General features: G+C 30.5%; 10 protein-coding genes across 13 annotated transcripts; 6 read left to right on the top strand and 4 right to left on the bottom strand.

Moving 5' to 3' along the window:
* The first annotated feature begins 13,131 nt into the window (after positions 1-13,131).
* LOC129963223 (KH domain-containing, RNA-binding, signal transduction-associated protein 3-like) lies at positions 13,132-34,725 on the top strand. 2 transcript variants are annotated; one of them, XM_056077421.1, is made up of 9 exons: positions 13,132-13,292; positions 14,963-15,090; positions 19,408-19,524; positions 19,613-19,759; positions 19,897-19,926; positions 21,210-21,494; positions 29,221-29,285; positions 33,755-33,819; positions 34,391-34,725. In XM_056077421.1, exons 1-9 carry the CDS (start codon positions 13,178-13,180, stop codon positions 34,492-34,494), a joined length of 1,056 nt encoding a protein of 351 aa, XP_055933396.1. In that variant the 5' UTR covers positions 13,132-13,177; the 3' UTR covers positions 34,495-34,725. The 2 variants fall into 2 exon arrangements, with proteins under 2 accessions (XP_055933396.1, XP_055933397.1); XM_056077422.1 differs by lacking the exon at positions 14,963-15,090 and having other exon boundaries at positions 13,146-13,292.
* Positions 34,726-42,542: 7,817 nt separating this feature from the next.
* On the top strand, positions 42,543-70,222 carry LOC129963119 (hornerin-like). The gene is made up of 5 exons (XM_056077202.1): positions 42,543-42,665; positions 52,506-52,600; positions 56,529-56,618; positions 60,786-60,828; positions 64,257-70,222. Exons 1-5 carry the CDS (start codon positions 42,605-42,607, stop codon positions 69,821-69,823), a joined length of 5,856 nt encoding a protein of 1,951 aa, XP_055933177.1. The 5' UTR covers positions 42,543-42,604; the 3' UTR covers positions 69,824-70,222.
* Positions 70,223-76,792: 6,570 nt separating this feature from the next.
* On the bottom strand, positions 76,793-77,717 carry LOC129963215 (rho-related GTP-binding protein RhoA-B-like). The gene has a single exon (XM_056077402.1). The coding sequence runs from the start codon at positions 77,655-77,657 to the stop codon at positions 77,085-77,087; it is 573 nt and encodes a 190-aa protein (XP_055933377.1). The 5' UTR covers positions 77,658-77,717; the 3' UTR covers positions 76,793-77,084.
* Positions 77,718-90,819: 13,102 nt separating this feature from the next.
* LOC129963867 (ras-like GTP-binding protein rhoA) lies at positions 90,820-91,824 on the bottom strand. Its single transcript, XM_056078446.1, has one exon. The coding sequence runs from the start codon at positions 91,597-91,599 to the stop codon at positions 91,030-91,032; it is 570 nt and encodes a 189-aa protein (XP_055934421.1). The 5' UTR covers positions 91,600-91,824; the 3' UTR covers positions 90,820-91,029.
* A 4,483-nt stretch (positions 91,825-96,307) lies between these two features.
* LOC129963015 (uncharacterized) lies at positions 96,308-140,848 on the bottom strand. The gene is made up of 14 exons (XM_056077018.1): positions 140,481-140,848; positions 135,697-135,835; positions 134,042-134,172; positions 132,681-132,799; positions 130,924-131,129; positions 120,789-120,887; positions 112,939-113,053; positions 111,275-111,332; positions 108,090-108,147; positions 107,312-107,338; positions 105,215-105,238; positions 103,863-103,897; positions 99,436-99,511; positions 96,308-96,541 (listed from the first exon to the last, which is right to left on the bottom strand). The coding sequence occupies exons 1-14, from the start codon at positions 140,702-140,704 to the stop codon at positions 96,308-96,310; spliced, it is 1,545 nt and encodes a 514-aa protein (XP_055932993.1). The 5' UTR covers positions 140,705-140,848.
* Positions 140,849-150,168: 9,320 nt separating this feature from the next.
* On the top strand, positions 150,169-152,325 carry LOC129963013 (uncharacterized). The gene has a single exon (XM_056077017.1). The coding sequence runs from the start codon at positions 150,169-150,171 to the stop codon at positions 152,323-152,325; it is 2,157 nt and encodes a 718-aa protein (XP_055932992.1).
* A 20-nt stretch (positions 152,326-152,345) lies between these two features.
* Positions 152,346-153,734, top strand: LOC129963012 (uncharacterized). Its single transcript, XM_056077016.1, has one exon. It carries the CDS (start codon positions 152,346-152,348, stop codon positions 153,732-153,734), a length of 1,389 nt encoding a protein of 462 aa, XP_055932991.1.
* Positions 153,735-155,477: 1,743 nt separating this feature from the next.
* LOC129963011 (tetraspanin-36-like) lies at positions 155,478-168,098 on the top strand. The gene is made up of 6 exons (XM_056077015.1): positions 155,478-155,687; positions 156,756-156,926; positions 158,052-158,198; positions 164,100-164,169; positions 167,127-167,151; positions 167,990-168,098. Exons 1-6 carry the CDS (start codon positions 155,478-155,480, stop codon positions 168,096-168,098), a joined length of 732 nt encoding a protein of 243 aa, XP_055932990.1.
* Positions 168,099-182,707: 14,609 nt separating this feature from the next.
* On the bottom strand, positions 182,708-189,600 carry LOC129963479 (peptidyl-prolyl cis-trans isomerase NIMA-interacting 4-like). The gene is made up of 3 exons (XM_056077886.1): positions 189,379-189,600; positions 186,007-186,126; positions 182,708-182,897 (listed from the first exon to the last, which is right to left on the bottom strand). Exons 1-3 carry the CDS (start codon positions 189,481-189,483, stop codon positions 182,739-182,741), a joined length of 384 nt encoding a protein of 127 aa, XP_055933861.1. The 5' UTR covers positions 189,484-189,600; the 3' UTR covers positions 182,708-182,738.
* A 435-nt stretch (positions 189,601-190,035) lies between these two features.
* LOC129962759 (fibronectin type-III domain-containing protein 3A-like) lies at positions 190,036-252,535 on the top strand. 3 transcript variants are annotated; one of them, XM_056076752.1, is made up of 27 exons: positions 190,036-190,242; positions 194,342-195,019; positions 195,151-195,320; positions 205,123-205,315; positions 209,550-209,681; positions 210,103-210,195; positions 211,487-211,530; positions 211,686-211,837; positions 212,906-212,965; positions 218,810-218,853; positions 219,246-219,340; positions 220,290-220,343; positions 220,511-220,635; positions 221,860-222,019; positions 225,568-225,654; positions 226,263-226,401; positions 229,183-229,248; positions 229,340-229,452; positions 230,850-230,955; positions 237,054-237,226; positions 239,846-240,034; positions 240,181-240,255; positions 241,632-241,891; positions 246,081-246,284; positions 247,307-247,473; positions 248,321-248,445; positions 250,147-252,535. In XM_056076752.1, exons 2-27 carry the CDS (start codon positions 194,389-194,391, stop codon positions 250,453-250,455), a joined length of 3,966 nt encoding a protein of 1,321 aa, XP_055932727.1. In that variant the 5' UTR covers positions 190,036-190,242; positions 194,342-194,388; the 3' UTR covers positions 250,456-252,535. The 3 variants fall into 3 exon arrangements, with proteins under 3 accessions (XP_055932727.1, XP_055932728.1, XP_055932729.1); XM_056076753.1 differs by lacking the exon at positions 190,036-190,242 and adding an exon at positions 190,282-190,437; XM_056076754.1 differs by lacking the exons at positions 190,036-190,242; positions 194,342-195,019; positions 195,151-195,320 and adding an exon at positions 201,581-201,788.
* Positions 252,536-288,358: the final 35,823 nt, after the last annotated feature.

Raw genomic sequence — 288,358 nt, 5'->3', positions numbered from 1 at the left:
GCTAAATTTAGAAACAGGGAATAAATTTTTTCGAATAATAAAAGAAATAAAACAGAAGCATGACTAAACAAAAGTGAAAAAAATAAGTAATGTTTGTGGAAGGGATTCCACATGATCTATGCCGTCTCGAGCATGCGCGGAGCAAATGTTTTCTCATAGGAAGAAGGAAACTGTTCGATAACACAAGTTTCAATTCCAGCCAGTCTCATTCGAGTCGATCCTTTTATCGCTATCGAATCTATAGTGAATGTGTATGTTATATATGTTTTCGCATTAATTGCAATTCACCATATTAAATATTTACGGCAGTAGATTTATGCAGACTCATGGATAAATTTTTAAGCGGAAGTAAGCAAGCATTAGACGATAGTCAAGCATCAACAATTACACAGACGAGCGTAGCTCTGAAAATAAAATCTTCTCAAGAATACTTAAATTATGGGTTTACCAGTGCTGAAGTAAATGAAGAAGAAAGACTCCTGTGTATCATTTGCTCAAAAATGTTGGCCGCAGACAGGATGAAAGCTAATAAACTTAAACGAACATTTGGAAACGCTTCATAGTGAGTACGTCAACAAACCCAGAGAATTCTTCGAATTAAAATTAAAATCATAGAAAAAGCAAAAAATAATTTTTAAAGAAACTTTGTGAATAAAAAAGCTTTAATTGCATATTACAAAGTTCATATAAAATAGGCAGATGTAAAAAACCTCACACCATTGGTGAAGAGCTTATTTTGCCAGCAGTAATTGAGATTGTAGAAACTATGTTTGGAGATAATTTTTCAAGACAATTGCAGTCCATACCTCTTTCAAATGATACTGTTTCTCGTCGAATTGGCGATATAGCCGAAGATGTACAGTGTCAGCTTTTCTCGAAGTTGCGTGACACAGCGAAGCTTTGGCCTCGAAAGCAATGAGTCCTGGTCTGAATATTGTGTTAATTACGGTTGTAAAGGTAGTAAATTACATAAAAATGAGACCCCTGAAATCGAGAATCTTTTCCGCACTTTGTAAAGACATGGGTTTCAATACATTCAGCATTACTATTTTATTGCGAGGCAAGATGGTCATCACGTGGGAAATTTTTGCGACGTGTTTATGAATTAAGAGAAGAAATCGCCAATTTCCTAGCAGAAGAGAACAGACCGGAGGCTGAGAATTTTCACGATGGTTTATTTGGGATGAAATTGAGGTACTTGGTCGACATATTCAAGAAATTAAATAACTTGAATCTTCAACTCCAAGGAGCAAATATACACACAGTGGGTAAAAAAAGCATAATCTAGCATAATTTCTAATCTTTGCTTTTTATCTTTATAAACTACTTATATATTGTTAATATGAATCTTTAAAAGGGAGTTTCATAATAAATTTCTCTTTTTTACAAAACTCAGCAAGTCCGTTTGCAATTTTTAAGATATATGACGAAGTATAATGCAAAAAAAGTTTCCGTACGCAATATGCAAATTCCTCCTGACGTGCTCTACAACTTATCCACAGTAAATATTCGAAGTTTGATGGTTTGTCAGAGTGATTAATACGACATAAAGACATTCTTTAATTCCAATGTTTCGCTGATTGTCTGAAAACGGAAATTCAGAAATCCATTGGAGAGTTAGTGATTCGGTTGCGAAAAAATGGATTATTTATGAAAAAAAATCAGTGAAATGACTTACAAACCAAAGTCTACAGTGCAGTATATTATTGAAAGATACCGTGATGTGTAAACATTTGAGGATAGAGATCGATCCGGAAGAACTCCGAAGTTAAATCGCTTGCATAAAAGAAATATCATGTGTCAGGTGCAAGATAATCCCTCGGATTAGTGCACCTCAACTTGCAACTGATTTAATGGTTAATTACAACATTAAATTCGCATCTTAAATTGTAAGAAATGTCATTTTAAAAAAAAAAGGTTATAATGGATGTGGGGCCCGTATGAAGCCTGTTATAAGTCTCTGCTACAGAAAAAGCGCCTCGAGTTTACAAAGAAGCATATAAGCAAGCATCTATCTTTTTGGGAATCGGTCCTTTTTAGTGATAAATCAAAATTTAATATCCTTGGGTCAGATGGTTGAGTTATGATCTGGAGGGAATTAAAACAGCATATGTTACTTAAGAATTTATGTGGAACTGTGAAGCATGGTGATGGTTGGAATATAGTATGGGGGTGCATAAGTGCTGCTGGTGTCGGATATTTATGTTTTATAAATGGAAATATGTACATACATCTTGACATTCTAAAACAAAACGTTAATATATTTGCAGATAAACTGTCCCTTGGAATAGACTTTATTTTTCAACAGGACAACGATTTTAAGCACACATCCAAGATATGTCAAGAGCAATATTTTTGTAATGTTAAAAAAAAACAGCTTCATAGCCCTCCCCAGTCACCCGATTTGATCCTTACAGAACATTTATTGGAAGAAATCGGTCGTGAACTAAAAAAAATATGACACAAAGAACACGGTTGAACTCAAAAGGGTCATTCAAGACATTTGGAGTCGTATTTCTCCAGAAACAACAACAACAAAAAAAACTGATGGGGATTATGGCACAACATTTGAGAGAAGCGATAAAGGCCAAAGGAAGGCCTACCGATCATTAAAGGCAAGTTGGTCAGCATGGAAAAGGTTTTTCTTGCACTATATAAATACCGTACGGAAACTGTTTTGTTCCTTATTAGTGGCATTTTTTTTTATTCTTTCAATTTAAGTATTTAATTTTCGTCATAGTTTTTCCTTTATAATATTCATAAATAAGAAATTGTGTTAAACCAATTTTAAAATTTTCATTTGCATAACAAAATATTTGTGCCAAAAATAAAACTTTTATTAACAGTTATAGCTGCGTACGGAATTTTTTTTTACCCACTTTATGTTGGATACGCGTGATAAAGTTAATGCTTTTTGTAGAAAATTGGAATTGTGGAGCAGAAATTTAAAGCAAAAAACCTAATAATGTTCGCAAATGTGGATGATTGTACTAAAACTAACAAGGCTGAAGAAGAACATGTAAAAGTTGTCTTGTATCCATTGAAAATCTTTTAGCCATGCTGGCAAAGAATTTTAAAAAGTATTTTCTTGCTAACGACAAACTGATAGCAAGTTACGAGTGGGTTAGGGATCTATTTCATAAGACTTCCGAAGGACTCTCAATTGATGAGGAAGAAACATTCACAGATTTCAAGATAAGTTACGAAACTAAAAGACAATTTAGTAATAAATCGCTATTTGAATTTTGGGCAAGAGTAAGGATGATTTTTCTGCACTAAAAAAAAGGGCATTTCACATTCTATTACCATTTTCAACATCCAACTTTTATGAAACTGGATTTTCTGCTGTGGCTTCTTTGAAGACAAAATATAGAAACAGAACTGAGAGTGGCTATTTCTAATACTAAGCCTACCTTCGAAAAACTTTGCTTTGCAAGATAGGCCCAAGAAAGTCACTAATAATTATTAATTTTTTTTAAAATTTAGTATGTTTTGATTTAGTAAGTTGTTTTACTTTAATAAGTTATTAAATATGTCGAAATGTATTTTGTTTTCTATGTATATGTGTGCTTTCCTTTCAGTCAGTTAATCAATTTTTTAAAATAATATTTTCTCTTGGATATTCTCGCGTCCCCCCCCCTTTAGTGTGATCGCGCCCCCGTAGGGGGGTGCGCTCCACAGGTTGAGAATCACTGAGCTAAACCCTTAACAGGGGAGGGGAAATTTTAGAACTTAACTGGGGAGGGGTGGTCTAGGAGACCGCATTTCATTTACATTCAAATTAAATTTTCTAATGAATGTATTAGTCTGAAAATCTGCCAATATATTTTGCAGATATTTTTCTTGATATATAGATATGTTTTAGAAACTTTTCAAAATATATTATCATTGAAAAAAGTAAATGCGTTGGAACATACATTTTCTTCTCAAATTACATGTATACATGTTACATGCATTATAAATAAATAATATTCTTGAAAAACATATTACTTTTTACTTTTTAAATCATATTTATTTTTACAGTATATGAAGGTATATAGAAGACAATAGAATATAAAATTCAACAATTATATGAAAAATAAAAAAATTGATAATGGATAAAATTGGCTCTTTTTTTATTGGCTTGTTTGACTTTCATAGCAAGGTTTTCTAGGGCGTTTTAAACATACAGGTTAAGAACTAGTATAAAAATCAACTTATAAATTCTGTATATATATCTCTTGGTACATTAATAAATTTTATAAATTTTTCAAAATACATTATTACTAGAAAAATTAATTATATTTGAACATACATATCAGAATCAGTTGAATGCGAACTTTCATCGAAAAACTCTTCTGTACAATTATCCTTATCACTAAAATCACTTTCCGCTTCATTTAAAAGTGTCTGGAGCACTGCTTCATAATAGGATCAGTAAATTGGACGAGATTTCGGGGCCCAAGTTTTAGCGCCATCTGCTAAGCCTTGTTTATCACTGGGACACTAAGAAGAAGGTGCGGTCTTAGAGACCACACTCAAAGAAATAACTGAATTATTTTTTAAAATATCCGCTGCAATCGGTTGAAAATGTGCACGCATATTGAAGGTCACAAAACAGGAAGCTACAGGGTCAATCCATTCAATCGAGCTAAAAATAGAATAGGGGTGACCGAAAATTCATCGCTAGTTTTCTCACAAACCGCACCTCCCCACTTAAGGGTTAATAGCATACTCCTCCATATTAATTGTAAATTAAAACAAAATTGCAATAATTATAAAATTTATATATGCTAAAGTAAATAATTTCCATGGCGAAACGTGCAGCGTGGTCTTAAAAAAATGCTATTGCGCGTGTTATATCATTATCTATAATTTGACTATATCATTTTAACAAAATTTCATTATGTTTATTTATTTATTGTGGACGTATTTTTAGTTTCGAGAAGAAACCTACTTCACATCCATAATATGGCTTTAAGAACCGTAATACTGAAATCTTCTTTAATGTTTAATCAAATATTTACAATTAAGTATATAAATTTTGAGTCCTCATTATCAACAAGAAAAAAAATCCTTCAATTGTCGATATCAAGAACTTAAAAAGAGGCAGAATGAAATATGTAATTTATCAAAGTGAGAAGAAAGTAATTGTTGGTACATAGTTTTTAAAAAATAAGATTTTGAAGCAGGCGTGATTAAATATATAATAATTCAATAAAAACTGCAAAATTTACTATGAAAATTAAAATATTATTCTTTGAGCTTGAATTAAGAAACAACCACGAAAAGGACCGGAATGAAACAACCGGAAAAGAAAAAGAGGAAGACTATATACAAAAATAAGGAAAGGACTATCTACAAAAAGAAATGAGATGCCATCAAAAACATAACTTGTAAAAAAAACCAAGTCTCGCAACTCAGTTCTTCTATCGTAAAAAGTTGTAAGATCCATGTAATACCAAATCAGTCAATTTATTCAGTCACTACTTAAGGGTCCTTCTGTCTTAAGTTATTTCGTAATTAGCTAACCTAACAACCACTTATAGTGACCATGTCAATATTAAAAATCTTTTATGGTTTAAATAAATAGATTGACTTGGCAATCGCACTAAACAATCTAATTTAATATAATATGTTCATGTAATCTAATTTAATGTAAAGATACATTGTGTTTTCATGCGATGGCCAAATCAATCTATTTAAACCATAAAAGATTTTTAATATTGATATGGTCACTATAAGATGTTGTTAGGTTAGCTAATTACGTAATAACTTAAGACAGAAGGACCCTTAAGTAGGGACTGAATAAATTGGCCGACTTGGTATTACATGGATCTCACAACTTTTTACGATAGAAGAACTGAGTTGCGAGACTTGGTTTTTTTACAAGTTATGTTTTTGATGGCATTTAGTATTCAATATTAAATTGATTCCTCAACAAAGTGTTTTCCTATTATATACTTTTGTTATATTCTTTTTCTAGTCCTATTATATTCTTTTTGTTCATTGTGTATAGGAACATTCCTTATAGAGCCAAATCACTGAACATCATCCTTCCCTTCATCTGATATCGAACTGCGCATTTTCAGAGGTAACTTAATTCCTCTATTTCTACTAGAGAATAGGCAACTGATTCGAAAATTAAAGTGGTGGGCCGTATTTGGTTTCTAACAGTATGTTAGCTGAATTAAAACCTCTTTATGAAAAGAAAAAAAAATCGGTTAGTATCATCCAATTTATCAGATATCTTTTCTTAATATAATCTTGTATATATAATATAATAATGTATCTTGGATATATTTTTTATACTTAAAAAAAATCATTTCTTTAGCTGTTTTTCATTTTTTATTGTATAATTAGATGTATGTATGCTGTTTCGAGAATGGAATGGTCTGCCATTAAGGGTCAATTAAATTGCTTGTGGATTATAATGTAATTTCTTCATCGAATTATTGTGTTTTAAAATGATTCAACTTGAAAGTCTGAGGTGTGATAATTTGATACCCATATGACGTACGGACAAGACAGTTAAGTGGCTAATAAAATAAGAACTTAAAACTCATTCTTATTTTATATAACTCTAACAAAAAAATGCAGAAGATTCATCACTAACTTATAAAGAATTGCAGAGAACGTATTTAAATATTTGCATTAAAGATTAAAAAAATGGTATGCATAAATTTGTTAAAATTATGGGAAAATTGGGTGACAACAAAATTGGTGTTGTTTAAAATATAATATTTTGCATTTTAAAATGTCATAAAAATATGACGTAGAAATAAAAGCCCTAAAAATATTTTCAATAATTTTCTCCAAAAAAAAAGTTTTATTTTTGATAAAACAAAATTTTAATACGAATTTCGAAAAAAAAAAAAGAAAATCATTCCGGGACAAAGATATGCTTCAAAGTATTTTTGTGCCATTTCTTGTAATTCTAGATTATGCTTTGTAGAACACAAACACGTGGTGCACACGCAAAGAAACACATCCTCTTTACTGTAGTAGAGAGCTCCATCAGAATCCTACTAAACACAGAAACATTATTCCTACATGATCACCTACTAAACAGATAGGGCCGTGATTTTGAGCTCAGTTAAGTTAAAATTTAATTATTGAGAATTAATAGTCTGATCACGTTGTGGAATTTTAAAGTATTATGAATTTTTTTTTCAATCCAGGGTTTTTTTTTACTTCAAAACTCACGGATCACTCAATTGAGACAATAAATGTACATCATATATATACGATAGAAATATAACTAAATTTATATTACATTTTAGAATTAATTAATTAATATCAAGAATGTATTTTGTAGGTACCGCGCATTTAGATTGACCCAACTGATAGTTAATTTTGCATATATTCAATTAATTTCGTTAATTTACATATACCTGAAAAGATATCATCTGTGAAGTACATTGGAATAACTTGGCATTCTAACATATTGTGACACTTATTTCAGACCAAAAATTTTTTTAACTGATTGTTTAATCTCATTTTGACGAAGCGCCATCACACTACCTGATACATAGCTATAAATTAATTTCTTAATTAAAAATTTTAGAGCAGAATCAAAATCAGTCCTTGCACTCCAGTTTAATTACATTTTGCAAACGAGTTTAATCCTGATGATAAGAGTTTCAATATCATATTACCTTTCATTTTGGTACATCAGAACATAGGAAAGGAAAGTAAAAGGATGCTTATCACAATAGGGCATCAGTTCATTTCATGTCAAAAGTATCTTCTTTTCCGGCATCTAACTTTCCTTAAAATTCTCGGCTTCTTCCCGTGCGCAGGCTTTTGAATCGTTGTTGCTACCGTGTACTCTCTCAGACTTCGTTCATCCAGTCTTTTGCAGGGGGGTCAATTCCTTTCTTCAGGATCCTTTATCTCGCTGCCATAGACTTCTGGTGATCTGTCCACATCAGCCACAGTTTCAAAACACACACGAGTGGGTGGGTTATTTCTTTGCTTCATGTGGCCCGTCGTCGCCAAAAGATCTATTTTCTCTTGCCCCGGCTTAAATAGCAGGTTTGTGTGACATCATCAATTTCATTGGTGACCATTCCAAACAACCCGAAAAGACACCACTCCGAATTTATGACTCACAGGGTCACCATGTTAAACTGCACTCCTTATTTCCAACGAGTATGTTTCTTTTTATTATTACCTTTAATTAAATTCAGCAAACTTGTTAACAAACTTTCAAAATTACAAATCCTTTATATTGTTCATTTATTTACAACTATTTCAGAACACAAGGCAGATCAAAAATTTATTTATTTAGGGCTACCCTTGCCTATGCACAGTGTTACCACATATAATAAATTACTCTGCTTCTGGATCAATCTACGTTTGGCAGACTTGGAAATTGGATAATTACCCGGCATACATAGGGTCCACTCTAATAAATGCCTAATTCTTCCTTTCTAAATATTTAGAGCTAGATTTATAATTCCAATTACAGAAAAAAAAAATTTGAATGAAGCAATAAATTATTTTATGTATTTAGATTTATAGTAAATGTGTCGTTGAACAAATTACGAAATCTAAATCTTTATACAGCACTCTTGATTCACTGAAATTTTAAACTAAAGCCTTTTTCCTCTCTTTTACAGAAGTTTTTTTATCTTATATTGTCTTAAAATTTTCAAAATATTATATTACTCATTACTGGAAAAAGAACGAACAGTTAGACTTTTATAATGTTATGCAATATTGTTTGATGATATTATGCAAAGGTATACAGTACTGCATAATACAGGATGATCACAAAAAAACTTCCTCGATATATAACTCTTAAAGATTTATTTCATCAACCAATCGAAAGGAAATATCGTATATTTTTATCTGCACTCAAGATTATGATGTATTAAAACAATAGAGCTTTCAGACGATTACAATGGGACACCTGGAAATGTTCAAACGACAACAATCTTTTTTTCTTGTGTTAATTGATAAGTGCATTGAAAAACCATAAACGGCCTTGGAACGATACACGTAGGAGAAAAATTAACGGCATTTGTCTCGTAAATGGCCAATAACAACATAAGAAATGTGGATAAGATGGAATTTTTTTTATTTGAATCAATTTTATTTGAAATTTCCAATGTGCTCATCCTCACAGCTGATTGCGCATTTCACTCTTGAGATTATTGACAAATTTCAGATAACAGCAGAAACAGAAATTTCTCAGAGTGAGGTCGGTGGATAGCGCTGATCATGAAATTACAAAGTTATGAGAGATGTTCTGTCCTCAAAATGCTTTCGAACGCATGTTAGGACATATTTGGATGAATACTATCTTTCATCTGTTCAATGTCATTAATGATATTTGGTTCAGAACCACGTGATTCTGTATATTGAATTCCGAACACTTGTGATGGCGACCATTTTCATAATTATAGAAGTGACCTCGTCGAAGTATGGACCAAGAACGAATGTGCTTGCAATAGCACACTACACAGTCTTTTAAGATTCATATAAAAGCGCTGGTACCACATTCTGAGGATTCTCATTGATCCAGTGAACATAATTCTTGAGTTTATGTTTCTACCTAAGAAGACGCGTGCATCATGCGTCCATAATACACATCAGCCACAGACTATCTTTCTCATATCTGATGAAGACAAATTCGAAATACCGTCACTCGTCTCTAGGTAGTAACATATTGAGGCGCTAAAATTCACAAGATAACATCCTCCGAGTTTGATTATTGCCATTTTCGGCATTCTAAATTGTGAGAACACTTCTTGGATTATATGATGTATCAATCATATTAAACAACAACTTCAACATTAACGGCCGCTTATACAACATATGTGTCATGCAGCCGACGAAGGTTAGTGGCTAGTACCACACTTTCTGTGTGATGATTGCTGAACGTAAACGAGTGTAGATAAATTAATTCGTCACGAATATTGGGCCTATGGCGACTTTGATTGCGTAGACGTGATTCCATTGAAGTGTTAATAAATGGTAATTCCTGATCACAATCTATCATATGTGTATCCATTTTTTTTTTTTTTTTACCAAATTACGAAGAGCTTTTACGGAACACACGCTCGTCTCAGTTTATTATTTCATCAATTAATTCCCACTGCTTCGACAGCATTTTTCTATTTCATATAAAATTGCTTTATCTATTTAGTTATTGTTTCGCTGAAATATCTTGTTAGCTCAATAAAATCGTGTAGAGATGACACAATATTTTGTGCAATTTAGAATAAATGGATATATAGTTGTGCTGGCACATACAAAAGCAGGATCTGGTGCAAAACAAAGTTGTGGAGCGTAGAGAAAAAATTCACCAATAAAATAATAATTTAGCTATTTATTACTGCAAAAATTGGTGCAATAACAAGGACTTGAGAAATGTTTTAAAATGATAAATATTTAATTTTTTTACTCGCATAAAGTTGGTATTAAAAATAATCTCTACTTATAATAAAGTATAATATATGTGTGTGAGAGAGACTCCATTGTTGCAATCAAGATATGAAGATTCCCTTATTTTCTGATATTGGGTAAATTTAAGTAAAAGACATGTTTCTAACAAAAATTTTTGAAATTTTGTTGCACTTAATTCAAGTTTTAATCTGAGAATCAAGCTTTTGAGAATTTTTTTAAGTGCATCCAATTTTAAACACTGCTGTTGTTTCTTATGTTTTAATTGAATGTATAAAAATATCGAGAGAAAACTAGGGAAATGTATAACACAATGAACAGAATACCGTTAGATTTCAAGAGCATTTATATTTATGGCAATTTATAATTCAAAAACATTTTACAGAGAAAGGCATTAAAATCAAGTTCTACAAAATATATATTTAAAGTTTTTAACAGTAGTTAATCCCTGCGATCTAACGGGTCGGAAAAAGTGGCTTATAAATAAAAAAACAAGGATGATGGATTCATAAAGCTGTAGAATACAAAATGATATGAGAGTTGCAAGAATAATTTATTTTTGTTTCTTTTTATATGTTTTATAACAAATCCGTAAATAATATAATCATAATTTCTTTTTTAAAGAAAATATTTAATTTTGATTCCATAAATAAAATGTCTGAAGTGGTAAATCGTTCTTGACAAACGCTTAATGCCAAATAATTTTTTTTTATTAGTTTTAATCTCGAAAACAAATTTTCCTGCAAATGCTTCAATAACTGTTATGGATAATACATTTTTCAGAACAGGAGAAAAATTTAGATACAATTTAATTAAATCATTTTGATATTTGTAATAGTGGGGTCATGGGAAGAAAACAAGACGACAAACTTTCTGTTCTTTAATTTAATCATTGCAAACGATATTACCTTGAAAAGTCATATTTATTCTTTGCAACATCCATGAAGATTGCCTTTAATCTTCCAAATTATATATAAAAAACTTTAACCGATTTTTTAAAACATTGTTCGAAAGACTACACGATTTCGAGGTAAATTCGGTTACGACTGAAACTAAACAATCGGCGCTAGTTATCAACAAGCATAGTGAGATTTTAAGCAAAAAATCTTAATTGGATTAATGGGAGCGGAATTTCTAATGATAGCGTTATAAATTTAACGATATTAATATCTTTCAACTTGTGTCTTACCTTTAGCTAAGATTGTGATAAGATTTAATCTTTAAAACATGTACAGCCAATCTTTTCAGCATTGTCATATCATCACAATATTGTATGGCATTCAAAATATCGAACAGATTCATAAAGATATCAGACAATACTTTATATTGTTATTGTTTATAATGGCACTTACCATGGACAAGCACGCTGACGAAATCAGCGATTTTAAACCAAGAGAGCGTCTCTTCTTTTAGTAGGGCCAATTAGGGCCAAGAGTACGTCTTAGCTGCTCACGCATCACATTCGCTTGCACAACCACTTTTTACAAGGGGGCACATTCACACATCTCAGAGATAGAACAGATGAAAAATAACCATGCTCGAACCGGGACTCGAGTCCAGGACGCCCACGTCACGGGCAAGATGCGCTACCCCTATGCTAGGACGCCGGCGTAGTTTATGTTTTACTCTATTGTTAATAAGGATGACTGTCCCTCTATAGGACAGACTATTAGAATAATCAAATTCGGCATATATATATTTTAAAAATTGCAAAACTGCATCTTGAAGCAATTTTTTAAATTTAATTTAAACTTTGTTTAAGTAAAAAATAAACGAAATTTTGGCGCTTTGCATGATAACTTATAAAAAAATTTTTAGCATAAAAATAGTTTTCATCTCTTTTTAAATTTCAAAATATATATATTTTTTGTGTTACCACTTTCAAATTTTCCCGAATTTCGGTACTTTTTAAAAAATAAACTAAAAGTATTTCATTGTTTCATCAAATACTGAATTGCGTGGTTTTCCACCATTGCTGAAAGCCAAGAAAGCAGATTCTGTTGAATATCTGTATAGTTTATGAAAACGGAAGTTAGAAGATTAAAAAATTTTAAAAATAGACGATTGAGTGAGTAAAATTACAATATCACAAAAGTTAGAAGATAGAAGAGACAAACAATTAAGTTTTTAAGTATAATGATTGCATCGAATTTCAGCATTTTAGAATGGTTCCTATCCACAAAGAACAGGATAGATGTCATCTTATTAAACTAACACGTTTTTAATGGTTATCAGTATTTAATGCTTAGAAATATTTTCTTGGAAAACCATGAATATTCAATTATACTTAAGAGATTAAATTGGAAGTAATAAAAAGAAATACCCGGCGAGCTGGTTATTTGTCAGAGGTGCCAAGCAGGGAATATTCAATTGTATATTCGGGTTACAACGGATTACTGATAGAAACGAAGGAATTTTTCTCTCATAAAATCAGTTATTGACGCTGTTCCTCTCCCCAGGGAGCCAAGTCTTATGCGGTCGCTATTTTTTCGGCAGAGCATGACGATTAAAAATGCGAGTCTGTTGATCTGAAAAGAGCCTTAAAACTGTGCTAGGAATAATATACAAAAAAGATAAACTTTAAAAATATCAATAACTAATTAATTTATAAATATGATATTATAGAAGAAAAAAACATGAACTCCTAAAATTTAATTACATTTAAATTTTAAAAAAAGTTAGATTCTGAAAATTTCATTATTGGTGATATTCCAAAAATTTATGGCAACAGCTGCTTTAGGTGTAAAAAAGTTGAAATCTTTTTGGCTTGGCGTTCTGGATCGAAATGGCGTCTCATGACTCAAGCGCCAAAGGAAATAATGATTACGTTAATCAGTTGGTTAAAGAGCAAGAATCTTTAAACCCGCAACTTACTCATGCATATAAGCTTTTGCAACAAGGTAAGTAATGTTTGATTTTGTCAAGTTTCTACTTAACACTACCACCGTGAGCAATTACGAGATTCTGCCGCTTTTGTATGGATCACCGGCGTGTTATTGAAATCAATAATATTTATTTTTCTTAAATTTTTCTTCTATCTTATGTTCTGTAATGTGAACGAGTATCAGAAACCTTGTTTAAAAGTGTATGTACTCGTTATTGACTTATGTTGTCTCTTGTTTTTGTGTATAAGGCGTTTCGCCGTAAGCCTACTTTAGGTTTATTGTATACGAAACAAACCTTGAAAGCTTAAAGTGTATCTATTTTGTATTACCTGTATGCAGCCTTCTGTGTTGTAAAATTTTTCCGAAAGGCGTTTGTTTTTCATCGTGGAGCTGTCAAAACAGCATAAAGATGGTCGATTTTCCTTTTTACCGCTCTCTCGCCAATGTAAGGATGCTATTGGTTGCCATTTCCTCACCGGTTAGCGTTTACATAAACTGGTTAAAAACCGTTAGAAAAGAGCCTTCATTTTTATTCTTGCGGAACTTTTTTTCTTTTGAAAAGAAATGAAATATGCTTTTTATACTCAAGAATTTGTGTTAATTTTCTATGGTATATAAATAGTTGATAATTGGGTATCAACTTATTGAGAAATCCGACATGAAGAAACAATTTTTTTTTTCATGCTGAAATATTGATATATTTGAACTTTTTATATTTTATTAGAAATTAATTTTGAATATGGGCAATTTTTTCATGCTTTTGTAAAATTGCAATTATTTATCTATTAATATGCCAGCAGTAGTGTTTGAAACTTCTCCCATTTTTGTTGACATTCACCTGAATACTTTTTCTTTTAAAATTTGCTTTGCTATATGAACATTAGTTGTTATTATTTGATAGTAAAAACTATTTGTGTAGCCTATAGTGCAGTAGAGACTCATAATATTTCTGCAAAGTCTTTGTGCAGTCTTTACTGTCTGATTTTCTAATGCATTGTATTAACAGAAGTCTTTTCTGCTCTTTCTTGTTGGATTTCTATTTGTTGTTTCTAACATGTTAAGAAAAAGTTATTACTCTTTGCAAGTTATAGATGTATTCTGTTATATCGTTGGTGAAAATTGTCACTAACAATCTATTTTTTTCTATAAAGAATATTTTTATGAAAAGGGAAAATTTTATCAGTATTTGTGACCCATCATTGTTTTTGTGTTCTAAAATATAGAATTTCCATCATATAGCATTCCTGCGTTATTTTCGCAACCAATTTTTGTAGTTAAAAACATCTTATAAAATTCTGAATACATTGGTTTATTTTCAATGGTTTTATCTTTCAGATTTTGTTTTAATACATTCTTTTTCATTTCTTTTCCTTTTTGCCTGGTATGCATGTTTTCAGATTTTTCTGATTTCTTGTTATGTTTAGAACTGTTTGTGAAAAGTTAAAAAATAATTTAGTGTGAGGTTGAACTTTGAAAAGATTGCTCTAAAAGTTAACAAATTTTTACAACCAAATGTTCCATGATAATGACTATTTAATTTAACCAAAAATATGGTGCTATAAAAGTAAAATTAAATTTCCTGTAAATTATTAAATTTTTTATTAGTTAAAATTCAAATTCAAATGAGTTATTAAATAAAATAAACATAAATGATTAAATAAATACAAATGCAATTCAATTTTCAGAAATTGATCGTGTTCGCAATGAATCAGGAGATGATTCCCAAAGAAGGGATAATCAAATTGTTGTGCACACTGGAAAGCAGATACGTTTGAAAGTTAAGGTTCACATTCCAGTTGATGAACATCCTAATGTAAGTAGAAAAGTTTCTGATTTTCAAGTAATTAAAAATTCATTTTCATTAGCAACAAAATTTTATTTTAATGTATACCTCGTGGTAAAAGGGAATTTAGACTTCGATACAGTGCCTTATAATGTTTTTTGGAAATAAATCCCATAAAAATATATTTTTTTAATAAAAATTTAAAAAAATAACTAGTACAAAAGTTAATGAAATTTAGCTTATATTACATTTTTTCAATGATAAAAAATATATCAAAAGTAACCAGTTTTGTTCAAATATCAATTTAAAAGAAATTTAGCTTATATTAATAACATAATATTGGTATTTATGAAACCTGTTTATTTTTAGAATTATTATAAATGATCTCCAAAATAAAGACCAAATATATCAAAAATAAAACAAACACTTATGTATCAATTGGTTATACTTGTAATTGGTTTTATAAATAATTTTTAAAAAGTGATTGTTTTTTTACTATTTTAATCTAAAAACTAATGAATTAATTGATTTACCATGAATTGAATTAAAAATTTTTTTTATTGAAGTGAAATAGTAATTTCTACAATAATATGAATCAAGGAGTCTGTGATATATGTTTAACCTACAGTTTCATCATGGCTATTTTTCTTTACCTAAACCTTTCTTTGCTGTATTCGTTTTCCCCCTCACAAGTTTTCATATTTAAAAATTCTTTCATTCAAAGCTTTTCTGTGGGCTGTTTTTATTTTCATTTTTGATTTTGAGTGTTGCTCAGTGCAGTTTTATTCTTCTGGAAATATATGTTTCACTTGTGAATTTGAATCTGAAATTTTTTTTTCTAAGGCAGTTTTCTTTCCAAGTTCGATTTTGAAATTTTGCTATGTATGAAATATTTCATCCATTTCATTGTGAATATTTTCATGAAATGAATTTCTTGTCAGTATTACATTTTTGTCTCAAGGATAAATTATTCAAAAATTTTAAAATATTTTTTAAAATTTTTATTTTGGTATTGAATTTTGGAAATAAATGGATCTATAAGTGTTAGTTTTCAATATTTTTCAAATATATAATTAAGAGATTGGTCTAGAATTGTAAAATATTCAGCATTTTTTTAATATGAACATTAAAATATTTGTTATGAAGTTGTAAGAAATTTAATATTTATTGGATTACTAAGTTTATTGATTAAAATGTAATGTTATTTTCTTCCCAAATTTCTAAAATTATTTCTCTTTTTGTAAATCAGAATTACTTCTGTTCTGAACTTTATTATAGAAAGTTCTTTCGTTTGGATTATTTTACTTTCTTGCAAATTTAGGTGATTGAGAAAGTGGGAAAGTTGTATTTCTCTCATTCTACTTTACTCTTATTTTTGTGAATTCAAGCATTTGCTATGTTTGAGATATTTATTTTTTATTTTTCTAAAGTAGTAATTTATTCCAAATTAGCAAAATTAAACTCGAAAGTGCTTATTAAAAATTTAGAAGATAGTAAATGTTTCTTCTTATACTTTATAATTAATATGTCCATTGTTGGTTACATGTTTTTGTATATTATTCTGAATACGCAAATACAAAGAGAAAGCTCTGTCTGCGAGTGACTTTTGATTGAAATCCATGTAAATCCTAGTTTTGTTTCCTTTTTTTTTTTTTTTTTAAATGAAGCATTGTGGATAAAATAACAAGCAAAAGTATATTTTTTGTTCAGTAAATAGTTTCATCTATGTATTTCATTGAATTGTAAAATATTTTAAAAACCATGTTTTGCTTGGCATGTTTTTTTTTTTTTTTTCTGAAAAATTGTTTTTTTTTTAGAGAATATTCAGATATGAATCACATAGTGTTTACATATGAATATTTTTCAATTCTTCTTACTTATGAATTGGTAATTTAAATTCAAAGAAATTAGGAATGCACTTAGTTTAATATGTTATTCAAAACAATCTGCTATATTACAGTATTTTTGAACTTGCGCTCAGTTTTACCATGGTGAAATTGAGACCCAGGTAGTACTATATGACATTGTCAGCATGAGAGCAGATATAAAAATGCTCTAATAATTAGTTATAAATTATTTTTTTTGTGTGAAATAGTGTTTTTAAGAAAAGACAACTATATAGATAAAATTATAAAGCAAAACCATATTTATATATGATACACACAGAGAGAATTGCTCATTTAAAGTTATAAGATAAAGTGTTTGTCTATTTCAAGTGAAGTAACCTTCATACTTGTTATTAAGCCTAATTTATATTTAAAGAAATTTTTTTTTGTATTAACATTTTCTATTAACCACTAATTAACATACTTTCTATTAACTTATTAATTTTTGTTTGTTTTAAATGTTTTCTGTTTTTTTTTAGCTAAAATGTTTGTCTGATATGCATGTTACATTATTTTAATGTGAACATTTAAGACAACAAGTTGTTGAAATATCAGCAAATAGTTGTTCTGATGTTATAACTATTTGTTATTTTTCTATCAGTGTCATATGATATTTGTATTGATTGCAATACTTTGCCTTGTGTGAATACTGCTTTACTGGTTGTTTGCAGATGATTTTTTGCTATTTTGAAAGAAAATGAAGGAAATTTTTTACTTTAAGTAAAAAGAATTGTTGCATAAAATTTTCACTTTCTTATTTTATGTTAAATTCTTAATATTAAAAAGTGGCATTATTTATAAAATGCTATCATTATTAATTGTAAAATGGCATTATTTATAAGAAATAATTGTAAAATTCAAAGTTTCGTGAAACTGCTTGCTGATGCTATAAATTACTTTATTTTTCAAGCATAATTATATATACTGCCTATTCTTGGATATAGATATACCTATTTTGATGCATTAAAGCTTAACAAATTTAAATGTGCTAATCTTGCTGTGTATTTCTCAGCTTTCTTTCTGTGAAAGCATCCAAAAGTTAGTCCCACTTTCCTGAAACAAATAATAAAATAAAATGCTTAAAAAAATATTTGGATATTTGGACAACTAAACTTATTATATTTGGTATTCTCTGCTCTCTCCTTACTTCACATTTTTTTAATAAATAAAAATAGTTATAGTTTTATATTTTTGTTGTTAATCATCTTTTTCTGTAATATTATGTACATGACATCTAGCTTAAACTGAAGTCTTAAATTATTTCTGGTTTAGTGTTTGATAAGCTATTCCTAGGTAATGTTTATATATAAAATAGGATATTAAGGAAGGTATTTCTAAATGGATTTTGTCTGAACACTTGTTATCAAAAACAGAGTAATTCCATGGTATAATGAACTTTGGATTTTTGTTCCTTTAAAGTGTATTTTCGAAAATATACAAAAATCGCTAGAAAAATCTTTCAAGCATGTACATTTTGCATATTATTTTGAACAGCATTGCTTGGTTGGAAAGTTAGTTTTATTAGTTTTTAATGCATTGCATTTTTTTTGTTGCTTTATTTAGATAAAAAAATACATCTTTAAAAAAAAACAAAGTGATTATCTGAAAAGTAGCAACTTCAAATATGCTGTCATTCTATTTAGAACGAAAGTAATTAGCAATTTATTTTTTTTATGAATTTGTATATACTTTGATAACTTTGGTATATTAGGTTTTATTCAGGTTTTGAGAATTGTATTCAGTTTTTTATGTGAAAAACGATATTAAGGTAAGTCTAACCAGTTGATACATCAAAAGTATTGGTTGTGTTTAATTTCAGTTAAATTTTTTATGTATTATTTGATATTCTAAAGTATTCTTAATAAAATATTTAAAATCAAATCAGAGCTGTATTTTAATAACCTGGTACCTCTTAATTATGAAAATAAATCGTTCTAGAAGTAGTACCAATAAAAATATAATTATCTAGGTAATCTCATTTAATTGCTTGCTTTTTATGGTATTGAGACTTCACTTTCCAATTTCTCTTGTATCTAAACAAATAAACAATTTAGCTTTCAAGGATGAACAAAACAAGTACATTTAAATATTTGATGGAACAATAAAATTGTATTTTTGGAAATAATGTAAAGATGTTTTTAAAATGGCAATTTGTTAAAAAAAAAAAAGCAAAATTTTGGAAAATACTAATTATATTGCGTAGTCGTATTAAAATAAATTGTCCTCTGGGTACAATCCTGCCTTATGAAGTTTGTGCCGAATTTCGCATTTAAGTCGAGTATTCTAGGCTTTATCATACTTAAACAAAAAACCCACCCTGTATTAGGAATAGCATAGTGAACTGTTATAAGGTGGGAAATGTCTTTTAGAAGTTTTATGTGAAATGTAAATCTGAAAATGATTACATTTTTATATCTGTAATTTGGAAACAAGAATACATTTCTGTTTTTTTTTTTTTTAGTTCAACTTTGTTGGCAAGTTGTTAGGCCCAAAAGGTAGTTCTCTGCAGCAACTGCAAGAAGCTACGCAAACTAGAATGGCCATTCTGGGCCGTGGATCTATGCGAGATAAACGGAAGGTTAGAAAAATCCTTCAGTAGTTTAGTAAATTTATTGCTTTATGAAAGTCCTTTTGTATGTATATTTATTCATTTTTCTAATTATTAGGAAGAGGAATTAAGAAATCAAGGGGATCCTAAATATGCTCATTTGAATGAAGATTTGCATGTTGAAGTGTCGGCTTATGCTCCACCAGCAGAGGCCTACAGAAGAATATCACTTGCCTTTGCAGAACTACAACGCTTCCTTGTACCAGTAAGTAACTTTGCAGTAAATACAAGTAGTTAGTTATCTCTTGATATTTTTTTTCTGAGTAATTTTAAAATATAAATCCTTTCTAATTTTTTTCAATATCTAGTTTAAACTTTTGTAACTTGTTTCATTTCTTCTAGGATAATGCTAACCCCTTCAACCAGGGGCAGGTATGTCTGTTATAATCTTTCTCAGTTTAGAATTTATTCTTCATAATGTGCCTCCTTTAAAGCTAAGAATGTGATAATTTTAACTCTTTAAAATAACGCGCATAACCTCCTTCTTTATTATTTTTTTTTAAAGTATTCTTATAAGACATGTTAAAGTTTTTCAAGAAGGTGTAAAAGTTTTCTTTTTGTGTAAAATTTAAAACTTTGTTACTGTGAATTTATAAAATTTTTGGTGGAATGGCATATATTTTTTACTATCATATTGCTAACTTTTCTTGGTGTGTTTTGGATGAAAGTCAAATTATGTTGAATTCTTCAAGAAAATATTTCTACTTTAAAGCATCATTTTAGGTGTATTTAGGTAATCGGCTGCCAACGAGTTTTTTTTCTTTTATTAAGTTATTGCTTTATTGTTGTTGGTTGCTGTATTGCTTTGTTTTATTTGGTTGCTGCCTAAAATGTCATTTTTTAGTCAGTATAGCAGTTAAAAAATACTTCAAAATTCTAGATTAAGTAAAATTAACTGTCAAGTCGGAAAATTATCTTGTGGCGTTGCCGTACTAGGTACATTATTCGGTCGTAATTTAAGTGGCCAAATTTAGCAAAGTATGAAAAGCATCGATTCTTATGTAAATATGTAAGCATTATAGTAGAAGTGGCCCAATATGGTTTTGTGAACCAAACCAGTTCTATTTTATTGTACATATTGGACCATTGTGAAACTGATGCAAGATGGTACTATCTGCTGTGTCATATTGATAAATAAAAGAACTTTAAAGAAAAATTTGAATTAAATTCTAGGTCTTAAAATGAAAGTGCAACAAAAGAAACAATTTTTAACTTAAAAATGTATTTTAATCTTAAATGTTTGTTTCTAATATTTAACAATTTCATTAATTTAAATATAAAGAAATTACAATTATTAATAATTAAAAAAATAATATACTCCATTCCGAATATAACAGTGATATTGTGTTCTGTGGAACATTTCGCGTTTTAAAATTTGTTTTGAAGAATTGAGATTTTATTAAAAATTTCTTTTAAAATATTACTCGTTTTGAATCACTGAGGATAAAAGATATAGACATATGTAATGAAAAGATTGTAAAATATTTTTCAAATTTGTTGAAATAAATTAGAATTATTTATATTTTAATATGCTGATAAGAGATTCAAGTTGTTGATGTATTGAAATGAAAGTTTCTGCGTGACACATTTTCTTGGAAGTATGCATATATGGAATGCTATATATATATTATTTAGAAACCAAATTTATGTTATAGGATTATTATGATGAAATGCGACCACCTCAGTTCATGAATGATGGTAAACCAAAGCCACCTTTCCCTGGCGAAGGACCTCCACATATGGCACCTAGAGGTGGTCCACCCCATCCTCCAAGACCTATGGGTCCTCCTATGATGCAAGGCCGAGAGCCTCCCAGACGTACTGGTATGGTGCAGAGTACATATGCAACCCCAGAAGCTGATGAATGGGCAGCACCACGTCCTACACCTCCTAGGCGTGGTGGTTACAATTCTGCTACTCCTCCTGCACGAGCAGCTAGAGTAAGTTTTTTTGTATTAAATTATAAGGTGTTTGAAATATTCATTGCAAAAGAAATCTAATGAACATTTCAGCTTTCATAGGAAAATTGAGTTGTAAAATCTTCAAATCATTAATTTGTATTATCAGGGGTGTTTGTGCTCCGGGGAAACCCCGGAATTCCGGGGATTTTGAACTTCGATACCCGGAAATTCCGGGGATCGTCGTTCAAAAGGAAGTAGGAATAATAATGAATTATTTATTTTGATCTGGGCGATTTTGTTTGCTTTGAAAGCAGAAAACGCAAGGTCAGCGTGTGTGGTGAACACTTTTCCTTTCTTTCTCCAAAGGCAGTGATAATGCGTGAAAAGGGGGAAAAAACTTCTTTTTTGTTCTTTCCTTATTGCGAGTTATGACTCATTCCCCCGTTTCTCGGACATTCTCTTCTGGATTCTTTTCGGCAAGTAGGCGCGGCAGAAAAAAAAGGGAAAGACTTCGCGACCAGATGTGCGATCACGTGACTCTGGGTTCAAAGGTCTTATCTCTCCTGGCGTGGCGCCAATAAGTAGAGAAGGGGGATTTTTCGTCGTATTAGCTATTTGTCATTGATCGCTTCGCAACTTTTTTTTCTCCGCTGTGTAAAATTTTCGTTTCATTTATTGATGCACGTGTAAATTTTTCGTTTCTCTTATTGAAATATTTTTTTATTTATGTACGCAAGAGAATTTCACTTTGAAATTTCAGCATATGAAACAGAAATTACCCCTTAAAAATTCATATCTAATTAGTTTTACAGCATTAGAATCAGAGCTAAGAGGTAAAACCAGTACAATATTAGCTTTTGAAAAATTATCATCTTTTATGTCCCATATTTTCAGTGATAATGAAAAGTCAAAAGTAGAAGCTGAAATAAGGTTATACCAGAGTGATATTGATATCACCAAAGAAATGCTCTACACATCTGATGAAAGTGGAAATCAAGTCAAGTGTACAATTGATAAATATTGGTCTAAAGTTTTTAATTTAAAAGATGATTTCACAAATGATTATAAGTATCCTACATTGGCTAAATTGGTCAAAGCCTGCCTTAGCTGCTTCCATGGCCCATTAGTGGAAAGTGCATTCAACTTAATGGATACACTTGTCACTGACTATAGAACCTCTCTTAAGATTGATTCCCTAGATGCAGTGCAGGCTATTAAATATGATTTAATGGCTTCTAAAAAAACCTCATGAGAAAAATATGGCTCAAAAAATCCAATGACTGATCCAATTCACAAAGATCTCTTACTGAATATGAACAGAAGTTGGAAAACATATCAAGAGGACTTAAAAACATGTATTTCAGATGAGTCACCTATAAAAGTCTCTGAAAAACCTTCTACATTAGCAGAAAAGTAAACTGCTTCTACCTCTGCATGTGCAGTTCTCGAGGAAATTTCTTCAACTGTAAATGAGGAAAATAAAAGTCAATCTTCCTGCAATTATGAAGTTCACCACAAAAGAAAGACAAGCCCACAAACATCAGAAAATAAAAAAAAGCAGCAGAAATTAGATAATTTTTTTAAAGAATTAATTCAGGTAATTTAAAATATTTGCATAAAATGTAGTAGTTTATATGTTTGAAAATTTATGGTTATTAATTTTGCAAAAAAAGTAATTCATTGAACTTTTATAATTAGGTCATTCAATATTTCATAATTGTTATTTTTCATTTCTCTCCCCCCCCCCCTTCTCGAAACTCCAAAATGCCGGTAATAAGTCCGTAAAAGTATCAGGGGATTTTTTGGGGTCCCACAAACACCCCTGTATTATAAGTTGGTTCTATAGTGAATATGTGATCTAATAAGAATTATGAATGATATATAGTTTGAATTAAATATTCTCTGGAACATTGTGAAAGTTTTATATTTGTCACAAGTGTACAATTATGAAATATGGATTTCAGATGACAGGTGGTACACAATGTAGTTTGTGCTTTAAAGATTTGATATTGCGCTATTTGGTTGTGTCAAAAACAAATGTCGAATGCTTACAAATGATAAATTGGAAATGCATGTGCATAGTATGGTTGTGTTCAATTTGTCGAAATTTATACTAAACAAGAAATATTCAGCCTTAATTTTTTGTTTTTATTTGAAGAAAACTGCTGAGTCATACCGATTAATTAGAGAAGCTTATAGTGAACATGCTCCATCACAAGATACCTATGATCGATGGTTTCGGCGTTTCAAAACTGGTAACTTCGATGTTGCTGACAAGGAGTTGTTGGAAGATGATTCTTAAACGCATGCGAGCGCACACAAAAAAAACCGCCAAGCAATTGAGTTAGTCAGCAAGATGTTTCCAATGAGTTACGGGAGATGGGAAAGATTCAGAAGACAAGTAAGTGGGTAACACATGAGTTGAATGACAGGCAAATGGAAAAGTGCCAAAATGCATACAATATTTTGCTTGCTTGTTACAAAGGAAGGCCATTTTTGCATTGTATAGTTGCAGCGGATAAGAAGTGAATTTATTTTGAGAATCCCAAGTGCAAAAAATCTGGGCTAGACCCAGACGCACCATCCTCAGCAACTGCAAGTCCAAATTGCTTTGGCCTGTAATTGGTGGGACCAGGAGTGTGTGGTGTATTATGAGCTGTTAAAATGTAGGAAAATGGTTTATGCTAAATGTTGCCAACAATAGTTGATTGATTTGTACTATTCGCTGCTTGATAAGAGGCTAGAATTTTCTTCGTGGCAATGCTCCATCACATACATCAAAACTGGTTAGCGACACATTGAGCTGATAAGTTCACCCCATGTGGCTTACTCACTGGGCGTAGCTCCCCTAATTAGTATTTGTGTGCATTGATGGGTCATATACTTGCTGAGCAGTGTTTTGGTTTATGCAAAGTTGAGAAAAAAATGGCTCGATGAATAGTTGCATGGCAAAAAGGTGACATGCTTACTGCTGTTGTATTTACAAATTACCCGAAAGATGGGGAAATGTATAAAAAGTGATGGTGCATACTTTCAATAAAGCTCCTTTTATCATTTTTCTGAATTTAATATTTTTTTTAGAAAAATATGTTTCATATTTGTATACCTGATGATTTTTTTAACTGCCAATATTTGTTCTAGCAGAACAAAACTTTTGCTTTTGTTTATAATGCAGGTGTTAAAATATTGGATTAATGATTTAAAGTAAAGGAATTGCAATTAGATGTTTATTTTACTTGATTATGTTATTCAAATTTTTTTATTTCATCATTGTAGCTTTTATTATATGGACAATTTAAAATATAGCCAGTTATAGTAATTAGTTAAACTTTTATTGATTTACAAGTTCCATAATATGTTAATAATGCAGTTTGATTTCTTATACTTTCAAGAAACATTTTTGTTTAAAGTAAGAATTTTTCATATCTAATATGAGTTTTATTGCTTGTGAATTTGTAAATTAAGATTTCCCTAAATGCAAGATAAAAGTGGGATTTTTCCCTTTTTAGCAAAGCATGAAGTTCATTTGACAGAAAAGTGAATAAAATTTATGAAAGAATATATTTAAGTGAATATATTTAATGAATAATGCTAGTAAATTGAAGAGATTATACTAAGTGGGGGAATATAGTTTTTACTTTTGGTGAAAAAATAATTACTTGTAGGAATGGCTTATGTAATTTTAATTTGAAATCCGGGGTTTGGATGCTTCTCCTGAATTGTAATGTAAAATACATTTGATTGTGATAAATCAGTGGTCATGATTCTCTTTTTACATAGATAAAACAATTGAACTTTTAGTGAATGACAATTACTTCTTGTGAATTTAAGTGTATTGCAAATTTACAAATGCACAATTAATTTAAAATTTTAATACTTAGATAAATTTTTAACTGCATCATTTAAAAGATTATACACATCTCTGAGAAGAGTAAAATAGGATTTTTTTAAAGTGATTTTTCACCAGAACTTCTGAATATAAAATCATAAACTGTCTTTGTACCATCTTAATTTTTTAAAAAGAAAATAATCTTTTCCAGCTATGCCAGTTTTATTTCCTAACTATTTTTTTATTTTTATTCATTTCTGAAAATTAATATAAACACATTTTTTGTTGGTTCTATCTTTTGAACTTGAAAGTTTTTTAGACAGCTGATCATTCTCTGTTGGTCAGCACAATTGTAGGTAACAGACAAGATTCCCTCAGTAATTGAAAAATAAGGAAATTCACATGCCTTATTTTTGGGAATAGAAGGAATACCAGTTTGGGATATTTTAGCTTTGAGCATATGAATGCATTTGTTGAGTGTTCAATAGTAGTTCGTGTGATCTAATTATAACTTTCTTGATTGAAGTCTTACAACAGAGGTGCTTGCTTTGCAGCCTCGAAGCCTTCTTTGAACTATATTAAGATGAGCATTACAGATGTCTTTAGTCTCTTAAGTGTCTAGAACTAGTGAACAAGAAAATGATACATTTCAAATTTGTTGTAAAAATATTTTAAGTTTATATTTTATGCATTTTTATAACTGAAATAGATAATTTTCTTGTCTAGCCTTTCTTCAAATCCATTAATTTTTACCTGATTGAGAATATTGACCATTGTAGACAGGATATTCATGGCCCCAGTAAAATACAGGAAATATAAATAATGGGGGAAATGCAAGGAAATTTTTAAAAAAATTTCAAGAAAATGCGAAGAATTGTACTATCAGATGAAAAAATAAGGATCTCTGAACATTGCAAGAATAAAAGGCCATAGCACCAAAAATAGAACAGCTATGTAATTGTGGAAATTCGTCCTTTTTCTACCCCTATTCTATTTTTTAGCTATAAGTATCTGGATATTTTTTTTTCACTACTTAATATTTAAAATTCAAACCTTTTAATCATCTGAGTTTAACATTGTATTGAGTATCAGAGAAACAAAAAATTGTATGGGTGCAAATGTGAATTGTAGAACTAAACATTTTCATGCCAAAATAAATACAACTAACAACAACAAAATGTTTGCATGACTTATTTCCATAGATATGATTTTTCAAATTTACAATTCACATATATAATTTAATATATTTATTACTTCAGTACTCTAATAAATTTATTTTTCAACAAATCATGCTCATGGACATAAGTACACAGAAAACACAGAATTTTTTTGATAGATTTGAATGACAACCCTGTTTTGATAACTTTACAAATCTGCTGCTTCGCCTGGATGAAGGAAAATTACTAAGAGTTAACCCACATCAGTTTTAATTTCTGTTTTATATTTTTGTTTGCTGATGTCTTTGAACAATTTGCCGTCAGATGGCTTTTCTTGCATAAGAAATTAAGGCAGGGCTATGGTACTATAGCTATTGTAGTTGCAAAGTTCTCTAAAAAATTTTTTATTTTAGTTTCTAAAAATTTGAAATCAATAAAATATCCAGCCAACAGACCAGGGAAAACTGGGGGTTATCGGAGAAGTCAGGGAAATTTTTTTATAAATCTGCATTTTTTTTTTTTTTTTTTTTATTGAACATAATTCCCTGGTGTTTTTTCACATGTAGAATCAAATAGGACAAATAGAAATTAATGACAATCAAGCTTTTACTGATAGTCTAAAATAGACTATGGAAGAAAAAGATTGACCATCATATAATTTATTGCATAGATGTATAAATATATAATATTTTTACTGTGATTTTTTTTTTCTCCGAAAGACAAGTTATTGACATAATTAGCAAATGATTTTGTGTACTGTGGGGAAAATGCAGCCATTTTAAAGCCCAGCTCCTTTTTCTATTATGATTTAAGCTTTTATGGTCTCTTATTTAAAAAGATATATGTGGAGCTATTCTTTACCCCTGTTTATTTCCTTCGGACATCAAACGATCATACCATGAGTTACGATAGTGAAAGTATCAATTTTGGGTATTAATATTCAAAACTGGATGTAAAATATTGACCCATTATTATAATTATAAAACAATTTATTTTAATTAAATAAGTATTTTACCGTAATTATATTTTCCATCTTGGGGACCTTTTTGTTGAATTGTGAAGTATCGTACATTATTTCTATTATTTCCGTAAAACATTTTTTTTTTTTTTGCATTTAATTTTAAACATTATAAATGCGGATTACTAAATTGTTCATATCATAAATTCTATTGATGACATGAAATGGGTGTTATTGCTATATTTTCTTTTATTTTGTGTTTGTTTGAAATTCCTCATTTGTTCAACTTAACACTCTATAATTTTAAATTATTAAACACAAGAAATAAATTTGATATATTATAGGTGCACCTGCCTCTAGTAAATTTTTCAAAACATTTTTTAAACAAAGAAGAGCAGATTTTTGTTTTTATACGTTTTGATGTATATGAAACTGTTTGCCACAAAAATATACAAAATTTATTCATACTAGTTTTTTATAACTTTAAAACATTTTTATTTTTATGCAGTAAATAAAAAAAAATAAGGACCATTTTCCCACTTTTTTCTCTATTTTATTATAGCAATCTATTTTATTATTATAGTTTGTGATTTGAAAATCAGGGTGCATAGCATCATGAAAAGTGCTTTAATTTGAAAATCATTTTTAAGACCTTATAAGTGCTCGATTTTCAGAGAAGGTCCTTAACAAGTGCTTAATTATCTCACGAAGAAATCTTTTCGTTTTATTTTGTTTCCCCGCAAGTTGAATATAATGATTAGAAATCATGGTTGTAAAGACTTATTTACCGGATGTATCAAAAAAGAATACTAACAAAAAGGGAAAATTTGAAGAAGTATTCCAGGGGCTCCAGCACATATTAAAAGATAATGCTTAATGATTTTTTTTTCCTTTCTTTTATCTTATTCTACCCCCTCTTTCTTTTTTTCATTCCATTTTTTTTCCCCAACAATGTGCATTGCCATTTTTAAATACTGGAATAGTTATCTGGAAGAGGCAGTAAAAAATGCATACTGCTGGGTGACTAATTTTGATAAAATTGCAATTCTTTAGAACTCAAAAAGTGTCACTTTAATATAAAATTAATATCAGAAAAACAATATCAAATTGCACTGGCTGAAAAACCAAGAAAAAAAGTTAGAAAAGAAACCAATTGCACTTTTCCAACTATTTTTGTTTTAAAACTAATAGTTTTTTACAGAAGTTTTTTAAATTGGTGACCTTGCAACCACCATCCCTGAAAGGATTAAGACAAGTTTCAATTCTATAGTATTGTCTTAATAAAAGCCTTTCAGCAATAGGGAGGAGATGGTGAAGGATGTATTCTTTCTTGCCTTTCATAAAATGAAACTACTCCTTGAAATTTGGAGTATAAGATATTTAACTCTGAAAAGCCATCTTTTTTACATTTTTCTCTTTGTGTTTGTCATGACATTCATAATTTACAGTACTTTGAAATCATGGGATATGTATGTAAAAAAGGGGGGGGGATAAACAACTGATGTATCTATTATAAAAAAAAGTATCATAAACATTGATTAAAAATTGCTTTGTTTCTTTGTAATGACTTTTTTATGGTAAAAGCAAATGGCATTAATTTCATGAAATCATTAATACGAGGTTTATATTGTCTTATTTTTTTTCCTCGTAAATCTTGATGCCATTGTCTTAGTGCTTTTTACCCACATAAAAAATGTTTGAAGTAAAAGGGGAAAGTAACATTTTGGATACCCATAAATTTGTTTTTGAATTGAAGGAATTTTGGATTTAATAGAAGGTTATTTTTCATTGAAAAAAATTTACTATTAAATTTTTTTACAGCCTTATGAAGAACCAGTAAGCGAGTACAATAATTATGGAGATGGCTATGGAGACTACAATTCTGGGTATATACAAGTTCTTTTAATTTTGTTTCTATTCACTTTTTTGTAAATTTTATGAAAAAATAATTAGAAAACTTGCACTCACTTTTTTTCTTTACAAAACTGTCATTTAGATTTTTAAAAAAATAACCTTAATTTCATAGAAAATATTTATAATTTAAGCTTTTGGCAGTTTAGTGTTTGTTTAGAAAATAAAATAAAATTCTCTGAGTAAGATTTTTCTCAAAGAAACGTTTGATTACCAAGCATTTAAAAAATTTTTGAAGAGCGATTTTTATTTGCATCCTTATAAAAAAACTTTGCTTAATATACTGTAACTAAAGTCTCTTTTTATTAAGAGCTAGAAAAATTATATATATATATATTATAATATGTATATTTGAACCTTAGACAATTCCATATTCTTTGGCAGAACAAAATTTACCATAGCACCTATATTTAACTGCACTAATATATATATATATATATACTTAGTCCTTTAAAGGAGATGAAATGGATGTAGAATGATAGTTTTTTGTCATAATTTCATTTCTGTAAAACTGTCTAATCAGTTTTTGAAAATTGTACTATAATGTTAGTGTTGAGGGCTCTAAAATATCTTTAAGGAGTTTAATATAATAAAGGAATTGTATAAATTTTATTTGTATATATTCATTTTTATATAAATATGTCTTTTAACTTAAGGCTAATTAATTTCCTAATTTTTGTCATAATTTAGTCCATATTATCTTCATTCTAAAATATTCTTTTTCCTGATCTAATTCCAATTTTTTTTAAATATAATTATTTTTAACACATTTTAGAAAACTGATGATTTTATCATTTTCTCATGCAGTTCCACATGCTCTGTGCAGTGGGATAAAAATCCCTAATCCTGACAACGTTTATTTTAAAGATTTTGAAGATTTACTTTCCTAAGTCTGCATGTGGTAAAGAAATCCCTATCAGGATCTTATAGTAAAATCACTGTGAGGAAAAGTTTCTGCCACTTTGCTCTTATATCACAATGTGACCGGTGCATCTCTTATTGCTTTTCCTCTATATATAATGTAGCTCCCATGCTGAAATAAATTAGTTAAAATTCCAAAAGTTCCATCTTTTGGGCCATGACATTGTTATAGAAGTTCAGCTACAATCCTAGTTTGACATAAAATGTCATGCAAATTCTTCCACTAGGTCTGTAAAGTCAACAGGTTTCCCTGTAGTGAGTGTTATGGTGTAACACAATCATCAAGCCTCAATTGCAAATAACGATATATATTAAGACAAATACACAGCCGAGACATACAAGCAACAAACAGCCCACAAGCAGTAGTAATTGGTAGTAAGCATCAACCACAGCACACAAGCAGCCAGACAGGACTCAGCAGGAGGAGGGAATCTGCGTAGCTATTCTTTATGGTTTCTCCAAATGCCTGCTATTCTCCTCTGCCTCCTCACTTTATTTGTAACAATTACAGGACAAGTGTAAGCAGAGCCGTGGCTATAATGGCCAATCTTATACTACAAAATTTTAAAGAATGCTGTGGTATCATGATATAATTGGTAAACTTTTGAACAAATTTTCAAGGACAAACTATTTATACACTTTTTTATATGAATTTTTAAATCTCTTCAGGACTAGCAGGTGGAGAATGAAATGCTCGTCACTTGCACAAAGTGTTACCTCCAGCCCAAGCAGTTTTCGCTCTTAAACCTAATTTTATAAAAAAAATTCATATAAAATCACTTTAATGTAATGACTTCAATTTCGCAAGTAATGTAATATACTACTGCTTCATATGTATTAATATGAAGATTATATCATTAATAGAATTGAATGAAATAAGCAAAACACTTGATTTTTAACTATACCCACGAAAACAAATCTACCCATGAAAATTGTTTATTTCACTCTGACCAGCAACAGATATCAACAAGAAACTGGAGTCCCTTTAAATCACACATGCACTTGTAGAGAGCTGTTTGTTTATGCAATCTATCAAATCTAGAAATGCAAAACAGAAACTAATGCCTGCTTGCGGATGAAGTTCAAATGCCATACAACTAGACTGTTAAATATTTCACTCTTTTCATAATGGGAAAGCAAAGTAAAACTGATCAAAACATACAAAATATTGTGTAGCTATTTCAAAACTGCAAACAAAAACCTATTCCACCCCCAATATAAAACAATAAGCATTCCATCCTTTCCCCGCTGAGTTATAATATATATAAAATCTCAGAGCAAAATAAATCACGATTCTTTAAATGTCCAATCCTCTCGAAAGAGTGGAACATCTGCAATTGCTTACATGTTTAAATACCCCAGATCAAGTTTTTAAAAAAAGGTCTGAACCGAAAGTATATATTGAAAATCAACATTCTCTGAGATATACTACAAAGTTATAAGGGACTTCAACCGTCATCTAGTGTTTAAAAATTTAAACAAAATTTTCCAAATAGAAATCGCGCCGGCGTGATCGAGGGCCCACAGAGACGGAAAGGCTCATCACATATTTGATGTTGCAGGTCGTGAAGGGAGTCTCGCTTGATAATGTTTATGTGATCATGGTCCCCAACAGATTAAACAAAAGATTTTGTTGGCAAGGTACACTTAATATTGAAATGAAATTTTTTAGGAAGTGACTCGCAGCATTTTTTGGCTATATATATATGCACATACATACAGTTGCTACAAGCCAAACTCGGACACCATAGGCAAAATATTTAGAAAAACGCAAAAAGTTTTTTTAACAGTGAATTATTGTGCGTATAAAAACAAAATCAAATAGTGCCAATTCATAAATTATAATTAACAATTTAGACATAAAAGTAAAATATGTGAAAAAGAACCCATAAGCCAAACTCGGACATCTCACAGTTGAGTATGAAATAATTGCAACTCTGGGTAAAAATTACTGTGGATTTTATGGTTAAGATTTTAATTGTTCATGGGAATTTCCCAATAGTGTTATTTTCATTTACTGTGAAAATAAGCATTAATTAAAATGTCAAGGCAAAAGGTCCAAATGAGCCTTGGGTTGAGGAAAGAAAATCTGTACCAGGAACATCAGAGCTTTCGTCTAAAGCTATTCAGCGATTCACGATACCATAAAATGCTTCTAAACCAATAATCATGTGGAAATAAGCATAAGACAGCCCAAAATACTTTCATTGAAGCAGATCTGTGATATTTAATAAGAAAAGCAAATCCATTCCAAGGCAAGCTATTATTGTTGGAAAAGGAATTTGGAGTGGGGGAAGTCAGCCTATCAACAATAAGAAATATGCTCCATAAGGCAAATCTCAATTGAAGGGAAGCCAGATAAATAAGCGAGATCAGATCCAAGACTTAAATGTGTAAAACAAGGACTTAAATTTACAAGGAGGGTGAAAACTAGGATTTTTCTTATTAGAAAAATGTCTTATTTGCTGATGAGAGCAAATTCGACATTTTTGCATCCGGTGGCAAGCCTTTTGGAGTAAATTGAACAAGGAATTGTGCACAAAAAATTTGAAAACAATTTTGAAGCATAGCGGCAGTTCAGTAATGGTTTGGGATGTTATTCTCAGTTACTGGTCCAGAAACACTGCATTTTATTGATAGAATGGATTGGAGTGTATACCTAGACATTTTTAAAGAAAAATTTGCCACAATGTGTGCTGAAGCTTTCTCTTGGCAACAGCTGGCATTTTATCAAGATAATGATTCAAAACATAAAACTTCAAATGCGTTCCTGGCTCATTTATAATTTTCCTCATGTCATGGACATTCCACCCCAAAGCCCTAATATAAATCCCATTGAAAATTCATGCAAATAACTTAAGAAAAAAAAAGTCCAAGAAAATGTGCCATTTCCAGTAAAGATGAATTGAAAAGAGTATTGTTGCAGGAACGGAAAAATATAAAACCTAATTCTTGTGGGAAAAATTGATGCAATCTATAACCTAAACATCTTAAAGGGATTATAAAAAACAAGGGCTTGCATACAAAATATTAATTCATTTGAAATATTAACTAGTTTTTAAAAACTTCTGTCCAAATTTGAATTGTGCATGGTTTTATTTTTTGGCATAATTTCTGGTTGAAATGAATTTATAATTGTTATTTATTTTTGTAATTGCAGTAAATATATCATTGCAAATTCATTTAACTGTGTTTTCTATCATTTTTAATTTAAAGATTTTAATTGTGTTAGTATCTTTTCTTTGATGTCTTGAGTTTGGCTTGGTGCATTTTTATGCGAAAATTTTTGTGGCAGCATCTGAATGAAAATTCAGTTAAGACTAGTTATTTAGAAAACTTTAATGTAAAATAATTACCTAATTTTTTGAATTATTTCTGTTTTAAAATATATGTCAAATAAGAAAAAAATTAATGATCCTTATGCTTTTTGACACAAATCTACTTTTTTATTGCTGGTTTGCTTTACAAGAATTGCATTGTTTAAACGATTTCTGTGTTTTAAAAGTCACTTTGTTATTTTTAGAAATGCAGCATCTTATTATGATTATACTGCTGATCCAGAACCCAGTTATGCTGATGGATATGGGGGTTCGTATTTTTTCATGTAATAACTTCTAATATTTTCCATTGTGTAATAGTCATCTGATTAGTAATGTTTTATAGCAGTGCAAATATGTCTTCTAATGTTTTTTATATTTTGAAAACGAATTTTCTGTTGCAAATGGCTAAACTATTAGAGTTCATTTTAAATATTGGAGTTTAATATTGAAATAGTGATGTACAATATATAGAAATATTAGCAATTTACTGTGTCATTTTTATATAACTTGAGTAAACTTTCTTCATATCTTTAGTTTTCCTGCCTCTATTAAAAAATGTATCTTTATATAGATTTACTGGTTTTGACATTTCCTGGTTTGTAATTTTTAATCAAATCAATGAGTAGTCAGAATTTATATTTAACCTGTGAACACACAAATGAAATATTTTGACTTACTCATTTATGCTTAATACATTTTAGATGATAAATATTAATATAATTAAATTGATGCTTTCTTTTGAAACTACCTTTTAAAATTCTTGATCTAATCTGCTTGAAAACTTTCTCTTGTAACTCCTGTGGTGCATAATTAAGCTTTTTTTTCCCCCTCCCCTTTAGAAGATAACCGTGGACCAATGAGAAATGCAGGCGGAGCCAGGGGGCGAAGCAATGCCAGGGCTCAGAGCCATCCTTATGCAGGTGCCACTCGACGTGGCTATTAAATCTTCATACCCTTACATTTTGTTTTTACCATCATAGTACTGTTCATGGATCATAATTGGAAGTCAGTAGTTTCACTGTAAGACAATGGTCTAAATCTGATCAAGCATTTTTTCTGTGGACGCATGAATTCCAAAACAACCAAACTGACTTGTTTATTTCATGTTGCTTTAAGCTGTCATTTTAACATCAATTATAAATAAAGTGAATTTCAAAAAAAAAGTGAAAAGATACTTTCTTTTGACTGATTGTATGTTTTTTTTATCCTACTGGAGGGGGATACAGTTCTTCTAATTATTTGGGAATAATGTGTACTTTTGAAGAGATTTTTTAAAATAATTTTACATAAAACAGTAATTTAGAAAAGTATCTTTTTTCCCCCCTTTTAATATGCACTTCTTTGCTGTCATTACAAGAAATGTATTTTTAAATACTCCGATTTGTTTCGTTAGTTTAGGAGCTTCTTTGTAACTTTAAAGCATTACTTTTATTTTTTAGCAAAATAATTTTAACTATGTTTTCAAAGATGAGTTTAATTGGAAATGGGGAGTGAAAATGTATTATCTTCTGTACTCTAAATTGAAAGAAGGAAGAAATATAACAGAATTCAGTATTTTTCTATAAATTCAATTAGAAAATAATTTGTCCTCAGTTATACTTGAATTTATTATTAAATTTTTTAACATTTATGCATGATAAATTTTAGAATGCAAATTAAAATTAGTTGTAGGCTGTATTTTTCTCTTATGATAAAACAATCCGAAATATCGGGCTTAATGTGGCAGAAGGACTGACTAGACAGGTCGGAGTTCTGGGTATTCATTTCTTTGTCCACCAATACCAGAAGAAAAAGTTTTAATACCAGAATTCAATGTTATAGTATGCCCCCCTCCCTCCCACCTTCTTAGTGAGTATTAAGCCTTCTGTTTATCTCGATGAATGCAGCCTCAGCCCAGTGAATCACAGAAGCAGCTGCCAGTAAGCACAGATAGTACCAGAATGACACCATGTTAAACAAACTGTTGTATGCTTTTATCATGGAAGCTATATAAAATGAATGTAGGAATTAAATTTAGAAATCCAGGGGGGGTGGAGAGAACGATGTTTTCACCAAAAATCTATTTTTAGCATAGTTTTCTATTTACAATAATTTTTATAAGAATTGCAACAATAAGCAGGATTTCAGATGTATTTCGAATATGAAGTGAATAAGAACAACACAAAAAATTTACAATAGTTCGGACACGAACAGTAGAATGCGGGAAAGATACAAAGATGTCATTATTACTAAGGAAGGTCGAAGGAAATATTTTGTAAATATATGTACAAACTGATTTATGTAAGATATGGAAAATGGACTACTTAAACATTAGGTTTCCCATGTATTTATTTTCAATGTATATTTAGGATTTTTTTTTTAAAGTAATGCATTATATTAAAAAAACAATTGGATCTTGAATATGTACTTCCCTATCTTCATTTTTAAGCAAGTTTGAATATACGTATGGGGACAACACAGGGAATTTTTATTCCAGATTTGAGTGACAACCCTGAATCATTCTCTAATAATAATAATGAAATAAAAAAAAATTCTTTATTTGTTTTGAGAACTGAATTTTGTGGGGATTAAAAGTAATGTGTAAGTGTATTGTTTTTATTGCAAAACTATTGCTAATTGTTCTAAATTTTCCATATAGTATAAAATTTTGTGTACATGATTTTATTTAAATATAAATATTTCGTCATTATTAAAATGCGAAATTTTTATATGATTGGCTTAAATTTTTTTAAATTAAAATATGTTTAAAACAGATGCTCATCCAAACATGTAATGTTTTCAGATTGAACGAGCTTCCTCTAAATGCTATGGTTCACAAGACCTTTCTTAGTATACTGTAGTAAGGCAATTATAGTTACGTAGATGTATTAAATGTTTTTCAGAGAGCTTTCTTGAATTCAGAAATAAAAATTTTGGGTGTTTATAGATGTTACTACAGGAACAATGACTGGATTTCCATACAAAAATTTTAACATGGCTGTGCATTTGAATAATGTAATGAAATTAAAGTTAAGCATTACATTTTGTGATGAACCCAGATTTCATTGCAGAATAAACACTTTTAATTTGTGAAATTGTTTTTAGTTTTTTCATTCATGAAATTTCTGTATAGAATGGAGGTGAAGTAGCTAGAAAAATATCGGTTCAGTGCAAAACCATCTTCCGATTTAAAAATTAGAATAAATGTTATTCCTAAACTTCTTTTTTTTTTTCATGTAAATATTGTAATAGGATGAAGTACGTTTGTGAATTTTAATTTGATGTTGTGCAACAATTTTTTGAGGTGCTCAGCATTTATCTTAGTTTGTTACAATATTATAAACTGGCATGACAAAGACTCTTTGGTGTAACCCTCATAGAAGAAATCAGGAATGATATTGGGAGGCAGAGTGATTCCCCACATGGTCCATACGCTATGAAACTTTTTGTGCAATGCAAAGCGCAAATAGGGAGAAGGTACGTGTGTGTATGCACTTTATGGTCTTGAAACTACAGAATAATATTTAAACTCCCTTCAAACAAAAACGGCTAATTTGGTCCCGAGGAACTGGAAGATATATTTTTCTTTCGTTGATACCATTTCGTTAAAAATTAGCCTCATTATATATGTTTACGAAATAGTTTTTGCTATCTATTCGATTATAATAAAACATTAATAAGAGTATGGGTATGCAGTGATTAAATTTACCATTCGGAGAATATTTTGGATTGAAATAGTTTCTTGTTTTGTAGTTTAATCCACCAATTTGCTATTTTAAGTCCATATATTTGTTAATCAAGCTCTTATTTATTTTTCTTTGGTTCTGTAATATTTTAAACGCGTAAAAGATAGTTTGCGACCAGTGACGAAATTGCACTTGATGGAATTTTATTTTTTCAGTTAACATATAATATATATATATAAACCTCTTTCTCTGCCGATAATTTTTTTCATCTTAGAACTGTGTATATGGATAATGTCCTTTTTTATTATTATTATTACAAAATGATATAAAAGGAGCAAAATTTTAAATAAGATTTATGTTTTTATTAAGATGTGTGTTTACCAGATTATGAGCTTTTATTGCACTTATCAGTGAAGCCTTGCATGAAAGGACTAAGGGATTCATTCAGATTCAGGAAAACCATTCGAACTCAATTATTGTAAACACGAAACAACTATTGATCAATTTTATATGAAGTTAGCTTTGTGGCGATATTTCCATTTCGGGATCGAAAGAAAGTGGCCCTGAAGCTCGATTGCGTTGCTGTTGGATAGGGCCTGGTACACTTCCCAAAAATTTGGCAAAGGATGCTCGAAAAATTGGGTGGCATTTTGAATCAACCATGGTACATTTCAAAATCCTGGTAGCTTTCAAAATAGGTTGTTAACCTAACGGAACTAATTTTTTGACGGTTGTCTCTTAAAAATAGTAAGCATTTGGAACCGAAACAGCAATCACGAAACTGACAATTCGATTATAGAAAGATGAATATGAAACAAGTTGCATTTCTCTTAAAAGGGGATGCAATTATTATTGTTAAAGAAAGACTAAATATGTTGCTGCGAAATATTTCACTCGCTCAATCAGTGTGAGGCAGTAATCAATCAATCCAGCAACTTTTAACATTTTTGTTTGAATTATTTTAAACGATTCCCCTCTGACAGGGCACGTGCCTTTTCCGCAAAATTAAAGAATCAATTCATTGTGTATGATAGAAAACTAAGCTTCTAATAAGATCTTATTTCCAGGATTTTTAAAAATTAAAATGGATTTAACAAAACGATGTTTTAAAAAGAAGAAACTAACAAAACTTAAGTAACTTACGGTTGTTGTTTTTCCCGTTGTGAAAAGCATGGAGTGGAATTTTTGAATTTATGTGAGCTTTGCTTTCCGATTCTCGCGAAAGTAACGAACACTTGATAACAGCATAGCTCGGGATAAACGAAATCTGTCGGATTTTCTTATTAGGATTGTTCAGTCGAAGACGAAAAAACTACGGCGCCAGACTGGATGTAAATAAGACCGAAAGAACACGTTTAGACCTGTGGCGAAAATTTCTGTTTTTCGCCACATTAGAACAAGCAAAAATAAAAACTCAAACCATACAATAGAACATTCAATTTTATTAAGTAATTCAGAACCAGCGAATATGACTTGGGTTTTATCTTTAATAAAGCCGTTGATATTTCAAGGTAGAAAGTCAATAGTTTCAGAAGTCATTGTAGCTTATTTCTCTGTCGTCTGTTTCAATCATAGCTATTCTTATGAAACGATCAGAAGATTTCTTGCTTCTTTTTACAATGATATCAATCGGTGGACAACTCACACAGCACAGAGGTTGCAACTGGAAATAAAATTAGTGTTACTGAAAAACTTTTTAAATTTTAAAGGGGTTTAAGAATGTTTTTTTTTCCCCCCGATAATGCAAAATGTATCAAAGAATTTTTAAGATGAAAGAAAAGTTAGAAATTATTGTTTCTTCCGATTTCGTTAAAATTAAAAAAAACACTCCCTTCGACTTCACATTTTTGTTATGGCAATTTAATAAGGATATGATGCCAGTTCCTATACGCTTCAGAATTGCCTCTCGGACATAAAAAATGTTTATATAGTTGAAAACCATCCTTCTGATGTTACGTTTTTGAAATAAAGATAAATTTAAAAATACAGTGGAGAATTCAACATATAGACGCAATTTTTTACCAAAGGTCTATGAACAATGAATGATCGGATGCATTACCATGTTAATCCTGATACTCTGGACGAATTCCACTGGCCGTCAAATAGTATTCCCCTGTGATGGTTTATCCCAGTGGAGTTTTTTTTTTTTTTTTTTTTTTTTTTTTTTTACATTTTGATTTTAGATAGATGGAAAAGAATTTTTTAAATTAGTGGTGAGGATTTTTAAAAATTACTGTCCCGCATTTTAACACGTTATTTTAAGGCCACATTGAAAACATCATTAGGTTTCATCACCTGTGACAATCGATTTCTAGCAGTTTGGATCCTCTTCATCGGATGAAATGATATCTCTGCATACGCAATTCTCACTGATTTTGTGCTTTTGCCAAAGGAAACGGACTTTGTTCAGACTTTTCCTGACATATTCGTGCATGATTATTTGAATTGTGTCTTTATTGACAATTTAAGATTCTTTCCTGATTTTCAGGGATGCACAGCACTTTTCTTGTTAAAAAAATCAAGCATTTTTTCAATAATTTCAGACAGTCTAGATGAACTTAGTTTTGCAATATGCTTATCATTTTCTAGAATATATATCCCTTGCTAGCAAAAATCATTTGTAATGGTGGAAAGTTGATATAAAACTTGCTGTAAACATTTTTATTAATTGGAAAATTTACGAAGTTTTCTTAACAAGTTTTTCGCTAAATTTAATTAATTTCCTTTGTTTCATAATAATTCAACATGAAATATATTTCATAAAACATATTTATTAATATTAACATCGAGCTCCCACTAAATAACTACTTTTTTAAATTAGAAACTGAAATGTATTATTCTAAATTTGGGAATAAACTGAATCATTTCATTGAGTAAATGAGAGAGAGAAAAAAAAAGTGTTCGACTATTTCTTGAAAAATATTTGGAACTAAAGATGAAGAAAGAACCTTTTCATAGAGAAATCGAACAATTTTTCATTCTTCATTTGGGTGAATTTAATAGAACTTTCAATCATCTTTTATAAAATGAGGAATATTCTTAATCATTGTAATTGTTTATTAAAGAATTAAAGTTAAAAATGAATCATTATAATTTCATGAAAAATATTACTTGGAATGAAATGAAAAGAATAACTATTGTTCTGAACTACGAAGAAAGCTGTTGTTCAGTTATACGACTTCGTGCATTGAAGAGTGATAAGATCTACGAAAATTGGAGAAGAAAGTAGCTTCTCTTGCGAGAATGATGCATAATATTGAAACAGACGTCGCCCCTGAGTTGATCAAAGTAGAATATAAATCTTTTTAATGATATCCGAAAGACGTCAAGCATTGCACTAAACAACATCAGTTCGGACTCTTAATGAGTCAATGAGAGATTTGAAAAAGAAATAAGAACATGGTTTTCGTGCCAGTGTGGTATTTTTTATAGTCATTTTCTTTATATGTTTTTATATCATGTGAAAGAAAAATACAAATGACTGTTGGATAAAATAGTAAAATTTAGACTATAACTATTGACAAAGCAGCCTCAATTTGTTTGATATAAGAGGCAATGGGATAGTAATGTTTGCATTTGTAAAATATATGCAAATGTACTAAAATAATTCATCTTTTAAAATCAGTCTATTTTTTTTAAAAAAAGAAACAAGTAAATAATGATAACTTATGAGTTGACCATAAAGCTGTTAACTAATTAAATCCTTTAATAAATATTACATGAAATTTATAAAACAGTTTTACAAAAGCTTAAAGCTTTACTGTTATTTCAGTTTCCTTTGCTGCCGTTTATCAAACATGGTCTGAAAATCATCTAATGAACGTTAACATTATCCATTAGAAAATTATGAGGCAAATCAAAGCATCTAATCAGGAAATAAACTGTGGGCCGAAGTTTTTTTTTTTTTTTTGTTATCGGATTTTCTTTTCGACTCGGCTCTCTTCCGAGCATGACTGAAATTTTCATGAACTGCCAGCTTAACGAGAGGTTGTCATCTTCACGATTTCGAAGTACCATCCAGGGGGGACGAACCACCTGTCATGAATTTCATTTTACTAGAACTGTTAAGTGGCAATATCTATTCAAATGCACTTCATATCTTGCATGATCACAGAGAGTAGGTGATAATAAATTCTGTCATTTCAAAAAAAAAAAAAAAAAAAGCTGATTTTTAAGAAGAAATGCACGCGCAAACTTGAGCTTTGATTTTAAAAAAGTTATGAACATAACAATCAAATCTGGCAGTTGGACAAGAAATTTACCAGCAAAGCGTTTTGAGTTTAATAATTAAATGCTTAGAAAATTCCAAATTAATGTTTCTAATAACATGTTCTATTTTTATACATTTACTTACTTACATAAACGGTACATTTACTGTTTTAAAATTGACTCATCTTGAAAATGTCGTATGGACTGTTAATGATGGCAATGAATATATCTCGGGGAAAAAAACCCTAATTCGTTCCGTAATGAAAAAAAAAAAAAATCTAGAATGTATCATTTTTTTTTTCAACCAGATGGAAATGTCATTTTTTAAAAAAAGATGTGACAGAACAACTTTGTTTAAGATAAAGTATTAACAAATGGTTCTGAAGTACTCAATCAATGTGTCATCAAAAGAATTGACTACACAAATATAATACAAATTATTCTTAAACGGTATTACTTATGAGCCATTGCTCATAAACCATCAGCTGTAAGATTTTCACATACAGATCATGCGAAAAAATTAAATTACTTTGATAATAAATGTTACCTAGTGCTGAAAATGGGGAGCACATCTTTTATAGCATTTTGAGGTATGATGACCAAAATAAAAGAGGTTTCATGAGGCTTCAGAAGAACCAGTGGTTTAAATACATATTTCAGTTAAGAAGTCTAATGGGTCGAAACCATTAATGAAGTAATGATGCAGAAATTAAATAAATGGCTAAAAGAAAGCTAGTATTTAAATAATCAAAAAAGTGGGTTAACCTTCTCACTACAGAAACGATCATTATCCTTTAAAATAGTGGGTTGCATTTTAGATTATTATTATTTTTTTAATTTTGTAATGCCTGTTGTCATTTGGTGACAATCTCGAAAAAAAATATTTAAAAAATGTATTTCTTCAAGGACAATTACGTTTTATTCACGTCGTTTACCCCAAGTAGGCAACCAACTAAAAAAATAGATTTCAGTTTAATTGGATCTTAATTGGCAAACAGTTTCTTTACTTAAGAACCGTAAGTCCTAAACTATATGAACAGCTAAACAAACAGGAACGACAGCTATTAGCATACCGCAGCCCTCTTTTCAATTTCGATATATTTATACCGCAGTTTCGCTTAGCTGTTGAGAGACATTTTGAAGAATAATCCACTTTAGCTTTGTTTCAAATATAGAATTATGCTCCACTTCGTATCCCTTCTGTGGGTTATAGTGGCGTATACGGCAGCCTTTCCTCTTGGTAAGTTATCTGTTTCGCCTGATTCACTTTCATAATGTGTGGTCATCACGGACGAATAAAAAAAAAATATTTTAAAAATTTGGTCAAGAAAGGCGTGGGTGATTTGAATTATATTAATAAATTATTATTTGTATCCCGTTCACGTGACATTCATTTTATATATATTATGAATAAAATAAGTGATGGCAAAGTTTCAAAAAATACTTGAAACTTGATTAGAGGACAGAAATATATAATATAGGAGAACTGTAAAAAAATACAACACGTTAATATTTTTGATTCATTATTAATTCACTTTGCAAGCAAACCCAAAAAAATAAATTGCAAACAAACTGAAATATGTTTATCAATGCATCGTAATTTGTTTTTTAATTGAGATTTTTTATCTAATAATTTATTAGAATGTCGTATGTTTTAAAGCCTTCTGTCTGATTATGACCTTCTAAAGTATTATTACGCTTATTCATACTCGGCACAAGCTAATTTTTTTTTTTTTTTTTTGATTATGCAGAAAGATAATAAACACATAAAATGAATGGCGTAAGATACACAGCCTAAACGATGCTTGTTGACTTGCACGCAAAGTATCGCGAGTCTGACTCGCTACTACGCATTTTGGCTTCAATGATGCATCACGAGTGCAGCTCGTTATTCTGCGAGAATGGGATATAATAGCAAAACGAAAAATTTATTAATAGCCCCAAAAGATTAAAATCTATGAGATGAAAAGGAAACGAAAGAAAATTTCACTTCTCTAACTAAATATTTTCAAGCTTTTCTCGTACCTGAAGCAATTGGATGAGGGAGAGAAAAAAGAAAAATTGCATTCATGGCAAGAAAAGTGTTTGTGTACTGAATTGAAGGAAAGGAATGATTTTTAGTATCTATTCTTTGGATTTTGTGTTACAAATGCAATTCGTTTATAAATCATTTTGCCTTTCATTGAGGCAAAATTCAACCAATTAATGTTGCTACCAGTAATAATTATTGAATATAAAATTATTTCAGAGTTCTCATTTTGTTTATACATTTCTTTTTATTACAAATGCATTCATCAATATTAGTACAATCATCTGTTTTTTGTAAGTAATGCAGTGCGTACACATTTTGATGTTCAGTCGCGGAAGGAAAAGGAGCCCTCCGGATTTATTTTGCATTCGATCATCCTGAGTGAAAATTAAAACCACCGTTTTGAAGGTAGCCATGAATACGAAAGTATGTTGTGCTTAAAATTTTCTAAGGGTATTTAAAATTTTACAAATTTTGAAATGTCCTACGGCAGCACCCATTTTTGATGCCATGAATCGATTTCCCCTCGGAAGAAAAGTACCTGGAGGACAAATTTTGGTTTATATAACACTAGCCGCCTTTGGCGACCAGCCGGTTCGCCAATCTTAATGTTTGTTAAAATTTTAATAATTAAATATTTTATGTAATTTCTACTTTAATAGCTTCTTCATCAAAATATTTTAAAACTTCAAATTTTGATTGTCATATAATTCATTCATAATATTATAAAGGCCTTCAGTCATAACGTAATATGTATCTCTCACATTTTCTGTTAGCACCCGTAGAATTTATTCTTTAAATTAAAGTGGAAAGAATTAATCTTCAATTAATATAATAATATTTTTTTCTGAAACAAAGTATTTTTTTAATAATCTGATTACTGAAAATAGAGTCACTCAGCCTTTAAACTTTATGTGCACTAAAGAATATCTTTTTTAATTTATGTAATATCTCAAGAGTTTGCCAACAAAGTTTTCTTAGATTCATTATGACCAGATCGATTAATTCACAATGTTTAAATTTAAATGCATCAAACACTAAGAAAATAAAACGAATCGTTTAAAATAAACGGTTGAAAACAGGTTTTAAAAAAACTACTTAAAAAACGATATACTTAAAACTATAAGCATATACAAAAAATATATAACTAATATAAATACAATTTACTTACAAAAGCATGCAACTAACCCAAAAATAATTTAAATCATCCATTAATAACGGTTGTCATGTCAACAATCAGAACAGAATGCGCATGCGTGAATTTTCTTCGCCAGTTACGTAACGCAAATACGTGATTTTTTCTACGCCAGTTGGGGTAACGCTATGCGGATTAGAGATTTTTAATTTCCTTTATTCTGATTTATTTTAATTCAAAAGTACTTCAGAATGAATCTGAAAGATCGATTCATTAACAATGTTTAATTTTAAATGCATCAAACATTAAGAAAATAAACAGAATCGATTGAAATAATCGGCCGAAAAATTTTAACCCTAGCCTCATTACTGTTGGGAGAAAAAAAAAATGAAACCTTTCTCATTTGGCGGTGGGGGAAATGAAAGATTTTTTTTGGCGAAAAAGTTGGCGGTGGGGAAAATGGAAGATTTTTTGGCGGGAAAGTTAGTTTTTAATTAATAATTAAAATTCTAATTAAAAATTCGAAAAAAGGAACCCCAGGTGCACATTCCCAACCTCCAAGGTATACATGTACCAAATTTGGTAGCTGTATGTCAAACGGTCTGGCCTGTAGAGCGCCAACCCACACACACACACACATTGAGCTTTATTATAAGTATAGATAATTAGTTTGAGAGATATTTGACATTTTCTGTCAAGGGGTCGTTTCCGTATGTAGATTTGTAAAAATCTTGATATCCTTTGGACGTCGGTAACAGTATTTTTTTGTGACACTTTAAAAGTACATTTACAAGGTTTATATTAAAATCGATTTCTATTTAATTCATGACAAAAGAATTTTGGGAGAATTTTGATTCTTTTCCCAAAGAAATATTATAGAGCAAAGAAATATGATAAAACAATTTTTGAATTACACCTGAGCCTGAATCGGCTTTACGCTGAAAGTGCCAAAATGAAAAGTTTTTTGTGTGACCTAAAAAAAAAAAAAAGAAAAAAGAATAGGTTTTTCGTTGTTTAAAAGAAATATTAATTGTAGTGCTAAAAACAATATCTTTTCAATTAAGAGAGAGAAAAAAAAATTAAGTGACATTTTTTTATTTTTTACGAGCACAGAAGAAAATGTACTGCTTTTCGTTCATTAATAAATGCCAACAGTTTTCTTATATGCTTTACCGGCAATTTATATGCTTAGTTTTTTTATTGCGAAAGATTTTACTGTATGAGGACAGTGTATAAGTTATATGCGTGTTACAGACGTGGAAAAAAAATTTAAGAACATTACTCTAAATGTTTATTCATATATTTAATTTCTATTATTGTAGTATTTTTTAAAGATATTAGTCATATTTTGCTGCTTTTTATATGAAAAGAAATTTGAAAGAAGGTATAATTTTAAAAATAATTATAGGAATAATAATTATATATATAATTATGACAATGATTATTCCATAAGATTATTTCAGAAGTGGCCAACTTCATAGTCAAAATTTTATGTTAGAATTTACTTGCTTAAGCACAATAAATTTAATTAAATTGGCAAAGAAAAAAAATGTAACATTTATGTGCCAGCTATATTAAATGGAGTAACAAAATGAATTAAAAAATTACAATTCTTACTCATGCACCGAAATGCAATTTAATAAAAGCAACGTAGCTCTTAAAATTTTCAGAATAAATGTTAGTTTAATTTTTCCGGTCATTCTTAAAAGTTTGAAATTCTTCCCAAAAGAGTAAAAAATCGCTCTTTCATTAATAAACAATGGATATTTGTTGTTTTCCAGTTTCATTCGCTCCGCTTCTCTTCATTTAAATATTTCTTTTTTTTTAAAAAAAAGGCATAATTTTCAACTGGCAAAAATAGTAGTAAACTAAAATATTAATCAATATTTTGTGAATGATTTTTGATTCTTCCTTTTCACATGCGTGGTGAATAAATGTAAAGATAAATTTTGTATCTAATACTGAATCCATTGTTATGATATAATGATGCCTGAATGCTTTTTGATTTCATTTATGATTATATACAATGTTATTATAGTTAAAATCACGGCAGATTAATCTCATGAAATGTAATCCTTGGTTAAAGAATAATGAGCACTTAATTATTAATAAACTTAAACAAACACAAATGATCCGTTTCTTGTCATAAATTATGGAATTTGTTATGCGTTAATTACTAAGAGAAATAATTCGTTTGAATGTTTGTAAAATTAAATAGTGAAATCCTACAAATTACCTATTAAGAAATAAAATTTCCATTTTTCGTAATTAATTACATTTTATAATTGTTCTCATGCCGGCGTCCTGGCATAGGGGTAGCGCGTCTTCCTCGTGACCTGGGCGTCTTGGGTTCGAGCATGGTTGTTCTTCATCTGTGTTCTATCTGTGAGGTGTGTGAATGTTTCCCCCTGTAAAAAGGGGTTGTGCAATCGGATGTGTGTGAGTTTCATGAGCTCGAAGACTTCTGCCCTCGGGTGCTCAGGGGTCTTTACCCTCAGAAGCTACTGCACCCCCTTTCCTTGGTAACGCGGACACGACATCATCCTCATCAATTGTTCTCATATGAACCTACAAATTAAAATTTCGCTTGCTATTGGGCAAAAATTATCCTTAAAGTAGCGACTGTTAATAAAATATTAAGGTAACCAAAACCATTTTTTTACATTGATTTCCGATTTTTTTTGCTGCTGATGAAATTTTTTATATATTCTCACATTACAAAAGCGTGAAAAACGATACTTGTTTCAAGAAATGCATAAAAATAGCATTTAAAGGCGAAATAAAAGCCGTTGGCATTTTAAAACCTGTGAATGGGCCACTGAAAGCAATGCAGAGGATTTAATATGGAAATAATAGAAAAACTACTTGTTGGAAAAAGCTGAAACTTTGCATACACCCATAAAATGACCTTGTCTATAGATTTATGTTGCAACTTAAATATTTCTAAACTCTAATTTGAAATTTTTTTTCGCCTATTAAAAATTATTTTTTAACAATAAATATGTGTACAAAATTTGTAAAATATCTCAAGTTTTCATAACAAAAAGAGTTCAGGTCAAAAACTTTATAAATTTTTAAGATATGAATAACAGTACAAAATTTAATTTTGATATTAGAAAGTCAAACTTTTGTTAGTTCATGATTTCGAAGCGAATAGACCTGGAATAATGAACTTTGCTTCAGAGAATAACTTTTGATGTAGTTTTAAAATTTGACTAGAAAAATGGGCATGGTCAATGAAAATTTGGAAATTTGCTCTTATTTCAATATATACAATGTCCCTTATGAAATGTTTAATTCAAAAATCTTTAACGGTACTTTAATTCTACCTTTCTTATGATGGTGCAATTAGGGATTACAATACCGAATACCGGTATTTTGAGCCATTTGAACCATTTTGTAATACCGGTATTCACAAGTTTAAATACCGATTTTTCGGTATGAATTCGACTTAATATTTACTAGAAATTTCTTTAAAATTGTCTTGTAATTGTTTAAATTGTTAAGGGATCGCCAACTTAACAAAATAGTATGCTTTTTTGTTTTCATGTCTCCCTAACAAACGAAATTAATTAGACTGTGAATACAAAGTTGTATCTTACAATCAAGACAAGTGATAAAATACTGTATGACAATGGATTGTAAAACCCTCCACGCTTTTGCGCATGCGTTATTATGGGTTTACTTTGACAAAATAGGAGTGAGAGGAAAGATGAAAGGAGATGTTTAGGAGCAGATTCTAAAACACGTTAGAACTAGGGATTGCAATACCGGTATTTTGAGCCATTTGTACAATTTTGTAATACCGGTATTCACAAGTTTAAAACCGGTTTTTCGGTATTTACTAGAAATTTTTAAAATTGTCTCCACTATGTTCAGGTATCGCGAACATAGCAATATTGTATACGTTTTTGTTTTTATGTCTCCCTAACGGGCGAAATTAATTAGCTAATTATTGGCTTAATTAATTGCTTAAATTTAAATTAGCAAAACATGGATTATCCCTGAAAGAAAATATTGTATCCATAACGGCTGATGGAGCAACAGTTATGAAAAAAGTTGGAAAGTTGATTGGTGCAAATCAGCAGTTGTGCTATGCACATGGAATTCAATTAGGAGTAATAGATGTATTATAACAAAAATATAAAGAACAGAAGAATCCAAATACTGTGGATATAGAAACTTCGGATTCCAACTTTGAAAAGAGTAAGAGTGAGAGTGATATTGACAATGAAGATAATGACAATGTAATTGTTGAAGAAGATATTGCTAATGAGGATGAAATATTAACCTATTAAGAATTGCTTCTTATAATTTATAAAGTTCGAAAAATTGTTAAAATATTTAAACGTTCCCCTATAAAAAGGATATATTACTAAAATATATTCTAACTGAAAATAAAACAGAATATATGTTAATATTAGATTCTAAAACATGTTGGAACAGTTTACTCCTAATCATGGAACGGTTTTTGAAACTGAGAAATCCAATCCAAAAAGCAATAATCGATTTAAACCTGTAAATTAATTTTTCAGATTGTGAATTCGACTTAATATCCAAAACTATATCAGCTCTACTTCCAATAAAACTAACTATTGAGGCATTATATCGTAGAGATTCTAATTTATTAACAGCTAATGCAACAATACATTTCATGTTGCAGTCACTGAAAGAACAGCACACATTAGTATCTGAAGAATTATATATTACATTGAAAAATTGAACAGAAGAAAGGCATACAGAAATAGAAAATGCCTTATGGTATTTACATAATTCTGATGATTTTAAAAATGAAGAAAAGAAAATAACCAATTCAAATCTGATTAAGTTAGAGTAAAGTTTCTTAAAAAAAATTTTCCCACAAACCTATCCACATTCAGAATTCGGTTCAATTATCGAAGATTATGATGTCGCTACTGTCAATAGTGAAAAGGAATTGTCTCTTGAACAAAAATTAGAATTAGCGATAAATAAAAAAAATCTCAACGAACCAAAATACAATACAATCAGCTATAACCAAAACCATCCGACGAGAAATCGATTTATTTGAAGATGAGGGATTTAGAGGTAAATACTTGGAAAAAGTGTATCGCAAATTGCTAACAGTACCACCAACTATCGTAGATGCCGAAAGAGCGTTTTCGACAGCTGATAATTTTTGCACAAAATTACATTTCAGGTATAATGACAGTATAATTGATGCATTATGTTTTTAAGATCACATTTTAAAAATTTGTAATAGTATCACAGACTGAATAGTAATGTTAACACTTGTGTCCCCTCACATGTTTTTTTAAATGGTAAAGAGATAGCGGATAATTTAGCTAAGACTGCCTCAGTTGACATATTTCATGGTGATGCAACACTAAGTTTTTCTGAAATCCTCTATCAAAAAGATAGAGTCGAGTGCACTTTGAAGAGTCCCACCTGCTCACCCTTGGTACTTTGGTAAGAGTCCCGGTTGGTGTCACCGTCTGAATATCTCTAGAAATCAGCAAACGGCTCTCTCTCGTTTTTTAAGTGGACATACCAAATCCCTCACCTTCTAACACGGATGGAGAATCTTTGCTGAATGTCCTTGGTGCTAGACAGATCAAGCCTCCCCCAATCATATTCTTAAATGTTTAAATTTTACGATTTTTGAGATTTTAAGGGAACCGCTATTGTTTTTGGACTTTTTAGAGATCTTTGGTTTCATGGAGGTGGTATAGCACAGCTGTACCACCTTGGATCAGAAACAACAACAACAATTTTTTGTGATTGAAATAAAGAAGATGTTCTTTACTTTTTAGTGATTCTTTATATACTGTTATAATTTATAAGTTACAAATTATTTTTGTGATATTTACATTCTCTAATAAAACTGGTAAATAAAACAAAGAAACACCCGTGTTTTCTTTCTTTTCCTAAAATTTCTAATACCGGTATTAAAACCGCTATCCCGGTATTAAGATCTAAAAAATACCGAAAACCGGTATTGAACTTTTAATCCGATATTGCAATCCCTAGGTGCAATGAACGAGATAGAGAATAAAACACCGTGGCTCTTTTTTTTTTGAAATTTTATCTTTTCACCCATTCTGCGAAATTTTTTTTGACGAATTCTAATTAGGAACAACTGAATTTAAATTTAAAGATAATTAATGTATTGAGACATAAATTAAAAATTTTTTTTATCGAGTTTATTTTATATAAGCTCTTATAACATTTCTAGACCTTCTGTTAATATTATACAGCCTAAACTGCAAATGTTGTATTTTAATTATAAATTCGACTGACAAAAAAAAAAAGAAAAAAAAAAGGATTTTAAGTAATTCCAGGAAGAATTTGATCACAAATGCAGTTCCCAATGGACGGTTTTTAAATAACTTTCCAGTATAAGCGATTATCAAAATAGTTTTCAGATCATTTTCAGCTTGAGATAATTCTGCATATTTCATAAAATATTTGGGACGAAAGTCTATTAAAAGCAAATTGATAAATTAAATTAACTTAATCTGAAGGAAATAGACCCCAGAAAAATAAGTGAAAGCCCCTTTTTATTTTAATTTGAAACTGACCATTCAACTGAGAATCTCAGTTCCTAGAAATAAAACGCTGCAAGTGTATTACTTTCAAGTTGGTCCCTTCATGTTGTTTTGAAGGTGCATGGATTGGTTTGAAATATTTTGATAAATATTAATTCAAAGCGATACTGAAAAATAATTTTCAAACAACTATTTTATATTTCATGTCTATGCAAACAGCATGATGAAAAATTAATTCATATCACATCATCCACATCAATAAAATTGCTCAAAATTAAAGTTTAAGAGTATTGTCCGATTTACTGTTTTTCATTCATTTTAATGTTCTAATATCATTTTCATATATTTATAATAACTACCATAGAAATTTCTTAAATGTAGGATATTTTGTTTCATCGTGAATAAATTTTTGGAAGAAAATGTATGAATGTTATAACTTGTCAGTGCTGCTTCATAATTCTTTCTAAAATGTTTTCGACAAATCGGTGAAAACCTATATTTTAGTTTCTGTCGGTATTTTCTGTTTTTGTTGGTATTAATATTAACTTCATTTCAGTTTTCGACAAAATTAATCTAAGAATGATAACTAGAATTTCAATATAAAGAAAAAAATATCATCCAAATGGAAAAATTCGTTCTACGTTCCTTTTGTATCGTTAAAAAAAATTTTGTTTGATCTCATATTTTTAAATGAGCAATTCTGATATATATATATATATATATATATATATATATATATATATATATATATATATATATATATATATATGTATGTATGTATAATTTTAAGTTTATTGTGTCTTTCCTGAAAAAAAAACCCAACAACAACCGCGATTTTATACAAAAAGAAAAAGGTGTTTTTTTTAATTAACTAACTATTAGAGTTCAAGAAATAGCGCCACCAGTCCAAGTAGAACCTAAATAAACCGAGGCAAACATCTGAGCTTCTGGAAAATTCTTATAACTTTAAGCGATATATATATATATATGTATGTGGGATAGGCTAAATGAAGACGAGGAAGTGTCTTTAAAATTTTTTTAATTAACCATAAGCTTAACATTCAAGATCGTAAATAACAAAAGGATGCAGAGCCTATTCCACAGCGTAAAGTAAGAACGCCACGTCTCTCCCAAGTCTTTTTCTGGATCTGCCTTTTTAAGAGGCATCTGGCTGGCTTGCATCACGTGGAGAGGACTCACGTGATCAGCTGGGGCCTTCTTATAGGTTGCTCTGGTGAGGATTCTTTCCCACATGTATGTATGTGTGTGTGTGTGTGAGAGAGAGAGAGATTGTGTGTGTGTGTGTGAGAGAGAGTGTGTGTGTGAGAGAGAGTGTGTGTGTGAGTGAGTAACTTTTTTACTTTAATTGTGATGACATCTCATTTTTAGACAACGGTGATTCCAGTCGTTCTTTTGACTATGAAAAATGCGAAACCCTGTTTGAAGAGAATGGCTTGACCTGCAGCGACATCACAAGCGAAACTGTAAGTCATCATCAGACATTGATCTATTGACAAAAATGATTTTTCAGATTTTAAATTGTGTCTGTTTGCTACAAACTTTTTATAATAGACGTCTGATATACAGGATGATTCCAAATTCTTGTTATAGACTTATAGGGGAGGAAGAGAACCATGATACGAATCATATTCGAATAGGAAACCCAGGTTGAATCCATTTCTTTAGTCATACATACAGGGTTTCTCAGTTCAACTGAAACAAGATGTTCTCTTTCTAACTTCTATACTAGTAAAGATATGTTAATGAAAATTTCCACAGTTGTACATTTATTTGAAACAATCCTTTTTGTAAAGTGCAAGTGATTGGAGTAAGAGATGGAATGAAAGAGAAGCGTTTAATAACGGCACTTCGGACGAGCGCAGTGTTTATAGAAACTGTTCGAAACTGCGTCCACCAACAGCGGTACATGCTTGGCAGCATCGGTGAAGTGACTGCCAATGATGCCAGGTATTCACACGAATTCACGAATCACGTACACCAGGTATTCACGAATATGAGTGTAGCAGCTACTCATATTCGAACAACGAGATCCTCAGTTGACTCAATTGGAGTCTTATAAAGCCGACTCTTCTAGAAAAAGTAATTGATGCTGATTAATCGGAGATCGGGGTGGACAAAGGTCTGGCTCAATGCGCCACTGTTTAAAATTTCATTGACATATTTTCACTCGTGTAGAAGTTAGAAACTAAACATCTTGTTTCAGTTGAATGGAGACATCCTGTTTCAAGAAATGGATTGCGATTCTTTTGTGAGTCTCTATCTCCCTTTTGTACCGTGTGAAATCCCTCTGTATAGGTATCTATGTGCTTTTTCTGGCAATATTTCTGGACTCCTTTGTGCGACCTTCAGTGAATTATTTTGGTGTTTCTCTGTTTATAAAGAATATTAAATTTTAATTTTTCTTTAAAAATTCCTCGGTTTATAGGAAACTTCCTCATTGTTAGACTATTAATATCAGTAAAGAATCTTGAATGTTCAGCGGAGAAGGAAATGATTAACAAAATTAAAATCTGCCGTTATTATTAAGCAATCGTGTTTCATAAATTTTATAATATTATGACCATTACAAAGCATGCCACTTAATATTAAAAAGCAAGGTTTGACGCAACAAGCTGCCGCTCTGTGTAGGAGTGAGGGAGTCACGACTCCGCCCGACTGCAAACCTGATTTGCTGGTAGTGTATAGACGGGCATTCTCCTCTTCCTTCTGCTAAAAGAATTCGATTGGTCCGCAAACGAAATCGATGCGAGTGCAGGAGACCTTAACGATAAAAGTATTGTTCAGCGACGTTCGAAACTAATTAGTATGAATAAATCGAAATTAAATCAAGAATAAAAAATTTCATCAGTTTGATTATTGTTTATCTTCCAAAAAGAGGAATATCAAGCCGCGGATATTGAAGAGTTCAGCCGTATTTTCAGTTCAATAACGTCAACTCAATAACTGAAAGTAGAAAAGTGTGTCTTCATTTGATTAACATCAGATCAGTTTGACATTGAAACTCTAACGACAGTATTTGAAAATACTTAAGATCTTGCCCTTTCGAAATAAATGAAATCATCATCACTACACACCCGGCACAAAACAGTTTGCAAGCGTCGAATACTTATTCAATACTTGAAACAGATCGGGCATTTAAATAGAAGCTGATAGCATTTACGGCTTACCAGCATCGCTTCGATGCAGATAAAAAAATTTTTACATTCCAGGTGCAGTCTTTTAAAAAAGGATATTGCTTGTTATTCCAAAATTAATCATCGTACAAGGCATTTACAAAACTTTCCTTTTAGTACACCTTCTAAATGTGTATGAAATACTTTTAAATAATTTACATATTTTGATTTACTCAAACTTAATTTTTTCATTTCGAACACTTTCCGATTTCGAACACATATTTAAATTCTCCTGATTAAAATGTCTACATACATATAACATCTTGCAATTTTATGAAAACAATTGATGAATTATAAACTATTGAAATGTTGAAATCCTATTATCAAATAAGAATTTCCGTATTTTCAATAGGATAGAATGAATCCTTAACAATAATTCTTATTTTACACGAAAATGTTCAATAAACAAGACAAAAATTATGCATTTTTTAAAAATACGAAAGTATATTTTATCTTTTTAAAAAATTCATAAGTTAAAAAGTTTTAATTTAAATTTACAAACATTTTGAAACTAATTGAAGGAATTCAAGTTTCAATCCGTTTCAAGCGAATTGTTTCAAAGATATGCTGTATGAAATACAAAAGTAACTCTTTGTGTGTGAATAATGCTGTGTCATTAGTTTTCGATAAATTACCATTTTTTTAAAGCTTAAGAACGTTTCAGTTAACTTACTTAATATTTCGGTCCAGTAAAAAGGGAGAAAAGATTTTAGAAATGATTTAAAGCATCCGATCGGATATCATAAATTTCGCCAATTACAAAATCCATTTGACACAAAATTTTCGCTGATGGAACATTGCGTTATTCAAATGAAAATGATTATCTTAGAGAAAACCTTTTAATATTACCTCGTCAGCATTCGAGTTTATTTTGTCAAAACATATGCACTTTTAATAATTATTACATAAAAAAATCAAATATAAGATTTTATAATTTAGATTAATTTATATTTGTAACATATCGGACTCGTTCGAGTTTTTATCGCGTGGAATATCTTCATTTTTTGAATCGTGACAAACGAGTATGATATTTGAGCCCGCAGCCCCTCTCACTAAACTTTCACTTCGTTCCCTAATGGTAACGTTCAAAGGATTAATTCGCCAGGACGTTCGATCTCGCACATGATGGATTTAACACTTTAAATGCATGAATTTTATATTTTTTTTATAAATAAAATTTGAAATCAACAGCGAAAGGGGTGTAGTTAATGAAAAAAAAAAAAAAACCTACACACAAACACAAGATTTTTTTTAAAATTTAATGAAATATATATCGATCATCATCATGAATAATTTCTCCATGAGTTCTGCTGCTCACAATAATGTAATATTTCAAGCATTAATAATAACTCTCATTACACTGCATAGCATGAAAATTCACGAAATAATTATTTTCAGCATAAAGGAAAGTTGCATTTGTTACATGACAACTATTTGGTGACTTTGCATAGTGGAATTTTACACCTCAATCTGTTTAAAAAATAAAGGTCAGCGAACAAAACCATCTTTTCTTACATCCATAGAAGGCAAAGGATAAGATGACCCTCTAGGTTTAGTGAACTTATGTAGAACAGATTTTGCATATTGATGTACTTTTACGTCACCAAAAAAGCATACATTTATCAGTATAAGTAAAAATATAAATATTTTTCGTTATTCTTACTTTGTTTCTATCTGAAAACAATTTTCCCTGCATGTTTTTATTAATTTTTACATAAATAAACGTAATTCGTAACAAGGAAATTGTACTCAGATAGCGCCAACAATGAAAATTGTCACTGATAAAGGAATAAACTTTCAAATTTCTAGTTGCTTTCGGAAACAATAAAGTAGTTTGGTATAAATTAAAATTTAAAAAAAAAACCCACAAAGCAAAGGTTGCCACATAAAGAGATATGAAGTTTTAAACATACGATGCAGGTTTACATCGCTATGCATTTAAGGGTTAAAACTGAAGCCAAGTCACGAAAATGATTCAATCGTATGAGCGGCCTCTCTCGAACTATTCAGACTACTAAAAGCTTCCACATTGCAATGCCTCCTTCAGTTTACATTTTAACATTAAAAAAAAGGTGTTTGAATGTTTTGAATTATTAATTCGTTTACCTCGTTCAGTTATTGCCCAACATAGTAAGACCTTTGCATGATCTATTTCTGAAGAAATTCTAAAGATTCACGAAATGCAATAATATGAATAGAATATTTTCAACATTTTTAGACAGACGGCTGCACTTTCTACTGTACGTGCGATGAGCAGCACATGCAGACTTACGAGGCAGAGGATTCTACTTCTTGCGGCGAGAATCAAGTAAGAGGATTTTCATTTCATTTGCCGTTACGAATCTTCAAATCATTTAAAAATTCGAATGAACTGTCAATGAAGACTTACATGGTAAAATAATTGCAAAAATAAAATGAATAAATATGAGATCATAATTCATGTCTTGACAATTTATAAATTTTATATGATGAGGATTAAAAGATAATTTTCAAGAGATTTTTAAGGCGTTTGATTATAAAAATGAATCATTTATTTAAAACATTTTGTTGGTTTTTGCAAGCATTCATTTTAAATTTGCGTATGAATTCGCTTCTGATAGAATCGGGCGTAAAAAGCAGAAGAAGAAAAATTTAAAAAGCACTCTTACTTTATCTATCTGCCGCTTTGTCCTACAGATAGACAAAGTGCAGCAGCTAAAATCGAGAGGGGTTTTTATAACTATTCAAAGTGAATTAGAAATTTCATTAAACTATATCTGAGGATTAAAGTGAATGTGGATAGAAACATTTTCTTTTTTTAAATATATTGCGACTTAATTATAGCAGTATTCTTAGCATCTCACATTTTGATGATCTTAGCTTTGATCTTCACATTTTGGAATTTAGAATAAATTTATTCTAAATTTTAGTGTACAAGTAGCAGCGAGATTTCGATAATATAAAATTTATTAATTATTTTCCTCCTTTAGATATTGTTTTATTTTGTTATTCATTATAATGGAGCCTTGAAATCAGTTTTCCTCTTTGATTGCAACCCTCACTTTGATTCAAAACCAAATGAAGTCAAGCAATCGTTTAGTATGTAATCGTTTGAAAAATGTTAAAATATCATATAAGAGAGTGCAGAGAATTTTAAAAAAATCAGGCAGCGAGTGCAACTCTGATTGCAACATTCCGTTCTTACCGCAGAGCTAGTATCTCAGCTTTATGGTTCTTACAAACGGTAAACTTCTGTTTACAAATTGTAAAATCGTGCATAATGAATAGAAAATAATGAATATAAAATATTAGTTAAAAAAACTACTTTTATTGGTATACTTAATATTAGAAAATAATAGTTTTATATAAAATCTGATGTTCACAAAAATAATAAACGCTTGAACGTTGAAAACAATATGATAAGGAAGTTTATCCTCAATGAAGATCGTTAAGAAAAAATTCATAAATATTCAGAATGAAAAAATGATGCCTTACATGTAGTTTAAAAATTCCAATTTTCTTGGAGTAAATCTACTTGTGTTTAACGATTTTAAGATTTTTTTTTTTTTTGTAATGACTTTCAAAATTGTAAAAAAAAAAAAAAAAAAAAAAAAAAAAAACTGTTTTTTACTGTTTAAAGCATTTAGAAAAGCAGTTTTCATTTAATAAAAAATGTATTTATTATTTCGATTTATTCCTCTTTATGTTTTTTAAATTCCTTTCTAGAAGTAAAAAATCCTTTTTTTCAGAAGCAAGTTTGATGTTCTGCGATGGTGTTTGAATTAGATATTTTAAGAACAATAAAAAAGTTTTTATAGTTGCATTATCTCTCGATATTATAACTTAGAAGATTTTGAAAGATAACAAATTAAATACCAGTTCATCAAAATGTAAGAAATTTGGAAGATTTTCTAGCTATATATTAATTTTAATTACCCGAACTAAACCTATTTTAAACACTCAAGGAAGTTAATTAAAATTGTAAGAGCTTCAGTTATATTATACTTTTGATAAGCACTATAAGGCTTTGTTTCTTAAAATAAATCACTGAAATTTGGGGCGATTTTTTTTACATAAAATATTTTATTTAATTAATAAGCCATTGATAATTTTTCAAAAAAATTATTATAGATACAGTGATGAAAATTCTATGAATTTCTCCCTTTCTTTCCCTTTCTTTTAATAAAAAGTGAGAGATTATTGAAAGTTTTTTATATCTACCTAATGTGAAAAGTATTTTACTGAAAATTTGTTCTCAATAAATTATCTCGCATGAAATAATTATGAATAAAAATATACACGAAACTGTTTTGAAGATTATTTCCCTACTAGCCGCCTTTAGCGACCAGCCAGTTCGCCAATCTTAATGCTTGTTAAAATTTTCAATTAAATATTTTTTTGTGACTTGTCTTTTAATAGCTTCTTCATGAAAATATTTTTGTTTCAAATTTTGAAAATCATATAATTCTCTCAAACTATTATAAAGGCCTGAAGTTACAATGTACTATGCATCTCTGTAATTTTCTGTCAGCACCCGTAAAGTATTAACTTTAAATTAAAGTTCAAATGATTAAATTGCAATTAAAATTAAAAAAAAACATTTTTTTTTTACTGAAACCAAACATTTTTTTCTTCATTACGAGTACTGAAAACAGTCATTCAACATTTACGTCTTATGTGTAGTTCAGAATAATTTGCATAATTTATATAATATCTCAAAAAATATTCAACAAAATTTTCTCATATTCATCATAAAATTCAGTTATTAGTTTTACTTTTAAAAGGATTTAAATGGCGTGATTAATAATATTTTATTTTGTTTCGATCTATTAATAAATTTCCACTAATTACGAAACCTAAATTTTATACAGTCCTTTGGTCCCAAGGAATCATATTCTGCGAAATATTCCTGACACTTCAATTTTAAATATATAAATGAACGTTTCTATCTTCTTCTATGAAATCTGGTGGATTTATGCAGTTTTGAATAGAATAGTTAAGAACAATCAACATTTTCATAATCTTAGGCCAATTAGTCTTGAGAAACCATAAAGCTCATTTGGATATCGTCTTTGAGACGGTCAATGAAGTGATCTAAATCGCCCGTTTTTATTGATTTCATACATCAGTCAATTTTAATGACTGATTTAATTGATTGGAGTGAAACTCTTTTTATTTAAATATTATTGTCACAAAAATATTTTGTTAAATATGATTCACAGAGCAGATGATCTAGATAAAATCTAATCATTCGTAAGTTTTTAGAGCACTTATTGACTCGGATTATATAAAATGTAATTATTTACCTCATTTAGACCATTTTAACAAGAGTATTTCTATTATTAAAGGTTTACAAATTAGCCATTGAGCTCTGAATTAAATGGACATATATTAAAAAATGGACATGTTTGCCTTAAATAAAGCTGATTTATTGAATTAATCGTGTAAACATTGTAAAAGATCGTAGAGACCTTTTTCTCATTTATTTTTTTAGAAAATATCGTATTTTATATTTATTTCATTTCATACAGACACGTGCTGAAAATGACGCATTTCTTGATTTAATTTCCAGTAACAGTTCATTTATTAATTTTTTTATTTAAGATTTTATCTATGTGATGGCAACACGTTGATAAAAGTTAATTTTCCAAATGCATGCATAACGTGCTCTTACAAGTAAAATTTAATTTTTTATTTTGCACGAAATGAATTATGGAAAAATATGACTAAAATATTTTTATTTAAAAATTCATTAAAAATAGAAGCTTATCTTATAGGTTCAAACATAGAAATAATTTTTATAAACTTTATTTTAAAAAGATAATTTTTTGAACTTTAATTTGATGCAACAATCATTTTTGTGTGATAATTTTTTCGGAATTTATCGTGAAAAAACACCGAAATTTTGCTTCATTTTCAATTAATTAAAATTGTAATTGAAAATTAGAAAAAAAAAATGTTCCGGACCTCCGAGGTACTCATGTGCCATATTTGGTAGCTGTAGATCAAACGGTGTAACTTGTAGAGCGCCAAAACACACACATTCTGCTTTATTATAAGTATAATTGAAGAACAAAAGTTTCAGGATCTTAATATTTGTAGAAGCAGCATTATTAATTTTAATCACTCTTGTGATACATGCGCAAAGATCAAGAATAATAATATATACTGATAATCAAAATTGTGCTTCAATTCGTTTTAAAATTTGTCATTCGGTTTGCGGAAAGAGAAACTCTGATCATTTTGATTGTCATAATTGTATTATTTATTTCATTTTTATTTGCTTCGGCAAATACAAATGAAATAAATAAAAAAGGTGAACATATTTCCGAATACCTCAGAATTTCTTAACATGTTCTTAATTCATAAAGTATTTAGAAATACTTTTCCAATATTTTGGAATATAAAAAAATATGTGAAAGATTTTATACAAATTCAATTTTATCCTAAAGTGTTTTGCTACTATTTTTCTTTGAAAGAGATTTTTCACTTTCAGATGTGCATGAGTGGTTCCTGTTTATCCGAGCAGAGTGCCAATGGTACGATATTTTATTTTTGAAACATTTTTTTCAATTCTTTTCTAAATAATTGACTGTTCAGATATCTCCACCGCCTAATTAGACGAGACATTTTGTTTGATTCATCTGAAAACCCTTCGTGCATTTCGCTTTATTTGATAATTTCGTGAGATCTGTTTCTTTTTAGATTGGATAAAGAACTGACTTAAAGAGCGACCATCTTTTCGGGCAGAGTCAATACTTAACTTTTAAAGCTGAGAATTCAGATAAGAATTTTGATTTTAATGAAAATTATACAAAGCAAGAAACTTTTTTTTTTAATTATTACTTTTTATATCACTTTCATTTCCATTTTCTTTATAGCTGAAGAAAAATACAAAAGTTGAAGGTCGGGTTCTGGGTGACAGTTTACGATTCAAAGTCGACTCAAGCTACCGCATTTCAGATGAACTTTATGATACCAGCTAGTTCTTTCTGTTTCTGATTTGATCTTAAATTACAATTCGAACATGAATGTTGATAAATAACAAATAAATTTAGAACGAAGTAATGCTGCAAGAAATGAATTTTGTCGCATTGAGTAAGGACAAAACGGCGAAATATCGTTGCATTATTCGAGAAGGGCTTTCTTTTATGAAAATCCCATTAGATTAACATAATATAAATAAATAAAAACTAAAGTGAATTAAAAAAAAAAACTTCTCTATAAACCACGTTGCATCGATGGAATTCTGCAGTCATTGTTAATGGAAAGGCCGAACGTTGTACATCAACTCGTGTATAAACAAAGATGTTTTAAATTATTTTTTCCCATTTGGTTGTAAGAAACGAAAAAATTTTGCTAACTTCTATTAAATGATTAACAATAATAAAAAAAAAAAAGACGTCACATTTTTTTTGTATAAATAACACTGATTTTAAAATAGACAGTTTTCAAGAGGTGATAAAAATTTCAAAATGGGCATTGTTTTTAGTTTCGATGTAATTCAGCTGATTTCCGAATCCAATACATTGTTTTATTGTAGAGATGCTTTCTTTTGTTTAATTTCATTTGCTTCCTCTCTGAAATAACAGAATTCTCTAAGTGATTTTTTTTATTTACTTTGAAATTTCGTATAACTTTGTAATACTGATGATATTCAAATGCTTTTATAATTTTATTTATGGGCAACACTTTTATAAAATTAAGCTAGAATGAATTTTATAAAAAGAAGATTCCTAGATATATATATCCGTAATTTAGCGACCCTATTTTAGAACTGCCTTCAGATGAAAGCATGGTTTAGAGCATTTGAAATTTTTGTAGGACATAATAAAGGGACAAGAATTTGTTTGAGAAAATTTAAAAATTTTTTCTAAATTTTGACGCCAGGAGCTGTTTTTTTTAATGAACAATATAATGGTGATTGCCTGTTTAGTTAGTTTTCGTAACCTTTTTATTCGTTGGTCTCTCTTAACACAGTAACATAATCATTAAATTGCTCTATCTTTAAAGTGAATTGTAAATTTTAATTAAAACATTTACAAAGCCTGTTAATTACACTTTCGAGTGCAACTGCCTTCGAACGCACTCAAGCTTACTGGTGTTAATTAAAACTTACAGCAAAACAGGCACTTTGGCAGTTAACACGAAAAAAACAAAACATTCAAACGGCGGAATGTCTTTCGAAGCAAGCTCTCAGACGACATTTACAACGTGCAACTACGAAGCACTAGCTCTCGTAACGAAGTGTCGTTCAATGGCTATACTCAATCGAAAATTTGTACCATAATTAGTTTTTGTGCAAAAGATTTAAACGAACGAAGAAGAAGAAATAAATTTTTGTTCACATCGTACAGCAGCTGTCATAAAACAGAAAGTTTCTCAGAGATTTTGTTTTCAGTGTGTTGGTTATTGCTAATCAGAATGTCGTTACGTTTACCAGATCGAGCTTTGTTGTTTAAATTGTTTTATCAAAACGATAGTTCTACAGTAGTTGTTGCAGACAACATCGGATTTTGAAGGAGATACATTAACTATTAAAAATCTTTGAATAATGATAACCAAATTTGAAAAAAAAAAGTTTAATTAATTTGGTTGCTCCGTTCAACCAAAAGATCCTACAGAGCATTCTGAGGTATTATCTGTGCAAGCTCTAATTTGTGCATAGCAATCTCCAGATGATTTCTAGAGTCGGCACAGGTTCTCATTTCAGTTTCTTGCTCATCTTGAATTTATTTCAATGGTAATCTTGGTTGATTTGATTGGATGGAGTTTACTGGCGCTAAAACCATTTATGATTACGCAGGGCCAATTATAAGATGTAAGTAAAAATATGGTTCATGAAAAATGTATGGTCATATTTTAAAAGGTTAATTAAAATTTCTTTTTAATGTCTGAAATAGTCTATTTGCAATAGAAATAGTCAATCTGCCTTGGAACAGATGAAACGCACTTTTATTTGGATGGTTCGGTGAATACAACCGCCAATTCGAGAACCAGAAAATCTGTCTTACAGATATTCCTTAGCAGTCCCCAAAAGTGTTGGTGTGGTGCATGGGTTTACTGCATCATCTGTTCTGGGCCCTGATTTCTTCGTGTAATTAAATACTGGATATTCAGTCCATCTCTCGATGACCGAACCAGCAAATATGTATCATGATCTGCAAGTACATCAGTGCCTTTCACGCACCATTTTTATGGTAGATAGAGCTCTTCCACATATTAGACTTTGTGTTAAGAATGTCTCCAAAAATCATTTCATAGTCAAGAGTGTGTCATCATCTGCCAGTTTCATGATCTGTATTCTTCCTGATCTCCGATCCATGTGACGTCTGGATTTGGTTGAAACTCCTGAAAAGTCATAATGAGACAAGAACTTTACTTGATCTTTAATGCAGCATTTCGTGACTTATGCATAGCATTTTCCAGAACACATTGCGGTTAAGTATGGAGCATGCTATCATACCATTCCAGATGATAGCTAAAAATGATGGTCGTATTGTTGAACATGTTTTATTGTAATAAGATTTATAAACTTTCGTAAATATTTGCTAAATGTAAATATTCGTAAATATTTGCTCTTCATTAAAATAAAATTCCACTTCGAGGTCATTTTGGTTCGCTCAATTACATTTCCGCCGGCCGTCATTGTGTCCTACACAAAATTTCATAACTTTCTGAATATTAGTTTTGTCTATAGACTACTTTAAAATAGGGTTGTTTAATTATGTACAGCCTGTACACTGAAAATTAAAATCTATTTAAAAGGAGTTTGAAATTCCTAATTCCTTAGAGAATTTTTATTAGTGACACATACTTTTGTAATCTTTTTCTCTCCTTATTTAACCTTATTTATTGTCAGTGATTTCTTTCGCTTTATTGAATTCCTTATTTTTGATTTGTGATAACAATTTTATATCTATTGCAATGATAACAGCATATTGAAAAAACTTTTTTATTGTTTCAGATGATTATTCTTATTCTTCAGGAGAATCGGAAGGGGGCGATAATTCTCATTCCAGTCAGTCACAGAAATACAAATCATCATCAAATGAATATATTGATGAAGGCAGTGACGGGAAGATGAATAGGGAATCAGCAGGATTTGAGGAGAGTGGAGTTATGACGGAGAATGACAATAGTTATTCATTTTCATCATCCGTTTATGAGAAGAAGAGTAAAAATTCGAAATCACGTAAAGAAGGGAAGAAAAAACAAGAAGCTTCTAGTGACTCGACAATTGATAACAATGAAGACTATGTAGAAAAGGAAAGCTCCGCGGAAGACAACACGTTTGCTGCAGATAATGAAAATGAAGATGATTTAAGCATCCAAAAAAGTAGAATGAAATCCAGAGGTAAAAATAGAAAAAGAAATGAGAATGATGCGTCTTCAGATGAAATAGATAATTTAAACACTTCTGGAAGTAAATCCAAATCTGCATCGAGGAAGAGTAAGAAAAATGCACAAGTAGACGATAATGGATCAGATGCATATTCAGGTAGCAGCGACGATCTGAACTCTAAAGTTGGGATAACAAAGTCGGGGGGAAAAGAGGATAAAAGTAGACAATACGAAGAAGACGAATCAGATGAATACTCAGGTGGCGATGATGATCTCAGTTCTATAACAGGCAATTCGGAAGGGAAAGAGGGTGAAGAAAGTAAAACAGATGGCGATGACGAGTTGCAGGAATCTTCAAGCGGCGACGATGATTGGATTTCTAAAGCTGGAATATCAAAATCGGGGGAAAAAAAAGATGGCCAAAACGAATCAGATCAATATTCAGGTGGGGATGATGATATGAGCTCTATAACTCGCAAATCAGGAGAAAAGAAAGGTAAAAAAAGTAAAAAAGGCGGTGACGGGGAGCCAGATGAAAATTCAGGTGGCGATGATTATACGAATTCTATAACTGGCAAATCAGGTGGAAGAAAGGGTAAAAAAGGCGGAGGAAACGAATCAGATGAATATTCAAGTGGTGATGATGATATGAACTCTACAAATCGCAAATCCGGAAGGAAGAAAAGCAAAAAAAGTAAAAAAGGTGGCGAGGAAGAGCCATATGAAAATTCAGGTGGCGATGATGATCTGAGTTCTATAACTGGCAAATCAGGTGCAAAAAAAGGTGGCGAAAACGAATCAGATGAATATTCAGGTGGGGATGATGATATAAGCTCTATAACTCGCAAATCAGGGGAAAAGAAAGATAAAAAAAGTAAAAAAGGTGGCGAGGAAGAACCTTATGAAAATTCAGGTGGCGATGATGATATGAGTTCTATAACTGCCAAATCAGATGGAAAAAAAGGTAAAAAAGGCGACGAAAACGAATCAGACGAACATTCAGGTGGTGATGATGATATGAACTCAACAATTCGCAAATCAGGAGGAAAGAAAGGTAAAAAAAATAAAAAAGGCGGTGACGATGAGCCAAATGAAAATTCATGGGGCAATGATGATCTGATTTCTACAAATGACTATTCTAATTCTAAAGGAAAGAAGGGTGGAAGAAAAAATGATTTAAAACAATCTTCTAATGAAAATGTGAAATGTAAATGCGCAAAAGATGCTGCAGGAGATAAAAAAGGCGCTACAGAAAGCGTGAATGATTCAGGCGGAGTATCCTCTGGTGACAAAAAAGGGGATTCGAGTGATAGTGCAGGAGGAGCCACTAAAGGCGCAAAAAATACTGCAGGACAAAAGAAAGAAGAGGAAAAATCTTCTGGAGGTGTAGGAGATATAACAGGCACTACAGAAAGCGTGAATAAGGCAGGCGGAGTATCTGCTGGTGACAAAAAAAGGGATTCGAGTGATAGTGCAGGAGGAATCACTGATGGCGCAAAAGATGCTGGAGGACAAAAGAAAGGAGAGGAGAAGTCTTCTGGAGGTGTAGGAGATAAAAAACGAACCACAGAAAGCGTGAATGATGTAGGCGGAGCATCTGCTGGGGACAAAGAAGGAGATTCGAATGATAGCGCAGGAGGAGCCACTGAAGACACACAAAATACTGCAGGACAAAAGAAAGGACAGGATAAGTCTTCTACAGCTGCAGGAGATAAAAAAGGAGCCACAGAAGGCGTGAATGATGCAGGTGGAGTATCTGATGGCGATAAAAAAGGACATTCTAGTGATAGTGCAGGAGGATCCCCTGAAGGAGCAAAAGATGCTGCAGGACAAAAGAAAGGAAACGAGAAGTCTTCTGGTGCTGCAGGAGATAAAAAAGGCGCTACAGAAAGCTTGAATGATGCAGGCGGAGTATCTGCTGGTGACAAAAAAGGGGATTCTAGTGATAGTGCAGGCGGAGCCACTGATGGCGCAAAAGATGCTGCAGGACAAAAGAAAGGAAAGGATAAGTCTTCTGGTGCTGCAGGGGATAAAAAAGGCGCTACAGAAAGCCTGAATGATGCAGGCGGTGTATCTGCTGGTGACAAAAAAGGGGATTCTAGTGATAGTGCAAGAGGAGCCACTGATGGCGCAAAAGATGCTGCAGGACAAAAGAAAGGAAAGGATAAGTCTTCTGGTGCTGCAGGAGATAAAAAAGGCGCTACAGAAAGCTTGAATGATGCAAGCGGAGTATCTGCTGGTGACAAAAAAGGGGATTCGAGTGATAGTACAGGAGGAGCCACTGATGGCGCAAAAGATGCTGCAGGACAAAAGAAAGGAGAAGAGAAGTCTTCTGGTGCTGCAGGGGATAAAAAAGGCGCTACAGAAAGCCTGAATGATGCAGGCGGTGTATCTGCTGGTGACAAAAAAGGGGATTCTAGTGATAGTGCAAGAGGAGCCACTGATGGCGCAAAAGATGCTGCAGGACAAAAGAAAGGAAAGGATAAGTCTTCTGGTGCTGCAGGAGATAAAAAAGGCACTACAGAAAGCTTGAATGATGCAAGCGGAGTATCTGCTGGTGACAAAAAAGGGGATTCGAGTGATAGTACAGGAGGAGCCACTGATGGCGCAAAAGATGCTGCAGGACAAAAGAAAGGAGAAGAGAAGTCTTCTGGTGCTGCAGGAGATAAAAAAGAAGCCACAGAAGGCGTGAATGATGCAGGCGGAGTATCTGCTGGTGATAAAAAAGGAGATTCTAGTGATACTGCAGGAGGAGCCACTGAAGGTGCAAAAAATGCTGCAGGACAAAAGAAAGGAGAGGAGAAATCTTCTGGAGGTACAGGAGATAAAAAAGGCGCGACAGAAAGCGTGAATGATGCAGGCGGAGTATCTGCTGGTGATAAAAAAGGAGATTCTAGTGATACTGCAGGAGGAGCCACTGAAGGTGCAAAAAATGCTGCAGGACAAAAGAAAGGAGAGGAGAAATCTTCTGGAGGTACAGGAGATAAAAAAGGCGCGACAGAAAGCGTGAATGATGCAGGCAGAGTATCTGCTGGTGACAAAAAAGGAGATTCTAGTGATACTGCAGGAGGAACCACTGAAGGTGCAAAAGATGCTGCAGGACAAAAGAAAGGAGAGGAGAAATCTTCTGGAGGTACAGGAGATAAAAAAGGCGCGACAGAAAGCGTGAATGATGCAGGCGGAGTATCTGCTGGTGATAAAAAAGGAGATTCTAGTGATACTGCAGGAGGAGCCACTGAAGGTGCAAAAAATGCTGCAGGACAAAAGAAAGGAAAGGATAAGTCTTCTGGAGGTACAGGAGATAAAAAAGGCGCGACAGAAAGCGTGAATGATGCAGGCGGAGTATCTGCTGGTGATAAAAAAGGAGATTCTAGTGATACTGCAGGAGGAGCCACTGAAGGTGCAAAAAATGCTGCAGGACAAAAGAAAGGAGAGGAGAAATCTTCTGGAGGTACAGGAGATAAAAAAGGCGCGACAGAAAGCGTGAATGATGCAGGCAGAGTATCTGCTGGTGACAAAAAAGGAGATTCTAGTGATACTGCAGGAGGAGCCACTGAAGGTGCAAAAGATGCTGCAGGACAAAAGAAAGGAGAGGAGAAATCTTCTGGAGGTACAGGAGATAAAAAAGGCGCGACAGAAAGCGTGAATGATGCAGGCGGAGTATCTGCTGGTGATAAAAAAGGAGATTCTAGTGATACTGCAGGAGGAGCCACTGAAGGTGCAAAAAATGCTACAGGACAAAAGAAAGGAGAGGAGAAATCTTCTGGAGGTACAGGAGATAAAAAAGGCGCGACAGAAAGCGTGAATGATGCAGGCAGAGTATCTGCTGGTGACAAAAAAGGGGACTCGATTGATAGTGCAGGAGGAGCCACTGATGGCGCAAAAGATGCTCTAGGACAAAGGAAAGGAGAGGAGAAGTCTCCCGGAGCAGCAGGAGATAAAAAAGGAACCACAGAAGGCGTGAATGATGCAGGCGGAGCATCTGCTGGTGACAAAAAAGGAGATTTGAATGATAGTGCAGGAGGAGCCACTGAAGGCACACAGAATACTGCAGGACAAAAGAAAGGACAGGATAAGTCTTCTGAAGCTGCAGGAGATAAAAAAAGAGTCACAGAAGGTGTGAATAATGCAGGCGGAGGATCTGCTGGTGGCAAAAAAAGTGATTCGAGTGATAATGCAGGAGGTAAAAAAAGTGGAACTGAAAGTGGAGGCGACAATGCTGGAGGACAAGAAGGGACTGAAAAGGAATCAGACAAAACTTCTACAGATCCAGGTGATAGAAAAAGTACTGAGGCTGCTGACGGAGGAAGACCAGTAGGGAAAAAAGGGGGCCAGAATGATAGTGCAGGAGAAATTACTAAAGGCGCAGGTGATTCTACTAGCAACACCGCGGGAGGTAGGGAGAATGCAGGGAAGTCTGATAATGGTGGTGGAGCTGCGGGAAAACCCACTGATGCTGCCGGTGGTAGTGGTGTAATTGCAGGAGATGGGGGCGGTGGTGCTGGTGGAACTGCTGGAGGAGCAAGCGGAGTTGCAAGCAATGCTGCTGGAAGTTCAAGTGGAGCTGCTGGAGGTTCAGGTGATGCTGCTGGAGGTGCAGGTGAAGCTTCTGGAGGTGCAGGCGAAGCTGCTGGAGATGCAGGAGGAGCCGCTGGAGGTGCAGGTGGTGCTACTAAAGGTTCAGGTGGAGCTGCTGGAGGTGCAGGTAATGCTGCTGGAGCTGCTGGGAGTGCAGGTAATACTGCTGGAGGAGCTGGTGAGGCTGCTGGAGGTACAGGCGATGCTGCTGGAAGTTCAGCTGGAGGTGCAGGTGGAGCTGATGGAGGTGCAGGTGGAGCTACTGGAAATGCAGGAAAAGCTAATGATGTAACTGAAACTACAGGAAAATCCAGCGACTTTTCTGGAGATACAGGAAAAGCCGGTCCAGGAGGTGCTAGTCCTGCCGCTGGAGGTGATAAATCAGTAGCGTCAAGCGGTTTAGAAGTCAACAATATACAAGAACGAATAAATAGTGAGCAAGGTAGTAGCACTTTTGACTCTTCAAGTATTTCCGGAGAGAAGACCTCTTTCGGGGAGAGTTATCAAAGTGGTATGTGGGAATACAGCGAAAGCTCCAAAGGCGGGTCAGGCAGCACCCAGCAAAAGCATGACAATTTATCGAAAAGGAAACATCATGGTACTTTCACATAAAAAACATCTTCTAAGAAATGAGCAAGTTTTTAATTTTTCTTGAGAAAAAATGAATTATGAATCTCTAATGTGCATTGTAATAAATTACATTTTTTGGATTTGAATTTTTAAGTAAGTGTAACTGTCGAAACAACTAAAAATAAAGTTGGACATTCTAATTTTAATATTAAAAATCAAGTTTCCTCAAGTATTTATTTTCGGAAATTGATTGCACTTGCTAAAGTTTTTCAAATAAGTATGTATGTATGTACTTACAAGCATGTCCTTGAACAACATACATTCTGTAAAACTATAGAAATGTACCATCGAATTTAAATGTTATTTTACAAACTGTGTGAAATCTTCCATATTATATTTAGTTGTTACAAGAATTCTTTAAAATAAATGCCCGTGAATGTAAAGAAGAATTGAATTTCTCTCTCTCTCTCTCTCTATATATATATATATATATATTGATTATGGTACTATAACTTCACTTTTTTCATCTTATTAACAATATAAGTAATAAAAATAATTCTTTTTCTTTAGTTTTCAACAATGCAGGAAAACCACGCTATTCGATAAAACAATGAAAATATGAACCTGAATTTCTGGTTAACAATGTAATCTATTACTAGAAATTAGGCAAAACACATTTTTTAAAAATTGCCAAAATTTTGGAAAAGTTTGCAAGACTATTTAATTGATATATTAAAAAGATAATTTTTTGAATTTTGAAACGATATAAAATTTATTTTTGGTGCAATAATAATTTTGGAAATTATTATAGGAAAAGCCAAACTTCAGCTTAATTTTTAATTAATTGGATTTCTAATTAAAATTTCAAAAAAATAAATAGCTATGAGGTACGCATTCTTAACTTCCAAGACATATATGTACCAAATTTTGATTCCAAGAATTTAATTTTCCTTCCTTTAAAAAAAAAAAATATGAATGACGGATGGAAACGGAATAAGGATAAGGATAAGGTCTAATGATGAGGAAAGTAAACTTTCCTTTAATATGCTTAGAAGAGTAAAAATTAAAATATATACATAAAAAAAATGTCATAAGAAATTTCAAAGATAGGATCACTCCAGAGTTCAGAGAAAACATTTATAGGAGGTCAGTCATGACTTCTTTGCCTTCCATCATGTATACTGACGAGGACTCTCTTTTAGCAGCTATTGCAGTATGATGTATAGCACTAATCTCTCTCTCTCTCTCTCTCTCTCTCTCTCTCTCTATATATATATATATATATATATATATATATATATATATATATATATATATATATATATGCTTGAAAATTTCATTAAAATGGTGGTTCCATTAAATGGTTGCTTGAAAATTCCATTTAATACACTGCATTCTTAATATCTTCTTCAGCAAAATATTTTTAAACTGCAAATTTTGATATGACTTACTGTAAATGTCTTTAGAAATTTTTAACATTTTCTATTCATTATACAATGCATTTCCTTGTGTGTTTCTTTTGTAGATCCAATTATATTTCAGACCGAGCAGCAGTGCTTTAAAATAAGCACATTTTAACCGTTTCTCAATTCTGATATTAAACAGTCAACAAAATTTTAAAAATTTTATCAAAAGCCTTTTATTTCAACACACTGCCGAATCTCCACGATATATATATTATATATATATATATATACTGTTTTTAGAAATTCCTGCTAAAAAAAAGGGAAATTTTTGCTTCATTTTTAATTTACTAAAATTAAAATTTAAAAATTGCTCTAAGATGTACATTAATAGTTACTCCTTCCAAGTTTAGTAGGTCTAGGAAGTACATAATAAGCAGAAAATATGTAAGAGAAAATATCAAGACTTTGAATTAATATCTATAGGATTAAACTGAAATTGAATATAGCTAATATCTCGCAACCAGCTGGTAGCCAAAAGCGATCATTGAGGAATGACGATGAAGGTTTAAAGATAGAATAAACTCATAAAATCTGACGCTATTAGGATGATTCGTATACACAAGGAACGTAGCAGGCTATTAAAATAACACAATTTTGATATCTGTTCCAATCTGATACGCACTCTTGAGCATTAAGCTATGCATAAAACACTAAATTCTTAAAAGAAATGCAATTGATATTCCTTTCAAACCAACTGGTCACCAAAGGTGGCTAATTATTGATAATAACCGATTGATCACACTTACGATAATGCCCACACTTACGCATGCATACAGGGTGTCTCAAAACGCAAGACAAGTGCTTATTTCCCTATATCGCACCTGTATTTTCAATTACAAAGTTCCATTAAATAAGGTGGAGAATCGTATCAATACAGTTTGGTTTCTGTTCTTGATAATAGAATGTTAAAGAATTTTCTATATAGCCCCTATAAAGGCGAAGTCCTAATTAGTAAAACTTTTCTCTTGCATTCGTTGCAAAGTTTAACAGTTTGCTTTTCAAAACCTGTTCCATATTTAAATACAATTCACTTAGACTCATTCAAGCACCCACTGAGGCATGAAAAAAAGGGTCTATCGATACCCATTTCATGAATAATACACTTACAGAATAACTTATAAAAGTGTGGAATCAGAAAATAATAATCCATTTATTGACTCTTCTTAAATTTAAAAATAAATAGATAACTAATATATTAATTGTAGTGTTTGCAAAACTTTTCAAAAATGAAAATCTTTGATAGCTGCACGAAGTTGCATTCTTCTAGTAAACTGCAATCATGTATTTGCATTCATGTAAGTAAACTGCAATCATTCATCAGTATTTCAAAATTTTCCTCATTACAGAAATAAGTATTTTTCAATATTTTGCGCGTAATTGGGAGAAAATTATTATTATTATTATTATTTTCTTTTTCGAAACTACACTACGTTTGTCAATTGTTCATCCCTTCTCTGAAGTCGAAGTTGCAGTGCTTGATTATCAAGTTTCTTTCAGCCATGATGGTTAAATACTAGATATACTATTTGACAAATATTTTGCATTTGAAGTTCTTCTGAGTTCAGTGAATATGCATTTATAAAATAAATATTTCCATCTATATTTGTGAATAGAAGTTTAATTTAGAAATAAAAATATCTCTTCAATTTTTTTGAAAAAAAAAAAATTTGAACATCGTTTTTGGATAGATGAATGCAAGAGAAGCATTGAACTGACTTATTTTATAGAAAGCGTATAAAAATTTCGTAGAAATTTGATGCCTTTATCTTTTTTACAGATATTTTGCAATTTATGAATGGTAGTTTTTTTTCTCTATGCACGTTATATCAGTATATAATGGTCAAATTATTATGACCACATGGCACTTACACGTAGATCGGTCATTATTTCATGTTGTTGCCGCTAGACGGAAAGGTGGTTATAAAAATGGAATGCATAACAAGTGAAGCACCAATTGCATTGTGCTAATTGCGAAGAAATGAGCAAAAAATGTAATTAAACTGAGTTTGAGATGATCGCTGGCCCTCGAAGTGCCGAAACTAATATCTTCCAAACGGCTGTACTATGAAAAGCAGCTGTAAATGTTTACTGAGTGTAGACTATTAAGCAGAAAACAGGGTCTCAACGTCAGGTTTGTGGTTGTCACAGGCAACGGAATATTTCGATCGGAAAGTTGACTTGCCAAATTATCCTAGACTAACAGACCCCGCGAAGTTGCGGGGAATCTTAATCAAGGAGCAACTGTAAAACATCTCTAAACGAATTGTTCTCTTCACATTACACCATATATACGATTGAAGCTGCCGACCTGCTCGAAAACCTTTATTAATTGTTTTGAATTAGAGCAGACATCTCCAGTTTGCAAAGGAATTCAAGAATGGGGCAATAAATGACTGGAAAAAGGTCATATGGTCCGATGAATCGCGTTTCCAATTACACTATACAGATGACAGCGTACGAGTATGAAGGAAAAAAAACATTAAAGCATTGTCCTAATTGCATTGACACAGCATTTCAAGCTAGTGGAGGGAATATTATGGCTTGAGGATATTTTATTGGCACTGCATGGGTCTTTTAATTATTGTGGAACAATGTCTGATTGCCCAAGGGTCTATAAATTTTATCACAAATCATGTACATTCTGTTATAATATGGTGTATCCTACCGAGGATGGATACTTCCAGCAGGACTTCCAGTCTTAAAGCTAGAATTGTCCACAGATGGTTCGAAGTGCATGACAGAGATTTTACCAGGCCTAATTGGCCTGCACAATCGCTAGATCTTAATCCAATGGAAAATATGTGGGGTGAGATCAAACGAGGCATCTGGCAGCAGAATCAAGTATCATTACTTCTGAAGGAAATGGAGAATGCAGTTCATCGGATATGGTCTCCAACTCCTCATACCATCTACCAACATCTCATGGAAACCATTCCAAGAAGAATCCATGCAATATAAAGGGCAAAAGGAGATCCAACATTGCATGGAAGAGGTGGTCACAATCATTTGGCCACTCAATGTATATTTTAGAATTATATTTGATTATGATATTTTTTATTTAAGCGGAAGATTTAAATGGTTGGTATGACTTTATTTTCTAGATGTATGTAACTGTGCATTTTATGATATGGCACATTTGTTTACTTTCAGATTAAAAGCATCTGCAGCAATTAATTTTTTGTGTGTGTGGCTTAAAATATTGTTCGTAAGTAGCTACGAAAGGTGCAATTATTGTAACTCAAATTTAATTCATGCTTAACCAAAATCATAAATCTTCAATATTTATAATATTTTTAGAAACTTATTCTACTTAATTTTTTAAATTTAAAGATAGTAAATGTATAACGCTCAAATCATAAGCATTATTAGATTCAAAAAGTTTCCATTTTGTTTAGCATCAAAATTCAGTTCACATAATGATGCATTTTTTTTGTGCCATGTTCCTTTTTTATTGCCAAGAATTGAGTTTTTGTAAGTTCAATTAATGTTTTTAGAATATCGAAAAAATTAAATAAATTCACTAACTAAAGTAGTTATTGCATATCATGTTAAATCAAAGAAAGATCAATATCAATTCAAAGATGTTTCGTATATAATTTAGATTTGATATAGGGTCTCGGACTTTTTTTTTAATCATACTTTCTGGCATAAATGTTTACAAGGACAGAAGGAAAGATTGATGCTAATTATAGTTTTTTAAAAAGACCCGCTGTTTTGAATTTATTTGTCCTGTATGAAGGCGCGACTCCGTTCCATTTTCTGTAGACGTCGATGTAGTAATTCCTACAACACTTATGTTAAGATTTTTATTTTTTCCCATTCGAGGTACGGAGAAAGTATTGTAATCGAATTCGAGATTTCGACGAATTTCCACGCTTTAGATCTCTCTGAGGCCGGAAAGCATATTTTTGAATAATATCAGATGTCTGTTATCTGTATATTTGTTCATCTGTCTGTTAAGCTACATGGATAAGATCTGGTATACGGTATTGGGGTTTGTTATATTTTCTATTTATAGATTTCTATCAAAGTGTGAGCAAAATCCATTCCGAGTAACCTGAATTCTGCCTGCTCGGCTATTTGAATAAAATTAACCCAATTACAAAACGAAGAGAGCTAGATCGATAAAATTCAGTGCACGGATCTAATATCTATATCGTAGATGCCTATCTCACTTTGTGCTAAATCCAATTAAGGATTGACAAAAACGTGTAAATGCAATAACTCAAACACGATATCTCGTTTCGTGTGTGATTTTACGACTATAATTATAATTGTGTGTCACATTTTGGTTTCAGTTGGTTGAAGGGGAATGCTTTTAAAACATTCATTCGATTCGAATACTATTAGCCGCCTTAAAAGGATTCATCGAAAAAAAGCTACTCAAGCATGGTACGACAGATTCAGTAAAAATGCTAAATTCACGCCAAAGGTTAATATTTCCTAACTATTGCATACCAATGCCATGCATAGCGTTCTCTGCCTTACGCAAGTGCCGAGGATGAGGGGATAATACTTTTATTAGACAGTCGGCGACAAAGTTTTGGGGAGACCACCGAGACATGTTTCTTTTTCAATGTCCCTTTCAAATATTCCAAAAACTATTTTTTGAATGTATCATTATTAGGATATTTAAATCCGTTACCTATAATATATATCGTTAAATATTTATTTAATATGTATGATATAAGTATCTGGGAATGAAATTTTTTGAGTGTCCCCTAATAAACACACAAATTCTAAATGGCGCGATTCACCATTCTCAGAAAATAAAAGATATCTTGAGCATCATTTTTCAATACATCTAGTTTTTGAGAAAATCCCGTACGAGAAACAATAATGGTCAACTACGGATGCTGGCGCTTTTATATTATCAATATGAAACAAACATGCTTTTTTTTTCATTTAAAACCTTTAATTGTTAGCTGAGTTTTAGTTTCATTTACGTCCTTAAGATATATTTGAAATAATAAGATAACTATTTTATGACAGACTTCGCTGTTGTGAGCTATGCTGAAATGATGAGCAGAGCACCTTAGCTGGTACTCTAATCCCCTCTAAATTTTCGCACTATGCTTGGCAGAGTAGTATGCTTTATTTACATTTTATAGTCATGCTGCGCACCATGATACGACATTTGTTTCTGAACACGATTTAAATTCTTGAATAAAACATCTTTGTTGGCATCAAAATATTCTCTTCTCAATTTTAGTTTCGCTGAATATTAACTTAAATATTCTGAATATTTTTTTTAAATACTTTTCCTTTATGAAATACTGAAAAGAAGTTTCTATATCTCACAAGTTTTATACAATATATTTCTGCACTCATTTACAAAATATTGGATCTTTTAGACACACAATCTAGGAATAGCCAATATCTATAAGAGATTTAAAACAGTACAGAGAAATAAAATTTAAGCTATGTAAATAAAACCACGGATTATATCCAAAATCATGAAAAACTTTTACATCTAGTGATAGACAGTTGCAAATTTTATTTATATATTTATTTACATTTCTCCCTAAAATAGTGCATCTTAGCATGCAACTTTAATCTCTAAAATACTCATTAAAAATGAAACTTCAGATTTCATAGCGATACATATCATAAATTTTCTTTGATTACTCAGTCCTTAACACCTTCTTCGCATGATAAATGAAATATAAATACTAGTTTGAAGATAAAACAGATGTTATCTGTTTAACAGAAATGGATATTTGATTTTTAAAAGTAAACTTCAATCGAAGCAAAATTAGCAACCAAATTCTGAAATTCGATGAATGATCGGTCTCTTCGCTAAGTAGCCACTTTAGGACATAAAAAGGCGATTCTTGTCAAAACAAGCAACAAAAATGCCTTCTCCGTCTTCCGTACATCGCAGCCCGAGCAGCCATCTCAAACAAATCCCTGACGCCTTCTTTGGTTTTTGCTGAACATTCGGCATAACCGTAGGCCCCAATCTTCTGAGCCATTCCATATCCTTCCCCAAAGGTCACTTGCTTGCCTAAGAAGCTTGACAACTCGTTGCGATTCCTGACGTCTTTCTTGTTACCCACCACAATGACTGGAACATCGGGACAAAAATGCTTTACCTCTGGATTCCACTTTTCAGAGATATTCTCCAGACTATCCGGGCAGTCAATGCTGAAACATATCAGGATCACGTTGGTATCTCGATACGAAAGAGGTCGAAGTCTGTCGTATCCTTCTTGACCGGCCGTATCCCAGAGAGCCAGTTCTACAATCTTTTCATCTACTTCAATGCCGGCCACGTAGTTTTCGAAAACTGTTGGAATGTACACATCTGGGAACTGATCTTTGCAAAAGACTCTAAGTAGGCATGTTTTGCCGCAACATCCATCGCCAACGACGACCCATTTCTTCCGAATTATAGCTTCTGAGTTCATGATGAACCAAACTGAACGTAACGATCAAAATTTCGAAAGGAAAGATCAGAACGTTCGTATATTTTTATTACGGTTGCAGCTCGAATGAAGGAAGTTGAAAGAAAGAACCAAAAGAACGAAATAAATATAACGCATTATTCCCGATGAATACTCGAAAGCTCTTACGTCACGATGTTTCATATGGATTATCTTTCAATCTTTCCTTTTGCAGTGCTGGCTTCACAATTTACTTTCGAGTTCGAACCCAGAGAGTCTCTGGTTCGAAACTAGATTAAATGGAAGTTCTGTTATTTATAAGAGACTAAATCAATGGAAAGTCAAACATCTCCACCTTTTTCATGGTGTGGTAATTTAGAACAAAGGTATTGGCTCAGATGTCATAATGTTTACTCATAATGTCTAGGTCAAAAAGAAGCGGCGATCTTGATCACAGCAGTAGCACCATTCACTCATCGATTTCGTTTTTTACTTTAATGCAAATGCGTTGATGATGTATTTTCTCAATTTTCATAATTATAACTCTTCTTGCCAAACGTTCCCTTGTATGTCTTCGAGTTCTTTCTTTCTGTACGTACAGGATGATTAAATGGACATCATGGAGGGTTTGAATTCGAAAGTATAAAATCACCAGCTATTAGATGCAAAGCAAAAGGAAGCGGTCTTGGTAAGTAGTTCTCGAGAGAACGATGTAAAAAAGAGCGTCATTGTCTTGCTAGCTCCGTGAAAAGATAATCAAGCATCAGATGAAAAATAATCATCTTTTGCGTTATGGTCCGCTTTTGCTCAAAACATAGGGAAATGAAATAATTGAAAGCTGTGGACAGTAAGCAATCAAAAGTCAACCACTATTTTGCGAGTTACGTTTTTAATACTGAAAATTGATCTAAATGTCCTCATTTTGCTGGGTGAAACTTTAAAATTACCTTTATAAAGAAGAAAGAAGTAATTACCGTAAAGAAGTATTTATAGAGCAGCAGTTATATGACTTTTTTACTGTAATATTTGGCTAAAAAAGCTCATTTGAAAATGCATAATTTGGTTTGATTTTGTTTTTTAGTTTCCCATTTTGAAATTATTCTAGGCCTGTTTTGGAATAAATCTAGGGTTTTTATTAACCGTGATTAAATGGCGAATATAAAAAAATATCTCCATTTTAAATTTTCCCTCACCAACCGACGCTCGTTTGATTCCAATATATTTAGCAATCGCAAGGTTCTGGTAGAAAGAGGACCTTGAGCCAGCCACTCCTTAGTCCTAGTGATGGTTGCTGTCTAAGGCCGGTGGGCTGAGAGGGGCAGATTGAATAAATAAAGAAGTTTGCAGAAATCACAAATTCTATGAATTATAAACAATAATTGCATTTATAACAAATTTAACATATTTAAAAATTTTCTAAATAAAGATAACTTTTCTAAAAGATTTAAAAGAGGTAAAGGGAAAGGAGGCAATTTTCAAATTATATTTGAGGAATTTCAAAATTACTGTAATCTGGAACACAATAGTGAAAACATTCACAAAATTAGGAAATACATTTTTGGTCTTAGAAATAATAAAATTAAATGGTTTTTAAATAATAAATTCGGGGAATTAGAGTTTAAAAATTCGTACACTAAATGTATTATTCTAGATCTTATTAAATGTAAACTTAACATTGGAAAAAACGATTTACTTTTTAATAATAAAAATAATGTTTACAAAGAATACTGTGTAATTAAATTCTTGGATATTTACTTTGAATATCTAAAATTACCCAAAATTATATATAATAATAATATATTTTTTCCTCTTGCAGATAAAACAACTGTATCAATAGCGTTTAGTTACACTTCAACTTTAAAGAAAAAAAAAAATTTGTAATTATAATTACTATAGCAAAAATTTAGATAAAATAAATAAAACAGATTGTTACTGTAACAAAGAAAAATATAAAGATTTTATAGATATTGATAAAGGTCATATTATTACAGGTAATTTAAAAATTATTGAATCCAACTCTTTAAGAGATTTGATGGGAAGAGGAACAAAATTTAGATTAAGAGAAAAAATAAACCATAGCAAAATTCTGATTTCTATTGGTAATGATTTGGATGTTTTTATTGCTAAATTATCTAGAAAATACCATTGGCCTGCGGAAGGTTTCGGGGAATGGAAAGTGAGAATTTTAAAGGAAATTAAAATAAAAATGAATACTGATTTTGACAGATCTAAAGAACGTGGGATTTATTTTAGTAAAACATTAAAAAACGAAATAAAAAATTTAAAAGAAAAATTTGTTATTACAGTAATAGATAAATCAGCAAATAATTTCTGTTTAATTTGTAAATATTATTATAAAGAACTTTTAATTAATGAATATAACTCTAATGCAACTTATATGTTAAAGAACACCGGGAAAAAGGAATTAGATAAAAGAATGCTAGCTTTCGCAAAAAAAACCAAAACTAAGACTTGCTCTCTTTACTATCCTTATTTATTCCCAACAGTCAAATTTCATAAAAATCCATTAAAATTCAGATTCGTAACCTGTAGCACTGGCAGTTATAATTACTATACGGGTAAACATTTCTTTAAATACTTAAAAATTATCCTGGACAAAATAAAAAATGAAGACAACTTTATTATTTCTAGTAACAAAGAAGTATTGGATTTTCTTAAAGATAACAACATTAATAAACTTAATACTTTTTATTTCGAAAATTTATACACTAATCTACCTCATGAAAAATTAATAAAGGTCTGCACTTTTATATGTGACGAATATTTAAATGAAAATATCATTCCTAAAAATAACTGGCTTGAGTTATGTAATTTTAATATTACTGAAAATTACGTTTTTAATGGTATTAATTTTTATAAACAAGTCAAGGGCATTCCAATGGGAACAGCTTTCTCAAGTGCTTTAGCTAATATTTTCCTACATTACTATGAGAAAAAAATAATTAGATATAATTTAATAAACGGGTGGAGATATATTGATGACCTACTTTTGATTAACTTCGACAATACTAATATTATTACTAATTGCTATCCAAAAGATTTAATTCTAAAAGATACAAATAAAAATCTACTTGAGGCTACCTTTCTGGATTTAAAAATCGAAATTGCTAATGATAAAACAATAGTGGGTATATACGATAAAAGGGATGATTTCAACTTTAAAATAACAAAACTATGTAACTACCATTCCAATCTAAACTCTAAAATTTTCAAAAATCTAATTTTCTCACAAGTTAACAGGATCAAAAGGGTTTGCAATAATAAAAATTCCTATATTGAAGCATCAAACAACCTCCTTAAAAATTTAATTAAAAATGAATTTCCTAGAAATTACTGTAATGTAAATTTTTTAATTAAACAAGGTATGGTTTGGGATTAATCCTTTGGCTTAAATAAAAATAGAACTTTCTTTGCAGATTGGATCACTCAATAGATGGCGCTGGGAGCCTACATCTGTTTACATAATTTACCGTTAGTTTTTAAAAAGCGGGAATCACAATCGATAGCTTAAAATTTCCTTGACTGTTAATGGTATGTTCTGGCCTTTTCGTTTTTAATTTTAGTGCTATTTTTTGTTTTTATTGTTATTTTTGTTATTGTATTTTTACTTTGTAGTGGTCATTTTCTTCTAATTTGTTGTTTTGTATATCCTTTCTGTTAAAATGGTATGTCTCTTAAGTGTAATTTCAGGGGATTTTCGGGTCACGAGGAATCATTATTAGACTAATGTCTGTTTTTCCTCACAGAAAAAAATCCCTTTCTTTGAATCCCTGCCTGAGGGTGACCCTTGAAAAAGTCTTCAGGCCGGATTCTTTTTTTATATTTTTTATAATTTTTTTGGTTTAATTTTAATTTGATTTTTTGTTTTTCCTATTAACTTGATTCTAATACTTTTGTGTATATATATATATATATATATATATATATATATATATATATATATATATATATATATATATATATATATATATATATATATATGCGTTTGTGTGTGTGGAAACATATTTTAGCAGATGCGTGGTCAAGAAAAAGAAACGTTTGAAATTTCAAACTTTTTTTTATTTCTTCCCGAGAGGTATCATTTATACAGATAAGAAGAGGTAAGAGGATACGTCAGTCTACATCGCGGTGCAAGAGCAAAACAGACAGATTTTTTCCTTTTAGTGATTTTACTATGAGATTTTGATAGAGATTTCTTTGACACATTTCGACTTAGAAAAGGGAATCTTTAAAAGAATGTTGTAGCATTAAGGATTTTTATCCCTTCGCTAAGACCGTGGAAACCCGCTGAATTTACAGTTTTCTAGAGCACGTGTCAAATTCATGAAATAAAAAAAAAAATGTAAATCAGGAGATAAGAAAACATTTTATAATGCTGTTAATATGCTCTAGATTAAGATAAAAATATTCGGAAATTAATTCACATTCAATTTAGATTTTAAAATACCATCATACACACACACACACACACACACACACACACACACACACACACACACACACACACACACACACACACACACACACACACACACACACACACACACACATATATATAAACATATATTTCCACAAAGTTACCAAAAAAGGAACAATAAAATCATTGACATATTGATTGAGTTGAAAATATGCTGAAATGTGAACTTAAATGAAACTGATTTACTATAAAAATAAGCCTCATAATGTGCACTGCATAGGATCAGGAAATGCATAAACCAACAACTGTTCTATTTCGAATTCGGGACTATAAAAGGCCTTAAGAATGATAGAAAGTTTGAAAATGGCTCTTTATTTTACGACTTTGCCAACTTTGTACTAAACACAAGCAGAGAATCGCTGGATTCCAGACTCATCTTAGTCCTCAAACAGTAGTTCTAAGAGTGAAAAATATTCAGCATTACAGGTTTTAGATAAAATTTAGCTGATGATAAAACACTCGTTTTTTTAAAAAATAGATACTATAAAATTCTTAAAAATAATGAAAAGTACTATTCAAATTCTGTAATTATAAAAATTATTATGAAAAACGTTTAACTGTGTAAGTATGTAAATTCCTTATTATAAATAGGACATCAAATTTCCATATATATATAAGGTACGTTTCTCAGTTTTTTTTGTTTGTTTTTTTTTCCTTCCATATTGATTGAAATCGACAATTCACACACACACTGAAACGTAGATTGCGGCCAGACCGAACAAGATAAAGCGACGCTCTGCAAATTTCCGTCTGACGTATCGATTTGATTCCCTGAGTTGATTCGCGCTGATTGAAACGATCGAAGTTCAAAAACCTTTCGGAATGATTTTATCGTTAGTCAACAAGATTGCTATTTCTCGAAAATGCCAAGAATTCGAGAAATACATAAAGATTACACCAAGATAAGGAACTAGCAACATTTACTGAAATAATCTTCGAAGAAATGACGCAATGGGAATTTCGATAGCTTTTGTTTAGAACAAGATTTAAAAAAATATTCCAGTTGTTACCTTTTTGGGGTTTAAAAAAAATCACGAAAAAAAAAATGCCTTTTACTTTTTTTTTTTACATCTTTGAAATAGAAAAAAAAAATGAAGCATTTATTAATTGTAATTATGCATTTTTGTTTACTCATTTAAAGAATCTAAAAGAAATGGATGGATATGAGGGATGAGACTGTACACAATTCTCATCCCTCATATTTTTATGTCTTCTATTCTAATTTCTCTCGTCCCATTTGGGGCATTCCTTTGACTTAGAAAATGAGTTATGATTACTTCGAATTACTGATTCATATTTTAACGTAGAAAAAAAATTTCGAAACATCTAAACAAATTATAATAGCATCTAGGAAATGAATTTTTAAAAATGTGTCCAATTAGAACTTTTCCGAATTCTTAGACAATTTAATGAAAGCAAACTAAAATAAGTAACACCTTTTATTATTTCATTAACTGCCGTAACGTAATCTTGAATAAAAATATCTTCCGTTGTATTTTGAATTTATATACTCAAATTGAATATTTAAAACACATGTGATTTAAATTTTAATGGATATGACCTACATTAGCAAGTCATGAACTTTTTAAAAATACATTTTCGTTAACCAGAAAAAGGCACATATATATTTCGCAACATGAGTGAATCGTGCAGTATTTGATAAACTGGACGTAGCGTGCAATTTCATGTAAATGATCATAATGCTGTTCACAAGCACTTTTATCAATCGGCATAGAAAAAAAAAATCTGTTTTAAAATGCCTAATAGATTATTTATAATTGTTATAAACTATACTCAGTGAGAATCAAGAATAAACTTAATTAATTAAAAATATGACAAAACTAAAAATTAATAGCATTGTGTTGTTTTAACCTAATGGCAAAAAGTATTCCTAGAGTAATGAACTATTAATTTTTGCAACTTTTTAAGGCTGAAGTTTTACTACATTTTGAGATTTATTTCATTTTTAACTCGAATCAGAACAACGAAGAATGAAACCTTGATTTTTTCCCCCAATTACATTAAAGTTGCTGTTGGAAATGAATTTTTTGGAGAGATAAACTCTTTATTACAAATTGATACGGTTCGAGAAGTTCTTAAAGTCAATAATTATTTCATTAATGCACACAGTATTTGACGGCGAATCAAGTAATTGCTCTACAGTAGCATCATTTCATCAAACTCCAGAACAGATCTTACATTTCATAAAAATGCTAAAAATTTTCATTTACTAAAGCTTAGCACCGAATTCTTAGCTTATTTTATAAATACGGTGAAATGATTCGCTGTCTTCACTTCATTTTAAAGTAATAATATTTTTAAATCAAAAAAAAAAAGTTAAAGTCCAGTTATGATCTAATACCAGTAAATAAAAATTTTAACCATTATTCTTATTTTTTGCCTTTTTAATCATTGGGGCACCGAATGTTGTATTTCTTTCTTAAATTTAGTTCGATAAGCAAGTCTCTGAATATTTGAAGTTATTTTCTTTAATAGCGCATTTCAGAGGCTCTTGGGAAAGCTTACTCTAGTTAATCTATGACTCAGTATTAAAATATAAAGAACTGTAAATCAATAACCAGCTTATTGCTAACTTCTGGCTCTAGTTTGATTAATATTAGAAGTAGTTAAAGGATTAATTATACCTTAACATTTTTTTTTTAAATGTGTAAATTTTAAAAATATATATATTCTTGAATTGGATTTTAACATTCTTCACTTCTTTACATAACCATTTTAAAAATTAAAAGCATAGCTATCTTATGTACTTTGTATCAAAAGGAATCTATAAACTTCGGCTTATAAATATGTCTTTATTTAACATTTATAACCTGGCATTCAATTCATGCATTTCTATTGGCAAATTTGTCATATCATTAAAATTTTTCAAGAATATCTTATTTATCAGGTATATATAAATTATATATAATTGCCTATGAAATGCTCAGATAAAAATATTTGTAGCCTTACAAAATATGAAAATCTCCAAAACAAAACAAAAACAAAAAAAAAATCCATGTACATATTACCTGATATGAAAAAAACTAATCGTGTAAGAAACGTTACTTTATACTTAAGCGATAAAAAGATTCTAATGGTAGTAAGGCTATAAAATCCCTTGCTACCTTTTCGTTGCTTGAGAAGAATATAAAACTCTCGCTTTAAAAACTCCCTGAACAGAAGAAAAACAATTGATTTGGCGAAGCAAGGAAATAAATATCAACAGATGAAACAACTGTTGTACATTTATTTATTTACAAATATTTTTAATTGTTTTTGTAATTGAGTAGAATAGTTGCACTTATTAAATATATCATTGAAAAGTTGAGTGTTTGAGTTTTAAGTTGGTTCAAATTTTCTTGGAATTTTAAAATGACATAGTTAGCAGTTATCTTAGTGTGAGAAAATATTTTCAGATGTGATCCCTAAAACCATCGAAATATAGATTGAATTGCAACAGTGATACTGTCTTGCAACTGTAAATGGATCGAAACTTCCTTTTTGTTTGTGTATGTTGAGGAATTTACTTATTGTCTACATTTAGAAATAGGGGATAACAGTCATTTTCGCTATACATACCAAACTCGTCATATTTTTACGTTTCAAAAATCACCGAATTATTGCTTCATTTTTGATGAATTAAAACTAATTAAATGCCGAACAACTGCTTTGAGATGCACGTCCCCATCCTCAAAGTATATTTGAGTCAACTTTGATACCATTAACTCAAACAATTTGGCTTCAATGCACCGAAAGTTTTTGATACAATTTTGCTAGCCTTACTCAGGAAATGTTTGATACATTAAAAAGATTTAACAAAATATCGAGCAATATAAAATTAATTAATTTAAAATAAAACATCTATAATATTAATACACAAATTCAAGAGCTTTGATTGAAAAAGTACAGCCGTGTTTCATTCATATTCCCTCTGAAAATAAAAGTAGTTGCTTTACAATGTAAGAAAAGGAAATTTTTTAAGAAATTAACATTACTGATCTCTAGATCTTTATTCGGATAGTTAAGTTCATAAGAGAGTCAATTCAAGACTATTCAACAGAGTTGCCACTAAAATTTGAAGAAAAAAAAATCTCTCTATGTATATTAAAGATAAGAGTAAATGTGCGAATAGCATTCGTGTTGTAATTATAATGCAATACAGTTTTAAGGAGTGAAAGCAAGCATTTTACATTATGCGAAATAATAGCATATTAAAAGAAGGTTTATATTTACCTACAACCCCCGTTCCAAATTTCTCTTTATTTATTATCTAGAATTTAGCAAAACAAAATTTATATATTAAAGGGGGGGATATAGTACTTCTCATGCTCTTGAACTGCGAGTCACACAAAATTAAGGACTTGGTGAAATAAAATACAAAACAATTTTATCATGATACAAATCATTTAATGATTACTCAACAAAAAGCGTTACAAAACAAGATTACTTTTTTATTTATTCATTTTTGACAATTCATGTATTTGGACATCAATTTCTGCAGACTTTTTAGTCATCAGTTTCATGGAGTTAATCCGTAACAAATACAGTACATTTTTGTATGACCTAACGTACATTTCTTAGCTACTTCACTTTCAGTGAACATGTGTGAAAATATTTCCGATATATCATTGAACAAATTGAAGGATGAATGTGAGATAAAAGGTTTTAATTCTCATAAAAATTCAGCTTTCAATTATTATTCCTGAAATAAAAAGTTCGAAATCGGTTTATTTTTAGACATTAAATTTGACGAGTCATCGTTATCTGTTTTCCTTTTAGATACCAATTCCAACACCAATGGTAATTCTTTTCAACTGACAAACCGTCTTGTATGTTGTCCTTTACTAGCATGACTAGTAAATGCCTGTTTTCCCATAATACTTAGGCTTATTAGCTTCTTATAAAGCGAGCAGTATGCAACCAATGGATTTTGCGGAACTTTTTGAACCGTTTAGCAAAATCAGAATTGATTTTTTTTTTATCCGCCCTATATTAAATACTAATTTGGAGTACTTATTGTTTTTAAAAAATTTCTAATCTACTTTGAGTAAGCTGACAGTTTCTCAAATAATAAACCATTCAATAAACTCAAATATGGTAGACTAAACGCCACTGCGCTGCTTCTGCATATTGAATGTTGCTGTTCCCGCCAGAGAAATGCATTCCATTCTTTCGCGCAGTTCTAGAAGTCTAACGCATACCCATTCATTACAATAACAAAAAAAAAAAAAAAAAAAAAAAAAAAGATTGACCAAAAAGTTCAATGTGAAAAATGTACACTTTACCACAGTAAAAAATTTACATGCAGCTTTGTAAAATTGGCAAAGGTATTTGCGATCAAAATTATAAAATTTCCCTGACTTGTAAAAAGGTTCGTCCTAAAAATGGAAAATATAATCTCCGGAAATTTAAGCAACAAAGACAGTAAACTAAAGTAATAACTAAGTAGAATATTTTAAGCGGAACTCTTTTTCAAGTCACGGAAACTTCATAAATTGAATCGCAAGTATCTTCGCCCTTTTTACAGATAACTCCCTGAAACTTTTTCTTGTGATATAGTATTCATTTTCCTTTTTGGCCGATCACCTTTTTTATGTTTATTATTTTTTGTAACTTCCTTATTTCGCTGCTAAAGACGATGTAACCTATCTTAATAAATTCGCAAAAGTCACTTGCCTACAGGTACATGTCAGTTCCCTATTTCTACGAAAGGCTGTTTTGCATTGAAAAGGACTTGCATATTAAAACTGGTTTCAGCTAATATACATGAAGATATGAATACAACTTATGATTCATATTTAGAAAGTGTGGATGCTGCATACCTGTCATTTTGAGACAAATTAAATGAGCAAATTATATGTATATTTCGCTGTTCTCGAATATTTTCAAATTTCAATACTTTTTTTAAGAATTATTAAAAGCTCCATGTGGTTCTATTTTCACAATAGAAACTTATTCATTTCAAAAGTAGAAATTTCAAGAATAAAAATTCAATTTACTTAACTCAACTGGATGAAAGGAACAAAAATGAAATTCCTTCTAAAAATCCATGTGCATTATACACGAATTTGTGGAATCAAGAATTTTTTTTTTTTTAACTTTATTTTTTCACAGTCTTTCCCTATCTTGGAAACTATGTTCTGCAAGTAATTTAGTGAAATTTGAAGTCTTTGAATTTGAAGATTTACAACCTTTTTTTTTTTTTTTTTTCCAGTTATGTTAAGTATTCTTAAGAATAAAATTTATATGCAATTTGGAATATTATACTACATTGTATTGCAGTTAAAAAGTTTTAGAATTAAAAAAAATTAATTTCTTTTATAAGAAGAAACAAATTTTAATCTAGCCTTAATACACGAAAAATACATATAATGTCTACTCATCACTCTTTATGAAACCAAATTAACAGAAATATAATAAGGCAGGTAAACTCGATTCATAATTATACAAGTAGATGAAAATTGCATTATAAAGTATAACTATATAACAAGTTATAAATTAATACAACAAAACATTAACTAATTCTCATAACAATTTTTTTTCTTTAATCCATTTCAAATCTATTCACTATTAGCCAATGACATATAAATATCTTTGTGAACATACACAAAACTCAAAATATCAGTACTTTATTCTTTCAAAATGACATTAATTTTGAAGTGCATAATGCATAGCAAGAAATCGAAGGCACTTTGCAAGGTTAATATTACATAATAAAAATTGAAGATCCATTAATGAAATTGCAGATTCTAATTAGGAAATTCTATATTTGCTTGAATGTAAAAATAAGAAATGATATTTGAAATAAAAAAATAAAGAAAATCCAATAAAAACACTTCATAGAATTAACTTTAATTTAAAATAGCTTCAGACTTTACAAGTATAGTGTTCTAACATAATTTGCTAATGAACCTCTTTAGATTTTACTTTTAGCAGAGTTGGGAAACATTAATTTTTCCTCCCACCAAAATTTACCATTTTATATACATTTCCAAAAATTAAATAAAATTGAAGTATATCAGAGCAGAAACAATGTTTCACTAATTTATTCGTATAAAATAAAATTAATTCAATACTCTCATTATCTGCAAAAGCTCTATTTAAAGAGATGAAATAGCTTTAAAAAAAAAAAAAAAACCCTAATAACTCGCAATATGTTAAGCTAAATTATCAAAATAAATAACTATATGAAGTGAAATTGAAAGTAAATGCATCTCGTCAACAGTATAAAATAAAAATGAAGATAAAAAATAAATAGTTTTAGATCTCTTAACAGAAGGTTTTTATCAAACAAAAACAGTGAATGAGAATCGATAATTTTCATAGCATATTATGTTTACTATTACCATCCTAATTTTATAAGACAAATTGCACATCTTTCATTTAAAACTAAAACCTGAATTATTCTAGCTAGCTAAATGGTTTAATTCTATCGTAGTAATAAACAATGAATATTATATTACAATGTTAACACTGAAATTTAACATAAAATCTTGAATTTAAGAATGTTATAATTTTAAAAAATATTCTGTAAAATTTTTATCTCTAAATTTTAATTTTAATTGAAAAGTTTTAAACAAATTTATTGTAATTTTTACATTTTTGAAGTAAACTAACAAAATTTATATGTATAAATAACTTAATATTACTCTGCCAATATTTTTACATACATACGTATAAAATATTTACACAAATAAATATTTCCAGTAAAAAGGCTAGAAGTTATTTGAAGGCTAAATTTTTAAATTCAATGAACTGTTTCCAAGATCCAATTTTCTACTTGCAATAAAATATTTTTTAACTGATTATCTGTTTGAAGTAACAAAATTCTTAGAAGTCCCCCCCCCCTTTCTTCAAATATTAAGAAGGTTTAAGTAGCTCACTTAATAAGTCAAGCTCCATTTGAATTATAAAGCTAGACTCCCCTTCCTTAAATTTTGATACATATTTACACACTTAAAGGTTTAAGAATTATTTACATCAATATATTTTTTTATAAAACATTCTTTATAGAAAAAAAATAATAGAAGTTGCAGCTTTTATTAAAATTCGTTTTCATTCAAAAATTTTATTTCAAATATTATCAGATGAAGCAGAATAATCTTATAATGTACTTTTAAGAAGTTGAGCTGTAACTTACGATGCATGAAAAATTATAAAACAAAATCAACACAATTTAGAAAAGAACAGTTTTTAATTCACATTAAATATGAAATTTAAAACAATACATTGACACTAAGATTTCAATAAAATATTTAAATAAAAATATAATTTAACTTTAAACACTGAACAAAATCTATTATTGCTTTAATATAAATGTCAAGATATCAATTAAGCAATGAATATAATCAAAATATATAAACAAATCATCAAAAACTTCAATGTATAATTGGAATGATTAGTGTAAAATACATTAATTGAAAACTTAATTTAAATATCAGTTCCCATTTCTTAAAATATAAACAATCAAAATGTTAGAATTGTTGTCTTCACTTTAATCAGCACCAGAAAATGTCCATTAAAAATCAGAATAAATCAGTTCCTGCTGATTTATCCATAAAAAAAAGGTTGCTCAAACTGAAGCTGTGCGAGTGGATGCTCATTACTAACATATCTAGAATTGTTATGAGGACTAAAGTTCTATTTTGAAAATTAGACTACACACAAAAAAATCTGCAAATTTATTTATAATTCCAAATGTTATTCATTCACTATAAAAATTTTCCTGTTAAACTGTAAAAATGATTTTGTAATTATCTACACTTCATGCTAGGTTTTAAAAGATTAACATTCTCTCCCTTAACTTAGAGATAAATTTCTTGAATTACAAAAAACATCCTTTAAGAAGAAATGACTAAAAAAACGTTTGCAACAATGATATGTTATAATTAATCAACTCTAATGTGCTTCAATGCCATTACTGTTATTAAGAATGGCAGCTGCAGCAGCTTTGAACATTTCCTTTACAGCATCACCATTTTTTCCAGAACATTCAAAATATTGAACAGCTTTGATTTTTTCGGCCACCTCTTTGCCTTGTTCAAACGAAACGGGTTGAAGCGACTTACTAGAAAGCTCATTAATGGTATTTTCATCAGACCTAAGATCAACTTTGTTACCAACAAGAATTATAGGCGCATTTGGAGAATGCTCTTTGATTTCAGGATACCATTTTGAAGTAACATTAGTCAAACTTTCCGGATTATCGATGGCAAAGCAGAGAATCACAGCTTTGCTATTTTCGTAGGTGAGGGTTCGAATAGCACTGTAGTGGTCTTGTGCAGGGACGATCCACAAAACGATAGGCACTTTGCGACCGTCCACATCCAGTTCTGTTCGATATTCTTTATAAATTGTAGGCACAGCAGGATCAGGTAATTTGTCAGAGAAATAATTGTAGATTAATCCAGTCTTTCCACACTGCACATCGCCTACAAGCACAACTTTATTTTCATCATTGCTACCCATGTTTATTGACAGGTATTAAGGTGATGCTCGAAGTACAAGCAACGTTTATTCTAACCCGAATGGTATCTGTAATTTTAAAGTTCGAATAAGTGACTGGACTTGAGCAACGAAAGCGTTGATATTACTAAAAGATGAGTAATCCGATCTAAATTACTCAACTCCACGCGCTGAAATAAAAGCAAAAGCAAAAAGCAGATAAACAAAACCCACAGAGACGCAAAGAAGAAATCCGTTGCCACATTTGGTAAATAACTTACATTTATTGTTAATCGGGCTTTCATTAAAAGTATATGTATATATATATATAAGTTGCATATTATTTGAGAATACCTAAAGAAAAACTTACAGATTTAAAAAAAATGTAATTCACTGAAATGCAATAATTTTCATGTTATTCAAGTTAATTTATTTAAAAAATGGTCGACTTTTATACCATACTGGAGTTGATGGTCTGATACAATGCATAGTGGTAGGTAATATCTTAGAGGTGAGAAAAGTCCAGCCTCGAAATAAATCCCCCCCTGTAGATCTATCTGTATGTGGGACAATGACAATGATGTGTGTATGTGTGTGCGTGGGGGGTCCTTGGAAACACCTAGGCTCTATGGCCTTTCATCTTCTGCTCGACTGGATTGATGATTTCGTGACAAACAAATTATGTTGGGCATGAATTTTTAAGTATAGGTAATATTTACTATTTTAAGGTTATTTGATTAGACAATTTTGAATCGAAGCATGTGTATCTGGGAGGGTGCATCCCAAATCCGACAATAAAAATAAACCATCCTCCGCTCATGTGTTGCGGAAGCTTGGGAAGAATGTGCAAACTATGGCGTCATCCAGAAATTTTGAGAAGTATCTGAAAATAATCATTGCGTTGCTTCAAGACGATTTATTAATATGATAAAACTAAATTTGAGACTTCACAGATTATTGGCATGCTCAGCTAAAACAAGAATAGACCTGCTCTGCAAAGATTATTTGCAAGGATCCGAAACAAATTTCGTAAAGCAAAGTGGTGACTTACTGCAATTTTTTATTTATTAATGTTCACATATGGGTAAAATATGTGTAAGTGATAAAAATGAAACTATTTTTATAAAATTAACGCTTTAACCATGAAAAAAAAATTGTTAAGACATAAAAGGTCATAAACTTATGAAGTACAATTTATTATGCAAATTACTGTTTCACGCTTACTAGCGCAGAGATTAATAGTTTTAAAGCAAATTCATTGATATTATCGTAATTTACTTTTTCAGTTACATTGTCTCCTATATATGAAATATCTAAGGAAGAAAATTGTTCTTGATTAAGTAGATATCAAGTAATTTTTTTCAACCCTAAGAAATTTTCCAGATGCGATTGTAATTGATAAAGTCGCTAATAAAATTTTCGAAACAGAAATATAAATTAGATGCATATAAAATAAATTATATCTTCTTATTTAAATTTAATACAATTCATTTTAAATAAATAATGTAATGTTTTTAAATAAATATCGTAATATATTATCAGAGCCGGCTTTTTCTATAAAGGGGCCTGGATTCAAAAAGCTATTCTGGGCCTTAATTTTTTGTAAAGCAAAAAAAAAAAAACAAAAAAAAACACGAACTTGTATTATCAATGCATGCTTATTTAATGCGTGATTATGTTTTTGCTAATACATCAATTACTTCAGAAAAATTAGAATTTTTTGCAATTTATTTTTCGATGCTTAATATAGCAAGTACATTTAAGCATTCAGAACACATGCTTGACCGAAGATAACTCTTTATTAATTTTAATTTGTTAAAAGAGCGCCCAGCACTTGCTATAGAAACTGGCAACGTAAAGAAAAGTTTTAACATAGTTAATACATTTAGAAATAATTCACTATAATTATTATTTAAATTAGTATTGCAATATGTCTTGTGCATTATTTACATCTCTTTCATTCAGAATCAAATCCCGTAGCAACAAATTTCCTGGATTAGGTTTTCATCTTTGTTATAAAGTCTACAAAGTTTTTGGAACATTTCTTTAACTTATGTTTTCCTAAAGTTTTTATATCAATGATTAATTTGAAATCAGAAATAATATTTAGTATACTTTTAAATCTATCTTCTATTTGTACAACAAGAGTACAAGAGAGTACAATGTTGAAAAAAATAACACTTAAATTCCTCTACCGAGATTTTTATAACTTCTGCTAAATCGGAATATAAGCTTTTCCTTTTTCGAATTCATTTTGCAGGAAAATGTTCTGAAATGTTCAAATTACATGTTAGCACTTTTGCTTCATCTAAAAATGTGATAAAATTTGTTCTTAAATTTTGGATTTCAGTTTTAATTTTATTGACTAAATTGAAATCCGAGTCAAGAACATTTGTTTTTACTTGAAATAATTTATTGATATTGTTAATTTTGGACAATATTGCAAACCATACAATGAAACATAAAATAAATGGCATTTATTGAATTGCATCCAATAAGCCTCTAGCTTCGGATATTGCTGTATTATTGTTACATACATCAATTAATTCTTGTAGGACATTACAAGTTTTTTTTACACTGTGTATACATTGCTTTAACCAAATCTATTTTGGTTTCCCAACAAGTGTCGCATAGTGGTTTAAGAGTAATGTTTAAATGCTTTTGTAGATTCTTCCATCTTTTCGTAGTTGCAGTAAATAAGTAATATAAGTGTTACAATATCCTCCAAATTGTTTTTTACAATAAATACTGTTGGAAGCGGCATCACAAATTAAAAAATTAAAGGAGTGTGATAGGCAAGGCACATAAATTGCATGCGGGTTTAAAGAAAGTATTCTAGACTGTTCACCTTTATATTTCCCTTTCATGTTGCTACCATTGCCGTAAGCTTGCCCTCTATAATTAATAAGATCTAAATCAAGTTCATTTAATCTTTCCAATAATTATGTTGGAAGTCCTCCTCCAGTCACACCAGTTACTTCAATAAACCCTATAAATGACTCATTTATAATTAACTTTTTCTCTTCAAAGTTTACATACCTTATAATGATTGAAGTTTGTTCCTTATGAGAAATATCAGAAGTACAATCCATTTGGATACTATAATACATGGCTGCTTTTATATCGTGTTTCATTTTGTTGAGGATTAATTTTAGAAATAATTTGTTCTTGTAACCTATGTGATAAATGAAGCACAATTCTATTTTTAGAATTTATTTTGTTTATATGATCCATTAGCAAAGGGTCATATTTACTGAATAATTCGATTAAATTAAAAAAAAATTCAATTATTAAGCGTACCTATTATTTCGTGGGTTCCTCGAAGTGGAAGATTATTACACGCTAAAAATAGAATTGCATCTGCAATTCTTTAAAATAGTAATTTGAGTCGTGCTGTTTCCTTACTTATATTAAATTGATTTGTTTTATCAATAATCAAACATAAATTTAGTCGTTTTAGTAATTCTTTCCAAGCAATAAACGAATTAAAATGAGAACTCGAACGCTCATGCTCTTGAATTACAGTTGGCAGATTTCTCCAGTTATTATAGTCACCTATAAATCGTGTAGTTTGGTCATTTCCTCTTCCGTTGGAAAACAGTATACAACAAAATCGAAATACTGAATCTTGCGTTTTTGAATAAATTAACCAGCTGCGAAGTTGAGTTTCACCATTAGGCCTTTTTTAAAAATAGTACGTAGTGAAAAATGATCTGCCTTCAGCACTTTTTAGCAAGAACTCCTTTGTGTTGTACAGGTCCGATTTTAATGCAAAACATTCTGGATTTATCAGTTATAATACTTGGCTATAAAACAGGATCATTTATACTCTCTTGATCATGTTTTGTTATTATCATATTCGTCATTATTTTCTGATTCGGTCATATTTATATAAACACACGGTTCTTCAACAAATTCCCCGGTTGAAGTTTGAATTGTAACTTCTGAAGTCGAAACAATTTCTTTGCCAGAATTAATTTGTAGAAATGTGCTTTTTCGTATTTAGGGAGTCGTAAGAATTTTGTAATTATACTTTCTCATTACTTCGTATAAGTAAAAAAAAAAAAAAAAAAGGACTTTTTCTAACGAGTGATATTTAAAAAAATAGTGACGAGGCGACAAAGTGACTCCACATTCATAATTTTTCCTATATCTCTGTTATCAGTCTATGTTTAACGCTTGTTTGTTGATGTTTTTCTTTTTTGAAATTAAAAGCGGAACTTTAGAGTATCAGTTCATTCAAGTTTTTCAGTTAGTCTAAAATTGGTCAACCGATGAATATTGTGATAATCATAATCATTGCTCTTATCTGGCATTCTAGTTGAAAACGTCTGTTATCCAGATTATGGGTAAAGGCTGGCTGTTGAGTGTCTGATTTTATTCATTGGGATCTAGAATTTTCTGTAAAATTTATAGGTTGATTTATTATTCATTAAAGTGTACGTAACATATTGAAATGGTGAATGAAAAATTTCATTCACCATTTTAGATTTTAGACTTCGAGTTTTCGTTCTTATAATTCGTTTAGATATTTTTGTAGATTAACACTTATGCCTATTACTTTTGATAATATAGAGAATATTTTTGCAATGAATAAAGTTTGACACAAATAAACTTTCGAGTGAGAATATAATTTATTACTGCAAAAGAGTGTAAATGTTTTCCTCTATCTGAGAAGGGCAGAAAAACATATTGTATATATATATATATATATGAGTGTGTGTGTATGCAATCACCAGTTATATATTTTTCTTTGGAAATCATCTTGCTGAAAGACATGTTTTTTTCTCTCTCCGCTATAGAAAGAGCGACCCTTCTTGCCGGGTTGAATCTTCCTGCGTCGATTTCGAATCATCCATGCCCGTATGAATCCGGCGACGGTGAAAATGAAATCATAAACTGCCACCAGAGATATGCCGAGCCACATTCCCATGTATCCGCCAACTGCACTGAAGAGTTCCAAGCTCTGAGAAAGAGTGAATGACGAGTCATAAGTCGACACAGACGATAAGTACTTTTCATTACACTTTCAATGAAAACTTCGTGTGTAAATTGTAACTTTATTATTATCTTCGTAGTAATAAAATAAAAGGCAATCGCATAAATGAAAATTTTATCGATACAAAAAGATGGATTCTTATAGTATTTAAATGATGTTAAATAGAAGATCGGAATCGAATGATTGGAAAGCATAGAATAAAATGAATCTTATTAGTAATGCGCTTTCGTGTGCATACTCTATTGAGAATGCCAGGACTCTTTAACCCAGATTTCATTTTAACTTTGGTTATGAATGCTTACATTTGTGTAATAGGTTTGATTTCGTTTTAAATGCGAGACACCTTTTATGTGAACACCCCAATTTTAATGGGGAAAGAAAGGCCTACTTCGATAAGAATACAGTAATCATGTACGAAATAGTACGAGAGGATCCATATCTAAATATATATTTTATTTTTAAAAGGTACTAGCCCTATGAGCGAAATGTATGTTCATATTTACGTTAATTTTAAATGAATAGTTTCGTTTGCATGGATTTGTGATGGGGTCAATTCTTGCTCACATAAAAAATGCCAAATAACTCTAGCACCAATCCAATTTTGGCGGTTTTGTATCGGTGAGATTTGTTTATTCCTCCATGAATTCCTCAAAAGCTATTTTGTACTTCATATTTCCTAGTAAGAATAATAAAATTTTGTAATTTATATTTTTTTTACTAGTTCTGAACACTTATTTAAGAAATATTGATTTCAACTATGTTTTATGTTATCTACCACTGTTTTTGAAATGGCTTTCTCAGTAACGTCAATAGAAGAATGAACTTTTCAATTCACTTGCACAGTTAGAATTTGACTAACCTCTACTGCATTAGCGTTTTAAGAATGGATGATAAGAACTTCATGTCAATTATTAGATTCTTTTTTTATAGTTTAGATTGCTTTATTAGTTTATTATTCGTAAAGTATAATTGAAAATATATCTCAATGCTACGATAAATGTTTTTTCAAAATAGTCTATGGCATCAAGAGCAGACCACCTACTTGAAGAAATATATCGCATTTTCAATCCTACTAATTGGACCTACTAATGTCATTTAGTAGAAAAGTCAAAAATTTCGATGGGAATTTTTTTTTCTTTTTAAGTTTTTCAAATCAGTTGTCTTTCTAATCATTTGCCTTTTCCTGCTTGGCAAATAGCTCTTACGACGATTTAAAAAATACATTGATTGTGTCACGGTTATGAAATAAAAAGTTTTAAATAGGCGTTATAATATGAATAAAAATATAAAAACAGTTTTAATATTGCATTGGTATTATATCCAGGACTCCGAGTCATCGTCGGAGCGGATGTTATTGAGGGGAGGCGGAGATTTATCTGTGCGTGGTGAAGTTCAGAGCTGTTGTCAGGTCAACAAATTTGCCAAGTTCAATTGAGTTGGCATCTCTACTCCATTTATTGTGTAACTGATTAAAATAAGTGATTTGTTAGTTTGTGTACTTTGTTGTGAGTAAAAACGGCTCAGACTAAATTAGTGAAGATAAGACAAATGTCGGAATGCCCTATTTTTGGGAAATTTAGTGATTTGCTTGAAATTGACATGTTATGAAGCGCTACTGTTATATTAGACATAACCTCAAAATTCCCTTACTGATGGTTCTTTTAGAGAAGGAACCATCTGTAAGTGAAATATGTGTGAGAGCCTCTAGAAACATATTTTAACAAGGAATGTGGGGTTCAATTCGTCCTTTTCAAGCCATGATATCATGTCGATGTAAGCTTTTGCATCGAAGCTTATCTTTGGAACTTAAACCTCCACTTCTACCTTCTGTTCTTGCTTTTAAAACACTCTTTGAATTTTACGTTCATCACTTAACATGAACAAAAGAATATTTTATTGAAACTATTTCTTTAAGTAATCGGATCTATAACGTTCTTGAGGTCATCATAGAGATATCTTGAATATGAGATAAGGTTAAACAGATGTTTAACTTACAGCCATAAGTATATGAAGGTTTTAACTTAATATTAAACCACACAAACACATACACTTTCACAATGCACTCAACCAGAGTCTTATTTGAAGGATCTGATTGTTTTGCCCCTTTTTGTAAGGAACACTGTTGGTCTTCAGCGTTCTCATTGTCGCAAGTAATCGTTTCTGTAACACTCATATTTTTTTTGTCCATTCTTGATAAACTTGACTATTTTTTAGTAGTTATTTACTTTTTATTGCTTCGTTCTTCCTCAAAGTGCTTGTGGTAGTGAACTAGTTATCAATATTGTTTGTAACCATTTAGTTCATCTTGATATTCTATTTAACTAGTAATATTATATTTATATGCAAGGAATCTGAAGCTGAGTATAGTGGACCCGGTTTCTTCGTGAAGCTGGAGACCGAATCGGCTCAAAATGTCTATGGTTTAATCGCAAGAAAAAGATACACAAGAGTAAAAATGGATTCAGGTGCGAGTATATCAAAAGTTAATTATAAAAAGCAAAAATTCATAAAAATATTTTATCAAAGTTTTCAATTTTTCACAAAATTTAAGCTTTTTGTGGCACCTCAAGTTGTTGTAGTATTGCAACAAAATTTCTTTAAATTATTTGTGAAATTAAAAGGCAACTTTTCCCCACTGTTAACAAAAAAAAAAAAAAAAAAAAAAAAGGGCAGTTTTGTTTCTCCCTCGTACCTAGTCATCCTCGAAGTAGTTCAAAAGAAAACGCGGAAATTGCGAATGTTCCGGTGTAGTGTGAACGCTTCTTCGAATTTTCGCTTTTGGTATCATTTTCAAATAGGATAGAACAGAAATAAGATGGAACTAAATAATTAACATATATAAATCAAAAATGGATAATTACCTCGAATTTTGGATTGTACGTTAAGTTGGTAATTTCAAATCTGTCGAAGAGGATGTCAATATTAATTTTGGAGCACCTGCAAAAAAATGGGTAGCTGAATATAGATGAGATCCGTTTTTGCTACCATGAAACATACCAGATTCAACATATACGAATAAATGCTTCAATATAAAACGCAATTCTTTTAAATCAATATTTATATACAAAGCTTGCAAACAAACTAAAATGTCTTTAAAACGAAGTGACATGTTATCACGAGATACCCGATAGAATTATGCTCTCGAGACGAGTACTTCTCAACGATTGAACTTCGCTAAGAGATGGCACGCAGAAAAGTGAGTGGTTATTACGTTTTTTTTTTTTTTTTTTAATTCCGTGGATAATAATTCACCTTATTGACGAAGGAAAACTCCTTCGAAGTCAAATAGGGAGATCATCAGGGCAATTTAATCTTACGATTTCGATTTATCACTCGCTCTTCAGTGAAGTTAGTCCGACAGGAACGTCTTACTTTCACGCGCCATCTTTCCTATGACTCCTTTTTTTGAAGAAATAAACGCCTCCTGATGCATGCGCAAAAGCGTAGAGAGTTTCCAAACTCAAGAATTGAAAGTAACTGAAATCAGTTATAGTGAGTTATAAATAAAGAGCGCGTCATGAATTCGTGTAAAATTCAAAGTACATCATAAAAAAAGTAAAGCCCGAAAAATATTTCAGTTTGCGCAAATATGAACGGAGGAATAATGGATTTCTTATATGCATAAAAAAAAATTCCAGAAGAAACCGAAGGAGGGCGTTCACACGCCGTACTGAGACGGCTTTTGCTAGTCTGTTCAAACACAAACAAACAATGAAACAAATCACAACAAACGTGTCATTGTGCCTTTACTTGAAAGTAAAAGATATTCAACATGATACCATCACAAAGTATTAGGTAAGTGTGGCTATTACTACCGCTATTACAGCTGAATGCAGAATGCTTGAATCTGGAATCCCCGTTATGTTTCCATTTTCAACAGGCGCACTGCTATTCCTCACTGATATCTCGATTGCCAATTCTTCCTTTACTAAAAGAACACTGAAGGGCCGAGACGATCTCCCAAGCTCTTCTTTCTTCAATACGTAGTTCTAAACTCAGCATCCCAATGAAGAAAATAAGGTTGTTAGGAACAGAGATGAGTTGGATACCTGCTCTAATCGCGCCAAGCGTTGCCTTCGTGTCGATGACGTGTTTCACTGCTTCCATATATATGGTGTTGTTTTACAATAAAGTCACTGTTCTGTTCTTTTGGCAGGTGTGACGTGATTCTTTTAATCTGAAGGCATTGGGCAGATGGAAGAATCCTTGAAAGCCGAAAGTTTTATTTGGATGCAACTAGTTTGCTTTTGAGAATTCAACTTATAAAGACTTTTCCCATCTTCAATCCTTTATCCGTGCGAAACTTCCTCAATACAGTAATAATGAATTCACTATTCTTGTAAAAAAGTTTAAGCGCCAACGAGAGTTCGATTTGGAAATAAGCATTCTGCCGAGACCGAATGACGATTCCATTATCAGGCATGTGTTTTATTGCTAGCCTTATTTTCAAAGAATATTTCGGTATCAAGTGTGAGCTTTCTCTTTCAGTTATTTATGGAAAAAAAAAAAATCAAATATCCCACCGATCATATTTGTGCAAACCGAAATTTTTTTCGAGTATGATTTTTTTATTATGAATTTTTCTCTTATCATTGATGTTAGCATGAATTTATGTTGCATCTTCTACATTAGTCGAAATTTCGAGATGCAGCGGAAAATAAACTACCTTCCAATGCGGAATGAGCAGTTCGAGAGATAAGGCAAAGGTATTGGATGCAAAGGTGATTTGTGTTTCGCCTCCAAGATGTTTGCTCATGTAGGCCATTCCTAATTAAAAATGCTTTGTGAAGAATTTATGTAAAATTAACGAATGCATACTTGAACACTAGATGACTGAATTTGCCATAGAATAATTTAGTTATTCCGATTAGACATGATTATGTGCTGCATGTTATGCAGGGAAGTTATTCGATTAATTATTCGAAATTTTTCACAGTAATATGTGAAATACTGTGACTAATTAAATATCATTAAGTACAGTTTACCTTTTGCCTGTAAAAAAATTCTTAAAATGAACTTAATGTGTAAAACAAAACTGAATATCGACGAAGAATTCATTTTGAATCTCAGCTCAAATGTGTTTTACGGTAAAAGATGGAAGAAAAAAAATCTGCCAAGGTTTTTTTCTACGTTATTTGCCGATTCGAACTTACCGAAATAAATTCAATCGTCGCAAGAAACACTGAAAATACACGATTAAGAGTTAATTATTCTATCCATGCCTTCCATCGTCACAGCGAAATTTTTATTTCTTATTACTTCTGCGTTTACCAATTTTTTTATATAGAAATCGGAATCCCTGTCTTATCATTCACTTTAATAGATATGCAGAAATTCTAAACAATCTATATTGATTTTTTTAAAACACTAATCGCTTTTTTGCTAACAGGTTCGGTGAAAATAGGCTCAAATTATGATTCGTATATATGATTGAATCATATTACAGATAAATATTTACACTGGCTTATTAATAAAAAAAATCTTCAACCGTTCATGATTCGATTATTAATGTCAGAGACAAAGTTTGCATGGGGAACTTAAGCAATGATTTGGATTTTGGAACTTTTGAGATTAATATATCAAGATGTCAAAATGTGGAAAAACCTTATTTTAATTTTAAAGAATCTGAGGAATGATCACTTTTCTTTTGATAGCAATTTTCACGATGGGGACTTAAGTCATGGGATGTCTATTAACAACATGTCGGATCTCCTTTTACCCGGCGAAATATAGCAACTCAACATGGAATGGGCTCAACAAGTCGTTGGAAGTCCCCTGCAGAAATACTGAACCATGATGCCTCTATAGATGTCAATAATTGCGAAAGTGTTTCCTGTGCAGTATTTTGTGCACGAATGGATCTATCGATTACGTCATATAAATGTTTGATGGTTCTCATGCCGAGCGATCTAGGTGACCAAATAATTCGCCGGAATTGTCCTGAATGCTCTTCAAATCAATCGTGAACAGTTGTGACCCGGTGACTTGGCGCATTGCCATGTATAAAAATTCCATCGTTGTTTTGGTAAATGAACTCCATGAATGACTGAAAGTGGTCTCCAAGCAGTTAAACACAGCCATTTCCGCTCAATGATCAGTTCAGTGGGACCAGAGGATCCAATCCATTCCTTGTAAAAACAGTCCACACCACTATGGAACCAGAACCAGCTTGCACAGTACCCTGTTGACAACTGGGCTGTATGACTTCGTAGGATCTGTGCCACTTCAGATCCTATCGTGAGCTCTTCCCAAACGAAATCGTGACTTATTTGATCAAGTCATGGTATTGCATTCTTGGATCCGACCAATTCGGTCTCGAGTCCAGAGGAGGCGCTGCAGGCGATGTCGTGCCATTAATAAAAGCCCTCGAATCAGTCTCCTGCTGCCATAACCGAGTAAAGTCAAATTTTGCTGAGCTGTCCTAACATACAAGTCCGTCGTAGGTCTCCCGCATTGATTCTTATTGCAGTGTTGTTTGTCCGTTAATACTGGCAATTCTACGTATTTGTCATTGGTCTCGGTTATTAAATGCTGGCGATCGGCTACTGTGTTGTCAATGGTGGCAGGTTATGCCTGAAATTAAGTATTCACCGCACACTCTTGACCCTGTGGATCTCGTAATATTGAATTCCCTAAAGATTAACGAAGTGGAATGTCCCATGCGTCCAGCTCCAACTACCATTCCTAATTCAAAGTGTAAGAATTCCTACCGTGCGGGCCATAACCACGTCGGAAACCTTGTCACACGAATCGCTTGAGTAGAAAAGAAAGACCTGCCAATGCACTGCCTGTTTATACATTTTGTACGCGATACTATTTCTGTCTGTATGTTTGTATATTTCTACCCCATGACTTTTGTCGTTTCGGTGTATTTATTCCTCATTTTTATGGCTTCTGCTACTGGAACCCAGTGTTTCTGCCTCGCCCGCTACAGATTGTGGCGCAGAGGTGTAAAGAGGCACACATTTTATGCAGTTTGTAGCATTCCTGCACAATATGTCATCTGAAAATTTCATAATCAGTCAAATTATTCATGAACGTACGCACATACGAAATCTAATTATTTAAATCTCATACATTATACATTTAAATGTTATAATTAATATTCGAATTCTTTAAAATCAATTTACTTTATACTTGTCACTTTTTGTATTATTACATTACTTTTATAAAGAATTAGGCTACCCAACAATCATTATAGCGCAATTATTGGCAATCAGCCAAACAATAAATTAAAACTAAAAAAAAATCGTCTGCAATACATTAAGAAAGAAAGAAAAGAACTTACTCTGGATTCCAAATGTTTCTTCCTGAGCAGTCGTGCTGCAAGAAGAGAGGAAAATCTCAAAAGATATAACAGCGGATCGTGAATTTAATTTTGAGTTCAGGCATGAATTTTCAATGGAACTTTGCGAGGGTTAAAATTTTAATATTCTTAATACATTAGTTTCGTAAAAAACGAAATATTCATTACAAACTGAGAATACCATGCCTAAGAATTTTATTGAAATACTAGCCGCCTTTGATGACTAGCTTGTTCGCACAAATTATAGACTTTTTAGGCTGTTAAATTTTTAGTATGGAATGCAGTTTTTTAAATTTCATCTTGTTGCGAGATACGACAGAAAAAATGAATTTATTGAATCAGTTTACCGCAAATTGAAAAGTGTATTATTATGAAATGAAACCGGAAATGAAAATTTCTATGGAGAGTACACGGTTGAATGTTTTGCTGGATAAATTTGAACTTCATCATAATATTTAAAGATTTGTATAGATTGAGTAACAAACTGAAATAAAGATAATATTAAAATTAACGGAGAATTTCACGGAGATGGAAATAGTATAATTAAAAAGGTAATTTTTTGAGTCTCAAGGCAATACGAAAACCATTTTTGTGAAATAATTGTTTTGGATGATATGAACAGCCATTCCTGTAAGCAAGTTACCCATTAGGCGATGATTAAGCTTATTTTTGTTAACTTTCTGTTTAAAACTTTTTTTTTTCTGATATTGCGAACACTCTCCAGATCATTTCTAATAACAGAAAAATATTTCTTAACAGGGAGACTTTCGATTTTCAACAGTTGAAGAGAAACTGTTATCTTAGTGGCATAGCGAGGGTTAAAGGCGCTCTGACCATAGTGGATATTTCATACCTTCTACATTTTTTTCAAAAGAAAAATATATTAAATGTTATTTTCCTTGCACCCTCTGAAGCCTGAGTCCGGAGATTTATACTCTCCTTTGGTCACCCTTCACTATGTCCTAAATCAGCCACATTCAAATCGATTGTTGTATCCATAACCTTTCATGGAATAAAATCAACTTTTATTTGGAAAGAAATCACATTGATAAAAAAATTAAACCAATATTTGAATGATTGATGCATCCTGTGGAATAATTTTTCAGCAACTGTTATTACTTTTGTTTTGTTTGCAAAGTCGTGTTGAAACATTCTCATTCATTTAACTCGGAAATTTTTTTGGTTATTAAAGAGGGGAAAAAAATAGCTTTCCATTATATATTAACATTTTAAAAAAAACATGAACAGCAAAATTAAGAGGAACAAAAATTTTAATCTAGTTACAACTTAAAAAATAATTATTTACAGATGAAAGAATGAATGAAATTCCTTACCCCCTTAATCTTTTTTCTTACTTCCTGCAAAAAAGAAATAAAAAGTGAAACAGCAAAATATACAAATTGTTAAATATATGAGACAAAAGCATAGAATTGATTCATTTATTTGCTTTAATAAAATATATTGGCAAAAGAAGTTGCAACGCCATTTAACTTTTTACTTGTCGGAGATAAATGCGAATTGTGAATTACAAAGCGTTCAAAGTATAATCCATTGAAATGACGAAAAAAAAAAATCTTTGAGAAAATATTTTTTTTGACCTTCAGGAACTGACAATTGAAACATTTCCACTTCTGATGGGGGGCAGCTACTCTCCCTGCTCCCTCTTGAAAATTCGAAAAAGTCCCACTGTAAAACGATTTTATCTTGCATATAAAACAATTTACAAATGTGAAATATAGATTATTAATTATTCTGCTCATTATTACATCATTTATTAAACTTATACGTAATAGCTACGTATAGCTACGAATCGAACATTTCTCAATATTTAAAAATAATTTGTTGCTCATACACCGTTGCAGCAATTATCTACATTATTTTGCCCTAGACTTCCATAAAAAAACATCAGCACTGTACTTCGTACAAGATTCATAAAAAGCTATTTAATTTATCCATTCAAATTTTATCATTCATAGAAGAATGCACAACATCATGCCAATAAAAATTTCTATCTATCAAAAATATGGAATAAATAGGTAATTTTTGACGTTCCTATTTCTATTTTTTGAAATGTTTTTAAGCTCTGTATTTTTATCCAAGAAATATATTACTATTTTTGTCAATGATCGAGGAAATATTTTGAACTAGTTAAGTTACAGGTGTAATTAGTCTCATTATATTCGTAATAAATTTACTCAAATATTTAATTTGGTCTATTTTATTCACTCTTTTCATCTACTTGAGGTATATTAATATGAGTTATTAATATAAATAACTTTCCAAATAAAAATAGTTTTAAAAATAAATTTTCTCATTTGTATTTGTATGACTTCAAAAGAAATGATTTTCTACCGTTCATTAAGGAAGTTTAAAAAATGAAGCCATGTATTGGCACGTATGCTGAAAAATGAGGAAATTTCTATCCATCAACGCAACATCGAACGAAATAACTACCATAAACTGAAAGAATGAATCTAAATCTGAGGACAGAAGCAATAGAATAATATATTTTTATATATTTCTTGAAATTTAGAAATTTTTGTTTTGATTTTTTTAAGACTCATTTTGTACGACGAAAAAAATGGTTGGCAGAGATTAAAATAAAAAGTATGGTTTAGTATCAAAAAGAAATAGTTGAACTAACGCGTCGGTTAAAGAAACATGTTTAACTACATATGAACAGCAGTTTGTCACCCTTCCGAGTTTCTAGTGATTCGATGCGAGGTTTAATCCCAAGTGAGCGTAAAAGTACATTTTGAATAAAAACACAATGGAATTTAACAACAACATTTCTATTAAACCGGTTATTTGAAAGAAATGCTACTTGAAGCAAAATACGATTTCATTCTAAGTCAACATTAAGCCATTATGGCCTAAGCGGGTAAGAAAATCCCCTTTCTAAACCGCTCGGCTAAAGGAATCTTCGGGGCTACCGATCCTACGACATCTATAAATGACCGTAAAGCCTTGTAGGAATTCATTGTCACTCTGCTGTCAGACTATTCTTCAGGGGGAAGGAAACGTGTTGGGAGACCTTCGAGCGGTATACGATCTACGTAATTATCCGTGCGAACCAAGTGGGAGTCGCTACACGGCGAAATGCATGTTGGAAAAGGCCAGGGGTTACGTCGAAATGCGTGTGGAACCTTTTGAGGGTTCATTCTAAATATATTCCAAATGATAGCATGAAGATCACCTTACTCCGAATAAATTTAATCCTAATATGTTGAGATAAAAAGAAATGTGAATTGCAGAATATAAAGACTATACATGTAACAGCTGAGAGAACATTGAAACGGAAAGCAGAATCCATCTTTGAAACCATGCATATTAATGGAGCATAAATAATGCGTGGAACATATCCAATGATGAAGAGTAAAATAAATACATTGATATGGAAATAGAAAAAAAAAATAATAATAATTGCTTACTTCTTTGGAACTTAGAAATTTAGAAGCCTGAAAAGAAAATTAGAATTATAGTTCACAATTTTCTCAAATATTTTAAAAGAACATTAAAAGAAAGAAAGAAACTGAGTCAATCTAGTTCAATTTAAGGGGAAAAAATAAGATAAAAAAGAAATGAAATAAAGTTAATTCATTTTAGGGAAAAAAAATTATGCTTTTTTGTATTTAAACTTGCTGAGTTTTTGGATTTATGATTTAAACTTTTAATCTTAGAATATTCAAACAGTGCTATGTTTTATAAAAGAAAAAAAAAATCTGTAACGGCTCGAAATTTTTCGAGAAGACTTCATAAGCAGTGGAAGCAGTTTTTTCACCAAAAAAGTATGGGTCTATTCTCGTGATATTTGGTAGTCAATGTAAATGGATCTGCCATTCGTCATCTGATAGTATACTAAATACTGGATGACGTTCAGCTTTGTTATGTCATCGTGTTCATTTTCCGCCTTTTAGGCATCCACTGGATGCCAATCTTAATTCTGTACAGCATACTTGATGACTGAGTATGAAATGACTTCATTTCCAATATTAAAAGATTACCCATTTCAAAACATTTTAGGCTTTTCAACAACTGAAATGCATCTTAGATCTGTTAGCTAGTTTTTGTAATCTGATAAAATGCTCCCCTACGAGATTATCTATTAATAAAGGAATATTTAAATGAAGCTTTAAAAATTTGAAATTAATATAAAACCATGAACAGTTTCACTATTATGCAGGAAATTATTAAAAACGAAATACTTACGATTGGTATTACAACTGTTATCTCAACTTCTTCTCGCTCAGTTGAATACGATATGGAACTAAAAGAATACAATAGTTTATCATTCCAATCATTTCATTTTTAATAGAGAAACAGTTTTTACAAATAGATTTATTTTTATTATTTATTTATATTATTATTTTTAAAAAGACATTGCTCTTTCAATCTAAGAAATCTTTGCTGGTGTCTTTCGACAGATTTTTTTAAAATTAAATAATAAAAAATAAAAAAAAAGAAAGAAAGAAAATGCTAAATGACATAAAATTTAAATCATATTTCAAGAGATTCTCCAAACTAATGAATGTAAATAATTCTTCAATTTATTGATAAGTAGTAGCAAGTAATTCGATCGCAAGTTCGCTGTTACTAGAATATTCTGAAAGCTTAATGAAACAGGATTTTACAATTATATTCTAATATTTACAGATTCTTCGAAAAACGCAATTCCTCGCCTTCGTAAAATTTTCATCGAAGGCGAGACATTCACTCACATTTACTTTCATTATCTTTTCTCAGGTAAAAAGAAATGGATGTATTGACAATAAATATTTAGCCCAATTGACTACAAACCATGGACTTTGCTTGCATTATCTTAAAAGATTCAAGTTGAGAAATTGTTGTTGTAAATATGGTAATGATTATGATGGCATTCAACACTACTTTTTACTTTGCCCTATTCTTCATCATTTGAGAAAATTTATTAAACCTTAACTAAATACTTCCCTAATTCTATCAAATAATAAATTGACTTTAATAGTTCAAACTATCTTGGATTTTCTGAATCACACTGAAAGCAGGATTTTTCAAATGGAATAATAATTTATCCTAATTTGTCTACTATCTGGACTAATCTTTCTTAATTTGGACTCCATATGTTATTTTAATACAAAGGAAAAAGGACTTTTGGAGCCATTTGTTATTTTACAACAAAGGAAAAAAAAAGACTTTTTGTCTGGTGCCTTGTGCCTACTTTTGCCTTGTGGTAAAGCAATTTTGCATTCCTCTTGGTGCTTCAAGTGTTAATGCTTTTTGAATAGTCGCAAAGTTTGAATGGAACTTTACCGTTGCATGAGCCCTTCAAAGTATGCACATAGAAAGTCAAGCACGGTTAAAAGTGGACAGTATCTTGTGAGTATAAGGAAAAAAGATGAAAAAAGAACTCCTTATCTAGCTTTGTTCCTGATCATGGACTCTACCTTATTCTTTCTGTTTATTTATTTATTCTTTCTGTTGATTTGTTTATTTTTTCATCTATTTGTTTATATTTTTCTCTTTGCTTTAATTTTTTTTTATTTTTCTATTTTCAAAGTTAAACTGCCTATTTTTGGGAAATTTTATTATTTATTAATTATGTTTCAATGATGCTTTTACTGTGGAATATTATGTAGGCTCTTCTGCTTGAACCATTTAGACCTTCTCCACTTTTTCTTTTTAAGCCTGCCTCTTTATTATTTTTTTTGGCTACCTTTAGCTTTTTTTGCATCTAGTACAAATGCATATGAAAGATTTTTTTAAATAGCTAATAGCTTTTTAATAGCTTTTGATAGATATTTAAATTCTATTATTTTTTTATTAAATTCTATATTTTCATCATCAGAATACGTCAATGCCGTGCAAGGCGTTATCTGGTATGCATTTTTATTAAAGAATACGAGAAGAAGTATCGGGAAGACCGCTTCCCTCGGGGTCTGTGAGTTTTTCCGGTTATCTCACTGTCTATCTGTGACAAAGATATTTCAAAAATGCTTTATGCTAGACGAATGAAATTCGGCAAAGAGTGTTAACACTAAATATCAAATCTGTCTATTTTCTATCTATTTATCTGTCAAATTTTCAGCAAAGACTATTCAGAGGAAGTCTCTCTATCCGGTTGTTCAAATATAAGTTAACATGATATAACTACAAAACGGGGATGGCTAGAAGGATGAAATTTGGCACGCAGATTCAACCTATCAAATTTTTAGCGAAATCTAACAAGGGGTTGAACACCTGTCGGTATGTACTACTTTCAGAAGCATATAAATGTGATAACTCAAAAATGCAATGATTTAAATCAGCGTTTCTCAACCTTTCAGTATTCGTGGCTCAGTTTTCAATCATAACTTTCATCGCCCCCCCCCTTCCAATAAAATGTATACAACCATAATGTATATTGAGTATTTTGGATTCTGTTTTTAAATTATTTTTAATTAACTGCCAAAACAAGAGTAAAAGCGAGCCAACGTTGGCGAGAAACCACATCTTACATTTTGGACAAGCGGACAGTGAACAGATGAAGCGAATGAAAGCGGAGAAAATTTAAATATTATATTTGAAATGAAAGCCAAATAGGGAGATAACGTTAAAAGAATATGAAAGTAGAAAAATTCATCAATGAAAGTTAATCTAGACGGTGTGAGCTAAATTTAGAAACGGGGAATACATTTTTTAGAATAATAAAAGAAATAAAACAGAAGTATGACAAAACGAAAGTGAAAAAAATAGGAATGTTTGTGCAAGGGAATCCACACGACCGAGGCCGTCTCGAGCATGCGCGGAGTAAATGTTTTCTCATAAGAAGAAAGAAAATTTTCGATACGCAAGTTTCAATTCCGGCCAGTCTCATTCGAGTAGATCCTTTTATCGCTATCGAATCAATTGTGAATTTGTATGTTATATATGTTTTCGTGTTAATTGCAATTCACCATATAAAATATTCACGGCAGCAGATTTATGCAGACTCATGAATAAATTTTTTTAAGCGGAAGTAAGGAAGCATTAGACGATAGTCAAGCATCAACAAGTACACAGACGAGCGTGGTGCCTAAAATAAAATCAAGGAAATATTCTCAAGAATACTTAAATTTTGGGTGGTGGAGTGGCATTTTTTTAGAGAGTTCCAGAGAACGTTTAAGGGGGGGGGCATCCATCTTGCGTAGGGAATTCAATCTTTTCTGTCCATTAGAGTTACGAGATTAAACAAATCAAATGATTGTGATTAAACCCTAAACTTTGTTTCTAGACGCTAAATGTCAATTGATAATTTATTCCCCGTGCATTATATTGGATCTAGGGTATTTACTGAGTATTACTCAGTGAACAATTGATTTAATTTCGTTTTAACACATGATCAATCACAAAAAAATTAGAAATATCTAGTACAGGTAAGTTTCAAGAATGGAACTTACTCGCAAGGTTGATTGTAGCTATCAGCAAGAGTCATGCATTCTTGCGTTGGATTAGTAACTGAAAATAAACTGAATTAAGCAAATTATAAATTGGAATCAGTGCAAAATTTTCATTTGAATTATTTTCGGATTTTTTAACTCTTAATTCATTATCCACTATTATAAATATTAAAGTTTTATGAAAACTATTTTTTTCTCAATTTCTCTATCAAATGGCGTGATTGGAATGGAATGAAAATTTAATAAAGTAAATTGATTAATTAATAATTAAATTTTGAAAGTATTAAATTCGTGAATTACGATAGAAAACACACAGGTGCACTCAGATGACTATGAAAGAGGAGATTAGAGATTAGATGTAATTGAAACTTAATTAAATAAATCAAATTAGCTGGTGATTACATTCTAAAAATATAAAAATACCGTTTTGTTATTACCGAAAACAAACAAGAGTACATCTGAAAATTCTAACACATCAGAACGTACTAAAAAAATGGATTACAAACTGCTTTACTAACACGGAAGAAGTGAAACTAAATAAAAGTGTGTAAAATAGTGAGAGAGAAGAAACAAAATCTCTTTTCTACTGCAAACAAAAAATTAGTCGGCTTCCCTGTGGTTTTCAAAAGGGATGAATAAATTAATAGAAGGCCTGAGTTTTTTTATTACTTAATATAAGGAAAATAGAAATACCCAGAACCTGAAATACAAATTAAGTTAAAAAGAAATATACAAAACCATTGCTCCTTCTTACGTAGTATTCCTTCATACAAAATATGATTTTCAATAACATTTAACAGATCAGCTGCGAATCATTTTTCAAATAAATATGAAAGTTTAATTTTATAAATCTTTCTTTCCGAAATCTGTTTTAAGTTTCTTTCGAGTGGGAGAAGCTTCGTTGATACTTTTAACTTGATTGGGAGACCAGGTGGTCTTTCAATATGGATCTGTACGGATTTTAAAATTCATTTCTCACACAGATAGCAGTGGTTTAGCACAACGCTTCAACTTGGGATAGTAAGATAGTGGGTTCAGATATATATATAAACCAATCATTTGTGCAGTTCTGGTGCTGACAAGGATCTAACACAGTGCTGGATTTACGTATAAGTTACACAAACTGTAGGTTATTAAAGCCGTTTTCTTACAGGTTGCAAAAATTATCCAAAGGAGCACGTACCATTTATAATAAATGTATTATCTGAATGGATTTATAAAGGGTCTCGTATTTCGAGCAGCTTAGGGCCCCTTAAATCTAAATCCACCACTGGTAAAACATTTAGTGCAGTTTAAATTTTCAAATGATGTCCTCGTCATCTGATCACGATTCATATTTATGAAGCTTGACAAAAAATATCCCTCGTGTATCTTTAAAACGAGATACTAAACTAACATCGCTGTTCAGTGACAAATTTCAAATTATTTTTTTCCAATGGAAACCTCGGTCCCATAGTCTGAGTAACAAATATATGAAGGTTCGTTCAGATCCGTTGAATATAAACTGAGCTACGATTCTCTGAGTACTATCAGCTTAATTTTAATCACCCTGTAAATGAATAGTGTACATTGCTTAGTTTGCATTTCCACCGCTGAAAACATTCAATATTGCTAAGAAATAAATTTGACAAAATAAGCAGAGTTTGGCAATAACCATTTCTTACCGTTTGTACCCACTAAAGCTCCACAGATGCTGTCAGTATGGGGATAGTCCACTTTAATGGGCACGCAACCTAATTGCTCTTTGTATCTCTTCGCACGGCATTCTTGAACAACCCCCTGTAGAAAAAATCTCAAGAATTGCTTGGAAAACTTTAAAAAGTTAAAAACTGATATTATATGAAGCCCTTTTGACTTCAATACAAATTCGATTAATGAACGCCAATTTTGAAACTTTTCAATTCATTTTCGTCCCACGTCTTTATTTAAAGATTTTAAGGAAGAATTAAGCGACTTCAACACTAGGTGCTTAAATTATTCCAAGAAAAGATTTTTTTAAAAATAATATCTTTAATAAAACATGCATACAGAAAGAATAAGGTTTTAAATAACATAAAAATTAAATAGTGAATATTTACATAGCAAAATAATAGAAATTCGTTACTATCATAAAAATTTCTGTGCAACTGTGTAGCTTCTTTTCAATAATATTTTATGTACTTAACTGAAGAAATCAAATGAAAAAGACGAAACGAACCATCTATAAATTTTTGCTAAAAGTAATTTCAAGAAGGAAAATACACTGCCTAGCCACTGATGACTGGTCATTCGTGATTTTAGACATTTGGTTAAATATCTAGAAAAGCACAGTCGGAATTATCATAAAGGTATTTACAAAGGTAAAAAAAAAGTAAAAGTACCAGGTATTTACAAAAGAATGTTCTTTTCAGGAACCATGACAAAAGACATTATACACAATACCCTGCAATCAGAATGAAAAATACTAAATGTTGAATGAAAAATGAATAGTTTACTAAATAACTTTTCACTGCGCATGTGTGAAGGCAATCAAAATATAATGTGCATAATGTGTCAGCTGAATGTTTAGAGAAACTTTTGTGAAAGTTTCAAAAATAAAGCTTCAAAATTCTGAAAGCAATCGCCGATAGAAAAAGCTGGAAATCCGTTGTTTACAAAATGAATCGAAAAAAGTGTATGCAAATTTAGTATATCAACAGACGACTTAAAAATAAAATAGTCATCGTTATTACGTCATTCATATCAGTATAAAATGAAGGATAAAACTTGTGAGACTTTTACAAAACCTGTACGAGCTTGTACGTTTCGAGAAAAATAGCGGACGCCGCGAGATGAGCGAAGGCGATAGAAGCATGATCATTGGAGCCCAGCACTTCGGACATTCAAATCGATAAATTTCTCCCAAGAGAAAAAACCCTGACAGTTCCCCCACGAGGGATGCGAAGAAAATTGTCGGTGAGAGATTGCCTCCGTCATTTTATCAAATCTAACCGGCAAACGTCTTTGGCCAGCGTTCCGATTCGCATCTGGAAGTGAGAGCAGCCACCGGACCATTCGACGAGAGCTGTGCGCCCTGCTATTATTTCGTGGCCGAGCTGCAGTTCATAAGCCCAGGATCACAGTCCAACGGCCTAATCTGAACTTAGCGAATTCCAGGTGTACTATTATGCTATTTATCGCAGTGCAGTGATCCCACTGTTAAATTTGAAAGCGGTGGAATGATGGTCTTGTTTTACAGGGTCCATTGGTTTTAGTGCTTACAACCCTGAATGCTGAAAGATATGAAGACATTTTAGACAATTGTGCGCTTCTTACCCTTTGGTAAATGTTTGTCAGAGGACCGTATGTGTTCCAGCATGATAATGCAGAGCACATACAACACATAACATAAAACAGTAATTTGATGACATGGGGTTCCAACAGCTCGATTGTTCAATTTAGAGTCCTGATATAAATCCGGTTGGACATTTTGGGACGAGTTGGAACGCCGGTTGAGGGCTCGACTACAAGGACCCACTGGCAAAATCAAAATCTTCGAAGTCACCGGAAAAAGGGAGGACAATTCAGGAGACAACCTACCGTAGATTAGTAGAAAGTCTATCGAGAAGAATCGAGGCCGTGATTTCAGCGAAAGGTGCACCAACGCCATATTAAAAGCGTGAACAACGAGTAGTTGATACTGATGTATGTTTTTCAATTGTAAAATAGCAACTGCATTTCTTTTTACTTGTTAAGATTGTTTTTATTTCATTTACATTTGTAAGAGATTTGTAAACTATATATTAATAAATACATACTTTTCGAAATGTACTGTTTGAGGACTTTAAACTATCACACAGTGAAAGAAATATACAAATTCACTACTTTACTCGTACTCCTAGAATATATTTAAAAACAACAACAACAACATATATTTGGATATCATTCCTCGTCTTCTACTTCTATTAGATAACAATGGTTTACCAGCCTTTTCTATCGGCGATCACTTTCAGAATTTTCAAGCTATGCTTTTGAAACATTCACAAAATTTGCTCCAAATATTCAGCTGACACATTATGCCTACTCTATTTTGATTGCATTCATGCGTATGCAGTGTAACGTTATTTGGTAAACTACTCATTTTTCCTTCATTGTTTGGTATTTTTTTAAAATTCTAATGGAAGGGTCATTGTTCCTGAAAAGAACATTCCTTTGTACTAATAACTTTGCAGGAAAGTTTGGAAGCTTTTGCAGAATTATCCAAAATATATTCTTTTTTCATGACGGCCCTCTTTCAGGGTTTCTGGAATACATCTTCATATAAATATATGGCGTCTACGATGATGTTTACACGCCTGAAGTTTCATGATAATTCCAATTGTATTTTTACAGACATTTAACGAAACGCTTAAAATCGCGAGTGACCAGTCATCATTGGCCAGGCAGTGTATTTTTTAAATACCTGAATATTTGAGCATTGAAAAAAATAGTTAGCATAATATTTATGAAAGTATAATTCTATAAATATCAAAAGGATAGAATATAAAGTGCTACTCCTTAATAATGAAATGCAAATAACTAAAAATCATTCAACGTAAAATTTAGCATTAAAAAGAAAACAATGGCAATACTCAATGCTCATTTTATTGCTAATGGTATTTTAATATTTTAAGGTCATTTCGAGATGATGATTTCAATCCTAAAATTGTTTCTGTAAGAATGACTCTAATATTCTAGATGATGATAAGATTATTAGTGACGGCACTCACATACCATTTCAACTCTCTCAAAGGTAAAAAATTATAATAAATTTGAATCAATGCAATAAAGGAAATTTCATCTTTACCAGCCTATAAATCGTTATCAATCAGCGTCAATAGTAACCATTGCATATATCAAACGAAGTTTGTGTAAAATGTAAGTTTAAAAAAAATTAAAATAAATTGAATAAATGAACTAAAGAAATAAATGTCAACTGATCAGTAGAAAGGGCATTCTGGAATAGAATGCATGATATCATTGTATTGAATCCAATAAAATGGAAACGAAATATTGGTTCACGGAAAAGCACTTCTTATATTATTTGTATTTTATGTGCAATGAAATCTTTGCATTGAAAGCTCAACAATCCTTTTTCATCATATGTGTACTGCTGCGGTGTTCCTTCGTTCCAAATCTTTGTATTCTTTCCCATTCTTCATTAAAAAAAACTCAAATAGTGTAAAAATGACTTTCATTGTCAAAGTAGAAAATGCTCCCTTGTGATTATATTAGTAAATATAGTACACTCTCATTTTTCACAGTTATCTGCTTTGGGGCTGTCCAAAATTTTTTAAGTGACTGAAATAAAATACAACCAGACAATCATATCAATCATAAACGCTGGAAATTTTGAATCTTTAATGAGTTTATGAATTTTAATCAAACATTTCTGTTTAAAATGTTTTCACTGCACTCAAGAAGAAATTTTTATTTCCTCGTATAGGAAATATAGAGAAAGCATTTTCATCGTCAAAAAATTCGAACTCGAGATTTTGGCATAACTCCATGTTTTAGAACACCGATCGCCTTGAATTTCAAAAACACATTTTTGGAGAATTTGTCTGTCTAGTGTGTGACAAAGAATATTCAAAAGTGTTTTGAGTAGATGGATGACATTTGGAATCTGGTCTTTACTGATACCAAAGTCTGCCTGTTCGGCTGTTCGAATATTCGTTCACCCGATAACCACAAAATGAATAGATCTAGATGTATAAAATTCGGTACACAGATTTAACATCTATAATGCAGAAACTTACTAAATTTTGAGCCAAATCCAATGAAGGGTTGAATTCAGAAACATGCGAATAATTCAAAAAACGCAGTAACTTAAATATATTAAATTTGAAATGTGATTTTGTAACTACCAATGCAATTCCGTGACAGATTTTTATTTCAATCGGCTGACGAAAATGCGTTTAAAACACAAATTCGATTTGCGGATTAACCGCTTGCCAGGGATCCATCTCCAAAAAACACTGGCCACTGATGACACGATAGTTTCAGTAAAAATGCTCCATTTACGCTAACGGTTATTATTTCATAACTATTGTTTGTCAATGTCGTGCAGGCATTCTCTGCCTTACCCAAGGTAGTTACCCAAAGTAGTTACCCAAGGCCACTGATGACACGATAGTTTCAGTAAAAATGCTCCATTTACGCTAACGGTTATTATTTCATAACTATTGTTTGTCAATGTCGTGCAGGCATTCTCTGCCTTACCCAAGGTAGTTACCCAAAGTAGTTACCCAAGGCCACTGATGACACGATAGTTTCAGTAAAAATGCTCCATTTACGCTAACGGTTATTATTTCATAACTATTGTTTGTCAATGTCGTGCAGGCATTCTCTGCCTTACCCAAGGTAGTTACCCAAAGTAGTTACCCAAGGCCACTGATGACACGATAGTTTCAGTAAAAATGCTCCATTTACGCTAACGGTTATTATTTCATAACTATTGTTTGTCAATGTCGTGCAGGCATTCTCTGCCTTACCCAAGGTAGTTACCCAAAGTAGTTACCCAAGGCCACTGATGACACGATAGTTTCAGTAAAAATGCTCCATTTACGCTAACGGTTATTATTTCATAACTATTGTTTGTCAATGTCGTGCAGGCATTCTCTGCCTTACCCAAGGTAGTTACCCAAAGTAGTTACCCAAGGCCACTGATGACACGATAGTTTCAGTAAAAATGCTCCATTTACGCTAACGGTTATTATTTCATAACTATTGTTTGTCAATGTCGTGCAGGCATTCTCTGCCTTACCCAAGGTAGTTACCCAAAGTAGTTACCCAAGGCCACTGATGACACGATAGTTTCAGTAAAAATGCTCCATTTACGCTAACGGTTATTATTTCATAACTATTGTTTGTCAATGTCGTGCAGGCATTCTCTGCCTTACCCAAGGTAGTTACCCAAAGTAGTTACCCAAGGCCACTGATGACACGATAGTTTCAGTAAAAATGCTCCATTTACGCTAACGGTTATTATTTCATAACTATTGTTTGTCAATGTCGTGCAGGCATTCTCTGCCTTACCCAAGGTAGTTACCCAAAGTAGTTACCCAAGGCCACTGATGACACGATAGTTTCAGTAAAAATGCTCCATTTACGCTAACGGTTATTATTTCATAACTATTGTTTGTCAATGTCGTGCAGGCATTCTCTGCCTTACCCAAGGTAGTTACCCAAAGTAGTTACCCAAGGCCACTGATGACACGATAGTTTCAGTAAAAATGCTCCATTTACGCTAACGGTTATTATTTCATAACTATTGTTTGTCAATGTCGTGCAGGCATTCTCTGCCTTACCCAAGGTAGTTACCCAAAGTAGTTACCCAAGGCCACTGATGACACGATAGTTTCAGTAAAAATGCTCCATTTACGCTAACGGTTATTATTTCATAACTATTGTTTGTCAATGTCGTGCAGGCATTCTCTGCCTTACCCAAGGTAGTTACCCAAAGTAGTTACCCAAGGCCACTGATGACACGATAGTTTCAGTAAAAATGCTCCATTTACGCTAACGGTTATTATTTCATAACTATTGTTTGTCAATGTCGTGCAGGCATTCTCTGCCTTACCCAAGGTAGTTACCCGAAGTAGTTACCCAAGGCCACTGATGACACGATAGTTTCAGTAAAAATGCTCCATTTACGCTAACGGTTATTATTTCATAACTATTGTTTGTCAATGTCGTGCAGGCATTCTCTGCCTTACCCAAGGTAGTTACCCGAAGTAGTTACCCAAGGCCACTGATGACACGATAGTTTCAGTAAAAATGCTCCATTTACGCTAACGGTTATTATTTCATAACTATTGTTTGTCAATGTCGTGCAGGCATTCTCTGCCTTACCCAAGGTCCACAATTTTTTGTGGGGTGTAGAAGATAACACCTTTATGACAGCGCATGCGTGAGTGTTTTGGGAAAACCACTCTCGCTGCATTGAAGATTTAATAAAAACAATTGCCACTCTACGAACAATTGCCTAAAGTACTGTTTCATTGCCAAAAAATTTTTTGAAGCGCTGTGAGAATGATTTCTATCATCTATGGTTCTTCTGTAACATTCACTATACCTAGAGCGTTTCCCTTAAAGGCCATTTCAGCAATCTCTATGTCGTCTCATCTCCCAAACGCAAACGAAATAAGAACATTTCCCTGTTCTAGAATACTAACAGACCACTGATAGCAGAACTGATAGCAAGATCATTTTTAACATTTAGGCATCTTTTCCGTCATGTTTGTCTTAGACAATCTCTACTGTGGTGCTAAACAAACAAATAAAATAACGTGATTTACAAATATAATAAGTAAATTTAAAAAATTCAAATGAGCAGCATTTATTAATAACTGCAGACACCATTGAAATTATGAGAATAGGCCTTATTTCAAAGTTCGCAAAAATAAAATTACTTTTGAAGTGACTAGTCTCAAAATATTCTTTAAAGAGTTCAAACTTCCTTGGTAGCTGAAAAAGTCCTTGCTGAGCAATGTTAAATATCTAAATTTTCAATATTTGAAATTCTCTACGGTTTACAACCCAAATGTTTGCATAAATCACATTCCTTCAAGGCGTTTTAATACTTTAAATAATTAATATCCAACATTTTATGTCATTATTTATTTTTGCTTTCCTATCATTAAGCATGGTATTAAGTGTACCTAATAATATTTATGCTAACATAACACTTCTCTTTGAAATGAATCGCAATATTCTTTTTCTATCGGATTTTTTTCCTTGTCTTTTTGTTGCTCACCTCACTCCTTCATGTCGTCTGTAAATATATAACATTCTGAATTCTTAGCTATGCATCCTTTTACGACTTTCTTAATTATTGGCGATATGGCGCTAATGTCGGAGAATGAATTGTTCTTGGCTATTTGGAGAAATGATCGAAAACATGTAATTAAGGTAACGAACTAACCATTACCATCTTCATTAAACATTGTTCATTTTCACGACTCTTATAATTATTTTATGTGCATTGAGCAAACTAACTGGATTTTACAATAAACCAGCTGAAGTCTCTCCTCGCATGCTCTGTTATAAAGGTGAACTTGTGTTTTAGACATGTTAGACGTGTTTTTCCCAATCGATTGAAACAAAAATTGAACACAAATTTAATTTGTAATAAAAAAAATCACATATCAAATTTGGTATTTTTCTTTAAGTCATTGCATATTTGAGTTATCGTGTTTACATGTTCCCGAAAGGACACACCGAGAGACGATCTGTGGATTTAGCTCAACATTTGATCGGTGTCTCTGCGATGCATATTAATCTACTTTCCCCGCACTTCGCAAACTAGAATGTGAAAAAAGTGCAGCTCCCAACGGAGCCCTGATAGCCACACCGTAATTGCATCACTGCTTGTTTGTAAGCTGAATACTTGTTTAACTTTATCAAGTCATTGAAACTAAAAATGACGTCAGCTCAGTTTGTGAATGCATTGGTTTAGAAAATTACTGTTAACCTGATGAAATTTTTTCTAGATTCAGAATTTAAAGAAATTGACCGTTTGAGAGACAGGACCCTTGCCTCCATTTTCCCTCCAGATCTTCAAGTAATCCGTGCAGTTGGTTTGATACGGACTCGGCAATAAATGCGTTTCTTCCTGAAAAAAAAGGAAGAAAATAAAGTGGTTAGACAGTATTTTTTTTAATCACAAAATAACTTGTACACAGTTTAAGCAGCAGAAAAGGGTCCCAGATGAAAGTTCAATGTTATACAGAATTTCAATGCAACCAGTAAATGTTGACAATGAATGAAAAAAATTGAAACAAGATAGGTGATGACCACAATAGCGCATTTTTTCACTTTTCAGTTCCTACTAATAGTTCACACTCTCCCTATATATATATATATATATATATATATATATATATATATATATATATATATATATATATATATATATATATATATATATATATATATATATATATATATATATATATATATATATATATATATATATATATATATATATATATATATATACAGTGGCTCCTAAAATTGAGTATACACTATACTCTATCTTCTTTAATTTTATTCTTTTTGATCTTAACATTTCTATTTATGGCTAATATTTATAAGAACGACAAAATATACATTAACAAAAGTATTAGGCTAAAAATCAAAATGGAGGAATCAATATTATTTTTATTACAGTAAATTTTATGTCAAAGTTACAAATTCCAAAGTTGCAACATTGAGTATACATCCAGCAAAATCTATCAACAAAAAGAGAAAAAGATAAATTTATATTTTGTTGTATATCCTTTTGATTTAGAACAGCTTGTAAACGGTGTGGCATTGAGTTGACAAGAGTTTGAGTTGTTTCGCCGGATATTTTCGACCATTCTTCTTGCAATACTCTTTTTAAGTGTTCCTTTCCCCTAATATCGTGTTTTTGAACTGAGTTTCCTAATTGTGCCCACAAATTTTCCATCACATTGAGATCTGGAGATTGAGGAAGGGTGTGGAATTGCATTTTACAATTATACAACAACCATAACTTAACTATTTTAGCTGTATGTTTCGGTCAATTATTTTGTTGAAACAGAAAACTTGACCCTAAACCCAAATTCTGGGCACTTTGTTTTAAATTATTCTTCAGTATATCCAAATATTTAATTTTGTCCATGATTCCCTCAATGAAAACTAAATTTCCCACTCCTTTTGCAAACATACAGCCCCATACAAGAAGTGAACCACCTCCATGCTTGACAGAAGGATTGGTGTTTTTAGGAAGAAGTTCAGAATTGGGCCTTCTCCAAACATAACATCGACCATCCATCTGTAAAAGATAATTCAGTTGTGACGTTAACGGTTATTGCTTATACACGGGATACTCGCATTACATTTTGTAACAACTCAACTCTCTCTGTACAGCTGGATCAACTCAAATTTTCATTTTTTAAAAGTTTGAAACTGTTGTTACGTTTTTAAGTTTGAATAAAAACAAGAATTCGAATTGCGTTTATTAGAAGTCGTTTATTACAATTCAGAAGTGGGATTTACAGGTCATTTTAATTTTCAATTCTGTTTAAAGTACAAAATGTCGTTTTTAACGCGACTTCGTAAGGAACAGCTACGTTTCGTTACAGAAGAATTATCTGAAGATGTTACATCTAGTGACTTGAAAATTCCAGATTTGAGATAGTTAATATTAAATAGTAAAAACTATGATGAAGAAATGATAAGAGAAATGGTTGATATTTTAATTGAAAAAGCTGAGCAGGATCGACAAGCCAAGCGAGAAGAAGCCGAGAAACAGGCCAAACGGGAAGAAGCCGAGCGACAAGAAAAGCGGGAAGAAGCAGAAGAAAACATGCTTTAGAACTTAAAAAGTTAGAGGTTGCTGCTGAAACTTCAGATTTCGTTGGCTCAGAATTATTAACATCGGCGCCAAAAATTGATTGGAAGTCACAATTGAGAACATATTGCTCTAGTAGTGAAGACATCGGCTTTATTTAGTTCACTTTGAGAGGGTCATGAAACGAGTACAAATGCCAAATACGCTGTGGATGGCATGTTTCTTTAATCAGCTACCAACTGAAATTGTGCAAATGATTATGACAGAACCGGAAGAATAGTCCGAAAATTATGAGTATGTGAAGTCACTTTTACTTAAGCGTTATAAATTAAGTGCTGAAATATTTAGGCAATTATTTTATTCACATGAGATAACTTGTGGTAAGACATGGAAAGAATATTATCATGAGCTGGAAACATTTTTTAATGGGTGGACCTCAGGGCTTAAAATAAACAGTTTTGCGAGTTTGAAGGATTTAATCATCGCAGATCGAATGAAATCCCGCATACCTCCAGAAATTCGTGAACATTATTTGGATCAATGGACACAAATAGTTTCCCCATACGTGCTTGCTGAAAAGGTTGATGAATTTATTGAACTAAAGGATAATTTCAAGAAAAGTGGTCATTTTAGTAGTAAACTCAATAGCATTAAGTTTCCAAAAGAAGAAAGTTACGCCATTAGTAAACAAACTGATCCAAGTCGATTTAAAAACAATCCAACCATCTGCTATAATTGCTTTGAAGGTGGACAGTTTGGTCGTGATTTTGCACAGCCCAAGGGACCAAAATTTTGCACTGCATGTACGAAGGAAGGTCACGGGACAAAAGAATGTTCAAATGAAATACCTTCACCATCAGTCAACGCAATTTCGGTTGCCAGTCTCGTTAATAACACAACAAAGAATATCAGTATTGAAGGAGAAAACACAAGTGCTCTTATGGATACCGCAGCTGATATATCTACGTTGAAATATAGTTTTGCTCAACGGTTAAATAAAAACATAAACAGAAAAGTTACTGTTCCAATTAGAGGTATTGGAGGTGTGAAAGAATCACTCGGAATCATTATTGTTAACGTGATTATAGACAAAGTAAAGCTACGTGAAGTGCTATTTTATGTTGTGAATGATGATACTTTTGAGGGTCCTGACGTCCTCATAGGCAATGACATTATTGATTCTCCCGATGTGGTTATGGTTCGAAATCAAGGGAGATGCAAATTAGTTAATATTGATGAGTTGAGCTTTTTACGTGATTTTCAAGTGGTTGAAATGCCTGATAGAGCAGTCTTAAGTATTCTTAAATAATTTGTGATTGAACCACGCACAGTTCAATCAGTCACTGTTTTTAGTGATGGTAAAAAAGGTGATGGATATGTATCTACAATATCTCTAGTGGTGTTACTTTGGCTGCATATGATGGCAAAACACAAGCACCTATAATGAATCCAAGCAACTTACATTTACAACTAAAGAAAAATCGTGCAATTTTTAGAGGAAATTGGGTTCCTGAAAATAAATGTAACTTTAATATCGAAGAAAAAAAAAGATTTCAACGCCTACTGTACTTTTAACAAAAGAAATTGTGCGAAATCCTATCGATTTAAAGTCTGTTAAATTTGGTTCTTCCATAAATGAAGAACAGCAACAAATTTTATGCAAGTTATTAAATGAATTTAGACTGTGTTTTACTATAAAGTCAGATGAACTAGGATGTATTAACAACACAACAATGCATATAACTGAGACTCCAGGTAGCAAACCTGTATCTCGTTCACCATATCGAGCATTTAACTACGAAATGCAAGTTTTAAGAGAAATAGTTCAAGAACTGAAAGGATAGGGTGTCATTCGGGGTAGTTGTCCAGAATATAGTAGTCCAGTTTTGATGGTATAAAAGAAAACAGGGGACAAAAGAATGGTAATTGATTACAGACATTTGAACTCGCAGACTATTAAACATAAATTTCCATTTCCATGCATTGATGATTTGCTTGAGAGACTTTCAGGTTTTAGTTTGTTCTGCATTCTTGATGCATGCCAGGGATTCAATTAGATACCCATGGATGAAGAATCCTCACGAAAAGCAGCGTTTACAACACCTGATGGACATTATGAGACAACACGTTTATTTTTTGGATTGCCGAATGGACCTCCTGTATTTCAGCGAGCTATGTCTTTGGCTTTAGGAGATTTGCTATGGAGCGGTGTCTCATGTTTTGTGGACGACATATTCTTTGGTTCGACCGATTTTGATGATATGATAGCGAAGCTGAGACAAGTTCTCGAAAAATTGCTAAATGCTGGAGTGACATTGAAATTGTCTAAATGTGAATTTGGGATGTCAGAAATAGAATATCTGGGCTTTGTAATCGATAAAGATGGAATACGACCAGGTCCAAGAAAACTTGCTGCAATTGCCGAGTATCCGGTTCCTAAGAGCAAAGATGAATTACGTCGTTTTCTTGGCTTAACTAGTTTCTTTCGCCGTTTTATAACACGATACGCTTCAGTAGCTGAACCCCTCACAAGGTTACTAAAGAAAAATTCCTTATTTATATGGACTGTAGATAAAAATGAAGCATTTAAAGAATCACGCTCTAAGTTAATATATAGACCAGCAATAAAATTATTTTATCCAAAGGATGAAGCTGAATTACACACCGATGCTAGTTCAGTAAGATTAGCAGATATGCTGTTACGACGAAATAAATATAATAATGCATTTCAGTTAGTTTATTGTGTAAGCCGTCTAACCACTCAAGAAGAATAGAAGTATCATTCAAGCCGTTTGGAACCAATAGCTGCTGTCTGGTCGATGACTAGGCTTAGGCCTCTCTTATTAGGTTTACATTTCACGTTGGTCACTGATTGCTCAGCCATAACATATTTGCAAACACAAAAAAACATTAAACCTCAGATTGCAAGATTGCAAGATTAAGCGAATTTGATTACGAGTTAAACATAGAGATGATGCAAAAAATGGCTCATGTAGATGCTCTTAGTCGATCACCAATTGAAGAGAGAACATGTACACCATTAGATGAGAGTCCTGTAGAGCTAACTAGTCTGCCTAAAGTATTTTACATGTCTACTGAAAAAGACCGGGTAGCTCTTATACAAAGTCAAGATAAGGATCTACAAAAAATTATATTTTCCTTAATAAAAGCCACAAAAAGTAAGAACCCGAGAAGAAAAGCAGTTGGCTCAATGCTTCGATCTCATAGATGGAATACTTTATCGCATCCATCATGAATCTGGTGATTTGAAAAATGTGCGAAAACTGTTTTCAATGCCTAAATCAATGCGAAAGTACCTTGTAGTTCGCTTCCACGACTTCGCTGGTCATTTTGGAACGGAAAAAGTAGTTCAAATGATACGTAAACAATTTTGGTTTCCCCGTATGATAAGCTACATTAAGCAACATATTAGACAGTGTGTTGTATGTGCATATTCAAAAGTACCAGGAGGAAAAAGCCAAGGCAAATTGAATTCTATATCACCTGGAAGTCGGCCATTTGAAGTTATTGACATGGATTTTCTTGGTCCTTTTTTAACAAGTCTAGGAATAAGGAACTGTTAGTTTTTATCGACAATATGCTAAATTTGTACGTCTTCGTCCATGTCCTAGCTGTTCAACTAAAAACGTTTTAAAGGACCTAGACGAATTTACAAATGACTTTGGTTGTCCAAGGCGTATCGTTAAAGACAGAGGAAGTTGTTTCTCATCATCTTTATTTGAAGACTATTGCAAACAGTTTGGAATCAAGCATACATTAAATTCTAGTCAAAGACCGCAAGCTAATGGACAAGTTGAACGCATTAATCGAATACTCATTCCAATGATATCATCCAGTGTTCAAATAGAATCTCACAAAGATTGGGATAAGATATTGCCAGAAGTACAACGACGCATTAACTGGTCCCCGAGTAAGTCGACTGAAAAACCTCTTTTTGAATTTTTGTATGGATACACATCAGTAAAATTGGAATATTTTCCTCAAGATCTGCTACCAACGTCCAATGAGTATGTAAAGCCGATCGAATCGCAAAGAGATGCCCAGGAAAGTATTAGGGTTGCGCAAGAAAATATGAAAAAGAATTATGACAAACATCAATGTAGAGCCCAAAATTATAATATAGGTGATGTTGTGATTGTAAGACGACCGCCTGAACAAACTTTATTACCGAATTCTAAAACTCAAGCTAGGTACAGAGGTTCTTTAACAATAATCAAGGTATTACCATCGGATATTTATCAAGTTACTGACTTACGCACAGTTGGACAAGGGAGAAAAAAACAACCTAATTATATAACTACTGCTCACGCTTCTCAGTTGAAACTGTTTCATTTTATCACAGAAGATGAAGATCTATCTGATGGCGACAGTGAGGACCTAATTACCAGTTACTGCAATGACGGTTCCGATGAAAATTCATGTATAGAGAACACTCAACCAACAAGGGTTAGACGCATATCACACCACTTGAAAGACTATAAGCTATTAGAGGGACGAGGTCGTCCCATAGTCAGGATGGTCGAATGTAAAAGATAATTCAGTTGTGACGTTAAATGGTTATTGCTTATACACGGGATACTCGCATTACATTTTGTAACAACTCAACTCTCTGTGTATAGTTGAATCAACTTAACTTTTCATTTTTTTAAAGTTTGAAACTGTTGTTACTTTTTTAAGTTTGAGTAAAAACAAGAATTCGAATTGCGTTTGAATTTGCGTTTGCGTTTACAAGTCGTTTATTACACATCATTAATAAAAACATTGAACTTACTTTCGTCACTCAATATTACTTGATTCCAGAAGTCAGGAGGCTTTGAAATATGACTTTTAGCAAATGAAATTCTTTTCTCTTGATTTACTTTGGAAATGAAAGGTTTTGTTCTGGCTACGCGACCTTTATAATTTGCTTTTCGGATTACTCTTCGAATTGTTTCTGCAGAAATACACTTTCCAATTGTTCTTGAAGTAGGAGTAGCAATTTTTGTAGCACTCCTCTTAGGATTATTTGCTACCTTTCGAATAACTCTTCTCTTGGTCGTGGCACTGAAGATTTCTTTTCTTCCTCTTCCAAGTTTATTAGCAATTTGTGCATACATTTTATACTTCTGGATAATTTTTTTGAACGCATTCGTGACTCCGTTGAATTTCCCTTGCAATTTCTCGTAGAGATTTACCATCTTCAGACAATCGAATAACAGTTTCCGAATTTCAAAATTTGTTTCATTTCTGGAGCTCATTATGATAACCAAAACGTTTGTTTTCGCTTGGAAATCAACGATTGCCAATTAAAGTAACAAAACTATTTTACTTGAAAATAAATAATGGTAGTCAAGTCGCATATTTTATAAGATGTATACTCAATTTTGTGACTTTGGAAATTGTAACTTTGACATAAAAATTACTATAATAAAAATATTATTGATTCCTCCGTTTTATTTTTTAGCCTAATACTTTTGTTAATGTATATTTTGTTGTTCTTATAAATATTAGCCATAAATAGAAATGTTAAGATCAAAAGGAATAAAATTAAAGAAGAAAGACTATAGTGTATACTCAATTTTGGGAGCTACTGTATATATATATATCTTGTTCAAATTTTCAATTGTTAATAATAATACTTTTTATTCATCCACTCAAGTTCAAATACATTTTTTAAAACTTGTAGTGGATGACACTTAATGTTAATACAGTTTTTTCAAATATTAATTAATTAATTTAATTTGTCTAGTATTTTCTATTTGGTCACCAAAGCCGCCAAATCCGTCGTCAAATGGTCGCCAAGCTCTGAGATTACTGACAGAACACCCGATCATAAATAATATAAGATATATATAAATAATAAAAAGTAACTAAAACAAACAAAAAAAATGTTGACCTAAGTAGGAATTGACTTAATTACTACTATTTTACTACTTAATTACTACTATTTTACTACTTAATTACTACTATTTTACTACTTAATTACTACTATTTTACTACTTAATTACTACTATTTTTTTAATTACTTGTTTATGTCATTATTATTATCACAAGAAACATTGTTTTATTTACTTTACAAAAGTGGAGAAGCAGTTTAAAGAATTTAGAAAAAGTGTCTAGTGTGCAAATTTTAATATTTCTTAAATTAATATGTGACGGAGATTATGTTAATTATTTAATTTATTGCAGTATCAAAAAATTATTATTATTGCTACATTTACACTCATGTCCATAAATTAAGGATAATCCAGAGTAACGCGGAAATCGAACTCTAAAATACATATATCACCCGTAAAATAATTACGCACATCTTCAAAAATCATATGGAAATTGCAGGAAGCCACCAGGTGACACCGATAGTACGTCACAATGACAAGTGTGTAAGAGAGTGATGTATAAGGAATACAGGCAAAGAAGTAAAATTGTTCGCAAGCTCTTTATAAGCCTTTCAGTGCAATAACCGCATAATTATGACACAAAGGACGCAATTGGATGATTTTTTACGTGGTAGAGTTGGGCGTACCCAGCTGGAAGTATCTGCGGAACTTGGAATCGCCCAGAGTGTCATATCCAGGTATTGGCAACGATTCCAAGATGATGGTAATGTGAGTAGACATTACAGCACAGGTCGTCCCCAAGTTACAACACCGAATCAGGACCGGTATTTGGCAGTTACTGCCAAAAGAAACAGATGGAGCACAGCATCAGACCTGTGTCGTCAGCTCTCTTCAGCCACTGGTACGACAATTTCAAGGCAGACTGTGTACAGACGCTTAGGGCAGATTGGTTTATATGCTCGTAGGCCTGTCAGATATGTTCCACTTACTGCAACTCATTGTCGTCTGCGGTTAGCCTGCAGTAGAGAGCATGCATTGTGAACATCGCAACAGTGGGCTTGTGTGATGTTTTCCGACAAGTCCAGGTTTAGCTTGCAGTCTGATTCTCGCCTGACTTTCATATGGAGAGTGCCAGGTACCCGTTACCACCAAGAGAACATCATTGAAGTACACCGTTACGGTGGTGCAGAATTGCTCGTTTGGGGAGGAATTATTCTAAGTTACAGAACTGACCTGCATGTTCAAATTGAAACCATGACAGGTCAAATCTATCGGGACGTCATTCTGGAACAACATGTACATTTGTTTCGGGGCGCCATGGGCGCAGAATTCGTGTTTATGGAGGACAACGCCCGTCCTCACCGTGCAAACATCATAAACGAACGCCTTCGATCGGAGTATATCACCGGTATGGACTGACCAGCATTCTCACCGGATTTGAATCCAGTAGAGCATGTGTGGCACATGCTTGGCCAACAAGTTATAGTCCGTCAACCACCTCCTACATTTCTACCGGAACTTCGCAGAACATTGCTTGATGAATGGTGTAATATTCCCCAAGATCAAATCGATAATTTGATACTCAGCATGCCTCGGCATTGTACGGACTGTATTGCATTGTCTGGGAGACATACTATGTATAAACCATCATACCAACCATGAAATATTGGTTTTTCTAAATAGGTTTTTTTTTTGTAATTTGTTTTAGGGAACAAAAAATCTCAATTTTTATTAATGATATCAAACATATAGCATCGTTTTTCCTCTTTATCTTTTGTTTAATAAGTAGGCTTTACAAATAAGTCACATTTGTTTTGCTTCTGACTCTTTCTTTTCCAGAACTTGTGTTATCCTTAATTTATGGACATGAGTGTATTTTTAATAGGTAATCTATATTCTTTGTGGGACAAAATGTCACTTTTAAGATATATTTTACATTAGTTTTTTTTTTTTTTTTTTTTTTTGTTTCTGTTCTGTTTTCAGAACTCTCTGAAATATCAGCAACCCTTCTTATACCAATGAATAAAAAGGTATTAAGTCCTTGAAATACACAAAATTAAAAGAAAACGCAGAATAGGTTCGTATTAAAAAAATAAGAAGCATTAATGTATTATGTGCAAAAGAAAAAAATTGCATAAAGAAGAGTCAAATCCATATTTTTACTCGATGTCTCCAGAAAACTGAACTATTTTTCTCAGAGCATTGAATATTGAACGTCGAATTGAAACATGATCTATTTTTCCAAAAAGAGGGGAAAATTGCAAAAGACAAAAGTAAAAATCACATTCTTATGGAGCAGTGTTCACTATCGTTAGAAATACAGCATTCTCAGAAGTAATTCAAAATTATTCAGCTTTCGCGCTCCATAAATCAAAAGGCACATGTAGAGTAAGTTCCCGGTAAATATGGTTACAAACTACTGATCTGTTTTGATCAAAATAAAAGTGTCCCAGATATCTTGCTTTCTATCAAACACAATAACAAGCAATCTTCACCATCAGTAGGCGCAGTTCGTACGCTTTTCCTCCTTGGTAGTTGTTTCCTAAAGTATAAGGACTGGGCAGGAAGTACGGGGTGTGGACAGCGATTTGCACAGATGGGCTGGTGGGAATATTGCGCTTGGGGATGTACCCAGTCACGTTTTCTAGTGTGATTGGCTCGTCCCGGCCCGAAGCGTTCACATTGAACTCGAGGATCATTTCTGAAATAAGAGTAAAAATTGACTTGATAATGTTTATAAGCTGGGCATGCTGTCTGCAAATTGCGTCATATAATATGTGCTGTTAAAAATCACGTAAAGCATTTTACAAGGCAAATAGCTGGACTGACAAGTAGTGAAGTAAACAAGATGTAAATTATAAACGAAACAAATCTAAAGCGTTAACATGCTATGATATCTCGAATTAGAGTTTGAATTGTCATTAATTTTTTTGTAACTTTCTCTTCCTGTAAACAAAGTTATTTTGAGCCAACGCGAATTTTGACGGGAATCTAATCAGATAGGACGCTATTTTGTGTGTATTCCTTAAAAAAACCGGAATCTATGATTTAGAGATGCTCAGCGAATTGAAATTTATTTTTATAAGGTAATGTTTATTAACCAGTATTTATACTTATTAAGAGCATTCCTGTATTAATTTAGTAATTTATTTATCTAATTAAACCAATTTTGCTAAAAAAGACTTAAGAAAATGGCATTTTTCAGGTTGCCTTTTCTATGTTAGTTTTTACTAACACGTTAATATAACTATTTAAAACATTATCTATATAAATGATTTATCAAACCAATTGTACGTTGACACCAAGCTCCCCCCCCTCCAATCCTATTATTGTAATATATTCCAATTACAATAGAATTTATGCCGAGGCATTAACAATCTTAATATCACAAATTACGTTGATGAAAATTATATGTTTAATTAATTGATAGCCTTTCGGTACTTAAATTATTACAATGTTTTAATATTCATTCAAAACGTATCCTCAGATTCATAGCCCGAGAAATCCCCAATATTGTCCATTACATTCTATTGAATTCTTTGGATTTCTGATCCATGCAAGAATAATAGAAAAATAATTTGCTTATTTGTTAGATTGAAAAACATTCGAGGAAAATACAAGTATGAATGAATGGAAAATTTCGAAAACCTTCTCTGGATTCTTGTTTTTAAATGACAAATTCCACAATCAATTGCTTCTATATAGTCCTTATGAAATTTTAAACTCTTTACATCACCTATTAATAGTATTTATAAAGAAGAAAATCATTTACATTTGTGTTTTTTTAAGTGTTTACGTTTTGAACATCAAAAAAATAATTTTCAATATGAAATGAGTATTTTAATTTTTCTAACTTTATTAAGGATTTGAATAAAGAAACTTCAATCATTGAGAAGTTATTGCGTTTCATTTGTCGCAATTATTTATTTCAAAGCCTCATATTTTAGTTGGCATTTATTATCCTTTTTGATTCTCAAGTTAGAACCAAGTATGATTTGAGATAAAGCAGCCAACGGACAAGCATTTATTCCAGTTTTCAAGTGTCTGTTTGCCATAAAAGTAAGCAGACTGTCGCTGTTCCGTGGGTAAGAACATGCGCAGGATTACGGAATGTAACTTCTATGGAAAGGGCTGGCCCATAGACCGTGAAAACGGCCTGTATTTCAGTCGTGGTCTTTAGATCTTCAAGATGAGAGTAATTCTTTAATGATTACACCAAAAAAGTGAAAACCAGAGACTTTAAACAACTTACTTGCGCCCTTCTGGATCTGTTCTCTTTTCTTGTTTGGCGAACCCCACAGCGAGTACAGCGTGTAACAGTAACTTGGTAATTCGTCTTTCGTATAAAAGGATCCCATAACATAATCCATACTGCGACAGCAAATAGAAAAGCAGAAATAAGTTTTCGTAGATTTTAATTAATTACTCTTTACATTTCAAATAGTTTTTGAATAATTTACCAATAACGAATCAAATACTTTTTACAAGAAATGAATTGTTAAATATATAAGAAGGGAAAATGCATTTTTAATCCAAAAGTTGTTATTCCGAGCTACTTTTATTCAAAAAAAAAAAAAAATCGGATCTTAGGAGGAGTTTTTTTTTTTTAATTTTTTAGCTGACGGGTTTGTTTCAATATGAATCGCTACAATCCCTTATTTCCTATCTATATTTGAACAGACACCGTCTGCTATCTGCAAGTAAACCGACTCGTTGCAATGATCATAATGACTTTTAATCATTGCAATGACCATAATGACTTTCCTGCAAACTGCGCAGTGGATCTCGAGTATTGCACTCAACACGTATCATGTCAACATGAAATGATTTTATTTCAAAACATTTCATGCTTTCTCTGGAAATATGCATTCCGAAAATAAGGAAAAGTAGATTTTGATGGTAGTTGCAATTTTATGTTTCAGATTTGTTAATAGGTCAGCATAACTCTGCCGTCTTGGCGGCTGATCTCAGCCAAGCGAGTGCATCTGATGAGAGGGGAAAAAAGTACGAAAAGGAGAGGATTATATCATTGTGTCGAACAATCATGTAATGATATTCTAAATAGGATCATTTGATTGTGTAGAACAATAATCTCACTATGATTGTTATTCACCATCTTGTGTAGAACAATAATAGATTATCTTGTATAGAAAAATAATCTTAATATGTAATGCAATAATAATAGTGTAGAATTTGGGAAATATTTTCTTTTTTACCTTTCATTGTTAAAATAACTTAATTATGCGTTTAAAAGATGCTAAATGCAGCCAAATTTGACAAATTTTGCTTCATGCCCCGCCCTTAACTTATCAAAACACATTCTTTTGATATCACACACTTGTTACATCGCACCTTTTAACGTGTCGGATCCTAACGTAATAGGTTATAGTTTTGATTGTTTATGATGATAAAACAAAAAATTACGAATTAGCTTATTTTTAATCGTAATGTTAACAGTTGATCGATTTATCGATTTATTTTCTTTTCTGTTCATTTTTAAACTAAAGTATCCTTCACTATTGGGAGCATGGATACTAGTCGAAAAGATTAGCACACTAACAAAGGATGATTCCATAAATGCAATAAAAAAGAGTTATTTCCAATATAACATACTTGCAGGATTTCTTTTCACCCAAATATTCAATAGTGCAGTTCATATAATCTTCTATTTTCATGCGAAGTTTGGCGTGCATCTTGTATTCTAGATGATGAATTTCTTTCAAAAATTTATTATATGTAATGCCCTGAAAGCAAATAGTACCATTACTGCTAAAATAATCGGTATTGTTGTAAAAAATGACTCAAAAATTCACCTTATAGGGAAAACAACTTTGCTCTGTAATCGGGAGAACCTGCAACCTTTTTTTATTAGTATCCAACAATTTTAATAGCTTCTCTTTCAATGAATTTTCGATAACGTTCAGTTTGTTTTGAATGAATTTTAAGTGTCAATCTATTAAGTATAAAACTAAAATAAATATTAGAAAGTGATGTATATTTTTGCTTCAATTTGTACTTCCTAGCATTTTGCTTCTAATAATTTTAATAGCTTCTCTTTCAATGAATTTTCGATAACGTTCAGTTTGTTTTGAATGAATTTTAAGTGTCAATCTATTAAGTATAAAACTAAAATAAATATTAGAAAGTGATGTATATTTTTGCTTCAATTTGTACTTCCTAGCATTTTGCTTCTAATAATATTTTTTTCTAATAATATTTTTTTATATTAATTTATTTTTTATAATCTTTTGAAAAGATTTCAAGCATCATTGAACCAAGTCAAATTCTTTTGTAACAAAGTCTGTCATTATAATTTTCTTGTAAATATATCTCATGTTTGTGATTGAAACTTTTCTTCCTTCAATATTCGTTGGAATCCTTTTTTAATTCATCGGTCCTTAAGATTTGAAAATGAAAATTTTTTTAAGGCAATGAACCTTTTTTAGAATGAAACCCTGCTTCAAACTCTGTACCTTGCTTATTTGATGGGACAAATGGATTATTTGTTGTCGGTCAAGACTAAGAACTAACGTTTTTCTTACTTCTTATCAGTCATGAAGATAGAAAACTTGCTTATGTTAGTTTCTAGTGATTGGTATTATCATCTCCATTTAGGGCAAATAGAATGAGAAAACGAACGTTTCGTTTAAACTTTCGGTTACTAAAGATTGACTCTGAACATTTCAGCTGAGCTACTTTTTTTTCTCCAATAACTGGCAATGGAATATTTGTGAAACTGATGCTGGTAACTAAGGGTTGTAAGGGAGCTTGTTTTGTAAAGGACATTGTTATGCCTGGTCGTCCATTTTTCGGTCTGTCTCGATTGGTTAACAGTGGAAATTTTACTTATTGACCATTTGGGTAGTGAAAATAGCTACTAAAGTATAATTTTTTGATATCTTACATTGCAGGCTCAGAAAGTAATCATTGAAAAATTAACTACATCTGAAGTAAAACACAGATGTATTTTCTGTTCCCATAATTCTCCTCGTCTTTATTTATTAACTATGGAAGTTAATCTTGGAACCTACTTTCATCCAATGCTTGCTTATATTTCGGCGTTTTTTTCAGTGAACTGCATGAAATGCAATCTTTTCCTTCTAAAACAAATTATTTACATGAATGATCAAGAAATATGAATTGGTATTAAATGTGCAAAAAGGACCCAAAAATTAAATGGTGCTCTTTAAATAATTTCATTCGTACATACAAAAACACACACATAAAAAAGATGTAGTTAGAAAAAAAAATCCGAGTATAATATTTACTGTGAAGTCCTTCGGAATTTTATTGTTCACGCATATATCTTGATGCTCCTGACACACATAAGCCGTGCTGAATTTCAGTAGGCGGCCGACCAGGCAGACGGAAATTCCGAATTCAGTGCATAAAGCAGTAAAGTTGTATCTAAAAAGGAAGAACATGGATGAACCCTTGTGATTTATAAATAAAATGAAATTAAAAGTCTAATGCCATACTATTTTCAATCGGCAGTTAAATCTCTGTACAATCAGACTAATAATGATTCCTTTCTCAAAGGATTGCATTCAACGAAGCCGTGCTTCAAAAAGCAGAAGCATCGAACTGAGAACTCCAGTTTCTTTTCTCTGAAAGCTTCAAGGGAAAGTGCGATTCCATTTTGTCGCTCCCTCATTTCTTATTGTTTGAACGAGGAGTAATGGTAAAAGGTAAGCGGGAGGAAAGTATTGGATCGCTAGCACCTTCAGTGTTCTTAACTTACCAACTCATCCTATCTGCCACGTGCTTCATTTCATCAGCTTAAATCTCTGTTATTCGATGACTCGGAAACTTCAATAAATCCCATAGCCATCGTTTATCACAAATAAATGTAGCAATGTAATAGAGTCATTGGGCACTCCAATAATGATTGCTTGAAACAAACAAACAAACAAAAAACCCCAAAACATGCCAAGACTAAATTTCCAGCCGCATAAAATGAGAAATGAACAATAAGAAGTATTTCTTAATGAGTCAGTCTTTGACATAAGCAACAGATTTTAAAAGAATTATCAATAATACCATAGCGTGAGATATAAAAATAAATCTAGACTAGTGAATATAAATATACAAAACTGAGATCATATTTTGAATAACTTTTTTCTTTTCAATTTATAGCTTGTATTAAAATCATAACTGGAATTAATAAATAGAGATTTGAATTTTGTTAGTTACGGAATTTATTGTTCCGTCCAAAGATTACAAAAAGCCTGATCATTTTCGTTTAGTAGTAGATAGCAATGAGCAGATCATGTCAAAATTTTACTATTTAAATTTACTTACTTTTATTGATAGACTAGCCGCCCTTGGCGACCAGCCTTTTCGATATAATGAGAGCTCGATAAAATTTTAAAATTAAATATTTTATGTAACTTGGTCTCATAACAGGTTTTACAGAAAAATATTTTTAAATTTCAAATTTTGGTGGTCATTCACTTATACTATGATTTAGATCTTAAGCCTTTCTGTTCATTGTACTACGCATTTCTCTCATTTTTGTTCAGCGCCTGTAAAATTCAGTTTTCAATTAAAGTGGAAATGATTAAACTGTAATTAATATAAAGACATTTCTTTTTTGTGTTGAAAACCTAGCATGCCTTTTTTTAATGAAAAATATGAAAGAACTGAAAATATAAAGAACTGAAAGCACAATCTTTTGGCATTGAAGTCTTATATGCACTACAGAATAATTTTCATAATTTATTATATCTCAAGGAATTATTTAACAAATATTTCACAGTTTCATTGTAAAACTCAGTTTTTATTTTCTTTTTCAAAAGGATTTCATTGATTCAATATTAATATTTTATTCCTTCGCACCATAAATATAATTAAAAAAATATGAAATATAAATTTAAGACAGTCCTTTGGCTTAAAGAATCATATTCAGCAAAATATACTTGACACTAAAACTTTTAAATAATCAAATAAACGTTTCTATCTTCTGCTATCAAATCTGGCCGGATTTATTAAATTTAAAAAAATACACTTTTAGAATAATCGATACTTTCATAATCTAGGCCAATCACTCTTGAGAAACTCTGGGAGATGATTGGCTTCTTTGAGAGGGTCGATGATCGCCCGTTTTTATTGAAGAGTGATCTTCAAATTTTCGTGAGGCAGTCAGTTTTAGTGATTGGTTTAGTTGATTGGAATGCAAATCCTTTTATTTAAAATATTACCTGATTCACAGAGCAGAGGATCCAGACAAAAGCTAAGTATTAGAGCATTTATTGACTCAAGGTTAGCAAATTAGCCGTTGGGACTTGAATTGAAATAATAGATATTAAACTATGTTTGCTTTAAATAAAGCCGATTTAATAAATTAATTATGTGAATATCGTAAAAGATCACAGAAAAATTTGTCTTGAATTTGTTTTCAAAAAAAATATTGTATTTCTTATTTATTTCATTTTATACTGACTCGTGCTGAAAATGATGCTTTTCTAGGCTTGCAGTAATATTTAAATAACTTTTTAATTTCCATTTTTGTCAATTGGATGGAAACTCGTTAATAAAAGCCAATTTTTTAACATGCATACGTAACGTGCTGGTTCAGGTTAAACTTCATTTTTATTTTGTTCGATATAAATTATTAAATAATATAAATTAATTATTTTTTAAAAAAATCATCAAAATTTAAAATTTAATTTATATGTTAAAACATTAGTATCGTTGGAAGGATTATTTTTTGAACTTCAGTATTGTATAAAAATCAATATTTTAGGAAGTTATAGCGAAGAAACGCAAAAATTCCCCATATTTTCCAAACGCAAAATTCCCCCATAATTAGTAAAATTCTAATTAAAATTGCAAAAAAAAAAAAAAAAAAAAAAAAATCGCTCCGCGAGTCACATTTTTGACCTCCAAGATATACATGGGAAAAATTTGATAGATGTAGGTAAAACGGTCTGGCCTATAGAGCGCCAACACCCTCACACACACATTCAGTTTTATTATAAGTACTAGCCGCCTTTGGCGATCAGCCGGTTCGCCAATCTTAATGCTCGCTAAAATTTTCAATTAAATATTTTATGTAACTTGTCTTTCAATAGTTTCCTCATCAAAATATTTTTAAGCTTCAAATTTTGATAGTCATATAATGCACTCATACAATTATAAAGTACTTAAGCAATAATGTACTATGTATCTCTTTAATTTTCCGTCAGCTTTCGTAAAATTTCAACTTTAAATTAAAATTGAAATAATTAAACTGCAATTAATATAAAAACATTCTTTTACTGAAATCAAGAATTTTTAAAAAAAAATATGAATACTGAAATCATAAGAGTTCAGAATTTGTCTTATGTGCACTACAAAATACTTTTCGTAATTTATGTAATACTTCAAGAATTATTCAACAAAAATTTCTCGGATTCATCATAAAATGCAGTTTTTAGTTTTACATTCAAATGGATTTAAATGATGTGAATAACAATATTTTAGTTTGTTTCAAACAATAAATATACTTTAAAAAAATTATGAAATATAAATTTTATAGAGTCCCTTGGTTCTAAGATATCATCTTCTACGAAATATTCTTGGGACATTTAAAAAAAATGAACGTTTCTAACTACTGCTATCAAATCTGATTGTTTTATAAGGGCTTGAATGGAATAGTTTAGAACAATCAACATTTTCATATTTTTAGGCCAATCAATCTTGAGAAAACCCGGGCTCTGATTGGGCTATCATATGTGAGACGGTTGATGAAGTGGTCTAAAATCACCCGTTTTTATTGAAGAATGATATTTATACATTCATAAATCAGATAAATCAGTCAGATTTAGTGATTGATTTAATTGTTAGGAGTGCAACTCTTTTTTATTTAAAATATTAGTGTCTCAAGAATATTTTGTCAAATATGATTCACAGAGCAGTGGATGCTGAAGCTGAAAACTGAACATTCGTCATTTATTAGAACTTTTATAGACTCAAGTTACATATACTATAGTTATTTATTTCACTTAGACCCTTTTAACACAAGTATTTCTATTATAAAAGAATATTCACCTTTAATTAGTTGCGGCGCCCTGAATTAAAGGGATACATATATCAAATGATATTTGCCTTAAATAAAGTTGATTTATTGAATTAATAATTTAGATATTGTAAGAGATCACAGAAATCTATTTTGCATTTATTTTTTAGAAAATATCATATTTTATATTTATTTCATTTCTTGCAGACGCGTGCTGAAAATGACACTTTTGTAGGTTTGCAGTCATATTTAATTTATCTTTTTAATTTGGGCTTTCGTCGGTATGATGGCAATCCACTGATAAAAGTTAATTTTTAAGTGATCGTGCAGCTTAAATTTGATTTTTATTTTATGAAATTAAATTGTTGAAAAATATGATTAAATTATTTTTTAAATCATTAAGAATAGAAATTTAATTTATTGATTAAAACATTAGTATCATTAAAAAGATTAGTTTTTAAACTTCGATATGATGTAAAATTCAATTTTGTTCTACAATATTTTCGGATGTTCTAGCGGAAAAACGCCATTTTTTTAATTAAAATTCTAATTTAAAATGGAAAAAAAAATCGCTCCGAGGAGCACATTACCGACATCCAAGGTATACATGTGCCAAATTTGGTAGCTAAATGTCAAACGATCTGGCCTGTAGACAGTCAACACACACATACATTCAGCTTTACAGAAAATGTAGATAGAGATAGAGATGCAGATGTCGATATAGATATAGATGCAGATACAGATATAGATATAGAGACAAATACAAATACAAATATATAGATAACTGATTCCACAATATCAACCGACTATTTTATTTATTTGTGTTTTGTTTGTTGACGATAGTAAAAATTGATCAATTTAAATTCTAAATTCCTTAATGGCCAAATGAACAACCCTTTCCTATCCAAATTTATTAAAAAGGCAAAAAAAAAAAAAAAAAAGTTAACAAATAAAATAACAGAAAAAGGGTTTTGCTTTTCATTTTATGTTATTTTAGCAGTATACCGACGTGTAAAGCAATGAGCGACTTTCGAACGATTGACATTTTCTTACCCAATGGGATTGCATACGGTGATTGCTGGTATATCCAGATACGAGGGAGACGATTTCTGAATGTCGACTACCGTTGGGTAGGTCCAGTAGAGTAAGAGAAATTCCATAGTTTGAAAAATAAAGCCACTCAAACAGGCAATGAGTACGAGGATCCTAGCTATCTTCTTGCATAGCTGTTTCCTACGCTTCATTCTGGACGATTTTTCTGAAGCGATATCTCCCATCGCTGGGAATATAACCAATCTAAAAGTTAGTCTATATTTTTAGGTAAAAAGCAGATTCGGATAGATTTCTTTGTTAAAAACTGTAGATTGGAGAGTTTGGTCACAAATATAATCGAAATGTTTCTGCAAAGCAAATGTAAGAGAATTAAGAGTATCTCTAAAAAGTGCTACTCAGAGGCTTCTCAATTGTTTATTGAAAGGATAGGCGCCTATTTAAAAAACAACCCCAATTCATTAGTTAGTTTATTTTCCCCATTTTGTTACTATCTGAACTTACAGTGAATCCATTTCGTCAATAAGTTTTACGACGGTAGTGTTAAAATATGAAAATATTTTAAGAATTTTCTTTAGAAAAACGTTTGCCAATATCGATTTTTCTCATAGGTTACATCAAGGCAAATAAATAAATAAATAAAATAAACTTTAGGGAAGCATGCTACTCATTTCTTTACGTCATTCGACCATCCATTTACTTATGATAATGAATTATGTCCGTTTTTCTTTAGCCTTAAAATTTTCCTCTTCAGGTTGCATTGCATTATAGCGTCATTTCTGTGAAAGAATTAAAATATAATTATTTTACGTTTTGGTTGAATTAGCATCACAATGAAGGCTTATCCATTTGAAATAAAATTCATTAGTTTTATCTTGCTTACAAAAAAAAAAAAAAAAAAAAAAAAAGGGAAAGAGGCTTAACAAAATACTTGAAAATATATTTTCAATTTTTTCATAAAGGACAAGCTGAAATATTTCTAGAAATGGTCCGATTATATTCTGCTTTCTTTGAAAAAGTGAAACTGTTCCAACTCATGAATCTCAACCTATTCAACACTTCTTTTAGCGGATGCAAATTCAAATCGATTGCAGAACTTTCCAACATCACTGAAATCAGTTTTGTGTGAATAACTTCTTTACTTATTATTCATATTTTTCCATGAGGTCTTGGAAAACCAATTACACCATTGGTATTGTGCGTATTCATTTGAATGATTGAGCTGTGAAATAAGTGCATCACGTTGAAAAATTTGAGCTTTTGTGCACATTGAAAACATTTATGGTAGTCAAAATGTAAAAATTCAGGTAATTTATTAACAGAAAATTATTTGCTCAGCAGAATTTTTTAAAAAATAGTTATGAGAATACTTTCATTCTAAATGAGAACTGGAAAATGATGGGAACACTGTGTTTCGAGTAGTTGAAGATACGCAAAATTCTCTAATAGTGAAAACACAGCACAGTTTTCTAATAAGTGTTATTTTCGAAAAATTCGAATTTCATATCCTATCGAATAGGTCAAAAATTCATATCTTATAAAAAAAAAAGACATTCGACAGTTCTTTCGTCGAGGAAAAATGTATTCATTTGAAAAACAACAACAACAAATGTTATAAATGATGCATTCCCGATTGCTAATTATTCTACATTATTATGAAGATTGTTAATTTAAACTATTGAGTTTGAGGGTAAATTGTCTGGAAGCCATTTTACAATTAAATTGATTGGCAATGTTATTAATCTACATCAATTTAATATTTAATGGAAGTTATTTATCTCCAGGCGGACAACTTTTCAGAAAAATCATTGACTACATTTACAGAAGCTAAACTGTCTATTCCATTAACCCTGTGAGCCTGACCGCCTCGTTCGACAGGGGTCTGACTCAAGCGCTTTGGGACGTGTGAAAGGTAGTTCTCGACGCGCGCTCATTTAAACCCATTTGAATTCATTTAACTGCTCCAAAGCGCTTAGATCAGGCTCTGGTAGCACGGGATGATATCGGGTTCATAGAGTTAATCCTTTGACATTGAAAACTGATACAGATTGAAAACTGACATACAACGATTCACACGCTTTTATGGATTTAATTTCTATGATTGTTGCTGAAAGAAATTCATTTATTTGCATATTTGTTTTAAATATCAAACATTGAGCTTTGTCTTTGGTTTAAACTAATATGACATTCGATGATATACAATCACATGATTCGCTCTTACGACTCATCCACCCTTAACAAGTTTCTTTTCGGTTATTAGCAATGCACATTCATTTCAATTTCTGCAACATTTGTTGAAAATAACTCGTCTGCAATTATTTTTAGTTGAATTAAGACAGGGTAGTCCTTTATTTAACTAATAACTGAACTTGACGTTCGCAGCAACTTAAAATTTTCATTCCCCCCAAAAAATCTCGGTTATCCTTTTAAACCGCACTGGCTACAGTAATTTCCTTCCCCGCTTAAATAAAATATATAAAAATATTAATTAAAGGGAATATAATTAAAAGACCTCATATTAAATATTTTTAACAAATGAAGCTGAATAATTTTTACTACATTTATCAAAGAGTATCAGGGATATTGTCACAAAGTAAAAGGTTTATTTTATGGAAGAATTTTTGAATTTATTGGTTAAATGTTTGAACAATATTTATTACATCTCTTTCAATCTCATTCTATTGCAATGCCAACGTTTTTTGAAATAATAAAACTTATAATGTTTTATTGCATTTTCTCTTTCCTAACCTTCATCTTGTTTTATGAGCTCATTTTTTTGACACCTTTGCAAAATGCTTAGCAAATATTTTTTTTATTGCGTTGACAGATTCAAATGGATGACCAGGAAAATTCAGTTTCAACCACGGAATATATTCCAAAGACTCTCTTTCGAGTCCTTTCGGCTTTTTATATATCCGGCGACAAGGCATCGAATGCTTCAGAAGAAAAGGCGGTGCTCTAGTTTTAATGGAACTATCGTCAAGATTTTCGAAATATTCTAGATCTTTATTAGTGCTAATAAAATCTCCAAGTTTGAGGTCAACACTAGACGCCGTTGACTCAACGTAGTCAATTTAGAAACTAGCACTTTACCCGTAAAACTTTCTTATCCAATCTAAGAATTATGGTAAAAGAAAAAAAAAAAATCCAAGAATTCTAGTTTTATTTTTATTAAAAATCGGGATCTGTAGATTTCTTATTGCGTTATAACCTTATCATATCTCTTCTTGCATTTTTTTTTGTCTAAGTGGCATCTCTTATTGAATTTTCCCTTTCCTAACTTCCATGTTTTTCTTTAAAACGGTAACGGTAACGATGTTCGCAGCAATTTGAACTTGATATCTTGTCAACACAATATACTATAGATTTTACTCCTTATAAAAATGTTACGGGAAGTCGTCCGATAGATATCGGTGAATAAAACCAAATAAACTGGATAATGAAAAACGACTCTTTATTCCAACTGAAAAACACGAAGCGCATAATAACAAAAATACAATCGAAGGCACACAAAGAACAGCAATTGTAGAATTTAGACTAACAAGTGAATAGAAAATAGCTTAGTAGATAATATTTTCTAGCTTGCTTTCTTAATTCCACTCAAGTTAGATATTAACTGAATAATTCAGTCTCAAGTTTTTCTAGATTTTCTGATAGGGTACGGCGTCATCTAGAATTTTCCAGGAGAATCTTTGGATCTCAGTAACTAATTAAAGATAGGGTCATAATTCCTGCATTTATCCGAAACCTACATTTTCGTCGCTCATTTTGTCAGCGTCGTCAAATGGACGGAGGTGAATCTTTCATTCAGCATCCTTCAAAATTCTCTTGAAACCTTTCTTTACAGTTATAAAATTAACATGACAGTGAGAGGATAAATAACAGTATACACAAACTTTTAAAGGGTGCGTTTTTTTTTAAAGTTTTAAAAGCCATAATTTGTAAAAATGTGGAGAAATTTTCCCGAAGTTACAGTCTGAAATCCATCGCGATATTTAGTATTCCTATAAGAAATTTACTAAATATTCCTCTAAGGAATATAACAAACAAAATTTAAAAAATTTTTTAAAAAATTAACTTAAATTAAAAAATGAATTCCTTTTTAACACAATTGAAATCTTTAATATGACGTTTGCCGCACTTGTGATTCTCTCAATCAATTAAGAAAAAAAGGGACACAGGGGATAAAAAGAAGCTTGACGATGATTTACTAAAATTTAGACAAATTCGATTTTACTTTGAAAAAATTTCAGGTGTATTAATATTGTAAATGAAAGGAACGACAAAATGGGGTCAATTCATGTGATGTAAAAGTCACATGTCATGTACTTCTTGCGTATGGCATTTAAGCTTCATCCGCACCGCTTTCGTCGATTAACGTTCTCCGCCAAGTATGAAGCGGATTTTTTGTTTAAATTTGAAGTTATAATTTTTGAGTCATCTTCTTTCCTCTTATTATGTGTTAACAGAGGGAATACTGGTGTGCTGATGGATGCATGCTTTAATGCGAAACACAAGAGTGACTGTCATGATAAAATGTTTTCTTATTTTCCTTTCAACAATCCTGACTCGGGTTGATAGCTTTGGTATAGATTTTTTCAAGCTTTCGAAGGCGGTGATATGCTCCGATCATTTTGAAGAATTCATTCAGTGTGTGTCCATTTATTAAATATAGCTGTTCTAGTAATTTGTTAGAAAAACTTTTCGTAGAAAAAGAAATCGGTAAGCGATTTGCCGACAAAAACAATCAAACAAAATCGTGAGTGCATTTCTAATTTACTTTATTCACATTTGATGAAATTTCTGATAATTTTGAATATGCTTAGAAGATTTTAAAATGTTTACATGAATATTACATTGCATTTATTTACAAAATCTTATCTAAATTTAATTAATGTAAGTAAACAAACTCCTGTTGCAAAAATAACAATTGCTATAATGCTAAACTTAGGTGGAAGTGAATATTACTAGTTTTCTAATTACATTTGCAGATTTGTGATGGATTCAATGTGAATTTATATCAAACAACTTTTCTGTTGTTAAAAATGGAATGTCAATAGTTTATTGTATTTAAACTGAAATTGACTGTTATCATAATATCCTGTTATAACACAGTGCACTTCAGTGATTTCTGTTTTAATAAATAAAGGTCTTTTCATTGAAAATCAATTTCCATATCAGCATTTATTATATAATTTTTATTCCCAACTTCATTGCTACATGCATGTTTCACTTTTTTTTCTATTTCTTTAACATATCAATTTTGAATTATAAAATTCTGTGAAAGCATAAAAGTGTTTCTTTAAACTCCTCTTTATATTCTATTTAACTTCTCTCTCTCTCTCTCTCTCTGTATATATATATATATATATATATATATATATATATATATATATATATATATATATATATATATATATATCATGACCTTATTCTTGTTTATTAAATTTACTGTATTGTATGTTTTTGTTTTATTTTATGATATTCATTCAATGAAATTTTTATCAATGTAACTTTAGCATTTAAAAAATTTCATAAATGTTCTGCTTTAAAAATATATTGTCCACCATTATGTTTTTATTAGTGATAAAAAAAACTGTTCTTTAGTATCTAGAATGTTTCTGTTGAATAAAATTGATTTCATCATTTACATTGACATTCTTGTCATACTGTGTTTATATTATTTCTAAGCGTCTAGAAAAATAAATGTTGATAAATAGTAAATAGTTTTTTTTAGTTTTTTTGAATTAGTGAGTGCATTAAAACATACATTTGATCATATTTTTTCAAATAATTATCATATATATATATATACATATATACACAGTATAAACAAGAATAAGGTCATGATATATATATATATATATATATATATATATATATATATATATATATATATATATACAGAGAGAGAGAGAGAGAGAAAATAAATAATTTCATTTTAATTTGTAGAAATCATTAAAGGAAAACAAACAAAATCACGCTTTCATAATTTTTATTTACACATTATATATATATATATATATATATATATATATATATAATGTATAAATAAAAATTATGAAAGTGTGATTTTGTTTGTTTTCCTTTAATGATTTCTACAAATTAAAATGAAATTATTTATTCATGAGTTGCATAGATTAAAAAAAAACGCTATCCATACCTTTTATATTTCATAATTTGAAATTGTAAACATAATTTATTCAATATATACTCATTTGAGTTTCATGTTCTTTCCTCTGAGTAAACTGAAACCATCAAAGTCTCAATATTTATAGAAATCATTACATAAGAAAAAAATATAATAATTTCATTAGTAAGCTTTAAAATATTAACTTATTTAAGAGTAATAATTATTTTTAAAAAGAACTAACTGGGGAAACGATATTCATAAGATTCGATATTCAATACTATTTAAATAATATGTAAGAAAGAAAATATGTAATTTTTCAAAAACCCTGCCATAGTCACAATGTATCCTTCGGATAAAAAGAGGGGGAAAAGGAAAGAATAAAGCGGCACCAAACGAATTAAAAAGGGATGTTAATTAATTATGCAAAAACAATAGTTCCATTGACAATACTGATTAAAATTTTAATATAAGAAATAAAATTATGTAATTAAGAAAATTTGGAGAAAATAATTCAAAATATTATCTTTAAAAAAATCAGAAGTTTTTAATAATTGATATGCTAGCGTAATATTTACTAAACAATGGTTTCATCAACGTTATTGGCAGACATCACGACATGCGCAGAACGGTTGAAAATTGAACAGAAGCGGTTAGTTGGTACCTGACACGTGACCGTAAAATGACCCCATTCAATCTCTCCAAACTCAGCCAATTATCGAATTAACCTTTCAATCATTCGGCCCTCTACTTCACATGCTGTAATGCAATTCATTTAGTTTTGGGAGTGAATATCAACAAAAATTATTTACAGTCCGATTTTCGAAAGAAATTTGAAATTTAAAAATATAGGAATATTTTACAAGAAAAATGAACGAACAATGCTGGTGAAAGCCAGCTTCATTTTAAGAATCGTATTTTTTAAATAAGTAATTTGCTTTTCTCCATATTTTAATATGCATAAAACTTGATTCATTGCTTTGTATTCTTGCATAAAAGAGAGGAGTTTTCGCAATTCTTTTGTCAGTGAAAACTACTTATAACCATCTTAACATTATTTGAATTCAGTTTTCTTTTATTCATTTATTATTTCGAAGCTTTTATTGCATTCAAAAGAAATACCATGAGGCAGATGAAAACACGGTTGAAAGTTTAGAATGGACATTGCACTGGATGTCTTGGTCCCATCATTTTGTTTAAACGGGTTTATGATAATTCACAGCTTTATATTATGGGTAAGTAAAACGAGCTGCAATTTAGAATTTGTGCATTAATTTTCTTATGCAAGCAAAGTCTCTCCATTCAATTACATAATCAATTTGGAGAAAGTCTTTTTCTTCTTGTTGTTTTGACGACAGCACAATAAGATTTCATCCGTAAAAATTAGTTTGTACAATTTGTTATTTATAATTTTATTTTTAATGTGCCTCTTGAGTTTATAATCAAGGTTGAGCCCAAAAACAAGTCACCGGGGCTTCTTGCAGCCCTACAGTTGAAATGTTTGTTAATATTTGGTCTTGTTGAATTGTACATCAACTACACATCATTGGTATCTTTAGCGATATGAAGGAGCACATTAAAATAGATTTCAACCTATTGTTCAACTGCTTTCGATTTATGGTCGATTATTTTGCTGATTACACATGTTAATCTTACTTGATCGTATATCTTTAAATAAATAATAAACCTTTTTCTGTAGCTGATATTCCAATATGAGAATTTTCGGGCTTTTTCCATTAGCTCAATAGAAATTTCCGACAAGAATCAGACTTGGAGTGAAATGTTACTTTTCTGTAAGCGTCGCAGCCTCAAAATATATTCCAGTGTATCCAAATACAGCAACTGTTTAACATTTTGAGGTGGAAATTGCATACCACATAACAGAACGCCGTCCCTTTCCCTTTCCGTAACCATTCTGGTCACCGAAAGTTTATGGGCATTTACTGGAATTTTATTAAATATCAAAATCTTTACAGTAGAAAGAACAAAAATAACTGTGTACAGCATTTACAAACATACAAGAAATGATAATAAAATGAAACCATTTACAATGATTTTCTACTTTGAAATATTATAGAAAAATTATCTGGAATATATATATATATATAATACATGAATTCTGTGTTCACTTGTTATCATGACATAGTAGATGAAGATGCAGTTAAAAAAATCTAATAAAAATAATTTAGTTAATGGCAACAAAGAAAATCTCTGTTTGAAAGTTATCTATGAATACAATGTATATGGAGAAACTGTGGTTCTTTTTTTCCATCTTAGTCCTTGTGGGTATGGCGCTTGATGTTAAAAGCTAGGGAGGCAAGAAAATATCTCTATTTTCACTGATAAATTTAATTATCCTATGGATATTATTCCTGGAGAAGAAGTTGCTGGCGACTCTTTTCAGCCATTCTTATTCATAGCTTGGTAATGGTCTTTTTAATTGTGATTGTTTACCCCTTTGCCAATTTCTTTTAATTTGAAACAATGATCTCCGAGTAAGAATCTTGGTCTCAAAGATGCTCATGCTTTTGTGTTTTTTTGCCTGTAATATAATTTCTGACAAGCTCAATAAATGCAACTTCATAATTTCTCACAGTTCAGTTTTCCTTGAGTTTTCACAAATCGGCAATCTTATGCAAATATTGGTTAAAGATCATAAATTACATAAAATCAGATCGTAGGTACGTATTTTATCTACTGTCTTATGGAAAAACCTCAGGATTTTTTATAAGGTTAGCTTACTAAAGAATGAAATTTTTAAGTGGCTGAAATTATTCCTGAAGTGATACATACAGTAACTAACCGTTGAAAGAAATATGATTTCAATCCATTTCGATTTTTTAAGGTCATCAGTAGGTACATACATCAAACATATCTGTTTCCTCTATTTACACGTTTGATCTTATAAAACTATAAGTATGTCATTTTTATGAAAATCCAGCAGAACCAAGCCAATTATATATTACAGCTATAATTTTTTAAAAAGCTAGGATGAACATATTTGTGGCTTAAAAGTAAAATGCACAGACTCAGATAGCAATTTGTGTTCTCAAGACATTTCAAATAAGGCATCTAAAAAAAAGAGAAAGAAAAAAAAGGGGGGGGGGCAGTTTGAGAATATTAAAAAGAAAAATAAATTTTATCAAAAATGCTGTGGTTAAAACAAGAATCGTAGAAATATGAGGTTCATATAAATAAGTTTTACTTGAATTAAGATATTTTGCATGTGTACAATGTATTTTAATTTTCATATTTCCATCTCTACTAATATCAAAGATGAATGTGTCTGTGTTGCGGCAAGCAAGCAAACAATTTTGTATAATTACTTTAGCTTGAGTGGCATCAACTTGTTTTATTGTTATTTTAAAATTACTTATATGCTTGTACGTCTACTTGTTGTGAAGAATAAATGCATGCTTTACTAACGCCGTCGTCTTTAATATATGGTGCCGAAAACTCTATTTGAATCAGGACCGTGAATTTATACTTCCTGCTTTTACGAAATATCGGCAAGTTTACTTTCTTACTGAATTTTTTTGTGTTATACTTCGGATTACTGCAATGGCGACGCCGGATGAAACTGCAAACAAAATGGCGCAACTGAAGCGAAAACGGAAAACTATTCGCGGTAATATTACTCGTTTTTCTGTTGAAATAAGTAAAATAAAAGATGATTCTTCAATTGAAGATGTGGAATATACTTGTAATCGTTTAACTACTACCTTAAATGAAATGAAAATAACGGATAATGAAATACACAATTTACTTTCTGATGAAGAATACGAAAACGATATTTTACAATGTGAAAGCTATAACGATAATGCTGAATTTGCGATTTTTAAAGCCAAAAAAATAATTCAAAATAAATTAGCGCCAACTACAAATAACTTTACTGATTTGGCTATTAATGACAATAATTTGGCGATGAATTTAAACCCTTGTATTACAACGCCTGCTATTCAATCGTATACTGTAAAACTGCCTAAAATTAAACTAGAACCGTTTAACGGCGATGTAGAACTTTGGCAAAGTTTTTGGGAACAATTTCAGTCTTCCATAGATAATAATCCAAATCTTTCGGTAATTGATAAACATGTTTTTTTAAGAGGCTATTTACAAGATGAACCAAAACGATTGATAGATGGCATAAGCATTATTGCCGATACATATGAAGCTACTAAAAAACTCCTTATGGACAAATATGGCGATAAAAACAGAATCATTCAAGCTCATTTGGACTTTTTAGAAAATTTGACGCCAATACGAAATCTATCACCGACTTCACTAAACGAAGTTTTTATTGAGTGTAATAGAAGATTACAAGCTCTACGTGCCTTGGGAGAGGATGTTAATTCTTATGGCCGAATTTTAACTCCTAAAATTTTACGAGCATTTCCGGATGACATTTGCCGTCGTTGGATTATTTTTGCAAAAAGGCAGAAAATTTCGGAAGGTAACATAACAAAATTAATACAATTTCTCTCGGAAGAAGTAGAAGGTGCACTTACTACTTTGAAAATTAGAGGTGAGCAGTCTGTTCAATATGATTTTAAACCTTCCACTGCTAACTTATATGTTAATTCCAAGAACACTACGCCAATTAAAAAACGTTCTCCATTTTGTGCTTTCTGTGATACTAATGGACACTGGCCGCAAGACTGTAACATTGTAACTGATATAGATATTCGTAAACAAAAGTTAAAAAATAGTAATCGTTGTTTTTTATGCACTAACCGTGGCCATAACGTAAATAATTGCCCTCGGAAAGACAAAGCCCGTTGCTATAAATGCAAAAAAAGGCACCATGTTTCCATCTGTAAAACTGTAAGTGAGAATCCAAATTTAACTACCATTCCAGTTACGTCTACTAATAACGTTGATATTATAACTCCCAAATTTACTCATCTGCAAACTGCTCGAGTATATGTAATTGGCCCAACTGGTAAAACAAAAGTAACGCGGTGTCTCTTAGACGGTGGGAGTCAGTCTAGCTTCATTCATCCTAGTTTGATTGACTTCCTGCAACTGGAAATCACTAGCTCAGAAAAATTGAACCTTCAAGCATTCGAATCTATTTCAACAAACACTGAAACGAGACGGAGGGTCAAATTTATCTTGTCAAGCATTTGGAGCAACTCAAAAATAAATATACAAGCATTTGAAAGTTCGAATACTTATGCCTTTCATCCATCTACTCCACAACCTGTCTCTTCTTTTGCTCATAGTCAAAAGTTGAAACTTGCTGATCCATCAGACAGCTTAAACGACTTACCTATAGAAATTCTGATAGGTACTGATTTTTATTGGACTATAGTGCATACTAAATCTCCTATTAAACTTTCTGTGACTCATGTGTTAATACCTACAGTATTTGGATGGATTCTTACCGGCAACCGTTCGTTTACTACTATAGCATATTCTTCTGTTTCTTCAGTTCACAATATTAGCTCAGAAACTTTGGTACGTGATCTGGATGATCACGTGAGACAATTTTGGGACTTGGAAACAATTGGCATTAAAACTATGCAAGATAAAGGGATGGCTATTCGTAATTCTGAAATTTTAAGTGATTTTCACAATTCATTTTGCAAAGTTGATGGTCGCCGTGTTGTAAAGTTGCCATGGAAACCAGAGGTGATTCTTTCATCGAATAATTACGAAATAGCACTCAAACGATTTCAAATACTCCGTAACAAATCTTTACTCATTCAGACTTAAGAGATATTTATACAGAACAGATGCAAAATTATATCGATGACCAACATGTTGAACTTGCCGATAATAGTCCTTGCAACGAATCAAAACTATTTTACTTGCCTCATCATATAGTGAAAAAACCAAAGAATGACGAAAAGAAATGGCGAATTGTATTTGACGCTTCTTCTCATACACCAGGACATCCTTACTTAAATGATGCTCTTGAGCAGGGTCCGAATTTGCTTCCAGAAATATTTGCAACATTGTTACGATTTCGACTTCACAAATTCGCAATCACAAGTGACGGACGTCAAGCATTCTTGCAACTTATTTTGGATGAAGAGGATAGAAACTGTACTAGGTTCCTGTGGTTTAGGACGGAAAAGGATGCAAACGGAAAAATACATTTGCGAAATGAAATACTTACTTATCGTTTTTCACGTTTACCTTTTGGATTGACTTCTAGTCCTTTTTTGCTTTCTGCCACTCTTCGTGAATTAGCTAATATGCACTCTGATTCCTACCCTACTGCAGCTAAACACCTAGAGAATAATATTTTCATGGACGACTTTGTTATGGGAGTGGATACTGCTGAACAAGCAACAACTCTTTACCAAGAAATGCAAGATTTAATGACACAGATAAGTTTACCTTTGGCTAAATGGAGTACAAACTCCAAGAACCTACAGGCTATTTGGGAACTAAAAGATATCATCTTTAAATGCAATACGCAAGTATTGGGAATTAACTGGAATATCAGAGAAGACGTGTTTCATACAGATATAAACGAAAGTGTTTATCAGTTTGCTGTTCCTGCAACAAAACGTTTACTTCTTAAAATTGTATCAAAGTTGTATGATCCTTTAGGCCTCTATGCACCAGCAATAGTAGTCAGAAAAATTCTTTTTCAAACCACGTGGCTCATGGGAGTTCAATGGGACGAAATTCTTCCTCCAGGCATTGCCGCAAGCTTTAACAGATGGGTATCTGAAATATCATCCTTAAACAAGATACACATTCCTCGCTGGATTGGAATTTCTGCTACTTCTCACATGAGTATTCATGTCTTTTGCGATGCTTCGGAAAAGGCCTATGGTGCCGCATTATACATTTGTTTCACTGAGCTTAACGAAACAAAGGTTCGCCTAGTTTGCAGTCGCAAAAGACTTTCTCCACTTAAAAAGGTGACACTTGCACGGTTAGAGCTTTTGGCAGCCTTACTAGGAGCTCGTTTACTTCACTATTTTTGCAAGGAAACTGGTTTAGATAATCAAACATCAACACTTTGGAGTGATTCAACTGTTGTATTAAATTGGATGAGAAATGGTCCTAATCGATGGCCGGGATGGAAGAATTCGAACCTGCATCCTTCGTGTCAATGGGAAGGAGATTACCCGTCCAATTCAACTGGTCATACCTCTGGAGGTTGACCAGGGTGGGGAGGATGTTGCGGCAAGCAAGCAAACAATTTTGTATAATTACTTTAGCTTGAGTGGCATCAACTTGTTTTATTGTTATTTTAAAATTACTTATATGCTTGTACGTCTACTTGTTGTGAAGAATAAATGCATGCTTTACTAACGCCGTCGTCTTTAATAGTCTGTGTGTTGACGCTCTCCAGTCATACTTCTTTATTTAGAGCTACCAAACATGACACATTTATTGGAAGGTGGAAATGTGCACTTATAAATTTTTATTCTAATTAGAATTTTACTAATAAAAAAAATTATACGAAAAATTTTCGTTTTCCTGTGACAATTTCTGAAAATATAACAGCACAAATATTATTTTTACATTATCTAAAAATTTAAAACATTATCTTCCCAATCATGCCAGTTTTTTGCTGTAGAAGTTTTTTTTAAATTTTTTATTATCAGTCAATTCTTCAAAAAATATTTTAAACGTATTTTACATTATAATACATTCTTAAATGAAACTCAAATTATATTCATTGTTGGTAACAACATTTCGTCTTTCCTCATTGCTGATGATTATATTAAGAAGATTCGGTTACTTTTCCATGATGGGTAGGTTTCAGCATAAAGTGTGCTTTTAATATGAGTATATTTAATTTTTTACCTTCAGAATAAAACAGTGGGGAAATCTTTTTAAAGTGACCGCAGTTTTAAACGCTGTTGCTCCTGAAGTAATTGGATGTACAAAGATATAGACAGAAAATGGAAAAAGCGCAGCACAATGATTTGAACTGTACAAGGCTTTTTAAATAGTATTAGTTATATGTCTATCCAGCGTTAAAATTTAAAAATATTTTGCTGCTTATATTTGCTTAAAAATATTTTTGCGTATCGTGCTTTCACGAATTTTGTTTTGACTTTTAAATTTTGGATAAAAAAATTCTGTCCTTCTTTTTAAAACAGTTTTTATATTTATTTTTTCGAGAATTTCATCTTTATTTTTCTTGGTATTTATTGTATTCTAGAAAAAAGAATATTAAATACTTAATTCTTCTATTGGAAAGGAAAGTATTCATGTTGGCACTATTATGTTTCATGCAAACCACTATAAAAATAGATCGGCTGTCTTAAAGTTTCTATCCAATTCTAAATAATCTTGCAAAATTCCACTATGAACAAAACTACTCAGACAGAACTCAGGAGAAAGGAGACTTCACACAACTATTCAAGGCCCTCAGACGTCTGCCATTCTTTATTATCTACTCGCTTTAGCTGAACATGATTACCGACTCACTACTAACTCGACTATACGACTGGCTACTCAGCACATAACGCGTTGCTGCCTCAATACTTGATTACAAGATTCAGCTCATAGCTCAATCCTCAGTACTTGAGCTCAACTCAACTGACTCCATTAATTCATTCCAGCTCGATCTCCTAGCCTTTTAAAGTTTTCAAAACAGGGTAAAGTAACTTCTAAAAAAATCTCTCTTAATTCATCTATTAATAGTCCTATTGCTAAATTTCCGATTGATTCTGGAGTCCTTCATTTTGTCATCAAATAACCAAATGGTCGCCAAGTTTGTGGCAACAACCAAGAGTTATTAATCAATCATCCGTTCAGTATTCATCAGAGCTGTCCGTAAATCTGTTTTCCTTACAATGAAACTGACAGCGCTGCGAAATAAGATTGCAAACTCATAACGATACGTATTCCCATCCCATTTGATTGTCAAGCCGATTTCCTACATATTCATGATGTATTTATTTCAGGGCCTAGGTGCATCTTTCATCATTTACGGAACTTTGATTTACCACGTGCTGGATACCTTTTTCCTGGACAATTTCGGCTTGGAAACTACAGGGACGATTGCATATCTGAGCATAGCGGTCGGGACGGTGATGGTGCTCGTCAGCTTTACAACCAATTTCGTGATCATGTACCCGAGTACGAAGAGCTATGGAATGGTAAGTACCTGTCACATTTATTTCAGATACGCAATGCTGTGAAAACTCGCCAATGAATACTAGTGATATCGAAACCAAAATAACATTATATAGCATTTACACGTTTTTCCGTGGCAATGATATCGCCTGGTAAACTACAAATGGTAAAATAAATAAATAAATAAAAATAACAAATAATTGAAAACGAAAAAAGAAATGCAATGTAATCAGAAAGTTTCCTACAAATTATGTCATCAAAATTTAAATGTATATCTATATAAATAAAAAGGTAAATGTTCGTTTGTTCAAAATCAGTAATCTCCGATTGCTTTGAAATTTTGACACATAGTTGCATTCGAATACGGACGGAATTTTATATACTTATTACATAGATGTCACACCCCATAATAGGTAAAAATATGCCTTTCTTAAAAAAACAGCAAAAAATAGAGATACAGAAATAAATGCAATGTTAAAAAAATGAAAGAAAATATTAGCAATAATTTTAAATAGCTCGTGAAGGGAAAATAAAATGAACAAACATAAATGTTAAAAAATATAAACTGCTGATCCTAGTTCATTGACCTTTGTAACAATCCAGTGTAATTGTAATTACGCAAATAAAACGTGAAGCTACGATCCCATAACTAATTTCTAATCATGCTTAGCTTCATACAGTATTGATAAATCAGTCACTTTAAACATTAAAAAAGTTCTTTCAGTTGTTTGGTGCCAAAACAGAAGTTGCGACTTGCGCATCCAATAATATTGCCTATAAGAGAAGAGGGGATATTTTTAAACTTCATCCAACGTCACAGATGTCGCTGGCTTCAGCAACGTTTACACGAGGCCCTCCATTGCACGCAATAGTTATCTCTCTGCTGTTCCTCTACTACTACTATAATGTAAACAGCGGAGGCAACGTTGTTGGGATAATGACAAACAGTTGACTTGACGGGACAACTATTTTCCACTACTTCATTATGATCATGTGATCATTCTGAGGCAAGTGTTTAATTCCATTTCGCGCATTAGTTGGTCTTATGAAAACGCGGCTTAATTCTATTATAGACTTTCTCTTCTTTCCAGTTGGCCATGATATACGGCTTGACGCTGGTATTCGTTCTCCTCTTCTGCATCATCGGGTTCTTCTACACGCCCAACATGAATGGCGTCATGCGAGTCGGCGTCCGCAACATCATGCAGAATTACAATGCAAAAAGCGTTATGAACATCTACCTGGATGCACTGCATGCGCAAGTGAGAATAAGCTTAAAATTATTTTTGAGTGTGATCGTATGTGTTTAATCGCACATCATTCAAAAATTCTATTTACTTGGAACGAACAACAAAGAACTCATTTCTGTTTCACCGAAGGTGACATTCCCTGTTGTGATATATATGTATATATATATATATATATATATATATATATATATATATATATATATATATATATATATATATATATATATATATATATATATATATATATATATATATATATATATATATATATATATATATATATATATATATATATATATTCAAGAAGGGAATATTGATAAAAAAAATTCAAACATCTATTTTTGGAATAAATGACACGAAACAATTCTTTACAATATACTTACAATATGATATCGATCAGCAAAATATAAAATGCGTGAAATGAATTTGAGAAAAGCTATTCTATCCCATAATAAATTCTAGAAATATTTAACGTCATTTGGATATTAACTCAATTCACATTTTTTTTTCATTATTGACATTATTGTAAAAGAAGAAGAATATTCCATTACCAAATTTTACATTCCAAACAAAAAAGATTTATAACTAAATATTGTGATTAATTAAAACTTTTTTAATTGTATAAAGCACCTAAAACCATTCAAGAGCTTTATTAATGAACTATAATGATATATGAGACGGTAACTATCATACTGCTCACAGGAAAGGAATAAAAATCTGGTTCAAAATGTTTTCAGATATGCGCTAGAGAATCATGTGAAAAACAACATTTAAACTTAAATAGTTACGTTTACAATGCCAAAATTTCAAAATTTTCAACTGGCAACAGCAATTTTTTTTTTTATTGGAATGAGTCAACATTCAAAAGATGAGCATTCCAATAACATAAAACCAATGATATTTCCTCGCGGCTTGTCTCTGATTTCAATTTTTTATTGTTTCAATTACTGGTTTGCATCGTTTGTATAATAAAGAACAAACTTTTAAGAATAATGCAGTAAAAGCATAAACTCATATAACACAATAACATTAGGGGATATTTCGTAACAAAATTTGAATTTTTTACTGGATGTGTGTATTCAATTAAGAAATATCGTTCGCACTATAACAAGTTATCGCTGAATCATCGAATTTCAGCTGAAGTGTTGCGGCGCCGAAGACTACACGAGTTGGTTCAGAACCAGCTGGGCAGGCGGCAAGAAGATAGTTCCCGTGAGCTGCTGTAAGAACCTGAAGTACTGTCACAATCTGGAGCCGCTCATTGTGACGGACATCCAAGAAAAGGTAACTCTCGATTTCTTGAGCATCTCACGAAGTTGAATTCATTTAAAGGTTGCATGAATAGATGAAACATTTTTTTTTACAACTGTTAAGCTCGCTTTCTTGTGTCAAAGGATTTGAAGAAAACAGAGAACTGTGACTGTACAAAGCTGAAAAGAAACTTTAAATACATTAATCCTTATCTTAATACTGGCTTCGCTACAGCGACACTGGGTTGCATGCCTCATTTAGATTTAAAACGGATATAATTCAATTTTTTATTTAAGGAATACAGGCAAACTTTTATTGAGATCATATTTACCAATTTTAGTTGTTAATCAAAATAACTGCGAATTTAAAAAAACTGATCACGAATTAAAAAAAAAAATTCAACTATGTGATTTAAGTTTAAAATGCATACACAACCTACTGTAGCTGCAGCAGACCAATGGAGTGTAAAGGATTCATGTATATACATCGATGCCAAAAGGTTTTCGGAGTAAGTGGAAGGTAATGCCTTTCTGATTCTTGAAAACGATTGCTCTTTTTCTTCTTTCGCTGGAGGAAGCTGAACTGTGCAGCACCCATTGTAAATCTAAATCCGACATGTCCAGTGGTGGGTTTTGATAATATGAAGCCACAGGCACTTAAATATTTTGAGGTCTCTCTTCGATGAATTTTATTTATGACAAGAAAATAGCACGGATTAACTTATTTGAATTTTCAACTTTATCTTCATATATAATTGAAAACCAATTCCTAATGCATTTATAGGTTTCATTTCTAATTTGTACAGAGAATATATATCTTTTATCAATACAGTTTATATAATATGCCATTTTTTCAATGTTTTTACACTAACGAATTTTGTTATATATATATATATATATATATATATATATATATATATATATATATATATATATATATATATATATATTCTTAAAAGCAACAGTCATGGAGTTCCTTAATGACTTTTATTCTTCATAATTTCAAGGAAATAGTTCAATTTTTATATCAATATTATTTGTCCAAACCCTGGTGATCACGTTGTAGCTTACTAATTTGAAGGCAGAAAATAATGAAGAAAGGTCATGAGAAGGTATTCTGAACTTATAAAGCTTTTAACAAAGAGTTTGCAATCGCAGCGATTTCATTCCGCGAGAAAATAAGAGCTTATACAGCTGTGAAATTACAAATACAGTAAAATCAGAGCACGATCGATTGAGAAATGATTACATTATATATCTTCGCTCACTTTATCTTGGATACATATGTATGTAATCGAACAGATTGAAATATGTTATAATTCTTTGCTGCTCTTCATTTTTATTTTTTACGCTACACATTAAAAGTAAAAGAATAAAGTGACAGTGGTTTCCTTCAATCTTTGCGTTTTTCTAAATCGTATGGAGATATCAAAATAGAAGCCCTCGAATTTTACGTGAAATAGGAACAAAAACTAAAAAAGATTCTTAATAAATATATCATTTTACTTTTTCTTTATTTAATTTTTGAAAAATGGAAACTTATTAAATTTAATCACCCCGAAACCTTCTAGCATACTCTCCACTAAAGATGTCCCAATCTCCACAAACAATCGTGGACTTGACAAGACCACGAACGCCACAAGTGCTCAATTTTTTATTTTCAGATGTCCGCACATGAGAGTTTTATGCTTTATAATATAGGGAAGAAACTCAAATGCCCTTTTTTGCTCCTGCGTTGTGAATGCCCTTTTTTTTCAACTGACTGAAAAAAAAATAACACAGAATTTCAGTTTCAATATCAAGACCAAATACCAAGTTATATTAATAGAAGTCGTTGCATCGAAGTAATGCATTCAGAAGCGCAGACCAACAGATGCTCCATTCTTTGAAGAATTTCATTCTAAATCCAATGAGTATTTGCACTTCAGATGCTTGTTTTGTGTACTAAATTTTATTCATAAAGCTATTTACATTTTGTAGTTGTCCTCGGACGGGCAGATTTTAAGTCAATAGATTTCGTTAAAATTTGATCTACGAAAATTTGAAATCTACTGATTCGTTGAAGACGCACATCAAATTTCATCTATAGAGCTCAAGGTGTTTTTGAGTTATTGCGTTTTTCATATAAACTGACATAATTTCCAAACTGTCCTTTGTGAATTCAGGGAAGTTTGAGATGTTGCAATTTGTCTAAATGATGGGTTCGAATTTTTTTGACGGAGAAAATATTTTCTCTTAATGTACTTCGTTATAAGAAAAAATAAAAATGGGCTTGAGTTCATAAATTGCTGAATGTTTAAGGAAGTATAATAAATTTTATTATAAACAGAGGACTACTAAAGGAAAATGTTATATTATTCCTGTTCGAGCTAAAATAAATGCTGTCAACTTCCTACAACCCGAAGATGGAACAGCATATTCTGTACTTTTTGATAAAGAAAATAAAGGTAAATCAACATTTTTGAAAGAAAATTATAGAAATATTAATGCCAAATAAATAACATTTCAGAGAGATGTAGAAAAGCGCATATTGAATTAGATTAAATTTATACTTTTGATAGGTAATAAAAAAATGAAAAAAAATGAGAGTTAAATTTTGCAAACATAGAAAGGTATATCAGAAAGCAATAATATATCACTTTTCTTGCTTTTAATTGGAATAACTGGAGTATAATTTTTTGATAATATCATTTTAAATAAATACGCAAGACAGTTGACTCACACTATTCCGCAAATAATTCTATTTTAAAACAGAAAACGATTTCTCTCGATTTTTGCAGCAAATTAGCTTTTTCAAGATTTAAATGGCTTTCCTACAAATAGCCTTTCCCTAGATTTAAATTTGGAGAAAACTGAACGAAAAGCAATGAAAGAATTTTAAAATTAAATATTAAATTACCATTTGTAACTTATTGCATTTAGATGGCACTAATTTAAGGGATTTGACGTTATGAACGAAAGAAATGGAAGTACCCGGCTACGAAAAGGAAATGCCAGGTTTGAGCAATGATGACACTTTTGGAAAAAAACAAAAGACAGAATCTCCTTAATACCGAAAATTCTGATTGTAACAGAAAAGAAAAATTGGACTGTAGCAGCAGAATTCTGAAAATAATATAAATGATTCCTATTCAAAATGAATCCCGTTCAGTTAAACAAAAGATTAATCAATATTCTTTTCATGCTAATAGTTTAAAAAATAATAGCCGCCTTCGGTGGCAGCGGTTCGTGCACAATGCAAATAGTAATAATTTAACTAAGTGAACTGTATTTTACCATAAAAAATTAAAAATACTTTAAAGCATTCCTTCACAATAAACATAAATTGATATAATCGGTGGGCTGCGTTATAGTTTTATTTTTTGATAACTTTCGAAATGGGAATAGTAAGGGAAGATAAGCATCATTGATGACTTATCTATCATGATCTTTCATGTGAAATAGAAATTGGTGAAATCGGACCAGTACCTGTGTTTGGACAACTGGTTCATTTTTCCTTTATTATTTAAATAGATTATTTAATAATATAATTTACTTGTCACATTTATATCTTAGAAACTCCTTAAATATGGCTTTCGAAATTATTTGTGATCAGTTTTTTACTATTTCCATCAGTATTTCCCTCATCACAACATTTCATTTAGTTGTTTTTTTAGTCAGTCATTTTCTTTCTTACATACATTTTCTTTAAAGAAAAAGTAAAAGGAGAAAATTCTGCGATTCAGACCGAAGGAAGACTGTGACCAGTTAAATTTGCCATCGGCTCAACACGATTATATTCGTCGAAAGAAATTTTGAGGTCCCTATAGAATCCAAGGCAAGAGGAAACGACCTCCATCGCCTTTGCGGAAAACCGCCAATGGACATATCTTCTCTTAGCTGCTGTCATTTATTTGCTACTTTGAGATACAATCTGGATAACGCAAGGCATTTTTACTCTTTTAACAATCTTACATTGTCGTAACGGTCAGTAACGCCACCTTTTAGTTATCTTTTAATGTTCTAGATTCTGAAACTCATGTCACAATAAAGTACAGAAATATTCGCTTTTACGACCCAAACGGCACATGTGTATATCAAGAAAACTTTTTCATGATTTGATTTATGAGCTGTTGAAAAGAGTTACTCTCCCCAAAACCTTCTCTAATAAAGGTGTTTCTTCCATCGCATATAATGCCGCGAGGGCTTTGATTTTTATTTTGAAGATGCAGGGCTGAAAAGAAGAAACTTTTAGAATAAAATTTAATTTATTTTACATGGGGGGGCATAATTTGTACTCGGGGAAGATCGAGAAGCGCCGGTTTACATTGCGACACAATAACCCCTTTGATAGTTTTACTAACACATTTTTTTCGACAACTGTCAACTGAGGAAAAAGAACCTTAAATATCTTTGAAAAAATTTCAGAAGCTGTAGGAATTTTTATCCCTACACTTGGGGCTATGAAATTTGAAGACTCAGAAATTTTATAGTGCGCGTGTTAGAAATAATAAAATAAAAAAAGGGGAATTTGGATCAGGAAATAGGAGAAAATTTTAGAATAAAGTAACACGGATAAATTTAAAATAAAAATTTGGCTATCGATTTCATTACAATCCCCCCCCCTTTCATAATCGAAAGATGTGGAAGAGTGTCGGGGCCTTTGACACATAACCCTACCGTATAGCGATGTTTAAATAAGAGGTTAAAATTCAATTGTATATTAAAAGTGATACCCAAGTATAATTTATGTATCTACCAAAATTGCATTTTATTAAATTTAGTGTAAAAGAAAATAGCATAATAATTAAATAGAAAGAGAATATTAAAACATCTCATATATCAGAGATACTAAAATGAAAATTGATTCAGTAAATACAAATTGAATGGTTATTTTTCATAATAATAATTTAAAAAAACAATGACCTATTACACATTTTTTTATAATTCGCCAGTTTAAAAAATACGATATTTTAACTCATTTCTTTTTAAATATATCACATTATGGTTGTGTGAAATAAATTAAAAAAAAAAAGAATCAGCTTTATACGCGTTAAGTATAAATTCTAAATTTCTTTATAATTATTCCGTTGTTTCAAAATAAATAACGAAATTCGACATTTGGAAAGAGCTAAAAATGTAACGATTCTTGGAATCAAATAAGTCAGCAACTTATTTACGATTCGGAATACATACACAGACGCAAAATAATGATACTCAACAGATTTGAATATAAAGGATTCTACCTTTAAAGTTCATTTAAATTCGGTTCCATCAAGAAATTCTCATGGAATTTAAATCGTTTGTAAGTTAAATAATAATAATAAAAAATAAATCTTGTATATTTAACAATTTTTTTTACCCTTTTATCTGGCAGTTTAACTCGACATGCTTATTTTAAGGACGAAATTTTAATGAACAAAACGATCAGATATATGTTTCCGAAATTTTCAATTAAACAGCAGACATAACACTAATCTGTAAATGGTTACAAATTAAAAAAAAAAAAAAAAAAAAAAAGAGGAGATTCTATTCGACTTTCTTTTTATTCTTTTGTTTTTATTCAGTAGAACCGATTTTCGAACATCGGCTATTTGCAATATGATCTCCACTTTCTTGGACTAAGCACTGCATTCTATACACCGTACTCTTTACAGCTGATTGCAATATTTCAAGAGGCATATTCATAACAGTCCGTGTTATGTTTTCCTTTAAAACTGATTAGTTCGTGATTCCACCTTGATAAATCTTCGATTTTAAATAATCCCACAGAAAAAAAAGTCCCATGGTGTTAGATTCGGGGAGTGAGGTGGCCATGCAACCCGAAAACAGCGACTGACTCTTTCTTTTGTAAAGTGATGGCGCAATAGTTGCTGTACAGGTGTATCAATATGTGGTGGTGCTCCATCTGCATAAAGACAATTTCATCTAAGCATTGCCTTTGTTGAAATTGTAGGATGACAAAACTACTCAGAATCTCATGATGTCTTTGAGCGTTTACGGAACAGGTCTGCGGTGCTGTTTGGGTATGGTCCGATGATAAAATCTACTGTAAAACCACACCAAACATTTACTTTTTAAGATTGGAGTGGGATTTCTTGAAATGCATGGGGTTGTTCAGATGCCCAAATTCTAAAATTCTGAGCGTTAACAGTCCCATTCAAATAAAAATGTGTCTCGTAACTCCAGAGAACTGTCCAAAGCCAAGCCTCGTTGACCTCCATCCTGGCAAGAAATTTCAAAGCAAAGGTTAATCGAAGATCATAATCTGTAGGTTTTAATTCATGCAAAAAGCTAATTTTATATGGATAAAATTGGAGAATTTTTCTTAAAACTTTCCATACTATTGAAGCACTAACATCCAGTTGTCGGGCAACTCCACGTAGGCCGCTATTACCAGCAGTGCTCGTCTGAATTTTTTCAACGATTGCAGTCGCAACATCTGTGGTCGTATCCTCCGATACAGGTTTCCGTCCTCTACCAGGCCGCATTGCGAGAGAACTTGTTTTTTCAAATTTTTTAATCATTGCTTTCACTGCCATAATTGATAGAGGTCCTTTACGTAAATCGTTTCGACTTCTAAACTCTCAAAGAGTGGCCGATGCATTGGATTGATTAGCACAAGCTTCACAAGTAATGGACGCTGTGCTAAAGTGAGACTCATTTTACAAATCAACTGATACTTGAAATGATTTTCAATGCTCCGTTTCTTTTTTTATAAGTGAAAACACAGGCGCTCGTGTCGACTAAGTAATCGAGATTTCGCAATTTTTCCCCATGTTTTATGCAAAATTTTAGCTGTCTTAAAGTGTAAAAAGCTACATTTTCCCCTGTCGACAACTTTTGGAACTAAATTTTTTTCACGGATTCCTTTTTCCTATGTCGTCAATAGTCCCCGTACAAAATTTGGTGGCTTTTGCGGCTGATAGTTCAAGCTATAGAGATCTCTGAGTACTGTCAGTAAAAAAAACACAATAAAAATACGAATGCAAAATACGAACAGAGTTTGAGAAAGGCATAGAATGAGGGAATGGATGCATTATCAGATACCATTCTAAATGAAATTTATTTGGAACGAATTTTGAAATACAATAAGTTTTCTTAGAAAATTTCAAGAATTAAAATGACTGCACCTGACATTTCCATTTCCTTTCTCTTTTTTAATTTGCTTTTGAGGTAATGACTGATGTTCTCCTTCATTTAATACAAAAATGGTAGAAATACCTTCAGTTCTTTTGTACACAAAGTATTGAAAATTCGAACTCGAAATTTTTATGCATCTGTAAGCTTCAAATATCCCTGCGTGTGAAAAGCACATGTTTGACATTCTGTCTGTCTGTGAACACAAATGATAAATTTTGAGCTGGGTGGCTTAAATTTGGTATACGAAATTAAGAACCACGGTAGTAGATTTCTACCAAATTCTGAACGGAATCACTTCACAGGAAGTCGGACTTTTCGAGTACAGAAAACTTGATACCATCAAAGGGTTAAGTAGATAAAATTTGATAAAGAACAGAACGTCTCATACCCCCGTATCCGTGACCATTCTGGTCACTGAACGGTTTGGTAGGCATGTTACGGGAATTTTATTTAATTAACAAAATATTTACAGTAGGAAAACGAAACAAAAATAACTATTTACAAAATTTACAATTATATAAGAAATTATATTATGATGAGACCGTTTACATAATTTTTCAACTTAGAAATATAATTTGTAGTAATTAACTTAGAAATATAATGCAGATTGAGAGATAAAATTTGTAAAAATATACATATAATCTGTGTTCACATTTTTTATGTTATAGTAGATCAGGATGCAGTTAAAAAAAAATCAGATGGAAAATGATTTGAGAAATGGAAATGAAGACAATCTCTGTTTGATTGAAATGTGTGACAGGAGACTGCAGTGCTTGTTTTTTCCCTTAGTCTTTTTTGGTATGAGACTTGATGTTGAGTGCTATGGAGGCGAGAATAGGTCTCTATTTCCACTTATAAATTTAATTATACTGTGGATTTTTTGCCTGGAAAGGAAGTTGCCGGCGACTCTTTTCAGCCATTCCTGTTCATGGCTTGGTGATGGTTTTTTCATATGCCAGGAGATTGTAAGGATGCATTCCGTAGCATAATGAAGTGCGGTGCCTATCCCACCACAACTGCACTGGTCACTCTCAGACAAGTTGAACCTTTTGAGGTAGGCAGGAAAAGGGCCGTGTTCTGAGAAGAAAATAATTTCATCTCTGTTCCATTTAGTGGGATTAAGGTTGACTGAAGGTAGGATAATAAAAAAATTTCTGCCTGTGACACCATTGCTCCAATATCCTTGCCATTCCTCAAGCATGTCTTTCCGGAGGAGGGCTTTTATATGTGGTTTTGGTATCTTTGTTTGCATATAAAATTGCCCATTTTGCGTTGCGTCCTTTGCCAGTTGATCTGCTTTTTCGTTGCCTATATTGCCCACATGTGCTTTAACCCATGAAATTTTTATTGTTGGTTTTGAAAGCAAGACACCAAAAATTTCTCTTGCTTTTTGGTTTGTGCTCTTTGGATTTGAAGATGCCATGATACTAGCTCTATTGTCAACATGTATTTTAAAAGTATTGTTGTTTGAAAACTGAGATGTATATTTTACTGCTTCATGAAGTGCAGTGAGTTCAGATTGGAAAACGGTATTGTTGTCATTCAATTTGGCAGACCAGTGGTAGGACCAGGTATCATTGAACAGAACACAAAACGCAGCTCCAACTCCATGTTCTGTTTTTGAGCCATCTGTGAAGATATTGATATTATTTATTTGAGATAAATTTATTCCTTCATCTTCCAATGAGATTTGGTTGGGATTGAGATGCTGTGAAGGGTGAGTAGACCAACCAGTTGCTTTCTTCTCTAGATCTTCTGGTTGTATCTCTGTTATATTATGAGGAAGAGGGATTCTTAGGCGATATATTGTCGTTAGTCTGGCTTCAAACTGTAATTGCAGGTGCAGGGGTGGAATGCCGAGAATGGTTTGTAGTTGTAGGTTTGTAGTTTGCTGTTGGAGTTGTACGGTAAGCACCTGAAATGTAGAGAAGAAATGGTCTCTGAATGGTGGAGATAGCTTCCTCTTCATTCTATATATTGGGTTTAGACACCACGCTGATGAACCATGGGCGAGCATTCTCTCAACTACTGTCTTGTAGAGAACTCTTTTGTGTTTCTGAGAGATTCCCCATGTGCTGCCGGCGATTCTTTTAAGGTTTTGGTGCATTTTAATGGCCTTTTCTCCTTGTTTTTCTATGTGTTCTAGCCAGTTTAATTGATCATCAATGTGGACTCCTAAATATTTAATAGATTTGTTTCTCTTAATGATGTCTCCATTCCACAGGATTCTGGGGCCTCTCGCCATTTTGCTGAATAAAATATGGGTTGTTTTTTCCGTGGAGATGAAAAGTTGATTATTTGAGCACCAGGAGTTAAATTTGGCTATTGCAAGTTCAGTTTCTCTTTCCAGGCTATTTTTTGTGTCCGCTTCGATAACCAGTACAAAATCATCTGCAAAGGCCAGGATGTGCACATTTTCTGGCCAGACCTGCTTGAGAATTTCGTTGGCTACGAGATTCCAGAGAGCGGGACCACTGCATGATCCTTGAGGGCAGCCTTGTTTCTGATCTTTCATGGCCCTACCTTCTGGAGTCATTAGGGTCACTTTCCTGTTTTGGAGGAGACTGTGAAAGAGGCGATTGATGTTTAAAGGACAGGGACTTTCATCCAGACTTTTGAGAATTTCTTTGTGTTGCAAGTTGTCAAAGGCTCCTTTTATATCAATAGAGAGTACTAAGACATGCTTGCCCTCTCTTCTTGCAGCTTGAATTTTGTTTATCAGCTCATGGATGGCTGTGTCTACAGATTTACCTTCCCTAAACCCATGTTGACGCTCGATGAGGCTATTAGTGGTCTCAAGATGATAAGTTAACCTTTGGGTCATTAATTTCTCTAGCACCTTCCCGATTGTTGGCAGGAGAGAAATGGGTCGATATGAAGATGCCAGTCTCTGATCTTTTCCTTGTTTTTGGAATAAAATAATATTTCCTATTTTCAAGGAATCTGGGAAGCAACTTAATTCTAGGCACTTATTAAAGAGAGTTGGGAAGATATTATGAAATGCGCTTGTGTATAATTTTAAGAAGGAGGTTGTCAATTCCATCAATACCGGGAGCTTTACCTGACGGAAGGTTGTCTATAGTCATTGAAATTTCTTGGAGGGAAAATGGAGGGTCAAGTGGCTGCGTTGAAGTGTTTAAATTATAGTTAGTTGAAATAGCAGGAGATGGGAAAATCTGGTCCAAGATGGTTTGCGCCGCTTCCTTCAGACTTCCTTTTGGGTCACTGTTCATCAGGTATGGAATTTGAGATGGGAAAACAGATTTCCGGAAGGCGGCTTTGTAATGCTTTCCATATGGGTTGGAGGCTGAACTGCAGAAATTTCTCCACCCCTTGTTTTTTGCTTTTTTAATATGTTTTTTGTACTCTGTTTTTTCTTTCTTGAAGATCTGGTATCTCCACTACTTTTCAATTTCTGGTGCCCTCTGTGCTCTCTTTCTTAGTGCTCTTACTTTCTTTTTATGAATTTCCAATTTTTCTGTCCACCAGTTTGGTTTCGTTAACAAAAGCTGTTTTTTGATCTTAAAGGTTTTGTTGCAGGCATTAATAATAGAGTTTTGAAGAACTATTGTAGCGTCATTTAGCTCTCTGGAATTTCTTGCTGTTGCTATTTTATTTTCTAGATAATAAATATCTTTACCAAGTATATTGAGAAATCTAGGATGATTCCCATGGCGTGTCTTGTATCTTTTGTAGAACTGGTTAGCTATAGTGGAAGCTATTGTTGTTTGTATATATCTATGGTCACTTAAGAAAATATCATCCAGAACCTCCCAGTTAATGGAAGAGTCTATAATTGATTGGGAACATAATGTCAGATCTGGCCAGCCAATGCTGTTATTTCTTTGGAAAGTTGGTGGAGCATCTGATTTATTTAAGATGTATAAATTATTTGCTAAGATAAAATCCAAGACTTCATTGCCTCTGTTGTCATTGGATCTGTAGCCCCAAAGGGTGTTGTGCCCATTGAGATCAGCGCCGATGATAATCTTTTCCTCCGGGAGGCTGGTAATGATCTCTTGGATTTCTTGGAGAGTTGTGCTGACATCTTGTGCTGGTGAGGAGTAGGCAGAAATTATTGTGATGGGATAGGAGGATGTTTGAATTTTTACAGCTACCACGTTGACTTTTGTTGCCAATAGAGCAGGTTTTATTTGGGCTGACGGGATGAGAATTGCAGCTTTCTGGTTAGTGGAACTAAACGTTTTCCATGAATTTGGAATTCCAGGGATTTCGTTGTTATAGTGGTATTGTTCTTGCACTAGGATGATATCCGGTTTAATCGTGCTTGCTGTCAAATGAAGCTGGTTGGTGGATGCTTTGGCTCTAGCTAAATTTATTTGGAGTATTTTTAGTGGGTCTTGAGTAGAGGCTGTCGCGATGTTAAAGGGAAAGGAAGAATTTTCAAAATTAATACTGTCCATACTAATAATAGTCCCTTGATTTTTTATAAGCTGCTACCTCTTTTTGGTAGCAGGGGCATTGATTGTCGATGGCTTTGTGCCGCACGTTGAAGTTAGTACCTCTCAATCTGTTGCTCTCGTAGCAGTTAATGCAGTTGGAATCTTCACTTCTGCAGCTTCTGCTGTGGTGTCTATAACCACAACAACCACAAAAAGGCGTAGTGAACTTGCATTCTTTTGAAAAGGCTGTGTGGCCATAGGCTTGACAAGTCGAGCACCTCTTGACATGAAAGAATTCTTTCATCTGGTACATGGACCAGTTTATAGGAATCTTTTTAAGTTGTTTAAGCGTATGGAGAACCTCACCGGGAGTTTCCAGAATCCAATGGCTTGTTCCTTCTCTGCGGCCTTTCATTTTGAATCGGAGTCGCAGATCCTCCTGCATATTAGTGTAAGCTTTCATCGCCGTTTGGACATCTTTATTTGTAGTGTCATTGGGAAGATCGTATATTATTAGGCTTAGTAACCTTTTTCCTGGCAATCTTACAGTTATATTCTTTTTAAGAGAATCATTAGATTCGATTGTTTTCTTCAATTGGTCAAATTCCTGCTCCTTGTCACATACAATAGCCAGCCCTTTATTTTGAAGTTTTCTCACCGTCCTGATTTTGAAATTGGGTCCGTCCTCCTTCAATTCTTCTCTTAGAATTGATTCAATAGTTTTGTCGTTTTCTTCTGTTGGATAGAGAAGCATTGTTGGTTTCTTTTTTCTATTTTTTAATTTAGCCACCTCTGCATAGGAAGGCTTCTTTATGGCATTTGTTGATAAAACTGCTTATCCCGAGGTAATTTTTCCTTAGCTTTTCTATATTCCTCCTTTTCCTTTATATGCGTTAGGGAAATTGTTGCCTGGGTTGCCACTTCTATACCTTTTTCCTTTTTATTGTTTATTGAGATTCTATCCTGCAGAAGGTCTAGGATTTGGTTAGCTTCCATTTTAATTGATACTGGCAAATGGGAGCGCATGCCATCTGATGGGCGACTGTTGATTAAGCTGCGGAGTATCTGGCAAAGTTCTTTCATTGGAATACTTTTATGACCAGTTGGAATATTTTTTATAATATTTGATGTTGGAGATATAGAAGTAGAGGATTTGGTTCTTCTAAGTGGTAATAAACCGATATCAGCATCAGATGGAGGGTCTAACATCATAGAAGGTAACTCATCTGTTATTGCTTCCATTGTTATTGCTTGGAAGTATATGGATTTTTGAAGTAAAAAGAATAAACAAAAAATAAGAGCTGTTAAATTATTTGATGCAAAATCTATTCAGAAAAGGCTACTGGGGCAGTTATTCCCCTTTTATCCGACCAAGTGTGTGTCATGCAATACAGGTCTATGAACAGTCTTAGTGCAACTATTATGTAATTGAAACTGCACTAATGTCCGGAAAAGAAATTTCATCTTACTCATTGGTTACAAGCAAATATATATTTTCTATTTCCCTTTGGGGAATTTACAACTGCGAAAAAGAGCCTGAAAACGCTTCCAGGCCACGCATGAGGAATTAAAAAAGACAGATACTTGACTACCAAATCCTATTACTGCCGTTACCTTGAATTATATCTTACTTTCCCCTTTTTCCCTTTTCTCCCCCCTTACCCCTTTAATTTTAAGAATTTTGATATGGCGGTGAATCAATATAGCATTAAAAACCCATAATTGTGGAAACTGATTAGGAAAGAAGAAAAAAATTGCATAATATATTTAAATATAATTGAGCTAATGTCTTATTATAGCTAATGGCTAAAAAATAGAAAAAATCAAGTTTAAGAGATTTAAAAAAATAATACTGCAGATCATAAAAAGATGAATGATAATGATAAATCTTAACAAGAAAAACTTTTGGTGATAAGAAAACTTAACTTTGATAATATGGAAAAAAAAAATCTTATTTGAAAACTTTGATAAATTTTAATAAAATGTTGATATTTATATGAATAAAAAATACATTTATCTTGCAAAATGATCGTACTTAAAAAGAAAGTGGAGAAAATTGATTTGTAAACCCATATGTAAATTATGTTGTAAAAAAAAAAAAACTTTCTTAAATATGCGTACTCATGCATATAACATTTTAAAATGAGAGAGGGGGGTGGGTAATTACATTCTACTACTAATATCATTATAATTTCTCGGCTCAACTGAAGGAAAAATTTTCAGGTGCCTGGCTGAGTTATTTATAATTAAATGGTATTTAAGAAAGTTATAATTGCCAATTTACTTATTATTAGAAAAAATGTTAGAAATGTGTTGTGAAAAAAGGGCGAATTTTTCTTTAAGAACAACTTAAAAAAAAATTAGTTCATCAATTTATTTATTTTTACAAAAATTATTTAAACAAATTTCTTCCCTTAGAAGAAGTGTTAAATATTATTAGTATTTTGCTCCTTTCCGCCACTTCGCTTCTCTTTTATATGCATACATATATATACACACATACACATATATACGCATACATACACATACATACTCACACATACACATATATACGCGTACATACACATATACACATATATACACACATACATATATAAATATATATATATGCATATACATACATATACACATACACATATACACATGATCGAGGAGAGAAAAGTAAGGCGAACAATGGATTTAAAAAGAAATTGGAAAACGTAAGAACTATAAACGAATAAAACATAAAATAAGGTAAGAGCGACAAACATTAAAATTGCGCTAAGGCAGAAATGTGCCTTCTATAAGAAGGAGAAAAAAAAAAAAAAAAAAACAAAGGGCGCATTCCCGGAGTTCGTCATTCTTTGACCTTGATTTCCGCTCTATTAGATATTTTACTGATGATTTTTTCCCCTCTGCCTTCTCTTTTCTTATACTCTTGCGAAAAACCGTTTGGGGTATAAGAATCCATTGGCACTCATCTAAACAACAAGTATAATACGATCGTTGTCCAAACAGATTTAGAATGGAAGAGAGAGAGAGAGAGAGAGAGAGAAAAAAAAGGTGTTTCAGAGGCAAGGATATGAAAGAAAGAAAATGATACGTTACTATTATTTTCTTAGAAGTCATCGCGCCTCTCCCCCAAAAATAAAACAAAGAGAAAGCTGTAAACAGCGCGGTAGTGTCCCCTGCGCCATTCAGCTGAATGACAGCGAATCTGCCTTTTGACCAAATACCACCTGCACGGTACTTAAACACATTCCCCCCTTTCTTTCCTCCTTTCCCTTTCTCTTCTCCTCTCATAGTGAGGAGGGAACATTGGTTGGTCTTAAATTTACAAAGGAGTTGGAAGTGCTAGTTATAGCTATTTCTATTGTGAGTTTGTGTTGATATCCATCTTGAAAATTCTTCCCTACGATCGGGGACGAGTAAAATATTTAATGAGGGTTGCTTATAACCTTTTAGTTCAAATATTTATAAAAAATCCCTTAATAAAGTAATTGAATCGAGTTTGACTTTACGTGATTGCAAATACCTTGCTAATAAGTGCGATGAAAGAGTTATATTGATAAGATATTTACTAAAGAATTTATTAAAGCGTAAATTCGACTTACAGAAATATATTCAACAGATTATTGAATTTACAGAGAAACAATGATTTATAAAATTATTTAAAAATAAGCAACGAAATAACAAAAGTATATAGATGATATTTTAATTTGAACCCTTGAATTCTCTAACATGATTAATTTAGATATGATTTATGGGCTTTGAAGGAGGTTGGGAACAATAAAATAATTTTGGAGAGAGAATAAAGTCGACAAGGGTAACAGGAAACGTGACTAAATTCTTAAATATTAAAAAAAAAAAAAAAAAAAAAAAAAAAACCGACCATATGATTTATAAATTAGATTTACAAATGTACCTATACTGCATGACACACACTAACAGTACAAGATATTTAGGGAACACTTACCCCATTTGCCTGTAGAGGTCTTAGCCTAGCATCCTTGAACAGCAATAGATATGAGAAAATTCAATTTGTCCTCTGGATGCGACTCCAGTCGACTCGTACAATAGCCCTGAGGTACAAGATTTGTAATGGTCGAGCAATGAATGATCTTGTAGCAGGACCAAAACACTGTGCATGAACACTAGACTCACTATCGAAGTGTAAAAAGAATAACGGAAGATAGATCGCAGTCTGAAGAAGTTCACTCATTGAGAAGATGATGCGAGACTCAAGTACGCTCTTTGGGGAGAGGACAGTAAGCACGACCGCTCTCGTTGACGGCGGAGAGTCGACATAAAATTTGATACACAGGTTTAGAGTCTAAGACATAAATACTTGCCAAATTTTGAATCGAATTCGTCAAACGACTGACCATCTGTACTTTCGCATGCATGTCAATGCAATGGCTCAACATAACTTTCAGTATGTTATATGTAGTAGTATACAACTGTAGTTTTGGTATCAATAGCTGGCAAAAAGGCGTCCAAAATATTAGTAATACACACACAAAGATCTATATTTCGTAATTATCGTGCACCAATGCTCTGCAGATATTCATAGCCTTGCCCACAATTTCACATAGAGGATGAGACCTTTATTGGAAAGTTTTGGGGAGACCGCTCGCACCAGTTTATTGAGGTGAAGAGATTGAACTGAGGCAGAAAACAGAAGGTTCCATTCAAATATTAATGATTTGGTGACACATGGGTGGGGAGTGCCATATGAGAATTCATGTTGCAAAAATCATGCCAAGGACAATGGAGTGCAGATGTTTCTAATAAAAAGTAATAATAATAATATTAAAAAAAGAAAGAAGTGGCCTTATCAGTGTGCAAGGGGGGGGGGGATAATGTAAAATGAAGATTTTCGAAAATGGTTCAAGAAAAAAAAAATAGATAAAAAATATGAATTTTCAAATGTCTATACTGAACGATATTCTAATTAAAATATTTCAAAATTAGGATTTCCAAACAAGTCTGAAATTGAACATTTGGTATTGAATTCCATTATACTGGAACATCACATTATAATATTGTTTGAAGTATGTTGAATATTTTGCAATAATGGTAGAGTGGGATGTTCTTGAAATGAATGCATTCCTTAAATGTATATCCAGGGATCTTTACTCTTTCTTCTCTCTTCTTACTTTCCCCTATCCCTTTTCTCTTCTTTTTCCCCTTCTCTCTTTAAATCCTACCTTCCTCTTATGTTTTCTTCATTCTTCCATCCCTGGACGGTAAGCGAGGGAGCTCTCCATGAGAAGCTGTCGCCGCTCTGTTTGCTTCTTGCTTCTCAGGGACAGTTAAAACCCCCCACGTGTTTGCCTTGCGTGGCGACCCTTTTGACGGGTGGTACATTTCGGTCCCTGATGTATCAATCGGCTGGTATCCCAGACATTTGACTGGGCTGCTCAAGGGAATTAAGCGAAGGGGTCACTCCTGGGGCTTGGCGTTAAGGGTGGTCACTGTCTCCGGGGGTGACTCCCAGCGTATAGGTTTCGATCAGCACCATGGTAAGCGCCGAGGCTGGGGTGTGCCAGAGCCGGTGGCTGCCTTCCCTTGTTGGGCTCCGTGGTGGGCGGTGCCGTAGAGCCCGAACCTTAATCTATATCATATGGGTCTTGAATCTAACGTCGTTGTAGCATCATCCAATTCTCGTTTCATGATTATTAGTATTCAAAACACATTTCATAGAGTTTTTCCTTTCCTTGTACACAAATTGATACAATCGACAATTGGTGAAGTACAATATATATATATATATATATATATATATATATATATATATATATATATATATATATATATATATATATATATATATATATATATATATATATATATATATATATATATAAACTACGCTCTGGTGACCTTTTGTTGCAGACTTCCGAGAAACAAGCTCTTCTTATTAGTAAACTCACCAAATTAGGAGATTTTCCTGTCCAAACAGCCTTACATAAAACTTTAAACTTTTCACGTGGTGTCATTTCCGAGCCGGATCTCATCGACTTATCTGATGGAGATCTTGTAACAGAATTTTCAGACCAGCAAGTATGCACCGCGCGTCGTATTAACATTCGACGTGATGGTCAACTTATACCAACAAAACACATTGTATTAACTTTTCAAACTCCAGTTCTTCCTAAATCAGTTAAAGCAGGATACCAAATTTGTAGAGTTCGGCCATACATACCTAACCCTCTTAGGTGTTTTAAATGCAAAAGATACGGCCATTCACAGCAAGCATGTCGTAGCAAAATGATCATGTGTGCAAAATGTGCTGAACCTGGACATGACATAAATAATTGCCATTCAGACACCATGAAGTGCGTTAATTGCTCTGGGTCTCATAACATTTTTCTCCAAGTCTTGCACTAAATGGACTCTAGAGAAGGAGGTGATATCCACAAAAATACGAAAAAACATATCCTTCGCAGAAGCAAGAAAATTAATAAATGATAGAACTCCAAAAGTTGGTGCATCTTACTCTGGTATACTTAAAGCAACACTCATATGTAGTAGTGTTCAAACCGATTCTCGCATAACTCAATTACCACCCACTAGTTCAGTTTCAAATAAAACTACAAAATTGCCAGCAGTTTCCTCTGTTTCTTCGATGTCATCTAGTTACCCTGTAACTGATAAAACTGCCAAACGTAATCGCAGTAATAAAACAAAAATCTTCACGACATCATCTCTTAAAACTTGTCAAGTAAATACAAAGCAAAGAACAAAAAAAGAAAGCATTATTGAATCGACCCCTTGTGGAAGAGGATTTCTTGAAAATTTATAAATCGTCTTCTGAGTTCTCCGATATGGAGTTAGACCCTTCTACTATCTCTAAAAATCAATCAGGTGGGGGAAAAAAGAAAAAACCTAAATCTTAATGGCCAAATTTGTTTCCTGGAACTGCCGTGGTTTCCGTAAAAAAACAACTCATATTAAAGATTTAATTAATGAAACCCATCCTATTTGTATAGCTCTGCAAGAAACTTATTTGAAACCGCCAGACACTATGAAAATCAGACATTATAGCTTTATCCGAAAGGATAATGAATCTGATCGAGCTGCTGGAGGTGTTGCTGTCCTTGTATCCCATTACGCACAAATTTGCAAGCTGCTGTTGTTCGAGTCTTGAAACCTTCTTTGACGACAATATGTTGTCTTTACTTGCCACCCAGTACTTCGGTAGAATTAAGAGATCTTAATGCCTTAGTGGATGAATTACCATCTCCTTTCATCATAGTTGGTGATCTAAATGGTCATAGCCCTCTCTGGGGAAGTGAAGATGTTAATCCTCGTGGGCGGCTGATTGAAGAATTTATTAATAACCATTCACTATGCCTGCTCAATAATTGAGAAGAAACATATTTTTATCAATGGAGCAAAACCTTTCATTCACTAGATCTCGCTATTTGCTCACCTTCTCTAGCTCCGTACTTTAATTTTAGAGTAGGGACTGACCTGCTTGATAGCGACCATTTTCCATTTTTTAGATCATTTAACTGGAAGTGGTGTAAATATTTCCCGTCTACCATGATGTATTTTTCAAAAATCTGACTGGATAGACTTTACCTCAAAGGGCACTGATAATACGTAATATGGTAGAAAAATAACGATTTAAATAGCGTTGTAAACTTAATAACCGATACTATTATAAACGCTGCAGATGCTGCTATCTCAAAATCGGGATCTGGAACAATCAAATATAAAAAAACCATGGTGGAACCAAGATTGTACAAAGGCACAAAAAGATCTTGAAAAGGCCTGGAACACCTTTAGGCGGCGTCCAACAACGAATCATTTGATTCTTTTTCAAAAGGCCAAATCTATAGCACGACGAGTTAAGCGACGAAGTCAGCGGACTTATTGGATTAAATTTGTGTCGAGCATAAATTCTGTTGCAACTTCCAAATATATGTGGACCAGCATTCGAAAAGTATGCGGAATATATCCTGATCGTTCCATCTCCTGCCTGAAGAAGAATGGGGAAGTTATTTCCAGTGTTCAGGAAATGGCTGATGCTCTTGCAGAAGCTTTTGCCTCTGTATGTTCAGCGAGTAATTACACGGAACCTTTCCTCACGCACAAAAAATATCAAGAAAACATCAAATTACGCTTTAAAACAAAAAAGCGTTTGTCTTACAATGCTGATTTTACTATCTTGGAGTTGAGCAGAGCATTATCTGACACAAAACAAACATCACCGGGGCTGGATGGAATTACTTATTCAATGCTGCAGCATTTATCTGATAGACCCCTCCAAAATCTTTTGTTCCTGTATAACAGAATTTGGAAAGAGCATATGTTTCCCGATAAATGGAAATTTGCTATAATAATTCCTGTACCAAAGCCTGGAAAAGATCCACAAGAGCCATCTAACTATAGACCAATAGCTCTGACCAGTTGTTTGTGTAAGGTGTTTGAAAAAATGGTAAACGCATGCCTCGTTCATAAACTATAGGAAAATGAATTTATTTCCCCTTTTCAAAGCGGTTTTCGAAAGCAACAATTGATAATCTTTTGGCCTTGGAAACGGATATTCGAACGGCCTTTATAAAAAGGAATCATTTGGTGTCAGTATTTTTTGATATAAATAAAGCACATGATCGAGCATGGAGAAACGGGACCATGAAAAATCTTTACGACTTTAAATTTAGAGAGCATTTACCTCTTTTTATTCAAAATTTTTTACACCAGAGATATTTTAAAGTGCGGCTTGGGAATACCTATTCCAATGTTTATTGGCAGGAAGAAGGTGTCCCACAGGGCTGTATATTAAGTGTGGCACTCTTTGTTTTAGCTCTTAATCCTATTTTATCTGTTATACCAGCAACTGTTAGCAAGAAGCTGTATGTAGATGATATACAAATTTCTTGCTACGCCCGTGACATGCGATACATTGAGAGACAGCGATACATAATATTGTAGAGTAGTCAAATAAACACGGTTTCACATTCTCTCCTCAGAAAACAGTTGCTATGCACTTTGGCAAACGTCCTATTCACCCAGAGCCAGAGTTATTCTTGAACGGTAATCTAATTTCCATTCAGGATCAGCACAAATTTCTAGGAATTATATTTGATAAAAGATTTACTTTCCTTCCGCACATTACATATTTGCGGAGTAAATGCCTGAAGTCACTAAACATACTGAGGGTTTTATCCAATAATTTTTGGGGTGCTGATCGATCGTGCTTGTTAAGAGTCTACCGAGGTATCATTCGATCAACAATTGATTATGGATGTGTTATCCATGGCTCTGCTAGGCAATCTTACCTTAAACGTTGTTCACCATCAAGCTCTCCGATTGTGCATTGGAGCATTCAGGACATCACTAGTAGCTAGTTTATATGTTGAAGCGTTTGAGCCTCCTTTGTCTAATAGGAGATTGAAGCTATCATTGTTTTATTTCTATCGTATTTTATCCAATAAACGCCATCCTTTTCATGAGAAAATCCAGAATGACGTTAACGACCGTGTGTTTAATTTGCGCAAATCCTACATATCTCATTTGGGATTGCGTATACGAAGAATATTACCAAATGAAGAATATTACCAAAAGTGAAATAAAAACCGAGCTATCAGTGTCTGATTTTCTAAATTGTTTAAATTTAGAATTTACCGATATACAAATCTCGTTTGTATCTCGGTTATTTTACCAATATACAAATATATGCGGATGATAGTCCAAATTCAGCTCCATGGATAGAAAATAAATTTCACTATGAAAACCCATTTAAACAATTTAGAAAATCAGACACTGATAGCTCGGTTTTTATTTCACTTTTTAAACATCATCGGGAATTTTATTACTCTTATGAACCCATTTTTATGGATGGTTTTAAGTCATCTTATCATGTGGGTTGCGCATTTGTTCATGGTCATCGCATTATAAGTTATAAACTGCATCCTTTTACTTCTGTTTTTACCTCGGAATTAACTGCTATTTACTTAGCCCTCAAATATATTGATTAACAACAGATCCATAAGTCTGTTAATTACACGGACACTCCGAGTGTGCTGCAAGATTTAAACTCTTCATCTCTCGGTCATCCACTTCTACAAGAAGTGAAGAAGATATACCGTCTTCTATATTTGAAAAATATTGAGTTTTGCTTTCCTGGATCCCTTCGCACATGGGTATTTCTGGAAATGAAATCCCAGATATAGCAGCTAAGTCAGCGAGCGTAATTTTGCCCCAACGTATTTCTTCTAAAGATATGCGTACAGCTATTATTCGTTGGTTGGTGCTACTGCCAGTGGCAAAATCAATGAGACATGGAAACTAACAACAAGCTTCACTTTATTAAAACACAATTTGCCAACTGGTCTTCAAAACTAAGCAGGCGCTATGATGTGATTTTATCCCGACTACGCATTAGTCACACTCGCTTGACACATAGATTTTTACTTTTTGCCGAGCCACCGCCAGTATGTTTTAATTGTGGAGATATTTTAATAATTCGCCACATTTTAATGGAATGCGCAAGTTTTACCGATCTTCGTTGGAAGCATTTTAAGTCCAAGAATTTTACCTTAGATTTTTTTATTGGGTGAGTCGCATCATCCAAACGTTTTTTCGTACATTAAAGATTTTGGTATCATCCATGAAATTTAACTTACAGTTTTAATACCTTCTTTCCTTAGCTTTTGACTAGTTTGAACACTGTCTGTTGCACTTCTTGTAAGGATAAACTACTTTTTATCTTGCTGTGAAAATTTTAAGTTGCTTCGGCACAGCATATCCTGCAACAGGTTCTTGCGCCAGAAATCTAAATCTAAATCCTTAAATGTAAATGTAAATTTTTATGGGTTTTATGGGTTTTGTAAATTTTTGTGGGTCTTTTGAATTATACATCAAGCATTTTAATAAATTCCCATTTTGCAGGGATGTTACAAGGTATTTGATAATTATTCCAAAATTGTCAATGCAAGTTACATAGGTACAATTGTTGGCTCTATTATAACACAGGTATGTATTCATCAAATATAAAAATAAATAAATCTACATAAATATGATGAATGCACTTTAATTCACACACATAACAAGTTCTAAACCGCAGACAAGGCGTTTTGATCTTTCAAAGAAGTTTATGTTTTTTATAAACTGTCATTACCTTCTCAGATCAATCCTAAATTTCATGCATCATAACTACCACAGCAGCTTCTAAACAATTAATAGATTGCAACCCTTTGCATATTAAAATCTATGAGACACAGAAATACCATTTTACAATTTGATAAGAATTGGTAACATCAGAAATATTTGTATTTTCATGAAATGAAAATAAAATTTGATAGAATGCATAAAAGTTCAAGTTGCAAAAAAATCTATGGAAATAATTTGTGCTTATGAAAAGGTTAGATAACAAATAAATTCTGCTTTTTGATAAAAATGAAAGAATGGAATGGCAAAATTGAACTATATTGAAAAATTAAATACTTTCTCTTACAAAAATAATATATATATAGTTTACATTTAGATCCATGCTCATTCTACAAAATAGTAGAATATTAGTGAGCTTCAAGTCGCAAAACAGATAAGCAAAAGTAATTTTTTTCTTTTAACTTACAACTAAAACAATTTAGATGTGTCTGCAAATCAGAAATCTGACAAAATAATTTTCAAAAAATACTACATATGAATTATTCATATTTAGAATTTGAAATGGATTCAAATCCATCTTTATGAAATTTTCTTTTTTGAATTAAAAGTGCAATGCAAAAATAACTAAAATAAACCATGAATTAAGAGATCTTCTCTTTTGAGTAATTGATATTTCCCCATTTTTAAATGCTTTTGTGGAAAATGTTTCAAAAATGTTTTGCATTAAATACATTTTTTTAAAAATTAGTAAAGAAATGGTTTTGTTCTTTTCAGTGAGATGTTATATTTTTGATTAATATGCTGTTCTACTTTTCTGTTTTTTTAACTACTAATATGTTACATAAATAATAATTGGAAAATTAATTCTTAAGTTAAATCTAATCATTTTGAAATAAACACTGCACATTGAGTCCCATTAGGAACCAATGGGGTGCATTCTCCCCCTTTGCTTTTGTAATCAATAATTAAAGAACTGGCTGATTATATAAAATATTAGTGACTTAATGAAGATTTTAAAATATTGATTAATGATTTAATTCTCCATTTAAATCATAAAACCAACTTCAAATTAAAATTTTAAACTGCTATTTGTACATTCTTAATACTTTTAAATAAATTTATAGATTTGAGATGAAAAATAAAATGATTATGGAATGGAAAAATAAACTATTCCATTCCATACAATATTTATTCTCTGAAACACTTAAAATGAGAAATACTTAGAAGTTTCAATTTTATAATCATGACATCTTATACAGAAGAGGGGGGGGGCAACCCCCATACAAATATAATGTAATTCTCAATATTAGCACATATTTATGTCTCTTCTTTGCAGTTCATCGCCATAGCATCAGCTATCAAGATGGCACTGAGGTACAGAGCCATTAGAGTCATTGATTCAGTTCTACCCATTGATACTGAATGAAATTTGAAACTTCTAAATCAAGAGAAATAGGAAACTTGCAGTATTTAGACAAACAATTGTTACAAGACAAATTATTGTTCAAGAAATATGTATAATTTACTTTTGCATTTAACAATGTTCAATGAAGAAAGATGCCAAAAACTAATAAATCATTTTCAAACCTTTACAAATGAAAACTAGAATTTAAATTTAAGTATCAAATACATAGTTTTTAATGGAAAAAACTTGTAATAAACAAACAATAACAAAAAAAGACTAATATAAAATTTGGTGATAAAATTTATATTATATAGTTGTAATGTTTCACTATAACTGAATTTATAATGTAGGGAATTTATGTGGCTTCTCATGTATTACTTCAGTTTTCAGAAGTACTAAATTACTACTAAAATATACGTTTTAGTAGTAATTTAAAAATACTAAAATGTACATTATTAATGATTTTTTTTCATAAAAAACACAGCTAGTGGCACACATAAAAAGCAAACAAAACATTACAAAAATTTATTTACATTCAAAATCATTTTTTTCCTTCAACCATAATGATATGATAACCAAACTTAGTTTTAACAGGTGGATCAGTATAAACAGGATTTGACAAATTACTAATTGGTAAAGCAAATGCAGCATCTTGAAAAGGTCCAACCATGCTGCCTCTCACCATCCAACCTAAATCTCCCTGAAAAGAAACAGAAACACAGTTTAGTATGAACAGTATTAATTATTTAGTATTTTTAGTATCAAACCATTACTTAAAAAGAATTTTTTTGAATAAAACATTTTATTAAAATCTTATGTTTATAGAAATTTCCCAGAAATAAAACTGAGATAAATTATTATTATTTTTTATATAAAAATGGTACTATGACAGATTTTCTGTCTTCAAAAGAGTGACAAATAGGAGAAATTTAAAAATACTCAACATTATATATATATATATATATCATAGCAATGTAAACCCTGTGAATAAAATCCACAGAATTTTCAGTTTTAGTAAAAGAAACTTTTTCCTCTTCTTTTTACAACTGCGTTAATTTGGTGAACTATGTTAAGTTAGTCTGAATCCTTTCATGGAGAAGAAAAATTAAGCCGTAATATTCCACGCTTCAAACACATAGAAATATTATTGCTTTGCAATTTTCCAGTAGCGATTTTTCCCCTTGAATCAAGTTATAACTGAATATTCCGATTGTACAATAGATATCCCACGATTGTCATCCAATCACACAAGAATGAAGGCTTTCAGGAGTGATTTTTGAATAAGATTTTTATTTTTTCACAAAGCACAGATAATAAATGCTAAGAAGCTATTGTCACCAGAAATTAATTATTTTAAATTATTTTTCCTCTTCACAATTTCTAATTCTGATACTGATAATAATTTTTTTTAAAAATAAATATATAGATATTTTGAAACCAATTATATTAAAAAAGATAGAACATTTGCACTTCTGAAAATATTCTTTAAAGCTAGAAATAAAAGAAATTTGAAACAACATAGCTTTACTCTTCAGTGCTGGAATTTATTCAATTACTTTTGGATTAAAATAGACATTGCATCATATATATATATATATATATAGGTGTGTGTACTACCTTATATTTGCCTCCCCATCTTTAATGCTTTTTTGTTGCCTACAATATACTTTTACACTTTCTAATGGTTTTTTCCAAATAAGTCTTTAGTTGTTTTTACACTTTCCCCCAATTTATATCATTATTCCTATGATCCCATGAAAAGTATAAAATGTCATAATAAATACAGGATATCAATAATAATAATATTATTTATAATTTAACTCATAAAAATGGCAAACTTTCATTGGTAAGAATTTCAGGAAACTCTTCTAAAGCTTTCTTGGATTAATATATATATATATGTAACATATTTTGATTGAAGTAGAATGCAGGTTTGAAACAGTGATGAGACTTGGTATTTTTAATTACGTTTTATTCTATTCCGAGTGGCAGGCATGATTATATACAAGAAAATGCAGCGCGGCACACACAGAAGTAAGAAAAGGGAAAAAAAGGGATGAACAGATGATGACTTGCCTTATATAACATAGGATTTCCGGCCACGCGCCGAGGGAATGACCTTTGACACCTGTTCAAGGGTACCGAAGTATCACTCTCATGTGAGTCGCAGTTCTTGATGGCGCATTATTTTTACAAAGGGATTAATTAAACCGAAAGTGGAATTGGATCACGAAATAAGAGAATATTTTAGAATGAAGTTACTATGGGCTAAATTAAGATAAAAGCTTGGAAATTAATTAAATTGAAATTAGAATTAAAATATCATTACATATATATATATATATATATATATATATATATATATATATATATATATATATATATATACACACACACATCAGTTTAATTTACAATGCAATGCTTCTGAAGCTAAATTGTTTCACAAAAATAATGAGTACCATTTACTAAATGAGGGCAAACTGTCTATTCTAGCAGTAGCAAATTTGGCACAAATAAACTTTGCAAAATGCAAATGTGCACTTTGAAAAGATTTGCAAAAATTGAATTAATAAAAATTTAAGTAAGATTTTGTTGTTTTCCATGATAATTAAGGAAAAAAAAAATGGACAAAAAATGTTTACACTAGTTTAAAATTCTAAGAATTATCTTTTATATAACACCAATTTAGTTAGCCAGCAATTATTTTATGAATTCTGACAATATTTTAAAATAATATTTTTTGTATAATTTCAACACAGGTTTCATTGTTGCAATGAAATTAAAACCCATTCACATTATTTTATACAGTAATTTTACAATTTCTTTCATTGCTGAAAGCTAAGAGAGAAAGATTCTGCATAGTTATATAATGAATAAGAAAGTGAAGTTCAAGTAGCATGAAAGACAACACACAATTAGAAGATAGATTACCCATACAATTACATTTTAATTTCACTATGATGTCATCAGAATCAATCCAATAGGAATGATGGTGTGAGTAACAAACAAAATAGGTGTAAAGTGGTTAAAATAATATAAACTTTCAACAAAAAATAATGCTAGCAATCAATGTAAAAATTTGGAATTCCAAATTAATTTAATTCTATCAGTTTATAGGATTTTTTTTCCAGTTATATATAATAATAAAAGTAATATCATCATGTAAACAAGCTATACATAAAAAACTTCGTAATTTTTTTTTGCAGTTTGAGAAGAATAAATTTAAGAAATTATGACAAATACAACAAAAACTTAGAAATATAGTTTGTATTTATCAATTTTGAAATTATTATAACTTCAACAACAGAGAGAATATTATGAAACATCATGTATATGAAAGATATATTTACAAATTTTTGTTTGTAGAAAAATAATTTAAAATAATTGACGATGAAATGTAAAACTGTAAGTAAGGTCAAATATCAAATGAGTCCTAAATAAATGCATTTTAGCATACTGAATTCTACATCTATCTTAAATGGTACAGCATTTAACTACTCATTGTGATAATAATATAATGCATTAGTAGAATGCAAATTAAAGATTGATGTAATATGAATGAAATGTTAAGCACATTATGCAGAAACTTGCTATATGAAATCCTTTAATAAATGTAGAGATAGATAAAAGAATTATAGTTAAAAATGTCATTCATCTATTATATTTTCGAAATTTATTATTAAAAAATGCCTTTTTTTCAAAATAATTTAGTAATTAACCTTACTTTATTCAAAAAGGTAAAGAAATTAATTGAGTTTTAAAATTCTAAAAAATAATAGCTAAAAATAAGAAAAGTTTAAGAAACTTACACCCTGCCTAGCTTTGTCTTCACTATAAGTAGCAGCAACTTCATTGAACTTCATACCCGATTTTAATTTTTCCATAGCCTCCAGAATTTTTGAGTGCTTTTCACACAATATATGCCGTACCTGAATATAACAAAAAAATTATTTTAGAAAAGATAAATATTAAACCTGAAATTATAGAAGTGAAGATTATAACATTGAATAAACTTATAACATAGGTATTTAATTAAAATCTCTAATTTTCATGTACTTAAAATTTTTTATAAGAATATTAAATTTAATATTCTTTATTATCTCCTCTACAACATTAGCCAAAACAACAAAATTATAAAAATTCAAACAATAACAAATCTGAAATATCAACATCATCACTCACCTTCCCTATAAAGAAATGTTGATAATTTAGGAAAATAAAATGAGCTTAAAAATCGTAAAAATCAAAAGTGAATATTAAAAGAGAATGCAGATATAATTGACTTAAATGTCAAAATATAAATCAACAACACAAAGATGATTCCAATAATTAAATAATACTTCTATTCTTCTTGTTAAATTTCATGAAGAAATCCAAAACTTTTACACTGAGTTAAATTGATATCTAAGAAAATTTTTTATATAATATGTAGAATAATTATATATTTCACAACTCTAATGACATTCCTATAAAAATTTATTGCATACATCTGATTTCTACCTAAGCAAACAATATTTTTCAAAATTCTGGAACAACAAATAATTTTATTTTATGAGAATATAGATATACTCAGGATACTTTAATTATCATACCAAATAACAGAAAAAACTAGAATACTAACTAAAATTCTTAAATAAAATAAAATAAAAGCATTTGCATAGAAAAAGGTAATTATTAATACTTTTCTATGTTCTACTAAATTAAATAAAACTAAAAATTATCACTGAAATTTACAGCTTATTTAACACACTGCAAGTGATAGACTATAACCACAGTCCAAAAAAAAAAAAAAAAAAAAAAAAAGAACAAATGTTGAAAGCGAAACGCTGTAATCTCACTTACCTGGTAGAGAGCAGTGAACTTACATTCTGGAATTATATTCAGAAATTAAATTTATCTTCTATATGTTAAAAAACATGGAAATCACACACCTAATCAAAGTGTGAAAATACTGATAATATTAAAATACATACAAAACTCAATAACTTATCACCTATTTAACTGCTAATTCTCATAATCTTTTTAAAGCTGAATATTGTTTTTGCTATTTCTAAGTCCCACTTGGGGGGCGGGGAAGACAGATCTTCATATCTTCTCAAGAACTTACATATTTATATTTATTTGGATTAAATTTCAAAAAAATTAATGCCACAGGCATATTTATTTCATTAATTTTTTTATTAGTAATGAAAATTTTGTATATAAATTTACAATTATGAATTTATATAATTTTTGTATATGAAATAACAACAGATACAGTCTTTTTTATATATTTTTATGAAATAAGTAAGACAAAGTTACATCTGTCTTAAAATTTTAATTCAAAATTTTGATAAATTTCAACATTTTATACTTCCCACATCTGAAAATAAATAAATAAATAAAAAAGAGTTTTGAAATTACATCTGCTAACACGCCAACTCCAAATGTAAAAAAAGCCAGATGAATAAAATTTCAAGTGTGGTGTTTATACCAAAACTGAAGAATTGTATCAAGTTTCGAATAAAAGTTGTTGACAGAAAATCTGCCTTTCTGTTCAACCATATGCTATCATGCTAGTGTAATGATGTAGAAAGATCACATATAACATAATTTTTTCACCAAAATTGTAGAATCTGTACCAAATTTTAAAATAAATCTTTCAGTATCTATAAATTTGAGAATATGCTAAAATGTTAACACAAAAACACATAAAAAACTGGATGAAAGAGTTTTAAAATATGATCCTTGCTGGTTTTATAAAACATATTAAAATTTGTATAAATAAGGATATACCAAATTATATATACCAAACTAAGCAGAAAATCAAATCTTTTAGGATAAGATATTTTATAAAGAATAAACAAAGAATAACATATCATACTAACAAAATACTTATACTAACAAAAACTAGCAAAAGAAAAAAAAAGAGAGAGGGAGGTAAGAGAGATAAGAAAAAGAGGAGGAAAAACATAACTACAAATGATATTGGTTAGAAAAAACAGTGTTAAAGTTTATAAAATTTAACAAATTTTTAAAAAACTCTCGAAATGCAAAAATATTTTAGAGGGATATTTATGTTTAGTTCAGCATAAAAAGATTAATTATCATCATCACTTAAAGTATTCACTATCTTAAAAATTATAAAATTTCAAAATTTGACTTCAGAAAAGCAAAAAAATAAATGCTTAAATACCAAATACCAATACAATACCTAATACATTCTTTTTTTTAAAATCCTTCTTGTTTGAGCAAGTAATCAAACAGATAATATGAAGTATGAAATAATATAAACAGGAAGCATATAACAATAAGCATATTAATAATCACTCATATACACAAAATTAACAAAGAATAATAAACCCTTAACAACTATAAAAAAAATACCGATTTACAGAACCTAATAATTTTAAAAGCATTTGTAAAAATAACAATCAAAATTTGGAAAATTAAATAATATCAAGAACAATTTCCATAATTGCACTATGGGCAGAAATGAATTTTAGGTAATAGCTTGGAATGCCTTCCAAAATTAATAAATTATTCTCTCCTGAGGCCATGAGATAAAAGTTTTAGAGCTGATTTCAAAGTAGAAATCATACAAATCATGCCTTTATCATCTGAAAGGAACACAACACATTTATCCAACTTTAAGAAACATCATAACCAAAAATAGTGGAAATCCAATAGCTTGACTATTACAATTAACAAACATAAGAATACGAAATCCTAGCAATTTTGCCAATCCAATGGGAACAGAAATATAATATACATTGCATTAAAAGTAATTATTCTTTTTTTTATATTATTCAAATGAAACTACAGGTTTTATTCACATAGAAGTTTTGCCAGCTGTAAGAATGCGAACCCAATGGCTCTCTATTTCAACATTGATATGTACAACTATCTTTACATGACGAATAGTTGGACGAAAAAACCTTTCATCTTGTTTTTTAAGATTCCCATAGTGAAGAAATGATGTAAAACAGTGTTTTATCCGCGTTAAGAATTTCTTTAAAAAATCCTCTATATTTTTCTTTTGTTACGGCAACTTTTTTAAATGAAGGAGAACCAAGAGTTGCCCTTAATTTTATATTAACATCAAAGTGAATATTTAATTACAAACAAAATCTTTTAAATTTCTGTTGTTGAGGTTTTGTTGGTTTGTCGGGCTGTCAACAACAAATTCATAACATACTTACTTTTACAGATGTACCACCTTTGGTTTGCTTCGGAGCATTGCTTTCTTTAGACTCAGCTCCACCACTACCCTTTCCTTTACCTTGAGATTTACTTTTTGGTGGCATTTTCTTTTAAATTTACAAATATTGCAAATGCAATTTAAATTGAGACTATTTGTTTGTAAAGCAATCGAGGTAAACAAAACCAGATGGTTCCTTACGATTGCAGTCACAGTACATTAAAAAAAAATCTTATTTCCGTGCAATCTTTTTTTTTTCTTCAAAACTTTAAGTAAACAGATTAATTTTTAAAAATTGTTTCATGATTTACTTTTACTATCTCATATTTTATTTCTAATAAGAATAAAGTAAAGAACAACTTCAGGAGCATTAATTTTTTTCTTTTGTTACTGTCAAGTTCTCTGACCGTTTTTTTCTCCATTTTTTTAACATTCAAAAATACCGGGAAAGACTTGTTATTGTCAGTTGAATCTGAAAAATTCTTAAGAAGATTCATTGCTTTTTTCACTGTGAATTTTTGTTTTGACATTTCGAAAATAAAATAATAGCAAAAGAAATTTATTATAACCTGTTTTGACATTTCGAAACCGGATGCGATGTTCATATCGATGCGTGCCTGGTTTCGATTTCAAATTAATCGTTTCCGTATGTCCTGAGGAAATGTGATTGCTAGTACGTCAACATTAGCTGAAGTTGACAGTTCGTTCGGAATAGTGCGAAGTGATTAACAGGCTGCGGGATTAGTGACTTTGTCCGAATTACATTTTTCTCATTATGTCCGAATTCCTAACTTCAAAATTTTTCATTTACCGCTAGATTGTAATACATTACCGAAAGAAGATGAAAATCAACATTTCCACTCAGGCAAGTGATCTGACAGGTCTACTGACTGGATGACACGTACTATATAAAATTTCTTAACATTTGTTGAGTGTTTGGTGGTTGACATGTTTCGATTTTAGAGCATTTGTGTCTATGAATGTTTTATCGAAGATAGTTTCCAACATCAATTATATCAGTTATAGAAATACTAAGACATATGCGATAGTTCGATCTTAGGCAAGTAACCAGCTGTTGAACGAAATGTCAAATTTTACTTTCGGTTTCGGGTCGCTATTAAATTGATAAATTTTTAGATTTTGTTTTGACGATCATAGTGTTAAAAAAATCTGCATAATTTACATATAATTAAAAAAGTTTGGATTGATGTATAATCAATCATATTTAAGTTCTATGCAAACTTGTTCTCAAAAATTTTATATAATATTTAGCTATTTTTTTATTTATATGATTTAATCTTTTTTTTTTAATTATTGGAGTAACTGGATTATAACTGGGCCAAATTTACGATTTTTTAACGCATTAATGAAAACTGGGTATAAAAATTAGATGAACCAGATGGTTTATTATTTTTCTGATTTCTTGAGGTAATTGATGATTCCTCAGAAAGAAATTAATTCTTTAGCTTTTTTTTTACTGTATTAAGCTATTTGAATAATTTAAAAGATTTAAAATTTTTTTATTTTTAAATAGTTTCCTTTCTTTCTCTCTCTCTATATATATAATATTTTAAACTCTGCTTGATTTATTTTGTTTATTTGTGCATTTATGTAAATTTATAAATTTTCATGCAATTAACTAGAAATGCTGAATAGTCCTATTTCTTTTTTACCAAACATATGGTACTTGAAGCACAACCTTTGATTTAATTAAGGTGCATATTTGAACTGATTTTATAGTAACAGTAATTATCTTCTTAAATTAATTAGTAATAATCTTGTAGTCTCTGGTAGTTTACATACTTATATTTTATGCTCATTTATTTGTTTATAAATAGTAAATTACTTAATTATTACTAAGCCACACTAATGATTTATTAAATATATAGTGTAATTGAACCTCTAATTTTTAGAATTGACAAAATCCTAATATCATTTTGAATAATTTATTTTGTATACCATTGGCATCTTTTTGATGCTTTAAAAATTACAACTTTATTTTAGTTGAGTAAATTGGGTTTTGAATGACTAATAACTACAATTACTATATTAAATTGATATCCGTTAAAATATTATATGAATCATTTTACATGAGCCTGATTAGAAGAGAAATTGCAAATGAACTTGAAATAAATTTATTCATTAAATTGATTTTTACTATTTTTATAAATAAGAAATGGACTAATGCATTGGAATGTTATTGAATTAGATTATTATTTAGTATCAATGTTTTTTACTCCTTTGTATTAAAGCTCAGAAATTTTAATAATGTATACTTTAGGAAAATATATTGTTATATAAAAAAAATTAGATTCTGTTTCTTTTAATCATATCTGTAATTTCAATATCTGGCTTATTGGAAAGAAATAAAGTTTTCATGTTATATACAGAACATGAGTATTGAATTATGCACATTTAAATTATAACAGCTGAAGAAAATTTATTTTTAATTACCTGTGACATTTTTTATGGTAGCTGCATGTTTTTTATAGACTGAATAATGTTAGAAATCAGCTGTGTCAATTCTACTTACTACAGTATCAGAATGCCACAATTTTAAGCTTGTTTTAATTAATAAACATTGAAAAAGAATTGTTTCTATTTAGAAATCCCTGTACATCAAAGAAAAGGCATGATCATTAACATCATATTTATTTAAAAAAGTTATCATATGTGCTTTTAAATATAAAAAAGGGAGAAAAAAAAAAGAATAGCATGTAATTTATGTGGTTAACACTTATATTTAAGGAATTTTGAAATGTACTTATCTATACATTAATGCAACATATAAGTATGTATGTTATTAGAAAAGTAAAAGCTTAAAGAATTATGCTTCAGAATGCAGAAAAATAAAAGTATTTGCATTTACCAAAGTTTTATCTTATTTTATTAAGATAAAGGGTAAAGTAAAAGAAAGATTTGAAATATTGTTAAGGGATTTAGTATGTAAGTATTTTGTGCACTGATTTATTTTCATTGTAAATGAAAACTTTAATAATTTCAGTTTTACATTTACTGTTGATTTGTTCTATCTAAAAATGGAAATGTAATGTAGTAGTAATGTACATGTTGTTAATTGCTATACCATAAATAAAACAGTGCTTTTAGTTTTCGACCACAAATTTGAGCTTGGAATTCTTATAAATTTTGGAAATTGAAAATATTAGATTATGTTCGTACTATAATTTAAATTTAAATTGGAGATATTTATTATAACTGCTGCAGAAATCTAATTAAGCTGAAATTTTTTTTTAAAAAAAATATTCCATTCTGCTGGAATAGTAAAGTAAATCTGCATTGTGATCATAATTTTTATCAGGAATGTAGAAATTTTAGATTTTGAGATAAGGCGAGGAATATATATATATATATTTAAACCTGCATAACCACTTATGAATTTGTCAGAATATTCGAATACAAGAAATATGAGGGTAGTTTGTTTTTTACAGCAGAAATGCTGATTTGCATGTCCAGACATGGTGTTGAAATTCTTTCAAGATATCGATAATATTGTTTTGAAATGAAAAATAAGAAGATATGATTGTATATTTAGAATTGATTTTGAATAATTATAATGAATTTTAAAATATTTCTTTACTTTCATATATATGAAAAATCAAAAAAAAAAAAAAAAAAAAATGTATTGTGAACATTAAAAAAAAAAAAAAAATTGAACTTTTAAGTATGATGAATTTCGACATTTCAGATTTTCCTGAATTCAATAAATAAATAAAAATAAAGACTTTATTAATCTACTGTTATGCCTGTCTGTGAACATAACTCAAAAATGCTTTGAGATAAATATATGAAAATTGGTGTGTGATTTTAATATTAAATTTATTGATTTTGATCAAATTTCAAATGAAATCCATTCACAAGACATCTGTTTGGCTAACCAGTGCTGGAGAAAACTACAATTTGGAAACATAAAGAGTTAGATAGATATAATTTGGTATACAAATTTAGTATTTAAAATTGTAGATCCGTATCAGTTTTTTAACGAAATCTAGCAATAAGCTGATCATGTGTTCATCTATATTCTCGTTATGCATTATTTGCAATAACTCAAAAATACACTAATTTAGATAAATGAAATTTGATATGCAATTTATGCATCTAAAGTATAGAGTGTTTCAAATTTTATACCAAATCCATTAAAAGTTTAATCATCAGTTGGTATAATTTTTCATGCAGGTAACCATAATAAGTCAAATATGCAATCACTGAGATAAATGGAATTTGATTTAATTTTGCTTCTAAAATTGTTGTGTGTCAAATTTTGGTTTCATTTGATGAGAAAGAAGGCATTTAAAATGCAGTTTCATATTGCGTTACTACAAAGCAAAAAGTACTTTGAAAATAAAAATCTGAATATTTGTTGACAAGAAATATTTTAAATTTGAATTCATGGTCTTTTCGGATTATATCTTGGAAGATTTTTGAAGAAATCTATTTTTACAATTTCTAAAATAATAATTATATAATGTGTTCTCAAACGTTAGAAATGTTTTGTTCCAACTTTCAAAGGTGCCATTCAATGCAAAAAGTTTCATTTTGTGAAATGCAAGGTTATTTCAACTCTTCATATGTAAGAATTTAAATGCTCGCTGTTTAAAAGATGTAACCAATTTATATTGTGCGAGGTGAAATATGATGGCCAAGGTTATCTAACATTTACATTCTATATATTATTTTAATCAGTACTTCAATATTAAATCGAATCTGAATTATATTTAGAACTTGAATGCAATTTATTTGAAAAAGGCTGAAGAATTGTTTTAGTCTTTAAACTGTTATTATTATAATTTGTTGTGGCATAAAAATAATTGATTAGCATCATTTGTTCTAAGTAAATTTAAGTTTCATTGAATGTTACAATTCTTTATATATATATATATATTGATGTTTTCCTTTTTACTTTGATTCAATGTCCATCAACTCTTTTATAATTGTTTATTTTGTAGATCAGTGCTACAAAAACTGCTAACAGAAGTGAGAGTGTCCTTTAGTAATGGCAACTTCCTCAGATATATCCATATCTTTGGATAATCAAACTCAAGATATCAATACAAGCCTCTTTGAAGATAGTGAAAGATGCAATGATACAAATAGTGACAGTATAGAACTTAAAACTGATTGTGATGCTTTGGAGAAAATTCCGAATGAGGTGAAACCATCGGAAGATTCAGTGCCTTCTGATGGAAGTGATCACCCAAATGAGGTTTCAAAACCCAGTTCTTCAAATGTCCGTGTCTTTGATGATAAGCGCCTCAATGGTGTGAAACCTCTTTCCAACACTTCCAAGTTAAATTCTTTGGGAAATTCCATTCCTTTAACACCCGAAACGTGGACGGTGACTAGTGACAGCCAGATTTGGCTTGAGTGTTGTCAGAACAGTTTTAGAGCTTGTGGTGGAAATGTCAGGAGTTTCCAACCTCACTCTTCTAAAATAAATAATAACCATGCTAATTCGCCTAATCACCTTTTTTCTCCTATGCATGGGAATTCTTCATGTCCTCAAGGACACCGTAATACCAATTCAATGAATTACAACCGGAACTCTCAGTATGTTGTTCATTTACATGTCAATCCTGGAGAAACAATCTCATTTGATATGGGAGATCATGTGCAGCTGATTCAAGGTATTTACCATTTCAGATACTAATGATGTATTTTTGAAATTTATGCACAATTTTTGTTATTTCAAATTAAAAATATATTTAATATCTGCTTTTCTTCCAAAGAATTATTCTCAAATGTTTTTATTCTTTAGGTCCTGCAACAGTACGCATGGTTTCCAGCAATAACACTCCTCCTGTGCCAATGCCTGTGCAAGTGCCTCCTGGCCACATGGTGCAACAAATTGTGGACGAACATGGTACCTTGCGACACATCATCCTTTCTCCACAACCTCCGGTGGCTGTTTCCGTAGGGAATCCTTATGTAAGTAAAGGTCTTGATTCACTGAGAAAAATTTATTAATGATACTACATATTTCAGAGTTTTCTTTTGTATTCATATAAAATTTAAAACTATCATGTATATTTTTGATAAATTTATTTGAACATTCATGGTTTCATTGAAGTAAGTTACTCAGCAACTTGGCTCGTAGTTTGTCTTGTTCATCACTGTTGAATTTTCTTCATAGTTTTTACTTAATTACTTGGCAATTGATGTAGTTTATCTTTATTTTCAACTTGTGAAGTTTTTTGTCAACAATAGTAAGTAATTTGTGAATTCTAATCAACTCTCTCGCCTGTTGCCTCTTAATGAATGAATAAATGTATTCATTCCCATTTTGTTCCATTATATTCTTTAAAAAAAAAATATTTTGAAGCATATGATAGTAGTTTATGAAAAGTTGTATCTGAAGCAATAATGCCACATGGTTATAATGATCCTGAAGTGACAATTGGGAATTTACTCAAAGTCCTTCAAAACCATATATTTTCTAATGTAATACTGTCATGCTGATGAGATTTTAAAGGTATGTAATATTATTGTATTAGACAATACAAATATGCTGATTTTGTGATGCCATGCCTTTTATAAATTTTTTTCTATTGTAAGCTTAATAAGATATTTAAACATTCTGCTTGCATTTTGGAAAAATAAATGATTTATTTATTTTTGTGCAAAAATATGAATTGATGTTATTTTAAAAAGAATTAGGTGGAACGAAACAAAATGAACTGATAAAAAAAACATTATTTTGGTTTATGAAACTTTAGAAATATATATATTAATTTTCTAGGAGGAGATTTTTGATATTAGGGTTATCCCATTTCAACTCAACACACTCTATAAGCATCACCTTAGATTTTAAAATCATCACGTTTAAAAATCATAAATGGAACTTTTCTAATTTCTGTAGTTCTCTTAATTGAGACATAAAGCTTGGAGAGATATCATTTTACATAATTTCCCATACTTTTTTTTCTGGTGTGCAAAATTTTTTGGTGAATATACAAAAAAAATCTTGTTAAAATAAAATATAGCTTAATAAAGCACTTAATAAAAATTTGAATTTTTTCAAAAAGTACCTATTTTAAAATTTGTTCCATGAATAATTAGTAATATTGTAAATCATCCAACAGAATATAAATGTGAGATAATAATGGGGTATTTGTTAAAAAGTTTAGATGAAAGCTTAACTTTTCATTAATACCCTGTATATGACTGAATAAAGAATGAATGAATGCTTGAATGAATGACAAAGAATGCTTTTAAATTTCTGTGAAAACAAACATAAATACAAAATTAAAGAAAGATTACTGTAGTGAGTCTTAAGTAAAACTTTTTATTTAGTAGTAGAATATATATGTTTATCATCTAATATTTTAAAAGGCTATGCTTTTTTGGCATGGTGTCACTTTCAATCTTCAGTAAAAATCGCAGCATTTGTTTTTGTCCAGAATATAGATTACTGACACTCACAAAAGATCATTTCTTGATTATGATAATGATGTTCATGGTCCAAATGGATATAATTTTTTTTTTTTTTTTTTTTACTTAATCTAGTTCATTTTTTTTTTTTTTTTTTTTTTTTTTGCAAAACATACTCTCAGCCATCAGTTTCCTTCATAGATAATAATAACTTACCCTGATATGTGTTGAAATTAAATCAAGAATTAATTTACTTGGAGATTTTGATACTTTCTTTACCCACCCAGTAAACATCCAAAAATATTCATTAATAATTTTAATGCAGTTTAGCGAATGTTATTAATTGTGTCTCTTGTTAGTCAATGTTAATGTTATTGTGTCTCTTGAATAGTCAATACTTGATTAAAATGACTTTCCAATAACAATTTTGATTCAGAGTATTCCTCTTGGATTAAGTATCTACTTTTGTAATATTTTCAATCTTTCAAAAAGTTGTTGTGGTATTTGAGTTTGATTTTCAGATAGTCCTTTAGTCTGTGCTTTTAACATTTGCCGTTGTTAAAAAGTGTTATTTTCTTTCCTATTTAAAATCCTCCTCATAAAAGCAGAGGTTAAATCATTTTTTAAAAATTTTTGTATCGGTCGGCATATCCAAACATAAAATTGTGTTCTGAAGTGTTTGATATTTTTACATCATAAATACCATTGTACCAGTACTATATATATACTTTTTACAGTCCACATTTATTTGTGATAACATTTTTAATTATTAAAGTTTCAGTAATATTATTTTATTAATTTTTATAAAAGTTAAAAATTAAAGGCATTTTAACTTTATGTTAAATATGAATCTGGTAATATTGCCTGCAGACCGCAATCCTGCTTTTTTAATTTTTATTTTAGACTAATTACTGTGTTTTTTTCTCCAAGTTAGCAATCATATTTAATTTCAAGAAAGTGTAATTATTAGACTTTTTGTATTAATTAGCTGAAATAGAGAAGTAAAAAACAATAAACATCTACTTCAAATTATTTTAAATTTTAATTCATTATCCAAATTTATACTTTGCCGATTTACAATATTACTAATTATTTTTGAAATAAATTGTAAAATACATGCTTTTTGAAAGAAACGTAAATTAAAATTTTTATTTAGGCAAAAATGTTTGTCTATAAGTGTATACAATATTGTATAAAACAAGAAAGAGTATGAAAAATGTAAAGTGATACCTCTTCTGCCTCTATAGTTAGATTAGAAAAGCTTCTGGTGCAATTAAAAAATTATATCAATTTGTTTTTGAATAAATTTTTGAAACTTCATATGGCCATAATTCAAAAGTAAATTTATACATTTAGATGAAATTTGATAATTTTTAAAGTTTATATGAATGGTGCTCCTGTTCTAAATTTTATGAATATCTGAGTTGGTGAGATAAATTTAATTTGGAATTGTGTTAATTTAATCCAAAATAGCCATCACTTTTTTTAAAAGCATTTATTTTAATAATTATAAAATGCAAATAAGTTTTTATAAAATATTGTTTTTTTTTTTCTCTTAATTGCTCAGTTTATAAAGTATTTAAAAAACATTGAATGTTACTTTGGTGAAGTATTGTATTTGATAAATGGTATAAAGGTGTTACTTGTCTAAATGTTTTTTTTTAGTGAATTATAATTTATAAAATCTCTTTAAACCATCTGATTTTTCAATTTCTCATCTGTGAGTTTTTTTTCTTTATGCCATAAAAATTAAAATCGTTATAAATTATTGCAATAGAACTGATTCATTAATATTTATATATAAACTAAATATTGAGGAATATGGGAAGGTAATATCTTATCTATTGGCAAAATTTTATTCTAATTGTATATTTACATTTTATTTTAATTTGGTCATTAACAATAAAACTGACAAATATTTTATGTTTTTAATATAAAAATATTTATCACAAATCTTCATTTGAAATGAAAGGTACAACATTTTATCTAAAATGTATGTTAAGTTTTTAACAATAAGTATTATAACACATATATGGAAATACTGAATAAGAATTTGTTGAAAATGATATTTTGTTAAGGGCATTTTGTTCAGCTCTGCCATTTTATTTTTTCATACTCAAAGTGTACAAAGAGAAAGTAAAAAAATTCCAACTAAATATTTTTATTAAACTTCACATGTCAAACTGCCTTAGGAAAAAACAACATATTTTTGGAATTGTCTATTGTTCTGTCTGTGAAGACAGTAAATCAAAAAGGCTTTGAACTAGACGGATAAGATTTGTAGTCTGTTCAACAAATTTGTTGATTTCTATCAAATTTTGAACAGATTCAATTTTGTAGAAGTCTATTCAGCCGTCTAAGTATAAGAAAATATTACCAGTACAAAATTTAAACAGCTAGATGAATTTGGTACTTGGGTTTAGCATCTATAATATAGATCTACATCAAATTTGGAATTATGTCCATCAAGAATTTTAATGTCTGCCAGTCTCTACTTTTGCTTGCTGGTAAATGCAATAATTCAAAAATGTAACAACATAGGAAACTGAAAGTTGGTTTTAAAAAGCATCTAACCAGTAATTTTTATCAAATTTTGAACTGTGTCTTTCAGAAAGTTGACTGCTTATCAGTCAACTTTTCATGTATATAAATGTGAAAATTCAAAGGTGCAATGACATCAATAAATTAAATTTAGCTTATGATTTTGTGATTACAATTATTTTTGTAAAGAAGGAAGAAAGCTTAAAAATTTTATATCTGTATAAAAATATTTTTTTTTAATTCTATTATTTTGCATATTGTTTTGGAGTTACTGCAAAATTCTTGCCAGAACACTTGCCAATTCAATCAAATAAAAATAATTACCAAAAATGCATTTTATACTTGCATAAAATATATTTGCTCTAAATTTTATGATTTTGTCCAAACTGTTTGTTGTACAGTAACATTAAACGCACATACATGGACATCATAATTATAAAACTGCTAAGATTTGATAGGTTTTTATTTGATTATGCATAAACACATTGTTATAATATTTAAAAAATCTTATATTTTTAGATGCATCATGATTTTGCAGATAAAATGAACTGAAATTTTCTGTTGTTAATCTTGTAGCAGAACCTATTTTTTTTCTATGTATAATATTTAAATTTTACATAAAAATAATTTAAAAAATGTATGTCAGCAAGATTTTTATTATAGAAAAATAGTATAGTATAATAAAATAAAATGGCTAGCTTTATATTTAAATATTTATTTATTATAACATTCAAAAAATTAAAAATTGAAGGGAAAAGTCAGATAAATGAGCAATAACACTTACCAAATATCCTTTGCTAGGTTTTGTAGATATCTTTTTCAAAATATTATTTTTCAAGATATTTTTCCTTGGCATTAGTGCTGAATTTTAATTTCTTTTGAAAATAATTCTTCTTTTTCTCTATAAAGTAATAGTAATAAATAAGAATAGGGGATATACTTTATATATAGCAAAAGTGAGATTTAAAAAAAAAATATTAGAGATTTTCTTCTGCTAACATGTCTCAATTTATAATGATAAAGATTTTTTTTTATTGTATTGCGTAATATATTTTATAAAATATCATTTACTGATGTTGAGGATGCAATTAAAATTTATTTTTTCCAAGAGCAAAAAAAGTTTAAAAATTTAAAAGAAGGTAGAAAAGGCAGCAAAAGCTCTATTCTTCACATTTATCAGTATATACGTGTGTAAGTTTCTTGGCATACTGAAGAGATTTTTTTATAGCTCTTTATGAAGGAGAGAAATTATAAGCACTTCCATTTTTATAAAGATTCTCTATTACAAAAAGAACACATAGCATGTGTAAATTACTGGTAAAATTTCAAAAAAAAAAAAAAAAAAGTATATGCAACTATGTATTTTCATACTTAGGCAGTTCTATTTCAAACTATAAATAAATTTTTACCCAAATAAATTGAAATTGATTTTTGAATGTTGAAATTAATTACTAAAAATTTGCATAAAGTAATTTTATGACAATGAAAAGCATTACTGGAATAATTTTCGGACAACAAGTAAAATGATTGCATAAAATAGTTTAGAAATTTCAAAATAATAGGAACTTGTCTGTTATGCAGTCATTAATCTTACATATCAAAAATATATCGATAAAAGTAGCCATTTTTTCAAGATTTAAAGGAATTTTTAAATAAACAAATATTCAATACTATGCTGAATGACATTTCGAAATAGCAAAAAAAAAAAAAAAAAAAAAAAAAAAATTATAAAGAACAATTATAATTTGAATTTTTTTTACAAAGCATCATTTTTATAACTCTTCATTTAAAAAAAATCAAAAACTATCAAGCATTTCAATGCTTCAATTAAAATGCTTAAAAAAAATGGATTTTTTTTTATTAGCATTTAGAAATGCTTAATTTATTCTGAGTATTCTCTTAATTACAAAACTTAGTAAAATTTGTTTTTCATTAAACAATAATAAATTAATAAAATTTAGATTTAAGCAAACAAGAAGATTAAGAAAACAAAGCAAATGTTTATGTGAATGATCAAACCATCGTTTGACATCACCATAGCAACGCGCTTTGCAGTTACAGTTAAATATGAAGACGAAAGAGATCTGGGAAATTAGATTCAAATTTCTTCATTAAATCTAAATTTGGCGGATGGATGAAGTATTTTTTCGTCGCAGTGAGGTATAAAACTAGAAGTGAATGAAATTTTTTGTTTTTTACTTGACTTATTGTCAATGCATGGATTTTACGCAATGCAGTAAAACGAAAAATTAACAACTAATCTTCGCTTTCATGTTGATGGTAAATCGGCAGCTGTTGATAAACAAATAAAAACTATCGTATCGTACACGTAATTCGTGTTGATGTTGAAGTTTCTGCGGCATTTCTACGTTATATATTTTAATTGAAATTTCGCTTTATTCTGCAAATACACGAAAATGTAAATTGTCTTATAATGATATTGGATTTCACTTTTGAAGTTAACAGAGTAGACAGTGCATTTTCGTAAGTATCCATTTTGTAATTAATGCTCCAAGTTTGTCATGAAAAACGAACCAACTTTTATGTTTTAAATTTCATTTTTCTGGCGTTTATAGTTGGAACATTTTTAACTAAATATATTAATCTTTATAGTTTCGTATCCGAACAAAAAATAGTTTAATAAATTTCTAAAATTGATATTATATTCCAAACGTTACTAATGCTTATTTTAAAAACGTTAGATTTCAGCTTTTTATTGATAAGATTTGATACATCAAAATAAAGTTATCGACATCAAAGGAGGAGAAGCTAAATTTGTTTTAGTCACCTTGTGGTTTCATAGTCTTTTTTAATAAACTTTTTCACTTTTTAATTAAAAGAATATGTTATTGATTAAAAAAAATTTTTTTAGTATCTTTGTAGTAATATTTTTCATATATTTATTTTTAATATGTATTAAAATGGTTAATGACTTAAGTAATGAAATTGTTGATAAATTCATCATGATTATTAGTTTATGATTTATTTACTTACAAATAAAAGCATTTAATTGTTATGATAGTTTATAAAGAAATATTAGATTTTAAACCAATACAAAATTAAAAATCATTTTACAAGATCTGTCAAATGGAAACAGCATAGCTAGTTAAATTCTATGTAGATATATTCTAATATATTAGAAATAGTCATCTTCTGTGACCAGCTGGTTTGCTGAGTATATTGATTATATTTAATTTCAGTTTAATGTTTGGGATATATTTTCATTTTATGATTCTGCCAAATTATCAGGTATTAAAGCCTTATGATTTTAATTGTCTTGTATATGCTCTGTTCATTGGAGATCAGTTCAGGCATCATGGTTCTATTAAAAAATGAATGTCTGGTTCCTTATTTTCTAACTTCTGCAGTATTATAACTCCTCTTTTTTTATTTGTTCCTGTAAACTGCACAGATAATCAATCGAATCTTTCTTCATTAGTTTTCAATAATAGAAAGAAAAATCCTGCAAAAATTTTCCAAAAAAAAAAATGAAATTAAGTGTCATTGAAAGGATGATTTTCTTAAAGATATATGTAAAGTCATTTTTATGCTGTAATAATAATCACTGTAATATTTTTGGATGTTAAATTCGAGAAAATGTCAATTTTTAATTTTTAATTAAAATTTAAAAATTGCTTTGAGATGCACATTTTTACCCTCTAATATATATTTATATATGTATGTAAGCATCATTTTTTATCAGTATCGTCATAGTTGATGACAGAAAGATGCTTTGAATTTTTAACTTCGTTTTATTTCCATCCCAGGAGGCATGATCTTTTGTACAAGCAGAAGTGACAAGCACAACACAGACCAATACAACATGAAATAAGGAAAAGCTTATGAAAATTTTATCCCTGTGAATATATACTGTGAGATTTTAATAGGGATTTCCTATACATGTCAACTACAGGCAAGGGAGTCAAAGAGATCTTTTAGAAGAATTGGCTTAAGTCAGGAATTTTTTCTCTTTTTTTGGAGCATGGGAATCACTGATGAAACCATTTTTACAGAGCTTTCTGTTGCATTAATTAAATAGAAAAAGTGGAATGGGATCAGGAAATAAAAGAATATTTTAGAATGAAGTTAGTTTCTGCTGAATTGAGCTAAAAATTAGAAAATTAAGTTTAAATTAGATTTTAATAATATCATTGCACACATATAAAATAATATGCTTACTACTTTAAGTCAAATGATCTTTCTTGTATATCACCAATACACACAACATACATTCATCTTTATTATTAGTATAGATAAGTAATTAATGTGAAACTAAAAGATACTTCAAAATTGCCAATTTGAAATTTTTTAGTGGCAGTGAGTTGTCAACTATAATGCTGTAACTGTATTCTTTAATTGATATTTGTTGAGATTTTTTACTTTTTGACACCATTTGGTTGAGATTGGTGATAAGACTAAACATAGAATATGGTGCGATCACCATTTTTTTTTAATGTTAAATATGTTAACTGTAACATTTAATTTTTATTTGGAAATTTTTTACTGTTAAGCATGATTTGATAGAGATTGAATGGGGGAAAAAATGTAGTTTTAACGGTGAACACTCTCTAGTTTTCCCATAATTGATTATATAAATTTAATATTGATTTGAATAACTCAGTCTAAATATGTAATGAAGTCCTAATATTTTTAAATCATTTTATTTGTACTTTTTATCAATTTATTTATACTGTAACTAGGTTAATTACATGTTTTAAATTATCTGCTTGTGGCCTCACTAATCTTGACACTTGGCTTGTCAGAAATGTTCGTCTAATTATACAAGTTACATTCTGAATTTATAAGTGATTAAACAAATTTCATCAATTATTTATTTGCAGTTAAGATATTTTATTTTTTCAGAAATAGAAAACTTCTTTTATATTATGTGTGATTTAGAGATTTTATAACATTTAAAAGGGATACGTTTTATTAACAAATATAACACCCATTGTGTTATATGTGTTAATACAACTTTTCAATAATCTTTCAATATACTTTTCAATAATAATAATAATAAAAAAAAATTAAGTTCTTTTCTTAAATTTTGCAAAATATATTTTTAAAATATTTTATTATTCTTTACTCATATTTCACTCTCTTTATGAAAATATTTTTTATTGAAAAATGTACTATATATTTAAAATTAATACTGTTGTATTGTATATTAAAAATGTATTATATTGTAGAAGTGGAAACGAAAACAATGTAATTATATATTTTATTGCTATTTATAAAAGATCCATTACATATGTGCTTTTTGAGTACATTTTTATTTGAAGAAATGATTACATTAACTTAAGGATTTTAAATTTCTATGAAGGGACTCTCTTAATAAAACTCTTAACTTAAACTTAATTTAACTTGCTTAATAAAACATCCTTTTAGTATCCAGCTACTTTAAAGACTTTAATAATCATGATTATTATTATTCCTCATATGGATTCTAAAGACACAACCCGAATTTCCTAAATTTCAAATCCAGAATATCCTAAATATTCAAATCATATTTTGTCAGAGTCTGATGTTTGATCTGAAAAATACAGTCTAGGGATATATAAGGTTTATCGTGATACTATTTTTCCTTTATTTTGTATATCAATAATTATTTATATGGAAAATTTTTATTTATATTTTTTATATAAATAATTACTTTGTTATTCTAATTTTTGAATCAATCAGCACAAAAGTATGTAAGCTATAAATTTCTTCAGATTTAAAATACCAATAAAGCTTGTGATTTTTCATTATTTTTTTATTGTAATTTAGACATGTATGACTTCTCATTATAATAAATAAATTTGAATTTCTTTATTAGAATGGAACTGCAAGTGGTAATGTTCCACAACCTGTGAGTGGTTCTGCACCCTTCTACTTGTATCACCATCCGTCATATTCCATTCCTCCTCAATTTCCTCCTCATATGCAGTCTGGGTTGGGACCTCAGGGGCTACATGCTCCTGTTGATCCAGTACAGTTACACCAGACAAATGGACATTCTTCAGTAGCAGGTAGGTAACTTATATGGTAATAAAATCTTTTGTCAAACAATTTTGTTTAGAGGCAGAAATTTTCTATTTGGGGAGAGGGGGGGGGTTAAGGAATCTCTGGCACAGGGAGAGACAAGCAGCATTTCTCTCCTTTAGCTTCAAATATTTTAAATAATTTAATAAATTTTAATAAAGGTATTCATTTATATAATATCTAATTAATTGCAATAAATAATTATTTGTTGTAATAGAATATTTGTATGATGTTGGTATATAAGATTTTTATGCCCAAATAAGGAACAATATTAGAAAATGAAGAATCAATAATATAAAATGAAATGAAATAGAATAATGTCAAATCAAATCTTATTAATATAGAAACCTAATTTTCATCTTATTATTTAAATCATATAACTAAATGAAAGAGTAAAAAATAAGTGAAAATAATTAACTTATTATTAAACTTGACTATTAAACATTATTTTAAATTGACTTAAGCTAATTAGTAGACACATTTCATACAGTGAATACTAGACATTAGTATTCACTGTATGAAGTAAATTTTTAAAAGACTTTCCAAGATCAAATTAGGATTTTTCACTAGAGTATAATTGTTATTTTTTGTTGAAATAATTAAATGCTTATTTATAATAAAACTATTGTCTCCTAGTAAAAATATAAATACTTGAACTAAATTTTGTTTATAAAAATTATTTTTAGAAGAATATTTCTTCCAATATATATATATATATAATATTAAATCAGTAGTTTGCATTTTTCAATTCTTTAACCTTAAATAATTATAAGTTTCTTTGAAAATTAAAATTATATTAAATAAAGAGAGAAAGTATTTGTATATTGCCAATATGTTTAATATTCTAATTATTTAAAAAAGATAGGACATATAGGTAAACAAATTAAGACATATTAAAAGGTTAAAATTAAAAATTATTTAATATGAAAATTTAAACTATAGTGCTAAAATTAAATTGTAAAATATAAAAATAGAGTTCATTGCATTTCTGGATAAAGTGCATTCCTGCATTTTCAGAAATAAATTCATAGCATTCCTGAATAAATTCCTTTTATTGTAGATAATCTTTTACAATATGTATTAAATTATTTAACTGTAATATTTTACTAATGAAATAATTGTAGCTTAATGAATTAAACTGTAAAAAAAATATTAAATTCTACAATTAAGTTAATATAAGCTTAATCTGCACATTTTACATGTACTATTGCCTTACATTGAATTCATATTATTTTACTACAACAAAAAAACTTCAGTTGGCCTATGTTGCAAAAAAAGAAAAAAAAATCCCAGGTTTGTTCAACACTAATATTATAATTTTTCACAGCAATTCCTCCAAAAAATGATTGAAGGAGTTATTATTGAGTTATTTTGATTTCTGAACTTAACAATAAAAAACTTGGTAAAATATGATATTATTACAAATTATAGCAATAATCTATTTGTTGTTGAATGGCAACTAAATAAAATGTCTGATATTCTGCCAACTTATCATATTGATTTCCTAATTGATTGATAAAAAATAGATGAAAATTGTGAATTTGATTCATTGGTTATTCTATACTATTTTAGTTATTCACCTTAAATTGATGCAAACAATAAGTTGACTGAACAACAGCTGATTAAAATGGACATCATTCTTTCAATTTAACTGCTATGAACTACCAAATTAAAAAAAAAAAAATCAATTGTTTATTCAGACATGACATATTTCCTCATTTCCTCAGAAATACAGATTTCAGTCTTTATGGAATCAAATTTTATTATTCTTGAAGTTAATTTTCTTTTATTTATTAATTCTACAATGTTTTTAATATCTCAAGCATTTCTTGTATAAATCTGTCCATTTTATTGTGCAAATAATAATGCTTATTTTAATTTTCTATTTTCATGTTTGACACAATTCATTATTTTATTAAATTCAGCTTTTCTTCTTCTAAAATTGTTTCATACTTGTTTACTATTGTATTAGCCTAAACATGAAATTTAAAGTTCTTTGATATATCTCATTTTTGAAATAATGAAGATTTTTTCAAAAAAAACTCTTAATTTTGTCCCAAGGGGAGGGGGGGGGGCACATAGAAGTTTTCTTGCCATTATTTCTATTTCATTCAAGTGGTGGTTTCTTCTTAATCATTGCATTGTGCTAGAATGATACAAAATTCAGCTATGCATTGTTCCCCCCTCCCATCTTTCTCTCCTGTTATTCTGAAATAGAAGATACAGTAAAATTAGAATAACTGGGAAAATTTTATAGCTGGGAAATGGAGACCAAGCGGTGGGTGAATCCTTTTACCAGACCCTCAAGATCCTGCATCTTCTAGCCCTCTTGTTTTCTATGTATAATTATTCTTTTTGTATTTTAAAAATCTCAAATACCTAGTGTAAAGCACTTTCATTAATAGATTAAATTGGATTTTTTAAAAACTTGACTTGATTAATAGAGGTGGAATTGGCACAAGAAAAAGAAAATAGAATATTCCCATTTAGAAAGCTATTATCTATTGTTTAAAAAAGAAAAGGGGAAAAAATAAATAAAAATAGATAAGGCAACAGCTCCCAAATAACTCTATTTCAAAAGAATTGCATGGGCAAGCAAATTTTCAGAAGTTGAGACAATTTAGGTTTTTAACTCAATGCCATACATCAAATTTTCCCATGATACTTATAGAAAAGCAACTAATTACATTTAAGATATAAACATTTCTATTTTATCAACTCAGTGGCTCAATGGAGCATGAAATTTCAAAGTAAGTAATAGGTGAGGGTGCCTATGAAGGTTCAGAATTTTGCTCTAGCAAAATTGATGTATTCCACTTAAAAGACATTTATTACAATATTGAAAATGTCTTCTTTTTATCATCTTGCAAGAATTTTCACATTTGAAGATGGTAATTGCAACAGTGGGAAGAATTTTAAGGATCATCTCACTCTTTTATTTTGTGCCAATGTTAATAAAAATGATTTGTCTATTCATAGAGAGGTAAAGTGTTCAAAAAATGTTAAAATATTGCGATAAAGTATGTCGCAAAAAAAAAAAAAAAATGCAGATGACCAATAATAGTTTTACGAGGGATTAAAAATATTAATAAAGATTTAGAGAAAATTAAACATAGATTGATCCCTAACAATCAGAATTTTATGTCCATTCATTTTTAAAACACTTTTTTGTAAAATAGCATGTAATTTTCTTGTCTTCAAATTGTTTTGACAAATTCTCCTTAGACTTTAGAACTGTGTACAAGTGTGTAAAACATGATATGAAGAAGGAACCATACAGCTCTTTAATGATTTTTATTTTTCATAATTTCATTGAAATAAAATAGTTTCTTAACTTTTATCAAGATTTCTTCCTCCAAGAGCTGAGTTGCATACTGAGTAAGAAGCAGGAAAGAGACCTTGGAAAAATATTTCTTTATATTTTAAGAAAAGAAAATAATTTGTGAGCCCAATATTATAATTACATAGAAAAATTAATAGCCTGCACATCTTAGAAGTTATTCACAGTTCAAGTGATTAGAAAATTATTTTTTAGAACATAGCTAATTTGAAATTATACACATACCCATGCATACACATATGCACAATTTAAAAGTGCATTGTAAGAAATATTTATTTCATTCCAATTAGAACTTCAAAACAGTACAATAGGAATCATCCAATGAAGTATATTTTTTTGCCTGAAGTATACTAATCTCATTATGGAATTTAAGTCAAATCTGAAACAATAAGGAATTGTGACTATCAATATATTTAATGCCCAAAATATTGTTGTATTATGGAAGCAGTGTTGGTGAAGTGACTAATATACAATTTTAAAAATTTTGGATCATTCTGACAGATGTGCAGCCATAAGTAATATTCAAATAAAATTCTCAATATCCAAAAATACACTAATCAATTGTTCCAAGCACATATTGAGGTTAGCAGACACAATATTATGTAAGTATTTGAATCACTATTGCAAACAAGCATTTGTTAGTAATGTTGCTAGGAAATAGTTTTTTTTTCTTTTCATGTTTGTTTCTTCTGTCTGTGCTTTAACAAATCAATATATTATATTTATTTGTATATATATGTAAAATGTTTTGTACTTTACCACCATTTAAAAATTTCCCTGCCAGCTCCGAATCTTGTAATTTTATCTCTGTAATATTTTAAAAAGTGAAATATTTTAAAATTTTTTACTTGATGTACTTATATATATAATATATATTTTAGGAATGTCTGAGTCAGCTTCATATATGACTTCCTTTAAAGATGAAAGGACCCAGAGGCAGTTTTATAAACTGAAGAGGAGGTTAGAATCACGTCATAAAGAGACTATTGTATTTCCTCACTCTCCAACTCAAGGTATATTTTTAACATAATTCATTTATGGTAAATTTTTCATTTCTATTTAAAAGATATGCAACAATGCTATACTTGATATTTTAAATAACTCTTTTTTCTATTTAACTTTTTTGTTTGTTATTCTTTCATATGTTTTAGTGAACTAGTTTTATAGTAATTTTATTTTTCTATTTATTTGTATATTTTATATGCTACTTGATAATTTAATATTCTGAATTTTTTTTTCTTGGAGTGTTGCTAAATCATTGTTATAAGAAAATCTTATCTATTCTATAATCTAAACATCTTTTGTTATGGGATAAAAGGTACTCTATCAATAAGTAAATTATTATTAATAGAGTATTAGTATTCTTTAAAAAAAATCAATGTTTAAAAAATATATGTATAAAAAAAAAAGAAGTTTTTACATTTTTTTTTTCAGAAACTTCTGTGAAAACAAGTGAATCTACACAGAATGAAACTAATTCTCCAGCTCTCAGTATTGAAACATCCGATAAAAAGATTTCTGAAAAAGGTTCATTTTTGTTTGTAACAAAAAAATTTTAGTAACTCCTTCCAGTAAGAATTAATAATGAAAAATTGTGCATGAAACAACCATTTAATTTTTATTTAAGAAAACTTAGTTCATTTTATAATTCTTATATATTGTTAATTAAAATTATATTATTGAAGTGGATATAATTATAATTCTTACCTCTGATGACTTCAAATCAACACGTAATTTTCGTGTTTATGCTGGTCACTCCCGTCAATTTTTTTCAGTTCAGGTACATTATCTATTTCCTCCCAAATTCATTCTTCTTATGATGTGATTATGACTCCAGAGAACTCACTAGAATCCTTATTAGTCACTAAGCTTGTTTTTTTCTTCTTGGTAATATTTCATTATCAGGTAAATATATGTGTATTTTTCTGGATCCTCCCATTCACCTGAATCTTTACAGTTTGCACTACTCTTATTCGTTACAGTATTTATTTCTCTGCATGTTTTTCCTTTAGTAAAACCGATGTTCACAGTAAATGGTTATAAGAATAAAATCCACTGACTAATGACAGTTCAGTCATAACTTGTACCAAGACAATCTAATGGTAAACAGTTTGTGATAATGATCTACGATACCAACATATGTAATAAGTGTTGCCAGATTCAGTACACAAGAAATTTAAACCACATTTATTATATTTAACTGCAACTTTAATCATTTGACGAGTATAACTTGTCATTGTGCTATATGGCATGAAAAACCAGTGATGAGCTATACTTGTTATTTCACTAGATGGGGTTCAGTTATTAAAATAGGTTACAAAATATTAAAATTATTATTTAATTTCTTTAAAAGTGATATTTTGATAAATGTGCATGCAAACAGCATCACCACATTTTGTAAACTGTAACAATTCTGAGTTGTAAACCAATTGATTAAGTATCTATTCACTACTGAAAACTAAAAATTTTGATGATATTTGGGGAATTAACATGAATGTTTTGTTTGTTTATGCTTGTTCTTTGAGAGTGAAATAAATGTATATGGTTTTAAAAGTATCATAACGTTAATCATTTGTAAATCTATGTTTAAAATAGTATTTTCTAATACAAAATATATTTCTATTTTTTCAATTTTTTTCCTACTCACAAAGTTAAGTATTTAACAATGGCAATTGACCAAAGAAAATGCTTTTTGTAGTGCAGTTTTTGAAAAAGCGTAAAAAGAATTTCCAACATTTATTTTTAGTATTATATTTTTATGAATTGTAATTTAAATATAATAATTTGGTACTTAACCTTTTTTTTTTTTACATTTTAGAATCTCTGAAATTAGAAATATTATCATCTTTAAAAGCACCTTCTGTAAGTATAACTTTTGTTAATTTATGAAAAAAAAAAAAAAAAAAAAAAAATCCCAATAAAAAGTTTAGAAGTTTGTCTAACATTTTACTCTTTCAGTTTTGTATTATATTTGTGCTGGTAGTTTTAGTTATGTTTAACTTTTATTTTGAATGTAGATCACTAATATTACTTCTACAAGTGCCTTGTTGGAGTGGGAAGCCCCTGAATTACCTGCAGAAGCAGATTGTGATATTGATGTGTCAGAATTGCAGTACAATTTATTACTGTGTGATAAAAGTTTAAGTGCTAAATCAAAAATAATTTATAGGTCAGTAAAAATTGTATCAATAATTTTTCTTCTTTCAAATATTGATTTCAAAATCACCTTTGATTGAAATATTTTATTACAGATCTGAATAATGTGTGTGTGCATTTTCACGTTCACACACATTCATGTTTATTAAAGATTCTGAAGATTTTGTGCATATAACGTTGAAGTATCCATTAATCATAAAAGTGAAAACTTTTATTTTTATTTTAGTCATGAATGTCATTAAGAAATTCACTTATTTCATACTGTGAATTATTTCTACTTTAGGCTAAGATTTTTTTTTTTTTTTTTGCTTCTTGAATGTAATTATTTTTTTTAAAGCTACAGACTGAACAAAATTATCATTGATTTTTTTAAAAAAAATTATTGTACTTCCCTTTTATTTAATGAAAAAATAAAATAAATTTTATAATTGAATGTTAGTTTTTAATATAAAAACTTCATATTTTAAATGAAAATGGATTTATGTATTAGATTTTCTTAATATTTACTTTAACTTTATTTGCTGCTCAGGCAATTTTATAAGAATGTTTTGAATGGGTCAGAAATTTTTAGCAGTTTTGTACAGCACATCTGGTAAATAATTTTATCATTTAATATCAGCTATTTATATGTAGTTTATTGTTTATAAACTTCTTAGTAAATTTTAGAATTTCATGTGTTTCAAAGGTATTTAAACTAAAATTCTTGTCATATTATCAATTATAAAATAAATTTTGAAGCCCAAAATGAATGCTAAAATAATCACTAAAACCTTTTTAAAAGCGTATGTCAAGTGTTACCTTTTTGGAAATTTAATTTAGGTTTCTGATTATGCAAATTTGTATAAAGTTATGCATTGAAGTTTTAAAATATTTTTCTTGTAGCAGTTAAGTTTTTTATTATGTTGAGTGGTATTTAAAATTCATTAAGAAAAATTTAATTTTTTTAAAATAGAAAAATGTGGAAAAAGTTTTATATCTAAATTCTTAGAATAGTTAATTTTTAAAAAGTTTTTGTTATAGATTAATAAGCTTTAAAACTATCATTTTCATTAATGTGTTAATTTTTTTTCTTTGCATTTAGTGGGAAGGAGACTAAATTTCTTTCAAATGATTTGAAACCAGCTACTTCGTTCACAGCTCAGTAAGTGTCTTTAATTACTTTTTATTTTATTTTAGACATGCTTTCAGATGTGGCAATGAAAATTTTCCGTGAGTAGTAATGAGGCAAACAAATTTTCTCATTCAATGATTTTGCTTCAGAATAGCACACTATGATTAATTTTATATTTAAAGAGAACTAATATAGTTAATATTTACAATATTAATTATATAGTGTCGTAGCAATAAGAATTGTAAGAATGATAAGCAGTAATTAAAAATTAAGAATACAGCAGAGTAGTTCCAAATGAAATGCATTGCTGTGATGTTAGAGTTTCCTATTATTATTATTATCTCATCACAGGATGAAATAATAGCTAATACAAGTGGAAATAATTATTAACATTATTAAGTTTAATTATTTAATAGTATTTATGCTAATTGAATGAAATGCATACTAATTAATTTGTTTCATATGAAATGAAATCGGGCGTTTCAGAATTTTTCGAAATTGAATATATTTGTTAAAATATAATAATTCAACTGCAGTTTTTATTTGCTGTTAATGAAGTAAAAAAATATTTAAAATAAAATTTACAATTAATAAAAAATAGATTGTTAGTATTTTTTTTAATTAAAAATTACATGTGGAACAATATTTTTGGATAAATATTTTTTATTATTTTTAATATTGTTAATACTTTTTAACTTTGGTTTTAGTTTTGGTTTGGTTTTTTTTTTTTAAACTTTCTAATTTTGGTTTTTGAAGACATTTGCTCATATTTTTAAATAATTTTTTTTATAATTTTGAATGTTTTCAGTTCATACAGGCAATTTCTATTCCAATCTTTTTATGCAAATAGGGAGTGTTCCACAAAGTATCTAATGTCACATCTTTTATCCTACTTTTTTTAAAATTAATTATTTGCCATCATCTGGCCTTTAAAATCTTTGTTAAAGATTTTGCTGTGTTAATGATCCCATGCCAAGGTGGTAACATGAGTTATTAGACCAACATTTACAAAAGGCAGTGAATAAATACATATATCTCTTGTGTGAAGATTTGTGCAGGAAAGAAATCTTCATCTGGATCTGAATAATCATATGCAAAAATGTCTTTTTACTTTGGTGAACAAAATATGCATTTTAAGAGGAATTTTTTTCTTAAACTAGGCTTCTCTTCATATTGAAATAAAGGTGTCATTAACAGTGAACAATTTTAAAGGTGTTATTCTAAATATCCTGGAGTCCTGATTGAACTTTAGTTATATACTGCCCAATTGTACTTTGTATTTGTCTAACTGTCATTATTTCTTGTATTGATTACATATGCATAATCATTGTTGCCACTGCACCAGAAAAATACAAGGAATTTGAAAATCATCTGAAAAATGGAGAAAATGCAGAAAAATGTGAAAATTTCCCTAATAACTCTGAAAATATAGGAAATTTTAAATTTCTTTCTTTTTTTCCTTTTTTTTTTTTTAATCTTAAAAAAATTCCAACATCTGAACATTGCAAGATTAAAAGATCATACCCATAGCACCAAAAACAAAACAGCTGTGCAATTGCGGAACTTGCCTTTTTTTCTACTCGTTCCCCTTTTTTTCTGTATGAATCAGTCTAATTTTGATTTCAGAGATAGTTGTTCTTTCTCCTCAAGATTTCCAGATTGCAGTAATGAGTATGCACGAGACTTGAGAGAATAAATTCCTTTAGCAAGAATAGCAACATTCAATCTGTTGAAACATCACAATAGTATTTAGTCACTCACACTTGAATTTATTGAATGGTTTGTATATTATATGAGAAATTGTGAGCTCATTTTGAGTAGATTAAAGAATTTTTTTAAACAATGAGCTGCTCAAAATCCGTATTTAATATAGATTGGGAAAATATGAATCCTTATTTGCTGAATGAACTTAAACAACATGAGAAAGCAAGCACTTATTAGTCATGTTATTAAAAAAAAAAAAATAGATAGTGTGCCAGTTCAAAAAGGTCATAATTAATATTGGACTGTGTGTATAAAAGGAATACAGAAGATGATATGTCAGTTCGAAAATGTTAAATTTGATGTTCGAAAATGAACTGATTTTGAACTTTTTAGTTCTCAAGAACAATAGTTTGAAATTAAACTTTTAGTGGCATTAAAACTTATTGCATTGCATTAAGTTAATTCATTCCATGTGTGCCATGCTGATATATTAATTAATATATCCCATGCTATATCGGAAATATTTAAACACATCTGTTCACTGATAGAGAAATGGCCAAAAGATGTACTTTAGATCGTACATTATTTATTAAGGATTACCTCCATTTTTTTCAACATTCTTTTAAGAAATCTTTAAATAATAGAATATTTGTAATATGCTTTGATGAATCTTTGAACCACATTTTACAAAGTACTTAATAAATCATATTGTTAGATATTGGTTGTTAATCAACCAATACTTTCCACAAAATATTGGAATTCAATATAATTGTAAGGCCACTTCTCAAGAATTGTTGAAGGATTTTTTAACTAGTTGTATGAAGTTTAGACATACAGTTATTGTTTCAAATTAGTATGGATGGACCAAATGTAAATTAACATTTTTTATAACATGTCAAAGAAGAATTCCCATGCGGAAAGGATATTTTGGATCCAGGTTCGTTAAGTATTTCAATTCAATATGAGCAAAAATCAACTGAATGGAAAGTAGATGTTACTCTTCGAGCAATGCATAGAATATTTAAAGATGGTCCAGCTAGACATGCAGATTTACTAGAAGTAACAAGTTCTTCAAATTTCTAGGAAAGTTTTGTTTTTTCCATTTGTTTGAAAATATATTTCCATGTGTTTGCAAAAGTGCTTTTATAGTTTTTGACAACATAAAGGAATACATCGATTTCAATTTAAAAAAAACAAACTTCCTGGTCTATCATGAGTGATAATATAAATACTTATCAGAATAAATGGTTTCTAACTAAAATTAACTTCTCTTATGTTGTTAATATTCTTCAGCCATTTTTGAAAAAGCCAAATGTCTTAAGATAATTAAGACATTTGAGCCAATGGTGCCTCTTTGATATGAAATTTTTTTCACTTAATGAAAAACTTTGTCAAAAGAAGCAGAATTGAGGAAACAAAAACATTGGATACTTATTTTTGATAGAGCTTGATGATTTTAAAAATCCATAATATAGAAAAAATACTGATATTGGAATAATGACTGCAAGTGATTTAATTATTAGTGAAACTACTGAAATTGAAAAAAAAAAAAAGAGGCTTTTTAACAGAATATTTTCTATTTGTGAAGAATACTTTTAAAAAAAATATTTTGCAATATATCCAAACATTTCACTATTTTACTGCATCATATTTAAAGCCACATTTTTTGAAGAACCTGGCTTTATCCATTTTATAAAATTATGGACTATTGTTATCCCATTATAACTAACTCAGGAGTGCTGTTTGTGCATTTCCTTTTATATTGCATATGTGTACAGAAAAAAGAGGGACCCCCCCCCAGATTTTAAAGACAGCCCTGATAATGTATGATTTTACTTATTTCACTGTTTTTCTGTAATTGAATCCCATACTCTACTATGCTTTATTTTGTATTTCTGAAATATAGCATCTAAGTGACTTATGACCAGCTATCACTTTAAGGCAAGAAAAATGGTCAACCTTATAATAATTCTGAGCATAGTCAAGCAGTCAGTAACAAGAATTATTCGCTTCATGTCTGCTAGATTTACTAATTCCTTTTTTAAGTAGATCTTCAATGGAAATTTCCCAACACAGGGAAAAAAATTCTTATTAATTTTTTTAGAAGAATAAAATTTTTCCTTCCATTAATAAAGTATTTTCCAATCATATTGGGATGTGAATGGGAATATTTTATAGTGATTAAAATATTTTCCATTCGCACTATAAAATAAAATGCCAGATGGTTGACAAAGATATTTTTAACTCTGGTTATTTTATCTGAAGCTAGTACATTTCCCTCCTCTCCTGTCCCCTCCCCTCATTTATTTGTTGTCTTGTATATGATCTGTTGTGTGTGTTAGTCTTATTTTCTGAGCCACTTAATTTTTTTGTTTGGAAGATGAGTGGGATGAAAAAATTTTTACAGCAGTTTTCAGATTGCAAAATGGTATTGCATTTATGGAAAATTCTAACTGCAGCATGGCCAATGGCATTTTTTAATAAATTCTTCATCCAGATAAAAAAAATTACTCATAACTCTTAAAATAACTCATAATAAAATAAAAAACTTATTTCATTTTAAATATATTTTTTAAATTTAAGAAATATAAACTGTGGAAATAAAAAGTGCTTTATTTAGTGATATTTAATGATTTATTGCTTGTGCTCAGCTGATAAAAATGTAGCTAAATGTTCTATGAGATTATAGGATCCGTATATAAACTGACCCTCATAACTTAACTTTAGAAGTTAAGGTTTCCAAAAATTTTTGATACCAGAAATCTAATGTATGTGTGCTTATTTTTAGTTACTCTTTTTACTGAGCTATTGCTGTTTGAGTATTCAAAAATCAATATTTTTTGAAATTTAAAAGCTGGTTTTCTAAATGTATTTTATATGAATTATCTATTAATAATTTTTTAATTACTTTGAGACACATTTTTCCATGTGCGATTAAAGATTGAGGCAATTGTAATTATATTGATTTTTCACCATGAAGTAATGAATGACAAGAGAGAGAGAGAGAAAAGGAAAGGAGATTTAATTTCACATCCCAATTTCATGCTTGCTGTATTAAATACAGTATAATAATAATTTAAGTATGAACTCATTCAACAACTTTAATTTGTATTTGAGTGAATTATTCTGCTGTATGTATATCATCTATCTTATCATATTTACTTTTTGTTATCAGATTGCAGTCCTTAGTATTTTATTAGTGAAATAATTAGACTTTAAAGATCAAGATTGTAAAAAAACAGTTACAGTTAAATAATTCTAATTTCCATTGGCTTATTCTATCAATTCCATTGACTAATGTCATTCATGTCATTTGGCTGCAACAAATCAATTCTTTTGCTTGCAAAGCAAAAGAATGGTGACAGCAGTTGCCTGTATTTTTATTAGTTTTTCTAACCATCAACCAGAATTTAGTCCAGATAGTTGTTTAAAAATATAATAAATTAGACAAGTTTGCTTATTTATTACTAAAAAAGAATTGATAATAATTCATTTTTTTAAATGTGTAGTAAAATTTGAAAAAAAAAAAAAAAAAAAGTAAGCTAAAAAGGACCTTTGAATTTGCAATATTATCCCATTTCTCTGCTCTGATACTCTAATTTTCCTAATGATTTTACCAATATGTGGTCTGAAAATAACAATTCAAAAACAAATTTCCTTCTGTTGAGTTAGTTGATTCCTTCTGAACCAACTAACTAGAAACAATTGGAGATTCATTTGTTTCTAGTTGGTTATTTTATTTAATGTAGTACAAATAACTGATTAATTGGATGGCAGTCAAATTGGATGTTTATAATTCTGTTGACTTAATATTTGTTTGGCATGGAATTCAGAAATTATTTTGACTGTTTCTAAATAATAATTTTAAGATGGTATTTAAATTATCAGATTCTTTTATACCAGATAACCACACTTCTTTTCAGAAATAGAAAAGTATTTTGCTGACAAAATTCTGAATTTCTCTCTAATAGGACGAAAGGGCAATTTTATTTCTTCTTCCTCCATTGTCTTCTCCCTGAAATACTTTATACTCCATTATAGTAAATGTTTGTTTTATTAAATTATTTGTTTATAAAACTATCTATAGTAAATTTATGAAACTAAGTTATTTACCTTTACCTTTCTTTGTTTTTTCTTGATTATGGTTTTATTGTTTATTAATTTTTGCAGAGTTCAAGCAAAATTGAATAAATTATGTGGGAATCCATCCGAAAGTAAGCAGTATTGTTTTTTTTTTAATAATTATTTCCAAATCATTAAGTTTTTTTAAATTGTCTTTTTTTTCCAAATACTGTAATTTTTTTTTCTGAAAAATATTTAGATAAATCTTTATTATAATATTTAACTGTGTCTGTTAAATATTTCCAAAAAGTACTTAATACTTTTTGATAAGATAGTTAAATTTTTCACTATATATTAATTTATATTTTAATATTTTGTTATCTTACAAATTGATATCAGTGCAAAAAACAAATGATATTTTAACAGAAAAAGTAAAAGCTTTTTAAGAAATTGATACAAATGTTATGATTAAGCTTATGAAAAAAAAGTTTTGCAAAAATAAAATGTTAACATCAATGAGATCTTCAAAATTCTTGTATTTCAGGTTCTTCTTTCAAAACTTTATGCTGTAAACCTGATGCTCCACAGCCTCCGAAACTTCAATCAAGAACTAAGACTTCCATATCATTGAAATGGAATGTAAGTTATAATTTAATCTGTAATTTATTTTGTAAATTTTTTTTAGGTAAGAAGCTTTACTTTAAAACTTAATTATATATTAAAAAATTAATTTAATTAACCAAACTTTTTTGATATTCACTGATTTATTTTTAGAATTTTAGAAGTGTATTGGTGAGATATATATTAACATATAAAACTGAATTTCTCTAAATCTTTATTGCAATAAACATGTATTTTTTCAAACTTCTGCTGATTGGTGAACCGTTAATGAATTTTTAAAATTAATAATAACAATTAGTATAAACTCATAGAAAAGTAAGTCTATAATTTTTTTTGTGTATTCTTATTTTATTTATCTGCTGTTTATTTAGTGCATTATAGAATAATGATATTTTTAATCCTTACTTTTTGTTTCCTGTATTTGAGTTAATATACTTTAGAAATCAAAATTTTCATAAATTTTAAGTCCTGTCATGAAGCAAATAAGGAAAGGAAGCCATTTTATGCTCAATTAATTAAGAGTTAAATTTAGAGGTAGAATGATTTATTTATACCAGATTAAAAATAAATATTAAAATTGAATGTAAAAATGGGGGGGGGGGAGAGAAAGGCGGGGGGTCCATATTTTGGACGAAAGTCAGACCCTTCACAGAAAAAAATCCCTGATTTCAATACCTGCCCGAGGGTGACCCTTGAAAAAGTCTTCTGGCCGGATTCATCATTCCTTTCTTTTTTGTTCCATTTTTGCATTTAAACTTAATATTTATTACTAATTTCGTTAAGTTCATTTGTTTTTAGATGTAGCAGCATTAGCATTCTCTAAATACAATGTATCTTTTATTAGTTTTGGCTTAGGAAATATTTACTTTTAATTTAATTTCATAATGATTGCTTTTTTTGGTTGATAGTTTCTTATTAATTCCAGTTTATATGTATAATAACCTTTATTTTTTTTCTCTCATTCTAGGCTGCTGTTGATAATGGTGCCAAGATTACATCTTATATTTTGGAATTTGACGAAGTATTGATTAATTTTCCATTTTGAATTTTTTTAAATGAAAATTAATGTGATGAAATTAATAATTTTAGTAAAATTTTTTATAGTCATTGGAAGGAATTTTTATTATTTCAGAATTCTAATTTAGTATATTAAAAATTTATTTTTAAATAGCTTATTTTATATTTTAGGGTACAGGATCTGATAACTTTGTTGAAATTTTCAATGGCCTTCAAAAACAGTACAAAGCAGCAAAACTAAAAGCATCAACATGTTATAGATTTCGCTTGGCTGCTGTGAATGAATATGGCCAGAGGTAGATATTCTTTTATCATACAGATATAGTTAGAATATATATCACACTAAGAATTTTTTCAAAAATTTTTTTGTCTCCCTCCCTGCCCTATTTTTAAAAAAAATCTAAAATGCATATATGCATAAGAAAATAAAACTTGCAGATGAAGAATTTGTGGTTTAATTTTTAATTTAATATATTTTAATAAGTTTTGATTGCATGTTATAATCAAGATTTTGTATTATCAAGTGTTAGAAGTGTTTTGTATTATCAAGTGAAAAGGAATCAATGCTGTTTAGGATTGTGAATTATTAGATCTTTTGCAATCATTGTATTAAAATATCTATGTTTCAACTTATAATCAAAAAAGCATAATTCCAAACTGATTTTACCAGTATTTATTTAAATGAATGCTCATGACCTCTAGATATGAAACATTGCAAATGTGCTTATCTCAAAATTTTTGTTTCATATGAATGCATATGGTTTCTAGTTACAACAAGATTGATTGCCTGTCTCCTAGCATCCTAAGATTGAGAGCGATTTCAAAATCAGAATTTTTGCAGAGCCCTTTGCCTTAACAATTAAGATTGATTTCATCAATTAGCAGACATTTCTAACTAATCAGATCAGAATGTTTTACTATTATTCAAGGTGTATTTGAAATTACAATTTCTTTTGTTGTGATTTGATGTAATTCATAAAAGTTGGCTGACATGATTAGATTAATACTTGGTCAATAGCTAATTACTGAAGGTAATTAGGGATTTATTATAAATACTAAATATTATTCGTGATTATTATGAAAATCTAATCTGTAATCTAAATCTTATGTGCAATACTTTTTCACATATTACATATGCACTAAAAGAAAAATTTTATTTTACAAGAATGGTATTCATTTAGTATGGATTCATAGAGAACATTAATTTTGAGAAAAAAGATTACCACCAATAAAATCAATATATTTTCTTACAACTACTTATGATCCCACATTTGCAGAGAGAATATTGTTTTCATGGTTATCTAAACATTTCCTCAAATCAATTTGAAAGGATCATTACTACTACAACTCAAGAACCTGTGCTATGGCATTAAATTTTGTGATTAGAATATGCTAAATGTGAAAGAAACTATTGTTATTTTATTATTTGGGAGAAATTTTATCAATTTTAAAAGATTAGCTTTTTAACTTGACAAAGATTTGCGTTGTATTTGATTGCAAAGTAAATATTTTTTTTCCAGTGATTATAGTGCAATTAGTTGTTTTTCCACAAGTGGTAGTACTCCTAGTCAACCTGCACCACCTGTTTTAAAAGAAGCATATGTGAATAAACTTCACCTGGAGTGGGAGCAAAGACCGAATGATGATAACTACACACTGCAAATGGAAGATGAAAGGACAGTATGTAAATATTTTATATTACTCTGCAAAATATGTTTTTATATAAATGACAGAAATTAAAAAAAAATATGTTAATAGTTCCATGTATAATGTGTATGATTTTTAGCACACTGCACAAGGCCTTTCAAAATTTAATTTCATTTTATTTTGCTAAATTAATTATTCCAATTTGAAACTGCACGAAAGAGTTTCCAAGGCAAAAGTAACCATGAAAAATAAACAACTGAGAGCTATAATAGAGGCAGCTTGGGATTCTTTTAATGCATGAATTTGGAACTTTTTGAATTAGAAAAATTATATGTATATCTTATTATTTTTGCTTAGTTTAAAATCATTTCTTTGGGTGAAAGCGTTATCTTGTGAATCCGTTATCTTGTTTGAAAGAAGGCTTGCACTTTACATCTGTTATGCGATTGACAATATAACCCTTTTTATGCCTTAAAAGAGAACTATGCTAAATCTCAAAAAAATTCTCCTAGCTTACCAGATTTCCCTGTCTTTGGTCGTGTTTGGAACATGAAAAACAACACATTAAAAATTGACATTCAAAATGAAGTAGAATGTGAAGTCACAAAAGTAACAAAGAGACGTATTCTTTCTGTATATTGCAAAATATTTGATGTTATTGGTATTACTGTCCCCACAACTTCCCAAAATAATGTTACAAGAATGTTGGAAAATTAAAGCTAATTGGAATAAAAATTTATCTGAGGATATTGTTTAGAAATGGGAAAAGCAATTGCATGAATTAGACAAATTAGAAATACCAAGATAGATTCAGGGACATAAGAACTCAAAACTTAGTTTACATATCTTTTGGGATTCTAGTCAACAGGCCTATAGCTCTGGTATTTAATTTAACATTTAATTTAAAATAAATACTTGTAATTTAGTTGCAGCAAGATCTAGAGTAGCCTCTATTAAAGATATTTCCATTTCAAGATTGGAGTTATTAAATTGTCTTGGACTGAGAATAACCATATGTAAAGATTTCGAAGACTTTGATAAATTACTTATTTATTACTGATTTTATTCCATAGTTTGTATTGGATAAAAAGGATGAGCAATAGGCAGTTTTCTAATGAATTAAGTTAAAGAAATTAAGAGTTAACAATGAACCAGATGTGGATCTCATAGATCTCCATTCTAGAGGTTGTTCAGTCAAAAATTTGATTGCTCGAAGTTTTATGGGAAGATCTTTTAAAAGATGAAGAAAAAATGTGGCCTGTATCTAATTTACTACCAGATGAAAATATTGTTAATGCATATAATAGAAAATCGATTGTTACATCTTTAAATGTGTCCAAGAAGTTTGCAAATTCTTAACTCAATTTTCTTCGTTTGAGAAGCTGATAGTTTCTGTGTTGTGGGTAATCAGATTTATAAAAATTATAAAACTATGGGCACTTGTCATTCAACAGGCATGTTGATGACTTAAAAAAACTGAGAGGCAGAAACAAAAACCATGTATATTGTACAAAAATTACTGTTTGCTTCAATTAATGAAGATAAAGTAAGAACTCTTTAATATGTTGTAGATAAAAATGTATTGTTCAGAATGAAGACCAGATTGACATTGTGAGAAGACATTGAAAATTTCAAGTTTCCAATAATCCTTCTTTCAGATCATCTTGTGGTCACAAATGTATATGGAACTTCTGTATTGTGGAATTCAAACTTTGTTTGCAAGCCTTCAAGAAAAATATTAGATATTAAGAGGCAGAAGAACTGTTTGAAAAGTGATTCATCAGTGCATTACATGTTAAATATTCAATACCAAATATACTGAAGTGAATTTTTTTCCCTTTTCTGAAGTTTTAGTTAAAAAATGCTGCCATATTTGAAGTAATAGGAATCAATTACTTCAAATATGGTATTCTTGAAAAGTTGAAATAATTTGTGGATTGTTTTATTTATTCATGCCAGTTTTCAAGCAACACGTTTAAAACTCCTCTTGCCTATGTTGACTAATAAATTTTTGCTATCACTTATGCAATTCATAGTTCGATAGGGTAGTCCAACAGTCATCTATTTAGATATGCTAAGAACTTTGTAGGAACCAAATACTTTTGAAGGCAGAATATTGGGATAAAATAATTGTTGACGAAGCTGCATAAAGAATAATTTGGAAATTTATACCTTCTGCATTTCCCTGGTTATAATATCTCATTTCTTTGGTTAAAAATTTATCTGTGGGGAAATTTAGGTAAAGCATGTTTGAATTATGACGAATTAAGTTCTTTGCTGTGTGAATGTGAAAATGTTGTTCACTCTAGACTTTTCATATATGTGTCCGATGATGATGTTGAACCATTAACACCTTCCATATTTATACAAGAAATAAAAGAATGTAGTGTACCAGATCCTGATAGTTTGGAATCTGTCAGTTTAGGTATCTGTATAGAATGAAACTTTGTAAAGACATTTTTTAAAGATTTCTAGTTGGAATACTTGGGCATTTAAAACAAAATGCCAAGAAAATCCTGAATATTCTTGGAATTAAAGTGGATAAATGGTGCTGGTGCAGAATGCAAATTTGAAACAACTGTTATAATCTTTAGGAAAAGTTGCCGACACTTTTCCTTGTAAAGATGGCAAAATTTGTCTTGTTAAAGTGCAAACCTTCAGTGGTGAAATTTTCTGGCCTGTACAACATTTTTATTCTCTTTAAATAAATGCAGCTTTAGTCTAGCTTCTTCATCAGTAAGCTTTAAAAGCTGCAGGAAAAAAAATGTTCAAAGTGCAAAAAAAGCCAAGAAACTCCTCATTTTGTGGATATTAAAAAATCCAACCAAAAGAGAATAAACCTGCATTTCAGAAAATAAACAAATAATATGGACGTGAAATCAAGATTGTCAAAGAATTAAATCATTAATTAGAGACTAATTTTATGCTTTTAAGCGCAAATGCAAAAATGGGAGTGTCACATATACGATTTGATTTAAACAACTCAGCTCAGCAATTTGTAGGGAAAGGGCACACTATAATTTTAGGAAATATATATGAATTCTTCTTGTAAATTGTAGTTTTCATGAAAATTCTTTCTTTACAACTGGGAAATTATTCTGCTATATAAGCAAATTTGCCGAGTTTCATATAAATTTTACGTACTAATTGACTGTAATATTCCTTTATTTTGGTAATTATAGGAATTTTATTTATTCATTTAATTGTTACTAAATGCTGATGCAACAAGTTCCAAGCTTTTATGTCGATTCCTTGCAAGGAAATGAATTTTTTGGTGAAATCTTGGATAAAAATTAAACAAAATACTACATATTAAAGCACTTTTTTTTATTGGAATGGAGAAATAAATTGGAAACTTATTGAAATTCTCTAATGAAAATTTTCTTCCCCCACAATTGTTACTTTATTATATATAATACATGTGCGTAAATATTGGAGTTCTCAGCAGAGGTTTAATACTTATAAAGATTTCAGAATGCAGAAAACTATAAAGAAAAATATGTTGTTGCATCCTAATTTTGTTTATTCTTAAAAATCTAAAAGTATTGAAAACCTTTATTAAAATATTTAAATTATTTCAGCTTCATGGATTTTTGCCAATGTATAATGGCAAAGAAACTTCATACACTTGCTTGAGATTGACACACAACACCAGTTATAAATTTAGAGTAAGTATAATTTTAAAAGTTGAACATATACCATTAGCACTCTTGGTAGTTTTTACAGAAAACAGATAAATGAAATGGCACTCTTAGAAGCTGTTGTAAATGGGTGTGAAAAGATGAGTGCATTGAAATGATGATTGATGCATTGAAGTTTTCTCTCCATGTATTATTTTTATTGTAAATTATGAATGGCTAAATCATGTAGTATCTAATTTATCTGTGGTAAATAATAAAGCAATAGATGTAGTGCAGATTGCCAATGTTTTGAATATTGTAATTTAATGATCGTTTCCTTTGTATAAACAAAATATAATTGCATCTTACTTTTGAAGTTTTATTAAATGCCCTTGAATTGTGTTTTTAAAAGTATTTAATACATTGATTTATTTTTTAAACTGATCTAATGAAAGCATGGTGGTATTTATATATTCTATATTGCATCAAATGAAAATTTCAATCCTTAAATAAATTTTTAAATTAATTATAAAGATTTTTTATGGATAAAATTTCACTCCATACTGAAAGTTTACTAATATTTTGGAAATGACTTGCTAACTCATTTTCAAATTTTTCTGCTAATAATAATTTTTATCTAATTATTTAAATTTAAGTTGTGTGCCAGTAATGATGAAGGATCTTCCCCTTGGAGTCAAGTTGTAAATTATTCGACTCTACCTGATAAACCCGATAAACCAGGTAAACCATGTTTGAAAGGTCGAGCACATTCAACGTTCTTTAAAGTAGCATGGGGTAAGAAAATTTATATGTATTACTGAGTTTCTATTTATTGATTGCTGCTGTTATTTAGTGATAAATATCATATTTTAACCAATTTTTTTTTTTTTTTTTTTTTGGTTAGGAATAAAACATTTTACTTCGGTTACTCAAGAAACGTTTTGTTAAGAATTTAAATTTTTTATTGATGTAATAGATATTATTCTTGTATTTTTGTTGCAATTATATTACTTTTTATTTTCTGAGAAAAAGAGAAAACATTATAATCATTAAAAAATTTGAACTGAAAGTTTTGATGAATCTACATATCCCAGCCTTCTCCAATTCTAGGGCAAAAAATTGCAATTATATCTATCTTTGCAGATACAATAACTCAAAAACGTTTTGAGCTAGATAGGTGGAATTTGATATATGACCTTTACATCAAATTTTGAATAAAGTGAGGAAGTCTATTTGTTTAATTATACAACTTCAACTGAACACAATAATTACAAATTATGAATTTCTAAATATATAAAATTTGATACACTTGTTTTGCATCTATACTGTAGATCTGTATCGAATTTGGAACCAAATAAGTTTACCTAGTGTACGTTTGTTCTTCTGTATGCATAGGAACTTGATAAAACAAAAATGCGAAGTTTTTTAATTATGCGATATTTAGTTCGCAGTTGTAGCATCTTAACCTTTCAGCTTCAGGAATCCGAATTCAGCAAAATTATTTTAAATATGTTCATTCAGTGAGAAAAACTCGGATATGATTTCACCTTGTTTTGACAGTATTTGTTGAAAATATACTTTTTGATTTTGACCACTGATAACATTAATTGGTCATCTGCTCCCTCTGTGGTAAGCAGCTTGCTGGTTTGCCATGTCTGAATCTTAAAAGTGGCTTTGTATCACAGTTTAATTTTATTTTTTCCTTAAATGTTTTATTGATTCTGCAGTGAAACTATTGAAATAAATATTATGATGCTGAATGAGCTTTATATAGTTAATGTTATATAGTTATTTGGCACATTAAGTGGAACCTAATTTTTGAAAATCATTTGTATAGGTGTGAATAAAAAGCCTCATTACAATAAACATTTGGGAAAATTATTTGAAATTAAAGAAATCTTTCAAGCATTACTGAAAATGTGATTTTATTTCTTACAATGTTGAACTCAGCATTGTGAACTTTTTTATACTTCCAGCTTATCAATTTTGATAACAATGTAACAATTTTCCAGAAATTGAATATGTTTTTATTCTTAACGTAGTTTGAATCATTTGTAATATAAATTACTAGTTGCATTTTCCAGTAAGTGAATACACTGAATGATTCAAGGTACACTGAATGATTCTTTTTTTATTCAAAGAGAAAGAATTATTATCTCAAAAAAATTCAAGCTCAAAATTTTGTCCAACTTCCATGATTCAAACTTCCAAATAACACAATTTTTATATTTGTCTATCTGTGAACACAATAATTGAAAAACTCTTTGAGATTGAAGATTTTCATATTTCTATAAAATTTTGAACAATATCTATTTTTATGATTTTTTTCGGAGTACAAGGGAACAAGATAATTTCAAAATGCATAGTGCTACATTGGTAAAATTTGGCACTTACTTTTAGCATCTATGGATACATATAAAAATTTTGAACCAAATACGTCAACGAGTTGATCATTTATTTTTCTGTATGTTCATTGACATGTAAACTACTATTAACATGATATTTTGATAAATGAAATTTGGTTAGGCATCTTGCTTCTAAAGTTGCAGCTCTTTCATATATTACAGATTCAATTGGCTAACCAAAAAGTTTTGATGTCTACTGAATTTTTTATTTCCCTTACTATACTGGGACTTTGAAAATAAAAATCTGTGTATTCATAGCATTCACGGCTTTGCCTAAGGCCCCTAATTTTTATACCTGTATATTTATTCCAGCGGGAAATGTATTGGAGATGCATTTTCAGCTGGTTTCATATACATTGTAGAGTATATGAATCTTCAAATGTATCAGAATAATGAACCACTTTTTGCCTTTTTATGCATCTGATAAAAATTAGTTAATACTGATACTGATTATTTTTAAAGAAAAATTCTCAGTTGAAATTGTTTCTTCAATAAATTGTTAATGCCATTATGATTTTTCTAATAGTATATATTGTTCTTCAATTGATAACTTGAGTGCAACCATCAGAAGGAATAAATTATTAAAATACTTATATTCCACAAAATCAATATTCAATAATCAGTATTCGACAATCGTGCTTTTCCAGCATGATTGCTCTTAGCTTATTTTAAAAATGTTGGAATGCATAATAAATAGATCTTCAGTAAATTTTGCATTAGTAAAATATGTTATTTTGGCAGGGAATAAACAAGTGTGAAAAACAAAACAAAACAATACATATTCTATGTTGTACTTTCACCAGAAAGAGGGGGGGGGGATGCTATTTTCATGGAGTTTATCAATTTCCTAGTCAAAGACAGATTTCTTAGAAATATTAAATTATATATTTTGTATAAATTTAGTGAGTTTATAATTAAGTTGATAGTTATTTTTCATGTTATTTCTATCTTTTAATTGGTAATGTGACTTTTAAAAATATTACATGAAATTGTTTAGCAATGAATTCTTGAGCAGAATTTTTTGCAAAATTAAATATATTTTTAATGACATTTACAATTTCATTAATATTATAATATTAAACTTCTTTTTAAAATATTGCCATATTTTTCTTAAAAGTTGGATTACAAATATAATAATAATGCAATGTTTGATATATATTTTCATTTTTAGAGCCTCCTAAAGAAGATGGTGGGTGTCCTGTTACCGAATACAATCTGGAAATGGATTCTGGTGATGGTAATTGACTTCTATTAAAAATTGCTTGAAATATCTTTTGCATTTTCTTCATATCCTTTTACTTAATTGCCATACTTTTTTTTCTATTAAGGATTTATTTCTATATACTGTGGTGAGGATTTAGAATTCCAGTGTGAAAATCTTCAACCTGGAAAGTCATATTCTTTTAGAGTTCAATGCAGCACTCTTGGTGGCACTAGTGAGGTGAGTTATTTTCCCACTTAATTTATGAGTCATTATTGTCTTGAGATATTATCTTTGCTGCTAAAGTAAAACATCAGTTTCATAAAATATTGAAAGTCCATTGTCATTTAATTTTTGGAAATAATTTCTTACTTTATATTATTATAAAAACATATGAAGGAAACTTTAAACATAAAATTTAAGTTAATTTAACTTTCAGTCTAGTCTTTCAAAATGTAAAATTAAATAAATAAATAAACTTTAAAAATATTACAACATTTGATAGATAAAAAATTTTTTCTTCAAACTGGATAATGTAAAAATTTTAATTCTAGTAAGAAATGGAATTATTACCCATAATCTCTCTTGTGTCTGCTTTTAAAAACTTACTCCAAGACCTTGTCAGTATTTTATTGAAGAGTAATACAGATGTCGTACTGCTAAGATCTTGCGTTTCCACTGGTGTGGTGTGGTGTGGTGTGGAGTGGAGTGGAGAGGGTGTGTGTGCCAAATCAGGTGTTGTCCTCATCATCTGACTGCGGTTCAAAATTACAAGGTCCTTCCCAAAATAGCCCTGGTGTTGCTTTATAACAGGATGTTAATATAACTAAAGAAACTAAACATCGTATGATTTTATCTAATTGTTATTTAAACATGAGAATCAAAATACTTTGATTAAAGAGCTTTTTGGAAATAAATACAAGTGAATGATTATTAAAATCTGTTTTACAGAACCAGTACAGAATTTTAAGTAATTTGCAATATATTTTAAAGAAGATGAAGGGATTAAATCAAGAAAATTATGATAAAGAAGGAATTAAGTTATTATAATTTTTTGAATGCAGAATTTTTAGTAAGGTCCAGGAGAGGTATATAAACTTTCAAGCTGTAAGATCCATTAGATAGGAATGTCTTCTTTTTTTTTTTTTTCATATCAATTATATAGATATTTATAATTATCAGTAAATTTTATTCTTATGAAGGCAGGGATATTTTTTTCTTCATTTAAAAAAACAATATTAAATTGCATAAAAATATCTAATATGCATAGAAATGCAGATGAATTAAATATATTTGTTTCATGAGAAATATAGATAGAATAATTTATAAATTAGTCTGTGTTATAGATAACGAGATGAATTAAGGAAAAATGTGTAAAATTGTATTTCCATACAAAGAATATAGGTATTTATGCTTAGAAATAGTTTTAAATCTTAAGAAAAGAGAGAAAAATTTGAATTCCTATTGTTCTCCTTATGATCTTTTACCTCCATTCTTAGAAACACTTTATTTAAATATTATCAAGTAATCATTTGGATAATAAATAAACACACTCAAGCCCCATGAAATTTGAAAATTTTTGCTGCTGTGTTTAGTTATTTTTTATTAAATGCTAAATTATGTTTTAATTTCTACAGTTCTCAGAGATAGGCAGTGTTGTTACTATGCCGGTAATACCTGGGAAATGTGAACCACCAAAGTTGCATGGAAAACCTAAAGCTCTTTCTATACATTTGAAATGGGGTAGGTACAAAACTTAAGCCTGTATCTATATCATATCAAAATGCATGGTTAATTATATTTTTCTCCAGTTGAGCAAATGCATAGCAATGCATTTCTTTTAATATTTTCTTTCCTCATTAGTTATTATTTATGCATAAACATTTTTAATTGTGAAGAGAATTTTAAAATAGAAGTGCTGTCAATTTTATGACTATATATTGTTTTCTTGATAATTTTTTTACCTTTTATTTATTGACACTTGTGAGCTATCATTTTTTAAATATCCATTTAAAGGGTCTTAGTAATAAAAATAATTTAATTTAAACTTATATAGAAATACACTTCACCTTCCTGGATAGCAAGGATAATTAATATATGAAGAATTTTCAATATATTTGGAAAATTTAATTTTTTTCAAAACTGGAAGGTCATCAGAATATTTCATAAAGACCATTTGAAATTAAAACCTATTTGACCAATTCGTATATATCATTGTGATAGTGGTAGGTGCACTAGTAAAAGTCTAACAGTTTTAGGATTCGTCTGCCAGCTTTTATTGAATTACATCATGTTCTAACAGTTACTGTAGTTTTGGTATATAAAGAAAATAACTAAAAAAAAGTTTACAGATTGTGAAATGATCTATCATTGAACTTCTAAATGTAAAAATTGTACGACTGAGTGAAATTTATCATGAAGTAAAAGTACCATATGATAGGTCATTGGACAATAATTTCTGTGCCATACGGGCCAAATGAGAGAAGAGAAAATATCCATGATAAAGAGTAAGATGGCCAAATAAATAACATTATTGATGAATGTTTGTGCTCTGTTCTGTTTATGAATTCACCAAATAAGGTCAGCATGTTGATTTATATTGGAAATTTTCATTCGAATTGGTACTATCATTAATGAAATAAGAGATCACCTTAAACTCAAAAAACTGTTTGCAAGGATTGTGGCATGCAAATTTAGTGGCAATTATAATATCAAGTTCAATGTAAGTTTTTTTAGAGTACTATCCAAATGAAGGGGGAGAGTTGCTTTTTCATATTGTAATGAAGAATGAAATTTGCTTTTTATTTGTAACATTTGACGAGGAATATCAATATTAGAAGTGGCATTATGTTCATTCACAACCTAAAAAAATATGGAAATCAAAAATAGAAAAGATGGAATTTTTTTTTTTGCTTAAAATTGTATTAAAATAAATTATGCTTCAATGTCATAACATGGCAAATGTGCATCAAAATATATCTGTGTACACAAATAATAAAGCCCAAAGAAATTGCATGCTTCTGATAGAAATTTTTTGCAAGGAATAGTGATGGTGGTTGTGGGAAGGGGAGGAAGAAATTTGTTGTAAGTTTTAATTCTCTTTAAATTGGAAGCTTGTTGTGTACAATGATAAATGATAATTTTTTGAATAATCAAATCTGAGTTCACCCACATTATATTTCTCCAGTGAGGGAGGAAAAAAAATCACATTGAGGGTTTTAGTATTTTGATCAAAAGAATAAAAGTAATTGATTTTGCTTTTTAAAAAATTTGGTAGAGTCCTTCTGCAATTCATTCTTATTCCATGTGATAGTTTTAGGTGTAAAGACTATTAGTCATAAACCTAAGAAAGGTAGCATTCTTTTTTTAATTTGTCTGGTCTCTAAATATAAAATAATTTGCCATGCTTTAGTAGTATTCTCAAATGTCAACCCTGTACAATTAATTAAATTTCTTAAAAAATAAAAAGATTAGGAAAAATATTAATTTTGAAATATTCCAAATATATCAACTTACTTGATAAACATCTTAAAATATTATCATGATTTTTTTAAAGAGAAAAATATTACTTTTTATCATGTGTATTTATCTGAAATAGCATGAAAATGGATGATAAAAAATATAAATGAACCAATGTTTCTAACATTAATCCTCTGGATTGTTTATTCTATGTCTCAAACATTTAAAAGTGAGCTAAGTGGGACTAGTAATATCCAGTAAAATCGCATTAGTTTTCTGATAAGAATGTGAGCAGGATTTTTAAAAAAATCCCTTTTCTGTATTATGGATGATTAACTATATTTGAGATAGGCACCAATTACTGCTTTTGAAATCTAATTTTACTTCTTACATTTATTATGAGTGACTTCTAATCAGGGGATTTCTAGGAATACTACTTGAAAAGGCTGTTACACTGCATTGAAATCCGGATTGCTGAATGATAATATCAGTATGCAAATCCTTGCACAATGTTAATATACAGGGGTGTTTGTGCTCCGGGGAAACCCCGGAATTCCGGGGATTTTGAACTTCGATCCCCGGAATTTCCGGGGATCGTCGTTCAAAAGGAAGTAGGAATAATAATGAATTATTTATTTTGATCTGGGTAATTTTGTTTGCTTTGAAAGCAGAAAACGCAAGGTCAGTGTGTGTGGTGAAAACTTTTCCTTTCTTTCTCCAAAGGCAGTGATAATGCGTGAAAAGGGGGAAAAAACTTCTTTTTTGTTCTTTCCTTATTGCGAGTTATGACTCATTCCCCCGGTTCTCGGACATTCTCTTCTGGATTCTTTTCGGCAAGTAGGCGCGGCAGAAAAAAAAGTGGGAGACTTCGTTCGACCAGATGTGCGATAACGTGACTCTGGGTTCAAAGGTCTTATCTCTACTGGCGTGGCGCCAATAAGTAGAGAAGGGGGATTTTTCGCCGTATTAGCTATTTGTCATTGATCGCTTCGCAACTTTTTTTTCTCCGCTGTGTAAAATTTTCGTTTCATTTATTGATGCACGTGTAAATTTTTCGTTTCGCTTATTGAAATATTTTTTTATTTATGTACGCAAGAGAATTTCATTTAGAAATTTCAGCATATGAAACAGAAATTACCCCTTAAAAATTCATATATAATTAGTTTTACAGCATTAGATCCGGAGCTAAGAGGTAAAACCAGTACAATATTAGCTTTTGAAAAATTATCATCTTTTATGTCCCATATTTTTAGTGATAATGAAAAGTCAAAAGTAGAAGCTGAAATAAGGTTATACCAGAGTGATATTGATATCACCAAAGAAATGCTCTACACATCTGATGAAAGTGGAAATCAAGTCAAGTGTACAATTGATAAATATTGGTCTAAAGTTTTTAATTTAAAAGATGATTTCACAAATGATTATAAGTATCCTACATTGGCTAAATTGGTCAAAGCCTGCCTTAGCTGCTTCCATGGCCCATTAGTGGAAAGTGCATTCAACTTAATGGATACACTTGTCACTGACTATAGAACCTCTCTTAAGATTGATTCCCTAGATGCAGTGCAGACTATTAAATATGATTTAATGGCTTCTAAAGAAACCTCATGTGAAAAATATGGCTCAAAAAATCCAATGACTGATCCAATTCACAAAGATCTCTTACTGAATATGAACAGAAGTTGGAAAACATATCAAGAGGACTTAAAAACATGTATTTCAGATGAGTCACCTATAAAAGTCTCTGAAAAACCTTTTACATTAGCAGGAAAGCAAACTGCTTCTACCTCTGCATGTGCAGTTCTCGAGGAAATTTCTTCAACTGTAAATGAGGAAAATAAAAGTCAACCTTCCTGCAATTATGAAGTTCACCACATCAGAAAATAAAAAAAAAGCAGCAGAAATTAGATAATTTTTTTTAAAAGAATTAATTCAGGTAATTTAAAATATTTGCATAAAATGTAGTAGTTTATATGTTTGAAAATTTATGGTTATTAATTTTGCAAAAAAAGTAATTCATTGAACTTTTATAATTAGGTCATTCAATACTTCATAATTGTAATTTTTCATTTCTCCCCCCCCCCCCTCCTTCTCGAAACTCCAAAATGCCGGTAGTAAGTCCGTAAAAGTTTCAGGGGATTTTTTGGGGTCCCACAAACACCCCTGAATATAAGTAGCAAGGTTTTCTTTATTTCTTCTAGGAAGGGAATATATTGAAACTCTGGTATGGTTGACTTAACAAAATATATGTATAAATTTCAAAACAATCATTTTATGATGGATTAAATTTTCTTTATTTATGATTTTTTTAAAAATTTATTTCCCACTTTTTAACATATTTTCTTTCTTTTCTTTCACATTTTCAAAACCATATTAAAAATGTCAAATTGAGACATCCATTGAAATTATTATCCTCAAGAACATTCAATAGCAGCAAAAGCAAATTACAATTTTTTAAAGAAATTACTAGTAATTATATATGGAAATTTATTGGCAAGAATAATTTATTCCATAAAAATTCAATTAGCTCAGAACTTCATAAAAAATAATTGAAATTGAAATGGACTTATTAATTATGAAATGTACAAAACCTTTATCACAATTGTTACATTTTTTTGCTCACAGAACTTTATTAAATATAATGTAGGGATTTAATGATTTTTTCTTTGATTCTAAAGAAAGACAATTTATTGCTACATTCATAATATTATAAATTTGAACATGATAGAAATTTTAACTTATAGTGACTTTTTTTTAAAAACAAATAAGTTTTGTATAAGTTATGGCATACACAGATTAGGAAAAATCCTTTCATATTTTTTTCTGGATCATATCTCAAAGCAAATACTATCACAATGTCTCATGTCAATGCTAAAAGGAAATCACAGAGTCTCGAACCCTTTGACACTCTTAATAAGCCATAGAAAGCATCTTATTAGAATTCATTGTGTTGATTATCCACTAATTCACCTAGATGTCAAATCTTATAAATGGAAAGAAACATATTAAAATGCATTTGAAACTTTCTAGAGATAGTATATGTCCTAAATAATAAGCCAGCCATATAAACTGAACCTACGTTGTTACCAATCGCACATTAAAATATGTGTAGTATGTTCTTGATGACCTTCTAGTATGATGCTGAAAGAATTAAATATTGTTTCATCAACGATATATTAAACTTTTAAAATTTACAGAATTTGGTATAAATGTGACATACAAAATGCATGGAATTAAAAATTTAAAACATTTAAGTGTTCAAATTTTTTAAAATTAAATTATTGCTTTCAATTGCTTGATTTCATTTTATTCACACTTCTTTTCTTTTGAAATAAAAGTAAAAGTTAAAAAAAAAAAAACTTTGATACACTTTGTCAAAGAGTTTTAAAATTTTAAGCATATATAATTTCAATACTTCTCTTAAGGATTTATTGACACACACCAACACAGATTCACATTCTTGGAAACAGAAGAGCACTAGGATATATACATGTCAGAAAGATCAGAATTAAATAAGTTTTTTGAAGCAATCTTTAGAAAAAAGTTGCACTTTGTATGCACTGTTGAGAATGAGATTTACTGTAACAAATACAGAAATTTTTCCAATTACTCTAGATTTTAACAACACATTGAATAGGAATCCATCCATTATGAAAATTGAATTTTTGTTTCATGTTTTATTGATAGTAATGTTTTTGAGAGAATAACTTTTTCAATATTTGCCTTTTAGTAAATTTCCTTTGTTTCTTTTCATAGGTATAGAAAAAAATTGAAAACTAATATGATTTTGTCATTTGAATTAGAGAAAAAAAATTTTAAAGTACAAATCAAATGAGTTTATTATGTATATATAAGTATTGCTGAGTCCTATATACTTTTATAAATGCAGACAAGATCTATACAAAAACTAAAACATTTTCTTAAAAAACATATTGTGAGATTTGATCCAATTTTGTTCCTGTTTGCCTCTGCGTGCTTTATATTCAAATTGGAGGAAGAAGTTAAATTTTGGAGAGCAGGAAGACCTGAAAAAAGGTTTAATTAAAAAATTTAAATGGTAAAATTAAAACAAGGTCTTGCAATGTTTCCCATTCTTAAAACTTTTGATTTGAAAAAAAAAAAAAAAAAAAAGTGAAAAATATTTTGTCTATTATTTGAAACATTCATACTGTATATTTAATATATTTTTTATTCAAATATAGCATTGAATCAAATATGCTTAAATATAATTCCTAGTAAATTCTTGTATACTTTTTTTATAGATAGCTTTATTTAAGATAAAAGAAATACAGGAATGAAATTGGAAGAAGCTATGATATTCTATTTATAATTTACTGAGGTTACATTTACAATATTTTTTATGGTATTATTTACATTTACAGCTAACCCTGAGTATGATGGTGGTAGTGATGTCTTGGGCTATGAAGTAGAAGTTATCAATCCTGATGAAACTTCCAGAATAGCTTATAAAGGAATCATTGCTGATTGTGTTGTTGCCGGCTTATTACCTGGACGTAGATACAAGTTTAAAGTTAGAGCCTATAATAAAATTGGAGTTAGTATATAAAAATTATTTCATTTGAAATGCTATCTTTTTAACATTTATTTGCTGATGCACATGATACTTTTTCTTTTTACTAATTGTTTAAACTGCAGTATTCTATTAATATTTTATGAGTTCTTTCATTAAATAAACTGGTGTGATTAAAATTGCTTGCTTGGTAATAAAATTTTGAATTTATTTAATCTTAATTGTGGAGACTTAGGTTGAAATCTTTATTCTTTATTACCAGATCTCTTTGCAACTCAGAAGTAAAGGATATCAGAAAATAATTTTAAAAATCAAGAAAAATTGAATTTCTTATTATCTCTCTTTTTCCTCAGCAAATTTTGTATAGCAAAATTTTTAGCTGTCATAGATTCTATAAAAATGGAAATGATTATTAAATATATTTAAATTTTCATTTAATAAATTCGTTACTAATCAGAGTTTGAAATAAATATTCAACATTCAAAAGAACTTCAGATGTAATACATAAAGTAATATCCAGAGTAGTTTAGAAGCTAAAGCAGAACCTTAAAAATTGTGATTTAAATAATTTAGTTGTGAATTAAAATTTATTTGTAATTTATCAAATATCATAATGTTATAAGGTGTATTTTTTGATAATTTTTCTTAAAGTACTCTTTTGAAAAAAGTAACTATCATAAAAATTATAGAAACAGTTTGTAAAGCTTTTTGCTATTCATGAATAAAAAATTCTTGAGAGTATTTGGTTCATACAAAATTAAACTAAATGTAAATAAATGTTAAATAAAAATATGTGAATAAAAACAATAAATAAAAGAATGTAAATATTTGTATCCAAAATATGCAAACAAGAAAAGTACAGGGTGATCTAGAAATAACAGGAATTGTTTGGAGCCCTGTAACGTGTTATGTACTGGACGAAATATAACAAAATTTGGTCACCATACACATTAAAGTATGCAGTTTCGATTTATCAAGGAAAAAAATTAGTACCAAAAAACGTTGATTGGAGAAATCTTGGCGCTGCAATCGAAAACTTTATTATATAATTTGCTCATATTGGTACTTTGTCACATGACATCAAAGGTAAAATTAAGGATTGTGGGAATTTATGTCATTTTGCAAGAATTCGCCCGTCGATTGCGTTGTCACTACGTGAATGCGCCTTATTAGTCAAGCTGTTTTATCTGCGAGATGAAAAGACCAGTGCTGCTCTTCATGAATACTGGCGGTTAAAATAGTTATGTAGAGGACCGATGACCGTAACTAACTTGCAAACAATGGTTGAAAGATTCGAAACAACAGGAATTCTTGGTGTGCAACCAGTCCGAAAACATAAAGGTATCATGCAGGAACAAGTTGAAGAAGTTGCAATTGCCATTATGGATCAGGCGGAAGCTAATAAGCATGGTACCAGCAGTGTACATTCAATACCACGAAAAACAGATATTCCGTTCTAGATGGTGCAAAAAATATTGCATCAGATCCTGAAATTTTATCTGTATAAGATAATACCCATTAACTGATAACACTGATCTGAATCTTGGCAATTTCTGGTTGTGAGACTGTTCTGGTTCACTTAAAAGGCATTGTGTATCAAGGACATGTTCCTGACATTCCTACTTTAAAAGATCAAATAATGTTACATGTCAGACGGATAAATGTCGATACGCTGCGAGCGAAACACACACACACACACACACACACACACACACACACACACACTATTTTCTTAATTCTTTGCTTGCCTATTGCCTATTAGATTATCAGTGTGTGTGTGTGTGTGTGTGTTCTAGGTACTTTTCATGCCATCATAAAATTTCTTTTTCTAAACTCCAGTATTCAAATACAATATTTGAAATTATTTGTTGGTGGATGGAGTAGAAGGGAAACTACTTTAATTGAATTGTTGAATAATATACCATGTACTTTTTAATGTGAGAGTATTATTTTAGATCATCATTTTCATTGAATTCATTTGGTGGATAAATTATGATGTAAAAATGGAAAAATAATAAATCGTAAAGCAATGGTGGAATGAGGGTTAATATGCAGGAATGTCTAATCATATGCCGTTGTTCATGTTATTGCTTTTAAAATACTCATATCTTTTCAGTTTTATTATTAAAAATAGAGCTATGATAGATTCACTGGAGATATTATGCAATTCTTAATTGAATAATGAAAAATGCCTTCTGATATAGTAATTTTATAGAGGTTAAAACAGCTGGTGAATTGAAGAAATAACTATTAATTAGAAAAAGACATGGTTTTGAAGATTCTTAATAGTATTTAAGTACAACAACATTGAATTAATTATAAAGTGAATTATAATAATATCTTTCATGTAGTTGTGGCCTCGCTGAACTTTTTTCTTTTCCGGATGAATTGAAGTAATCTGCTTGAAATATAAAATTATTAATACCTTGCTTATGAACTATTACAAAATAATAATTATTAAACATATATTACAATTTTTTTAAACATAAGTGTGTATTCTAACAAATATTTGAAATGATGGAATGTTACATTTTGGGATTTGTTTTTCTCTATTGCTTATGTATTTCTAATGTAAAACAATTTGTTTTAAATATTTTTTTTGTTTATATGTGTGTGTTTATATGATGAATTGTTTTCTTTTAGAATGGGCCATGGTCTGAGCCTTTTGAAGTGACAAGTGGTGCTGGAGTTCCCGATTCTCCAACTATAAGCCAGGTTATACCTCGTTCTCCACATAGTGTATTCATTGTATGGGAGGAACCTTTTCACAATGGCGCCATTATTTCTGAATATCGTTTGGAGTTCAGGTGTAATGAAAAGGATTTTGAAGTGGTAAGAATTCATTTGTTTTTATTTATTTATAAAATTTAGAAATGTATCAAGCATTTTGTTTGTTTAAAGCAATTTTTTTCTTGTTCCCTCTAATGTTTTTTCCAATGAGTGCATATCTCCTTTATTACATGCAATATGCTTTTTAGGTATATTCAGGACCACTGTGTTCTACAGAAGTGAAATCATTGATTCCTGCCACTGTTTACCACTTCCAAGTACAGGTATGTATATTATTATTATTATTTTATTTTAAGTTATTTTTAATGTGCTTTAAGCATTATAATTTTTTTAAAAAAATGGTACAGTCAGTGTGTAGTAAGTGATGTAAAGATTTTTTTTTTATTATTATTTCAAGTGATATAAAGCTTAGTTCATCATTTGGGAAGGATAATGCAAAAAGAAAGGGAAAAAAAATCTGGTGTTGAGAGCTAATTTTATTTTTAAACTTTTCTCAATGATTTATTTTTGCAAACAAAACATCAATATAAAATAAATAATATTGAATGCTTTGTCTTTTTGTATTGTCTGCTTTGAATGATTTTGGTATTTGTAGCATGCATTACTTAATAAACACATAATCTAGTAGTGATAATCTAAAATAGAAGGGAAGGCATCAGGGTAAGGTTAAAATAAAATATTTCTTAAAGCTTATTTAATATTAAGCTAATATTCACAACTATTTAGCTAATATTCACAATATCTAATTATAAAAATATGCATAAAATGTTTTATAAATGAGCTGTTTATTTTGGAATCTTTTTTTAATAGCAAGATGGAAAAATTAATTGTGATTACTGCCAAATATCTTTTTCATAAGCATTTTTTTTTTTTTTTTTTTTTGCTTTAATGTTTGGAATCAAACTGATATTTTTATATAAAAAGGAGGTCTTAAAGCAGGAAATGCAACATTTTCTATTAAATTTATATATTGAGATGAAAAAGAGTGGAATTATTATAATTCTTTTTTTTTTTTTTTTTTTTGTAATTGAAATTTTTGAAAGTAGAATGGTGTAAAACTCTTGCATAAAATTTTAAAAATTCTTACAAGTTTATGCGTTATTATTGAAATATTTTATTGGAAACTACTTCAAATTAATTCATGAAATATTTCAAATTTTTTTTTCAACAAAAAACATTTTTGTTGGAAAACTTGAAAAACTTTTGTTTTGGCAAAAAACTGTTTTTTTTTTTTTTTTTTTTTTACTCTTAAATTGTAAAATAGCTTTTCAAGAAAGGTTTATTTCTGAAGCAGAAATATTAAAATATCTTTTGTTCTGGGAATTTATTCCTTTTTGCGTCTGTTAAGTTTTTTTCCTCTTCTTTTCTTTTCATTACAGTTATCTGTATTTCATTTAAGCCCTTTTTAATATATATATATATATAATCTCTTAAAAGTAATTAAATTTGATTTTCACCTCTAAATCATAACTTCAAAAGTTGCATTATGATGTTCCAGGAAGAGATGAGTTCCGATGAAGTGGTGCAGAATCTTCCTTATATAGCAGTATTCTGTAATTTGTAATGCCATTATTTTACCAGCCTAATTAAAAATGTTAAATGTCTTTGATCTATCTTATTTCATTTATCTGTTTTCTAGGCCTTGAATTCTGCTGGAGCTGGTCCTTTCAGTGAATGTGTGTCCTGTCAAACTCCACCCTCATCTCCAGGAGTTGTATCCACTGCTAACATCAAGACCATTGTTGGGGCATCCACTATTGCTCTGTCATGGAAGGAGCCAAATAACCATGGTTCTGCTATTCTTAGCTACAATATTGAAATCGGAGAAACCGTGCACACAACAGATGGCGACAATCCAGAAATCTGTATTGAAGGTTTAGTCCCAGAGACAACATATAAGTACGTTTTTATTGTTGTAAAGAATTGTCTATTGCTAAATGTTTCTTTTTCTCTTTTACATTATAATAGAGTTCGGAATTCACAAAATTAGTTTAAATTTTATTGTATGTAAGAGCTGCAGGTGTGTTAACTATTATGTAGTTGGGGCTGGTGCACATTAAATAAATTGTCATACATTAAATTCTTTACTTTTGTGTGACTTGGAAGTTTGGAAAATAGAATTCCGATCATTCTTTTGAAAGTCTAACCCAAAATGAAATACTTATCTGAAGTTACCAAATTTGTTGTGCCTGAAATTCTCTGGTTTGAAATTTTAATTGTTTGGGCTTTTTAATTAAGTCTTTTAAGATGGACTTTTCCTTTATGCTTAACCATCAAAGCAAACTCAAAAATTAAAAAAAAAAGTTTTAAACACAGTTTTAATAATATATTTAGCAACAGTAATTTCTATTTTAATTATGTATTATTTTTAATTTTCAATTCTAAATGCTTATCAAACTCTCTCCAAATTGCATCATTGGTTTGAATTAAAGCTTATTTATTGATTAACTGATAGTTAATATCCAGAAATATTAAAATAGGCAAGTGTACATTTAATAAACTTTTTCTCTCATAAAAAATGTATAGAATCTTGGATATATATATATATATATATATTTGTGTGTGTTTGTAAACATAATTTTGCAGGTGCATAGGCGGAAATAAGAAACTTTTGGAATTAATTTCAATTTAATTTACATGGGAGGCATTATTATGTTCAGGGAAGAAGTCATAAAATATTGTGTCGGCTTACATTGTGACACAAAAGCAAAAGAGAGAGAAATTTGTTCCTTCAGTGATTTTATTATAAGATATTAATAAGAATTTTTTTTGCTGCATGTCAACTTAGAAGAGAAAAACTTTGATATTTTTTAAAAAGATGCGTAAGTGTTAAGGATTTTCATTCCTTCACCATGGAAATCAATGGAGTCAGTAATTTTGTTTTGGCCATTTTAGAAATAATTAAATAAAAAATGGATCAGGAAATAAGAGAACATTTTTGAAAGAAGTTAACATGGGCTAATTTAAGATAAGAATTAGGATTAATTAGGTTTTAAATTGAATTAAGATATAATATTACACACACACACACACACACACACACACACACACACACACACACACATTGGACTTTGTCTGTCATCTCAAAACAATTAATCAGAATTTTTCTGTAAGTCTAGATTTTTATTTATTTCTGAAAAAAAAAATGTCAGATAAATATGCAAATTGCTTTAAGCATTCATTTTCATATAGCATTTAGAATTTGATGGAGCAGTCTTCAAAAGCATTTGAACATCATGTCTGAATTTAAATAAGCTTGAGAACAAATTTTTTATGAAAAACCACTTCAATTCTTCATGTAAAGATAATGTAGCATGCAAGCTGCCCATGTCTTTACTTAAAGGTTCAGACTATCCAAAGCTAATTGAATTATCCTTAATAAAATTCTATTTTGATCAAATCCTTGAGGATTTTTTTAGTGAATTTTGCAGAGATTAGGCTGTTTATCTTTTTGAATACAACATTGGTTCCAAGCCATATTGGTTTCTACCTTGATAATCTTTAACACCATTGCCAAGCATATTTTTCATCGTCCATCCAAACACCATTGTTCTGACTTTTTTGTTTTTACAGAAATAACTTTAAAATATGTTCTCATCAATATAAATTTTTAGTGAGAGAATAATCCAATATATTTTCTTCAAATTTATTATCATTCAAATATCTTTCAATAACAAGAAAAAATGTTGATTTAAAAGTACCTTTTCACTTACCTGTGTTGAAAAGAAGAAACCCTTTTTTTTTATTTTTTCAGTTACCATAGATTCAATTTACTATACATGTCTTTAATTCTCCAAGGAGCTGTGTCATTTGGCAAAGACATATTTTAAATTTCTTGTATATTTTTTTTCTAGCCTGCATTGAATTACGTCCTTACCATTGTTTAACTGATCACATTTTCATCAATTATATAATTTTTTTTTCCACTTTCAACATAAATGATAACTTATTCTTATGATGTTGTAGTTCATTTGGTTTTTGAACTTCAATCAAGAAGTTACATTAAGATCACTCAATAATTATAAGCATAAGTTGGATATTTTGTCTCTAAATAGTGCTTTAATAAAGATGATTTCATACCATTTGGTCAAACAACACATAATTATGACAGTTTTTTTCTCCTGTGACGGAAAATCCATATTTTAAATATTTCCTAAAATGCGTCCTTTTATTCAGAGGTATATTTATCAATTTAATTTTAGTTCTTACCTGAACAGATTATTTCAAAATTATATCTGTTGATACTGAATCATTAACTTGAATTTCAATTTTAGTTTGCTACTTTCTTAACATTATGCTACCCAGTAACATTGCATTTGTATCTTGCAAAAACTATCTGATCTAATAATAATGAAAATTATCTTATTCATTAAGATCAGTGACAAAAAAAAAAAAAAAAAAAAAAAGAAAGAAAGAAAGAAAGAAAAAGAATCCTAATTAGACATGTGGAAGGTGTGCTAAGAGTTTCAATTTTCAATTTCTTGTTCATTTTTGAAAATCAAGTCATGTCAAAATCACTTAAGCCCTTCACAGAGCGAGAGAGAGAGAGAGATTTGATTCATGAATTCTCATTCTCATTGTTCACTTTTCATCCTATCAAACAATGCTGCTAGCTTTTTATTTAATTTTAAATAGGAATTTCAAAATGAAGTGCTCTTATGGGATTTTTTTTTCTCCTTGCTCTTCTCATTTATCAATTATAAATGAGAAGAGCAGCAATAACTATAAATATAGAAGACAGTGGTGCCTAGTGAAGCTTTTGAGAAAACTTGTAGAATTGTTGCAGTATCTTTAATACTGCAAATACCATTCTAACTATAATCTGTCAAATTTGCCAAAAAAAAAAACCCCTGCTCATTTTGCCAGCTTTTGAATGAGTCTACAATAAACCATATCAATGTTCTAGTTCAGGAAAAATTTAATCTTATATTCACAATACATTGCTGAAATTTGCATGTTTCAAAACAGACTTTAATTGATAAGTTAGCGAATGGAATGCATGCAAATTTGCCTGTATGAATTGGATATAAAAATGTCTGTTAGATTTTTTCTATTGTGTTTATAACTTAATAAATCCACTCTTCTTGTTTGGCTTTAAAATCTTCTTCTTCATATCTAATTAAAACAGCAAACTTCTGTTGGACAGAAAATTAAAATCCGAAGTGACATTGGCCACTCACGAGTGTTCATTTTTCGACAAATGCTGATTTCGGTTATGTTTTGAAAATGAAAGACTAACTCTATCCTAAACCTGAACACTGATATTGTAGACTCATTCAAAAGGTGATGGAACAGACAAGTTTTCTTATTTTGACAGATTGTAGTTAGAATGTTATTTGTGTTATTTAGTATTGAAGATTTTAATTGACAATTCAATTTTCCATTTCACCAAGATTTCGGATTTATAGGTCAACTTTAAATCCAAACATCCAATGAAAATGATTTCATTTTATAAGATTTACTGTAATCTTTCAAAATATGTATTTTTATATGTAGGTATGTCAGAAATAGTTTTCTATTAAGATTTGTTTTTCTCCGTGGATTAGGATTTTTTTAAAGATAATTTAAAAACAGTAAAGAAAAGGAAGGTTGTAGTAGTTTTTTCTGAACCACAAGGACTCTTCTATAAACCTCTTTATTTTAGCAGATTAAATCAAATTTGGTCTCTATTGTATGTCTTTCTCCTTCTGTGCTCAAAATTCAAACCTGCTTTAAACATAAGCAATGGAAAAGAAATTTAGAAAGTGACACTTTCTTATAATTTCTTATACTTATAGTATATAATTAGGCATTAATTATTATATAATGAGATTTTTCTTTTTATTTGATTTACTTATGCATTGTTCTGCTAAGTAGCTACTTACTATTCTTTTATAGTAATAAATTTAAGAATTTTTATTGAAATTTTAGTTGAAATTCTATGATAAAGAAACTAGTTTAATAAAGAAATTTTTAAAAGTATGAAAGTTAATTTGAAAAATGAGATTTTTTTTCTTCTTTCAAGCTGGCTGATTCATGTAAATGCTACAATATTTATTAATTTTTATACTATCCCAGTGCAAGCCATTATTTTGCTTTTCACTTGAAGGGTTCGAATTCAAGCCATCAATAGTGTTGGACCTGGACCTTTCAGCTCCCCAATGAAAATTGTGACTAGAGGACTCCCACCTTTCCCTCCTATTTTAGAATGCTGTGGCTTTTCTTATAATAGTCTGCGATTGAAATGGGGTGATGGAAAAAATCTTGACATGAAAACTTATACATTGGAAATGGAAAGCCTTCAATCTAAAAAGTTAGTAAAATAAATTTTTAAATATAAAAAATTAACTGTATAGAATGTTGTTAATAAAAAAATGTTTATGAATCATTTTGTGCTTTTATTGTTATTTAGCATTTACTAGTGCTTTTATTTTGAAATTAACTGTTGTATTTTGTGCAGTACATTAATCTTGTACATTGGGATGAGCATCTGAAGAAGACACTGGGCAGAATTTTTTTAACTTAAAAGAAAAGAAACATCCTACGGCTTCGCTAGTAGCAGGAGCAGGATCCTAGTAGCTTCGCTAGCATATTGAACATAAGGACTGTGTAGATTAGAGGAACAGAACATAATCAAAAGAAAAGAAAGAAAGAACGAAGGAAGAAGCAGTCATACTGTTCTCCATACAAAATCTCAAGCAAGCATCCTTTTCCCAGCTTCATCAACTCATAAAAAAAAAAAAAATTCCACTCACCCTCTATCCATTCTTCAGGTTCAGAATATTTCCTGCCATCCCATTCACAAGACAACCTTTCTTGAACAATTAATGACATAATGAATTATCAAGGGAACCGTCAGATTGGAAAAAGAATTATGAAAAGTGTAAGGAATTCCATTGCAGAAGATTTTTAATAATTCAGACGATTTCAAAAACGCATACCAACAGTTAAGCAATGCAAAAGAATAAATATTTTCTGTTCATATTCCCATTAAAAATAACATTAGAATGTCTTATTAGCAAAAAAATAATCTTTTATTTATAATACAAAATTGCATTAAAATCTTTGATTGATATTTTTTATTATTTTTAATTTAACATTTTTCATAAAATAGTTGTAGTTCATGTACAACTCAACCACTGTAAAAAGTAGTAAACAAAACAGCATTAGAGTTGCTATAGAATCATTTCATTGGGTTACTATACTGGCGACAAACTCGGGGACACACTAAAGTACAATTCAACATTATTTTCCTGATATATCTCCTCATTCTAAAATCGCTAAAGACATTCTGATAATGCTTTTGAATATGTTTCATAAATTGTATTTTTTCAGGTTTGTGCCTGTGTACCAAGGTCCCGGTCATACCTTTAAAGTAACTAAACTTCAAGAACTTACTGCTTACAGTTTTAGAATTTATGCATCCAATGAAGAAGGTGATGGACCTTTCTCAGAGGTTTATACTTTCACAACGCAACGAGCTCTTCCTCCGGCTCTTAAAGGTAGTTATTTTATTCCTCTAACCTGCACTTATGGTTTTGAAAATGTCAGTGGCTGGGATATGTCATGGGATAATCAATTAATATTTTTGTAATTTTAGAAATTTTTTTATTGCTATTTTATATTTTATGTGTTATGGATTTGGATTCAAATTCTAACAAAAAAAATGTATTATATCTGGGTACTTCTTATTTATAATATTGTTTTATGGGTCACTGATCTGTTAGTTTTTACTAATGAAGAATATACATTTATAAGGAAAGCTCAACCATTTTTTGCATTTATTTGATATTATCTGGTATCTGTAATAAAAATCATGTGCTATTTAGTACCCATAATTTTTTTAATACATGTAATAAAAAGACTTAAATAAAAAAATGCAATATATTTTTAGAAATTTCATTTAATTAATTAATTTTAAATTGAAAATTAATTTTAATTGAAACATTTATATACAGATTTCATATGCAAATGGATGGAAAAAAATTGAAATTAACCAAATTTTGGGCTTTAAAAAAGATTGTAAATCATTTTTAAAGTCAAATAATTTTCAAGCAAAAATACTTTTAAAAAAATATTTACACACATAAACTTTTCTTTGCTTTAAAAAAAAAAAATTATTTTTTTCTATCCCATATAGTTTTTGCTGTTATTTTATTCTACTCGCAGCCTTCATGGGCTAACTGTTTATCGCATATGAAAATAAAAATTTAAATATATATGATTTAAAAAATTCTAAATTCTTACTGTTGTTTTGTTTTTGTGCCTTTTCATTTTATCTGTATATAATTCAAGACATTTATGATAAATATGTAAAATCAAGCATTTATTGTGTTTTTTTTTTTTAAGCTCCCAAAGTGTCAAAAATCACTCAGACTTCTTGTTATGTTGAGTGGCTTCCTGCAAAAGCAATAGGTGATGACATGCTGTCATATAAACTTCAACTTGGCACAAAAGATTCTGATTTTCATGTGGTAAGTATTTATTTAATTAAAAAAAGAAATTCTACTGTTGCTAAAAATTGGTGGAAAAAACTGTTTTAGCTCAAATGAATTTAAAGATGTAAAAGAATTTAATTGCTGGAACCTTGAACTTGTTTTTAAAGTATCAAAGGTATGTTTTTGTTCAATTTAACAAGTGAACAATTGAATGAATTAATATTAATATGTTGTTTCAATTTGGCATATGAACAAAATGCTATTGAGTGTGTTTGCTGCAGAAGTGTGTAATTTATCTTCAAGGAAATTTATTGTTGTAAATTTATTTGCATTATATCTTGTAAAATGATTTTTGAATTGCCAATCTTTATTTGTAATGAAAGAAAATTTTAGAATTTCTTAAAAATAACTTCAAATATATTATTTAGATATGAATATACCTTCTTTAGAAGTTTTGGAGCTTTATTCAGCATTTATTGTCTTGCATTGAATTTCTGTTTTATTTAAAGTGAATATATTTAGGACCTTATCTTAAATAAAAATGTATTTTCAAATTTGATTCATTTTCTAGGATTATTATTTTTACATACACATATTTTCTCTCCCCCCCCCCCTTTCAAATAAATATCTGACTCACTTATGAAAAATATGGTACTGGGGTTTGAATTTATTTAGGTTAAGTAATAATTCATAAGTATCTTTCATATGTATTTATCTTAATTTTCAAGTTGTTTAATATAGATTATCATAAAAATGTCTCAATTTTTTTTCAATAAAATTAATGAAAAATTAAAATTAATCAATCTTCAATAAAATTAATGAACAATATACTTTTAAACTTGGCTTCCTTCCCATGCAATGCAAATCTCAAGGGTAACTTTAGTTCTCTTGACATCGCAATTGAATGCAAATGGTGCTGAAAATGCTTAGCTTTTTCCACTTCACATTCCATTTTAAACTCTGGAAACAGTTTTTTAAACAAAGAAATGAACTGACTTGTAGAGCATTTGTTTCAAATAAGATGGCAAATTTAATTATATTCATTTTATTATACCATCTAGAACTTATTGAAACAAATTTTTAGTTGAGAAAGAGTTTGTTAAATTTATTTATATTGATAATTTGTCTTCATATGCATTTTCTTAAAAAAAAAAATATTAATTTTTCAAATATTCTCAATATGTTATTTAATGGTTTTAAAATTAATATTTCAATGTTTTATTTAAAAAAAAAATAAATTCTTAATTCTGATTTGAACTTACTTACTTCTAATATGTATTTTAATCTTAAAAAGATTCAGTGTTTAAATTCACAATTTGTATTTTAATGTTCATATGATAAAGTATGTACATGTAGTATTCTTTACTATTTATCATGCTGCACTGGAATTGAAATTTTTTCATTGTTCCTGTTATTTAAATAAACAATAAAAATGTTTAAAAAAATTAATAAAATAAAACAAATTTATTCCACAATGGATGATTATTATATAATAAATTTGATAAAATTTTGCATAAAATTTCATTGCATAAAGTCCATATTTAAGAGTTATTGTGTATCTAGATATATATTTGCTTGCAGTTGCTTTTAATTTCGGATCATGTTTATATGCTGCATTTATATTATAAGACCTGCGAAGTGATTAAAGCATTTTTTATTTTTATTTTTGTATAAGTACTTGATTCTTGATTATATATGTATGCACTTATTATAATCCTTTCCCCCTCCCCTTCCTAGCTTTACACTGGAATTCAAACTTTTTTCACCATAAACAATCTTCTGGCTGGTACAGAATATTCTGTACGTGTGGCAGCTGTAAGACATTGTAGTGATGGTGAACTTCCAGGTCCATTCAGTCCCTGTACAACATTTTGCACAACCTCTGTAATAACTGTTGAAACTCAGCCTCCGAAAGTGTACTCTATAGTTAGCAGTTGGAAGAACAGGGAACCCATAACGGACCAACAGTGGGCCGTGATCATTCTATGTGCATTTACTTTCATTGCCATTTGTGTTGCCATGGTCATCCAACAAATACTTTCTTAGCATGATGGACATAAAAGAACAACGCATTCCACAACAGTGTTTCTTTTTCCCGCCCTTTTTCTTCTTCCAATGTATTTTTGAAAAAAATATCCAGAAAAAGGAGGAGGAAGAAATAAAAAAGTAATAATTAATTTAAAAAAATCATATTGTACGTATGTCTGCTGTTAATATGTGTACAAGTTTTGATTTGGTAAAGTGTGACAAAGTTTATTTTCTTGACAAAGATGTGAGCTTGTTATAATGTGGAGTGTGCATTAAAAATAATTTTTTTGTTTCCTTTCTGGGAATTAAAAAATGAAACCTTGCTTGATTAAGACAAATATAATCAAAGAAATATTTTTCTAGGGAGATCGCTCTTTTATATATATTATATATATATATATATAAATATGTATACACATTCCTATTTCAGCTACCTCTCCTATCTCTAATAATGTTTTGAGAAGAGAGGTTGTATTAGTCTCTATGTGCAATGTGTTCTGAAATTTCATCTATGGTGCTGTTCTCATTTGTACAGTGTTGCTTCAGATTTGGGGTGTGCATGTAAGTGGTGCTGGCCTTCTATTGAAAAAAGATCTTTATCACTTAAAATCGCACATTATTTTACCTTGACTTATTTTTCTTTTATTTTATTTGACTATTGCTGTTTTTTCAAGTGTGGCATATTTCCTTCCTTTCTTTCTGTTTGAAAATGTGATAAACGTCACATCAAAACCCAATCAAACTATTTAATCTATATTAATTATTTTTATGCAGTCTTGGATATTTCCAACTGTAAAAAAGTGTATTTTGGGGCATTTTTTTTTTTTTGTATGTGTTTAAATAAAATGTAACCTATGCAAGAACTGGAGGAAAGAAAAAGAAAAAGGTTAATTATTTTTACACGTTTTTTATTTTTCATAGTTTATAAGAGTGTTTAAGGTATGACCTTTTTTTGTTGTTATTATTTTTTTCATTGCTTATTGATATGGGTGTTTACTGATCTACAAAAGTACATACTTCATCTTGATTTATTTCATTAAAATAGAATATTGTTTAAATAATTTTGTACTTAATTCATTATTTTTTATTCACAAGTTGTGTTTTTCATTATAATTTGAGTGCTGTGAATTATTTAAGAATTATATGATTGGGTTATTTATCATATTCAATACTATTTAAGATTAAAGTTCCTATGAAATTCTGAGAAACTTGACAGAAATTTGTGGGGTGAAGATAAATTTCCATTACCAAATGTGAATTAAGTAAACAGTTATTTAGTTGAATGTGGTTATTTGTTAATTTTTTGGGGATGCTTCTCTATTCATAAAATACAGTCTCAATTTTTACTGAGTATACTAATACCATTATATTATTATATATAATTTTAAGTATTGCTACTGAAGCAATATGGAATTCTTGATCACAGGCTTTAATATCATTAAGAGTATATTGAAAAAAATTCATATGTCAAAGTTTATTCATGTTTTAAATATATGTATTCTGATTATTGCCATTTCAATATAGTAAATATTAAAATCTGTGCTCTTTCGTCATTATAAATACTTTAGTGAAATCATTTCTATTTTATTAGAAAGGCCACATAAATTTTATTATCAAATAAGTATTTGTAATTTGTTATTCATAATTGATTAATAGTAATGTTAAAATTATATTAATTTATCTGTTAAACAAATTGCTATTTAAATTTTATGTCTTTTTTCTTCAAATATTTTAGCTTGTGTATGTTGTGTTGGCCAGTTTTTGAAATTATCTCAATTTAACTGTTATTGTTTTGCCCATAAGATCTTAATAGTATGTCATTACTAAGATAAATTTTCCTTTAACTGTGCATTAGTTTAATCTGAGAGAAATATTAAGTGAGATATTGTTTAACTTTTAACATTATGAATTATTTGCTGTGTTGTGAATGTATAATTTCAAATTTACGGGTGAATGACATTAATGTGTCTTGAAATTTTATTATGAATCAGAAATTCTATACTTTTTAAAAATGTAATTTTGTTGTAATTTTCTGGGAAGTACTTTTAAGATCAAATGAATATTCATGTTTTGTTGTAATATATGGTTATGTGCTGGCACGTGTATAATAAATTTTTTTTGTTTATTACATTGTATTTTATTTGCTTATTTATTTTCATAAATTGATTTATAACAAAAAAAGTTTGTACATAATTGATCTAGAAGAATCTTAAATTTTGGATGAAATTTAGTTACCACTGCTATTTTATAATTATATGAAGCAGGTCACTGAGAATTTAAAATAATTGAAATTTAGACTTTTGTTTTTTCTTTTTAGAATCCATTCAACTACTAATAATTGTATTTTACTTCTGTTCTTAAACTTTGCAGTCCCCCCCCCCCCTAATTTTTTTTTAAGTAGGAAATTAATGAATTCTTCCATTTTTTTTTTTAATGAAAGCATTGAATATATTTGGTATGAGAAATAAAGGGATTTTTTAAAATTTATTTCCTGTTTCTTTGTTAAAAGAAATTTCATCAGAGGCTATAAAGAGCCTTGATTTTCACAAAATAGGCATTGAATTTTTTTCTATAACTTGTCATCATCTGTTGCCTGAAAATTTGTTTATCCTTTTGGAGTAATAATTATATTTGGTTATTTGAATTTAATATTTCCTATTAGTTTATAATACTTATTATTTTTACCTAATACTGTTCTGTAAAAAAATTTCGATTCAAAATTGTTTAATTAATTGATATTTGTGGAAAAAATAGTTAAAAATAAGGATTATGTTACTGTGTATTACTGTAAATTTAAAAATTTTGAAATGAAAGCAATTTGAAATACATTTTATACTTTAGAAGAACAATTATACTTTTTTTCCCTTCTAAAACAAATTTTTTTAGGAAAGATATTAACACATGTAAAAAGTAAAATTTTCCATTTCATGATTGCTTAAAACTTTAGCTGTTGCTAAATTAATATAACATTATTGAAAGAGCAAATCAGGTCTTCTATTTATTTTTGAATTTCTTTTTGCTTTATGAAAAGATTTTAAATTGAATTTAAAACACATTAAAATATTGTATAATCTTTCAGTAAATAAAAAAAAAAAAAAGATTCATTCTGTTTTCATGACATCCTCTTATCTCTCTCAGCTGCAGTACAAAATTTCTTACATACTTGGTTATTGTGCAAGTCTTATAAATGCCATCATAAACATAACTTGAAAAAAAAACCAAGTCTTGCAACTCAGTTCTTCTATCGTAAAAAGTTTTGAGATCCATGTAATAATACCAAGTTGGTCAATTTATTCAGTCCCTACTTAAGGGTCCTTCTGTCTTAAGTTTTTACATAATTAGCTAACCTAACAACATCTTATAGTGGCCATATCAATATTGAAAATCTTTTATGGTTTAAATAAATAGATTGACTTGGCCATCTCATGAAAACACAATGTATCTTTACATTAAATTAGATTACATTAACATATTATATTAAATTGGATTGTTTAGTGCAATTGCCTAGTCAATCTATTTATTTAAACCATAAAAGATTTTTAATATTGATATGGTCACTATAAAATGTTGTTAGGTTAGCTAATTACATAATAACTTAAGACAGAAGGACCCTTAATTAGGGACTGAATAAATTGACTGACGGTATTATTACATGGATCTCACAACTTTTTATGATAGAACTGAGTTGTGAGACTTGGTTTTTATTACAAGTTATGTTTTTGATGGCATCTCATTTCTTTTTGTAGATTGTTTTTTTCTTATTCTTGTATGTAGTCTTCCTCTTTTTCTTTTCCGGTACTATTTCTTGAGCTTCAGCTACAGTTTTTCTCATAGCCCACTCCCTGTCTCTATGAGTTTTTCTCGTAAGCTTTGATGTTACAATTTTTGACAAGTCTAGAGAGTAAATGCTTCTTAGTCTGTTGTATTCACAAATTGAGGATTCCTGCACTTTAATACTTCCAAAGTCGACATTTATTAGATGTAAGCCGTCCAGACTTGTAATTCTCGAAAGTGCCACGTAAGGTTGATCGGATGTGAATACTGTAGAACCGATATCCATCAGTGCATTATTTAGACTTAGGCCCTGACTTTTGTGTATAATTATAGCATAGGCTATACATATGGGAAACTGTTCACGATGAAGTAAGCTCTATTAATAATTTCAAATTTAGTTTTGACCGGACTAAGCTCGTAAACATGTTCTTTATTAAATGTAATGTATATTTTCTTAATTATTTTTGTATTTTCCGGATCAACCTTTACTCTTTGCATTATACCGATAGAACAATTAACTAAACCAAGACACACGTCAATATTTCGCCTTAACATGACTTTTGCTCCTATTTTTATAATTATGTTCTCTTCCAGACCTGCAGTCATAGAAGCGTCGTCTTCACATTTTTTTATGCATTCACGAGCTCTTTTTATTAGGTATCTGGGGCATTCTATGCTATCAACAGCTTAAGTTTTATTTCGGGATGTGAAGAGATTTAAGCATTGCAGTATTTAATTGTTGACACATGTTTTTTGTAGGTAATAAGCAAATGGTAGCATCAGGAAGTTTCGAAAGGTGTTTAATTATTTCAATTAATCTGTTTTTATTTGAATTGGATTTGAGAGTTATTAATATAGTCGAGAGTAAGTCGCGGTCTTTTTGTGTAGTCACACCTAATCTTATTCTATTTAGCATTTCAACAAAGTGAGAATCATTGAGCTGTCGCATGTTTAATTGTAAGTTCATCGTATATGAACAGTTCAATCCACAGATTCGGTATATTGAGGGAACCTAACAAGGTGTTAGTTTCATCAGTTGATAGTTTTTCAAAAGGTGACTTTTCTCTTACCGGCGGAAGTTGTAAGAGATCGAAAAATACAAGATGTTTTTTTCCAAACCACCCATTCTGATCGTCGCTTGTGTCGAATATTTCAGATAAGCGTAAATGAATATATGTTAAAGTAACATTGCATATCATCGACACTTCGTCTATGATAAACAACATTACTTCTTTCAGATCTGATCTCAGAACTTGGAGCACTTCATCAGAAAGTGGCTTGTACTTCGTTGTTTGCTTGTGTTCTACAGGCAGCTGCAATTGTCTATGTATAGTCAATCCATTCACATTGAATGCAGCTATCATGTTGGAGCACTAACTGCCACTTTTTTTTTGTTTAAATACGTCTTAACCCAAACTTTCAGAGTTTTTATTAGAAAGCTCTTTCCAGTGCCATCAGTTCCACTCACAAATCAGCGTAAAACGTCAGCGTTATTATCAGTTGTGTCCATTTTATTTGTGATCATATCGAAGACTCTTTTTTTTTATTAAGTTTTGCAATCATACTTTGAAGATCGGTTTGCTCTTCTTCTACCAGATTGATTCTCTGAAAGTCACCCATTGCGTTTGCAGCTTCCACATCTTCAAATTGAATGATTTCAAATTAGATATTGTTACAAACTTGTAATTTTGCTTCCCAGCGCGAATAGTGTCATCATAAGAAAGACCGTTTTACAGTAATCTGTATTGGATGCTGTCGGATGCTGAGCCAGTGATCCCAGAGCTTGGTGACAAACTTGGCGACGAATTTGCCGACAAAATGGATAATGCTCGAAACTTCGAGAAATTTATCGATCCGTCCATTATTACACACATATTTTGGTTTTTTCTTGATTTATACACTAAACACTAATTGTATTCTAAATTTGAAGCTTCTATGTCTGCTAGAAGTGCCTTAGAGTTTTGATGATCGATCAATCAGTCAGTCAGTGACAAAATTCACAAACTTTGACTAGTTATAATTCTTAAACTACTGGTTCAAATTTAATGAAATTTGAAATATACCGTGTTTATATAATGCCTGCTTGGTTACTGAAAATTCTGGCTTCTAGTTTTATCCACAACGAAGTTATAGGGGGTCGAAAATGGCCTGAACTGCTTCGAGAAAAGGATGGTATGGCCGTGCCGTTTGTTTTTGCTCGACTTGGCGGAGGCACTGCCGTGCCCCCAGATAACTGCAGAAATGCACATCATCCCTTAACTATGTAGAAATTTAAAAGTTAGTTCAGTGTCTTCCTTTTTACTCTCTTCTGGAATTTTCCTTTAGATCTGGAAAAGCGTTACTTTTTTTTAATTCGTTTTAATAATACTGTGTATTGAAATGGAACATAAGAAATACTAAAGTTTTATATTTATACCCCTTATTATAAATAAATTATAAAACATTGTTCATCAGACAGAAAAATCAACATTTTGGAGAGCATGAAACCAGCACCCATTGGAAACAGTTTAAATTAAACAGACCTAAAACCTTTTTTATTGTATTATTAAAGTGAGAAAAAATTAATAATCTATATATAACTACTATACTTATAATGAAGCTTGATCCTCTACAGGCCAGACCGTTCGTTTTATCTTAATTTGGAGATGAATGAAAACACCGAGAATCGTTCTCTTTTTGTGCAATTTAAATAATGTTTCTATAATTAAAATGAATTGTATCAAATTAGCTTATAATTCACTGTTATGTTTCACCACACATGTGGATGTAGAGAAACTGCATGGTAAAAAAAGTACATTACTTTACTTAAAAGGGCACCAAGTTCTTCCATTAATCTGGTGAGGAAGTTTGAGAGAGGAAACCTTCGAGGATTGTCATTTGACCGCAGCTCAGAATTACATGATTGTCTTTAAATACATCTTGTATTGTTTTAAAACTGAACTGTTTTTTATTCTGTACCATTTGGAAGAGAGCGATTATCCCCAAATGTAATTGGAAGGATGATGTAACTAAAACAGAAAATGAATTTGAATTTTTTCCTGCTTAAAAATTTCATGCAAATTTCGTATTTTAAGATTGTTCTGTCTGGTACTCTTTTAGACATTTTGATTGCTTGTCCGCCAACAGCAAAGTACTAAAAGTCAGACAGCATTTCATTTAATCGAAGTAATTAAAATTAAATTTAAGTAAATTATCAAAAAAATACACCGTATATCGTCCCCCCCCCAAAAAAAAAGATTTTTCTGTGTCTTTGATGTATCTAAATGTTTTGTTTGCGTAATTACATATACGAATTGTTCGTTGCCCTCACTTTTATTTTTTCACCAATTAAAGAAGACTTCCTTTTTATTTCAAAATGCTAGTGGGTCGCTGTTTCAAGCAGACTTTCCCTATTCTTATCATCTGTATTTATTTTATGCAGAAATTTTATCTGACGAATTAATTATATTAACATTCTATTTTTAAAACAATACCAGGGCTCTGGGGTTAGGATGTCGGGAACAACACCTGAGCCGCGCCTTCTCCAAACTACCGCAACAGGGGGCATTGGCCCTGATGGATATAACGTGCATCAGGACCGCTTACACGGCGGTTCTTCGTTGGATTCGGGTCTCGAAGCCGAAATCTTGTTAACGCGGCCCTTGACCTAAAGAGGGCAAGAAATGACACTTAGAGAAATTTTTCGTGATTTTACTAAAATAAATTAAGTTGAAAACAATTCAAAGTAAATTGACCCATTCATAACAATAAGAGCCTTGTAATTAGTTATCTTAACATTCGTTTTTAAAATAACCCTTAGGTTTTTTTGGTGATTTACAAAATACCCTATTTTGACACAACGGGGTAATGCTCTCTTTCTACACTTAAGAACAGATTATTAAAATCTTTTTATAATGCGCATGGGCAGAACATCACAATTCTTCCTTTCTGTTTATAGAATGTCTATCCATTAAAAAAATATATATATTGTCAACCGACCATTGACCGATTTCGCCGACTTTTATTTCAGACAAAAGCTCATGAACTCTACAATGAACAATGCTATTTTTTTTAAAGAAATCCTGTGTTATAGTGCTGTAAATAATAAATAAATGTGAACTTTTATCTTAGGTCACTAATGCATTCTAATTACGTTATATGTAAAGTGCATTTAACCACTTCAATTTGGAACCCGATAATATATAAAATCAATTATTCTATAAATCAATGGAGAAAACTTTCTTCATACGATAAAAATAATATATGTCCCAAATTTCAAACAACTTTATGAAACTCTTTTGCTTATATTCCAAAGCCAAACGGAAAAACTTTGAATTGTAAATTTTTTAGTGAAAATATTGTCTTCCCATACCAAATGAGTCTTGTCAAAGTAACAACGACCGCTCAGGAATTCCCTCTGAATGAATTCTTTAGGTTATTATTTGAAAAGGTATACAGATACTTATACAGTGTTCCTTTATTTTCTCGTATGCGAAGCACAGAGAAAGTATTGTAATTTGCAAAAAATTCGAACTCCAGATTTCAGCGAATCTCCGCGTTTTAAACCTCCCTGAGGTCGGAAAATGCATTTTTAGAAATGTTTGCCCGTCCGTCTGTATGTATGTCTGTCGGACAGACTTCCGAGGTAGTCTGTCCGACCGTTCGGATAGAAGCGAACAAAACGAAGGGAGATAGATAAAATTCGGCATAACGTCTATAGTGTAGACATCCATCTAATTTTGATTCAAAAGGGACGTCTGGGGGATTTTCAGAAGGATATAAATGCGATAGCTGAAAAAGCAATGACTTTTAAAAAATCAAATATAATATGCGACTGCAATTACAATGATAAAATTTTGATTTCAATCGGTTAGTCTGCAACACAAATGAGATTTTCGGATACTATTAAACACTTAGCAGGAATGAATCGCCGCAATAGATAAATTCAGTATCAATGATAAATGGATGGCAAAGGTTAATATTTCGTAACTATTGAACGTCTATGCCATGCAAGACGTTCTCTGCCTTCACAATTCTTTTTGCGGGGGTGGGGGGGGAATGAATGGATCTTTATCAGAGAATAGCATTGTATAAAATCTTGCCGATTTTCATTACGTTTTTAAAAAATGTGTAATGAAGGGGGGGGGACATTTGCAGATGGTATTGCATATGGAAGGAAGAAATCCGTAGAAAAATAATAATTAAAAGTAAAAAGGAAATAAACAAATATAAAAAAATAAATAAATGTAAGTAATATAAAGTAATGAATAAAAATATTACAAAATAATAAATTACAGAACCATTAAGTTTATGAATTAAAATTAAAATTAGATAAATATTTAGATAATTGCTTATTTCTCGAAAATTGACTATATATAGAATAGCTATCTATTGTAATGCGATGCAAAAATTTTCTTATTGGCCATCTTTTATAATATACATGTTAAAATAGCTTAACAAGCTTCTGTTTTACTCCCTACTTATAAAAAAAAATATCTGAATTACTTTTTAATAATGTTTTTTTTTTTTTTTTTCCAAGACTAGATGAGATACTTTAAATAATTCTTGGTTTCACTGGTTTTTTTTAAATATATTTTTCATTGAGATTCTTATATTCTAAAACATCCGAAAATCAGAACAAACGAAAATCTCTCAAACTAGATTCATTTATCCTTCAGATAAATTTAATAATGTGAGTGATCTAATCACAAACTGCCGATTCTTTGGGGAATTGCATTTCGTTCCTGTGGAGCAGAAGTTGAAATTCCTCCTCAGATTGAAAGAATTTATTATCTAACTTATTTTATTCTCGACCGAAAAGCAATTTTCCCATAAAAGGTAGGTATGTTCGTAAAAATGATTCTTATAAAAAAAGAGGTAACGGACTATAATTCTATCTCCGTTCAGTTTTAAACTTGGTAGAATTCTGTAAGAGCTAATAACTGAAAAGATGGCTGAAATTTTCTAATGAACTTTTATCCCCTACTTTTTTTTTTCTGCAGGACGAGGGAAAATTGCGCCGATCTAAACTAAATGATTTGTTCCATCGCCTTAAGCTAACACATCCTAATGACAAATGGTTACTGAGCGCGGTTTTCTTTTTCTTTTCTCGCTATTCCACTTCTCTCTCTTCCGAGCCGCATCAGCACTTTTCTTTTGGGTCGCTTGCTGTACGAAACATTTAATCGTATTAAATGGAACGAGAACTTTCTGATAATATAAAATGGAAATATCGTTTACTGTTGATTATAAAATTTGATTTAAATGCCTTAAAACTTATACCTATGTAAACTTTTATTCTTTTTCATCCCATTTTCTACATCTTTTTGCTTTCATTTTTAATACCTGGAACATAAAAGCACTTTTTAATGGTGAAAACGTTTGACACATTTTGAGACATTAAAAGCTTGCTGAAGCCAATAAAAGACGTTAAACTGTGGTAACTGCAAGGAAGCTATGGAAGCACATTTTTGTAAATAAGTGTTATTCATTGAAGGTACAAAAGACTTTATTTCTTTACTTTTATCTTATTTACATTTCTAATAACGTCTATGCAAGTTGGACCCATTGCTCCCAACAGTGATATTTCTTAATGGCTGCGAAAAATATAGTTTTACTTACTCAAATTAAAATCAAGTATAGCTTTCATTTAATGTTTGTTTCCCTGCCTTTTTTTTTCTCTTCCTTCCCCACTTTCTTTCCCTAAATGCCTCAAAAATAAAAAAGACTTCAGTAAACTTCCCATACTGTAATAAAATGAAAATGAAAACTGCAACACCAGCAGAAAACGCATTATCCCATTGAAAAGTGCATCTACAGTCGCTGCCTGCAAACATCAAGTTTACTACTGAAACATTTCAACTTTTGATTCTCGAAAGATGCTGAACATTTCTGTATCGCACTGACTTGCATGAGATAGGGATGCACACAAATGCAGTTTCATTTTCAATTACGAGAACAGTTATTCACAACTGGCATGAGCCTGACATTACTTTCGAATGACTGAAAGAAAAATCATCAAAATCACATTCTGCGTATATTTTTAAACATAAAGAGACCTTTATATACTATTTTAGATAATATCAATATTTAAAAATATTATATATATTAGCTGACTTCAGTGATCAACTTGTTAACGCAGATTCTTGGCATTTTAGGCTATTTAAATGGTTTATATGGCATGCATTTTTATTAAAAAGAAAATTCACCTTCTTATTTGATAATACTGAAAAACATGAATTCAATTGAATTATTCTATTAAAAATGACAGCAGGAAAGTATAAAAATTAAAAGAAAAAGCATATACTATGAAAAAAAAAAATGTATTGAAATTTCTGCTTCGATGTTAAAGTCGAAAGAAAAGACATTTTAACACTTTTGAGTTGAACTGACACTTTCAAAACTGAATGACTGAATCAAAATTTTGACACTGATCAAAGTATCGGTTGATTATTTTGATGCATGGGTTTGAATTTCATAGCATTAAAAACATTGTTGCAGAATATGTATAAATTTAAATTATAAAGAAAATATCAAAATAAAAAAAATGTACGGATATGAATTTGATATAATTAAAGAGATAATATTTTGAGCTTTAAGATAGTGCCAAATCCATTTTTGTGAGATAATAGTTTTGAAGATGGGATAATCAAATTCATAGGCCATAATCAAATTTCATATTCCATGTAATGATTACCCATCTAGCAAACCCCCTGGGGGGGTACCTCGAAAAGAGATGTTTCCTGTAAGGTGGTTGGATCTCGCCACCCTAGGGGGTACACAAAAAGGTGGGGGGTATGGCTCCTCCCAACGATGACGAGACATCATTCCGTCGGGAAGAGTTGTACCGTGGCCAGTGATGGCCCGTAAGACTCAACCACAGTTCCCACCAGTGTTGCTGTTGCGGCGGTCCGGTCATTCAGTTTTCTTTATCCGTGTGCCTTTAGGCGGGTCGGAGAATCTGTGATATGACTTACCCATCTAACAGCGGTTATGCCTATTTCCGCGTTCGAGTAAGCTAGACCTCATTTCTATTACAATAAAACTTCGTTAAACCGTCATTGAATGGAGCAATAAATCTTACCGATTTAAGAGGAATGAGGTGGAGTAGGAAGTTTTGAGGGAAAAAAAAAAACACTGATATATTTTTATGAATTTTTGTAGGATTCGGAGACAAAACCAAGATTTTCAGAAATCGATGCATTCAAATGAATGAAGAAAACAAAACATATTTTATAGTTACACATTTTATTTTAATTACTTTGGTATATTAAAATAATCTATCCGTGTGGATTGATGAAAGTGCTAATTATTGGAATTACTTTCTTTTCCAATATATTTAAGGCTTTAAATTCTTCGTTTGTTGCGTGGAGTACTGTCGAACTTTCTCCAGGGCTTCGATTGTTTCTGTCTTGTTGGGTGAAGCATGATCTGTATGACTTCAATCTTCTCACTGAACAGTTATGTTTTTCTTCCAAAAATTCAGATTTCAAAGCTTTTATAGTAGTTTGTGAACAAATTGCGATGTCATTATGAATGTTGACAAACGCATTAGCGCCATTGACGCTGCTCCCTTTTTCATTTGCGATTTGCAGCCAAATCTCTAATGGTTCCGGGTCTATGATATGTTCGCTGAGGAATTTTTCGATTCCTCATTCTCTGCGTGTCGGAAACAATCCAAACAGTTTCTAAAAACTCCAGTCAGTTGTGCGCATAGTTAATCGCAAATAAAATTGAAAGTTTTAACTTTTCGTTCTTATCCAATACTTTTATCAGATCCTTTACAAGATTTTTTTTTTGTACTTTTATTTAAAGTCACGAATTATTCCTTGTTGTAAAGTCATAAGAAGTGGAGTTATATTTGGAAGAAGAAAAACAATTTCGATTGCTTTTAAATTTTCTGGTTGATAGGAGAAAATGATCGACAATGACATTATTTTTTTTCTGAAGCGAAAACAGCGTCCGGTATATGAATATGTCGTTCCCAAGTCATTATCGTTTATGCATTTGAATTCGCGTCTTAGTCAGTTGGGAGAGAATTGGCATTTTAAAAGTAGAGTGACTTTTTGTTTTTACTTATTACAAGTAATTTTTGTTCCTCATTTCCACCCATATTAGCTCCAAGTAGAAATGTCAGACGCTGTTTGCTTGATTTTCCAGAAGTGCCCTTAGATGGCAGAATTTTATCCGGCAAAAGACTATAAAATAAGTTGGTTTCATCAAGATTAAAAACATTTGATGCATTAAATTTGCGTAAAATGCCCTTGAGAATATTATTATTCCCGTCTTCTGTAGCGCCAACAGCTGCTGTTTCTCTGCAAATCATTAAACAAAAAAGACAATGGCTGTCTATGAAACGTTTCAGCCGACCGTTGCTGCTGCCGAAATCCTCAGCTATTCCCGTGTCCTTTTCTTTGAAAATCGCGGCATATTTGGCGCTCTCTGGGTTGTTTCAGTCACTGAACAAAAACCTCCTCCATCTTGATATTCTCTTTCTCTTCTTCCTTTTGTCTTTGGTGTCAGCTTCTTCAATGGCTTTTTGCCTTGAAAGATAATATCAATTTATATAATCCTGGGCATATGGTGGTCTTTGGAAGAAGCTGTTTTCGAAACGTTTGATTTTTCGAAAACGGCAATTGTCTTTTTTTTTTCCCTTTAAAGGCTAACGAGGTCATTTTTCTTTAAAAGATAACGATTTTCGTTTCCCTGACATATTAATCGAACCACGCAATTGCAAGAGAAACGAATAGCCCTTATAGCGGGGCCTGCTCACCAAGATGTGAAGTCACACTCAGCAGCGAGAAATGTGCTCTGAATGATTAGCAGCCAGGAGTGCGTGCAAGAACCCAAATCTCCAAAGTGGGTGTTGTATGGAATGGAACTCTTAGCAACATTAGGGACCTACAAGTGTTTTGCTGAAGTGACAAGTAGGGCTGGGCGATGACCGAACTTCATCATCGCAATATATCGTTCAACACATATCGATATTTTTCGATATATCGTGATATCATTATTTATTTCTAGCCATTAGAAGTTATAAATAGCATTTCTTAACATATTGACTGTTCTGAACGAATCCAAATAAAAGAACGTTTCAATTTATATAATAAAAACATTCGTTTCCTTTTGAGTAAAAATAGAAAATAATTGTGGTTAAACCCCTTTTTATAAAGTGTGTCAACGCTAAAGCAAGGTCTGTATGTTTAAATTCATAATACTGCGTTTTTTTGTGTTTTTTTTTCAATATAATAATTTTTAAAATTTTATCCCTTTCACGGCTGACTCAAAAAAAAAAAACACCCTTCAGTTCCTTTCATTCTTCATAGAAAAAAAACCGAAAATGACATAATAGTGCCTTTAGCAAGTAAGTTTAAGTAGTTTATGTCTCGAAAAGTTAATTTTGTATATGGATTACATACATTTTTATTCTTATTTTATTAGTATTTTTAGCAGATTTAATTTAAATATGCACTAGAATTTTAACAATAGGTATGTTATATAACTAAAATTATCATCCAGTTTACTATTTCAAACTCAAAAAGAGACGAAAAATAGTAATTCCGAAATGAGTGAAACATTAATAACAAATATTATAATTATAATTTGCTTATAGACAAATGATGTACTACATTAAAAATTTTATTAAAGGTCCTGATCTTGTTCAAATAAAAGAAAAATAAGCCTTTATATATCCTCATTAACATAAACTTAATGAAAAAAATAACCAAGTACAACGATGTGTCTCTGAATATTAAATTTCTAGCTAATCTTCTTTTTATTTCAATCAACCTTCTGGCATATTATAAAATTTGAAATGAAATAAAAAATTAAAATTAAAGAAAGGTGGGGAGGGGGTGGATAAAAAAGGAAGAAAAACCACTAAATAAAAGCAATTAAAAGATTGAAAAATCACCACTAAAATATCTTTACATTAAAAACAGAAAAATATTAATTTCACAAAAAATTTCCTAAGTCAATTGAATGCAGGAATTTTTAAATCAATTCAAAATACTGTGTATGTGAAAATAAAAAAAAGAACACGAATAAAAACAGGAAAAAAAAGAAAATTCTTTTAAATTGCGTGAAAGTTTGAAAAAAGCGCAAGGTTCAATTACATTAAGTGAAATAAATTGTGGTAATAAAATTTATTCTTTAAAAACAATCTCGATCTTAGATTATATATATATATATATATATATATATATTATCTATAGTGTAATAAAAAATATATAATGAAATTGGAAAAGAGCATTTATAAATGATATAAAACAAGAAAGATTATACACTTTTAGAAATATAAAAGCGTTTACTACAGAAAAGGATGCAGATTAAAAAAAAAAGAAGAAGAAGAACAATACATATTTTCTACCGATATGCAAAATAATGCCTTGAAATTCTCCAAACTATTCTAGAACTGATTCTCAACTGTCATAAAAATTTGATCTCTATCAAAATTACCCGAAATTGGATAAGTATCGAAAAATCGATCAAGACCAGTTGAGCACTCAAAATTGTTTTGAAACGAATTCACCAGGCAATTCAGCCGCCAAGCGAAAACGATGGCATAACGATTACAGCAGTTTTTGTTTCTTATGCGTGTACGCTTTAATATGAAAATCCAAGCTGCGAATAAAATTGTGGATTTAATATGAATGAATCCTTTTTGCTTTTACTTCTGAAGATGAATATTTAGCTATTTAGAGATTAAACAACTGGCAGTCAACAACCTTCTGATAACCGTAATTATTTTTCCATAATGGTATCATTTAGTTAGGGAACAGAAAACAGTTTATTCCAAAATGAAATGCATAAAACAAGTATTTTTATATATCAGAATATGACAATATTTATAAAAATATTAACAAAAATATATATATATGAAGGTGAAAAAGAATGAAAAGCAATAAAAATAAACACTTATTGTATCACGACTCATCTTGAACCATTATTCATGATCTTGATATCATAGATCGATATTTTTCGAAAATTGGCATCGAAAATTTAATTTTTTTCGATAAATCCGAAATTGGCTCAGCCCTAGTGACAAGCGAGATCGAGAATTTCCTATGAAGAGATGAGGCTGAGACGACATGCGAAATGGAGAAGAAAGAGGTTTTTTGTCTTTTTTATGGGTTATCCAAAGTAGAATTAAATTTGGTGGTTGGTAAACGCATTTTGTGTACGACACTTCGTCGGGACAAAAGGAAAACGACAACTTAAACGGAATGTCACCTTATCCGACTTATTGAGATTTTAACTGCATTTTGATTTTCAATTTTGGAGATACGGCGAACTTTCTGCCGAGCAGTTTTAATGTTATTCTGCAGCTCCATAAACCAGTTAAGTGAATGGAGAGCAACTGTAAAACGTTCACTGTTTCTTGATGCTGTAATAGCGTTTTAAAGGAAACGGTTTGATCTTCTCGGTCAGATATTACTGACTTCAATTAATACTCTAAACTATATGAACTGAGTTCATGTCGAAATCGGAAGAATCATTGACTGATAAAAATCAAAGCGACATCAGTATTTTGAAACTTATGCATGAGTAACAGTTTTTGCAAAGTTTTGGAGAAAATGCAGCATCGTCAATTAAAACTCTTAGCTGTATACTTGTCAACAGCTTAATTCCTTCTTTTCCTCATATTTATATTGCTTCATGTATTTTATGAATAATTTCAATATCATAGTTACAGTACTGAGATTGTTTTCAAAGCTGAAAATAATTACAGTTTTTTGAGATGTACTAAAGCTTTAGAGAGATTAATAAATCTTTTAATTTTTTCTATTAAAAGTGATATTTTGCAAAAATTGGATAAAGATTTATTTATGAAACAAGTTGCTAAAAAACAAAGCACGAAAAGTTTTTAAAAAATTGTGTGTGTGTGTAAAATTTATTTGTTTAAAGTACGCATATTATATGCATCGTCAACATGATCAAACATAGTCTATGTAAATATAATTACATTGGTATAATTTAATGTTAATAAATAATTCATAATATTAATAAAATAGGTTAAAGTAAAGATTAGTGTGACCCCGGATTTTGTCGCCAATAGGGCAATTCAACGAAACTCTTTTCTAGCAACTTTGTTTGTTTGTTTGAATGAGGGGGATTTAGGGATTTTTAGCTACAAAGGCTGTCATCCCAGCGTTCAACAATATCTCTAATTAATAAATGTTAAAAAATTTCAAGTGTTGAAGGAAAATATGGAGAGAGAGTTTATCTGCAAATGCTTTGCTCGTGAGTTTGAAATTATAGCTTGAAAGAGAGTTGAGGCCCAACGTCTGATGCTTGAGTATTTTCGACAGTGCAGTAAGATATGATCCAAATTATTCAAAGATTGGCATGTTTCGCAATTTGGTTGATTCGGCAGGTTAAAACGATGTAGAAGGCCAGGTGTGATGTATGTTTTGGTAGATATTCTAGCGCAAATGATGTCTTCTCTTCTATTTCTTGTCCATTTAGCAATATTTTTTATGTCTGAAATTTCATCAAGAATTTCATAATATTTGCTCTGTCTTTAGCTGTCTGTTGTTTTTCTTTTTGAGATTTGTTTGATGCGTGAGATGACGTCTTCCGATGCGATCCATTCAATGCATGGGCTGGTTTCTGTTACTGATTTTGCGATCAAGTCCGCTTTTTCATTCCATAAAATTGTCGAATGCCCTGGGATCCATAGAAAAGTAATATGTTGGTTAATCTGAGATTTTTCCACAATTTTATGAATAATGGATGGGGATTTATATGAAAATTTTTGAAGTGCTGTAAGAGCTGAAAGACTATCTGTAAGAAGAAGTAAATGTTTCTCAGGAACGGAAAGATAGTCCAGAGCCTGGCAAATTGCAAGAGCTTCAGCTGTAAAAATTGAATTGATGTTGTGGGTTCGAAAAGCAAATTGAGATAGATCCGAAATGCCGGCGATTGAAGTTAAGTTTTGCGATTTCGATGCATCAGTTGCGATAATGAAACATTGTTTGAAGTCCTTTTGAAGCGTTTCTTGAAAACTGCCATTAATAGCTAAGTGTGGGAGAGATTTGTTTCGAAAAGGGCATTTTGAAATAATAATACTGCAATTTTCTCTTGGAAGTTGCAAAAAATGTTGATCAGAAATAATGCGATTCCAATTAATGTTTAGATCAGAAAAAATTTTATCCAGAAAAATTTTGCCCTCTTCAATAAGAGCAAGATTGAAATGTTCTACATCTAATTTGTAGATGGTGGAGAAGGAACTGATAGAAATCTGCTTAATGAGAAATTGTAAGGATAAACGTTTCATTTTTTCACTGAGAATTTCCTGATTGGAGATGTAAAGGAGAGCTTTATTTGGTGTCCACTGTGGAACACCAAGTGATATGCGAAGTGCTTTGGTCTGAATAATATTACATGCTTTCATGTGAGTTTCTGGAAATTTGTTGATAATGGGACTGGCGTAAAAGAATAAGCTGCAAATGCTATTGTCTATGATTGTGATTAAATCTTTTGTTCTTGGGCCATAATGTTTATATGCAAAACCCTTTAATGCGTTGATTTTTTTAAAGCTTTATTTTTAAATTTATTTAAAATCGATCCGTTTTGATTTCTTTTTGAAAAAGGAATTCCGAGGAATGTAATTGAGTTTTTCCATTGGATGTTCGTTCCTTCAAGTGAGATATTTGGGTGGGTAAAATTAATTTTGTTTGAAAGATCGGCAATGTAACTTTTCTCTGCATTAACTGAAAGCTTCCAATACGTACACCATTGATGTACGTTTTCCATTGTTTTTTGTAATTTCTTAGTAATAAGTTCAATAGACTGGTGCGAGCAAAAAATAAATATGTCGTCCGCAAAGATCAAACAATCAACTTCATTTTCAAGAGTTTCAAAAAAATCCGATATAAAATTTGCCCATAAGATTGGCGAGAGGACACCACCTTGTGCTAATCCTTTGTTTGTAATTCTTATGTCGGAGAGTGTTTGTCTCCATCGCACTTGGAACGTACGGTGACTAAGGAATTGATACAACCAAGCGCATATCTTCCCGCAGATGCCCAATTCCAAGCATTTATATATCAATCCATCAATATAAACAGAATCATAAGCTTTAGCGATGTCGAGACTAATACCAATGAAATGTTTTTTTTTTCCCTCTTTGCATTTGAAATGCTGTAATATAATGGGTAAGTGGCTGCCCTATTGTCCTTGTATGGTAAAAAACCAAATTGTTTTGGATGAAGTTTTTTGTTCTTTGTAAGAAAATCAGTAATTCTTTTTCATAAGATACGCTCAAAGATTTTGGAAAAAACAGATGTTAGAGCTATTGCCTATATGATGTTATCTGAAGCTTGTCTTTATTTGGTTTTGGAATGGGAATAATAAGTGCATGTTTCCATGTTTTGAGAACATATGCTGTGTTAAAAATCTGTTGAAATAATTGAAGGATGTAATAATTTGCATTTTTTCAAGTTTTTAAAAAAAGATGCGGGAATATTGTCTGGATCTGGTGTTGTTGTTTTTGATTTTTTAATTGCGAATTGTAATTCTTCCATTTGTAGTGCTCCGTTTAATTCGCTTTCCTGATTGTCCGTAAACTGGATTGGTTATGGTTCGTGAGAACTGGAATTGTTGGCATAAAATTCTGCGAACAGATTACTTTGCACGAATGGGTTTATGATAAAAGAATTGTTAACAGAAATGGTGTTGAAGGAGTTATTATCTTCATATTGCTGATTCAATTTTCTTAAGATAGAATAAAATAAACGAGGATTTCTTGCACGATTACATAAGTTATCCCAAATTTTTTGTTTTGCTTGTTTACTATAAAATTTGAATCTGCTTGCAAATTTTTTGTGAAGAATCCAAAATTTAGTTGATATGCATTTTAATGCTTTCTTCCGATATATGATTTTAAGGTTGTAAAGTTTGTGACAGGTTTTATCCCACCAGGGTGGGTATTGTTTGTTATTCAAAGGTATTTTTCTAGTATTATTGGATATGATTTCTGAAATGTTTGATGAAACTGAGTCTAGGTTAAGATATTTATCTTCAAAAATTTTTTCCGATTGAGAAAGAATAGATTGCCATTTAATTTCTGTGAGGAACTTTTGTTTGTTCCCCTCAGGGGCTCACCTTCTTTAGGTGAGTACGGGTGTCCCAATCCCGAGGTACCCAGGGATCTTTACTCTTTCTTCTCTCTCCTCTCCCTTTTCTCTTCTCTCCCTTTCTCTTTTAATCCCCCTCCCCCTTCTGTTTTCTTCATTCTTCCATCCCTCGACGGTAAGCGAGGGAGCTCTCCATGAGAAGCTGTCGCCGCTCTGTTTGCTTCTTGCTTCTCATGGGCAGCCAAAAACCCCACGTGTTTGCCGTGCGTGGCGACCCTTTAGATGGGTGGTACATTTCGGTCCCTGATGTATTAATCGGCCGGTATCCCAGATGTTTGACTGGGCTGCTCAAGGGGATCGAGCGAAGGGGTCACTCCTTGGGCTTGGCGTTAAGGGTGGTCACTGTCCCCGGGGGTGACTCTCAGCGTATAGGTTCCGGCTAGCACCATGGTAAGCGCCGAGGCTGGGAATGTCTGGAGCCGGTGGCTGCTATCCCTTGTTGGGCTCCGTGGTGGGCGGTGCCGTCGGGCCCGAAACCTTCTCTAAGTCGCATGGCTTCTACTATTTCTAACCATTGTAATGGTTTTTCTAAATTTTTTGTTATAAGTGCTGAGAAAAGTTCGTTGAAATTTGTTTCACCAATTGTTATTCACAAATGTATAACTAGTCTCATTGGAGAAGTTAGCAATGTAAAAAAATTATTTAATGGTAACCTTCTTATAGAAGTGAAAAATAAACAGCAATCAGTAAACATAGAAAAGCTAAAAATGATAGGGGAAACCCAAGTCACTGTTGCAGCCCATCGATCATTAAATCATTCCAGAGGCGTTATATCGGAAAAAGAATTTCAGACAGACCATGAGGAAGACATTCTAAATTGCCTCAAGGAACAAAATGTAATAGCTGTTCGTAGAATCACGATTAAAAAAAAACAATCAAATCCTACCTACAAAGCATCTTATCTTAACATTCAACACTCCTGTTTTACCAAAATCTGTGAAAATCGCCTATATAAACTGTTCTGTTAAACCATACATACCGAATCCCATCCGATGTTTCAAATGTCAGAAATTTGGACACACCATTACGGCATGCAGGGGAGACAAAGAAATTTGTGCTCGATGCTCCCTTCCTGATCATAATAGTAACAATTGCACTTCGACAACACCAAAATGTTTCAATTGTAGCGGTGACCATCCGGCATACTTCCGATCATGCCCACGTTACAAAGAAGAAAAAGAAATTCAAACAGTTAAAATCACAAAAAAACATACCTTTTCCAGATGCTCGAAAAATAGTAACAGACAGAACACCTAAACCAGGTCTCTCGTATTCTGCTGTATTAAACTCAACAACTGAACGAAATTCGCAGCCAATACCTAAACCGACTGTTAATAATCCTGTAACACCTTCAAATACCAACCCAGATACTGTAACAATAAAAAGAAGTGATTGGCTCGCACTTCTTGAGATAAAAAGATCGTATGAAGAAAATTCCTCCCAGCCTCCTAAAAACGTTAAGCGAAAAAAGATTTTGAATAAAGTAAAAGCTCGTCAACATCTTGAAAAAGAAAATAAAAAACATCAAATCGAGGAAAAGGAAGAACAACTGAAAATTCACCCATCAGACGATTCTATAAGTAGCATGGATGAGGACAAAGTTAATTCTGATTCTACTCACATGACATCCGAACATTTTAAATCAAAATTTTTTAAAAAACCCAAATAATGGCTATTCATTTAATCTCTTGGAACTGTAATGGATACCGCACCCATTCTGATGACATCAAATCCATTTTGAATAAATATCAACCAGTTTGCTTAGGGATCCAAGAAACGCATCTCAACTCTATGACTGACGTGAGAATAAAAAATTATAAAATAAATAGAAAAGATTATTTATAAAATGCTCGTGCTTCTGGAGGTGTCGCCACTTTCATACCCAGCTGTTTTCCGTCCAAGAATATTGATATTACTTCTCCACTGCAGGCTGTAGCTGTACAAATTCAGATCAAATCTGTAATTACCGTATGTTTTGTGTACCTTCACCTAATGACACCATTCACCAGAATGATCTTGATGATCTTATCAAACAGTTACCAGCTCCCTTTATTATTCTTGGAGATTTCAATGGGCATAATACGCTTTGGGGTAGCACAGATACAAATGCAAGAGGTCGACAGATCGAAAAACTCATTGATGACCATTCTCTTTGTCTTTTAAAGGAATCTTCAAATGTTACTTATTTTCATCAGGCAAATAAAACGTTTCACACCATTGATCTTGCCATTTGCTCACCTTCACTTGTTCCCCATTGGGATTTCTCAGTTTCAGACGATCTATTCAATAGTGACCATTTTCCCATTATTTTAAAATATTCAAAATCTGATGTTAGCCTTCCCAGGAGACCTGAGCGTTTTATCTTTGACAAAGCCAATTGGCAACTTTTTAGATCTCATTCCGAAATTACAGAAGATATAGTAAAACAGCCAAATATTGATAATGCAGAAGATTCAATAACAAAATGCTTGATAAAAGCTGTTGAAATAGCCATTCCGAAATCCTCTGGAAATTTGCCAAGGTTTTACAAACCCTGGTGGAATGAAAAATGCGCTGCTGCTAAAAAAGCACAAAGAAAGACTTGGGATAAATTCAGAAGATATCCTACCACCCCAAATTTTATTGCCTTTAAAAAATCTAAATCATTTTTTAGAAGAATTAGACGAGAGAGTCAGTTTAACTCCTTCCAAAAATATGTTAGCTCCATCCACGGACATTTGTCTTCCAAGCGCATGTGGGAAAAAGTTAGGAAAATTTTAGGGAACAATAAATCATATCAGAAACTTTCATTCTTACACAGCAATGGAAATTCCATCACTGATACAAAAGATATAGCGAATACATTGGGTACAGCTTTTGCTAATGCCGCCAGTGAAGAATCGTATCCTCAAAGTTTTATTACCTATAAAAAACAACAAGAAAAAAGAAAAAGAAACTATCAATCCGTAAATAAACAATGTGCAAAAAACACCTATATAATTTTTCTGAATCTATATAATAAAATATACATTGTATTTAGAGAGCGCTAATGCTGCTACAACTAAAACACAAATGAACTTAACCAAAATTAGAAATAAATATTAAGTTAACAGCCAAGGAATCAAAAAGAAAGATTAAATGAATCCGGCCCGAAGACTTTCTCAAGGGTCACCCTCAGGCAAGGATTCAAACCAGGGATTTTTTCTGTGAGGGGTCTGACTTTCGTCCAACAAACTGACCCCTCGTGACCCGAAAATCCCAGAAAATTGAGGTTTTGGAGATAAATTAGTATTACAAGATTAAAACAAGTAAAAACACTAGCAAAAAAACAATCCAAATAAGATCACAGCAAATCAAACCACAAAATACATGAAGATAGAACCAATATAGTAATATAAACACAAGGCAAAATACTTACAAATTGAAAGTACAAATCTGAAGAAAACTACTTGAGGTTAAAACGTGCTATTGTAGATGCATTTCGTTAAACTAAACTAAAATTTAATTTTTCCACGTTTAATGCTATATCCGCCTATCACGTTTCGTCATAATGCATCGTCATCAAACTTGAAGCGCCATCTATTAAATTAAAACTCAAAGCTAACAAACCGGAGGAAGTTAGAAATTAAACAGACCCTCTCTAATCAAAACTTCTATATTGCAAAAGTTTTTGGGAAATTCGTTAATAGTTAAATTTTTAATGAGATTGTTTGTTGCTAAAATATAAGAGCTTTTGTTAATGCAAATTTTTTAATCCTGTTAAATTGTGAAAATATCAAATTTTTGAAAATTTTAGAGTTTAAATTAGAATGGTATTTACTAAGTTTAATTATTTTAAAGTTAAATTCATCCCTTTTATCATAAATATCTATCAAAGTTTTTCCATTATCAATTTCTATATTTAAATCTAAATAATTAGCTTTAAGTTGATTTTCGTTTGTTTGAGTTAAAACTAATTCTTTTGGGTAACAATTAATAATATCATTAGGATTATCCACATTTAACAAAATTAAGTCATCAATATATCTCCAGCCTATTATTAAGTTAAGTTTAATTATTTCTTTTTCATAATAATGTAGGAAAATATTGGCTAACGCACTTGAAAAAGCTGTTCCCATTGGAATTGATTTTTCTTGTTTATAAAAATTTATTCCGTTAAAAACATAGTTTTCTTTAATATTAAATTTACATAACTCTAACCAATTAGTTTTTGTAATAATATCTCTATTTAAATATTCCTCATATATATTAGTACAGACATCTATTAACGTTTCATGAGGTAGATTAGTGTATAAATTTTCAAAATCATAAGTATTAAGCTTGTTAATATTGTTATCTTTTAGAAAGTCCAAAATATCTTTGTTACTATTGATAATAAAATTATCTTCCTCTTTAATTTTATTTAGGACAATTTTTAAGTATTTAAAGAAATGTTTTCCCGTATAGCAATTGTAACTGCCGGTGCTAGAAGTTACGAATCTAAAATTTATTGGTTTTTTATGAAATTTTATTGTTGGGAAGAGGTAAAAAAATTTGCAATAACAAAAGCTCTTATATTTTAGCAACAAACAATCTCATTAAAAATTTAACTATTAACGAATTTCCCAAAAACTTTTGCAATATAGAAGTTTTGATTAGAGAGGGTCTGTTTAATTTCTAACTTCCTCCGGTTTGTTAGCTTTGAGTTTTAATTTAATAGATGGCGCTTCAAGTTTGATGACGATGCATTATGACGAAACGTGATAGGCGGATATAGCATTAAACGTGGAAAAATTAAATTTTAGTTTAGTTTAACGAAATGCATCTACAATAGCACGTTTTAACCTCAAGTAGTTTTCTTCAGATTTGTACTTTCAATTTGTAAGTATTTTGCCTAGTGTTTATATTACTATATTGGTTCTATCTTCATGTATTTTGTGGTTTGATTTGCTGTGATCTTATTTGGATTGTTTTTTTTGCTAGTGTTTTTACTTGTTTTAATCTTGTGATACTAATTTATCTCCAAAACCTCAATTTTCTGGGATTTTCGGGTCACGAGGGGTCAGTTTGTTGGACGAAAGTCAGACCCCTCACAGAAAAAATCCCTGGTTTGAATCCTTGCCTGAGGGTGACCCTTGAGAAAGTCTTCGGGCCGGATTCATTTAATCATTCTTTTTGATTCCTTGGCTGTTAACTTAATATTTATTTCTAATTTTGGTTAAGAAAAAAGAAAAATCGATTTTAATACCTTAGCGTCATATGCTTATAATGCTGATTTTCAGCTTCATGAACTTAAGCGAGCATTGCAGAACTCACATCCTACAGCACCTGGACCTGACGGCATTCATCATGACATGATAAAAAATTCGAATTCCAATTCGTTAAATTCGCTTCTAATTTTATTCAATAGAATATGGAATGAGTATGTTTTCCCAACGTCCTGGAATCGAGCAACGGTTATTCCCATTCTAAAACCTGGTAAAAATCCAGAGCTTCCATCAAGCTACAGACCTATAGCCCTTACCAGTTGCCTCTGTAAGACTCAGGAAAGAATGATCAATGCTAGATTAATCCATGTTCTAGAAGAGAAGAAACTGCTCTCTAATTATCAGAGTGGATTCAGACATGGTCGCAGTACTTTAGATAACATACTAATCCTGGAAACGGCCATCAGAGAAGCGTTCATTACAAAAAAAACATCTAGTATCTATTTTTTTCGACATGGAGAAAGCATATGATCGTTCTTGGCGGCATAGCATTCTAAAAGATTTACATAATATGGGTTTTCGTGGAAAATTGCCAATATTTATTCAAACATTTCTTCAGAAAAGAATTTTTAACGTTCGTATTAATGATGTTTTATCTGATGATTTTATTCAAAATGAAGGGGTACCGCAAGGTAGTATTTTAAGTGTTGTTTTATTTATTATTAAAATTAATGGAATTATGGAAAAACTTCCACCATATGTTCATGGGTCATTATTTGTCGACGATTTTCAAATCCATTGCTCAAGTACTCACATGCCCTTTATCGAACGACAATTGCAAGCTGCTGTCAAATCTATAACGGAATGGTCTGATAAAAATGGTTTCGTTCTTTCTACTCAAAAAACAGAATGCACTCATTTTTGTCGAGTTCGTGGTTTGCACCCCGACCCAGAAATTCAGTTAAAAGGCACAGCCATTCCCGTTGTGCCGGTCGTTAAATTTTTAGGCCTCTTATTTGATTCTAAACTAACATTCCGTTCTCATATTCTTCATCTAAAGAAAAAATGTGCTCAGTCTTTAAATATTCTCAACGTTTTGTCAAATACAACGTGGGGTTGCAATACTTCAACTCTATTAAAAATTTACAAAAGTGTCATTTTATCAAAACTAGACTATGGAAGCGTGATTTACTACTCAGCAGCAAAGTCTATTCTGCAGCAGCTTGACGCAATACATCATCAGGGGCTCCGACTTGTATCTGGGGCTTTTAGAACTTCTCCTGTTCAAAGCATATATATAATAACTAAAGAACCAGGTTTACAATTACGACGCCAGAGATTTTCTCTCAAATACTTTTTTTAAAATAAATCAGAATCCGTCACATCCTTTATATGACAGAATCGTGAATCCGATTTATGGACAGTTATACGAGAAAAAGATTTAATTTATTCCATCATTTGGTTTTAGAATCCGCCCTGTTTTAAATAGTTTTAACCTAAAGAACATTGACATTTTAACTAAAGAAGACGAAGTTCCCCCTTGGACATGCAAAAGTATTCTTACTGTCGATGATTTTAATAAGCTACCAAAATCTACAACTGCACCATCTGTTTACATACAAATTTTTTGTGATCATAGGCAGTCGTTTGAAAAATACGGCACTGTTTTTACAGATGGTTCCAAAATCGGTGAATATGTTGGCTCAGCTGTAATATTTGACCACATTGTACTTTCTAGAAAGCTAAACAAACATTGCTCTGTTTTTACCTCGGAGAGTTTTGCCATCTACACTGCTTTAAGAGCGATAAGACTATTATCAAAGAAAGACTGGATCATATATACCGATTCAAAAAGTTCAATTGAAGCAATTTTGAACTCATTCAGACAAAGCCATCCTTTAGTACTCAGTACAGTAAAACTATATTTAAATTGCTGGATCGTAATTTTAATATTCTATTTTGTTGGATTCCCGGACACGTTGGTTTCCTTGGGAACGATCAAGCTGATGTTGCCGCAAAAACAGCTAATTCAAATGAAGAAACTTTTGTTCCATTTCAAGACTTAGATCAAATTCTAAAGCAATGTTCACTTCGTATATGGCAGAATACTTGGGACTCGCAACTTGATAATAAATTGCATTCCCTCCAACCATTTATTTCTGGGTTTAAGAATGACTCTCTCAGCCGTAGAATGAGTGTTGTGTTAACAAGGCTTCGCATAGGTCATACTCATTTTACTCGCAAACATTTACTTCATTCCGTCACAGCTCCAATTTGTACAAAATGTAATACTATAATTTCAGTTCGGCATATACTATGTGAATGCCCTAAATACCGCTTTCTAAGAGCAAAATATTTCGGCAGTAATTATCCAAATTTGACAGATATAATTGGCGAACTTTTCCATATTAATGTATTTTCATTTTTACTTGACATTAATTTCATGCATAATATCTAAAATTCTATTTTCACCTTGTTATTTTAACTTTACATCCCCTTACTGAAATGAGTTTATTTTTTTGTATTTTAAGTTAATTCGAGTTTGGCACAGCTTGGCCAGTATTGGCCCTTGCGCCATAAAAAAACAATCAAATCAAATTTGTTTGTTGTGTAAAATTTTGCAGGTGGAAATTATGGGGAAATGGTCGCTGTCAAAAGATGATTCAGCAACAAAACAATCTGAGCTACAGAAAAGTGATTTGGAACAAAGGGTAAGATCCAGAAGTGATTGGTTACCTGCAGGGGTAATGTGCGTCGGGTTCGAAGTATTTAAAATGACAAAATTTGAATCCGTTAACCAATCGACAAAATTGTTGCTGAGTGTGGAAGAAGTGGTTGAGCCCCAAAAAGGGTGATGTAAATTAAAGTCACCAAAGATGAACGTTGGTTCAGAAAGCGAGTTAAAAATGTTTCCGAAAATTTCAATGTCAAAACCTGTAGGAGCGTAAATGTTTACTATACAAAAATTTAGAGAAGCTGTAATGATTTTAACGGTGAGTATTTCCACGTCCGAATTTTGAGGTACATCGGAATGGATTATGTATGCCGACAAATGATCGGGGATTCCAATTAAAAGGCCCCCTCCCAGTCTGTCTTCCCTGTGAGATCTAAAAAACCTTTTTTTATAGAAACTAAAATCTTCTTCAGCATAAAGAAAAGTTTCTTGAAAAATCCAGAAATATGAAATTGAGAAGGGGGGAATACCAAGCCAGATTTTTTATTCCTAATACTACGGCAATTCCACTGAACAAAAAGGATCCTAATAAATTAAACCAACAGAAAAGGAAAAAACAATCTACAAACTCTGAAAGAGGTCAACGAAACACTTGCTGACACACGCAAAAAAAAAAAACAAAACAAAAAAAACACACCAAGCATTTGGGAAAGATAAAACTGAAACAGCGCTTTGCAAAGAAGAGAAACAAATAACAAGCAGTAAAGCGAGAGAGGAACAGAAAACAGCAAAAAGAAAACAAAGCTCAAAAAAAGATTATTAATCCGAAGTCCCAGCAGGGCCACCAGCGTCTCATTGCATGGGTTGACTAGTAGAACTAGCGAAGTTTTTCGAAGCATTAAGTAAAGCTTTTGGATGGAGATTTAATTTTTTCACCTTTGTCAATCACATGAATTAAATGTTGCACCATAGACTCGACCGTCTTTTGAAATATTTCCAATAGCGCATTGAAATGTTGCTCCATCTTTTTGTTGATGTTTTCGATGATGGATTCCAATTTGTCGGTGAAATGTTGTTCCATCTTTTTGTTGATGTTTTGAATGTTGGATTCCATTTTGTCGTTTAAAGATTTTTCAAAGTCAATGGGTTCCGTGTTCAATCTAGTAACAGTCGCAGAAGTTGTATTAGACGATGCATTAAATATGCGTCGTGCTTCCCCCGTAGTGAGGTGGTTACGACATTCTAGATCCAAAATGTGACTTACAAGGGATATATCCTTTAGATGTTGCTGCATGAGAACCTTGACAATTAATGCATTTGACTGGGTTTTGACAATTTCCAACGTGTTCTGTTCCACATAATTGGCAAACTTGGTCTTTCGAACATATCCTAGATGGGTGTAGGAAACTGTAACATTTTGAACACTGTCTAGGCCGATCGATGAAAGGTCGAATTTTCTAGATTGTAAGCCAAAGTTTAACTGAATCTGGAAGAGAAGTACCCCGAATTGTTACGAGAATTAGAGAAGTTTGTTGTGTCGAATTTTGTTTGACAAAACGTCTCATTTCTCTGATTTCAATATCATTAAATTGTCGCAGTTCGTCTGAACTTCTTTGAGTGGAACACATGTGGGCATATCAATAAGCAGAAAATCTAGAAGTAACACCTTCCCAAATAACGTTTGAAGTAACCTTAGTATCGTTAATCTGTTCTAAGCTAAGAAGTTGTTTTGCGCATCCCGGGTCCTTTGTAGTAAAAATTAGTTTCCCTTGCCGGGTAAATCTCACGATCATGATATTTGAGTGTCTGTCGATATTTTGCTTTATGAAAGTTTGCATCAGAATTGGGTTTGTGCGCGGTATTTGAGAAGAAACATTCGCATTATAAAAAATAACGTTTATTTCCTCGTAATGTTTCTGACCTAAATTTAGCACAAGGTCCTTGGCAGGTTTTTCATTCAAAAAATAAATGTCAGTAATTTGAGGCATCGTGTTGAAGGCGAGAGTTTCAGAATTCAATTGAAAGGACTCATCACTAAAGTCTCACTAAAGTCACTAAAGTCTGATACAAATGTGCGACTCAGCTTGCAATGAAGAAAAAATTCACAAAATATAAAGGAACAATCTTACCTCGGACAAAATGAATTTAGCAGAGTAGAAATATGATTAGAAACAAATAAAACCTTGTCTAAACTTGAGAGTAAGATGCAAAAACAAAATCCACCGTAAAGTATTTTTAAACGCAACTTCGCTTTTTTATAAACAAAAGACCGTTATATCTTTCAAAATCTCAGTGACCTTTCTAGCAGCTTTAATGCTGTTTCGTTTATTACTTTTTACAATGGTTGAGTTGTAGATGTGTGGGTTAGTGCTAGTTTCAATTACCTAACCTACAAACTTGCCTGCCTAATTTAAAATATGCTAGAGCTAAGAAATCAAGGCTTAAGTTAAGGAAAATTTAATTACAACATATTTACAAGCCTTTGTACAATTGCGAGATCAGTGAAAACACGCTTAAAAGATTCAGTCAGCATCGTTCCGGTCGCGGCAGCGTTTTTGTATTCTTTTTTCTCTTCTTGCTTCACGAGTAGGGATTGCAATACCGGACCAAAATTTCAATACCGGTATTCGGTATTTTTTAAATCTTAATACCGGGATACCGGTTTTAATACCGGTATTAGAAAAAGAAAAAAACACAGGTGTTTCTTTGTTTTATTTGCCAGTTTCGTTAGAGAGTGTAAATAACACAGAAAATGATTTGTAACTTATAAATTATAACAGTATATAATCACAAAAAAGTAAAGAAACATCTTATTTATTTAAATCACAAAAAAAGTGTAAATATCACTATTCAGTCTATGGTACTATTACAAATTTTTGAAATGTGATCTTTAGAAACATAATGCATCAATTGTACTGTCATTAAGCCTGAAAAGTAATTTTGTGTAAAAATTACCAGCTGTCGAAAACGCTCTTTCGGCATCTACGCTAGTTGGTGGTACTGTTAGCAATGCGCGATATACTTTTTCCAAGTATTTACCTCTAAATCCCTCATCTGCAAATAAATCGATTTCTCGTCGGATGGTTTTGGATATAGCTGATTTCTGTATTGTATTTTGGTTCGTTGAAATTTTATTTATTGCTAATTCTAATTTTTGTTCACGAGACAATTCCTTTTCACAGTAGTGATTCCTTTCGACAGTAGTGACATCATAATCTTCGATAATTGAACCGAATTCTTCTGAATGTGGATAGGTTTGTGGGTAAAAATTTTAAGAAAATTTACTCTAAACTTAATCAGATTTGAATTGGTTATTTTCTTTTTTTCATTTTCATTTTTAAAATCATTATAATTATGTAAATACTGTAAGACATTTTCTATTTTGGTATGCCTTTCTTCTGTGAGATTTTTCAATGTAATATATAATTCTTCAGATAGAGATGTGTGCTGTTCTTTCAGTGACTGCAACATGAAATTTATTGTTGCATTAGCTGTTAATAAATTAAAATCTCTCCGACATAATGCCTCAATAGTCAGTTTTATTGGAAGTAGAGCTGATATAGTTCTGGATATTAAGTCGAATTCACTATCTGAGAAATTAATTTACAAGTTTAAGTCGATTATTGCTTTTTTGATTGGATTTCCCAGTTTCAAAAATCGTTCCATTATTAGGAGTAAACTGTTCCAACGTGTTTTAGAATCTAATATTAACGCATATTCTGTTTTATTTTCAGTTAGTATATATTTTAGTAATATATCCTTTTTATAAGGGAGCGTTTAAATATCTTAACAATTTTTCGAACTTCATAAATTATAGGAAGCAATTCTTGATAGGTTAATATTTCATCCTCATTAGCAATATCTTCTTCAACAATTACATTGTCATTATCTTCATTGTCAATATCACTCTCACTCTTTTCAAAGTTGGAATCCGAAATTTCCATATCCACAGTATTTGGATTCTTCTGTTCTTTATTTTTTTGGTATAACACATCTATTACTCCTAATTGAATTCCATGTGCATAGCACAACTGCTAATTTGCACCAATCACCTTTCCAATTTTTTTCATAATTGTTGCTCCATCAGTCGTTATGGATACAATATTTTCTTTCAGGAATAATCCATGTTTCGCTAATTTAGATTTAAGCAATTAATTAAGCCATTAATTAGCTAATTAATTTCATCCTTTATGGAGACATAAAATCAAAAACATATACTATTTTGCTATGTTCGCGATACCTGAACATAAAGTGGAGACAATTTTAAAAATTTCTAGTAAATACCGAAAAACCGGTATTTAAACTTGTGAATACCGGTATTACAAAATTGTACAAATCTCTCAAAATACCGGTATTCGGTATACCGGTATTGCAATCCCTATTCACGAGCTTACGCGTGTAGAGAGCGTGCGCATGAGACTGAAGGAGTCGTTAATTTGCATACTTGCCGAGATCAAAAATAACCACAAAGCGGCACTATCAATTTGATTTGAACCTCGTGGCAAATGTCAGTTTTTAGTTGCACGTTGTAGTACCGCTACAGATGAACTACAACTATTTTATGAAAAATGTTAAATTAAAAATAATAAAAAAATATTGATTAAAGATTTTAATTTTGTTCTTTATTATAATTAAAAGTTATTTTACAATTAAAAAGACACTGCAATTTTATTTTTAATGTGAATACGAACAGAAAATATTTATTCTTTTGCATTTTTTTTATTGTCAGTGTGCGCTTTAAAAAATCGTCTGAATTCTTACTTTACGAAATCATCTGCATTCTCACTTTAAGTCAGCTGCAATGGAATTCTTCGCAGTTCTCGTAATTCTTTTGGTGTTCTAACGGTTGGTTCCCTTGACAATTTGTTATGTTGGCATTTGTGCAAGAATGGATGTCGGATAAATAGGATGGAAGACAGTATTTCGAACCTGCAGAATGGATGAAGGGTAAGTGGAATATATTTTATTTTTACGAGTTGAGAAGTTAGGAAAGGATGCTTGTTTGAAATTTTGTATGGAGAATGGTTTGATTGCTTCTAAATGTGCATGTCCGGTGTGTGGTGAGAATATGAAATTGATTGATTTGGATGACAGAATCGATGGAAAGATCTTGCGTTGCAGAAAGAAAGGATTGAATCCGCACCATATCCTTTCATTTTTTCTTTTCTATTGATTATGTACTGTTTCTGTTAACCACACAGTCCTTATGTTCAATGTGCTAGCGAAGCTACTAGATTCCCGCTGATAGCGAAACCGTAGGATGTTTTTTTAAGTTAAAAAATTCTGCCCGGTGCCTTCTATAGATGCCCCAGGCTGAAAAAAACAAACAATACTTATCAATAAAAAACCGTAATTATACAGCGGGAAGTGGTAACTGTAACTGTTCCACAGCAGTGTTTGTTTACTTTGTCCGCCATCTTTATTGGTGACTTGGCATCCTTGGCGAAGCAAGGGGCACACAAAATTCACTTTTACAATAAAATATTCACTTATCTAAATTTCCACGTAATATATCTCGCTTTAACTACATATATTTCAAATATTTAACATGTTCCACATATAAATAATTTGATCCCAATTCTAAGATGATAGTGTTATGTAATATATTTGATATTAAATAGGTTTAGTATATTTTTTCACTTTACTTCCAATGTTATTTTTTATAATATAAATACATGTATAATATTTTTAATAAATGTGTTTGAGTGCATGTTTTATCAAATCATAAAATGTTTACATCTTTAATTTAAACGTAATAATATTTTTTCATTTTTATTTTTCGTATTATTTCAAAACTTAAAATAAAGTTTTACCATATCGCCACTACGTATAGACATTTGCATGACGACGCTCATTAAGCTTTCGCGGCCCTGATTTTAAATATTTTTCAGATTGTATCTCAGATTTGATACCTGAAGATAATGCTAAATACTTAATTTCATTCATTATGGTCTATGCATTTAAAAAAAAAAAATGTTCGCATACAACACTGACGTACGTGGCACAGAAATCTCTCTTATTCCTTATTGTCGAATGGCAACAGTTAGATGTAAATAATCATCATACGAATTTCATCATTGCATTGAATCCAACACTTCGTTTAGATAGATTAATGGAGCTGCAAAATATTATTAGAAATATTTTGGAGATGGTTCGCCGTGTCACCAAAAAGTACATTGAATCAGAAAAGGAGGTATAAAAAAAAGTCAAGAAATAGGCTTCAAACAGAAATTTAATCATGCGCAAAAGTATATTTAACTGTCGCCAAACAGGTAATTGGTTCAAAATGCCTACAGAAATTGATGTTCATATCTTTCAAAACAATTATCTTATAAAAATATTCGTTGCATTATCTTAAGATATAAATAATCGTCATTTTAATGATTCCATATTTTGCTTTCCTTTAATTTTATTATTAATTCCTTTAATTTTATTAATATCTCTAACGATGTTTTTAAATACTATTATGGAACTCATACTCATCTATCGTAACATTCAGTCGTGTGCTTTTGAGAATCATTCATTTCGTAGTTGGATTTCTACGCGATTTTATTTCATAAGATATACACTTTTTAATAATTTGATTCGATTGAATTGAGATTTTTCAGTCTTATATAATAAGGGGAAATGCTTTCTTTGGAAACAAATGTATTCCATTTAATAACCTAAAAAGCCAATAATAGCCCTAAATAATCAACCTGGACGAACGATCACTAAAGGCGGCAAGTTTTTAATAATACTTAAACATGCCATGCTTTTTATATGCAGCATTTTATATGAATTTCTGTCCTTGGAAATATAATCGTATCGGCTGACGCTTAAATACGATTTCTGAGTAGAAAAATCTCGCGTTCAACTTCGCCACAGATGGAACGGAAAAAGAAACTGCGCCCGGATATGGAAAAGATAACCGACCATGAAGGTCGGATCTCTCTTCCGATTCGCTGACTCATTAAGTTCGTTACAAAAGTGACCCGGAGGGTAGGACATGCTGAAACAGCCAATCAGAAACAGAAATCTCGCTCCGATGCTCGACGGAAAATCACTCTTGATCACGTCGAGGCAGATACGCCGGTCATGTGAAAGTAAAAATAAAGGCAAAAAAGTAGCAATATGAAACCCATTTTATTGCTGCTGAAGATTTCTGATTTGGAATTCACTTTTAAGAAACGGCAGTTGCCCTTTTTTTGATGGGTCAGCAGTTTTCTTTCTTTCTCTCTTTTTTGTCATTGGAAGTTGTCTCAGCGAGTTCTCTTTCTGTGCTGCCCGCTGAAAGGGTAGAGAAGAGATTCAGTATTCTGTAGAGCGGAGAATATTTTTAATATCTTTTGTTTTCTAATTATTTCTAGATAGATTTGACATACCATTTTTTCCTTTTGATTTTACACTTACTATTAAATAAAAAAACAACAACCCTGAAATTGAGTTATAATGTTATCATGTATCGTACTTATAATAGCGTTGTACATTTAACAATATTTCATAGTATTATCGAAAGAAAAAAACACCCCTGAAATTGAGTTATAATGTTATCAAGTATCGTACTTATAATAGCGTTGTACATTTAACAATATTTCATAGTATTATCGAAAGAAAAAAACACCTCCGAAATTGAGTTATAATGTTATCATGTATCGCACTTATAATAGCGTTGTACATTTAACAATATTTCATAGTATTATCGAAAGAAAAAAACACCTCCGAAATTGAGTTATAATTAGGGATTGCAATACCGGACCAAAATTTCAATACCGGTATTCGGTATTTTCTAAATCTTAATACCGGTATTAGAAATTTTAGAAAAAGAAAGAAAACACAGGTGTTTCATTGTTTTATTTGCCAGTTTTGTTAGAGAGTGTAAATATCCCAAAAAATAATTTGTAACTTATAAATTATAACAGTATATAATCACAAAAAAGTAAAGGAACATCTTATTTATTTAAATCACAAAAAAAGTGTAAATGTCACTATTTAGTCTGTGGTACTATTACAAATTTTTGAAATGGGATCTTAAAAAAACATAATGTATCAATTGTACTGTCATTAAGCCTGAAAAGTAATTTTGTGTAAAAATTGCCAGCTGTCGAAAACCCTCTTTCGGCATCTACGCTAGCTGGTGGTACTGTTAGCAATGCGCGATATATTTTTTTAAAGTATTTACCTCTAAATCCCTCATCTTCAAATAAATCGATTTCTCGTCGGATGGTTTTGGATATAGCTGATTTCTGTATTGTATTTTGGTTCGTTGAATTTTTTTTTTATTTATCGCTAATTCTAATTTTTGTTCAAGAGACAATTCCTTTTCACTATCGACAGTAGTGACATCATAATCTTGGATAATTGAACCGAATTCTTCTGAATGTGGATAGGTTTGTGGGTAAAAAATTTTAAGAAAATTTACTCTAAACTTAATCAGATTTGAACTGGTTCTTTTCTTTTCTTCTTTTTCATTTTCATTTTTAAAATCATTATAATTATGTAAATACCAAAAGACATTTTCTATTTCGGTATGACTTTCTTCTGTGCGATTTTTCAATGTAATATATAATTCTTTAGATAGTGATGTGTGCTGTTCTTTCAGTGACTACAACATGAAATTTATTGTTGCATTAGCTGTTATTAGAATCTCTCCAACATAATGCCTCAATAGTCAGTTTTATTGGAAGTAGAGCTGATATAGTTCTGGATATTAAGTCGAATTCACTATCTGAAAAAATAATTTACAGGTTTAAGTTGATTATTGCTTTTTGGATTGGATTGAACCGAATTCTTCTGAATGTGGATAGGTTTGTGGGTAAAAAATTTTAAGAAAATTTACTCTAAACTTAATCAGATTTGAACTGGTTCTTTTCTTTTCTTCTTTTTCATTTTCATTTTTAAAATCATTATAATTATGTAAATACCAAAAGACATTTTCTATTTCGGTATGACTTTCTTCTGTGCGATTTTTCAATGTAATATATAATTCTTTAGATAGTGATGTGTGCTGTTCTTTCAGTGACTACAACATGAAATTTATTGTTGCATTAGCTGTTATTAGAATCTCTCCAACATAATGCCTCAATAGTCAGTTTTATTGGAAGTAGAGCTGATATAGTTCTGGATATTAAGTCGAATTCACTATCTGAAAAAATAATTTACAGGTTTAAGTCGATTATTGCTTTTTGGATTGGATTTCTCAGTTTCAAAAATCGTTCCATCATTAGGAGTAAACTGTTCCAACGTGTTTTAGAATCTAATATTAACATATATTCTGTTTTATTTTCAGTTAATATATATTTTAGTAATATATCCTTTTTTATATTGGAACGTTTAAATATCTTAACAATTTTTCGAACTTTATAAATTATAGGAAGCAATTCTTGATAGATTAATATTTCATCGTCATTAGCAATATCTTATTCAACAATTACATTGTCATTATCTTCATTGTCAATATCACTCTCACTTTTACTCTCTTCAAAGTTGGAATCGTAATTTTCTATATCCACAGTATTTGGATTCTTCTGTTCTTTATTTTTTTGGTATAATACATCTATTACTCCTAATTGTATCCATGTGCATAGCACAACTGCTGATTTGCACCAATCAACTTTGTAACTTTTTTCATAATTGTTGCTCCATCAGTCGTTATGGATAAAATATTTTCTTTCAGGGATAATCCATGTTTCGCTAATTTAGATTTAAGCAATTAATCAACTAATTAATTTCGCCTGTTACGGAGACATAACAACAAAAATGTATACTATTTTGCTATGTTCGCGATCCCTGAACATATAGTGGAGACAATTTTAAAAATTTCTAGTAAATACCGAATAACCGGTATTTAAACTTGTGAATACCGGTATTACAAAATTGTACAAATGGCTCAAAATACCGGTATTCGGTATCCCGGTATACCGGTATTGCAATCCCTAGTTATAATGTTATCAAGTATCGTACTTATAATAGCGTTGTACATTTAACAATATTTCATAGTATTATCGAAAGAAAAAAACACCCCTGAAATTGAGTTATAATGTTATCAAGTATCGTACTTATAATAGCGTTGTACATTTAACAATATTTCATAGTATTATCGAAAGAAAAAAACAACAACCCTGAAATTGAGTTATAATGTTATCATGTATCGTACTTATAATAGCGTTGTACATTTAACAATATTTCATAGTATTATCGAAAGAAAAAAA

Source organism: Argiope bruennichi, chromosome 3 (genome assembly GCF_947563725.1).
Source record: "Argiope bruennichi chromosome 3, qqArgBrue1.1, whole genome shotgun sequence".
NCBI lineage: Eukaryota > Metazoa > Arthropoda > Arachnida > Araneae > Araneidae > Argiope > Argiope bruennichi.
The sequence above is the reverse complement of the archived record's forward strand: the minus strand, read 5'-3'. Positions and strand labels throughout refer to the sequence as shown.

Bases quoted from the DNA above. Each gene is read 5' to 3' on its own strand.
- LOC129963223 (XM_056077421.1), top strand. From the start codon at position 13,178: ATGGCGTCTCATGACTCAAGCGCCAAAGGAAATAATGATTACGTTAAT. The intron at 29,286-33,754 runs GTATATACAAGT...TGTTATTTTTAG, and splicing joins TATGGAGACTACAATTCTGG to AAATGCAGCATCTTATTATG. The intron at 33,820-34,390 runs GTTCGTATTTTT...CCTCCCCTTTAG, and splicing joins TTATGCTGATGGATATGGGG to AAGATAACCGTGGACCAATG.
- LOC129963119 (XM_056077202.1), top strand. From the start codon at position 42,605: ATGCTCCACTTCGTATCCCTTCTGTGGGTTATAGTGGCGTATACGGCA. The intron at 56,619-60,785 runs GTAAGAGGATTT...TTTCACTTTCAG, and splicing joins CTTCTTGCGGCGAGAATCAA to ATGTGCATGAGTGGTTCCTG. The intron at 60,829-64,256 runs GTACGATATTTT...TTATTGTTTCAG, and splicing joins ATCCGAGCAGAGTGCCAATG to ATGATTATTCTTATTCTTCA.
- LOC129963215 (XM_056077402.1), bottom strand. From the start codon at position 77,657: ATGAACTCAGAAGCTATAATTCGGAAGAAATGGGTCGTCGTTGGCGAT.
- LOC129963867 (XM_056078446.1), bottom strand. From the start codon at position 91,599: ATGGGTAGCAATGATGAAAATAAAGTTGTGCTTGTAGGCGATGTGCAG.
- LOC129963015 (XM_056077018.1), bottom strand. From the start codon at position 140,704: ATGGGAGATATCGCTTCAGAAAAATCGTCCAGAATGAAGCGTAGGAAA. The intron at 113,054-120,788 runs GTCAATTTCTTT...TTTTTTCTACAG, and splicing joins AGGGTCCTGTCTCTCAAACG to GGGGTTGTTCAAGAATGCCG. The intron at 103,898-105,214 runs GTAAGGAATTTC...CTCTTCTTGCAG, and splicing joins TAAGAAAAAAGATTAAGGGG to CACGACTGCTCAGGAAGAAA.
- LOC129963013 (XM_056077017.1), top strand. From the start codon at position 150,169: ATGGCGACGCCGGATGAAACTGCAAACAAAATGGCGCAACTGAAGCGA.
- LOC129963012 (XM_056077016.1), top strand. From the start codon at position 152,346: ATGCAAAATTATATCGATGACCAACATGTTGAACTTGCCGATAATAGT.
- LOC129963011 (XM_056077015.1), top strand. From the start codon at position 155,478: ATGTATTTATTTCAGGGCCTAGGTGCATCTTTCATCATTTACGGAACT. The intron at 156,927-158,051 runs GTGAGAATAAGC...ATCGAATTTCAG, and splicing joins TGGATGCACTGCATGCGCAA to CTGAAGTGTTGCGGCGCCGA. The intron at 158,199-164,099 runs GTAACTCTCGAT...TTGAAATTGTAG, and splicing joins TGACGGACATCCAAGAAAAG to GATGACAAAACTACTCAGAA.
- LOC129963479 (XM_056077886.1), bottom strand. From the start codon at position 189,483: ATGCCACCAAAAAGTAAATCTCAAGGTAAAGGAAAGGGTAGTGGTGGA. The intron at 186,127-189,378 runs GTAAGTATGTTA...TGTTATATTCAG, and splicing joins AAGGTGGTACATCTGTAAAA to GTACGGCATATATTGTGTGA. The intron at 182,898-186,006 runs GTAAGTTTCTTA...GTTTCTTTTCAG, and splicing joins AAGACAAAGCTAGGCAGGGT to GGAGATTTAGGTTGGATGGT.
- LOC129962759 (XM_056076752.1), top strand. From the start codon at position 194,389: ATGGCAACTTCCTCAGATATATCCATATCTTTGGATAATCAAACTCAA. The intron at 205,316-209,549 runs GTAGGTAACTTA...TATATATTTTAG, and splicing joins TGGACATTCTTCAGTAGCAG to GAATGTCTGAGTCAGCTTCA. The intron at 247,474-248,320 runs GTAGTTATTTTA...TTTTTTTTTAAG, and splicing joins TCTTCCTCCGGCTCTTAAAG to CTCCCAAAGTGTCAAAAATC.